The sequence below is a fragment of the Fundulus heteroclitus genome, chromosome 2 (assembly GCF_011125445.2).
Source record: "Fundulus heteroclitus isolate FHET01 chromosome 2, MU-UCD_Fhet_4.1, whole genome shotgun sequence".
Classification (NCBI taxonomy): Eukaryota; Metazoa; Chordata; class Actinopteri; order Cyprinodontiformes; family Fundulidae; genus Fundulus; species Fundulus heteroclitus.
Window position 1 is genome coordinate 29,110,756 of NC_046362.1, and position 278,459 is coordinate 29,389,214.

A 278,459-nucleotide genomic window follows, 5' to 3' on the forward strand; every position below is an offset into this window, starting at 1 on the left:
CTTGGTCTCCCTTTACCTCTCCTCATTTTCTTTCACCTTTTCTCCCTTTCAGCATTTCGTATCATCTTTTTCTCTTCTACCTTCCCGTTTCTGATTCCACAGAACATGAACTAGTCCCATAATAAAATCTAATAAAGCTTCTTGTATATATACGGCGAAAGCAGTAATGTTCCACTTGTGAAAGTGAAATCTGTCGGGCTCTCTTTGGCAATAAGACAGCAATTCTCAATGCTACACTGCCAGACAGGACACGTTTTATAAATGTATATGTGTTTTATTATTGTATTTTATTTTTTTATTAATATTATTTATTTTATTTTTTCTTCATGCCAATAAGATATGAAGGGACCAGAAAAACATGATAGATACTGCTTGAATTTTTTTGTTTACATTTATTTAAACATAAAACAAAAGTGTTTTTTAACCAATAATACATGTTAAAACAGCCACTTTGCTTAGCTTTAAAGTCTAAGAAAACTTGACCAAAAAGAAATATTGGATAACAGTGTAACTTTTCCAAACAATTTTACAAAAAATATCTGCTGCATCTGCTCCAAGCATCAAATCATTACTCTTTTATCGAGAACTCAAGGCCAGATTAGGAATATGTTTGTAAAATTTTTCAAACAGACCTCAAGACAAAGATTTCTTCATAGTTCAAAGTTCAGTGTGAGCTTGGTAACTGCTGCCAGCTACAGGCTAAATGCAAAGGTGCACCTGAGCTACATTTTCTATACCCTCTCTCTGTGTTGTAATTGGTCAGAAACATGTATGTATGTATGTATGTATGTATGTATGTATGTATGTATGTATGTATGTATGTATGTATGTATGTATGTATGTATGTATGTATGTATGTTTGATTCAAAATGTTTAATTCACATTTTAATCAACTGTAATCATAGTCTAATTTTCTTACTACATATATATAATATTCACCAAGCAACAGTCTATTCCCCTGAGTGCTCCCAGTAACATTACAGAAACAATCAATTTAAACACATAATTAACTATTTGCATTAAGAATGAAGGAAAAAATATTAATATTTGATCCCTTCCAAGGATGTGTCCCATAACCATAAAGTTGAACGTGGAGACAGTTTGCCTACAACAAAGGTTTTATTCCATGTGCATCAAAGAAGTAAATAAAATGTTGACAATTTAGCTATAGATTTTTCTCCTTTTACAAAAACTCAACATCCATAATATAGCAATAGCCCCACTAAAAAAAATAAATCAAATAAATAAATAAACTTTCCTCAACTTGATTGTTACATTGTCATTTTCATTCTGGCAAATGTGTTGTTTTTTATGCATGAATCTACATGCACTTTTTTTTTTAATTATCCTACCCAGTTGTAAATTTCTTTAATCTGAGTTTGCTAGTTGCAATAAAGTATTTTTTTAGTGAATTGTACATTTGCCATCTATCTATCTATCTATCTATCTATCTATCTATCTATCTATCTATCTATCTATCTATACTTTTATGTTTTTTTATTTTCCTATTTTTATTTTATTTTTACTTTTGTGTGTATCTGCAAGCCTCCATTTGCTTCACTTTGCTGCTGGGACATCTGAATTTCCCAACTGTGGACCAATAAATATTATTTCTATTGTTGTGTCTCTTCATTCTCAGCCATTATTCTTGTTCTCTGAACCATGACATTTGATAATAGTGTGTGCAAACATTCCTGTTTTTTTTTTCTCATACGTTATTGCTGTAAATCCATTGTCAACTAAAACTGGATAACCTCAACAATACCTTCTTTGCCTTTTTGTGGGTTTTTTTTTACCCTTGCTTAGAACCTTTTGTATTTAATAAAATTATGTACACTATGAGTACCTTTTGATACCTTAAAGGTTTATACAGAGACTGTATTACATTTAAGAGTTTTTCTGTCCTCACATGGAGGTACGTGCAATTTTGTGTTTTCCTACCTTCCTTTGAATTGACAGCCTTTCAGCGTCTAGGATGGCTTCACACATGTGATTCAGTCAATATCTACATAAAGATACATTTTCCTCAGATGTTTGTCAGTGATCTGTCTAAATCTTCCCAGTCAGCACTGCTGAAGATCTGTCTAATCCCAAACTTACACTGACCAAATTCTGTCACGATGGGGTCATTCTCACTTGATATCATTGTTTCCTTTTCAACTTTCCATATGCACACTAGAGTTAAGTCTAACACCTACAGTGCTCTTTGCCATTCCTAAAATCAATTATTGTGCATTCTCATCGTTGAGGCATACCAGATGTTGCGTTTGTTGGTTCCTCAGGCACCTCTCCTTTTCTTTCATTATGACCTCATCCTCATAATTTACCTTGCACATTAAAATCTCCACATCAGATCATATTCCCCTCCATCTTTGTTCTAATTTCCTTTAATAATTCTACTGAGAACTTTTTACAGGGATTGTAGAAGCAAACTATTTTACAGCCCCAACTTTATTTGAAACCTTATGTAATTTCCAAATTTCCCCTTTCCCCAAGACTCCATACTTAATTTCTATTTTCACAGATGTTACACATCCACCTCCATGTACCTTCTTCGTGTCCCTGCGTGAACTTCCATTTCCTCAAATAAAAAAGCCTAATGTTAGTTTGAGCCAAGTTTCTTCAATTTATGTTTAATTTGTGGTGAGCATTTTTTTCTGTTTTGTGCTTAACTTGGTCTGTGCAGTTGATCACATAAAAAATAAAGATAATATTATTTTCAGTAGTCTTACCTGTTGGCATCTTAGTTTACCATCTATCACTGCCTCCTGGGTTTTGATTTAGTTTATTCATTTCTGTCCTTGTCTTTTGTCCTTGAACTCTTGTTACTGCCTCAGCATAGATTATGTTATAATCCAATATCTACCTTCACTTTTTGAATTTTATACAGCTCTCCTCCTGATCTCACAGTCTCCATATGTCGCAATGTACTGACTTCCACAGTTACAACTTTTGATCTGTTCATAATTTACACTTTCTTAAACTCTGGGTTCCCCTCCATTTTGGGACCCCCCGTCATAAACTGTCAAATATTCTATAATAATATTATTTTCTGATCATCCTCACCTAGCCTCCATGAATGCTTTGATTAAGTGTTTCTAGATCTTCCTCGATGCCAAATACAAGTGTCCAACTCCATGTTATACTTTATTTTCCCCTAGAAAATTTCTCTCAAACGTCTCTTTCTTATGGAGCCCCTAAAAGGACATTGAGAAGGGAACTAAAAAAATTACTTTCTGGTTTGCACCAGAACGTTTTTTTTTCTCTTCAATGTCCCTTTAGGGGCTCCATACTTTCTTGCAAATACTTTCAAATTGCAATACTTGTTCCGCTGTTCTTCATTTTTGCATTTTATTAAGTCCCATCTTGAATAACTTTTGCATCCACCAGTTTCTCGTATCAATTTCTTTGACAACATGATTGGACTCAAATTAATATCTTAATTCCCCTTCCTAAATTAAATAATTAAAATTCACCTTCCTTTGAGTAACCCTAGAACGTTCATCCGTACGTACTTCGCATAAACTCCTTTTATTTAAGTACTAACCGCCTAGCCTTGTGTCTGACTTACTTGTCTCCTTTCTTCCTAACAATGGAGTCTGGTCAGCAAAATCAATTTCCTCACCCTCATCTGACACAAACCATATTGTGGCTCAGATGGTTCAACGAAATACAAAAGCCTCAACACAATAACAGTTTTGCTAATCTCAAATAAAAAAAATTAAATTAAAATTAAAACCCAAGTATGTAACTTGCGTCAAGTACCGTAATATTTCAAGTAGGTACACCTGCAACAAAGGATGTCACAAATTGGTTTTGGTTAATTGTGATAACAGACATTAATATTGGAAAACTTTATATTGGTGTGTCTAGATGGCTATAATGAAAGAGACAAAACCTTTAGATTTTTTTTAATCTGGAGAACTGCTATAATCATCTTATGCCAGATTTCTAAAAACGTTTTGTTCTAAATGGCTTTTGCTCCTCGTTCTATATTTTATTTTATCATTAGCTCACATCCCCTTGCTTGTGATTTGCTGTTATGACATCCTCCAAGAGAGTTTGTATTTTAGTATTTTATGTACGTTGTTCTGAATTTTATGTTAATAACAAAAATAAACAGAAAATGCAATAAATAAATAAAGAAGGCGTGTCCAAGTAAAAAAAGGAAGGCGTGACCTCAGTAAAGCAAAGATCGTGATTGGACGAGCTATCTTCTTCACTTTCCTCGCCGCTCTGCTCGGATAGGGTGGCTTTCTGAGTTCGCGTGCGTGTCGAGGGCTCGGCTGTTACGTCACGTTAGCCCCGCCCCTCACAGGAAGTGTCGCTTTAGTTAGCGGTTGCTATGAGCTGATGAGAAAATTGGAGCTGCGACGTGAATTAATTCGAGTTCCCCGTTTGGAAAACACGACCGTGCTTCTGTCGGAGACCACCGCCATAACTGTGAGGAAGGTGTAGAGATAATCCGGGAGAAGTGATTTTTAAGGCTCTACCTGAGCTGTAAAGGAATAGCTGTGTCATACAGGGCTTTGTTGTTGTTGTGGGCTTAGAGAGTCAAGCTGCTGACGGTGAAGAAGTTGAGCTCTGCAGATAAGGCTGAGCTTCAGATTTGAAGGTAAACGTGGATGACTATGCTGAAACACACCATTTAAAAAAAAAAAAGCCTTGAGCTGTTTACTTCTGTCGTTTTTACCTCTGTAGCATTCTCTTCCTCTTACCCCTCCTCTTCCTCTGTGGATGATGTCATCAAAACAAATCTTCACATCCTCCTCAGTTTGTACCATGTTTTCCTCAACTTTCCAGTTGCTACAGAGTCACAGCTTCATTGTTTAATAACCTGACTGTCTGTGTGGCTGTGAGTAGCTACCCATCAGGGTCTGAGAGAAAAAAAAAATCCTTGCAGCTTGACTCACCTGTGTGTCACCTGTTGTCCTGCAGAACCGAGCATGTCAAAGGAGGCAGACCGCTTTGAGGGCGAAGGAGACAAGGCATTAAAGGATGTATCTGAGGAGACTACGACTAAGAGGACCAGGGCCAACACGCCGAGCCCCAACAGAGGCAACACTGGTGAAGAGAGCATTACGCACACTTAAATTTAATAAATGAGAACATTATGGAAACCTTAATTTATCTTAGTATACTAGGTGAAGCACATTATTTAGACATATGCTGATGTTTTCAAGTCTTTATTTCTGCTAATTAGGATGGTGTTTCTGCTTAAAGCTAACACATCGTTAGACCAACAAAAAAAAAATTTGAATGCAAATTAGAATTGGAATTATGTTTAATACCTGCTTAAATTATATTTTCAAAAGGTACTTTTAATCTGAAAAATGTGCCTCTCTGAGAAGCATTTATTATTTGTGACTGAATATACATTATTGTAGGTAAAAAGATTTCTAAGATAGACTGAATACCTTATTTGTGAGAGGTCTATAAATCCATGTAATTTTATAATTTTTCTCTTTTTAGGATCAAATCAATGTTATGGTCTTGTATTTTAAGTTTTCTTTTACATGTGGGGTTATGGATTTTGTGAGTAGGGTTAAAATTGACTGAAACAGGCGTGCTGGTGGCGCAGCAGGTAGCGCGACCCAGGTTCGACTCTGACCCGCGGTCCTTTGCCGCATGTATCTCCCCCTATCTCACCCCTCTTCCTGTCAGCCTACTGTGTTAAAAAGCGAGCCACTAGAGCCGTGACAAATCTCCCAAAAAAAAGATTGACTGAAACAGCAAGGCTTTCATTTTCTAATGTGTTCCTTGCCTTTTGAAAGGGTTTCCAGAAGATCTGAGGACCGAGTGAGTCGGGGGGGATTTTTCTGATTATAATAACTCACAATCTTATCTTGTATAGTTTTATACTGGCTTTTGTTTCGTTTTATGGAATAGTTTAACTTTTATACACTTTTTTTGGTGTTTTGCTTTCCATGAGGACCATAATTTTGACATTTTGTCCATTAATATATTTACTTGTATTTGTGTACCTTTAAGGTTAAGGTGAACACCCAGATCACTTATAGGAATCCACCATTTCAATGTCAGTTCCCTGGATGTTGACTGGTGTCGGCGGGTTGGGTTCACACCTGTGAAAATCCACCACCAGCTCCTCGGCTTTCCCTTCATTGATCAGGAGTTGGTACCGCTGGACTCAGTTCATAAAGTCCTGTGTCCACTGTCTGTAGTCTGAGTTGTCATCACCTGTGATGAGGCCGACAATGCCAGGGTCATCTGAGAACCTTTGTAGATGTTAGCCTGGGGAGGTGATAGAGAAGTGTGCAGATTAGAAGGTGATGAGGAACAGAGTCAGCACAGTTCCCTGGATGGCCCCGGTGCTGGTGACCAGCCTGTCAGAAACACAGCCCTCAGTGACCAGTCAGGTAGGGGTGAGTGTCTGATCACCCTTACCAGACTCCACCAGACTCCCTCCTCTCTTCTTGCTACTCTCCTTGGTTCTGTCAGCACGGAGTAATTGGAAAACCATCCACGATTATGTGTGTCTGGAGTTGCTACAGATCGGATAGTGTAACCAAGCTGCTCTCCTGGCTGCATCTCTGTAGCTGGGTTAGCAGTGCCAATTCACCTACTTTGTTAGAAAGGGATCTCACATTTCGCATGATGATGGATAGAAAGGTGGTTCTGTAAATTCTCCTATATTTGTGGTGCATAGTGCCTGCATTGGTGCCACGTCTCCTCCTCCTCAGCTCACAGGAAATATTGGGTCACTTGACAGGAGGCGCTTACCTTGCCAGCAAACTAAATGCTCACGATATTTCTGCATTCACAAGCATGTGAGAATCCATTCCGGCCTGCTCCCATCTCAATCGTTCGGCCAGAATCAAAAACAGGTTGGGCCAATCACATTGCAGTATTATGGTTTAAGGTGGGACATACCAGCTGTGGCAAAAGCAAGAGCTACTGAGTCCACAACCGCACCCAAACAAACACGGCTGTGCAGGAGGACGCACACGTACCTGCAGCTTTAACATCTGTTTTGTCAGAATCCATGATTTCTTCTTTGAAAAAAGAACAGCAAGAAGTGCCTTGACCAGTGCAACTTGATGTGGTTTCTCATGGTGCCTGCTCTTACATTTTCATTTAATACTGTGATTGGCTAAACCCAATATTTGGTAGGCGGGCACTATGTGTCGCTTTGCCCAATCAGCTCAGATAGTTCCCTCCTTTTCCTGAATGGATTCGATAGGAGCGGTCCCAGATTGATAATGTGTAGCACTCTTCGTATTACACATTATCAATCTTGGTTGCCATTTTTGGGAGGCCATGCAATGGAGCTACAAATAACTGACAGCTGATTTCTGGTGTAAACAATGGGTGCATAAAAACAAAGTTGTCCATAATGTGTACAAGCAAGGAGGAAAAAACAGAAACAACACATCTAAAAAATATGTTTATAAAAGAAAAACACAGGGCTGAGTGGGGAGCTGCTTGAACAAGCTGCCTGCTCGCGCGGCGCCAGAGAAATACCAGTGCTTTGTGTAATTTAATGAGTTCATTTTATGCTCTCACAGCCAGCCCACCCAGGTTTGTTTCTTTGGAGGAGCTTATGGAGACTGCTAAAGGGGTAACCAACATGGCCTTAGCTCATGAAATCATGGTCAACCAGGACTGGCAAATCAAGCCCGCAGAGCTTCCAGAAGGAAGGTAAGGGTTTTTAAAAAAAAAAAAAAAAAAGCTTGGCAGTCTTCTGGGTGTTTGCTTTTTACTGAGACTTTTACTGCTGCAGAATGAAGAAAAATATTTATTGTTCTGGCACAGCTTGGAGCACATAGTGAAAGAGACCATGCACAAAGCCTTTTGGGACTGTTTGGAGACTCAGCTGAAGGAGGATCCGCCGTCATACGAACATGCCATCAAACTTCTAGGAGAGATCAAAGAGGTGAGGATTGATCTGATTAAGCTTGATAAGGAGGATATTTAAGTTAAGAAGAACATTATGAATTTGAGGATGTGAATGTTCATCCTTTTTCAGATCTAATACTTCTGTATTTTTCCATTCAACCACCGTTGCAGACGCTTCAGTCCTTTTTGCTGTTGGGCCACGGACGTCTGCACTCCCGTATCGAAGAGGTTCTGGATCTGCCGCTGATCCAGCAGCAGGCTGAAAACGGAGCTCTCGATATCGGCCAGCTGTCCCAGTTTATCGTTGAGATGATGGGTTCCCTGTGCGCTCCCCTCAGAGACCAGGACATCAGGAAACTGAAGCAGATCACTGAGATTGTGCCTCTGCTGAAGTAAGTCGTGCTGAGAGGCAAACTGTTGTTACCAAAGTGTTTGCCAAGATGCAGTTTTAGTCTTAGACCCTGTTATTTCATCAGTGCACAAGTCGGATTGTTGTGAAATTACGTTCCCTTTTGTCAAATGGCAACATGGAGAGGAAATAGAAATGCACACACTGTGAGGGCTTAAGGATCACATTGATGCTAAGCAGTGACATCAGAGTTAGTTTGTTTTTTTTCCCAGCTGTGCATATTTTTAATCTCCATTCAGGGCCATTTTCTCTGTGCTGGACCTGATGAAGGTGGACATGGCTAACTTTGCCCTGAACAGCATCAAGCCGCATCTCATGCAGCAGTCGGTTGAGTATGAGAGGAACAAGTTTCAGGAGTTTCTGGAGAAACAACCAAGTAAGGAATGGCACCTTTACAAAAATCCCTTTTGTTATATACCCCAGGTATAGTGAGGATATCAAGTCAGGGGTACTACCAAGAGTTTTATTCTATGTGTGAATTTTTACCTGTGGACTTATTTTGCAAAGTATGACTATAAGAGCAGAGGTGACTTTGTGTGTTTGTGTGTGTGTGAGGTCAGTCAATCTTACTTAGCTCTGTGTTTAACCAGGATTTCACTCATATAATAAAACCATTAATTATTACAGAATAAATATTTAAACTTTCTTTAGCATCTTTTATTAGTTATTTGTAGTGTTAGTGCAGTTAGTATTTCTAACATCAGTTTCTGGATGTGTTACACGTACACTAAGTAGACTCTTACCTGAGGTCTGAGATTTCCAAAAGAATAACATTTCCTAGGTCAGCATTTTCCATGATAGCCAATGCAGGATTGGACTCTTTTAAAGGATCACACATTTTAGATACTTAAAATAGCTGAGTCTGCCTTCCTTCACTAACAACATCCACAACAAAGATGGTTGCAGTGTGATCTGGTAGGGCTTTTGCATGGTACATTCACTAACTGAAAAAAGGCTATTAGAAAAGTTGTAGGGTGCTTCCATCCCAAGATAATCACTTCGCTCGCTGCTGTGAGGCAAGGAATACCGAAATAATATTATAACTACACAGTGGTCAATAGTCTGTATTGACCACTGTGAGGATGGAAGGACCGTTTCACCCGGATTAGCAACTATAGCTTTAAACAAAGTCATACAGTTGCATTAGCTGCTTGCTTGGGGGGTAGGCTGTCCAGTATGAGCAGCAATTGCGCATGACAGGCTGTTTTTAATAATGGATCTATCATTTATTTGAATAATAGATATCTGAAATGTGAGTTTTTCCTCCTAAAATTCTTCCATCCATCCATTTTCTAAACCCTCCTATCTTTGTGGGGTCGCAGGGAGCTGGTTTCCATCTCCAGCAGTCATTGGGAGAGATGTGGGTACACCTTGGACAGGTCCCCCCCTCCATTCAAGAGACCCATTTCCTTATGCTCAGCTACCCACAGTCTTCATTCAAGATAACAGTAGTGATGTAGTTCTGGATAGGTGAAGCTGCAAACCTTATACACATTGAGGCACAATTTGTCCTTTGTCCTTGGAAGAATGATTACTTAGATTGCTGAACTGTTCATTACAGACAGGAGGAATGCCGTTCTGGAAATCTGAAATGTTAATTTTTACTAGGAAGAATGAGTTTCCCGGGTATTGCATTTTAAAACAAGTTGCTATAAATGAGCCAGAGAGCTGTTATGTGGCAGCCAGAAAACAGACAGCGAGGAGAGACTATGAACTGCTATGGTTACACAGAGGTTGAGGGATGATTTAAAAGCACTGAGATCTTATGTTTTCCCATAAATCTTACATGTATGATGCAATTATTTTTGCTTTGCCATCTGGTTCAAAGGTTAGTCTGTTTGCTTTCCCACCCTAAGCAAACCTCACCAGAGCCCGCTTCCCATTGAACGTAAACTCAGACGGGAGTTTGATTGTTTGGTCTGCACCAGAGTTCAGATGAGTTTTCAGCCCTGACCAAAAGAAGAGGGCTATCCAGGGAACACCTTCTCTTGTGTTTTAAATTAGATCAAACAGCTCTGGTGTGAAAGCGCACCTACTTCTCAACAGGCCAGTCAGTAAAGGGTAAAACCAGACAATTTTAACATCTCGAGTTTTTAGTGACATCCCTCATAATGCGCATATGTCTGTTTGTCTTGCATCTGTTTTGTGAAGTGTGCAAAATACATCACAATGGACAAACTGAATAAAAACATCAATAAAGAATTTAACCGAAGACACACAAGTCTGATTGGGGATATTTTCCCCATCTGTTAAAGTTAGAAAATCATGAGGTGGAGAGGCCTGATACACTGTTGCTGCTGCTGTGAAGAATAAAACTGTCCTTTTTCTTTTCAGATGCCTTAGACTACACAGAGAAGTGGCTTGAGGAAACGGTGAAATCCCTGAGAGAAACAGACGGTTGTGCTGCTGCCTCCAGCGGCCCCCCTTCACTCCTCCCACTAAATGTTCACAATCATGCATACCTTCGCCTGCTCAAGTGGGACCATGCTTCGGACCCTTTCCCAGAGGTAAATGCTCAGTGTTTCCGTACTTTCCTCACAAGTATGGATGTTTTTCTTTTATTATTATTCCTCCTTACCTGGGAATACCATTTTTGTTTCCCAGACGGTGCTGATGGATCAAGTTCGGTTTCTAGAGATGCAGCAGGAGGTTGAGCGGTTAGTGCTGCTCTCCTCTGTGCTCCTTATTGTCTACACTACCACGGGGGAAGCCATCTCTGGGCTGCCAGGACTGATGGAGACTCTTAAAAACACTGTCAGTGTCATATTCACAGAAATGCACACGCCGTGAGTACAAATATTTGCTCCGCAGATGCTCTGATGCCCAACTATTTAAAGTAAACGATAGGTCCTGAAGTCTCAGCAGCTGTTAAGTCTTTATGTTGAGATGAGATCAACAGTTTATGAACTTACCTGTGACTAAAGCAAATCTATAAATAAAGGTATTCACTCACCTTAAACTTTATTACATTTTGCAACGCTACAACCACAAACTTTATCACATTGTATTTATTTAATGGGATAGAGCAGGATGAAGAAGTGCAGAATTGTGAAGTGGAAGAAAAAGAGATGGTTTACAATATTTTATGAAAAATGGTTTAAAGTGTGGCATGTAGACTTTTTGGGGTACGTTTCCACCAACTTTACACATCGAGACACAATATTTTAGCCCATTTATTGTGTTGACTTCTAAAACTGTTAAACTGTATTTGCTTATCTTCACAGTCTCTTTACTGAACTTGTAATTTGTAAGAGAAGATGAGTTTTGGTTGTTTCCTTTTTTTCTTAAGCTTGTGTCATAATTTCAAGGACTCAGTGTATTTGCACATTTCCAAACATTGATGCCAAGATGTGTCAGTCAAATTCTGTTTTTATGTGGTTCTTGAATATTTTCTTAAAGGTTTCCAAACAGATTTTTGCGTGTTTTACATGTCAAATATCAAACAACCAAAGTTACCTTTCATGTTGATTATCCATGCATCTATACATTTGTTTTCCCTGCAAGTTTGAAGCCAGTGCGTGAGGTCTAGAACAGAAACACAGTTTTTTCCATTGTAGAAGCTTAGCACAGAGTCAGCATAAAGAAGCAAATTAACACCATCCATCCAACTAAAATCCCCCTCACCATTTCATATATCTTTACTAATTCATGTCCCTGTTTCATAGTTATCTACTGTAATTTTGTCCCCTTCTATTTCTTTATTAGTAAACTATTCTGATGAACAACTAAAACAAATAACCTTAAAGGGTCCAAATCTTAAGTATATTTTTTTCATTGTAAGTAGTTGCCTGAAAGTTTTGTATAGCACCCTATTCCCATTCATTTTGGTTGTGATCTACATTTGTCCCGTGCCATTCTTAAAAAATATAAAGAATATGAGTGAATGAATATGACTACTGGTCACATAAAAATAACTCCTGAGTGACCTGCTAATTGCATCTGTTTTGTGAAGTGTGCAAAATACATCACAATGGACAAACTGAATAAAAACATCAATAAAGATTTTAACCGAAGACACACAAGTCTGATTGGGGGGTATTTTCCCCCCAATCAGGTAGAAAATTAAAGGTAGAAAATCATGAGCTGGAGAGGCCTGATAGACTGTTGCTGCTGCTGTGAAGAATAAAACCGTCCTTTTTCTTTTCAGATGCCTTAGACTACACAGAGAAGTGGCTTGAGGAAACGGTGAAATCCCTGAGAGAAACAGACGGTTGTGCGGTTGTCTAGAACAGAAACACAGTTTTTTCCATTGTAGAAGCTTAGCACAGAGTCAGCATAAAGAAGCAAATTAACACCATCCATCCAACTAAAATCCCCCTCACCATTTCATATATCTTTACTAATTCATGTCCCTGTTTCATAGTTATCTACTGTAATTTTGTCCCCTTCTATTTCTTTATTAGTAAACTATTCTGATGAACAACTAAAACAAATAATATTCCCATTCATTTTGGTTGTGATCTACATTTGTCCCGTGCCATTCTTAAAAAATATAAAGAATATGAGTGAATGAATATGACTACTGGTCACATAAAAATAACTCCTGAGTGACCTGCTAATTGACAAGATTCAGTGGAGTCACAGACTTATATTTAGTGGTGTAAATTATTTTTATGTCAAAGCAGGTACGCATTAATGCAGGATCGGTACAAAACTTTCCGATAGCTTCGTTTTGTAACCAAAGAGACTAGGGACAAAATGGACAAAATGACAAAGGTGTGAAATGGTGAAGGATTCTAAAAACCAAAACCCACTGAAATGTTGTCATCGCCATGCACCATTCCTGAGCTACTTTCTTTTGTTTTCATTTAAGACAGAAAAAAAAAGCTTCGGCATCAATAAAAAGAATAATGCACATTTCCCAGATGACAGAGCTGCAAATAACAAGGTTAAACTGTGTAGTTTTTGATCATTAACTCCTTAAGCAAGGTAAAGTTTTAAAACTGATAGTAATCCGTGTGGTCTTTGTTTTGGCACTTTTTGCGTTTGATTGATTGATTGCTTTATTCAACAGACTGGTGGTCCACAAAGATTATTAATTTAATAATGCTGTTGTGCTAAATATATATAACTCAAATCATTGCAAAGATATCTGCGTGTATGTAGAGATTAAAAATGTAAAAATGTGTAGGCACTCTGTGTTACTGCTAATACTTGTTGGAAGTTAAAAAAAAAGTTACTGATGTCAGTAATTAGTTTGTTTGTTGATGTTTAGCACCATTTCGAGAAGCAAATGACATTTTCTGTGTGTGAATGGAAACATTTTGAACTCTTTGTTTTTTCTTTTGTTTCTCCCCCCCCAGATCTTTTAGCATGCAGGAGGCCTTAGCGACCATCGGAGAGAAACTGTGTGTCGACCTGAGCCACTGTTTAAGCCAGCATGGCTTCCCGCCGTTCTCAGCTGAGCGTAAGAGCACACTGAAGGGGCAGATCTCCGCCATCAACCAGCCCGACAACACAGTCCACAAGCTGATGGGTAACGAGGCTCTCTCACTTGTTTTTTTTTTTTTCCTAAGTACATCTCCACTCGCTCTTTTATCCCGCTAATTTTGCAACTTCCTTCGTCCTCCTCCTAGACTCTCGGATTCAGAGCTACCTCCTGGCTTCTCTGGAGTCCAATCAACACATGACGCCTCCTCCTCTCCCTGGAGGCCTGGCTCCGGTCAGCAGGGAACTAAAGGAGCTCTCGGTCCGCTTCAGTCGCCTGGTCAACTACAACAAGCTGGTCTTCTCCCCGTTCTACCAAAAGATCCTCCAGAATATACCGGCACCCGGGGAGAGTCCCAGCACAGAGACATAAACCGCACAAGATATGGAGCAGCATCAGGGTGAAAAGTGGGCTGTAGTTCCTCTGTTTTCCCTCGTTAGCAACGGTTTGGATGTGGAGGAAAAAAGGGTTAAGCAGCCTGATCTGTAACGTGAGAGGAAAGGCAGCCCTGCAGAGCGAGCACCTTAGACTGATCAAACCACAACAATGCCACTTACATTTACTAATGCGGTGTTGTTTCTTCACTATCAAACTATTCAGTGTCAAACCTTAGAAGTGTCCGTTTTAAAACACCAATGCTTGCGTTAACTTACCGAGTACTGCTACCAGGGAGGGAGAGCCAAAGTGCACGTACCGCAGATGTCGCAATTCACCAGGCAGAGTATGAGATCTATAAGTATGAGCCACGCAAAAGCATTCGTCTCTCTTTAACATTTCCAGATTTTTGTCAAATTATAACCACAAATATCGATGTGATTTATTGGACTTTTTCTGCGATAGCCAAGCACCAATTGACGCCCGTTTAATGAAGTGCAAGGACAAGGATTCTTGGTATTACTTTTTTTATTTAAATAAATATTTGAAAAGTTTGCTATGCATATGTATTCAGACTATTTTGAACTAATACCATGTAGAATCATCTTTCTAGGGGCTGAAGTTTGTTTTGTTTCTTGCTAATTGTTGCTTGCTTGTTTCCTTCTGATATCGCCCTGTATGTAGTTAGTTAAATGGGTGGCCATGTCATGGGAGGTTTGCAGTTGTGCCATCCTCTTTCCATTTTCCCTGTGAGATGCTTGGGATGTTGTTTTTATGGACGTACGCTGCTTTAAACTAGTTTATCTTTGACTCATCTGCTTTGTTCCTTGGTTTTCATGCTGTTATTTCCTAATCTTCTCTGATTTACCTCGGGGCCTTGACACTGGATTAGTACGCACCGTACTAATATTTATTATTTATTATTCCAAAGGCAGTTGGTTGGACTGGATTTTATTTGGGGGTATTAGAGTAAATGGTGCTGAAAATAAATCAGCACCACACCTTTTCAGAGAATCTTTACCCTTGCACTTCACAGCCATAGGCTACTTTTGTTTTGGTCTACCTACCTGATTAAAATCTCTGAGATTCAATGAAATTTGTGGTTTTAACGTGACAAATGTAGAGGAGGAGCATGAATACCTTTTAGAAAGCGCTGTAAATAAAATAAGTTCTCCTTGTCAGCTAAGCTGGTGAGCAAAGTAAGTCAACCATATACTGCTGATGTGTTCCTTTGTGCTTTTAGGTCTCTTGTGTTTATTGGTACTTTAAACCCAGAGAATACCCTCTGTTTGTCTGATAATTTGGAAAGCTATTTCAGTCAGTCTAGACTTTGTTAATTGTTAGTTTTTTGAATCTCTAGTCAGGTTTTGTGCTGCTCCCTATACGCTAAACTAGGTTAGTTTGGCCTTACGTATAAATGATATAAAAGAGATAACAGAGCCACAGTGATCCATACAATTAACCTTAAGCAAGTTAACCTTTAAAATTTTTAATTCTGCAGGTAGTCTTACCTCCAGGTACTTGGGTCCGGAGGCTGAAATGCTTGTCTCAAGATCTCCAGGTGCAGACTAATCTAACACATTAAGGGTGGACTTGAGCATTTTTGTGTCCTCAATTTATCCAGAGAGCAAGTTTTAATCTTTCAAAAGATATTGAAGGTAAGAATAAACCAATTTATCTAGATACAAACTAACCTATCAAAGGGAACTTTGCTGGGTTAAGGGCCAACTGCTCATTAAATGTTTTCAGTGTTAATCTGCTTTAGTTCTTATTCAGTTTTATTTACTGTATTTGAGATCCTCAGCAGTTTTATTCTGACAGTTGTTTATTTTTACATGAGTACGAATTTCGTATGTTCTGTTAGCTCTTCTTCACATACATTAAATATTGACTGATTGTATTAACTGCTATTTGTCTTTAGGTGTTTATTGGACATGCCAATAAAGCAGTTTTCCTGCAGATAAATGGGTTATTTTTTACTATCCTTATATATATATCCTTAACCGGTTTTATGTGCATCAATAATATCATACACTTGAAGATATTTTTTTTTTCTACAACAATGAAAGAAAGGATGAAAATAAAACCATTTAGGTCGTATGCGTGTAATACACGAGTGTAACAGTAGATGGCGATAGAGCATCAATTTCAAAAGTTCCCCAACGTCCCAAAAGTCATTTTTCTGAGGAATTAGTTTTAACTTATCTTATCTTTAGTGAAACAAAGTATTGAGCCACTTTTTATTTTGTCTGACCCTATATTAGTTTGCACGTGAGCAATGATACAAAAATAGACACAAATTAAAAGTAAAGCAAATCCCACCTCAACTGGATTGCACTTTTATTCAGACAAAGCTCAAATGATTATACTTAGACATTCCTCTATATTATTTTTGAACTCAGAAATCACATGTATGCTTTCATTTGATGTTAATTTTGTAAAATGGTCTTTTACCAGATGATCGTTCATAGATTCAGAACTAAGACAAAACCAAAAAGTCAATTTTGTACTGTTAAAACTTTTATTTGACCAAATTGATTTTACCTAGAACTTCCCTGATATGACTCTTTACATGACAATAGTTGACACAAAATTGAGTTTGATACATCATATATTAATCCATTGTTTTATGTTTTATAAAACTTAAAACACAACACTCTAAAATAACTGTACCCCTCAATTGTACAAAATGTACAGATAAAGACTGAAACAGATGTGTTTACAGAAAAGAAAGTATTTAAACTATCTTTTCTTGCAGGAGCCTAAAATTTACAATAAAAAGCAAAAGCAGATGTTCTCGAAATGTGAATTTTTGAGATTTCTGTTTGTTTTCCTTACCCATCTGCTCACTGTGTGGGGTAGTATATTCCACTTGTGTTTTCATCCAGCTTTGTTTGTATTTTCTGCTTTAAGGTGTTGAATTAGTGCTCAATGGGCAAATTCAGGTGCAGTTATTTTCTCGTAGCCATTTCCTGACTTACAGACATAAACACACATCTGCCGGATTTAATGGCGTATTGCTTTGTCGTTCCCATTTTGAACATCGAAGATGAAATCAAAACCTCTTGTCAAGATGTCTATAACTCATTGATGCAAATTACATGTGCACAAAAAAATCTGGCTGTCGATTTAATGACAACGCCCCCGTTGTATTCCCCCCGACATTCATCCAGATATCATTAGAACGAGTGTTAGAATCCGTGTTGGTGAAAGTTGGCAGTTAGAGATGTCAGTCACAAAAAATTAGTTGAACTAACCTTACAAGTCGGAAACCTACCTTGAAAGGTTTAGTTCAGGTCAACCCAGCAACCCAAGCCATGAAGTGGAAACGGAGTTGCTGCCTACATTGAAGCTGAGGACTGAGCAAGAAGTTCCCGCTCTCAAAGCAACACCTTCAAGCTCAGCTGAAAGTTAAAGCTACCCTCAAAGGCGAAGAGTTTGCAAGTTTCTCCCCGGGCATGCGGGGATTCTCTCCAGGTACTTCGGCCTCCTCCCACAGTAATTGGTCTCTCAAAATTTTCCCTGAGGTATGAGTGTGTGCATGCATGAATAGTTGTTGGTCCTGTGATGAGCTGGCATGGTAAGCTGTTCAGGCTGCACCCTGCCTCTCACCCAATGATTGCTGAAGATCCCTGGCTCTGCCAGGGTAAGCATGCACAGACAATGGAGATGAGACAACTAGCCAAATCCGTATATTGTCAGGTTTAATCACCATATTGCTTCATACACCGTGGAATTAGATGTGTGCTCCAGTTTGCTCTCAATGAAGATATTTCAAGGAAAATATGCAAAAAAATATTTTTTTTCTTGTAAAAATGATTGTGTACATTTTAACAAAAGAGGACTGGATTGCTGCAAATAAGCATGGTATCGATCGGGGTACTCGACTGTTATCAAAAATGTCATTATGGTAGCATATAATGACAGTAAAGATTATTAATTGATCAAATAGGCAGCGTTGGCAAAGAATTTGTCTCTGTGCCCGGTTGGTCCAAGCAACATCGCTCTGTAGCACCAACCTGAAGGTGAGTCTAAACGGTGTGTGTGCAGGATGTGTGGGGTCTGCGAAGATGTTAGCTGCCTGTTTTCATTATCCTGGAGCTTTGCAGGTCCTGGATGCTGGGAAGGTCAGGCCCAGCGATCCTCTCTGCAGACCTAATTGGTGCAGTCTGGACCTGTCCTCTTTTTTTTTTTTTTTGTGGATTAGCCAAACCGGAGAGTGATGAACGACCAAGGTCAACGAGAACACATTAGAACTGCTTTTTGGAGTTGATATCAAAGCAGACTAACACGTGGTTTCTGGAATGGCCCTGATCTCAAAATGGGTGGTGGTGCAGTGCTGCACCCATCACTGAGCACAACTCATCTGAGGCCTAGACCACACATTTTGCATGTTCACCCACACAGTTACACACTCAGTACTGTAGCTGTGTTGCCCTGTAGTTCTCTCCATTGGTATCAACAGTCTTGTTCCATTATGCTGCTGGTCTTATAGCTGTGTTTTTTTGTTTCTGTTTCGTTTTTTTTTGTTAGTTCTGTTTGCAGGTGTCTGTGGTTGTCTTTCCCCGGTTTCTCCATTGTAGCAGCGGGAGTATTTTTTATTTTTTTTTGTTACAGCTGGTTGTCAGGTTCTGTAATTTTTGTCTCTTTGTTCTCTCTGTCCTTGTTATTCCCTTTCCCCTCTTACTGTGTCACATTTGTTATCAGTTTGTACATATTACCTTAACAACAATAAATCAATCAATCAATCATCAAGGGTTGTGCATCTTTATAGATATAAAGCCTCCCTTGGTAAAGCACATACGGTATATTCGGCATAACCAGGCAGCCAGAGAACCTTTCCGCTTGTCATAAAGCTGGACATGACATGGGGGATGGGGTGTGTGTGGTAGTCTCTGTTCCAGAAAACCAGCCCATTTGAATAAAGTTTGCGAGCTATTAAACCAGAACGATGCTAGGGGATTACTGCATGCACACGTGGTTGGTGTGCAGTTTACTAAAGGGTATTTAGACGATATATATTTCAGCCTTCATTTATGACTTTGTGTGAATTTGAGAAAATCGTAAGTAAAACTTGTGCGTTCAGTTCTTGTTTTTAAAAAGTCGTTAAACTTGGTTGTCTTGTTCAGACAACATCTTCTACATGAGAGAGTTTCCTTGTCAACATCACCTGGTAGCGCCTTGCCTTCCCTGGTCAGAAAACATCAGAGTTTGTGTTTCGAGTTAATGGGCATCTTTCGGGTCCCAGTGAAACCGGATATCGGCTCAGTCTCCAGCCAGTTTTTCAGAGCATCTCAGTCAGTCACATTCAAACATAAGACTGACCTACATGTTCCCCAGACTTTAGAATACACCAGAAGAACAGACATAAGAGTGATTAATTTGCCGCAAAGTCAGTTTTTGTACGATCATGACAAATCTGCCACATCTGTATCAACATTATTTGAACTTCGAATAAAAAAAAAAAAAAAAAGGATCCCACACCATTACGACTAGAATAAGCTCCTCTCTCTAACTCAGGGATCTGTGGCTCTGGAGCCACAAGTGGCTCTTAATAACTTTGGCTACAAATTATATTTTTATTTGGCAGTTGGTTGGATTGGATTTTATTTGGGGGTATTAGAGTAAATGGTGCTGAAAATAAATCAGAGAATCTTTCCACTTGCACTTCACAGCCATTGGCTACTTTTGTTTTGGTCTACCTACCTGATTAAAATCTCTGAGATTCAATGAAATTTGTGGTTTTAATGTGACAAATGTAGAGGAGGAGCATGAATACCTTTTTAGAAAGCACTGTAAATAAAATAAGTTCTCCTTGTCAGCTAAGCTGGTGAGCAAAGTAAGTCAACCATATACTGCTGATGTGTTCCGTTCTGCTTTTAGGTCTCTTGTGTTTATTGGTACTTTAAATCCAGAGAATAACCTCTGTTTGTCTGATACGGTATTTAAATGTAATAATGATAATAAATGCAGGTTTTAGCAGGTTTTTTTTCTTGGAATAATTGCTTTTAATTTTCACAACAGAATGATGCTAAAAGTGCCAGTAATATTAAATTTTAAATCCATATGTTTTCATTATAATGCTGGAGATAGGCACCAGCAAACCCCCGCGACCCCATGAGGGATTAAGTGGGTTGGAAAATGGATGGATGGATGGATGTTTTCATTATGTTGGAAACTATGACTTTTTACATCATTATCCATAAATATCAACATCCCATCTGTCCCCTTTTTTTTAAAAACCTCAAAATAGACATAAAAGGTTGTTTTTTTAAAGACGACAACATATTCCCTACAGTAATAATTGTAATTTTATTAAGGATCCCCATTAGCTGTTGCCATGGCAAACAGCTAGTCTTCCTGGGGTCCACATTAAAAACATACAGTAAAAAACAGTTACAAATATAAAAATTTCAAAAAATGTAATTTCTTAAAAATTACTATAGGAAGCACAAAAGAACAAGTAAAATAAAACAGCCAATAAAACAAAAACACTTCAGGGCATCAAATGGAGTCTCAGATTCTTTTAAAAAGATAATTTACTATCAGTGTAGCAGATGTAGTGAGGTAGATTATTCCAAAGGTGTAATGATCTATATATAAAGGATCTCTTACTTAGAGCATTGGTTTTTGGACCTGGTAAAACAAGCTGCCCATTACAAGAACCTCTAGTGTTGTGATCATGAACAGAATTACTATAAACAGTAGATGTTTATCAAAAATTATAAATTATAAAATTATAACAGGCAACATTTGCAGCTCTGAACAAGCTAATAAATTGACCCATGCGGTCGTTAAACTTAGTTGGTTTTAAAATTTCCAGTCGGAAAAAAGTAGCCTACGGCAAAAAAAAAAAAAAAAAGAAAAAAAAAAGATTATAAGCCCCCAAATTAATATGACATTCATGGGCATGAAGCGTGTACTGTGTGTGTAAACATGTGATCGCAGCTGCCTCATGGAAGTTTTGAAATGTTTTGACTCGCCGTCAGTGAGTCAGAGCGAGCGCCGTGGCTCCGCCCACTTCCCCTCCCCAACATTCCACACATGCGGAGAAGCAACAAGCGCTACCGAACCAGCAGCAACAAGCTAGCCGCCAGCAGCTAACTCGGTCGGTCGGAGGGGGGTGGACGAGGCGTGTTAAACATGCAAAAGTTTAGAAACTTCGATCTTCGCCTCGACTAGACGCGCTACCGACGTTGAGCGAGACGCCAGACGGCCCCGGAAAACATGGACCACGGCTCGTCGTCGTGAACGCTGTTGTTTTCGCGTATTTAGGAGCTTCAAATGTGCGAAAAGTCGCTCGGTGTGTCCTCGTCGTTGAACAAGATGGCAGCAGCAGCAGCAGCAACAGTAGCGCCGTTGCAGAGTTTGACTGTCGTGCGGCTGTTCGTCGCTAGCCTGCTCTTTGACACTTTGAGGGATGCGGATTACTGGTCTTACTGAAGGTATGTGATGTAAATATCTGTAAAGCGTGCAGCCGAACACGTTTTCTGCCGTCTGTTTGTTGACACGAATCGTCATTTTTTAACGTCCGCGGGACTTGGCTCGCTGTTAGCTTGTTTGCTAACTTTAGCTTGTTTGCTAACTTCGGCGTTATCTTTTTTATTGGGCAACTGTTACCGCCGAAGCCCGAGCAGTTTACTCTTGAGTTGTTTCTTTTGTATTTGCAATAAATGTTGATTTTGTTTGGGCTATATTTTAAGATGGGTTTTGTTTTTAAAATGTTAAAGTAAAAAAAACAAAAAACACATTGACATTAATTGCTCGAAGGAACGTGAAGTAAGGTTTGTTTACTCATTGAAATGAACTCGAAGTAAGTTAACCCCCCCCACACACCATAGGACTGCTGTTATTTATGGTTGTGTGATAAAAGAGCTTACAACAGGTGCTTTTATCGCACAAGTGTGGGGGGTTGCCCTTCCCTCCCCTCCCCCCAAAACTTGCACGTACTTACGGACACGCACACAAACACCCCTCCCCTTCCCATATGTCAACTGTCACTTATATCGATCTGTAGCAAACCGTAAGGCGTTTTACAGATCTACCAAAAAAAAAAGAAAAAGAAAAACGCCAGCTGAACCCACATATATGCATGCACTCCTGTGTTTGTTTGCCCTCTGTGAAGCTGGATCTCTATTTCAGGCCAGTCCCCTGGGATATCAGGTTACACCGTTTGGCAGGAGGGGTAACAGGCAAGGCTGTCCCTCAAGAGACCTGAGGGCCAAGCATAGCATGGGTGACATATTTACACCAGCCCCATGTTGGTGGCTCCTCTGCTGGGTTGGCCGAAATGCTTTGTCAGTTGCATCATGGAGTTATTATCAGTGTTTGCCTGACTTGCAGTTGTGGGTGGCGATCGGGTGAAGGAGTTGCTAACTTGATCTTCGCCTTCCCCGTGGAGAGGAGTGAACATATTTAGTAGAAGGTGTTGGCTGCCGGAATGGGAATTAGAGCTTTAATTTTGCTTTATTGAGATTTAAGTGTCGGTGTTTTAATTCAGAGTTGTTTATTGTAAGTTTAGTGACAGATTTTTCGCTCAGTAGTTTGTTAAAAGCTCAACCGCTCTTACTTGTAAGTAGAAATGAGGTGTGCGCCTTGTAAAGTTGACTAAGAGGCACACCCCACTGCCTGTCTGAGCCTGTGTGCACAATGTTATTATTATTTTTTTTTTTTTTTTTGGGTTTGGAAGTCTAATGTCTCGCTGTTGAACTTATATTTGCTTCCTTTAAATTGATCTTCTTCAGGAGTGCTCATGTGACATGGGATCTAGCCTGAAACCCGAAGTCTGCTGAGTCCTAGGTCCTGGCAGGAACAATGTGTCTCTCTGTTTGGAAGCTTTCAGGAAGTGTGGCTGATAAACTGTTCTTCTTCCAGCTTAGACAGGGTGTACAAACATGCTGCAATGAGAGGAATGCCCCGACGTATTCCAAAGGAATTTTAGAGTGGTTGGCTTTTTTTTTTTTTTAAAGAACATTATTTAAAGAGTGCATAAGTTACTATTTTGTTTTTACTTGATTTGTGTATTTAAGGAATAGACTGTTTTTATCATTATTATTATTATTATTATTATTAAAAATATACAAAGATCAGAGTTGGCAAGTTGCGCGGTCATATTCTAAAAATCAGATGTTCCTGCTCATTGAAGAAACAAGTTAAGAAGCTTTCCCTTTTCAGTATGTAAACACATGAATCAGCAGCATGTAACCTGGTGCACTTTTTTTTATTTGAGTAAAAAGCCAATGCTGGCTAGAGACATAAATGCTTTTTGTTATTGGGCACGATCTTGTGACTTGGTCTTACTAAAATGAAAATGGCTAACTTGGAGTCTTGTTTATACAACATCTTCTACACGGGAGAGTTTCCTTGTCAACATCACCTGGTAGCGCCTTGCCTTCACTGGGCAGAAAACATCAGACTTTGTGTTTCGAGTTAATTGGCATCATTCGGGTCCCAATGCAGCCGGATATCGGCTCAGTCACCTGCCTGTTTTTCAGAGCATCTCAGTCATATTCAAACATAAGACTGACCTACATGTTCCCCAGACCTTATGAAAAAACAACAGAAGAACAGACAAGTGTGGTTCATTTGGAGCAAAGTCAGTTTTTGTATGATCATGAGAAAGCTGCCACTTCTGTATGATTATTTGAGTTTCAAATTTAAAAAAAAGGACGCCACGCCATTACTGCTAGAATGAGCACCTCTCTCTAGCTAATCAATTGACCCATGCAGCATGAGCAAGTCACAAGTTGTGGTCCTGCTGAAAGCCTGTCTAACCAGCGCAATGTGAGTTCACAGATTAAACATTAGGAAAGTCTGTCAGGGCTTTCAGGTCTAACCCAGCTAACATTACTGATAGAAAATACAACCAGTGCTCTGTAAAAAATATTATGTCTTGAAGCTTGTCTCTTGGTTTATACGTGCACAAAGATAGGCCATTTGGGCTAAAGATGATTACATTTCTAAAAAAATTGTAAGATGCAATCAATAGTAATCTCTATTTTATGTTTCTTAAAACCTAGAGTTTGATCAGACGCAGTTTTCTACTCTTAGCCTGCAAGCATTCATGTAACACTTAATATTAGAACACTATTCAACTATTATAGACATAGATAGCTTTATTTGTCATTTTGAATGCACAAAGTGCTTACAGAACGAAATTTCGTTTGCATACAGCTTGAAAAATCACAGTAAATTGCACTAATTTTCAAATATTATCAAATATAATACAAAACTATACCAATTACCATAGGTGCTTTTGCTCTAAAACATTTTCATTAAAAAAACGGAAAGCTGTTTTTAATATCCCGTTCTTGTTTTGATTAGACTTTGTCACTAGAGATAAGCTGATCCCAATTTAGTGGTCAATTTCAAAAACTTTCTTAGGAACTGTAATGTATAGAAAAACAGCATTTGAAAGCATGAAGAATTTTGTTTCTGGCCTTCAGTGTTTAAAAGCTGGGGGGTATTGTCCTGAATGAGAGAAGTCACTGTAAAAAAAAAATAAAAAAAAAAAAATAAATAAATAAATAAATAAATAAATATTTGTGTTGATACATCAAGGCAAACACTAAACCGTTATGGATTTGACATTGTAAGCTGTCTTAAGCGTCTTACACTAGTAATTAGTGCTGGCAGTATGACTTAATCAGCAGTTTCAATGTGTTTTCCCTAGAGATTGTGAAGTCCTTTTCTTAACTGTGAGCGATTTCCCAAAACCTCCAACATTTCTAAATGCAGTATTCTCTAAGACAAAGGTTTGAAGCTCAAAAGGATAGAACAGCAACTTTACATTTATCCTTCCTGTTATCTGCTAGGAGACTTGCTGTCTTGTAGCCTGAATGAGCTGAAGGCTTGTCTCGACAGGCTATAGATAATAAACCTTGCTATAATACCTTCCCACAGTGCTTTGCTTCATCTGGTTTCATTTTTTTTATAACAACTCACTGATGCTGAAAAGCTGAAACCTGGAGTTTTCTTCACCCAGTAATAGTATCCAAACCAAACAGCGTTGTGCCTGTGATCTGATGGCGTCTATGTATAGTGCGTTCATTGACTGGGGGAAAAGGTCAGCTCTTTTTTTGAAAGGCTGAAAATCGACCACTTCAGTCTCTCTGTGCAGTCTGCTACCAAATAAAACGTAGATCAGACTACAAATAACAACATTAATAGTTGGGACTGCACCTAATTATTTCCATATTTTTGTTAGTAAAATCGACAATGTTGCCATCGTACATTGAAATTTATAAAAACTAGAAATTAGATTTTTCTTTATCTAATAAGCTTTGTTTTTCTTCTCTAAAAATTACACAGAACTCAAACCTGCTTGGTCCATAAACACATCATGCACTTTTTTGGGCTTTGTAAAAATCTGTTAATATTTAGTACACAGAAACTAAATAGGGATACTGTTGTTATTTCTTATGTTGGATTCAGAATTACAATTTTTGTTATCTAAGAACCTACAGAACATTTTTTAACTTGTTCTAAAATCCTTAAATTCTCTGGTTCAGACTATTTAAAAACAACTGTCTGTGTATCAGCTAGTCTTGTTAGGCTTTTCAGGTTCTGAAAATTGTCGTTTTAAAGGATGAGATTGTGCATTTTCTTTGCCTTCCTCTTACATTACAAACAATATGAGGGAAAACTAACTCCTCGGCATGAACACACACAAGTTTGGAGCTGGGGATGGGGAGAAAAACGGGATTCGCACTTCATTACAAATTCACTTAAGATTTTGAAATTGAGAGAAAATGTAATTTCTGTTGCAGTGGAAAGTCACCAGGTTGCATCATTTCGGCTGTTGCATTGTTCAGATAACTTCTGCATTTGACAAACTCAGTTTTTTTTTTACGCATTAAGTTAAAGTTGTCCCGACTGTGTCACGGCATGACTGTTTCTATTCGTGGTTTTTTGAGTCTCACCTACGTTGTAAAGAGCGAGACAAGAGTCTTTTCATGTCGTCGGTGCATTTGTGAGGATGCCGCTGAGGTGGAGGACACTCATCCCACTTCATGGTGTATCATTTTCTCCTCCGGGGAGTCGCTTTCTGTGTGCCGTTAGTTAGTGTGAAACTAACCCTGCAGTGTGGCGTGCAGGGACTAGCCATAGATGCACCGGGCTTCCCCCCTCTCCCATTACAGAAGACTTGTTCCCTTTTCCAGTAAGAGTGGCTTGAACGCCTTCATTTATATTTGCTTTGGTGGCTTTTAGGACATTTTTTTTACTTTTTTTTAACCCACAGTGTATCTCCGGGGATAGTGGGAAGAAAGGTGATAGATTTTTTTATTAGATAGATTTTTATTACAGACTCATAGTCCAGGTTACATACAAAGAGAATACAAAGACAATAAAAGAATAAAAAAGTACAAAAAATAAATTATACAAACACATGACTTCTAGCCTTACAAGAGGCAATCATACCAATGTCTCCAGAGTACAGAAGAGTACTTTATTGCACTATATTTAACATTTGCCAACAGTAGTATAATTTTATTATTAGACTCATTCAAGCGACAAATAAATCTATACATAAGTTTTCTCAAGACAGCCATCAAAGTGCTGACTCGGGCAGATACAAACAGTTCACTGGCACTGGACCATCTGGGTTTATTTAACAAAAGTCTAAGTGCATCATTGTAAGCCACCTTCAATTTTTGAAGACTGGCTTTTTTAAAATTGCACCACAAATGTGCAGTATACAGTGATGTACAATATGATCTAAACAAGTTCAGCTTCACTTCATCCGAACAGAATCCAAATTTACGGACAAGAATATTTGCCTGAGCGTATAACATTCAAACCTGACGGTAAATGTCCTCATCATCAGACAGACAATCTGTCAACATATGGCCAAGATATTTCACTTCAGTTGAGACTTTTAATAAAGACCCAGACAGTTTGAAATTTGGAAATAGTCTATTTTTGTCCTCCTTAGTGCGACAGATCAAGATGGTGCTTTTTGAAGGATTGAACTTAACATCATGTAACTCACTATATGCTGAGCAGACATTAAGCAGCTCCTGAAGACCAGCTGAACTTGGGCTAAAAACCACTAGGTCATCAGCATACATCAAATGATTAATAATAGTATCACCAACCATGCACCCGGTTCTACACAGGTTTAGCTGCTTAGAAAGATCATTCATATAAAAGTTAAACAAAATAGGAGATAAAATTACATTTTATCACTTCCTTTATTTATTTTTGTTGGAACACTTAAGCTTTGGCCAACTGAGTTTTTGTACTGTAACCATTTTAAGATGTGCAAAGGTTAAATCTACTTTTTTTTTTTTTTTTTTTTTAAAGGTATGGCCTCACAAGTCTTGGTCTACCCATCACACCTGCACTCAGCTCAAAAAAGTGCCTTAGGAAGGAGCAGCAGTGGTACCAGCAGACAAACGGGTGAGGTCCACCGCGGTAGTAACACCAGCAGACCCCCGCCCAAGACATATGTGATTGGAATCAACTACGGTATCGCGTTTCCCAACAACGTTATCCCGTCCTCAGCTGGCGTTGACTTGGGAAGGCCGAACAGGGGACGGCCGGTCGGGGAAACGGAGCAGTGGACTTTGCAGACTGCGGGGATACAGCAAGTAGACGGCTGGGAGAGAGCAGGAGCGGAGTCCCAGGATCAGCAGCCTGTTGACCAAAGTTTAGAGAGAGGAGGAGGCGGCGGCGTGGACTGCGAGCTACTGACTAAAGCCTGTTTAGGAACGGAGGGGGAGGAGGCCAAAAACAGAAGAGCACAAGCAAGAGGGGGTCACACCAGCCTTCCTGATCCAGGGGCCTTCCAGATATGTGAAGAGAAGACAGGAGAAGGCGGGGGACAACGGCAGGAGAGTAACCGCATCAGAACCATGCAGATATTGGAGGACGTGCCTGCGCTGCCTTCGCTTCCGCTACCTGTGGCCATGTTGCAGACCAGCACCGGGAACAACGCGGACGCCGTCCGAGTCGGGGGCGGAGGGACCCTCGCCGCTCAGCACAGGAGGGCCGACGGAGTGACGGGCCTCGCTGTCGACGGGCTCGAAATCAGCACCAACAGTAACGAGGTTGTGGCGGGCGCCACCGTGAACAGAAACGGGTCGGGGGACGGCGACTATCAGCTGGTTCAGCATGAAGTTCTGTACTCGATGAAGAACAGTTACGAGGTTTTAGAGTTTCTAGGTCGGGGAACCTTTGGTCAGGTGGTGAAGTGCTGGAAGAGGGGGACAAATGAAGTGGTGGCCATCAAAATACTGAAGAACCACCCATCCTATGCACGGCAAGGGCAGATTGAGGTGAGAATGTTAAACGTCGTTTTTATTTCAACTTAACTTGTGGAATAATGGAGAAAAATGCCAGATAAACTGCCACAATGGTTTGTTCTTACGACATTTAATTAGAAAAAACTGTATAAAGTATCAAAAGTATTTCATATTTAATCTGTAACCTGTAATCAAATTTTGCTCTATAATTGACAGGTGGAGATCTTGGCTCGGTTGAGCAGTGAAAATGCAGAGGAGCACAATGTGGTGCGCGCTCTGGAGTGTTTTCAGCACCGCAGCCACACCTGCTTGGTGTTTGAAATGTTGGAGCAAAACCTCTACGACTTCCTGAAGCAGAACAAGTTCAGCCCACTGCCACTTAAAATCATCAGGCCTATTCTGCAGCAGGTAAAAATGACTGGTTGCTCAATTAAATGGCAACTAAAGACACAAAAATCAGGCTTTAACTGGCTGATATAAATTCAGGATTTTTCCTGGAGTTTGTCCTGCGGAGCCTAGTTTTGGCTTACTCAGATTTTCCAAAAGCTCGCGCAACACATTCAAACTAAATTAAGAAAGCGTCAGACCAAAAAGACCAGCTTTCATTTGCGATGTTTAATGACCAGAGGGAAGAAAGCATTTTGTTTTGCTTCTTGAGCTGCAATTCAACAATCAAAGCTTATCAAGGAAACATAAGCAGATTTAGATACCTAGTAGATTATTTGGTGTAGGGCTGTCATAAACAGTTATTTTAGCAATCAATTATTATATCGATTAGTCCGACGATTAATCAAGTAGCTGGAAAAAACGCTGACAATCTGGAGATTTTTTACATAATTACTTAAGCTTATTTTATGAGTAATGAAAATAAAGAAAAAATGCAAATTAGCTAATAACGCCTTTTTTTTTTGAATAACAAGTATAAATCTGCAGCTAAAAACTTATAGCATCAGAATGTTAAAAGTTCAGCCATTTCTGATTGACTAAACATCAAAACAGTGCAGCTGCCTCTGCAGTGAAAATGGTCACAAACAAAGAAAATGCATAAAGTTTCACTTGCATATTGCATTCTGGATTTTCTTATTTTTTTAGATTACAAAGCATAATTCTATTAATATAAAACAGAACCCTTCTAGTTTACTTCAGGGCTAAGTTTTATTTATTTTTTAGTCCACATATAGCCAATAAAAAAGGTAAACTGCTAATTTAAATTCAGGCACTTTTTTCAAACTATTCTTAGCTAGGTTTAATGGAGTAGAAATACCATTGCTGTCCCACAGTGGGGGAATTTGGGTGTAACAGGTGGGCCTAGACACCAGACGTATGCACAACAGTAATTTACATGAAAAAAGCAGAAATTAAAGTTAAGCTGTACAGCAGAAGAGCAAGAAAAATACTGTGCAGTTACACTCGCTGCACCCCTCTGTTTTTCACATAATGGTCTGGCCCTTATATGATTGGCCGCCAGGTTGACCAATCAAAAGGAGTCCTGGTGAGAGAGCAACGGGTAGAAGCAAATCTTTGTCAGCTAGAAAGTCAGTTGATACCAGGCAGCTCGCTGCTTCGTTTTCTTTTCTGGTAAATTTAAAGTGTCGCTACACCTTTAAAACTTTAGGTCTCTTTCTCTATGCTGCTTTTTTCCTGCTGCTTTCTGTCTCCATAGCGGATAACCGCACTTAACCTCCATGTATCACCAGGCTAGGCTATCATTATCCTGCGCTTAATAAATAAACGTAACGAAGCTCCGAGGCAGGTCATTTTGCCTCGGTGAATTTTATAAATTGAGGTCCTCGACTCATTAGATGAATCTTGACAGCCCTAATTTGGTGCATCACTTGTACCAGAGGCCTCTGATCTGTGCTTGGTAAATAAACTGAAATAAATCAGTATTTTTCTCTGTTTTCTAAATGTGTCTAAAGTAAGAACGTGCTATGTTTATGAAGGCATCAACCAATAGCATATACCTTGTCACATTCTTTTTTTTTTTTAAGTTGAATACGATCAAAGGATAAAGGAATACAGTTGAATATACAAATGAGGATAATCTTCTAATTCCTTATTTTTCCTGGATTCAAAACTACTACATTATTTGGAATAGTAGGTTGTCCTTTTCATCAGGACAACCTACAAAGAAAACAAACTCAATTATCCCGAACAGGTTTGATTGGTTCATCTTCAACTGTAAGCCAAGTGTCTGATACGTACAATGATTTTATCAAGACAAAAAATCAGAATCGCTCAGTTAAAAACAATGTTGTTTAATATCTCGGTTTCTCTTTCCAGGTGGCAACGGCGCTAAAGAAGTTGAAGGATCTGGGTTTGATCCATGCTGACCTGAAACCAGAGAACATCATGCTGGTGGATCCGTCCAGACAGCCCTACAGAGTCAAAGTCATTGACTTTGGTTCAGCCAGCCACGTCTCCAAAGCGGTGTGCTCCACCTATCTTCAGTCTAGATACTACAGGTAAGGACCCTGGTGCATGGTGCACACCCATTAAAGGGTGATGACTACACTGACTGATAGCATCCATTACTAGATGCTTTATTAGTCTCTGTTCGGTCAAGTGCGGGTTTGTCTGAGAGACCCGATGGACCGACACCTTGAGCACGTGTCACATTTATTGACGCAGAAAGAGCACTTTGCCTTCTGGGAAATGAATAGCAGTCACAACGTGCAATATGACAAGGAATTAAAGTTGAAGAGGAGAATCGTTTTTAGAAAGATCAGATATACCGTAATGTGAAATCTGTCACGATAAAATGCCAGCGCACAGATCTGAGTCATTCCCAGGGGTAATACTTGTTTATGTGCATGTTTCCCACAGAGCTTAGCAAAGTCTTTCATCCGCCTCGGTGTGTTCAGGGCCCCGTCTGCTCTTAGAGTATAAAATGTACCGTGTTAACCTGCGTGAGCTCACTGGGAGTTTCCCAACATGCCTTTCACTTTTCAGTCTTGGTCTGCTATCTTTCTGCATCTCATGTGTGTTTATTGATTCATCTTTTGCTGCCACTGCGTTCTTCCAGTTCGTCACTCACTAATCTCTGCTGCTTGTGTGTGTTTTTTTTTTTTTTTTTTATATAAGCAAGGGGAACTAAAAGTGTCCATAAGGAGGATTGTCACAAAAAGCTTGAATGAAAAAGGATATCCTGCTTGTGGGTTGGACTTTTGGACTTAACGAAACACTTTTGTGCTGAAAACGTCGTTACATTTTAAACCGTATGTTTATAAGCTCATATTTTTGACGTGCAGTGAATCCAGCCCCTGGTTTAATTAAAAATGAATTGGACTCTTAAAAGCAGAAGGGAAACGTAGTTTTGACATTAGCTCGTTTCCATTTTGAAAAGAATTTTCGAATTGTGAGTCACTGTGGTATTCCTGGCGTGCCTTGTTTTATGAGATCCAAAAATATTCAAAAGTCAAATGCTATTTCCCTTTTGAATTAACCACACAACAGTTAAGCTGGAAATTAAATTGATCTGTGTTCCTACTTGGGAGATTTCACCAACTGTTATGGTGGATTCTTGCAAAGGGTGCGAAAATTGTGCAATTTATTACACATATAGAGAATGTCGACATCGCGCGCTGTTCCACTTTCAGTGCTCTGCAAGGAGCAAAGCAGTTCCTCATTGATTCTTATTTTAATTTCTGCTAGTGTTGTTCAGATAGGGACGTGAAATTGAGAGCTTCCTGCTCTGATGCAACTTCTGTCGAGCTAAAATTTGAAACGATAAGCCTTGCAGCACTGAAATACCAGCAGTAATCATGTGGGAAATTTTTCTTTATTATTGTTTTTTTTTTTAGCACGAGCAGGTCTCTGTCAAGACCCTCCTCTTTTTGAGTGCTGAGGCTCGGTGTGGCTCGCAGCTCTTATGTAACGTGGAGGATTTGCTCCACATTTGACCCGGTTTAAGTGCGTATGAGTGTGCGCTCATACGTGTCTGTTTGTGTGTGTTTTTTTTTTTTTTTTTTTTTGTCTTTAAGCTGTGTTGGCAACACAGAGATCATAGTTTGGTTAAAAACAGGCTGGCACCGAGTCTCAGGGAGGTCACTGAGGACACAAGAGGCCGGGGAAGAATGTGGTTTATGAAAACCCCACATTTAGATCCAGGAGAAAAAAAAACATTCTGGCATTCCTGCCTGTGTGTTTTGTGTTTTTGGGTGTGTTCTTATGCCTTGAGTTGTTTCAGCGAATGCAAAGGATGGAATCCTCCATGGCTGTTACACATCACACCCTAATGTTTTCATATTTAATGATATCAGATGTGAATAAATGTCAACCGAAGGTTTATCGGTCTCTCAGAGCCGTGAAGTAATGGGTTTTGCAGCCCAACATTGACTCAGTCTCTGCTTTTTAATATGAGAGTGGAAAAGAAAAAGGACAATGATCTTAGAAATCTCTGGACCTGTACGCTCTTCACACACGTACCGATAATGTCAAGGGAGGAAAAAAATCAAGCTTTTTTTTTCTTGACCTGAAACTGGGGAGTTTCACTCACGGCCGTCTGGACTCTGCCGGTCATGCAGTTCCTGTTTCTTGGCTTAGATGACGTGGAAATCTGGGCAAAACTGCTCTTTTGGCCTAAAGGTCTCTTGCAGGTCCTTGTGCTTCCCCACTTAGCCAGATTCCTCACCAGGCGAAGAGCCTAAATAAAGTTACAAACATTGGGTCCGCATCCATGATGTGGAGGGGAAAAAATACGGTAAATGTAAGTGTATGATAGCAGGGAGATGGTGGCCTAGTGGTTAAAACGCTTGCGCTCTGAGAAGGCTGCAAGTACGCGGTTCAATTTCTGCAGACTGCCACTGTGGGTCCCTGAGCAAGATCTTTAACCCCAGGCGCTGCGATAACTGCTCCCTAAGGGATGGGTTAAATGCAGGAGATTGTACAGATTGGCATGTACAATTGCAATGACGAATAAAGATTTGTTCTTAAAATAATTATGTATCATATATCAATCCAAAAAGGTGCTCAGGCTTCTTCGGGTCACTGTGAACCCAGATTTCCTCTTCAGCAGTTCTTTCCAGGGGAGGAGCCGTGAATGTGGCTCTAGTGTACAGCGCTATGAGTGGTCAGTATGGCTGGAAAATAGGGCTGAACGATTTTGCTAAATAATCTAATTGCCATTTTTTTTCTTAATATTGCGATTTAATGCGATTTTTTTCCCAATTTAATTTATCATGTGTTTTTAAAATATATACAAACAACAAATCAATTTGTTTCCTCGCCATGTGGATTAGTTGCTAAAAGACCCACAGCATCTAAACTCGGAGCAGTAATGATTGCGTTCTGCCTACAGTATATTTCAACCAAAATTGCAATTTTGACTTTTCTCTGCATTAACCACAAGCAACAAAAATGTTCTCTAAAAAAAGATGTTTGTAAAGAAGGACTATTTAAAACAAGAACTTTTAATGTTTCTACTAATCAGAATATTATTCAAGAGAACAGCTTTTAATTGATTTGGACATCAACCCTTGTTGGACATAGAGTGTAACCAATCAATGCATTAAACTGATTGACCAGAACCTAATGCTATGTATGATTATATAAACTCTAAAACAAGTAATAAAATTAGATTATCTCACTGCTGCAACTGTCTTCCCTTCCATGTGGAGCAAACCCACTTTAAACATTTTACTGACACCTAATGGACGTGTCTAATTCACTAATTGTTACATAGCCAAAAATTGCAGACCTCTGCGATTTGGAAATTGCGTTTTTTTTTTTTAAATTGCGATTATATTGAAAATTCGATTAATTGTTCAGCCCTACTGGAAAAGCGCTATATAAGTTCAGTTCATTTACCATTTACAAGGAGGTAACAACCCAACCAGAGACAGACTTGGAGCGATGCTAGACGGTTAAAACGGCAAAAACGAAACATTGCTACATCATCAGGCCGTCAGACGACATTTTTCCTGTTTTGGATAACCGTCGGGGTCTGGAAACATTCATATTTAGGAAAAGTAGCTCTTGCAAGCGAAGAGTCAGATCTGAGGAGTAACGTCTGGACTCTTGGCCGCCGGCAGTGTCATTCATCTCCAAAGATGGGTGTCATTATCCGTTATCTGTACATATCTGTGGTTTTGTTAAAATGTAACTTTATGTAGAATGCACAAGCTGGCGGCGCTCTTGGAAGTCACAAACAAGGTCATGTTTGGCTCTGCATGGTACGCTTTGTACTGTTTATTTCATCTTGAACACCATGTTGCTAGGAGAGGAGTTTGGATGATGCAGTTTCTCTTCATCGACTGAACTGCGTCGCTGTTTTGTTAAAGAATGAAGGTCTCACAGCAGAGAGTCTTAGGAACATTTCTATCTTTTCATTTCATTTTTATTTATTTATTTTTAACTAATCTGGGGTTTTGCCCTGAACTTTTTATTCAGGCAAAGTTTTTTTTTAAAAACACTCATTAAAGTTCAAATGTAAGTTCAAAATGTAAACTAAAATCTAAGTACAGGTTTGTAGCCTTCACCAGGTCTTTGAAGTCTTTTTCCTTTGTTTTTTGTTTTTTAAGTATGAAGCGAAAATGTCTGCTTGCGTAAGAAATGTTTTGGATGAACAATGCACAGCGTTTCTCTTGTGGTGTCTAACAAACGAGGCACGTCTGTCATCAGCGGCAGCGTTGTGCTTTCCAATTATGGATCTGTTTTCGCTGGTTAATGAGTGCAGCTCTTCAGTGGTTACACTTGTTAACCATTCTGTGGTTCTCTCCCATCTTTAAGTAGAGCTTACGGTAACGGTACACTTTGGCTGGTTGCTTTATTATAAGGGCGGGACGCGGGATGATATTAAATTGTGAAGGATTACAGGGATGCTAGAAGGTCTGGAAAGTATTTTCCAGGTTGGGATAAACGTGGATATTGACCATAGTGTGTTGAAAGGTTTGTATTTCCAGACTCTGTGCTCTCTCTCATTGTTTCTACGTCGTCGCTTTTCTTTCGTCTGTTTGCCCATTCACCTTGCCGCTAAAGCAGAACGACTTGGATGTGGGCTGAGGCTAATTCTGTCCGTTTATGTCCCGTCCTTTTTTTCCACAGGATGATTGAAGCTGAAGAAAAAGGACAAAAACAAACCCACAGTCTATATTTGTATTTCTAAGGACACGTTGACCCGAGCTCTGTTTGGTATTTAAATACAGCGATTGAGTTTGGTACTGGGTGTATTAAAAGTCATATACATTAAATGTCTGTTATACTTGACAAAATGTAGAAAAAATTAGCAAAATTGATAAAATATGTAAAAAAAAAATCTGTTTTTCTTAATCTAGTTAAAGTGATAAAATAGAGATTTTATTTTAAAAGCTGTCGTTTGCATTGCATGTAGCAGAGCATTAAATCACTCAGATTTACCGTATTTTAATTGATTAGAATTATAAAATTATAATAAATTTTATAATTTATTATAAATTGATAAAATATAAAACAAATTCATAGCCTAAATCCTTTTTGTAAGATCAGTTTTTCTTAATCTAGTGAAAGTGATAAAATGAAGATACTGATTTTATTTTAAAAGCTGTCGTTTGCATGTAGCAGAGCATTAAAATCAGTCAGTTTTACAGTATTTTCTTCTAATAAACCTTATAAAAGGCGTTCCGGGCATTTTCTTTATCAAAACAAGCCGTAGTTGTCGGACGTTTTGGTACAGACAAAAGCAAATTCATAAAAAGCTTCGTGTGGATTTGGGGCGGCTAGATCTGTGGCAGGAGTTTACTGCTGAATGGTTGAAATTAAAGGTACGATAGATGGATCTGTTGGCGTTACTCGTCAGGTATAACGTCGCTCAGGCGGGTTTGGGAGCTCGTCATGCTTGACTGTGTCGCTGCCATGGCAGCGGGGCCTGATGAGGTGACTCGTCTGTCCTGCGGGGGCCGGTGACGTAAAACTAGCCACAATGAAAACGGAGCGGAGGCCTTCATCAATAATTATTGCACAGAGATCAGGTGGAGAAGAAGACGGCTGTCGTCTGTGCAGGCTGACAGATTTGGGCGGGCTGTGCTTAAGGCTATCATGATGTGATTTCTTTGTCACAGAGGTGTTGTTTTACTTTTTGTACCTTGTCTCATCACGTTGCCACACTAACATTTCCTCAGCTGGGTTGCGTAGGCAGCCATTTGTCTGCCAGTAAGTATCCCCTGGCAGAGTTTTTGCTTCTTGCAAATCCTGTAAAATGTGTCAGATTCCCTGTAGTTTTACTGAAAAAGACAGAAAACTGCATTTTTTTTTTCATTTAATCTAAAAATACCTTTATATATATATATTTTTTTTTGATTTATGTTGTGGGATCCTGTTGTGATTATCATTGCAGACACATAATGGGACTCTTGAGCCCCTAAATGGCTGGGTTTAGTGTTTATAGTACTTAATAACTGATATATAAGCACTGCCTGGAAGAGGCCTGTTTGTCTGACTTGTTGGCCGACTCCCAGCTTTTTACTTGGTTTGTGTTTTTTTTTTTTCTCTGTCAGCCTAAAAATGTAAAGGATTTTTGCTTTATTATAATGTCCTTTTTATTTTAGCCTTTTGTGTGTAATTCTTTTGTATGAAAATATGAAACAACTGAAGTTCATAGAAGCTGTCGAATGAGTTTGACCCTTGATGTTTTAGAAAATAACAGTTGAAAGAAAACTGCGTCTTTTTTTTGTGTTTGCACACTCTGGCCAACCGTGACAAATGTTCAGAAGAGGTATATAATGATTAGCTTTTCTTTCTGGCCTCTTTCACTGTTTTATTTTGGCTGCTAAGCAGAGGTTTGGTAGTTTTTCTGAAGCCAATCGAGCTTTTTTTTTTTTTTTTTTTTCAAGGCCAATACTACAGTTGTCAAAATATTAGATATTCACATATAATTAAAACTGCAAAAATGAATTATTCACTTCTAAAACAAACAGCGTTTCTGTCTGGCCGAGTTGCTGATATCTGTGGATCAATGATCAGAGCTTATCCAGAGGGAATTGGCCGATTGATTGGATGAATGGAGCATGTATGGAAATTTGTCACATGATTACTGTATTTGGTTATAATTTCTATCCACTTGTGTTCCTTAGCGTTGTAGATGGTTGGGAAACTTCTGGGTGTCTCCAAACCATTCGCTGCGTATTTTCCTGCTCCGTCAGCGTGCTTCTACCACGTCATTAAAAACATTTGTGGGAAACCTTGTGCAGAATGTTTTCCAGCACATGGTGAATGCTGCCGCCGTAAAAACTCTTTCCTGTGTTCATAGCTGAGACGTCAAGCGAGACGTTTGACAACCGGTTTTGGGGTGTGTCCTGAGATCACCTTGCTTGGGCTCGCTGGCACATGCATTTTCACTTATAGCAACAAGCTTTTCAGCTACATTTGGTTAAACCCTGCATTAGACACAGATTCAAGATTTCAAGGTAGCGCTGTACATTATGTCAAATTCCAGTCATTATCACAATATGAGTGTTTGTAAGGTGGCAATTTCAAAGGCCTGCTGTGATGATGCAGGATTTGATGGATACATAACCCGACTCACCAGATGGATTTCCTTCTGCAGAGCTCCACACCCCCAGCTGGGATTGCTCCATTGCAGATGTATTTCAGAAGGAAAAACAATTTCTGTAATGCATACATTGATTGGATAAATCACTTGTCTGCCATCTTTACTGACGTGCTACTTCAACCACTCACATTGAAACCTAAAGCCTTCGTTTCCACTAATAAATCCGTTCTTTTAAAGAAATAATAATCGGTAGATTAGACAACATTGATGAAATGACAACATCAATGTTACCGGGTGCCCAGATTTACATACAATGCATGTGCATACAATTTTTTACGTTATCAAGATGCACTGAAGAATTGCTGCGGACAGGTCGTGCAAAACGGAGACTCGCAAGGACGTCTGGTCACCACTTGCTTCCTCGTCAGCCGTCATTGTTGTCTGAATCCAAACAGTCGCTTCTGATACACATCTACCAAAATCCCACCCGCCGATCCTGATTGGCTCGTCCATTTTATGTGGTATTGAAATCTCTCCCAATGGCAGCTAGTCTAGATGGACGTGTTGACGCCGTGTGGAGCTCTGCAGAGCGACATCCATCTGGTGAGAGTCAGGTTGATGGATCTATGCTCTGCTTGCCAAAGAGAATGAACCTTTTTATTATATTGTAACTCATTATGATGAATATATATATATATATATATTTGATTGGTTGTGTTTACTTTGATTGGACCTGCTTAAGAATTTGGCTAAAATGTGAAAGCTGATGCACAATTGGATACGATAACAGAAAAGCAAGAAGGAGTAATGCTGTTTAAACCCTGCAGATATTATAGTAATAGTCAAAAGTTCTGATTGAATGATTTTTAGTATATTCAAATAAATTGTTTCTAAATTAAATTGCTTTTCTTCTCGTTTACTGCGTATTTATTTATTTTTTTATCCGTTTCTTTTTTACTGTTGCCGGAGCCGCTGGTTACCGTTTACCTCCCCTTGAATGCCTCCACAGACCGTTTCCTCCACCGCTTTCTGCTAAAACCCAGCCTGTCATTACAAATGGGGGGGGGGTTTGCTTCCCTCCAGGGTCACTTTTACGATTCAGAGTGACGCTCGCTCTCCCTGCCCCGCGTCGGTTTGGGCGCTGCACATGCAAGCTCGGTCCTGCGCAACCTGAGACGGGCGCGCACAAACGCAGCTCGGGCAATGTTGCTGGACCTGTTTTGATACACGACGGTCGCGGATCGGCTTTGTCTCCGGGCGTTAAAGAACAACGGCCTCAGATATCCAACACTAATTTTCCCCCATGTTTAACATCAGTAACAGCACTGGATGTGGTGTCTAAAGTGTGGATGGTGTTTGCAGCTCACAGCACCAGGGTGTTACCATATTGTATGCACTGTTTGTTCTTGTTATAGCTCTGTAGTGTGACTCGTTGGTTCTGGAACCTGGCCCGCCTACCAAAACGTGTGTGTGTGTGTGTGTGTGTGTGTGTGTTATCTCGTAAGCTGTTGTAGCTCTGGGACGTCAGGGCCATTGTGGTAGTAGCGTGAGTGAATTTGGTACGAAGACTGTAGTACAGTCAAGAACACAAGAAGTATTCACACACTTTAGTTTTTTTTTTTTTTTTTATCTCTATAAACTTGTTTGGCTGCGTTAGTTTGCTTTCTGCTTTAGTTTTTGCAGTCTGCACTTTTGTAAAACACCACTTCCTCTTTTTTTTTTGCTCAATCACAATAAGAGATCAGTACTTTTGTTTTTTTTTATAATATCGAGCAGTTGCCTGGTTTGTTCCTAGTTAATGGCTGTGTTGCATTAGAGAAATTTGTCCACCGTAGGCCTTCAGAAGTTTTTGCTTTCTTCAATTTTCTCTGTTCGCGATTTCAGTCAAATGTATGTTTTTTGTTTTTTTTTTGCCTTAGGCGTGACTGGCTTTCACTTTGCGTCCCAAAAAGTGTGTTTGTGGTCCTATTTTTCTCCCCGTCTCCACCACTCAAAACTGTCTTCAGACCAGTAATTCCCCGGTGAAAGTCCCGGAACCTTGTATGTCTTAACGTGTTGAGGAGTGTCCCAGCTGAACTTGTTCCTCCCGCAGCTGCAGTCGGAAATGAGGCAAGTTTTAATTTCCTTCAGGCCAGGGAGGGGATTGTGTAAAAATGGTTTGGGCTTGAGGTCTGCAGCCTCGTCTGCACGTTTAGAATCGTCCACTCGTTTGTGCAGGAGACCGATGTCTGGTGGTCTCTGTTTTTTAACCCTTTAATGCCGCTGCGTTATTGCTTTGTGTCCAGTTGTTGCCGGGAAACGAGCGTTTGCTCTGTGGTCGTCACAGCAGAGGTTGCTATTTGTGGAACTGTTGCTCAGCTGCTGCGACCTGGTCTAAAAGTCTATTGTTTTCGTGATGCCTATGCTACGGAACTACTAGTTTCATAAAATTTTACTTTAGATCTGGTTTAAACTCTCTGCGTTTTCTCTGAAATCGTGTGCCATGTAGTTTTACTAAGTTGATTACTGCCATTCCAACTGTATATTGTCAGAAGTGGAAATCATTGGGAATATTTTTTTAGTGATGTGACTACATGTCCAAAAAAACCTCTCTGTTTGTGTAAAAGCCTTTCTACTAGGTTTGTGTTTTTAATGGAAATATACTCTCTGGTAATTATTGTATTTGTACATTTGAGTAAAATAGAAGAACCGATTCTTACATCCATAACTCCTGAGGAATTTTTTTGTATTGCCATTCTTTAGGCCCTTTCAATTCGCTCATTTTCTTGTTTGAAATTTCTTTCTTACTTGCATTTTGACCTTCTTTACTGCTCTTTTCTTCTTCCCTTCTTTTCTTTCTTGCCTCCTTTCATATTTTCTGGCTTTTTTTTCCCTCGTGTTTTGTTTTCTTCCCGCTTTGATTCCTTAACTCCTCAACATTTTAAGTCTTGCCACTGTATTTCTTTTCTACCACAAATTCATATTGAACTGTAATAATAGTAATAATAATAGGGGATTTGGAAACTCTGAACAGGCGAGGATAGTAAAGTACGGGGTTTTTAGATTTGTTTTTTCTTGAAATTGCGGGGTTTTTTTTTGCATTCTGTTGTAATACATTCGGTGCTTGAATAAAAGCGATGAAAATCTGGGATTTTCATCGCTTTTTGGGAGGAACTAAGAACCCTATGACCAGTTTTCTGCTTCTCACTTCCTGCAGGGCTCCAGAGATTATTTTGGGCCTGCCATTTTGCGAGGCCATCGACATGTGGTCGCTTGGATGCGTGATCGCTGAGCTCTTCTTGGGGTGGCCCCTTTACCCCGGAGCCCTGGAATACGACCAGGTAACACCTCTGCACACAACGATGAAGTACACACACACACACACACACACAGACTGGAGGGAAGGGAGACCCTTACAGTGTTTATTATTTGCTCAGGGTCTTTCTCACTCTGTTTGACGTAGATCAACAAACTAACCAGAAAACCCGTCTTAAGCTCATCTGGGGTGAGCAGAGTTTCCTCGCAGTGTGTGATTATCTTCCCAATCGAGGGACAATGTGTGGTCTAAACTGCACAACTGGGACTGGAACTGAAATCCCCAGGCTAGGGAGCAGGAGCATGGGAAAAAGCCCTCGCTAAGTTCACAGGAGAGAACTGCATCATTGTGTGTTTAGCCGTACACAACTCGGAAACATTTAGGATTATCATAGTCTTATTTAAAAAGGGTAAAAACAAACTTGGACACTCATGTGCTTGATTTAAATCTAGAAAACAAACACTTGTGCACGAGCCCACCTAATGTGCCAAATGTGTTTTATTCCTTTTCTTGTTTTTCTTTCTGGAACTTGGGTTTGTTGCTGTTTTCGAGGCGTCATTTCCTCCAGCAGTTTGACCAGTGGTCAGTCAGATGGTGCCTTGACAACGCGTTGTATTAACGGGCCATGTCAGGACACTCTTGCACGCCCACACGAGCACATTGAGCCCCCCAAAAGCATGCTGTTCTATGCCAAGGCTCGCTGTGGTTCCACTCTACACAGCAAAATGTATTTATAAACCGATGGTAGACGTGTGCACGCTTACACACACACACACACACACACACACACCTGCTTGCACGTTCAGGATTTGGTTCCCATTCAGTGCATCATCAGCAGGTTCTGAGTCCAGTGCTCTCTGGCCAGTCAGTCTGTTTGTTCTAGGCTGGAGACACGTGTGCGGCCGCTCTCTCTCTCTCTCTCTCGCTCACACGCAGACGCAGTGAAAGCTCTCTGCATCTATTCATGACAGCATTTCTGTAGCATCTTGTTGTTGCAAAAGGGGTTTATTAAACTGATGCAACACTGAAAGGTTAATGAAGTGTTTTAACTGTTGAGAAAATGATATAAAGAGAACACTGTAGTAGATTTCGTCCAAGCCTGTTGTGAAGTTTGGGTTCAGTAATGCCTCCCATTCAACCAGTTCTTGTGAAAACTTTGATGTAGCTGCCTAGAAAAGTTTGGCCTTTAGCAGCTTTTCTAAAATGATGCCTAAGAATTGTTTTATCTACACGTTATTTTAACTTACAGTTTAATGTTCCTAACCTCTAAACAAAATCGTCAACTGTAAAGGTCATTTAGCCAAATATATTAGATGTCTCTACTTTAAAAAAAAGAACAAAGTTTGACTGAAATGTATATCGCATTGCATATAACTCTTATTACTGAGATGGTCATAGAGATTAAGGGTAAGGTTTTGCTATAAAAATTAGCGAAAGTTGCAGTAATTATGCACAAAAAATAATTCTTGACTTTTTCTTAAAGTAAATTTTATGCATCACTCCAAATACCTTTTTATTTAAAGTAAAATGTAGCATATGTAGACATTTCTAAAGACAAACAGCTGAAACAAAAGAAAGACCCAGCATTAAAAATGTATATCCATTGACTCAGTCAGTCATAGATGGGTTCTATATTATTATTATAGCTATTTATTTGATCGTTTTTGATTTGAATTATTCAGCTGTGTTGTATTATTTTTATTTGAAGAAAATTTCATGTTGAGTGTAGTTTTTTGTTTTGTGAGCACATTTTGACCCCGCTGTGAAAGCAAGAGGTCTCTCCTTGCTTTCATGAATTTATTGATATAATTGGCATCATCGGTCATAAGATTAGTTGAAAGAAGTCACAAGTTATGATTGCACAGCTTAAATTCCCCTTGTTTGGCTGTATTTATCTACGGTTTTAGGAGAACGTACGTTTTGAATATGTTACTGATTACCATTTTGAACTTAATTTGTTAGTTTTAAATAACTCTGATGATACCCAGCCTCTGACCCTCCTGTGTGGCTAGTTTTCTGCTTCACTGGGCCTTTACCTCGCTCTAAATGTTAATCACAGTTGGGTATGAAGTGTGAGAGATTCTAACAAAATAAACAGGCCAGTTAAATTTTAAATGAACAGAAGCCTGCATTTTTTTCACATTAGGCTTTCATTTGCAGTTGACCAGATACTGAAGAGTTTTCCCTCATTTGGGTTTGATCAGCAAGTAAAATGTTGAAAATTTGCACCATTTTCAGCAAACAGCACGCACTTTTGTTTTGAGTTTACTAAACATCAAAACAGGTGGAATCTGCTTTACTCTATAAATGGACACATTGTTGTATTCTGATTAATTTCTAATTGGTTTAAAGCTATTACATTTTGAGAAATCCTTCAGCAAATGTTTTACTCTTTTGTGTTTAAACATGGTTATTGAATCTCAAAAGGAAACTGGAGGTCGGTATTGGTCAGGAAAAGCTGCTGTCAACAAACTTTTTGCTGCACTTTTTCTTTTCAACATAAAAACAGATAAAGCAGTGTGCACTTGAGCTATTCATTTAAAATTGAATGTACCAATCATGGGCTTTCACCAGTTTTTATTTTTTTCTTATAAAAGTGTTATCACAACCTAAATCTGGAGTGAGGCATACAATTTCCCATCAGAAAAATATTTCTAGCAAAGCATTGACGATCTCAAAGATCCAGCTGGGTTCCACAGGTTTGCATGTCTTCCAGAAATGACTGTATGCAGGGTTATATCATCAGAGAGCGTCAACCTAACTAATCTGATTCAGTGAGTCAAATTCAGGCTGATTTATCTGTGGGGCTTTTGACGTTTTTCTTCCCCTTCTCTCTGCTTTTCTCACCATCTCCTCTTCTTCCTCTCCGTGCTCTTCCTCCCCCCCCCCCCGTCTCGCTCGGCTCAGATCCGGTACATCTCTCAGACGCAGGGACTGCCTGCAGAGCAGCTGCTCAACAAGGGGACAAAGACCACACGTTTCTTCACCAAAGAGCCGGACTCCCCCTACGCCTCCTGGAGACTAAAGGTATGCAACTCTCAGCTCAAGCACAACATCATAGCCTTGCAAGTATTAAGCCACTCTGGTGCTTTTTGGATAGGAGAGGCTCAGGCGGATGGATCACGGAGGAGAGGAAGATTCAAAGAGAAATTTCTCAGGATATTAACTAGGAATCTTTTTATTCTACCAGTAGGAAACAGCTGCTTGTCAAAAACAGGACAGAGCCAGGGAAGCCACAGAGCTGTGTTGACAGTGCTGAACTTCCTCTGTACGAGGTTTAAATGAATTTAAACTTATCTCTAGTAAAAACCCAGTGCAAACCTTTTGACTAAGCAGATTTGCATGCAAATGCTGACAGCGTACGACTTTATCTGGTATTCTGAAGGTTATGACCTCTCGCTGCTCACCAGTGAAACTAATCCTAAAGCATTTTGTGTTTTAACATGTATGGTGCCTTTTTGCGGAAAATTACTTTGTAATTTTTGCTTTTGCCGTTTTTAAAGTGCATGAAAAAGGTTAAAGGTGCAAAAAAACAACAACAACAACCTGCAATCTGATGTAAATAAAAAAAATCTTCACATGCTGCACTTCCTTACTCTGTGATCATTGACCTTCCCACAGACGACAGAGGAGCATGAGAAGGAGACGGGACTTAAATCCAAAGAGGCCAGGAAGTACATCTTCAGCTGTCTGGATGACATAGCACACGTAGGTCCAACAAGACCAAAGTACCTGCAGTGAATCTCAGCTGATCCAAACCAAATTAAAATATGATTTTAGAGTCACTTTTAAAAAAAATGTGCTCCATATTTATTAATATTTATACTAGTTTTCTTTAATAAAACCCTTCTCCCTCGATACCTCAGGTGAACCTGGTGTTGAGTCCTGATACCAGCGACATGCAGGCAGAGAAGGCGGACCGGCGGGAGTTTGTGTCTCTCCTTAAGACCATGCTACTGATCGACGCCGAGGACAGGACCGTTCCCTCCAGCGTCCTGAATCACCCGTTCCTCACCATGACTCATCTACTGGACTACCCCCACAGCAACCAGTAAGGCGGTTTGTCTGCTAGAACAGCCTATAATTTGTTGCCCTTGAACTTTTTCCCCTCTTTCTCATGTAACGACCACAAACCTGAATGTTATTGGGATTATTTTTATTTTTTTATTTACGTGATAGAGGAGCAATGGTGAGCAAACGTCAGAAAGTCTTAGGAACACCGCAGAGAGGGCTGGGATAAAGCTGTGGCGAAAGTTTAAAGCAGGGTCTGGTTAGAAACAACCACCATCATAGTGAAATGTTCCTGCCCAGTTGAAAAGAGGCTGCGTGGCAGACGACACACACCCAGACACAAAGGCTCTATGATGAAACATGGTGGTGGCAGCATTATGCTGTGAGGAATTCTTCTTTTCAGCCAGAACAAAGAAGCTTAATCAGGCTTGATGGGGAAAATGGATTGACTTTGCAAAGAATGAGCAAAAATTTGTGATCTCTATTACGGCTGAACAATTAATCGCATTTTCAATATAATCGCGATTTAAAAAAAACGCAATTTCCAAATGCAGAGGTCTGCAATTTTTGGCTATGTAACAATTTGTGGATCAGAACGCGTCATTTAGGTGTAGGTAAAATGTTTAAAGTGTGTTTGCCTCCACATAGAAGGGAAGACAGTTGCAGCAGTGAGATATTCTAATTTATCACTTGTTTTAGAGTTTATATAATCATACATAGCATTAAGTACAGGTCAATCAGTTTAATACATAGACTTGTTTGTTGGTTGTACTTTATGTTCAACAAGGATTGATGTCCAAATCAACTAAAAGCTGTTCTCTTGAACAATATTCTGATCAATAGAAATATTAAAAGTTCTTGTTTTAAATAGTCCTTGTTTACAAACATCTCTATTTAGAGGCCATTTTTGTTACTTGTGGTTAATGCAGAGAAAAGTCAATATTGCAATTTTGGTTGAAATATATCGTAGGCAGAACGCAATCATTTCTGCTCTGAGTTTAGATGTTGAAGGTCTTATAGTACCTAATCCGCATGGCGAGGAAACAAATTGATTTGTTGTTTGTATATATTTAAAAAGACATGATAAATTAAACTGGGGGAAAAAAATGCATTAAATCGCAATATTAAGAAAAAAAATCGCAATTAGAATATTTTCCAAAATCGTTCACCCCTAATCTTTATGTGCAAACCTGTTAGAGACAAAGCCCCAAAAGACCTTAAGCTCTGAGCCAGAGGTGGTTCCACAAAGTGTCGCACCTCTTTCTTCAGATTTTAATTTGGGTTAAAGTTCAACGACGATGTATCGTTTCTCATCTTCTTCAGTCATGCTCTACCGTGTGTGTTTGTCTATAACATAAAATCCAAATGAGATGAATTAAAGTCTGTGGTGACAAAATGTCAACAAGTTTAATACTAATGCAATCCACTGTAAATGTAATTTTCTTCTTTCAGCGTTCAGTCATCTTTCCGCATCATGGACGTTTGCCACAGCTGGCCCAGCAGCGCCGTTTTTGATGCTTTGAACCAGAACACGATCCACCTGTCAAGGCCGCCTCTAGCTCCCACCGGGTCTTCCGGACTTCCAATGAGCTACAGCAACATCCAGGTCCACACCCAGGTGGGCTTATTTACACCTGTCAGAACCAGGGTTGTCACAATAGTAAAGTTTTTTTAAACTCGATACCGAGACTAAGAAAAACATCTTTAGAAAGCACAGGCTTATTTCTGGTTAAGAGCAAAAAGTATAAGTATTTACAGTATGATACACTTAATTCAGGGAAATACCCAATAAGTAGGTGACTACTATAGAGGATTGAAATTGCTAAAAGATAAAAGCACAAATATGTAAATGGACAAATAAATCATTACAATGTTGCTTGTAGTTATGAATATGTTTAAAATACATAGAGAAAAAAACATATGAAGGGAAAGTAAATATTTTTAACAAAAACATAAAATTACATAGACAAATTTAAAAAGATTTAATTATTTGGTACATTTTAAGTGTAATGGTTATTTATTGAGCTATTTTTATTTTGTATTCTGTCACTGTTGGTCCTCCATACTTTTCATCTCTCCTTTAGAAAAATGTACAATCTAAGGGTGAATTCCCTGTTTGGTAAAACAGATAACATTAATAGTATATGTTAAAGTCCTTTATGGAAGTATTTACTTTGATTCAGTGGTACAATTTAAATTTATTATATTTGCTTAAGTTTAATGTTGCACCGTGTTTTTCCATTTGCTTGTCAGTTTGCTGATGATATAAATACATTTAGCTACTGAAGGACAAATAAAGAATCATTCCATAAAAGACAAACATGGATCTGCCGTATACCAAGCATAGTTTTTACAGTGCAACTGCGGATCTAGTTCTAACAAAGATATTCAGCTGCACTCCTGTCTTTTTGGTCGTTTTGGATTATATATTTTCTTTCGTGATCAACCACAGCAGCAGCGTAGGTAACCACTGGTTCCTACTTTTTTCTGCTCCATCAGCTGCAGTCTGGCTCAAACGTGTTTTTATTCTCCACATTAACCTTTTAATGCCTTTAAAGCTAAACGGAGGAGTAAAGGAGGTGGATGCATTTATTTTGTTTCACTATTAACATTTTCTTGCGTTGATTCGTACCGCAGTAGAACGGAGCGCTGTGTGGTTCAGAACCGCAGATCTTTAAGGAGCATCTCGAAGTGGGATCTCTGACCGATAAAATCCCGTCATTGGGCTGTCAAGCTAACAGTTAGCATTAGCTTATGTTGTCTTGGAGGTTTCCTACAACGCTTTGGCAGAAAGGGGTGCTTTGCTGGCCTATTTTACGATCCTCCATCTAAAACAATGACGATTTTAGCGTTAGCTTAGCACGTAGCATTGTTCAGCAGTTTCTTTGTTTTTCTTGTCGGTCTGCCGTATAAGGAAAGACCGAACTACGCTTTTGTGCTTATCTCGTCTATAAAGAGGGACGCATGTTTTCTTCTTGCTGTTCTCCACTTGTTGCCAGAGTTTAAAACTTCCAGCTCTATTATGGTCACTTAAAGCTGTAAGTAGCGGAGGTTGTTAGCCTGTTATTACGGCGCTGCAGCCACAAGAAGTGCTACAGTTTGGGCAAACATCAATGAGTCAGTTTATATTGATTTTCACACAAATGAGTATTTTTGAGGAATTGATTTTTTTTCTTTTTCAGTATTGATTATATCGAGGAATCGATTATTTTGACAAGCCACTCAACAAATATAGAAACCACGCCCCCTCTGTGTGACTAATGGTTAGATATGTCGTAATATTGCAGAAGAAAGCCTTCATTTGTCACTGTAGAATATGTGCCTTGGGACCATTAGTCATTGCAGGCTTGGTTTCCTTGAAACTTCCCTTCTCAAATGTTAATACCTGCTCTTCCTTCTTCCATGTAAACTTGTTCAATCCAGTCTATAACCCAGTCCGCCCCGTCCATGTTGCATCCTGGGATAGCGCTAACAGGAAATGGGCAGTTTGGGTGCAGTGACTCCTTCCCGCCTGCCCTCCTCCTCTGTCCTCCCACAATGCAAGGTATTTGGAGTGTGCAGGTTTCTTCCTACGCTGTTTGTACGTGTTGTTTTTGAAATTTGATTCGAAAGAAAAAGGGCTGGAAATGTTTAAATATTCATGCTCTTTCCGTAGGTAACCTTAATCAGCCGGCAACCTATTCTGTCCCCATGGTGACTCAAGCCCCTCCCATTCAGCCTCTCCCAGTGAGACCTGGCGTGATAGCTCAGGTAAGAAGCACTCATCCAGAAGAAGTTGAGCTCAAAACCTGAGAGCATGTTGGCATTGTGTATCTACGGTTGTCAGACCAATATTCACACATTTGCTTATGAGTCAGACCTTATTATCAACATGTCAGCCGTGCTTCAAGGTGTTGCAAACATCCGAAAAGTTTACTAGTTTGCAAACTGAACTTAATAGGTGTTTGCTTTTGTTCTTGAATCTGCTACTTTGCAGCAGGCCTGGTCCAGCCGAGGCCAGCAGCTTCTGGTCCCAGCAGCGTGGCAGCAGATGACTCCTGTGGGTCCTCCACCCTCTCACCCGCCTCCACCACCTCCTCCCTCCCTTACCAGTGACACCACGGCTGGACCACAGAGGATTAGCGACTGGGGGTGTGTCTCCAAACTCTTAGTCATCCAGACTTTCATGTTTGGGGAAAATCCCTGCTTGTAAAAATGACACTGACAGGAAATATGTTGCAATTTTAACCACATTATTTTAAATGTTTTTTTTTTGTTTTTGAAGTTGAGACTTTATTTTACTCATTCAGTGTATAAGGTGTAAAGTTTTTATTTCCCTCCACTCAGGAAAGCGCGCCCACACAGCAGCCACTACAACGCAGTGATGCAGCAGCCTCTCCTCACCAATCAGATGCCAGCCCTCTCTGCACATCAGCCAATCAACATTGGCATAGCTCACGTTGTGTGGCCCCAACCGGCCAGTAAACGGAACAGACAAGGGCACAACAGGTGAGGTTCTGCTTCCGTCATGTATTTAAATTAAAATCACCCCCGCTTCGGTTTTGATCTGATGTACTGATCGTTTTTTTTTGCATTAAAGGAACCTGTCCCACCCCAGCAACATCCAGATATCAGCGTGTCGGTCTCCCAAAATGGCCGATGTTGTAGGACAGGCAGTGGCGGGGAGAGGGCAGCCACACAGGGAGGTGCCCCTGGTGGAATCCCGACGGCCGGAGATTCAAAAAACGACTGCGGGAAAAGATGTCAGCGAGCTCAAGGAAAGCTGCTTTAAAGAGCCAACGACAAGTGGAAACAGGCGGGTCGACGTTCCGAGACAACCACAGCGGGACGTGGCCGTTCTGATGGCCGACACGCCGAGCCCAGCTCCCAGCGTGATCAGCATCCACAGCGATCTGAGCGACGAAGAGGACCCGGTGGGAAGCGAAGGTCGTCAGGGGTGCCGCCTGAACCGGTGAGTATAAAGGAGACGGCAGAAGTTCCGCTACGGCTGCTTACAAAACTGCTCTGATGAAATGTGATCTGTGAAACCGGGATATTTCACCAACAGATGTAAAGGAGAATGTGGATGTGAAGCTTGCAGAAACACCAGCGTGTCTATGGAGAGAGTGTGTTCCCTCAGCAGCCCCGACAGCAGCCTCAGCACCAGTTCGTTCGCATCCAACTCGCTGCAGTCCAGCCCTTCAGCGTCTCCATGCAAGAGACCGAACAGGTAGCGCTTTAATGGGATTAGCCCAGAACAACAGTAACCCCCGCCCCCCCGCCAGTGTCCAGGTAGCACTTTAGCTTCAGCACCATGTTATGTGACAGTTTTGTTCAGACGCAAGCAAAAAGTCTGTAAACTTCCAAGAGTTTTAGGAAAAACTGTTTGTACTGTGAGGTATTATCACATTACATTTACGTTAAATAAATAAAAATATTAATGAAACAGATAATCCAAAACTATATTTTACCGGTATATATTTGTGTCCCGCCGGTTTTATTATTATAGAGGGAGGACTTGCTGGAACTGAAGACAGCTCTTTATGGTTTTTCAGTTATTTTACATTAAGAGGGGAAGGATATTTTTCAGCGACGCAAAAAGAAATCCTGAGTTACTAAATAGTAATTGTCCTCTCTTTAGTCGCTCCTTATTCTTAAACATGATCAACCATTTTCCTTTAGATAGGATTTTTTTTTGACAGATCTGTATAATCTGATTGAATTTGACTTTGTAAAGTGCCTTGAGATGACATGTTTCATGAATTGTTGCTATATAAATAAAATTGAATTGAATTTCAGGATAGTGGTGTTAACATTATTTTAGCAATTTAAAGCAAATCCGAATAAAAAGTGTTTTCTATGGACTTCTCAGCACTATTAGCCAGCATTGTCTAAACTTTAAAAAAAAAGAGGCCGTTAATGGATTTCTCTTGTTCCTCGGCTATTTAAACCAAGCTTTTTGTTACTTCCCTAAAGGTTGCCGGGGATTTTCCAAACAACTACCAGACCAGAAAAAGCACAGTGAAAGTTCACCCTAGATATAAAAGACAGTCTGTCGCAAAATCTAAATGTTTTTTTCACTGTTGGCAGCCAAACCGCGGAGGTGAATATATGCAGCCTGCAGTGTCAATCAGGTCGGGTTTACTAAAGTAATGCCGAAGCTAATTAGCATTGATTACGGCAGTTGACTGTAATAGCCTCTTGTTAGGTTTTTTAATTTCCGCTAACATTTAATATCCGCTAATCCACTGTTGGATCCAATGAGCGTTAACATTTTCAGTTTGAGTTGCTTTTAAATAGCTAAAATCAGTCTCAGAAAACCTGATGACTAGCTGTTACCGTTTCACAACTCTGAGGATTTATTTACTTATTTTCAATAAACTCATAATGATATGACATCTGTCCACTAAAGTTAATAAGATATTTAGTGTAAAATCAACCTATATCATTCTCGTTTGTCACCTGGGATGGAAGTAACATTCCCTATAAATAAAAAGGTCCTCTCCATCAACAACGTCTTCGTCACGTTGTTCTTTCAAACCTAGAGGTACTACTTCGGATCAGTGTAGCCTGTGTTTACTTCCTGGTTCCTGAGCCAATCATATCAAGAGTTCCCAGAATTCCCAACAAAGCATTTGGTATTTTGTCTTAGCAAAAGAGCAGCAGCCAGCAAACATGGAAGCCAGTAAGAGAAGCAGGTCAGAAATGAGTTTAACAGCTGCAGGACCGTTGGGTAAATTGGGGGGGGGGGTCTTTGTGAAAGGCATTGTGTATGTTATTCTGATTTTAACCTTTAGGTGTCATTATCACTTTTTCTTCCTTTAAAGCAGTCCCAGGTTTGATTTCTGACTCCAGGTTATTTACTGCATGCCACCCCCTTCACTCTGCCCTTCGTCCTATCACCTTACTCATAAATAAAGATCACTAGTGCTAGGGCTGGGCGATATGGAATAAAAAATAAATCTCCGATTTTATCATACCAAATCCGATTAATCGATTTTTTTTTTTCCTCCTTTTTGTTTCATAAAAAGAAATTAAAGAAATTATTTTAAAACCTTGCTTTTTATGTCAAGTATTTCGTCAGGGAGTTGACCTGAATTCAAAATGCAACTAAAAACAAGCTGTGAAACATGCTTGTAAAACAAGATGGCAGCCGTGCCATTATAAACAATGAAAATATAACAAAACATTTGCTGCTAGTGGTATTACACATTGAGCTAAGAACAGGCTTCACTGCACTTGTGAACTTCAAACTCAGTTAAAAAAAAAAGTATATAAGTAAATGAAGTACCTCATATTATGGTAAAAAAAGTTTCCACTTGACAATATATTTGCCTAAACATATATTCAGCATCACATACTGTTCTCTTCATGGAAACTCAATGAGTGTATTGGCAAAATAAAATTCAGATTTTCCAAAAATGAAATCTTAAAGAATTGTAAATTCGAATTAATCGATTAAATCGATTTATCGCCCAGCCCTAACTAGTGCTACAAAAGCAAAAAAAAAACAAAAACCTGATAACGGTCTCTTTAGTTGAGAGAAACCTCTGTACATGTATTTAATTTGAAGGCGCTTCACTCTATGCAACAACCAATGCTGCTGTTTTCATGATTCAGCTAAATATGCTGACGTGCTCCAACAACCTCTCTCTCTTTGTTCAGCATGTCTGAAGACGACGGCCATGAAAGCGGTTGCGACACGGTGGAAGGCTCACCCTCGTCGGACACGTCGGCATCCCAGCGTGGCAACAGCGCCTACCGCTACCTTAACAACAACAACCGTTCTCCCTTAGCCGCCGTGTTGGAGCCCCTGACCCCGCCCTCCGAGCAGGGCCGGACCCCCCGGGGCATCAGAACCATGATAGTTCCACCGATGAGGGTGCAGAGCAACAACAAAACTCACAACATGCAGGAGCGTGTCCAGAGAACAGGTCAGTGGGGGGGGAAATATCTTCATATCCGTCTGTTGGTTGGTTGGTTTGTTGTGAAAATGTTTGTGCACTAACCCACCAAGGAACATGTTTTCCTTTTTAACCGCAAACGTTCCTACATCTTACCACCTGCCATGTGGCGTCTCCTGTGCTTTGGCCGCGTCTGCTTTGCAGGTCAAATGGAAGAAGTAGGGCCTTACCGCCCCCTAGTGGGTCATAGGGGCTATAACAGGTGATCAAGAGACACCAGCAGAGATTAGAATAAGCCTTAGCCCTCACACCCCATAGATGCATCCATTGTAGGCAAGCTGCTGGCATCGCCTATTTCTTATTAATAACTTTCCCTTCAGTAAATTTTTAGTTAGTTTTAATAAGACTTCAAGATTTATTTATCCTTGAAGCCACCCTTTTGCTTTGTAATTATCTATTTTTCTTCTTTTGAATATGATAATAGGAGGAGTCTCCTCTGAGAAAATTAACACATACTTTCAAAAATAAAATAACAAAGTTGCTTTGGAGGGAAAGGTGGATGCATTTCATCTGGAGTTGGGCTAAGCCTTTGTTTTTTCCTCTGCTGGTTCTCGTTTGGCAGCAGCAAAAGTTGCCCGAGACGCTGATGTGAAATCAGTTTCTACCTTTCTCTTCTCCCCAGACTGTCGGTTGGAGTCACAGATGGTTTAAAACGGATACACATCAGAGTCCGTGGAGCAACTTGTTGTTCATGCGATGCCCCTTTTCTGCGTGCCAACATCATCTTCCTCTTTCCAGGCTCTTTAATTTGTTTTTGTTTCCTTCAGAGATGCTGTGTTTGTGTTTGTCACTGAAAAAAGGTTTAATCACTGTAATAAACAGAAGTCAGATATCAGGGCTTTAACAGCTAATTGTCACACTTTTGCATTTAAGCAGTTTTATCCACCAAGCACACCACCATGCAGTATTGTAGTTGTAGTTTTTTGGATAACAGATATTTTACCACATGGAATTTATTTATTTTTAAAATCGCTTTCTTATATGTATTTTTGAAGTCTTATTGAGATGCACCAATCAGGTTTTTCGCAGCCAATACCAGCTTCTAGTTTTCTTTGCGGTCTTGTTTTTTTCCACACTAAAATAATGATTCATTTAAAAGTAAAAATGTGCTGCATAAAATAGTTTAAATTCAATGGAAAGCTCAGGAATTTGTCATTTTATCTCCCAAACGCAGATTTGATGAACTCAGAAAAAGGGTTTATCAAAGTACGTGCTGTTGCTTGACTTCATTGACCGAAAACAACTTTAGCATTTCTTAGTATTCATTGATTTTAACAAGTTAGCAAAATAATAAAAACAAATTTCAGTGTTTGCCCTACTGATCCCTGATCAGAGCCAGTTAAAGAAACATTTACAGACGCCGGTATCTGGCCGGCTGATTGATGCATCTCTAGTCTTTATTTGCTTTACTGTCGGTTCTGCAGGTCCCTGTAACTTGTTTTTATGTTTTGCCGTTTTATGTTGTATTGCTGGATCAACTTTCGCCTGCTTGTCTGTCTTCAATCCCAGAATCCTGGTCCCGGTCCAAAGGGCGCTGCAGTCTCGGTGGACAACAGAGCGCTGCCTCCTCCGTCCCCCTCCTACCATCCGCCCCCATCCTGTCCCGGCAGCAGAAGCTGACAGGGCAGCAGCAGCAGCACCATCTGTGCTTTGGTCAGGTTAGTTCAGGTTACCTCCCTTCTTTGGTTTAGATGGATTTTACTCAAATATGATTGATTCTGACTTTGTAAAGTGCCTCGAGATGACATGTTTCATGAATTGGCGCTATATAAATAAAATTGAATTGAATTGAATCAAATGAGTCCAGAACCTTCCAGGATTATGGTTTTATACAGCAGCAAATGTTACTGATGTGTTTAAAGCAGGGGTGTCAAACTCATTTTGGTTGAGGGGCCGCATACAGCTTAATCTGATCTCAAGAGGGCCACATGAGTAAACTCATTGCAAGATTAAATAGAACTAATAAATGTGGACTTGTTGATTTTTATATTAAGTTAATTTCACTTTTACACAATATATTATGAATAACCTCAGTGTTTTTAAGAAAAGTATGTGCAATTTCAACAATACTTTTACTCAGTTAAACATTTACTTGTGCATTATGCATAAGAACTGATCACAGTGATTATACAATGTTGAAAAACATTTATTCACATTTTTTGTAACTTAAAAACACTGTCCTGCATGACAAAATACATCAAACAGATAAAAATTAAGAAATGATTTGAATTTTTCCACACCTGAAGCTTAATCTGCTAATTAAAACACAGCGCCCCTCATGGACAATATAGGAACTGCATATTTTCAATCAAACGAAGTACATGTTTTTTTCAATAATTGTTTTATCATTCTCTTCCTTTTATCTTGTCCACTTGTGAAAGTCAAATCTGATGAGCTCTTTGTGGCATCTTATTGCCACATTGCCAGACAGGACAAGATTTTTTATTTTTTTTTATATATATAATGATAATGCATTTAGCCACAGGGCCAGACTAAATTGTTCGGCGGGCCGTATGTTTGACACCCCTGGTTTAAAGTAATGCCGTTGGTGTTTTCTGATACCTTGGCTTTTAGCCGGGACGTTTCTGTTCTCATCGTGTTTTTTTTGTTTTTTTTCTGGTTTTACTTTCAGGTTCAGCCGTACGGTTCAAACCACAGCAACAAAGAGTGGAACGGCAACTATGGGCCTCTGCGACCGCACGCCTACATCCCTCCTACTGTTCACACGCACACCTTCACACACCTGCACCACAACAGCCCCACGCACAGCACCGCCGGCCCTCACACCCTGCTCTCCTACTCCTCCAGCGGGCCTCTCACCGCCGCCCACCACCCCATCCTCCCCTCTCGCCCTCCCCCTCCCCCTCTCCTCCAGCACGGCTTCGGCCTCTCCCATCCCCAAGGCGGAGCGTTGCTCCACCAGGTCACCCTGGGCATCAGCGCGCACCCCCACCACCCGGGACACCCCGCCGCCTCGCACCGCCTCCTTCCCTCCCCGACCGTCAACCCTCACCTTCAGCCCGGCTACAGCCACCACCCGCACCAGTTCAAGCCGCCCTTCCCTCCCCCGGCCCCCCCTCACCCGTACATGGCCTCCCCAGCCAGCTTCGCAGGCTTCCACCTGAGCCCCACCAAGCTCAGCCACCACCCCCAGTTCTCTTACATCTGAGGAGCAGGACGGAGGAGCCGCGCCTCCCTCTGAACAGGAGGCTCAAGAAGAAATGGACTGGGGCTGCCACCTGGGCAGGGAGACCCCCCATCAGAGCACAACATGAACACTTTTGTTGAGTTAAGAGCAGAGCGGAGTTAATTTTTGTGATTTTTCTGTAATCTGACGGGTCTCCACAGGTTGTCGATCATGTCTGACTGTAGCAGCAGAGACTGTCTGCCTGTGGGGGAAACTTCAAATCGTAACAGTGAATGAGTTTCTACGGCAATTAGGAGAGCGTGTTTGTGCATTACCTCCTGTCATCGATCTGATCTGAATCAAGGCTGGAAAATCGAGTTGTTGTTTTTTTTTTTTTGGGTTTTTTTTTTTTTTTTGGATTACGCTGTCGGGGTCGCTCAGCCTCCCGCTCCCTTTATCTGTGTTGCCTTGCAACTCGTGCGCCGCTCGGCTCGATAAGCCGACCTGGCCGCGCGAACCCCGAATCGAAGGCTCCCGTCTGCTTCCTTCTTAGTGCCTTAAAAACCCTTCGAGTCTTTGACGTTACTTCAGGAGCATTTAGATTGTACGTTTGAATTTAAAATGGGGTTGCAGCACTTAACCTCCAGACTCTGAACGAGAATGGGCTTTTAAAACCAGACGAGGATCATGTGCATGGGCTTGTTTTACTTTACGCTTTCTAACTCAGTGTGGGTTTAATCTAACTAGAGGCTGCACATATAGGGCTCTGACTGAATTAGCTTTTAATGTACATAAAGAGTGATTTGATATTTTGATAATCGATTTCTATTCACTATAGTACTTAATTCATAACAGTATTGTCACTGTTTACTGTAACTGCAATACAATCTAGATCCTCTGGGTTGCTGTGTTTTTATTATCTCGCATTTAGGCTAGATTTGCGTTTTAGATTTTTTTGGGAGTGGCATAGACTTGTTTAATGTTTTAAGCTTTTAAGATATTTCTCAGTGTTTGAAGTAACCTATCAACTTAACAGTATCACTGCTGGGCTTTTGAGTATTAGTCGTATCAGTAATTATTGTCGACGAAGCTTTTGTCTCCCCCCTCCCCCACGTATTGAAACCTGTTGTCAGTTTTCATACATTCCTTCAGGGTGGAAGCGAAGCCTTGATTATTAATTATTTTTTTTGTGTGTGTGTGTTTATGTTTTCATTTGATTTCCAGCGTGCCGTTGTGCGAGTCGTGCTCTTTACCCACCGGCGTTTCACTCCAATCAACACCAAAGACTTTATTCGTTGAATCATTTCGGAAGCATGGTCGATCATATTTCTGTCACCTCCAGCATATACTGTTGCAGTCGCGGACTAAATTTTTTGTTTTTGGAATATATTGTTAAATCTCTATTTTAAAAAAAAAAAAAAACAATAAGAGGTTGAGGTTTTATTTTTTTTTTCTGAGCTGTTTGCTAATTGTATTTGGAATGTATAGATAATAAGCTGCTATGTACTGATTATCCGCCACTTGGTAGCTGTGAATTTAGAGGATCAATCTGTTTCTGGCCTGCAGTCTCTCCTTCGTATCGTAGTTTGGGCGACTAGATAAAAGCATACGTGGGTTTTCCTCTAATCAGAGTGTATTGAATGCTACTCCTTTATGCTAGTGCCTCTGTATATTGGCTTTGTTGTTTTGAAGTGTTTGTAAACTGCTGTATCGGAAGTTAAGTTTTCCTTTTTGATTTATTTTTTATTCTGTTGCTCTTTGGTGTGTGCGTGCGTGTGTGTGTGTATTTTTTGTGTGTATTTAGCATCAGTATTTGAAATGTAGGCTGGGTTCGCTCTTTGATTCTGTAACCAGTGTGATGTATTATCGTCTTTCCTTTCAACAACACGGCTTTTATCTCCGTTATAGGACTGTATTTGCAACTCTTCGTACTGTATAACTTAGTGCCTTTTCCTCACCCAGTGGCTGATGGATGACGTGTGCGATATCAAAGCAGTCGGGGAATATCGTAGGCTAGCTCCTTTCCGGGGTCGGAACCTGTTTTCACATCACAAAACCCCCCAAAGTCTGTTCTGTAGATGAAGATGGAAAACAAATATTGCTTTTTTTTTTGTTTTGTTTTAATTTTACATTTTTACAGAATCCTAAGAAAATCCTAATCAGGGAATTTTTTTTTTTTTTAACTCACCAAGAACAACGTGCAGCACTAAAAGACAAGGGGCCTGAGTAATGTTCACAAATGCAAAGCTTTATCTCACACCGTGAATGTACTTGTGGAAAGGTTAGAAATCAGTTTATGGTTTGCAAGCAAAGCATTTTGGTTTTCTGCGTTTTGGGTGTTGCTAGTACTTGTATGCAGCTATTACCATTGGTAGATATTGTATGTTTCGTAATGGGTTTCTTTTTTTTCTTTTTTTTTTTTTAAACGCTTTATCCATCACTCGACTCATAATCAAAGTTTAGGTCCAAAGTTTCCCCACCCTGATCTAATCATTACATAACAGTATAATGGTTTTGCTCTGTTATTTAGGTATTGGGTGTATTTTGTGTGCTTGTCTGCTATGCTACGGTTTGGTTATGTTAAGGTTTGTGTTGTGCACAACAAATGTTGTTTTTTTTTCTATATTGTGGAGTGCAGCCTGTCTGTGCAACCCCCCCTCCCAGGTGTGTCGGCTCGTCATAGGGTGACATCCCACGCTGTAATCCCACCCACCACCACTTTGGATTGATTACTTTGGGTGTATAAATCTCATGTCCCTCCAGATTGACGCCAACAGTTGCATCATCAAAGACACCAGGGGGGGGTGTCACACAGTCCCTGATCCAAAGCTTAGCAAAGGACATAGAGCCCAGCAGCCTTCTGCAACACAGCAGGCCTACAAACTACGGTAATACTTGTAAAAGCTTGTGGGGAGGCTTTTGTTTTTTTTAATCATACATTGTAATCCACACTATGTAGACAATAAGTAGTAATGCAGATCTACTCGCCTCCATGCCTGCTTTCACTGGGAACCAGCATATACAGAAAAAAAAAAACCACCATATCAATCAAACGTGTACCCGAACGTCACATTTGGCTTCTGAGTTTGAATCCGTATGAAATTTAACGTGTAAAATTATTAATTATTGTGCTTAGGCACAAACATGTAGACACGATTGCAAAATGTAAGCTGTTACTGTTCTAAATGTGTGTAGAATTTTGTGGCTTTATGATTTTTATTCCTTGATTTGTTTTTGTTAATCTTAAATGCTACTCTAGTGTGACTTGTAGCAACTGCACTGTGCAATATTCAACAATATATGAGGACTGGGAAAAATAATTGTTTGGATGTTTTGATGTGTGTCTTACCAGTTTGCGTCATCCCCCTCCTCCCTTCGCTAGTTCTCAGTGAGTTTCAATGTGACCAAGCCTTATGTACTTTGTCACAAAAAGCGGGTTCCTTCTTGGTGACTCTTATTGGTGAGTGTCAAATTCTGAATTTATTGTATAAAATGTTGAGATTCACTTTGAATAAAAAAAAATCTTTTGCTTCACTCACTGTTGTTCTTTTTGGTCATTGCTTCATTGTAAAGGAGTGAAGCATCAAATACTTTCTGATTTAATTTAACTACAGTTGCCAAACTCATAAATCTGTTGAGCCATCCATTCCCTCAGTTCTCAGGAGTGATGACTTCATGGGATTCTTTTTAAATAAAATTGATTCTGTTAAGAATAATTTTGTTGGCATCTCCCTGAACATGATTAAATCATCAAACGAGGCAGCATTTTAGGCAACTGTGAAATCTGACCTGTGTTTGGACGTTTTTGATCCTGTTGAGTTTTCTGAGTTATCAAATACTAGTTTCAGCTTGTATGTTAGACCCAATACCAACCAAATTATTTTAAAGTGTTCCTTTTTATTCCCTTGCTCATTTTAGATAATCTATTTTTAGTAAACATATATGTATCACAGGCTTTTAAGGTAGCTCCAATTAAACCTTTACTTAAGAATTGATCAAGATGACTTAATAAATTTCAGATCTATTTCTAACCTGCCTTTATCTAAAATGTTTAAGCGAATCATCACTAATCAAGTATATGAGCATTTATACAATTACCTGTTTGAAGAGATTCGGTCAGGCTTCAGAGCTCATCATAGCTCTGGTTAAAGTCACTAATGATATTCTTGTGACCTCGGCTGGTCTGTACTTCTGCTAGATCACAGTGCTGCATTTGATGCACATGATTACAACATTCTCTGAGAAAGACTTGAACGTGCTGTAGAGATCATGGGAACAGCACTAGTTGATTTAAATCTTATGTCTGACAGATTCCAGTTTGTTCATGTAAACAATCTTAAAACTCCATGGTTGCGTGTATAGTACCACAGGGTTCAGTGCTTGGGCCAACTCTTTTGTATATGCTTAGAATTGTTAAAATTATCCTAAAGCATGGTATAAATTTACTTAAAATCTGACAACAGCTATATTTATCCATAAATCCCGATGAATCCAACCTATTGCTTTGACTACAGGCAAGTCTAAAAGACAAAAAAATGGATGACTTAAAATGTTCTTTTAGCAAGACAGAAGGTTGTCGTCTTTGGACTACAATGTTTGGGGAAAGAAATTGCCTACCTATATTAAATTGGCCTGTTAATTATATATATATATATTATAATTTTTTTTTATTTTTGACCAGGGCATATTATTTTACTCCCATTTTAAACAGGTTCCCTCTTTCACCTCAGGAATATTGCCAAAGCGAGAAATATTCTGTCCAGTAGCGACGCAGAAAAACTAGTCCAAGCATTTGTTACTACTTACTAAGGCTGCAATAGTCCAGCCTTAAAAGGCTGGACTATTGCAATTCTTTACAATCAGGAAGTCCACAAAATGCAGTTCACAGCATCCATCTGATACAAAATGCTGCAGCAAGAGTTCTGATGAATATCAACGAGAGATCATGTTTCTCCAATTTTAGCTTCCCTTCATTGGCTTCCTGTTAAATCAAGAATATAATTTAAAATTCTCCTAACATATAAAGCCCTTAATAATCAAGCTCCATCAAATATCAGAGCTCTGATTACCCCGTATGTTCCTAACAGAGCACTTCGCTCTCAGACTGCAGGTCTGCTGGTGGTTCCTAGAGTCTCTAAAAGTAGAATGGGAGGCAGATCCTTTAGCTATCAGGCTCTCCTGTGGAACCAACTCCCAGGTTACTTTACTTTTTTTGTCTACTTTTAAGTATAGGCTTAAAGGTACCATGACATCCCTGTATAAACCATTTCATGTAGTTGATATTGCTACATATGTAAATTCTCCTAAGAATTTCATTTAAAAAAAATTGCTTGTTTTGTCAGGCCAAATGTCCCTCGTCAGGAAAAGTGTTGGGTACGGTAATGATTTGCAGCTACCATATTTTGGAAAACCAGTCAAACGCTCCCCCACACCCCTTCCCCCTCCATCCACACCTCTCTCCACTCCCCGCAACACTCCATCACAAATCAATATTATGGTTTTATGGCGGGTGGAAGTGTTTGTGTTGCAGGGTGTCAGACAGGCGAGGCCAAGCTAACCGAAATACATAGCCTCAAAGCTGACCACCCCTGAGCTGGTCTTTTGGTACACACTCTTGATATTTACAGTTATCAGTGCACAACAGATCATATTATACCCCCAAAACTTACATTTAATTTGTTGTCATGGCCCCTTTTAAGGGTAGAGTGGATGATTTATCTGGAAATGTAGGTAAGAAACACCCAGTTCTCCTTTTTAAATAACTGCGCATGTGCAAGACCATGTTCTGCTCCTCAGGGAGTTCACGTGAAAGAATCTCCCAAATAATTCCTGGTCCTGTTTCTTCTTTGGCTTTCCTCTTTTCATAAACCTGTAAGACAGTTGGTGTCAGGTTCAAACACCTAAAACATTCATTAAACAATACAAGGAAGAAAGACAACAGAGAAGTTAGATCTTGCAAGGAGAACGCCAGAAGATGTTTCGGTTACATCTTTTACCCGTTCTGAAACACATTCCTGTCGCCTCTTACTTTTATTATCTTAAAGAGGGAGGGCCCTAGTTACATTTGCAGAGCTTAAGGAAGGGAGAAACATACTTTAGTGTGACCTTTGACATCACAAACTAGCAGTTTCAGGTATACAGAACAATCTTGACAATTGACCATTCAGTGACCACGAAAGAGAGGATACACACATGGCTGGGTGCAATTCATCACAGATGAGATAGAGCTTTACAAAAACAATCAACATTTATGGTGAGGCTGTTTCTTGTACCAGGCCTTACTTTTTAACATAGCAGAGAGAAATATCAGTTAAATGAAAAAACACTTTGGTGTCTGAATAAACTCAAACCTTAAAAACCTTTCAATAGTAATGAGTAAATACATGATAAATTCAATAAACATAGTAAATAAAAATAAAACGTATAGAAGAGTAAAATTAATTCCATCAGTTTGCTTCTTGTAACTCGCTGCCATTTTCAAAGTATACAGTGGAGCTGTGAAACCGAAGCTCACTTGATATGTAACACTAGAAGGGCCCAAGCGCAGCCAGCAAGCTGAAAGAGCGTGCATGGACACCGGCGTTAGGTACGAGGAATTGCTGCAAAGTGAATAATGCAAGGACGGTCTATTATGGATACATGCTCATCTAGGAGGAGTGTATTAATGGACCTGAGTGCAGCATTCCACATAGTTGATCACTTCTATTTATTGGAGCACCTAGAAAACTAGGTCAGCCTTTCTGGGACAACATTTGGATGGTTTAAATCCCACTTAAAGGACAGGGACTTTTGTGTCAGTAGGTAATTTTACATCAAGGACCACAAACATTGCATGCAGGGTTCCCCAAGGGTCCCTCCTGGGTTCCCTCCTACCCAGGAGGGATCTTTGGGTCGATATTTACATGCTCCTTCTAGCTCAGATCAGTTACCATAACTATGCAGACGACACAGCTCTGGTGAGCCAGGTGACTATAAACTCATTCAAGTGCTGAGTAAATGCTTATAAGAAATCAATGCATGGATGTGCCAAAAATATTAATGCTGAATAAATACAAAATATAAATACAAAACTGAAGTAAAAATTTTTGGACCAACACAGACCTGGTGCTACTATTTCACTGCAATGTACTTTCTTCTGTAATGTTTTATTTGTTCTGTTCCTGTAGAGCACTTTGAATTGTCTTGAAATGTGCTACACAAATAAACTTGTGTAGCACATTTGTACACAAATAAACTTGCCTTATGCTGCAAGTCAGTAACTCGATACAATCTGCTGGGTTTGATTAGATAGGAAACTTTTTAACCAGTCAGTCTCTATGACTGACTTTGTAAAGTTCCCTGGCGTGACATTTTGTGACTTGATGCTCTAAATAAACTGAATTGAAATTAACTTCTTCAAATAGAGGTCAGAAAATAATAGCAATCAGTAGCTCAATTATTGACACAACTACTGAACCAGGGCATATTTTCTATTGGAAAGCAAAATTAAAATATAAGCAGTGGCTTTAGTGGATGACTGGTCAGGAACTAAAAAAAAATAGAGGCTGTAGTCTGATTGCTGTCGGAAGAATGTCCGTTTCTTGATGACTCCCATACAACTTTAAATTGTATCTCTGGTCCAACACACACCATTAAACGGATAATTTACCTCCTCAGCATGCGATCAAGTGCTACCGAGTTCTGCTAATTATATAATCATCAGAGATTCAGGCCAGTTAAACAAAAACATTGTTAAAAGTTACAGGACATCAGTTGTTGACAACTAGAGTTTGTGATGGCTGTTCCACAGGAATAAAAGATGGAGAGTGTGCAAAGGTGATGGCTCTCAGTTAAAGAGAAACAAATACAGAAGCACTGAGCCTGGAGCATATTATAAGGGAAAGGAAACAGAAGTCTAAATCTTGGGTGGAAGAGGGAACTCTGTAGGTGGCACTTGCTGCAAAATGTAAATTAAAAAATGGGACACGGTGTTAAATGGAGCAGTAGCTTCATAAATAACGTTCTGGAAAAAAAAAGAAGAAGAAATGAGCCAGAATTACTTTTAACATTAAACGAAAAGAGAGAACAAAAAGATAAATGCAGCGGCAGCTTCGTCAATCCCTCTATTCAGGTAATAAATACAGAAGTAGTGATCCAGGAGTTTGTTTTATGGGAAAGAAAAAAGTATGCACAGTTTGTGGCAGCAGTTGGTCCAACAGCGGCTCCGTCCAGGATCAAGATGGCCAACCACAGAAAGTACTGGCAGCAATAGCTCCATGCAGGAAAGACAGTGAACTCACTACACAAGGGCTACCTTCTATGGGGAAAAGCTAGCAGTTACTGCAACTTCTGCATATTTGGAGCAGCAGGAGAATATTAAGGTAAAGAAAGTGGTCCGTAATATTGGTGGTTTGGATATTTTCCTTCTGCATTAGTGGGTTCTCATTCAGTCCAGCTAAACACATTATATCATTATGATGATCATTATTGTTGTCTTTGTTGCTATAAATTATTAGATTTTTTTATACATATTTTAATTGTGATGACTTAATTTTTTTCTGACAAAAAGCAACAACAAAGACACAATTTAAAAAAAAAAGAATACACAAACAGACCTCCATGGGGATAAAGATAAGCTTTGAATAGTTCTAAAACAACTTTTGAGAGCGTGTCCGTTTACTTTCTATGGGTTCATTTCAGTCCATTACAGCTTTTCTGCCTGTTGCGTTGTCACTAGCCGCCACCAGGGGGCGCCAACCGACATCTAAAAAGATAAACGCGACGCTGCGACTCGTCGCTCCCCAGGCCTGACTTCTTATGCTGCGATGCTGCTGCAGCAACCTCCAAAAAAATGGACAAGACTAACAATACAGATGAGTTAATTTATATCTGTTTGAAGAACTGCGGATAATTCGTCTCTGGTTGGTGATCACAACAACCAAACAGACCATTTTCAAGCTGCCTGAAGCTGCGTTAAGCTGAATATGTTACCTGTCCACCGGAAATGGCCTTTAAAATTAAACAAACAAACAAAAAATAGTTTCATCGCATAAGACTCGTGTAAAACTATAAAGTAATACGGTATAGAGCATATACTAACTAATGTGCATGGCAGTTCATTAGCTCTTTTTTTAGTTAATAACTCCTGATGGGAAAACAGAGTTTTGTTTCAAGCAGTGTACAGCGGAGATAATTTGTTTAAATTTGCATTTTGTTCCTGATCATATAGTCATCTGACTTCCACCTTTTATTTTGTGTTAGAGGACACCTTCTGGAAAGCTTTGACCAGAGCTCAACCTGGCATGTTGGACTGGAATCAATTGGAAATCAAGCCAAATTGGTTTCCACATCATTTATTCAGTATAAAGTTGACACTGCAAAGTGCCTAGAGATGATGGCTGTTTTATTGATGATGACTCAGTACTAACCTGTAATCATGTGAGAAGTTTCTGTTGTTTAGAAATGTGTATTTTTTTATGCCATAAATCATAGCCAGTTTTGTTTCTTGACTCATCTACTCATTACATTTTTTTTTTTACATTGTTCTGTATTTAGTTTTTTACATTTCTCCATCTTTTTTTTTAGGTCATATCTTATATTAGTCATTAATTTAATCTCACATCTTTGAGTTCAATTCAGGTCAGTTTATTTTTATAGCACCAGTTCACATCACATGTCATCTTAGCCAGTAAATAGCATCAAGCCAATGACTTGCAGCAGTCACTCCTCAGCAGCATAATTGTTAAGTGGGAGGATAAAAAAGTTTTCAATTATTTTTCACAAATAAAATCTTAAAAGTCCCCTTTACCCTGGCACTCTTAAAAAATGCATCCTTAAGAAGTCACCTTCTATAAACGGAGTCCTTGTGTAATTTAATCTAACCCAGAAAGAACATTAGAGAACAAACAGCATCAATCAGATCAAGGAGCACAGCAGACGGTACAAGGAATAAAGCTATGCAGAAGCTTTAAAAACAGGGTAAGGTTATAAAATAGTACCCTAAGCTTTGAACATATAACAGAGCATATTTCACACAATCATTAAGAGATGTGAAGAGTATGTCAGTGTACTTTGGAGGAGCTGCAGCTAAAGAGTAAAGATGACAGCACAAATCTGGCATTTGTGGGAGAGCAGCCAGAACAAAGCTAGAAGAAGTCCTGTTTGTGGTTTGCAGCGAGCATTGTAGGGGACCGGCAACCATGTGAAAGAAGATGCTCTGGTTACATAAGACCAACATGTAACTTTTTGGCCAACATGTTAAACACTATGTGTTGAAGAAAATTAGCACCGCCAGCACCCAGAACACAAACTGGACCCACAAAAAGTTGATTCAATGGGGATGAATGCAAATGTAGGCCACGTTTTTCAAATATGTATGAAAAAATTAAGAGCAATCTATGGTGTTCTTTAACTTCACACAAGTACATCTGGATCTGGATCCTGTGTGCCTATTTTTTTTTTTATAAATACTAATTCAATTCAGGAGTTAATGAGCCCCAGTAGTTGCTGATTTAATCCATATTTTAAATGTATTTATGTTTATGACTGTATTCTATTTTATATTGTGTTCCTTTTCATTTTCCAACCCCTAAATCCTGCTGTTTTTATAAAACATTTTAGCGGTCCGGTGCCACTCTCAAAGGTGTCCGGAGCCGCCCATGGGTGACATACCTCTGGAACGCCATCCTCGCTAATCACACGCTTTTATTTTGAAACAACCGGCTGCGGGTTTCCGGCCTGGCGGCTGTGCCTTGACGCATCCAGCAGCAGAGGTGCGCAGCGCCTTGCGGTCGCGGTAGGGACTCCAGACCTCAGCAGCGCTTTTTTACGCACAGACCGCCGCGGTCTGAGACGCGAGCAGGGAAAGACGAATCCAAGCCAGCCCGTCCTCCTGGTCGACCCTTCCAGTCTCCGGAGGGCTCATGGAGAGCGGAGCCCTGCTTGTCCGAACCGGGGCCAGCTTGATCGGATGTCTTTGGCCGCAGCAGCGCTGTTAGATGATTTACATTCGGGATTAATTGGTTGATCAATGGCTCCCAAACATGCGCTCCTTCGCAGAGGCGCCCGCGGCGATAACACGGCGGTGAAACAGACGGCATGGGTCCGGGAAGCGGGGATGGCGGCCGCCTGTACGCCGAGGAGCTGGAGAAGGTCCAGGACTCCGAGGGGGATCATCATCGGAGCGCTCCTGGTTCTGATGATGCACAGCTCTTCAGGCGCTGAAGGTAAGACCCTAATGTTGCTTTTACTCGATCTTCCTTCCAAAATTAAATGCCACCATTATCAGCTGAATGAGCTGCCTCAGATCTTCACTATAGGCTCTGGCTTAATGGTTTATTTATACAGATATTGAAACATATCTATTAGATACAAATTAATATATATGCAAATAGATGTTTTTCCTCGGTTTTTTTTAGCGACTTATGTTGTGTTGAATAACTTGTTTTTGGATCCCTTTAACTGTTTAGCTGATCCTCAAAATCCATGTTGTATTTAACCTGTTGAGATGCGATGCATTATTTATAAGGTTTAGTGCTTGTTAACCCAGACAGGTTCTCACCAAGGTCTCCAAAACCGGCAGCTGGAGCGGGGCGCGCTCTGAACCGCATACCTCCACTCACAGTGTCCAAATCTTTGCGTTTGGTGTAGTTTATTTTTATTTATTTATTTTTTTTTTACATTTGTAGTCACATTTAAAAACAAATTTCAGAGTTGATATATTTTATTAAATTATTGTGGATTTGTATTAAGATACGCAGAGATGATGTGTTTTAGTCATACACGCTTTTTTCCAACACACCAGCTGGTTCAGACTGACCGTGGAAAGTGTGTGAGGAAATCTGGAAAACATTTTTCTAACCAAATCACCAAATACGATGAAAACCCCAAACCAAACTCAACCGAGCCATCTTTAAGAGGAACATTTTGTAAAAAGCAGTGAGCACGCAATCACCTCTCTGTAAAGGCCTTTTCAAATGCTTCTAATGTATTTTAAAGATAAGTTTTTAAGCAATACATTCACCATTTCACATTTGCAAAAGCATCTAAACTCATTGCATGAGATCAGAAACACAGGTGGGTAAAGAGAAAGACAAAAGCTTTTGGAAAGGCTGAAATGTTCACGTTTTAACAGTTTAGCAGATAATTAAAAAGAAGAAAATCATTAAAAGATTAAGAGAAGCTGAAAAAAAACTGCAGTAGTCCAAGACAAGGGCAAAACAACCCTGACTTTATGGAAACATGTCGGACAAAGATTCCAAAAATAATTTAAACAAAAGCCTCCCTCCCTCTGTTACTTTAACACACAAAAAAAAGGCAAATATTGGAGAACCGTGAGCAAAAAAACGAAGTGCACCCCATGTATCAATACCAACTAAAAGCACTTTTAGCAACAATTACTCTTTCAGTAAGAACTTTGTGGTGTAATCTTCTCCTCCTCGTTTCTACATTACTTCAGTACTGGCCTCAGCTGTCAGATGGCCTTCCATCTGACTCCACGGTACCACGGTAAACAGATGAAGGAAACTGTCGAGTAAAAACCTTTAAGATTCCCTAATCCTGCAGCTTCAACACAAGCCCAGACCATCACCCTTCCACCACCGTGCTTGTAAGCTCCCATCAGGTGTTTGTTTAGTTTCTTCCAAAGCTGTAGTTTATGGCCAAGCATCTCTACGTTGGTCTCATGTGGCAGAAGGGCGTCGATCCAGAAGTCCTGGGATTCATTCAAAAGGGACTTTGCAAACCCAAGTTGCCCCCCCCATATTTTTATTTCTTTTTTATTTCTTTTTGCTTTTTAGAAGGAAGCAGCTTTCTTCTGCTGGCTGTTCCAAACAAGCCATTCTGTTTCTGACTTTCTCTGCTTAATCGTCATTACCTTTAATAATATTCCTACTCACCGAGGCCTGCAGAGTCTTGACTTGGATCTGCTGGGTAGTTTGCTTGTTTATTTCTGTGAGGATTGCTGGGTCTGACCTGAAGTGTGAATTTACCAGGATGCTCAACCTGGGAAAGATGGACAAACTAGCTCTCTTCCTGAAGAATAATGGACTTCAGATTGGTCTCTTATTACGCTAGCACACATCCATGTGCCCCAGATCAGCAAATCAACAAACATTCTTGTGAATAAGCAAACGTTTTCAGAAGAGTGATGATCCACTAATGAAATGCATTTCATTCGCAGCACCTACTTCATTTTGTTTAAATCCAAAGAAAGTGTTATCTTCTGATATGTCAAACTATAAAACTCAATTCTAAGAGGCGTTTTTTTTTTTTTAAAATATCGTTAAAAAAATATACAGCCATGAATATTAAAGTATGACAAATAATTGAAATTTTCAGAAAGTATGCACAAACTACAAACAAATATCTGTCAGGTTAGCAGCCATGTTTTGGCTCGCTACATTCATATTCCTGACTTGGATGTAAATTAGACTATAAGAGTCACATAAAAAGGAAAAGATGATCAGAGCGTTTATTAGTTGTCTTTTAGCTCGGCCTGTCACCTGCCTAAAAAAACATTTTCTCATTCATATAAAAGTCCCTGTGCAACTTACAGACGAGCATTTTTATAACGAGGAAGGATCTACGTCCTCTATTTTACCTGCTTACTTAATCATTCAGTTGTTTCTTCCCTCCTTTTTGTAGGCTTAAAAACTGCAGTTATGTGTTTTTATTTTCTGCAGCTCCATTCTTAGTCGGGAAAAGATGTTTTCGTAGGCTCGTTTCTAGGTTCTGTGTGGTTTATGAGCATCTGCAGCTACGTACAGTGTGTGTGTAGGAGTTTTCTTTGTTGGTTCTACATCCACAGTCGGTAAATGTAACCAAAACAAAAAGTGTGCATGTTGCAATAGCACGTGGGTCTGTGCCACTCAATCCTAAACATCTAAACAGTAATATAGGAGTGGAACTAGTAGGCTGTTGTTTCCTTTTTTAATAGTAAAGCCAGCCTTATATTTTACAGTTCCCATGTGGACATCAGTGTCCGTGTGAGGTCATTATATCCAGATTCAGAGTGTAATCGCAGCTCTCCAACACTTTTTACTTATTAGTAGAGTATTGTCACCATGGGAACAGATCTGCAGCTTATACTTTTCTCAGTTTCCTCGTTTGTCGGTCAGGGATTGGAAAACGGCCGTCTAAGCGCCGAGTTAAAGAGTGGAGCCTAACCATCAGCGACAGACAACGAAGCAGAGTGTGTGCAGAGCTCTGGTGTGTTTGTTAATGTAACCTGCGTCCCTCTGCCAGACGTGTACGCCGCCACTGATGTTACATCATGGTGTATGTGAAATTTTAATCAAAGTTCTAATTAGCTCAACCAGTGTTTTTAATTACAAAATGCATGTTTTTTTTTTTTTAAATTAAAAGCCATGTCGGCACTGGCTCAAAACAGCAAAATATTTCCCTCATGCTCTTCTTACATTTGAGCTGTTTTAGTGACCGGAGTTTTCTGCCTGATCTACTTTTTTGGGAGACCTGTAAAAAAAAAAAAGCACCTTTGGAGTAATCGATTGGACTAAAGATAAATGCATGGATTAGTTTTTCCACATCCTGCTGATACATTAGTCCTTTAATCCTGGAAATGTTCCTCATGTGATAGAAGGCCAACCTTGTAATTGTCTTTAGATGCTTTTGGAGGTTCAGGTCAGAGTCCATCACTACACCCAGATTTCAGGCCTGAAGAAGAAGTAAAGACTAATTGAGTTTCTCCTCCGCCGCCTGTTGCTACACACAGCTGGTCAACTGGCTTAAATAATCCCACCACCCTCGTCTCTTGCTTACAAAAAAAGCCCAATTTTACTGTATAAAAATACAGAAATGTTTTTGCTTATCTGCCGGTATACACATATGGACTTGAGTGACAGGCCATTATGAATCCATGGGGTTTAATATGTCAACTCACCCCTTTGGCAGCTAAAACAGTTTCAACTCTCTTGGAAAGCTTTCTGAAAGAGTTTATGTGTTTATGGCAGTTTTCTTTTTCATTTTTGGCCATCATCCCCTAATCGCATCGTTGAGGTCAGACACTGATGTTGGACGAGAGGGCCTGGCTCACAGCCTCTGCTCTAATTCTTCCCAGAGATGATGGTTAAAGTCATTTAAAAAATCAATCTTGCACCAAAATGCATCTTCCATGTCACTTTTGCCATGCCTAAAACCTGGGTGAAGCAGGACGTTTTCAGTGGATGTCATTAAAGAAACATCACAAGAATGATTGTATTTAGGGTGTTAGCTTTACAAACGAGGTGCTGCACCGAGGTAATAGAACTGACGCGCTGATAGTTACCTTGTTCGATGAATTAAAGTCTCAGTCGCCAGGGCTTGTTGAACACTTCATCTATTTATTTTCTTTCCATCTTGTCAAACGTCCATCACAACACGAATATATCTTTAACATAGAAAGCGGACTTGTTTGTACACTGCAAAAAGGGAACTTAAAGTAAGTAAAGTTTTCTTGAAATTAGTATATTTTCCCTCATTTGAACAGCTAAATAACCCTATTTGCCAGTGGAATTAGTATTTTTATCCCTAAAATAAGATAATTAGATATTCTGCTGATATTCTGCAGACGATGGAGATGAATTGTTCTTATTTTAAGTGCAAAAATCTTATTCCATTGGCAAATAGTCTTATTCACCTGCTTAAATCAAGGGAAAATACAAAGAATTCAAGAAAATTTTACTTATTTTGAGTTCCCTTTTTGCAGTGTATACAACTTCTACTGCGTTCAAAAACTGTTTTCCCCTTTCTGGAAGGAAGACCTACCTACTTTACATAGTCATGACCGCTGATTACCCCATACATCTGTATGGTTGACGGACTCCGATTTGCTATCTTACCGTTTTAAAATTTTAAACCTGTTTATCTTATTTGCTTGAAATTAATCACAACTTACCCGAGGATTCATACCCACTGAAATACTAAACTCGGAGCATGTAAGAACCAAAAATAACAGATCTAGCTGAATCCTGACTGATTCACCAACTGTCCAGAAGTGTGCTGGGATTTTGAGTCAACACGAAAAGCCCGACTAACTCAGGAAGCGCTAGATAGTTTTGTATGGATCTGTGCTCCAACTGTAAATTGATTTTCAAAACGTCTGAATGTGGCATGCACTGTGAAGCGCTTTAAGTGATCATTTTGGAAACAAATTTGTTTTTCGGTAATGCATTTATCGATGCAGGATTTGTTGGTGTCAGAGAGGGATAAAAGCCATCTAGATGAAGCGCAGCTTTACCGTTTCAATAATGTTTGTGGTAGCTGGTATATCTTTGCATGTTTTAAGGTTTTTACATTTTTTTTTTGTCCAATTCGGGGAATCTAATAAGCAGGACGGGACTTAGAGGAATTGAATGTGTGGCCACAGAGTCGGTAATAAATCCTGATGCCGATGATGATTTACCCTGTGGTAATCAATTAAAGTGATCGATTGCGCTGATTAGGTTCAGCAAAGCTTGGCTCCTCTAAGTCTCCCATGGTTTCTTGTAGAGGACGATTTGGCCGGAGATCAGAGCCCTGAGAGTCTCACAATCCGATTAAAAGTTTGGTGTCTATTGCGCTGCAGAGGGAAAAAAAAAAAAAAAAACTTCTTTGTCTGCCAGGATAAGGTGGATTTCTTTGTTGGTCTTTCTGCATGCAAGATTATGCAAAACATGCTGAATTTTATGAAAAGGGTTGAAGAAAGTGAAACAAGAGGAGATTATATATTCCAGTGCAGCTCCAGATCGCATTCGGGTCACACTGTTGAGGTTAAATTTAAATTTGAATGCTTGGCTCAGTGTAATTAGACTAAAAAGCAAATATATTTAATGCATGCTGCTGCTTGCATTTACATAATCACTCACATCTCTGGTTAGTGAACTTGGCTGAGGCTGTTACCCACTGTGCAACAGTGGCGTTATGCTAAATACAAGGTTACTCCAAACTGCTGAAAGATTAAAGGAATATTTTGGATTTTTCAATTTAGGGTTGTGTGAAGTAGTTATGAGCAGACAGCATTTTACCAGATACAGACAACTGGGTGGTTTGGAGAAGCTGAATGAAGCTATTCAAATCAACCTGGACCCGTGGGAGAAAGGAATTGTACACCAACTACAGTCAAGCTTCTGTGAAAACTGGCAGGGGCCCTTCTACTTCACTGTGGGGACATATTAGCCCCATTTACACTACCCTTGTTAAACCGAGCCGAGCCGAGACCAGTCTGAGCTTGGATCAGTTAACCAAGCCGAGACGACCGTTTACACACCACACTATCCCGGTTCCTTGGTTGTGCCTCGCCTCCTAGTGACGATCTGTGGTACTGCTGCTCTCTGGGATTGAAGGTCGGACAAAGCAAATCAAAATGGCGGCGCCTGTAACATTCAGGAAGTTATGGTTAGACAGAGTCGGCTTTTGGGACGTGGATAAGACAAACGAACGTCTAATAAGGATTTACAGACGCAGGAAACAACAACAGACACTGAGGTTCATCACACTGCTAAGCAGAATCATCTCTGGAAATCGTGTGGCACGGTAAGGAAGCTAGTATTATTATGAATGTCTGAAATTTGTCTGAATGGAGTGTGAATCGGGACGTGCAGCCAGACACGCCGGAAAAAACGCGGACAGTCAGCTGACTGTAAGGGGATGACGCGATCTGCTCATGCGCTCTTCGTTATCAGATAACCAGGATAAAAAAAAAAAAACAGGCCGAGACCACACCAAGAACTGGTCTGCATTTAGCGCGGTCCAGTTCAGTCTGCTGACCATTTACACACAAGAGTTATCTCGGTTACCGAGCTCGGACTGGTCTCGGCTCGGTTAAAAAAGTGTAGTGTAAACGGGCCTTTGACCGGCCCTTGATCCAACCACACTGGAGGATGTTTGAGTGTGAACTGTGTTTTTACAGTCAAGCTTCAGCATCTCATGTCCAGATATTTGACTAGGCCCCTCCAACACGTTGATTTAGATTTTTTTGAAGGTGGACTTTTTGATGTGCTTTCTATCATTGTACTGCAACGTCACCCAAGATTGCTTGAGTTTAAGCTCACAAACTGTTGGCTGGACAAATTTCCTTCAAGATTTTCTATAGAAGAGGCGATTTAATGGTTCATTCAGGTGCTGAAAAATGAAAAGCAGGCTCAGGCATTCAGATTTACACCATTCATGGCTCTCAGCACAAAACATTGCGTCAAAGGTCTTGGGTTCTTTGTGGAGGGTTATTTTCAGCAGTTGATATGTGCTATGGATGTTATTATATATATTGTTGCATTGTGAAGACACACCTCAAATCAGGCCTGTAAGGCATTGTATGTTGTTCTGGGTTGTTTTGTGGCTTCATGGAGGAGTTGTTGATGCATTCTTGGACATATTTTGGCAGGCCAACCACTCCTGGAAAGGTTAATCTCTTGTTCATGTCGTCTGCAGTTGATGGCTTTCACTGTGGTTTTCTGGACTCTTCAGAAATTCTTTAGAAATGTTTTAATCCTATCCAGAATGATCGATCTATCTATCTATCTATCTATCTATCTATCTATCTATCTATCTATCTATCTATCTATCTATCTATCTATCTATCTATCTATCTATCTAGATATGTACATATATGTGTGTGTATATATATATATATATATATATATATATATATATATATATATATATATATATATATATATATATATATATATATATATATATATATACTGCTCACTCTGAAGTTCAGTATCCATGAAGACAGTCTGTGTCTTTGTGCCACATTTTGAAGATGGTATTTCTAATTATCTTGAACTGTGCAAGCTTCAAACTGCACGTGTTGGACATGTACATAGTGATGATGTAGCGTCAGCTGTGATTTTATTTTGAAACTGTGATGATGGTTAACAGATGAGAGGACTCGCTCTGCTGCAACCTGCTCTATTTGGTGGCATTCATTTGGCTTCATAAGGATTGGTGCACACACACACACACACACACACACACACACACACACACACACGCACAGCTGAGAGCCGCTCCTCGGTTTAGGAGCCCTGACAAATCGAGTAAATGGAGGCCCACGGTCTGCTGTGTCCTCTTCGGCACTCAAGTAAATAACATTTCCGAGATTCAATCCAAAAGATTTGCAGAGCCCCATTTCACTTCTGCTCAATCTAGTTTGTGTCAAAGCATAAGATGTATTATGAATAATATGTGAGCAAACACCGGAAAATAAAGTACAGTGTTGCTGCACGTTAGCTAAAAGCTTTTTCTTTTTTAAAGTCCAGGATTATAGCAGTTGTCCTGATTTATGTGGAACAATGTGAGCAGTAATGACACTTGAGATTGCATTATGTTGTTTGACAAATATAGAAATACTACTTTTGCGGTCCATTTTCCTGTATGCCTTCCTTTTAAGGCTATTTAGTGGATAGCGCAACATTTTCTTTGTAAAAAAAAAAGCTAATTTCCTTTATCCAGTAACCAGATTTTAAATCGTATTTTACCTAACAGAGACTTTACAAAAACTAGTTGTTTTTATGGAGATGTTATAACGTTGTGGTCTTTAAATGTATTAAACCAAATGAAAAAAAAAAAAAAACATGGTAGAAAAGGGAAAAAGGATCATTTGGTCAGTTAAATGTTAATATGTTTTTTTTTTTTTTGACTTTGACTGTGTCAAAAGGAGCCGGCAGCGAAATGTGAAGCAAACTCAAGTTGACTGAAGCATTTTGACTTGTCAGATGCAACTAGAACTAATAACGTCATTACTTCTGCATTGCACTACAATACTTTCGGGACTGAAGCAACAAACTAGCAGATCTTATAAAAAGTTTTTCCATGTCGACTCTTGAAGGTTTAAAAGTTCACTGTGAGATGTTTATGTTCGGTGTTAACTGTTGTGACTGTAGCAAACACTTGGCATCAACAGGCTGCAAATGATAAATGGCATTGAAGCTAAATGGGAGCATCTGTCATGATGATGTTTCGGGTGCAATCCCATTTCTTATTCTCACTCTCTTATTTTGCTGGTTATAGCTGTTTTGAAAAGGTGAGAAAAGCAAGAAAAAAAAATTAAGTTCCTTCATATCTTTAAAATCTGCCCGATCCAAGGCAGAATTTAAAGGGCCAATAGGAGAGTGTCATGGCAGAACACTGACCAAAGATACTACAGTATCATAGTATCAACACAAAAATGTATGACTGAATTGCTATAGTTTAAATATCAAAACTTGCAATTATTGCTACTGCTTCTGAAATGAGTGTTATTACAATAACAATAAAGCTCTGTATAATAATCATTTACATAATTACACATAGCCTTAATTACTTTATTCACCAAAAGTAGACGTAATTTATGTTTTAAGTGCTTGTTGAACAGAATTTTACATATTTTTCTGTTTTGTTCTTTCTAGCACGTTAACAAGCTGATGTTAGCTGTTTGATTAGTCAGGCTATCTGCTCCGATAGTGTCAGCGATCAGCCTGCAGTCAGCTGCTTAAAAGACATTTAGTTTGCCAATTAAAACTGTAGGGACAGAATACTGACTGGCAGGATGCAGCAGCACACAGCGTAGACAATTTGAAGTTGCTTATTTAAAAAGAACAGTTATTTTAGCGCCAAAGTGTCCTACTTGACTTTTTCATATATACTGAACCTCTTACCTAAAGGGTTAGAGGTGTGCCTTAGAGTGAACCTCTTTACTGGGAGGGGTAGCCTATTACATTTCATTAGTTCCAAGTGGTCCAATCAATTTGCCAATTAATGACATCTAGCTCGCTAAAGTTATTGGCTTGCAGCTATTTTTTTTTACGGTTTAAGAAGTCTCATACCTTAAAACAGGAGTACTCAAGAAAAGAAAATATAATTCCGAAAAATAAAATGATTTTTCATCATTATGTGAAAAGGTAAAACAGAATTGAATAAAAATGTAATAATTCAGTAAATTAAGTTGTGGTTAATAAAATGAAGTTTTGATAGATTTAACTTTTGGAGGAGGCATATAAATAAGCAAAATAAATTATAAAAGCTCTGCAGTCATGCACTCTTTAACTCCTCCTGAGTTGGTTGGGGATATTTTTTTAACCTAAATATAATCATGTTGGTGGATCTGTCAAACAATTTCTTAGATCATTCAAGTTTTGAGTGGGTTTGATTGTCAAAATAATTAGTTTATTTTCACAGTACAGCATATTGTAATACTCATCGATGTCAGCAAACATATGAGGAAAAACAAGCAGGCAGGAGTCTGTCCTGTCTGAATTAATTTTATTCTTTATTTTTTTGCAACTGCAGTGCTGATTTTCTTGATTTACTTTTTATATCTAACCTTTGGTATTTTTCCAGGCTTGTCTATCTCTGCTTCCCTCCAGGCTAGCTTCTTATTGCAGAGAGAGCTTACAGGCATCTGCCATCAATCATATCAAATTTACGTTAAATGCCTGAATAGCTGTGCCAAGTGATTTTTTTTTTTTTTTATAAAACCGATCAAACTCTAAAAGCTGACCTGGGTCCAGTTGATAGTAGTGATATTTAAGAGTAAATAGTCACCGTTTCAAATCCTTTTTACAGCTGCACACTTATAAATATTGTACTTGGGTTAAAAATCAGTGTCAGTGTGGGATTTCACATACTTTCAAAGTAAAATACACACAGCAATATTTCTGCATAGTTAACATCTAACTCAGTTATGTCACAGGGGGTTTAAAAGCCTTCAATTCAATTAAAATACTTTATTAATCCCAAAGGGAAAATAAATGTTGTGAGTTGTTGTAGATGCTGATGGCTGCAGGCAGGAAGGATCTCCTGTAGCGGTCCATCGTGGATCTGGAGAAGCCGCTGACTGAAGACACTCCTGTTTTTGAACCCTCATCTCCTGGAGTGACAAGCTTTAATTAGTTTGTTAAGATCCTTTAAGCCACTGGCTCTGATGCTGCTACCACCAGAAATGATGGCAGAAGAGATCCCACTCTCCACCGCAGACTTAGAGAATGAGAGTACAGGGTGATAATTGATAAAAGTCGGGGAGCGATCCAGCTGTAAGGGGTTCAACCTTGTATGTTTGACCCGGAATATGACTGTGATAATCCACCATGATGCATGCATTGCTAACATGGATGATCACGGACAACCCTCAGCATCCTCTTCATGAGATCCTCACACAACAACACAGAGGCGTCTCTAGATACGCTACAAGACAAACCGCTAGAGATCCTTTCTGTCCACAGCCATCAGGACCCACAACGACCCTTTGCAGAAACCTGCAGTTAAAACAACAATACATTTTTCCTTTTTGGGGTATTTTTTTATTTGATTTGAATGCTGAGGCAAAAGTTGGGAATGAATATGATCACTCCCAGAAATTTAAGGTACAAATCTGTTTTTATTCACCACTCATAAAACGGCATATTCTGCTGGTATCGCCTCAGTGAGCTACAGCCCAGTAAAGCTGCCGTAGAAAGGGCAAATCTGCTGCGATATGTACTGAACACTCTGCAAAAAGGCATAAACAGAGGAGAGGGCTTCATTTTGTGAAATGTGCAGAGCTGAATCTGATGCTACGTTCTAAATTTTTCCTCATTCACTCACCACAACTTACTCTTTGTTTTAATTATTAATGTGCCTTTGATCATTTTGAATGGAGGGACTTGAAGATTTCTTGATGATTTTTTCACATTGTTCTTCCCACTGGTGAGTACTGGAATAAAATTGATGGTACAGACCAGGTGTCTGCAACCTGCACCGCCAGATTCTTTGGCCCCTCCTCTGTGGCTCTTATAAAACAAAACATGAAACGCTTTTCTTTATAAGGGCTATTGAGAAGGGTGGTTTTAGCACTTCTTCTGTACAATTTTATGCAATATCTGCATAGAATATCTACAACAAAAGGGCACAATTGGTGCAAGTCTTTTAAAAGTAATTGTTAGCTTAAAAATGTTACTTTACTTTTATATCTTAATTTTCCATATTTATGGAATGTGCTCAGTTGGCTGGCCTCATTGTCCATAATAAGCTTTTTGTCCCCCCTTGTAAATATTAAATGACTCATTTTGCTCTAAAATCCTAAAATAGAAATACATTTTCTTTTCTTTATCTTTCAAAATTAAACATTTAGTACATATATTTTATGACTATATATGTATATATTGCTTGCTATATCTTTTTTTATGTTTGTTCTTATTTCAAAGCAGTGGCTCTTTGAATTTGAAAGGTTGCTGACCCCTGGCTGTACTGCAGGTGGAGGTATGGTAGGGCGGTCCGGTTAGACTGGACCCATTTTACTTCTGTCTGTGGACAGTAGCTTTGCAGATCCCAGTAGGACAGATATTTGGTAACCCTTCTCACATACAGCTTTGCCGTTTTGCTACCCCTGACGAACAAATGCAAGTGAAAAACACAGAGGGAAACACAAATAGCCTTTCTCCGTCAGCCCGCACGGCAGTTGTGCTGGTGATCCGCGATGCATTTTGAGAAAATCCTCAGAACATTAATCCTGTTTGAACGCAAAGTTAAACAAATGTTTCTGTTCGATGGGGCGAGCGCAAAAAGACTTGCAACGTCTCTTAGCTTTTTTTGCCATGAAGGAGGTAAATGGAGGATTAGGCGATAAGACTGGGACAGAAATGTTTGTTTGGACAGGGATTCTTTGCTAAATGTTGACAGACATTTTGCCAGGATAGGTTGAAACAATTGGAGCACAACCTTGATGCCTCAAGGAGAAAAGCTTCACGTTGTAGCTTAGATTCACGCCAGCTGCTCCTGTTTAGACATCTGTCCCTCTTTGCGTCCTCATCTAACTTCACTTCTCCGCTCTCAGTTATTTTTCTTCCCCTCTGTGAGTATCTGGGCTCAGGTGATCAGAGCTAAGGGAACGGTTCTGTCAGAAGAGGATAGACGGACAGAGATCCTACATCTGGCCCGTGCTGCTGGGATAAAAAGGGGGGGGGGGGGGGGTTGCTGCATCCTCTCAGCACATGTTCTCTGCATTAAAGCAGCAGCGGCTCATTTTGCATCGCTCTGCTTGGCTGCACTCTGCTCTGTAGTCCTCTGTGTCGCACTGATTACGCTCTGCTGGAGATCTTTAAACCAACAAGACGAGAATAAAGGGAATTAGCTTTGCATTTGCAAGTATGGATTTAAACCAGACTCATTTATCTTATCTTTTGACTTGGAAGGCCATGGATAGGAGACTGCTGACACTAATTATGGTGTTTCTTCCTGAATTAGAAGCTGTTTGAGGATATTATAGCAAATATTTGCTCATTATTAAAATATTTTGTGCAGTGTTGCTTGTTTTTGACTGCGTTTGTACCTAAGGGGCTGTAGTTTATTGAAGACTGTGTGTGTGTGTGTAATGATGCCTGCTGTCATGGGTAACATCTCCTCTGGCAGCGCTCTCCTCTCTCCGTTGCCAGGCAGAATTGCAGCGTTGCATACCCACTGAATAAAATAAGGCTGATTTATATCACGTCTATTTATGATTTTGGCTCTTGTCGCTTGCGATTTCGGCTGAGAAGCCAAACTAAACGCCTCTTATAAATGGGTAGGCATCTGCTGCTCTTCCTTTTACCCCTCAACAATGAAGCACTTTGATCAAAGTAACAGACAGCTCCCCTCTCTGCAGCGCTCTGAAGTTTATTGTCTATTTCTGGAATATGTGTGTATAAGATAGTTTTCATTAGCAGATTGTAAATATTTCTCCAGCCCGAACATTGAATACATTATGCATGGACGGGGGCGCCCCTCTCTGCAAATCACCCGGGTTGTCGGAAACTGTTTTGGATAGATCCCTTCTATAATCCCAATTAGCCACACTTTGTATTTTCGTAATCTTGTGGGGGCCGTGGGTGGTTGGAAGTTTCCTCGGTGCCGGTGTGTTTCAGGATGGTTAATTATTTCCAGACTGCCTCCAGTGAGAAGCACTTTGATGTACAAAGCGTCTTTACACGAGAGCGTCCCTCAGCTGAAAGCTCCTCTGCACGCGTGCACCTTCTGCCTCTGTCTGCTGCCATGAATCGCGGTGTGTCTGCTTTAATTGACTCGGGCTGGAAACGCGAAGGCGAGCAAGTCTTTTAGCTTTTTGCCACGGACCACAGGCATCTGTGTGCATGCTCATCACGTTTCTGCCCAGATGTCAAGTGACGCAATAAAGATGCAGCATGTTAATTAGTGCGTGCTGACTAATGACTCAATGTGTTTAAAAAAAAATAAAAAATCTAAAACAAGAGGACATTTTTTTTAAAGATGCATCTACACGCCTAGTGTACAATGCCCTTCTTCACCTGAGGTAAAGAGGCGTGAAAGGCCTTGAAGTAAACTCATCTTTTATTCAATTGCATTAGGTGGTCAGGTTCTATAAAACAAATTTAAAATGGGTATTGTTTATAAAGTAAATCAGAATACCAAAGACCAATAAGCAGATTATTTTTAATTCAAAAATCATTGTGCACACAATCTTAATCTTGACAACTGGCTATCAACACTCACCAACAGAAAGTTAAGCCTCAACAGGTAATTTGTTGACAAAGTGCTGTATTAAAGCATATTTTGAAAGGTAAGTGGAAGGTAAAAGTATGCTTGAAAAAAGGGCACAAATGAAAATGATGCCCCTTTAGGGGTTTTGGGGGAAGATTTTCAAGATGTAGATTTCTGTTGCAGTCAATGCTTCATCAGATACAACAATGCTGATGAGGTGAAGGCCTCTATGAAGGATGGAGAAATATAATACCGCTTATGTGGAAAAACATGATCATGTTTAGAATTTGGATTTACAGTATACTGAAAACAATAAACTAAATAATAAAGTCTGAAAAGCCCCAAAACTGATGGTATGAGTAAGATTGTCACTTTTTGCTATCTTTCCCCCCCCAATGTTGCTTACATAGGAGCATCATTCAATGCATTTTAAGATATATTTTAATGCTATTTATTTGTACTATATTTTCCTGTGCAAACCACCATGGTGAATATAATGAATAAAAAATGCTCACTTCTCACTTCATCACGTCTATTGTTATTGCAGTAAATGTCACAAACTCTTGTGATCGTTGTCTCCTTGGGCGACACACTTCACCCGCATTGCCTGCTGGCGCTGGTCAGAGGGCCCGGTGGCGCCGATGTATGGCAGCCTCGCCTCTGTCAGTCTGCCCCAGGGCAGCTGTGGCTGCTAACGTAGCTCACCACCGTTAGGGTGTGAATGAATGACTGACTGACTGTAGTGTAAAGCGCTTTGGGGTCATTGGACTTGATAAATTGCTATACGAATACAAGCCATTTACCTGATACAAGAGCAGCCCTGACTTTCTTTTTCTGCTGTGTGCTTTGTGCCCCCTGTTATGTGAGTTTTTTCATCAATAAAAAATAACAATAAAAATCTGACAAGCATTAGTCTTTGGTGAATCTTGGCAAACCCTTTAAGGGCTTATAGATGTCACAGTGGCCTGGTCATGAAGAGCAGACTCCTCATGTTGGACAGCTGCACCAAATAAACAAGATGTGACCGTTATCAATCTCTGTCAGCTGATGGTAATGCTGACTGCTCTATCCAGGAGGCCTAACTCTTATCCACCGTTTTGGCTTACGGTTGGATGCTTTAGCAACTCCCTGAGTGTCTACGTCTGTACCAAAATATGTCCCTTTGAACCATTCCTGCTGGGAGCTTAACAGTTCTTTTGTCAGTATGTTATAAACAAGCAAGAAATCCTCCAAAATAAAAAGACTTGAGTTTAATAGTTTACTGTTAAAAGTGTTCTTGTTGTGCGATTTAAAATGACCAAATTAAGGCCCTGTTCACATGGAGATGAACGCAGTAACTTTTCGTGATTGATAAAAAAAAGTTCTCCGTACGAGAGGACGTAGCACTACTGAAAACACTGTAGCAGGTATGCCAGGCCCATAGGTGGCGCTGTGACACAACCACGCAAAAAACACCGGGCATGTGCAGACAACTCATGGGAACTATACACATCAATATTCTCATAATTTTTTTTTTAAATAAAGGAGTATAGCGTAAGTTCCAGGACTTCTGCAGAAGTCTGCCACCTCTGGCGACAAGTTGAAATGACACCAGTGTTGTGCACGTCCAGTGGAGCATATTGAGGCCATTGTGGTAAATAGAGGACATGTTATTTTACATGATGGGCATTTGTAAATGTATAAATGTGAAAGAAATTAAATAATATTTCACTTCATTTAAATAATGCACCTTAAATTAAATTGAACATTCTTGTTCTTTTCCACTGTAGATCATGTGATTCTCTGCAGCAAGTTGGAGCTCATGGTTGTAGAAAATAATCAGTAGATTCAGCTGTAACAACCATAACAAAGCCCATATTTTCTTTGGCATGAACACAACACCAAACAATGTTTGTGGTTATTTGTGAGGGTGAGGTGCATGTGGGTTACAGAGAGTAGCAATGCTACGATGTCATCTTTTCAGAAAAGACACATTTAGCATTTACATACGAAAATACAAAACCGGTTTCAAAATTCTCCGCTCTGGGACCTGGTTTTAGTCGCTGTGTGGATGCAGCGCTTAAACGGAACAATAACTGTGTATACAAACGTTCTTTAATAAGATGTTAAACCTTTGAATATGCAACAAATGATTCCTCCAATTAATTAACTAGTTGAGACATCAGTTTAAACAGCCAGAGACAATAACATAATTAATTTTTCCCATTAAAAACCTGCTTTAGAGGCAGAAAAGATCAAACATGAGCCCGACATTTGCTTCTAATCTAAGACAGGAAGTGAGAGAAGCTGAAGTTGTGACTCAGTTTAGCAGCTTGGCTGTCATCATCCTAATCACCATCATCATCAGCCATGCTGTCACAATTATCTGTGTTTTTGTTACCAAGTTATGCAAACCAAAGTCAGACGTTGTTTTTCACACACTTCAGTGTCCGTTTGTTGCTGTCAGTTTTAGAAACAGAAGTTAGTTTCATCCTGTAATTTGTTTTCTGTGTTTGTCTGCATGCTCAGCCTCAGGACCACAAAACAAGGAGATTATTTTCTGGCAGGAAAATGAGATTCATAAAATCTTCCTGTTTTTGCTGCTGCTCTACTTACTGTATTTTGTCCTTAAATTACTGTGCCTTGCAAAAGTTTTCATGTTTTGTTGTTTGTCAACCTGGAATTAAAATGGATTTTTTGACAGTTTGCGCCATTTCATTTACAGAACTTAACTGCAGCTTTGTGTATGTATTTTATTTTTATTTTGAATCAAACACCAAAAGACAAACAACAGAAAACTTCGACATGTAGAACTTTTCACCTACCCCTAAAGTCAGTACTTTGTAGAGCCACGTTTTACAGCAATTCCAGTTGCAACCGGCTTTGGATCAGTCTCCAGCAGCTCTCCACGTCTTGCCACTGTGATATCTTCCCATTCCTCAAAGCAAAACTGCTCCAGCTCCTTCATGTTGGACGAGTTTCCCTTGTGAAGAGCCATCTTCATGTCTAACCACAGACTCTAAATTGGATTTAGGTCTGGACTTTGACTAGGCCCTCTCAAGACACTTAAATGTTTCCCTTTAAAGCAGCCGAGTGTTGCTTTAGCAATGTGCTTTGGGTCACTTTCCTGCTGGAAGGCAAAGTTCGTCCAAGCATCAGATCACAGACAGACTGACACAAGTTCTGCTCCAGAACATCACTGTATTTCGCACCGTCCTCACAGCCAGATGTTGCCACCACCCTCCTTACCCAGGCAGGTTTGTTGTGGTACCATTTGAACATGATGGATCTTATGTTGCTCTAGGGGAACATAAAAGATTTGGATATTTTTTTATACCCCCACCCTGACCTGTACAATGTAATCATTAAGTTGACTTACTTTTTAAAACGTATGCACACTCGTTGACTCAAAAATATAAATTTTTGTGGACTTACAAAATGTTAGTATGTGCAAATTGGACTCATTAAGTTTGCAAACTCTATGTACTTAATAATTTTGTGTAGCCTTAACTTAATAACGAGGGTGAGCTCTTTTTGAAGAATCAGCCTTTAGAGCTCATCTGCTTGGATGTTAAACAACATTTCATATTTCCTTATTATGTTTCCATGTTGTTAAGCATGCAGTTCTGCATTTGCAATTTGACAAGACTTATTACTCAGAACACTGGGACTTTATCTGGGTGAAGCATTTATATTTGATTTGTCAAACAACCAGCAGATCAGTGTTTAACTTCTTATGAAGTCCTGTATTCTATAATATTGAAATCAATGGCCACACCCATAGCCAAAAAAATAAATAAAAATAAGATAAAAATCAGTCAACGAGGTTAAACTGATCTGCACAAGTTACCGCCTCTTTCGAGTACTTTATTTTATGTGTGGACTCAGCTTAAATGTTTTAAGTTATAAAGCATTTATCAAGCAAAAACTTCAAGTAACCTCTGATTACTTGAAGTTTTTGATTAAACTGAATGATTATACAGTGATTTCTCAACAACTTTGTCTCTGGCTTGATTAAAGAGCTCATTGGTCTTCATGATGTGATATATATATATATATATATATATATATATATATATATATATATATATATATATATATATATATATATATATATATATATATATAAAAAAAAATAAATATTAGGGCTGGGCAAGTTAACGCGTTAATTTTGCGTTAATTCATTAGACGGCGATACTTACTTTAACGCGCATTAACGCATGTTGCTCACATGCTTTTATTTTGTGAAGGTCTGTTGCTGCGGTGTAGGGGTTTGAATCAGAACAGTAGGTGGCGATAATGCGCCAATAACCTCGCTGTCCCAGCCTCTGGTTCAAAGAGGAAGAAAGGTGCTGGCCGTAAAAAAACAAAGCTGACATGGGGAAGGCGGTGTTTCCCGCAGGAATTTGCTTAGGCAAGGCGGTGAGTTTTCGGCTGTAACAAGTTTTGTGCGGAGCGGGGGGGGGGGTGGGGTCTGCATCGACGCGGTCGGGGAAGTCGCTTCTCGTTTCAAAGCATCCATATGTTTTTGCCCGTTTTCCCCCTGCCATTCACTATATGCACGCGAGAAAGCAACAACAAAAAAAACGCGTTAACGTCAAGTAAACATGCATATCGAGTTAGCAAGCATTTCAGTTTAAAGTTCTTCCAGCATTGAATATGACAGAAACAAGTTAGTTGTAACCACTGCCAAGTTAAACTTTGGTATTGAACATAAAATGGTAATGCTGCTCCCTGCTGTTACCTCAGAAATTGTCTGTTTTTGGTAGATTTTTTCCCCATAAAGAGAATTCCCTGTCAGTGGCAATAAGATTTAATTTATTATTATTGCTATTTTTTGTTTTACATGTTTAATTTGAGCTTTACACTAAATATGTGTTACTGATAAGTGCTACAAATGTTACAACACTTTTGTTCATATGGCAGCAGAACATTAAAATAAAAGTGCTCTTTACACTACTTCTGAATTCATTCTTGGGGTTTGTAAATACAATGCGATTAATCGCGATTAATCAGGGCGATTAATCGCGATTAAATATTTTAATCGTTGCCCAGCCCATATATATATATATATATATATATATATATATATATATATATATATATATATATATATATATATATATATATATATATATATATATATATATATATATATATGTTAGTGAAGGATATATATATATATATCCTTCACTAACCTCCATCACATAAAGTAAGATTAAATAACATTTAAATGTAACAAAATAGAGAGAAAGCCAAGGAGGGTAAATTATTTTGCAAGACACTGTATTTGTAGGATTTTGTGATCAAAGTCAGATTCTTAAAACATTTTTTAAGGTGTAAAACTCCTCATCAAGGTCATGATTTGTAACGAAGATCGGTTTGTTCACGTATTTGTGTTGTTGAGGCATTTTTGACAAGTCTCTTTGCGACTTGCAGGAGATTGTTTCAAACCTGACAAGAAAACCCAGCCGTGATTTATTTTGCTCTGGGCGTCTGAGAACAGGGAAAGAATAAAAGTGAAAAGCAGAATGAAAAATTGATGGGTCTCTGGTTCTTAATGGTTGACTGGTCGGGGTTTGGGTTTCCAGGTCTTTTGTTTTGCTTTCCTTCTGTGCGTTGTGTATGAGAGCATCTGCTGATCTCTCCCCGTCCTTTCATCACTCACTGCCCTGAGAGTGGGTGGGTGCCTCTGTCCACATGCCCTTCCATGTCTGTTCCTGATGTGTCATTTGGCCTTGAAGCCAATGTTATGTGTTTTTCTGTCTTAGGACTCTATTCTGGCCTTTATTAGATTCCATTCACGGCATTCTGTTGCTCAAACCATGATGGAAATTTGTCGTTTTGTATTTAAAACTAAAATTATTTCTAATTATACTCCAGGTAAATAAAAGCAAACCCTCTTTATTCTAGAGTTTTAAGTATTGGGACCTAAATAAAAATTATGTGCTCTTTAAATCTCACCTCAAGTGTACAAAACACACAATAAACATTACTTTCATGATTTATTAAACAATAGCAATCCATAATTAGACAAGCAGTTTGTAAACAACTAAGTACACTGCAAAAACGGAACAAATAAGTAATATTTTCCTAAAATGGGCGTATCTGTCCTTGATTTGAGCAGGTAAATAAGATGATCTGCCAATGGAATAAGATTTTTGCACTTAAAATGGAAACAACTCATTTCCATCATCTTATTTCAAGTGCAGGATGTCTAATTATCTTATTTTAGGGGTCAAAATATTCATTCCATTGGCAGATAATATTATTTACCTGCTCAAATCTAACACAAATTTTAAGAACATTTTACTTATTTTTAGATCCGTTTTTGCAGTGTACACTTCTGGATTCAGGGGCTTGTAGTATTTCATTTTCTGTGACTTTATCAGTCTGACAGATCATTAAGTTTAGATTCTTTGGCGTTTAGGATCTTTTTAAAAACTTCCTAAACTTTGTTTTTTGGGCTCAATAGTTTTTTTTTAAGTTTTGTAAATTGATGCTTATCATTAAGAAAAAGATGTGGGCCATCACTTTTTGGAAAACGCTTCTTGTAGTTGGCCAAGTTTAATGAATTGGTGTGTCAAAATCTGCATACTATGAAGTTAAAATTAAAGCAGAAAGCTAATTTTTCCTAACAATTTGCATTTTAAGATTCTATGGCGTCTGTAAAAATATATTGTTCTAAAAACATTCCAAGAAATGTCAACCACCTGTGTTGGTGGGCCACGTTTGTATGTTTCTTGAATTGAGATTTTGAGCTGCAGAAAATCCTGCCAAAGGCTGTAACTGCAGTGTTTTAATCCGGCTTTCAGGTCCAGATGTTGCCTGAGCTGCACACAGAACTTAGATTCTTCTTATTTTCACCCCTTCTTTCATAAACTGTCTGCTTTGCTGGGAACATTTTCTGGCTGATGACCCAGTTTGAACCTAAATACAGGCTGCTGGATGGATGGCCTCTGTTTTTAGTCCGGAGCGCTTTGCTATACAGAGGAGTTAATGGTTCCAAATCATCACAACTCCACTACTGTGCTTTACATTTGGTATGAGGTGTTTGTGTGGATCTCATTTCACATTGCATTGTGTTATTATTATTATTATTATTATTAATAATAAATTAATTAATTAAACTAATAAATATTTATTTAACCAGGCAAAAGATCTATTGCCATCGAGACCTATTTTACAAAGGTGATCTGACAGCAGCATACATCATAGTGGACAAAACAAATATAACAACAAACAAACACTGACAACATAAATTACAAATACAATTGACAATTAAAATGCAAAAGTAGTAATTTCAGTAGCAGATATATCTTTTTTAAACAGGAATAAAACTGGAATAAAACACACCTGCATGCTCCACCCACAGCTTTTCCGTTTTGGCTTTATCTTTGTTTAAAAAAAAAATCAATTTGATTGTATTTGTTTTGTGGTTTAGGTTAGAATAAAATAATTTTAGTGTTTTCATATGTTCTGTCTAGCGTCTCATTATGCATCCAATTGTAATTTCCTCATACATTTAGTGGGAAGATTTAATTATGTGTAATAATTATTATTTTATTTGCTTAGTTTAGGATTTTATGGTGGGATTTAAAAAAAAATGTGCATGCTTATTCCTTTGTTTTTAAGCACAGCACATTTGGCGCTTATAAATATCCAAACTGAAGTGCTTTCAAAATATTTGGAGAGTAAAAAAAAAAAGTTTCATAAGAATATTTTGTTTCATTGACAGCCGTTATATTCAAATGTCTTACATTCTTTTGCATCTAATTAAACAACTTCCCCTGTCATTACATTCAAAGTCCCTCAATCAGGAGCAATCAGGGGAATCTATTTCAGTGCAGCAGCTTATTTATCTCATTATGTCTGTCTCGTTAGCTCAAGACACAATGATGTGTAAATGGAAGAGTTGCTTTCAATGACAAAAGGTAATTATTCCCTGGAGACACATCATAGTCAGGCTGCACGGCTCTGACCTCACCGAGCTCACTCCCCAGTGTTTTATAGCAGCCCCAAGGAAAAGAAAAGAAGAAATCTACATAAAATATTCATTGCTCTGCATAATCAGACATGCTGTTCGAGACCTAGTTTAGGTGTTAGCTGTAAGCACTCAGCAACCCAGATCAGATATTTGAAAAGCAGTAGGCCTGTTGGCTCTGTATGAAATTCACAGCGAAGAGGCTGGTCAGTTGTAAACACATCGGAAGTTAGTCTCTGAAACAGATCAGCGTCTTTAGTCTGTTGGTAAAATTAAGGTGAAAGTGAAGTTCTGACAGACTTTAGAAGTCAGTTATGTCACTGCAGACGGTACGCTTTTGGAGAAGAGGTTTCTCTATATGTGTGCGGGCTTGTCTTTGTGGTCCAGACAGTTACGTAATGGGCGGTGACTAATTACTGTTGGATTTATTTTCTCACTCTTTTTTTTTTTTTTTTTTTTTTTTTTTAATATCAACTGCAGACTGTTGTCGTCATCATCTCGTCACCAGCTGGTGGTTAAATATGGTACTGACTACACTTAATCAGATTAGTGTAGTCCTGTGTGCTCACACTGAATACGTCTTATGAGAGACGGACACACGTGTTCTACCACAGGGGACACTTTAAGGGCAAACACACATCAGGGGCCCAGGGCCAATCAGATGCACTCAACTCACTAGTTGGCTCGTTTAGTGTCACACGATGCATCCTGCAACAGTTTTCTCTTGTTTATTCTGGAAAATCAATACAGTTTCACCCACCGTACACAGATTCACACAGGCACACCAGGTTTATGAATCATGAATGTACTAGAACGATCTACTTTTAGAAATGTGTGTCGATAATAGACACAACGAGTGTTAAACCCGGTAGGAGTTTATAAATTATTTCTTTTGACTTCCTTCGTGTCAGTACTACAACATCTGTCTACATCTCTGACGATGTTTAGAGGAAAAAAATAATTTTACCAATTCTCAAATCTTTTTACTCACAAGAGCATAAGCTTTCAACCAGCCCAGCTTTTTGCAAATAGACGCTGTTGTTACTGGGTATTTAAAGGGCATATATAATTTTAGACCTTCTGCTTTTTAATTTGGGTTTCTGCTTGTAGCCTAAAAATCGTTACATGTATTTCCATGACAAAGATCAGCAAAAATATAAAAATGCATGACAGATAAAAAGCAATCTCAAGGGAACAGAGAGCAAAACCGAAAGTTAACCAAAAACTGATAATGTTAGGTTTGGAACTTTGATTTCAGGCATTGGTACATAATATCATGTCCACTTAAAGAAAACGTTGTCATGGCAAAGTCTAAAATTCAAATTTATAAAACGAAGGTTTTTATGGAAATTGATCCATGTTGGAGGACAAAGTTAGTAAACATGTTGTCAGAGAGCGGTACCTTGGAAATGTTAATAACCGGCACCCTACATAGGGAATTTTTTTTACCACTGCGATGAATAACTGCTTGAGACAAAAAGTGTAATTTAAAACAGCAAACTAAAGTTCTCGCTGCTTTTGGTGAGATCTTGTAATTTCTGCTCCAGTGATGTAAGCCTCCCAACTACTATCTTCAATAGGCTAACACTATGATAGCCTTCTTTATAGTGGTGAGCCATTCTGGAACCATGTTTTTTGCACACTATTATTCTCAGGAACATCAAATTGCTCATTTCTGTAAACGAAGACTCAAGATCACTGCACAAAAATGACCTCATTACTTGAGATTCACGACGGAGCGACTAATCCATGTAACATGGCTCACATCATTCACAAAGGGACTGATATCAGAGCTCTTGCCTGCTCTAATGTGTGAAAATAACACATCTGTAAATAATAAGTCTGTTGTGTCTGAGTGTCACGTTATTTGTGTGCTTCCTAAGCCGGTGTCTGCCTCAAAGGTAATTTCACCATGGTAACACATGTTGACAATAAAATATTCTTGATTCAATGGCTATGCAAGTCTTATTTTTCTCCATGAATTAAGTCCATGTTTCACTTATGAGTGTTTAAAGCAGCACTATATCCTCTTCTAAATCCCTGTGATGTAATCTACTGTAAGTGGTTACAGACAATTAAGGGGTCTGTCATCTCCCCCTTCTGTCTCTGGCTGGAAAATCACACTTTCTATGCCATGAGCTGGTGGCAGTCTCGTTTCTGTCTTCGTTCTCGCAGTTAGAAGAAAATCTTTATGGCTGCCCAATGTAAGGTTGTTAGACTTAGACAACTTATTTGTCATTCTGTATGCACAAAGTGCATACAGAATTCTGTATGCACAAAGTGCGTACAGAACGAAATTTCGTTGGCATACAGCTTGAAAAAAATCACAGTTCATTGCAGCAGTTTCAGGATAAAGATGCAGCAGCGATTTGCGTAAACAATTGAAATGGCTTCAGCAGTACTAGCAGTTCAACAGTCTGATGGCAACAGGGAAAAAGCTTTTGCAAAACCTGGTAGACCTGCAGCGGAAGCTGCGGAACCTCTTCCCAGAAGGCAGTAGGGAGAACAGTCCATGGTGGGGGTGTGAGGGGTCCCCGATGATGTTACAGGCTCGGGACACAATTAATTGTTAGCATTAATAGCCACACGCCCCTTGCTGCGCCACTCACAGTCGATCAATGAACACTTTTGTTTTTTGGAGGTTCATGACATGGTGGAGCCATCAAAAAATGGGAAAGAAAACCTTTGTCCAAAGAGGAAAGGAAGAGAAGAGAAGATCGCAATGAATCTAAGTGAAGGGAAACACGCAGAGTGAATAATCTAACTGAAAATATTACCAACATACGGAAAAAATTACATTCATAAAAGAAAATCACAACACAAATATCTGGAGATTGTGAAACAACCAACAACATTTTCTCTAGTGTCTCCTTAAACCACAGGAGTAGGATACAACCAAATATATGTATGAAATCTTTGGTGTAGCTTAAAAACAGAAACCAGTCCATGCCCAACATCACCTGAAACTATTTGATATAATCTGCAGTCAATACTTCTTAGCCCCAGTTACCTTTAGTTAGCGATAATTATGATATAGATGCCTTTCAAGCATTTTAAATCACTTTTTGTCTTGAACTAAACCAGTGTTTTCTCTTTACCAAACAAGATCTATACCTTGTCCCACTAATATACTCAAAGATTCAATAATTATGTGAAACATTTGTGCTTGAAAATCATCAATGTTTAGCTTGTTGCGTTTCGCCTAATTTGTCTTTTAAAGGGGCTGAGACATCAAAGTATAAACTATTTCATGTGGTTAATATTGCTGCATATATAAATTCATATGTAAATTCTCCAAAAAAAATAAATGCCACCTTTTTCTAGGGGGTCGTTTTGGCAGGCCAGATTTTCCTCCTCAGTAGAAGGGTTTGGTACGGTAATGATATGTGGCTCTACCTTGTTGACTTCACCCTGATTGGCTACAACCCACACACGCCGTCGCCCCCTCCATCCACACCCCTCTTCTCGGCACAAGCGTTCCCTTCATGGTGCGCTCTAATTGGACAATATTAATTATGTTGAAGATAATCTACGTAGAAAGACAAACCTTTTTCTGATCTGACCGCCCATGAGCTGGTCCTTTGGTATGTGCTCTTGAGATTCACTCTGCCTGATTAATGGACAACAGATCTTATTATACCCCATTAATCACAGAAAAATTACATTTGTTTTCATGGCCCCTTTAAACACAATGATGCGTTTCAGTTCTCATTACACTTTAACTGAGGATCTCTGCACTTGCAAAGTTTATTTATTATGAGTGAATAAATAATTAAGTAAAACTAATTCTATTGGCTGTGATGGCCTGACGACAATTTCCGGGGTGTACCTCACTTCTCGCCAAATGACTGAAGTTATGCCCCCAGCGACCCTGCAAGGACAAGCGGGGATCAACTATGGATGGATGGATAATTATGTTGCTATGCTTAATAGTTAATGCAACTTTCTGAACGGCTCCTTCTTTATTCTAATATTTTTCCTGAAAAAATAAATAAATAAAACTAAAGTGACCAAACTGGGACTCATATTGAAGTTCTGATGCAATAAAGCTAGATTATATTCCCCCCTAATCACTCATAACAGCTCTAAAAAGAGACACCATTTGATCGTGTGTGGCTCTCCATTTTACCTTCAGTGGAGTTTATGATTGAAACCTAAATATGAAACAAGAGCACTGTGTACCATTCTGTAGAAGCGGACGACTAAAAGCCACTAAGATATATTTTAGGGTGTTTAATAATCCAAACTGGGTCATGCTGTTCTGGATTTATCAGATCATTTTATCATAATCTTCTTTTTATGTTGCATTCGATCTGTTGGCTGAAGGATTGTCTTGTTTTTTCCCATCGTCTGTACATTATGTATGTTAGAAATATATATTCTCATACATACATCTTGTATTAAATAATACTGTGTATTTTTCAGTGATCGTATCAACGTGTTGCTTGTTTGTTCCTGTTATACTTTATCATCTTGTTTTGCTGTTCTTTTTATATCTCTCTTTGCAGGTGTAGAAGCAGACTCAGAGGATGCTATCTTGTTCTCTCCTTTTCCTCTCCTCTATTTCTTTCACCCTTTCTCCCTTTTAGCATTTCGTCTCATCTTTTTCTCTTAATTTTTTTGTCTTCTACTTTCCCATTTTTGTGCCCATTGAACATGAAATAGTCCCAGTATAAAATCTAACAAAGCTTTTCGCATATATAAATCAAACGGAGAACTATGGCGAAAGCAGTAAGGCTCCACTTGTAAAAGTAAAATCTGTTGGGCTCTCTTTGGCATTAAGACCACATTTCTTGATGCTACAAGGTCAGACAGGACACGTTAAAAAATATATTCTGGTTCCCAAATACAAACATGGAGAATTTTATCAATTGACTGCATCCATACTAGCGATGGCCATTAGGATATTTATTGTTTTATAGTACTTAAATCTTTTTTGTAGTACTCCACTTAATTGATAAATTGATACATTTTAGTCAATTGCCAGTTGATTAGTGCATTGTATTGTATTGAATCATGGCTTTGTTTAGATAAAGAACATCACTTCGCCCTTTTGAGACGAATGAGACTTTTGTTCATGTTTAGGTAAAAAAAAAAAATTCCTGACTGTCAGTCGTTCATCCTGTTCTGCTTCAGATTAACTAATCACTCCATTCTCGTGTCTTCGGCGAGCGAAAAAGAGAATCTATCCAAACTGTTAAACCTTTCACACAGCATTTCTCATCTTTAACGATCCTTTAACACTCACAAGTTACTTTTGTTCAAACCCATTCGTGAATCCTAATCCCAGGCTGCTTGTGATAAATTTTGCCTTTAGTGTGAAATGGTCTTCCTGATTTATTGGTACTCTCCAGCGAATTGGCTTTTCGGATTTCACAGCTCTGCTGTGAAAATGTTGGCCTGATCCAAATGTGTGTCTCATATCTTTCCTGGCATTTTTATTGGCTTCCTGTTTGTTTTAAATAGAGAATAAATCTCTGTGATGGCCATAGATCCATCAACACTTAAACAAATACCTTTACCTCTTCCACTGCTCGTATCCGCTATTATTTTCTGAGCTGCTGTGGTCTGGTCTCTCTAGACCCTGAGAACATCACCGCGTTTCCCTTTTTGTTGGAAAAGCGAAGTCAGAAACCCTTTGAAGTACACAGGAGAAACAAACAAGAAAAGCAGCATCCATCCATCAGCCTGATATGTCATGCTCACACTCCCACAGGAACGCTCATGTGAACACTTCCACCGCGATCCGTCATCATCTCTCATCATGGAGTTTGTGTCACGCGAGCGAGGCCTCGGCAGCAGCGGCAGGTTGGCTGCGGGAAATGAAGCGAGAGATGGGATGCAGGCTGCCGAGCATGTTTGTGTGTTTGGGTTGATTCCTCGTGCTCTGGATTTCCCCCTGTTAGCCCTGAGTGGGCTAATTTTTAATGTTCTGCATCCATCTGTGTGTCCCTCTGTTGCAGCGCCGCTTCTTGTTTCTGTGCTAGTTGATTGTTTTGGGGGGTCGGCTTTGTGTGTCTGTACGCATTACCGTCGTCGTATATGTTGCTCTGCGTGTGCGCGCCAAGGTAAACGGACATGGGCACATGATGTAACAGTTTTTGTCCCCTGCGTGTCGGTTCACATGAGCCAAAGGCTTTGGAGTTCATTGTGTGGCAGACACACATTTCTGTGGTGAAATGTGTGTGTTTGATAATTTCCTGGATGCATCTTGTTAAAAATAGCCACAAAGCCACTCAGCTTATAGCGAAAACCATAATCCCTAATTGTTTAAAGTGCAGACTTTCATGGTCAGAATGGAACGACGAGTTGTTTTGGTTAAGCCGGAGGCTTCAACCGTGGTGCGTGTGAAAAGCCTGCTGGACCTTGCCGATGTGCACGTTTACGTGTTTATACTATTTTTGGGTCAGATAAAGAGCAGAAAGATGATGGAGATGAGTGGTTCCTATTTTAAGAGCAAAAATCTTATTCCATTGGCAGATCATTTAAACTTGCCCGCTCAAATTAAGAACAAATCCACTAAATCCAAGAAAAAATTTACTTACTTTTAGCTCCCTTTTTACAGTGCAGGGTTTACGGTTTTGCACATTAGCCTAATAGGCGATGGTTAGTCAGCCGTCATTATAAAAGAAAGGAAGGACTCATAACGTCCTACCAGTGACTAAACACAAGTTTTCTGTCTGTGATCTCGGCAAGATAAGTTGTCCAAATATTTGTAATTGCAAATAACCTCACACAGTATCTGCATTTTCCACAGAACATGCTGCTTTTATTATCCATTTATTTTTTTTAAATTTTCTTTTATTTGCGTTTGCAATTTTAAGAGTACGATAAAGAGACATTGTGTAGGTCCTCTTCTTTGTTGAAACTTTTCGTCTCTTCTCCAAGACTCTTTTTCAGTCTGGGGAGTTTCAGGTAAACTCAGCCTTACAAGCAGCAGTGAATCAACAAGTTTAATCAAAACTGGTTGCTCACATGCAAAAGAGGACCATCAGCCTACCAACCGATCGTTAGTGCTTTGATGGCTGCTTACAGTTCCCTGAGGGCTGAGTCATGCTTGCAATGACGTCATAGTGACAGGGGGACAATTGGAACCAGACTCTTCACCCCTGTTTAACGGAGGCTGGTTTCTCTTAACAAAAATGGCTTCCTTTACTCCCCTTTTTCAACCAACGTCCAATATTTTTGGACCTCTTAGGAAGTGGAAATGTTTTGAAAACCGGTTATGTTGATTGTATTTTCTGCTCACTGTATACAGTTGCACCTATTTTTAATTAAATCTTCTTAACGAAGATAAAAACCAACAGCAACAATGTTCCTCCCTATCGAGGATGAGAACATCTTCATCCCTGAAATCATGACCGCTTGCCTGTAGATGAGTGTAAACTGCAGAATCTTGGCCTGATGATGTTGCTCCTCTGTGCTGGGCCATCCTTTTGCCCAGTAGCTGCTTTGTTTCCCCTGATGTCAAACTGGTCACAGTCCTCCTGGCACCTAACAACATACGCAACATTGCTCTGTTTGTGCCAGGGGACCGGATCTTTGGGGTGAACCAGTGTTTACCCTAATAGGTTTTTGGTAGGGCTGGGCAAGTTAACGCGTTAATTTCGCGTTAATTCATTAGACTATTAACGGCGATATTTATTTTATTGCGCATTAACGCATGTTGCTCACATGCTTTCAGTCAGTGTCAGTCAGCACGCGCTGACTGCAGCGCGCTGTCACGGCAGCACTCTCCCCCTCCCCTCTCGTACATGGCCAAGTGGCGCCAGCCAATCAGCACGCAGGCTCAGCCTGGCCCGCCCACTTAGGTCTCACACAAACTTGACAAACAAACAGCTGAGAGTGACCGCAGCAGCGAAAAAACATGAACAGGGGAAGTAGCACCGTTCGGCTTTATTTTAATACCGTAAATGAAATCAAGCTGTATGTTTTGTAAAAAGCCGGTTCATTTCAGTGGAAACACAGCAAATTTATCTAAGCACGTGAAAAAACATGAAAACGTCGAGCCCCAGAAACGGAGAGAGGAGACGAAACTTCTCTCACTGCCCCGACAGACCCACAGACGTCTCTGACTGAGGCGTTTCAGTCCTCCAGGGAACATCCAGGTAGATCAGTGGATGGATGGATGGATGGATGGATGTTACTGGAGCCCACACATAACATGTAATTAACACCTTGAAAGAACCCAGTACATATATTAAAAAGTGTTATTTAAGATAAGATAACATTAGCTAATCCTTTTTTTATCCCACGACGGGGAAATTTATAGGATTAAAGCAACAGGCAGGTGCACACAACACAGACAAAATTATATAAGGATTGAAATATATAAGAGGTGGATTAGCGAAAAAACACTGAACATAACATTATTATTATTATTATTATTATTATTATTATTATTATTATTATTATTATTATTATTATTATTATTAATAAATTGTAATAATAAAATAAAAACCACAAAACCCAAAAGGTCAACAGTTTCATGATACATCAAGCTTAGGGACTGGCTAATATACAGCAGGTCAAAAAAGGCCATATTTTGGCTGCAGTGCTTGCTGTTCTCTTATGAAGAAAAGATCAACTAGTGCACTGAATTCAATAGATGGGTTGAAAATATCCAGTATAAAATAAGTGCTACAAATGTTACAACACTTTTGTTCATATGGCAGCAGAACATTAAAATAAAAGTGCTCTTTACACTACTTTTGAATTCATTCTTGGAGTTTGTAAATACAATGCGATTAATCGCGATTAATCAGGGCGATTAATCGCGATTAAATATTTTAATCATTGCCCAGCCCTAGTTTTTGGGTAAATAGGTTTGAAAGTCACTGGAACGTCATGTTGGGAAAATAACCACCTCAGTTTGGCTGAAACTCCTGCAACATAGGGGATGGCTTCTGGTCTGGGTTTGGGGTCGTCCTTTTCACGCGAAGCTGGAGTCCTGTTTGGGTTTCTCGTCTGTTTTGAGTAAAGCCCAGGTGGAATAACCACATAGCTCTAAGGCCTGTCGTGTGTGTGATTTCTTCTCCTCCATGGTTCCTGAGTTTATGGGGATGTTGTCTGCTCTGTGAGACAAGAGCCCTGATGACTCCTAACTTGTGCTCCAGTGGCTGGTGGGAGCCACAAAGGTGGGTGACTCCCACCCAGAGGCCCTGCTAAATATTTTTTCTACCTGGATTATTGAGATGCATCAGGACTTAGATCAATAGTTTAAACTTTAAACAAGTGTTTTTGTGGTGGACAAAAGGCATAAAATGCTGAGAAACGCACAGTTTAGTTGTTTTTATGTTACATTTTTATGTTTTTTGGTATTTATCTATTTGCCACTGTAGCACTTTGAGGTCAAATGTAAGAGTGCATTACAAATAAAATGTATTTTTATTATTAGAAATCAGAAAGTATTTTTTTTTTTTTTTACGGAACGGTGTTAGAGGTTTCAACACCAAGAACTTTGTTGCTCTGTTGCTCTGCTGTCACTCAGATGCAGGACCTGACCCTTTCCTATATTCTCAGAACTCAGGCTTTCAGCACCTTCAAAACGTGTTGAAAGTGCCTTAGATATAAAGTATTTGTAAAAACAAGTTCATGGAATGGATTAAAAAACCACATGTAATGCCAAATCCATGACATCTTATGCTCCAATTTCCTACACCGACACAACGGATATTTCCTTGATTAAAAAAGAGAATGATTCCCCAGGGCTGTGTTATAAAGCTGAGAGCCTTTTAGCAGTGGTTTGAGAAGATGAAATCCATAATAAATGTACCTCACGTCATAAAATAATAATGGAATAATGAAAATGAAAGCTGTGATGGAGCCGAGCTCGTTCTCAGCTTGTGCCTGTGTGTGTTTGTGCTCTTCAATTTAAGGGCCAGAGAAGAAGTGTCAGTAACACGACAGAAATACGAGCTGATCTGTACAGAATAATGAATAAATGCATCTAAAATCAGGAGGTTCTGCAGTAAAATTGTTGAGATTCTAAGTTGGACAGATATAACATGCACGGTTGATGTAATTACATTAAAATTTCCACAAATATAAAACAACAATAATAATAATAATAATAATAATAATAATAATAATAATAATAGTAATAATAATAATAAGTATTATTATTATTATTATTATTATTATTATTATTATTATTATTATTATTATTATTATTATTATTATTATGATAAACATGCTCATCACTTTCTTTCTCTGATATAAGATCTATGATTGGTGCATCACACCAATCATACATAACATAATTTCAAAGGATTTACAAGACAAAAATACTAGTATAAAGACAAGAAAGACATCAAATTAAATTAGTAAATTTATTTATGGTCTGAGTAAAAGAGGTGAAAATTTTTTTTAGAGTTCTACATCTAATTGATAATTTATTATGTATGAAATTTAGATGCACTCATTGTCCAATTTATTAGATGGACATGTAAGTAGCAGTCAGTCACATGCCAGCATGTCCTTGCATTTAGGCGGTGAGGAGGACTTGCTGAAGTAGAAACCGAGCGTCCGAACGGGGAAGAATGAGTGACTGAAAGTGGTATAGTGCCAGATAGGCTGGTCGGAGAATTTCAGAAACTGCTGCCCTGCTGGGATTTTTTCCTCAAAACCATCTCTCGAGTGTAGAGAGAATGGTCTGAAAAAGAAAAGATACGCAGTGGCCGGCAGCCAAAACTGAGTTGATCATGTCTGAGATCAGAGCAGAATGTGCCGACTGGTTCAAGGCGATAGAAAGCTCATATAACCATTTGTTTCAGCCAATGTGCATGGAACACCATCAGAGCAGATGGGCTACAGCACGAGAAGACCACACCGGAACCTGAGCCTTCAATTCTCACAGATTCACATCATTTGGACTTTAATGGAAGTACTGATTCATCCTGCCTTTTACTGATGTTCAGACTGGCAGTGGTGAGGATATTCTCTTCAGCATTCACTCAAAAAAAAAAAAAACTGAACCAGGGTAGTTGTCCAGTTTATGTTAATGTTTAATTTCCAGTTACCACATGAAAAATGTGTTTGTTGAGTTACATTGATTTTTTTGGCAGTAAAACATTACATAACTGATAGTTTTCAACCAAACAAACACCTTTTTATGGGTTAACTGGAAATGAGGTTGTTAACAGGGTGGACAATTGTCCTGGTTCTCTTTTTAAGCGTAATTTAAATGCCAGAGCATACCTGAGAGTTGTTGCTGACCCCATCCCTCTTCCTATGAAACATTGAACATGAAAATTAGTTTATTTTAGTGGTGTCAATCCAATAGATAGCCTTTGAGATGTGTTTGGAAATGGAGATTCACATGATGGATGGGAATCTAACTAATCAGCTGCATAAATAATATTAATATGCGCTACGCTTTCAGGAATATTTCAAACACATGGTTGAATCCATGCTGCAAAGAATTTAAGCAGTTCTGAAATAAGTGGTCCAATCTGGCTCTATCAAGTATGACCTTATTAAAGGGCCGGTGTGTGTAGACTGTTTTGATTTGCCCTGGGAGATCAGTAGATGTGGCTTTTATAAGAAATCATCTGTGGATTTGTAGAATGAATGAGGAACCACGTGAATGAAGCAGAAATTGAAAGTTTGTAAAATGCACACGGAATAACTATGCCGTTGATATTTTCTCTCTTCGCTTTGCTTCCCCAGCTTCATCGCCAAGAGTTAAGAAAAAAAAGATTTACAGTCAAATTTTTTTTATCCCCATGATCCTTGCTCCAAGCTGGACAAATAGCTGCAATAACCGTGGCCTAAATGTGCAGCAGGCCTTAGTCATCAGGGACCGTCTACAGTGTGAAATAGTAGAAAGAGCAGCAGCCTCTGCTGTCTACCATGTTAAATTGGGATTTATTTTCAGGCAAATCGTTTTCACTCAATGTCATCTGTGCAAGAAAGCACTGCGCAGTAACTTGGAGCACTTTGTCTTGCCGTGCTCTTTAAAGGCTTTGTGTTGCTGCCAACTGATAATTGAGTTTTACATTAAATCGTTTTCCCTTGTTCATTTGTGCTGAATGGTATTTGTATTTAACGGACTTTGTGGTATCATGCGTTTCATTATCGTGTTGCGTTCAGGCAAGTGTAACTTTGGATTGTTTGAAAACCCAAACGATAAACGGAACCTCAAGCAACCCAGGTTATCCTTTGCAGCTTTTAGCGGAGCAGCTTTTAACACGTAGCGCCATCTCTGCTGCTTTATATTTGTATCATAGTGGCACATTTGTTAGGTCAAACTTTCAAAGCTACGATCAGAGGAAGTGTAGAGTACTCTGCATTTATGGGATTTTGTTAAGGAAATAGTTGGGTTGAGGCTCTTCAGGTTATGTTTTATGCTCTCAGCTCCTGGATTACTCCCTGTGATTATTAAAGACATCATTCTTGCTTTTGAATTTGGTGAAAAAGAGATCCAATATGGTGCCTTAACCCCCAGGATAAGTGTAGAATTACACCCAATAACTCCTTAAAAATGTTTTACATGAACTTTATTACCTTTCTAAGTGTTCTGTTTTATTTCCTGAGTTCACGTGCCCCGATACATAAGTAAAACTTCTCTGTGCTCAGTAGCCCCTGCCTATTATTTTGTTGTGGTCATATTTCAATTTCAACCATTACCATTTATCTTTTTTGTTTCCTATGTAAGCTTACATGGTTGTCTGATGGCTGGCATGGTTGCAAAACAGATAAATCAATAACCCTCCCTGTCAAAATGTTCCCAGAAACCAATAAGTACCAACCAGGTTGTATTAAACATTTTTTTAATGTTTTCTAGCTGATATTTGGAGCTTGTGGAAGCTTTCCAATGTCAACTCTGAAAAACGAGACAACTGTGTCATAAAATATTAACATTTTCAACAAAACCACTTCAGACGTTTGTAGGTATCCCTTTCAGTCCCGGATAACATTGTTTTACGCTGGCTACTTATGAACCAAACTTACAGCTGTATTTCGAACAATTCTTCAAACTCAATTCAGACTCAGACTGTAGATGAACCATCCTGGTAATTATGTTTCTTCTTCTTTATTGTTCACAAGATTAAAGTTTTTTTCATAGTTCATTACAGAGAGTATGTTCTTTTTATTTAAACAGAATTAGAAAATAAGATGTGCAATTTGTGTATGAGAGGTTTAGATAATATACTTATCTGCTTTGCATACAGAACTCTCCACAGTAATTGGTATCCCTGGAAACGATGTGTGAAAAGTCTTAAAATAAATTTGCCTTTTATTGCAGTAGCATATTCTCATATGGAAAACACAACATTAATTCAGAGAGGGAAAAAACCCTGTATTTAGACATTACTAAATTACTTAATTGCTTTCCCTGCTAATGGTACTTTAAATGTAGGCTACAAGCCCTTTTGCCAAATGTTAACAGGTTATTCTCTGTTAACATTTGGTTGGAGCATAAAGAAGGCTATTTGACTATTCTTCTTTGCACCACCATCTTATGACTATTGCTACGACTTATTGTCATGCAAATTGATTCTACACTGATTTGGTTATTTGTTTTGGATCGTTACCCAGCTTAAATAAGCAGTGATGACCCATTTCCAGTTTTCCGTTCATCGCATTATCGTTTACACTGAGCTAAGAAACTGTTTGCAGACTTGTTAGCTTCCACTATATTGGGTTTTAATACCTGTAAATACGCTAAGTACATTCACAAGATATTCCTCCACCGTTTACGTCACTGTCCCGGCTCTCACTGCACATCGACTCTATAGCAGTATTAGCCACAGCTCCACAAAAGACCATTGGTGAAAGATGTGCTGTTTCCTTCTTACCTTTCTTCTTCCTGTTAAGATGCAGTCTTAATATTGTCAGCTCCCATTGCTCAACAGCTTCATAATAACACAGAGCTGCCGTTATACGTTGCTGTGTGCCTTCTTCTGTTATATGCTCATGGAGGTTGTTTTACAGATGCTTCATTGAATCTATAATTTCCTTTAGCCTGGTGTCCTGGTTCAGCAACCTACCCCTAAAAAATAAAACTTACTGAATCAGATTGTGAGGTGGGCCAGTAGGTTTAATGGAGGGCCAGAGCGGAACCTAGAAACCCGTTACACTAGGCAGCTACAGATGCTAGTGGGGTCCATCCTAGAAGATGGATCCCACCCACCACATGGTGAATTCCAGCCTCTCCCATCTGGCCGTATGTTTAAAATGCCTGCAGGTAAAACCAAAAGGTACAGAGGTAGTTTTGTTCCTTCGGCTATTAAGACCCTGTACAACACTTAGGCTATTTGTAGATCTTTTAAATTAGGCACAGCCTTCCTAATTTATTCATCTAATTATTCATTGACCCATCTTTTTTTGTACTTTTTTATGATATGGTGGTTTTTACTCTGCATTTAATCTATGTTTTTTTGATGGTGCTAATATGTACTTTTTATCTATATCTATATGCCTGGAGCACTTGCTGTTGCTGTTACTGTTATGTTATTGTCTTCTGTCAACATTGCCGGTGTTGTTTGTATGTAGTGTGTTTATGCAGCCCACCCTTACTACCTGCAACCAAATCTACCCTCAGGTACAAATAAAGTTACCTTGACCTTAAGGTTGCTTGCATCTGCAAGGTCTGTGCGGCCATACGTCATTTTACCTTCTACGCCCCTCCGTGCGCCCAAAGGTTTCTGCTCTGTGCACCTGGAAAAATTCTCTTTCTGGAGTAGGTTTGTAAATATAGACATCTTTGTGACTTGGCCCAAAAAGATTATCGTCAGCAACAAGTTGTTAATAATTCGCAGACAGAAATCGTTGTCACTCTTGGAAGAAAGTGGAGGCTTAAATGTTTGAAACAACTGTGTTTTCTACTTCTACACATAGTGGCGTAGGAGCTGTAATTTGATAAAATTGATCATCATCTTAATTAAAACATTAATTTATCATATGTTCAAATCTTCCTTTCCCCAAAAAACCATTGAAGTTTAGCAGTTGTTAATAAAAATCACATAACTATATTAGTATCTGGATGAAAATGGGATAGGAAATAAGATAAGATAGGCTTTATTGGAGAAATTCACTTGTCACATATCGGCTTAATAAACAAAGAAGGTGCCAAAAGTAGGAAAATGTGCATAAAATAAAAAATACAAAGGAAATAAAGCAGAGATTTAGGATGACTTATGTATATTCAGGTGACTTAATACAAATGGATTGACGATTATAAAAAAATGGCTGGCGAGCTGCTCAAAAACAGAAATAAAAGATAAGAATCCCCAGTCCTGGTGGAGAACATCCTCTCTCCTGTTGGTGACAGGTGTTTAGTTCATCGTGGATCCATGTTTCAGGTGGTCTGATGGATCCGTCACTGCAGCCGAGCGTCATGTCCAGATGGGGGGCTGTTGAACACGGCCACAGGAATGCTCCAGTCAGCCGGACAGGTGTTAGGAACTGTTTAAGACCGGATGAAAAACCCAAAGCTCACAGTGTCAGCTCTGGCTTGTTTACAGCTATATCCCTGCTGGGGAGCGAAAGTGATGCTGTCAGAAATGTTCAAGTCAGTCTTCTCGTATTTTACTTTTTTTTTTTGTGTTGCTCACATAAATCCTTGTGGAAATCTGTGTGATCATTGGTTAATTATGATTTTTTTTTTCCATATTCACATCATAATAATTTCCTAATCAGCTTTAAGGCAAACATCTCTTTCACTCATTGTAATTGTAAAAAAAATACCAGAGGTTCACAAAGAGAGACGAGCTGATTGTGCATACATTTTGAACAAGAAACTACTTTCTCTCTATAATTACAGTATTGTAAAGTCTGTAATGGAGATAATTAGGTGGCTGTAAAAATGGCCATTAAAATAAAACTAGTTTAAAACATCTAAAATTTCATGTGTATCTATCATTTGTTTCTATGAGATATGAAGATACATAACCTTCGGCAAATAACATTTCAGCATCTTCTTTCTATGCATCTGACATTGTAGCATGGGTAATGTACCACTCAGCTAAACCAGGTTGCTGCTGAGTTTTTGATTTCAATTTTATTTGGAATATATTCTGTAGCTTGAAGCTTGTAGCTCAGAGTGCTATTAATACTGCACATTTGCACCGCTGTTTGGCCATTTATGCAAATCCCGTGCAGATGTTACAGCAGGGACCCAGTAATAATTATAACTGCATCACATGCTAGGCTCTGCAGACGCTCTGTGTGCACTGATGAAGATTTCACTTACATTTTCATCCTAAATGTTTAATTTGTCTGACTCCGGGTTCTTTCTAATAATTACCTGTCCACTTGTTGCTTTTTATCACAAGATGAAAAGCAATGAAGGTAAAAGGTTTAACAAAATACTTAAAAATAAATAAAATTCTTAATAAGGTCCAGGCAAATGTATAGAAAAAAAAGACAGAACTGCACAAATTATTCACTCTTAAGTGGGTGCAAAATACAGAAAAATGTATATTTGTTGTGTATTTATAAAATATTATTTATATATTTATATTATATATAAAGGACATTGACTGTTGGAATCTGTCATTAGAAGGATCCTCCATTCAAATACATTGTGCCCAAAACACACTTTTCTCACCACATTTCTCAAATGAATTGCAGCATTATCATCCTTTCTGTCTTCATCCCGTGACGCAGACACATTACTCAGATGTTCGGTTCACATTTACAGTGCACAGGTTCCTGCAAGGAGCAGAGCAACATATTAAAACCTCACAGGGGGCCAGGCAGTGGGAGTGAGTACCAGCCCGGCAGCCTAAATGTTTCAAGACAATGCCAGATGCCTGATGAGAAGCAAAGCAGCACAGACGCAGTCTGCCAGGCGGCCACAACTAACAAATAATGCTAGATATCCCAGCTGACTGCTCTGAACTACTTTGCTTCCTGTTAGTCACCTGGCGTTCTCACAACGCCTACAAGGCAATAATAATATGGCTTTGCTGCCAAGTTTCTGACATTTCTTGACTGCGTTGCGATAGTAATCTGCCATGAGCTGTTGTGTTGCTACCTGTTTTTATACTGACCTCCAAAAGCGTGGCTCAACCTGAAATAGGATGAAATCACAGGAAATGTTATTTGTATTCATATAAGCCTTCCTCAACGTATGGAACAGCTTCATTTGTGTGCGCTTTGACATTTTCCTCTGCTGTCTGCAGCCTTACTAAAGCTGTAAGGTTGTAGACTCATAAATGCCATGAACACCGGTTGATATTAATCTCTTAATTCAGCATATTTGATCCTTTAAATGTTTATATGTTGATTTCTTTTTGATGGTGTCTTTGTGTTTTTGATCAGCTGTAGTCAAATCTAAGGGTAATTGTCTTATATGCGAAAATTATCAATGTGGAACAATACAGTGTGTGGCAACACACCAGCAATAAACGAAAAGCTTAGCTCTGAAGAAAATTCATGTGTTATTTTAGTAGAATAATCTTAAATGCTTAACCTTTATGTGGAAATTCATCTAATTATGATGTGTATTCTCTCTGTTAAAGGGGGTGCTTGATTTATTTACCATGGGCTGATGATGTTTTTTTTTTGCGACCTAAATTTGTAAATGGAGTGATCTGAATGGCTGAAAATATAAATAAATCACTTTACTGCAACACTGGAGCTAGTACTATTTGTTTACCGACCCAACCTCCCACTGGGGACACTCTGTCCTACACACTCCATCTTAGCCTAGAACACCTAGAGAAGGAAGAAACTTATGCTTGTATGCTGTTTGTCAACTTCCGTTCCGCTTTAACTCAATAATTCCCCAACACCCAGTGGGCAAACTGAACCATCCAGGTCTGAGCCCCCCATGTGCTACTGGATCCTGGACTTTCTCATCAAAAAACTGTCATTAGTTGTGATGAATGACCAAAGCGGGAACAGGACATCGACAGGCGGATAATGGAGACAATAATATCTAATGGAACCGAAGCACACTAAACTCAGGAACAGGGATGGAAAATGAACGACGGCAAACAAACCAAGAACAAAAACCCAGAACTTAAATACAACTGGGAATCAATGGAAATTGCCTACAACACCAGATTTACTAATTAACACAAACACCCACGGATCAGGACATTACTCCCTCCTCAAGGGCGGATTCCAGACGCCAACTAGTGTCCAAAGAAAATAACCCAACCAGGGCGGGAGGAGGGGGCCTCGGAAGGAGGGAAAGAGTTCAACAAAACCAGAGTTGTGGCGAACGACCTGGAGGTAGTCCTGAGCCGACCAAGTGTTCTGGGGGCCGGCCACGGTGGACACCACTGAGAACCTCTCTGCAATTGCATAAATGTTAGACAAAACACTCCCTGAGAAGTTACAAAGTGTGCAAATTGTCATTAGTAAAATTTAAAATCTTCAAATTAAACAACTGTGTAATTTGCATGAATGTCAAACACTTCACACCGAAGGCGGATGAGACATTTGAAGCGAGTGGTTTACATATTATCTCTATGTAGAGGTGCTTTCAGGAGCGGATCATTGGTCTGTGATGTGAAGGACACGTTTAGAGCGAGGCGATTGACACAAATTGGGCAAATAGAGTAAAAGCAAAATTTTGCTTGAGTTCAAAAATTGTTCTGAAATTTTCTGTCAATTTGCATCGTGCTAAGGGTCCTTGTCCATTTATTTAGAAACAAAAATGTTTTTTTTTTGTGTTTTACATATTTAGACAATACAATTAGACTATATTTCTATTGAGCAATGATGGATTTACTGACCAAAAACTCCTTTAGTTGGTGTCCCAGAGAGAGGTCCGTCTATTGTTTGGCTTTCCACATTACATATAGCACTGTGATTTGTTCGGTAAAATCCATCTCTGCCACCCCTTAAGACTAAGAAAGTAGAGCACATAACCCCAGTTCTAAAGTCCTTACACTGGCTCCCTATATCCCAGAGAACAGACTTTAAAATACTTCTGTTAGTCTATAAATCCCTAAATGGCTTAGCACCTAAATACATGACAGACTTGTTATCAGTGTATCAACCATCCAGACCACTAAGGTCTTCTGGCTCCAGCCTGCTCTGCATACCTAGAACCAGAACTAAACATGGAGAAGCAGCATTTAGTTCCTATGCTCCACTTATGTGGAACAAACTTTCAGAAAATTGTAAAGGTGCGGAAAGCCTGAGTTCCTTTTCTCAAATTCAGAATTACCAACCCATTTGTTAGGATTGCCTCAAACTTCCTAGTTAAATGAACACTCTTTTTGTTTATGCCTCTCTGCTTTGTGTCATGTTATATTTGCTATATTTAATCATTAAAGCACTTGCTTGTCCCTGTACTGAATGTGCTATATAAATAAATTTGCCTTGCCTTTGCCATAAGCTAGAAAAAACAACGGAGCTGGGAAGCGAAAAAACCAGGAGAACAGCTGCCATATTATCGGCGGTGCGAAGTCGCCTCTGGAGCTGGAATTCAACGTTTGATAGTACCTTAAAAGTTGCAATAAAAACATTAGCATGTGAGAGACTGTATAATTCTCAATCGGACCAAGAATCTGTGGAACTAGTAGCTTGTTTGTAAACATGTAATCAGACTAATAACTGGACTGGTGCTTTATTTGCTTCTCAGCAGGGGGCGATAACCCTGACAGCTTTAGGATATTAGTTTTTAATTTAATGTTCCTGATTCGTTTACCTGATGGAAGTGGGACAAACATTGCCCGGGTGGGTGGGATCTGTGGCAATACTTCTGTCCCTTTTCTGCACTCTTTTAGCATAAACTGTCGACAATATGCATGTGATCCAAAACAGGATAACCTTGGATTCAAAACTACTATATATGTCTAGGAACCTGCAGCGCATCTCTCTTTCTATTTCATGTGTTAGAGAGCTTAACAAAAACAAACAAGCCTTTGAATCAGTCAAAATCTTGTTCCTCAAGTTAGATGTTAAAGAAAACTAGAAAATGGTATTGCCTAGGCAAAGCCTGATTGGTGCATCCCTAAAAAATGACTAATGCATAATTAACAGTGAACATGGGTTTATATTAAATGTTTTTTGTCAGGATGGGATGATGATGATGAAAATGATGAAACTCTACCATCATTCCTCTCGTTTTATTTTGTATCAGTTCTGTTGTGGTTTGATGTATATTGCATGGAGAGTTATGTATCTGAATGTAGCACACTCAGTGGTGGTTGGAGCCTTCTGAGCCCACTGGCATCCACATCAAACAGAAGGTCCCACTGCTTGTGGTCTAAATATAATCTGCAGCTTATTTTATTAGTTTCAGTTTCAGTCCGAGTGTATTTCTCACTGGCCCATCTCTATGAAGTGAACGTTAACTGGAGATCAAATAAAAACAGGCACAATGCCCGTCTTTGTTGTGTTCTTGCAGCCAACGAAGCCATGTTATTTCTTTGTGATTCTATTTCAAAAGATCAATGGGCAATTTTTGGCCCCATTTATCATTTATCTCAATGGCCCTGCTGTCACGGACTGTTTAAACAGAGACACCAGTGAGTAAATAGATGGCTTTTAATCTGATGCGTGTAAAATGTTTGAGTGTGATTGCGATCATGTTAAAGTCAAAGCTTGTCTGTCGTTTGTCAAATTAATAACAACATCCCGATGATTCATTTTATCAGCCGTCCACTAATTCACCGTCGCTGTGATTTACTCCATGTTTTATTAAATGACAGATTAATTTTGTGCTCTGCTCGCTAACAAAGTCAAAAGTTGTCGCTTGAAATTAATGTTTGTTCTGATAACATCATAACTCAGCGTTACGGCTCTCTGCTCCATCTCAAGGTGATACCCGACAGGCAGGGCGGGCGTGATTTAAGTTCAGAACGCTCTGTTTCTTTCCTTATCTGCGGTAATGGTTACCCCGGTGACAGCATCCCCGGCGTTGCTGTGGCAACCCAGCATCAGAGGCAGCCTTGTTGTCAAGCTGAACATAGCAGTTGATTTGTGTTTCCTCAAATAGGTCCTGTCTCTGTGTTGGTTTCTTTCTTCTGCTGATAGACTTCGGATTTTTAAGAAGCTAATCTGTTTTGTGTTTCTGGATGGTTGCTTCAGTGCACAGCTATAAAAAGGTTCCATAAGGATTAGTCCAAAATATAGCCTAGTCTATTTCTGTTACCCTCTGATTTTTTTGTGTGTGGATATTATGCCAGAAAGGCCATGTCAGTGAACGTTTCAGAGAGCTCTTAGGTTGCGAAAGCAGGGAGGTAACAAAAGAGAACAAGTTATCTTTGAATTTTCGTGCCACTCCAGCTCTTAGTGGGAACTGACTGACGCAAACAAAAAACGAAGTTTGACTTTACATGTCTTTTATCAGGGTTGAGTCTGAATGCAGGGAAACAGCCAAAATGTTGAACAGCTGTGAGAGATGACATTTCAGCTTGGCATTTTGTGACTTTTGTGCTAAAATATCACCCCCCCCCCCCCCCCACACACACACACACACACATCTTGAAACACCATAAACGGCACTCAATTCAGACGCGTCAAGAGCACACATTGATACTTTTTTACGTTTTGGATCTTGGGAGTTTAGATTGTGAGTCATCACTTGCGCTGTCTTTTTCCGGTGTGGTTTTCTGTCTCTCCCCCATTCAGCTTTGCTGCAGTTGTTGGGACATTTTTTTTGTAATGTGAGACCAACGAGTGTTTTTGTTTAATCATCACGTTTTTGGAGTACTTGATCAATCTAAGTAACAAATGTTCTCCCTTCTTAAAAGATATTTAATTTACATTTCTTTGTTTATGCTTTGACAAATTTGGCATTTATTACAGGCAGCAAAAAATATACCAAAGATTTAAGACATAATAACATATCACATCTAATGTGGTAACTCTTGCATTGTGAACAAAAATCAATAAATTTGTTTTTTCTGTATTTAGAAAATAAAGATCCTGTACATTCAGCATGTTTTGAATGTCAAGTATTAGCTGGAAAAAAACCTAAAATAGGACCTTAACAGAAACATAATGAAACTCTTCAAAAACCCATAAATGTAACAATGAGAACTAAATTTAACTTATAAATAGTATTTCACTTTCATGCATGGTTTATGATTAAATGTTATTTTTTGAGATATTGATATTACCATTATCTGCACATGCAGAAGCAACAGGGTGTCTAAACTTTGCAGGTTAACATCATGCATGTACAGCGTTTTTCAATCAGCAAGGCCCAGAATTTAGACTAGACCTCAAGCCTTTATTCAGAGGAAAATGTAGCAGACATTTTTCACTGAGTCCATTCAGCAGCTCCAAAAACTTAGTGGCTCTGTACCTTTCTGTTGGCTCATCTTTAGTATCTGATACCTTTGCTTTGTGCTGTACATTTGCATTAAACAGTAAAACATTAGAGGTACCGCTACTTGAAAAACATAAATAAAATCATATTAACCAGACTAATTCATCCCTAATCCAGGTGCTTTATCCGTGCTTTATTCTTGTTGTGGACAAGTAATATGCCTGTTTTCAATAAGGAATCATAAACCACAACTATTTATAGACATTTGCATAAAGTGAAAGAATTTGTTTGTGTTTCACCAAACTAGTTATGAGTATGAACTGAAACTGCAGAAGTTGCTTAGCACATTATCATTCTGGTTCCACCAGCAAAAGCGCTTGTTCTAGCACTGAAAACCCGGTCCTTTATCAGATCCAACGCTTTAGCCAGAAGGAAGAGCAGTTTTAAGCCATCTATCCGTCTGCCCATCTACGCTTGGTGCATCTAACATCTTACACCAGCCCACTGTCAGTGCTTCTTCCTCTTCTGTCCTTTTTTAAAAATCCTTTTTTTTTCTCCTCGCATTTTTTTTGTCAGTTCTAAGTCCATTAGCTGCTTGTTCCTCTGTTCACTGTGACTGAAGCTGACAGATACCAGTTTTTATACAGAAAATAACCACGGGCATTGTAAAAATCATTATTTTATGTTACTGTAAATCCCAACCTAAAGTGTGAGATTTTCTTACCACTCAGTTAACACTTTGGGTAGTTTCTGTTGTTGCCAGGCAGTTTCCTTAAACTTTGGCAGCTCTTCTGTGTATTAATGAGACTGTTACACTTCTGAAACGTTGCTGGCTGCCTTTGCAGAAAATGATAAAACCCTTGTGCGTTTTTTTTGCTAAACTACTTTGTTTTAACAAGCAGGCAACACGATGCAGAGCTTTATAACTCATCAAGTCAAATCTACATTTTGGGCTCTTAACAAGCAATCGTGATTGTATCTACTAATGCAACATTTAAACACACTTATTTAAGATAGCAAATCTATTTTTTCAGTCCCTCTTTATTGCTCTCTGAGGAAATTCTCTCTATACAGATTCATCCATCTTTGTTGGATGGCCTCATGCTGCTGGACAAAGTTATCTGCCAATGGACCTTTCTCCCACTGGTTCTCCATGACGAGGGCTTCAATGTATGTGCTGGCCATCGGTACCGCCGCTGATTAAATCGTGTCATGTTTTCTTCATTTTTTTAACCAAATTACTACACGTTCATGATTTAAATAAAAACAGTCGTATCTTCTGCAGAAGGTCGTTGCTTCCGGAGCTTCGTCTACAACATTGAACCCACAGTTGAATAACGTGAAAAGCCCGTGCACTGCAGGTTGCTGTCATAGATTCGACCAGAGAAGCTGGTAGATCTCATCTGGCACAGCTATAGATTATTTTTGTCCACTGTGTGGAATCCTAATTATTGAAAGGAAAACCCGCCACCACCAGATGGCTAGCTGGCAGATTGAGTAAACCACACTCCCCCTCCTCACTTTTTTTTTTTTCTCCCTCAGAGCTTCACAGCCTTGACCGTTTGGCTCAGCTCTACCTTCACACTTCCTGTGTGTTTGGCACTTGACCTATCCTGTTCACGGCTATAGTGCTTTACTCGGATCAGCTCTGCTCGGCTCAAACTGGAGAAGACATGACAATAAACGCACACGTTTATGCACTTAGACATTAAACATTTACCGGCCCATTAATAGGTGTACCTGAAAAAGACCGGTATGAATACTCAGAAGGCTTGTACTGAGCTGTAATGGCTTTACAGGTTTGTGTTGGCAGCTGCAGAGATGCGACGGGGCATCATCACATCCAGCTGGCAAGACACCTTGGTCAAGGCATAATATGACTCTAGCCTAAAAGCCTTGTAAATGGCCCGCGGTGCTTTGTGCGTCGTTCCTATGCTATGATTCTCATAATCTGGTGTAAGCCGAATGTTCTCACACGGCAATAGGCAAAATATGTCCTTCGTGTTTTGTCCAAAAAGCAAATGCACTTCAAATCCACATTCATCCACCTTTAATCCAGCCTCTCTCTTCCACAATCCACCCATCCGGTCCATATTTGATCTCAGTAGAGCTTCCTTCTTCCTAGTGTTTTGCCAGAGGTCTGACAGCGGAGTCACATATGCTGCTCCCAGCCAGAGCAGGTGGCGTTGGTGGAGAAAACGCTCCTACAGCCCTTCATCCATCAACTCCTTCATTAATCCGCACCTTTCCATTCATCTCTGCTGTACCCCCCACCCATAATTGACAGTTTACTATCGGAAACAGATTGGTTTCTATTGAAGGAATTGCTGTCATGGCCGAGTCATAATGTCACTAATGCCATGAAGGCAACAGCAGACATTATTCTTACTCATTATCTGTTTGAATCTGAGTAATAATTCATTTGAGCAGACACAGAGCAACAATAGCGTCCATTTACACCCATGTGTCTTCTCTAGCTGACAACCTTGAGTCACATGATCGCTCACCCTTTAGCGCAGAGAAAATAGCCATCTATTACAGCTAAATGTTGTCCCAAGTTTAGATATCATAGTTTGTCCTACTGTCGTCCTACACAAGGTCCCTTTGGTTGAAATGTGCACAGCAGAAATTAGGAACAATAACTTTTTAATTAATGTATATATTGTCATGGTTTGTTGCAGGACCCAAATACAGAGAGACAGCAAAAACAAAACGTAGATCTGGGAAGCAAAAGAGGACGCCATTGGCCAAAGTGACATGAAGCAAACAGTAGAAACCAGCGGTAAATGGGACAATGAGAGGAGCTTAAATACTGGGAAGATGAGTTGTAGCAATGACAGGGGCTGATTGACCGATGGACGGCAGGTGTGGAGAAGGAGCTGGAAGAAGAACTGAGAGCTAGTGGCAACAGGGGGGCAATCTAAATGTAACTGAGGATAACTAGACACAGGGAAACAACTACATACATTACAGAAGGGACCTGAAACAACAATGAGCTAATAAATATAAGAAACACAGGGCGACCAGAGGAAAACCTCGATGTAAGGAAGATAACTAAGGATAACTAAGAAAAGACTGACATATCAAACAAGGAATAAAACATCATCTAAATATACTCAAATGCTAAAACAGCACACAAACCAAAAACTGTGTAAACCGTGACATATATATTTATAGAAGTTTATTTATCATTTACACAGAGCTTAAGCTGAGATAAACTGAGACAGGCTAAGTCTTGAACATATCTGATGACCAGATTAACGTTAAATACATAATACCAGCTAATAAAGAATAGCTTTTGCTTCTTTTCCACCAAAATGGTGTTCAGACTAAGCTTGTTTACCCATTCCTCTTAAATTATTACAAGGAAAGCATCTGATGAATCTGTATCAGCAGAAAGATGACTTTTAGGTTAAATGTAGTCGGCATGTCACTTACCCACTGCTGCCCTGAGCTTTTTACCCCTGTCATGTCTAACTTTGTCACTTCCCGCTCCCTGGAAGTGACTAACACACCACTCTGAGCCCAAAGAAGCTTGAACATAAACATTAATCGGATTAATTTCCTCATCTAATGACATTTGTGGGATGACATGGTGTAACAGGGGACAGATTGCTGAGTGATGGTAATTAACGGCGTGGCGTTTGAAATGTTTTGGTGGGACCTTTCCAGAGGATGTGCAGCGGTTAAGCACAGAGGTTGCTCTGCAAAGCCTCTCCAGCTCAGAATCGGCGCTTTTTAATTAACCGGTCCTCCGCAGAGACTCGGGGGAAAGTGGGGAAAAGCGCGACACACGGGCACGCTTCGACACATTTACGAGATGAAACGAGGGGGCGCTGAGGTTTGAAATACAGATTCCACATTGCCTCGTAACAGGGTCCAAACTCCGTGATCTTTTTTCACGTATTGCCAAGTTACAACAACATTTAATAGATGTTACAGGGATTTTTATGTCAAAGAGCAACACGACATTAATTGTTGAGGGGGGTGCTCAGTAGTTTGTAGCGCCTCCTTTTGCTCCAAGTCTTTTCGAATATCTTGCTGCCATTTTTAGACATTTTCCACCATTCCTCTTTGAGAAACAGCACAAGGGTCAGATTAGAAGACTGCACTAGTTTTCCAGCTGTTGCCACAGATTTTGAATTAGAGTTTGACTAGGCCATTAAAATGCTTTGATCTGATACCATTGGATTGTCGCTCTGACTGCATGTTTAGGGTTGTGGTCCTGCTCAAAGGCAAACCTACTTTTTTTTTTTTTTTTTACAGCCTCTGACAGATTTTCTATCAGGGTTGTCCTGTATTTATCACCAGCCTCCATAAACTCTAACCTCTCTGCTGAACAATAAGCTTCCCCACAGCATAATGCTCCTATTACCTCACACCAATGTGGGGACGGGATTTTAAGGGTGACATGGTGTTAGTTTTCTATACCACAAAACATTTCGCATAGAGGCCAAAAAGGTTCATGTTTGGTCTCATCTGACCAGAACCCCCCCTACCACAAGCTTCATGTGCCCCCTACATGGCTCTTGGCAAACGGCAAGCAGGATTTCTTATGGATTTTCTTTTTGCCACTCTTCCACAAAGGTCAGATGTGTGGACGGCATAACTAATAGCGAGTTGTATCGACATATTCTCCCACTAGAACCGTGGATCTATGCAGCTCCTGAGGGGTTATCTTTTTCTGATTAATTCCTTTTCTGGCCTGTCAGTTTAGGTGAACAGCTATGTCTTCTTGGTAGGTTTGTAGTTGTGTCATACTCTTTCAGTTTTTAGATAATGGATCGCAGCGAGATATGACTTTGTAACTTAATTCTGTATAAACTCCTCCATACCTTTTACTGACCCGTCTGCTGTGGTTTTTGGTCTTCAGGATGTTGTTAGTTCACTAATAACAAACCTCTCAGGCCTTTGCAGAACAGCTGCATTTATACTAAGCTTGGTCCACAGGTTTCAATAAATTTCTTTGAATAAAGTTTCTAAAACCATGCATCGTTTTGCTTCCACTGTTAGGTGCTGCTTTGTGTTGATATATCAAAAAATACCAAGAATATATTCGTGCTGAACTGGAGCAATAGAGAGACTTATGGGATTTTCGGTCCAAATGATAGTAGGATTCAAAGGATGAGAACCGTTTACAAAATTCACCATAAGGGTGATGTTAAATTCCTTGACAGACAGGGTGTTCGCTTTCCTGCTCCATTTTCATGTGTTTTTTTGGTGTTAACACAAATAAAAAAGGACTCCTGTGACCAACTAATAGCTAACATCCATATTTGCTTTGAGAGCAAATTTCATCCCCGTTCGTGTTGATCCGAGCAAGGGGCCAGGGTGTTTCTGTTTTTTTTCTTTTTTCTGGAAATAATAAATCCATAAGTCTGTGTGGCCAACCTAAGGGATGGGATTAATATCTGTGAAATCACAGCTGATTTGGGTGCGCTTGTGTCCTAATTTATGGATGCGGGAACATGAAAATTAATTCCCTATGCTTTATCCTCTGAAACATAAGTGACCTATTTTCAACAGTATTACTGTTTTTCCAGCAGTCACAGTTTTAATCCTTTCAGATGCAAACGTGTGAGGCAGAGGAATGATATGGATAGTTTTGTGTATGTATTTCTTTTCCTCAAGAGTCTGAGTGTAAGTGCAGGCAGGGCAGGTTTAAATCCACCGACAGCTGGACAGTCCGAATGACCTCATGAGGAGTTATGATTCGAGGTTTCCAGATGTGTGTGCAGAAGTGAGTCACTTTGTCTCTCTTTCCAGAGACATGACTCAAATTGCCCCAATTAAACATGTATTTCTCTCTTTTTCTCTCTCTTTCTGTGTTTCAAGCAGCTGGGGAAGGCCATTATGTGGCAACAAAGCGCCGGGATATACCTCTGGACCCTGCAGTGCCACCAATCCTCACAGGAGCTCCTAGTTTTAGAGACAGAGCTGGGGTTAAAGAGGTTTCTCCTGGAACAGGTCCTGATGCTGAACTCAGACGTTGGCCTGAGGGTAAAGTGTTCGCCGAGGCGAAAGCTGCAGTCTGGGCAGAAACGGAGGGAGGAGTAGGCGCAGGAGCACATGGAAAAGTCTTTGCCGAGGCTGGGATTATGACGGAAACTCGAGCTTGGGCCGAAGCAGGATGGAGGCCGGTCGACACAGCGGAGGACGCACTGCCAAGTGTGCCCGAAGATCCAGCTCCCATGCTCGTGCAGGAGAAGCAGAGGACGGGTGGAGAGGTCCAAAGGGAGCAGGCAGCACTTTCGTCAGTTCTCACCGTGCTGACAGAGTCTGCAGAGCTGCAGACACCAGCAGTCAGAAAACCTTTAGGCCTGCTGTCTAAAGCGGCTTGGTCTAAAAGCTCTTCTTCGTCATCCAAGGCCTTATCTTCGTCCACAACAAAAGCATCCTCTCTGCCCTCCTCTCCCTCCACTCCATCCAGTAAAAAACTGAGCCCGACTCCAGCATCAACCAATATATCTTTGGTTCTTGGAAAGAACAGCTCTGCAGCCAACTACAGTTTGGGTGGGTAATAGTTTTTTTTCAAATCCCTGGCAAAAGTATTCATTCTACTTTTTCACATTTTGTCACAATCCAGCCACAAACCTCAGTTTATTTTAACGGGTTTATATGACAGAGCAACAGAAAGGAGTGTGTAATTGTAATGTGGGAGGAAAACAATACATGGCTTATAGCATTTTTTAACAAATCACAGTATCCAAAATCTGCCGTTCAATTGTATTTAGCCCCTTGTAATCTGAAGGCCTTAATTAAAATAGTTGACAAGCCATTCCCTTCAGACTGGTTGTGTTCAACCAGTGTGTGTAATCTCATATGAAGACAGTGGTTCTGTGAAGGCCTTAGATTTTTGTTGAAAAGCATTAGGGAACAAAAAAGACCAAGGAATACAGCAGACACATCAGACATGCTGTTGTGAAGAAGTTTAAAAGAGGGTTAAGTTGCAAAACAACATCCCAAGCTTTGGACATTTTTTCAGGAGCGCGGTGTGGAAAGTTTTGGCCGTGTGGAGGGGTGTGGAAACCAAAATGGGGTAAAATGGCCGCTTGTCAAGCATAAACCAGGCTTGACGAGAGTTGCAGTGACCAGCCGTGGAGGCGTTGTACAGCTGCACCGCGGCGCTTCCACATTCAGTTGAACCCCACTTCAGCACCTTCTCAGGGAAATACATGGAGGTCATGCTTTTGAATGCTTCAGCAACGGGTCTCACTGACAAATATAATTTTTGCATGACAAGGTGTTATTTTTGGCAGATAAAAAGCCGCAATTTAATCCTGATGATTTGTTTGCAATAATTTTAACAATTAATTTTGACGGAGCATTGTGATTGTGTTGTTTTCAGCTTAATTATCATCATTAAGCAATCATCAACCTAATCACATGGTCATCATCATCATCATCATCATCATCATCATCATCATCATCATCATCATCATCATCATCATCATCATCATCATCATCATCATCATCATCAAAATCATCATCATCATCATCCTGTCCCATTTTACAACCTCAACCTCTCTCTGTTTGTTTCCTGTGTCTATTCTCACCTCAACAATAAGGTAATCATTAAACCAATAATCTAACCCTCTGAAGAATTCACAAGAGAAGGTAACCTTTCTCTTCATGCTCCAGCATTTCATCTGATTTCATATAAGTGTTCCCCCGGTGGTAAAACATGGGAGGAATCTTGAGGTGCGTCTGAAAACGAAAGGTAGCCTGTCTTATGCATTTCCTATCCCACTGCGGATAGATAAAACAAATCCATGGCATTAAAACGCCTTCCTGATTTACACGTTAAAATGGGATTTTCTCCGGGGAATTAAAACAGCTGCTACCTTCATTTCTTCTCTTTGAGAAAACCCTTTCTCCTGTGGTTCTGCGTTACTCTGAAATCTAATAAAAGTGACAACTTTATTTTTTTCATTTAACCGCCTCTTTTATTGGATCTCTGTTTTGGATACATGCTATATAAGTGGCATTGCATTTAGAGTATTATAGTTGTTTACCAATCAGTAAGTACGCCAGCAAGATTGTTCAGGGAAATGTTCTCTTGCCTTACTTTTATGGCAAGAGAACATGGCATAAAAGTAAGATAGATGTGTGTTTATCTTCTTAAGTCAGGAAATGACTATATAAAAGTAGCTACTTGCCCTAAATTGCTGATATCTATAGGCAAAGGAATAATTATGTTTTAAAGTAAAGAAACTTTGACAAAACAAAGGCTGGACAAGGACCCAAGTTTAATAAGCAGGACGGTAAGGGCAGTAAAGAAATGCTAAAAGTTTGCTGGTAGAGCAAACAGTAGTATCTTGGAGGGCTTTTTTTAATTTTTTTGTTGTGTGATTTCAATTTCTAAACACATTAGAAGCAAAATGCTGTATTTATAAATTATTACATTTTGTTTTTGATTTACTCTTGTTCTTTCCTCCTTCAGATGAATTAGGGAGCAGTCTACCTGCCTGGGATCTGCCCACTGTTCCCGAATCGCTCCTGTCCACAGTGGGGGACCACGATATCACACTTCCTCCCAACGTCACCAGCCCTTTCTCCACCCACCAGTGGAATACCACCATGCCTGTGCGTCCCAGGACTCCTGTACAAAACACAACTACAGCAGCCACAACAATTAAATTATCCCCGTCAACAACCACCACTTCAACCGTGCCGTTTTCTACCACAAAGAGAACAGAAGCACCACCAGAATCCACCACAGCAACACTCAACACCAGCAAGGACACTGTGACCGATGGCAGCCTTCAGCTGACGACGGTAACCACGACCACACCCTCAACGACCACCCTTGCTGTTGGCAGCACGGTGATGGCAACGCAGGAGGTGCTGATCAACAGGAGCTCTGTAGCTTCGCCACCGAACACCACAGCTGCTGCAGCCACAGAAGAAACAACAAGCCTCCCAGTCACAACGACTGTAGCTCTGCCAACAACGACTGCTACGACCACTCCGCCGCCTACTACAACCACCACCACCACCGTTCCCCCAACTACTACAACCACCACCACAACTACCACTACGCTCGCTCCGACTACAACCACGACTGTATCAACTACCACTGCGGCTCCCACCACCACCACCACTACCACAACAAGCACCACCACCACAACAAAGGCGCCCACCACTACTGCGTTCGTCCCAGTTTTAACCACAACACTTCTGACAACAACCACACAAATTCCCTCCACCACCAGTGCAGAGGAAATGCCGCTGCCATGCAATGTGACGGAGAAGTTCTGGGTCAAAACGGGTAAGATACTTTAATGTCCCCATAAGAACGTTTGGAACAAAAACTAGATTTATAGGAGCAATTACCTAAATTGAACCACTAGGTGGACAGTTGGGGAATGTCTGTGGTCCAAAACAAGATGTGTGGCAAGCTACGCCTCTATCTACCTCCAAAATCTAAGCACCACCGTTATCTGATACAGGTTTACATTTTTTGTTAAAAAAGAATGCCCTGAATGTATGCGAGGATTATGGTGAGCAGCATTGAACAACGCTAACTGTGTTAGCTGCGCTACCGGCTACTCGCCTCGCATAAGAGTAATGCCTGACCCATCACTGGTCAAACTCTAACAATTAACCCACATGCCACAATTGTAGCATTATATTGAATCGAATCAACATAGCAACACAAGTCTAACAAGAATGTAACACCAACAAAAGCAAACATTTGAGTTCATGCTGTTACTCACCTGTCATGAGGAGAAAAGCTAGCTCCGAGTTGAACTGGAGCTGCTTCGGCTCCCGAAATGTTCTCCATCTTGGAAACGTGAGGCCAATGTTAATCCTCGTTTCCTTACCTGACAACTTCTTTGCCAAAGACCAATGGTTTTTCTTTTTTTTTTTTTTTTGGTTATAATGCATCCTGATCGTCTTCAAGTGAAGGGTGGGTGGGGGTGGGTGGCTTGCTGAGAGGCAGCTGTTCACATGCATATACATGCACGTGTGGCCGGCCTGGCTTTGTAAACAAAAGACTTCAGAACAACACAGAGAGATTGTGTGTGAAGTTTAACCTTATTCCATCTAAGAAGGTACCTTTCGTTCTTCACAAAAAATTATTATTCAAAATAATTAAATTTAGGTCATTACTTCTTTAAATGTATTTTTAATATTCTATATTGAATATTTTCTCCCTTTTTAATTACTTAAAATGTATTCAAATCTTACTGCGGTTCAAACATCTTTAATCATAAGTGATTTTCTTCATATTTTGAATACAAGCAGCCAGATTTTCTGGTAATGTTTAAAAATGATCTTGATCAAAAGCTCTTTGGGGCTTTCTGGAGGTTTTTCAAAGTTTGTTTTTAGACTTTGGTGACTGGACTTTATTCTTTCCAGTACCTGACAACTGGTGGAAGAATATATTTTTACATATGCTAAGCCATTCAACTTTGACACATGAATGCTTCAGGCACAAAAGGCTCCAGATCTGAAGGTATGAGCCAGTGTTGTGTTGATAAATAGGACAACTTAGCAAGGCACTTTGATTCCAGCAGCCTGTAACAAAGATAAGTTACAATTTCCTTATTCGGCTCCATAGATAATAAAAAAGGACAACACAATTAGATGGAAAACAACACAATTAGATGGAAAAATAATACTATAGCATTAACAGGGTGACTCCCTGTTTGCTAAAAACTTGCATTACAGTGGAAGATCTGAGAAAGGAGGATGGGTCTCTCAGGCCCTGCTTCAGGTAGATTTATTTTCAAAAACATGCCAATCACCTTATTTGTTGTCTTCGCCCTCCCCGTTTTTATCATCTTTTTTCAACACAAGTTTACAACTGGCTCATGCCTTCATAATACAATGCCTGGGCAAAAAATTAGTGAAAAATCTCCGGTTTGGTGGAAAAAGCCCTTGTGTTTTTTATCTAGACTCCAGAGATCCAACTGTGTGGGATGGAGTAGAAAAGCTGATAATGATTAAGAAAAAAGACTGCACAGGAGTAAGAGTTAAACACAAAATGTATGGAACAAGAGACATAAATAGGAAGCAGTTTTTACACAATGGATAGGGTAGCATTAAAGTCTATAATAGTGTTTGGCAGCATGTTTTGCAGTTAAGTGTATAAAAAAAAATCGGCTTATATTGTCTTCAAATACAGTTTTGGTGATTATAATCCTGTTGGTGATGTGTTCTTGTTAAAAAAATTCAAATCCAATCCAGCTTTATCATGTACTGAGCTCCTTTACTTGAACCTTTTTTTCTTTAAATCTCCACAGTGTTGTCTATGGAGCTGCGCAGGAACCGCCTGGATCTGATCCTGAAACAGAACCTTTCAAAAGGACTGAGCCATGCGCTGCAGAGAGCCCTGAATGACTCCAAAGCTTCTGCACAGGTCAGTGTTTCCAACGGCTTCATCTAAACCGAGCGGCTTTTTACTGATAATCAAGAGCCCAAGATCCTGTTGACAAGTCACTGATATTTTAGCAAATACCCGTAGCCAGCGCAGTGGGTCTAAGACTAAAATTACAGACTAAAGATACAGATTCTATAGTATCTACAAAAATATTTGGTGTTGTTAAGGTCAAAACTTGTAAAATAATGTCACATATTTCCTCATTATTTGCAAAATTGCCAATCCTTGGAGGAAATTGAAAAAGGAACAAAATGTGACATGTTCTTTTTTTTATTGAGTATGTTTGCTTAAATCTTAGATTTGCACCCCATGTTGTGCTGAAAACGAACCTCACTTGTCAAACTAAAGTATAAAAACTTGATGCTTTCCTTTTTTGTGTAGTCATTGAGGCTGCTTCTCTTCAGCTTCAGCTGGGTCTTTTAAGTTTAAACCCTTGGCGTTCTGCTAAAATGCAAAAATGGAATTTTGCATTTCAGCTCACTAACAAACAATATTCTTATTCGACAAAGGAATGGGTTACTGAAAGCATGTCAGTACTATAGAGCCATACTAAGTGGAAATCTGTGGGAGAAGTTTAATCAGTGCGCTGAAGACATGTTCGGCATATGAATGATTTAAACTAGTTTTGCATGGAAAACTAAAAACATCCTACATGAATGCTCATAGTTAGCAGAAAATCAACTATTTTACACTTTTTTTCCAATTCTGTTTTAATCACTTGTAGCAATGTTTGTTGGTATACTGTAAGTATTGACATTATTTACCTTTATATTTATGATTTTTTCTTTTTACATCCCATAAAGTCATTTTCAAAGCGTTGTTTGGATTAGATCAGTTATTTCAGTACTAGCTGGAGAGAATATTTGTTTCAGAATGGAAACGTTTTCTTCATGCTATAAATCCTGAGATGACCCAATTAAATGTCAGATAACAACAAAGCAGAAGCTAGCAAACTTTAAAATACAAGTTGTTTACTGGCAAGTACATCCAGTGTTGCAAGAACATTATTTAAATTACAAGTATCTCTGGAGGGGACAGTAAAATAGCTTTCCAATGATACCTGCCTCTTCTAGATAGCATAGGAAAGCCTAAACCGACACAGGTTCTAAAAGTTTTGATTTTAAACACAAACCCCCTAAATGTAAAACCCAGCGCTTACTTGTGACCAATTTCAAGATTGTTTTCTGATTTGTGGTTTCCTTTTTTGGTCAAAAATTAGCCTGCCAACAAAGTGGGTTTAATCAAAATGTATACAAATATGTTTCATGTTTTACGTCTCCTAAAAAATAAATAATTATATGTATATATATATCTATCTATACTGTACTGAGAGGCTTTTTGACTATTAAAGGCTCTCGTGGCTTTCCACTAACGGAGTGTGAAGGAGTCAAGCAAAGATCATCTGGTGATGAGTATATTGAAGAAAGTCACCAGAGAGTTAGCCTGCTGACTTGTTAAACATAATAAACGGGGAAAAGACCTATAATCACTTGTAAAGAGACAAAAGTGGATAGTGAACGTCAGTGACTGTTTAATCCAGGTTTGCACGTCATAATAAACGTCGCTGGTTCTTCACTGAGTATTGTAGTTAGTGAAACAGTTATTTAATCTCATTGATCTCGCGCATGCTTCTCCAGTGGCCTCAATGACTGGAGAATGGACGAATGGTATAAGAGAAATATTCTTTTATCTTTTTATAATTTTTGTGCCTGATAGCAAACATTGAACTTGCATAGACAAGCACAATGCTGCTAGAAATTACCAGCATTGAGTGGAAGAGATGCAGACGCTAGAGATGGTCTTAATGAATGTTGTCTTTTAAATCTAAATTCACTTATTGGACAGTTTTTATGTCTCTCTTGTCTCCTGTAACATCTCTCTGCTGTGGTATATGTAGTCAACGTGCTTCCATTTAATACTACTGAGATAAAATAGATATTTTTCTTATTCTTTTGCTATACTGCCAGCCTGTCTATGTTGAGTCCTCATGTCTCCGGTTTTAAAAGTTATTGGTGTTTATTTATTTTCTTCATTTACCTCACAAGGACTCATAAATGGTGCTGGTGACAAATTCAGAGAGAGGCCAATAATGCAGAGTTGGTTTGATTTATTATGCCCTGTTAAAAGGTGGCGTTGAATTTATTTAGGTGAGGTCAAACTCTTCCAAATACTTATGTAATGTTTTCCTCTAGTTTGAACCACATGGTTTTACCATCATCGTCTGTTTTCTTCCGTCCCCCCTCAAACCATCATTATCAGCCTTTTCCTTTGTGGATATCTCAATATTTGCATCTCTCGTATTACTCCCCCCCTGCATCCTGATAAGATTGCACCCTTGGTCCAACTAGATCGATTTTCTGCCAACATGTCTGTCTTGCCTGTCTACTGGTCGGCTCTTCATGGCTGTCTGCCTCTCCATCTGTCCACCTGCCTCTCTTCGTCTCACTTTCTGTCTGTCTTCATCCGCCTGCTTTTTCTATTTTTATCCAGTTGTTTGTGAGCCTTCCCGGGGAGTGACTCAGTGTCTCTAAGCTCCACAGCACTTTCATCTACCCCCTGCTACACATAGACACATTCCTCCGCTCTCATCTTCTCCATCTGAAAACCTAGACTGTGGTTTGATAATCAAAATGAATCTGTTGAGGGAGAAAAAAAAAACTCCTGTTCAGATCTTTAAAAGCCTGGAATCTGTGGCAGTGTTGATGAGCAGAAACTGTACTTCATGCGATTCGGGCTTGTTAAACAGCATGAAATTAGCATGCAGCGATGCTTAATGTGTTGCATCATTGGAGAATGTTGTTCACCATAATTGCTTACCAAACTGGGCAGTTTTACAGCTGTCAGCTGTTGGCAGGGAGCAGAGGAGGTCAGTGCTGGCTGCCTTGGTTAAGTTCAGCGGTGCTCTTCAGCTATGCAAAACAATTGTTAAGTAAGCAGCTTTAACTGGGACCTTAGAAATCCGAAATGTATCATTAATTATTTTTGGTGGTCACTATATAATCAGAAAAAATATTACAAATTTATTAGAGAGAAAAACAGAAAATCCTCATTGGATCCTTTTTACAGATCTTTTTGATCTAATTTGTGCTATAAACATATGCAAAGCTGTTATGACAGTGTTTTTAATGCTAACAATTTAACTTTATTTATACAGTCTATTTATCAAAACCATGTATGAGCTGTGGGAATGACACAGAATGACACAGAATGATTTGAAGATAAAATGGACATTGCAGACTATGGTTGAGAGTACTTGGCCAATTGTACTGGTTGATGTTATATACATATAGTTATTTAAATATAAATCTATATAGATATGAAACTAACAAAACTCAAAAGGTAAAAATTAAACAAAATGAAGAATGTAAAATGGATAAACCATTTAAAAAAATAAATAAACCAAACTATTTTAGAGGCTAGTGAATTAAGCTAAATTAAGTTCAGTTTATAGATAGATTTGTTACAGACTTGTTGTCCAAATCACAAAAAAGCATTAAGTGAAAAAGAAAAAAGAAAAAGGAGGATACATACAATACATACATACATAAAAGAAAATAAAAAGACTCCTAATCTTATAATCTGTTTATAAAAACCAGATATATTTAAATATGGTGAAACTTAGAAAATGGCAAAAATAATAAGACAAATAGGAAAGATAGAAATACAAAGATCATCATTGTTGGTAAAATCTAAAAAAGACGAATAATCAAATACAAGATCCTTGCTTAAGTTAATAACTAAAATTCAGATAAAATAAAGATAATTTATAGGTATAAACATCAATTCAAAGCTAATCTGTTTATATGTGTCTTGAGTTTTCTTAATGGGTGGGTGGGGGATGGGCAGCTGGGTGTGGTCTGGGCTACTAGCAAAAGCTAAATAAATGCCAAATAAACCAACTGAATGCTAAACTAATAAATTGCCAACCTGAAAAATCGATAGACCGCAAAACTCACCATTCAAACTCCAACTTGCTACAGAGACAAAAGACGGTGCTGCTTTCATACTCCACGGTGGCAGACACGTCAGTTTCTCCATATGATGTCACAACAACTTTTGGACCAATAGCAATATAGATTCTAAATTCAATGCAAGACCACCGTTTAACCTTAGGAGGGCGCCACACTGATGGTTCTAGACAGAAAAGCAGGATTTAAACAAATATGCAGTAAATTGTCAATAATAATCCCCAGTATATGTAGACAGCACTATAAGACAACCATGTTAACAGTTTATTAGCAATAAAAGTTGATTTGGGGGTGAGTTTCCCTTTAATTATGATACATCTTATTTTATGCACTTTCATTTACCACAACCAGTATACATTTTCTTTTTTTTAATCCTTTTTTGGCTTGCATACTTATTGATGGTTGTTACTGTGGACTGCGAGGAGAACGATTTGGGAATTACTGTAACAGAATGAATGAATGTGAACAAACTGAGGTTTGGGATGAAGTCTTCATCCTTCATTAGAAACAATACAAAAGTTAAATGGGGTGATACTTCACAGGTTGAGTCAAATTTTGGCTGACACAAAAGCATCTGCTTGTTCACTGGTTTCCCTCAGAGCTGTGGGTTTAGAAAAACACGAGAAGATAAGACCCCCACCCCCCACAGACAAAAAAATAAAACATCTGAAGGAAACAGTTAATTAATTTTGCACTCATCACATTTCAGTTGAGACTTCAAATGCAGAAGCCGGGAGCACTTTATGTTTTTTTTTTTTTTTTGTTTTTTTTTTTTGATTGAATGCAAAACCTAAAGGTGGTTTTGTAAATATCAGACTGAGTGGCTGAGCATAATCGGAAAAGAAATTAAAGAGTTGTTCAGAAAAAAATGAGGGGGAAGCTTTTACTAGGAGTCTTCAAAAGGAGAGTTGCTGGGATATGGTTTCACTGAGTGAGGATGCTTGTTTTAGATAGAAAGATCTGCTGGTAGCAACCGGCTTATGCTCAGGGAGAGAAAAAGATGGAGAGGGAGAGAGCGAGAGGGAGAGAGAGAATAAATCCATAACAACAACAAGCTCAGCTACTCAGTGTGGTTGAAGGTTGAGGGTACATGAAGGTGGGAGGTGTAAAGTTCCAGAAATGCAGCCGTTGACTCAACATCAGTTGTTGTCTGTGTGTGTGTGTGTTTTTAAGGACATGGCTAAAAGTGTGACTTTTGAAGACTCAAGCTAAAATTTGGCCTTTAGGCATAATTAAGCTGAAACGAAACCAAGGATTATAAATATTCATACTCTGATGCTTGTGCATTTAAATCTAAATCAAATACAGCATGGATCTGGGGAAAAAAAGGGCTTTAAACCTTGTTCACAGTACAGCTCTATAAGCCTATTTCAGCTGTTAGCTCTGTTGGTGTTTTTAGTTTATCTTCCTAAACAAAAACAAAATATCCCCAAGACGAAAGAAGCATCACCAGGTTTTTCATTAGAAAAAAATACACTGACCTCTGCATTGGTAGGAACCCCTGGTAAATATGTGCAAACAGACTTAAAATAAAACGTTATTAACAGCAGTATGATAAATCACAGTTTTTTCTTCAGCGTAGACTACAGGTGTTGATTCAGCCATATGGTATAGATCATAACCATAATGAAAACCTAGTGATGATCTATTTTCACTCCTCGCAGTCCCAGTAGTGACTGCTCAGTTACAAAAATAATTCTGATAACAATGTGGAAGAATTAATAAAGGTGATATAGTATGGTAACAATCAGGTTAGTTAATATTACAATCTTGACTATTTAAATTATTATTCATTAAAGAAGCTATGAGAAAGAAATGTACTGCAAAATCAACCAAAATCATTCTGACTTGTCACCTGGGATGGAAGCAACATTCCCCATAAACAATCTGTCCTCTCCATCAACAATGTCTTAGTCACGTTGTTCTCCTTTCAAACCTAGAGGTACGGTCCGGTACTACTTCAGATCAGAGTGTAACCTACAAAATATATAAAGCGTGCAAAAAGTGTATTCATCACATCTAATAATAAATTACACAACGTTGTTATGACCAAACAGATTTGCTCACATTTTGTGACCCTACTGTAATGACCCACAGAATCTAGACACCCGATAATTCGGCAACACAAGAATAAATGTTTGAAAATGTTTATTAAAGGAACTGCTGGAACTGGAACTGATGGAAGCAACTTCTGGAAGCACTGTTGGGGTGAGGACACTGTTAGTGTCAGAGAACAATGTAGTGGAGATATGAGAACACTGAATAAAAGCCACTTCTATCACCTGACTAACATTTCCAGGATTAAAGGACTGATATCCCAATGAGATCTAGAGAACCTCATCCATGTGTTTATCTTTAGTCGCATTGATTACTGTAATGGTTTCTTCACAGGTCTGCCCAAAAATCAGACAGCTGCAGCTGATCCAGAACGCTGCTGCTCGTGTTCTCACTAGAACCAGAAAGAAAGAGCACATCACCCCAGTTCTAAAGTCCTTACACTGTATCTCAGAGAATAGACTTTATAATACTTATGTTAGTCTATAAATCACTGAATGGCTTAGCACCTAAATGCATTAAAGACCTGTTGTTGCTGTATCAACCCTCCAGACGACTCAGATCTTCTGGTTCTGGTCTACTCTGCATACCCAGAACCAGAACCAAACATGGAGAATCAGCATTTAGTTCCTATGCTCCACAAATCTGGAACAACAGCAAAACAGCCTAAACACCGAGTTCCTTTAAATCAAGACTGAAAACCCACCTGTTTAGAGTTGCTTTCAGTCCATAATAACAGGACCATTGACTAACATATTTGACCAAGAGAGAATCGGTAATGGGAGGCAGGGTTTCCAGAGGTTTCCAGACAGGGGATTGCAGCCGCTGCAGGTGTAACTGCTCAGACCTTGATTAACAGGCAGCACAGAGAGCAGGAGCAGGAAATTATGTCACAGTGACTGCAGACAGGGGTTTCTCTTGCAGAAACAGACAGAATCATTACAGCTAAAAGATGCTAACAATTTATTCGGATTTGAATAAAATTTGTTCCATACATTACAGTCCCTATATCTATTTTTGCTGCTCAAACATGACTCTGTTTAATGTTAGGTGGTTGCAGAGGGGTGTTGAGTTGATTAGGTTCGAAGTAGCACAACTTGTCCTCCATATGCATACTGGCAAAGTGGAATATGCAGAAACAATAATATGAAAAAAGAAATGCTTTTTAATGGCTAAATAATTTTTGTGATCGTTCCGAACTAGAATAAAAGATTTATTATTAATTCAGGACTGTTTATTGAACATTTTTATGTTTGCAATGGTAGAAAAATAAAACCCTGCCAGGCATGCATCCCAGGCAACTTGTCATATGAATACAGTCTAATGTTTTTTATGGACTTTGTGACCCAAAAAATCAGATTTTACATTCTGCTCACTGAATGTGGTGAGAGGAAAAAGCTTGGTCCTTCTAGGCTTGTAATTGTTAAATTTTATTTCTTGATTTATGGAGAAAGACACACAGCTGCCTGACTTGAATAGCATGTTTTTTGTCTTTTCTGTTTTGAGGAGTGGCTAAGGGTCTCTGCCACATCATCTTTATACTAGGTTTGCACAATATATTGGAGATCCACATTGCAGCATCACACAGTGCAAAATTAACATCGCAAAGGACATTTCGAGTTGCAACATTGCAATTTTCTGGCCAATAAAATATTGACTCAGATAAATGGAGTCTTATTATGGATTTATAGGAATTGTTGGAAGTGGCAAGAAATGTGGCGTGCTCATTTTCTTAAAAAAAAAAAAAAACAATGATTTGTTAACACTGCTTTTCCCCCCTTGTGACTCAAATGAAAGGTTTTATGTTTTTTTCTATAATTGTCAGTGTGAGGCTATGCTTCTGCAATATCATATAAACCTTTTTCAAAGCTTTTTGCACATCTACCATTGGTATCAACAAATGTGGACAGTGTACGCTGTCTGCCTTGAATGCAGATACAGTTTAACTGGAATACTTGTATTTCTGTCTTTGTCACAGGTGGAGCGAGACGACTGCAGCCCCCACAACCTGACTCTGGGTTACTACGTGACCAGCGGGAAAACTGTCTATGTCTCCTCCATGGTTGTCGAAGCGCTGAATGTCTACGGCTTTGACAAGCTGCTGTCTGACATCAGGCAGCACACCCCGCTGGTCAAGGCGGTTCTGGTTCCCGTGGCAACTTGGACCAGCGCCCCGCACATTCACCTGCAGCTGAAAACAGGTGAGGAAGGCTGAGATGAGCTTTATTTAAACGTTAAAAAATGTGACCCTAAAATCCAGCAAAAAGCTGCTTCTTGTTGTGGAAGCCTGATCATAAAAAAGGAAAAATAGCCGCATGAGTGGAGGGTGAAAATGTCAGCTGAGAGAAAAAAAGAGAGACAAAATTAGAAAAATGCTGATGACTCTCCTCTTTGATACCTTAAATCCCAAACAGACCCCAATGATTGCAGAGCACATTGGCCCAATCACTTAGTCACCTCTTAAGCTTCAAAAACACATTACAGCTAACACACACACACACTGACTTGAATAGCACACACACACACACACACACACACACACACACACACACACACACACACACACACACACACACACACACACACACACACACACACACACACACACACACACAGTTTTGTGTGAGCAAGGTCAGAACAATCAGTACAGTTAAGAGATTATAAATCAGAATATATATTTTCGGACTAGAAAGATATTCTCAACCATAAATCCTCAATTGTAAGTGTTGGTTCAAATTTTGTTAAACTACTAACAGAAAATGCATTGGTGTTGCTAAAAAAAAAAAAAAAAACCACCACATTAAAACATAAAGTGAAAGGGACTTTCTCAGCAACTTTATTTTCTATCTGGGCTAAATTTTGTTGTTGCAGTTCCATTTGTTTAATCTGTATTGCTTGTAATCTGTGTCTTTGTTTTTTGTTTTTTTTTGGCAATCAGCGAGCATTAGTTCATGGGAGTGCCTCCCTCTTCGTAGAAAACGAGACAAAATAAATGATTAAACTATGTTGTTTTCCTAAAAGCAACCTTGTTGGAACATGGAGAAATTTCAGGTTATAAATTAAACTCCCACAACTCACATGTGCTAACCTTCAAATGCACACCCAGTCAGTATAAAAAGGACAAATTCGAGATAAATTTAGACTCGGAAACAAACAAATATTTACAGTGATAGTACCCCTCAAAAATTATCAGAGTAAACTATGCACCATTAATTTCCTAAATGAAATTAGACATATCCAGATGGAATCTATTATCATTCCTGTCAACTGAATGAGTTGAAACAATAAAAATAAACATATTAGTAAGACTTTTTTTCCCCAAACTATACCATCTCAGCTCTCAAATGAAACATTTCAAGTTCTAGACAAAATGATCTAAAGACTTCAAAAACAGTTGAGTAGGTCCTCTGGACGGGTTATTTTTTGTTGAAACGTTTCATCTCTTCTCCAATAGACTTCTTCAGTCTGGGGAGTCTCAGGTAAATTCAGCCTTATAAGCAGTACCGAGTCGCTCAATAAGTTTAATGGTGACAATCAAAACTGGTTGCTCACACGCAAAACTAACCTGACAACAGCCAGCTGCATGTATCGCTCCGCCTAGCTCCACTCACATACATCTGGGACATCGCTCATTGAAAGTGATTTCCCCAACCAAATTTTTGGTCTGCCCAATCAGGACGCAGGGCGGGTGTTTCCTGGATGTGACGTAGTGGAGAAGCCACCGTGAGATTCCAACAACAATGGCGGCTCGCATCGAGGAAGCAAGCGTTAGCATTGATGCTGCTATTTCTTCTGTGTTGTCCAATCTATCTGATATTGTTTCATTAAAAGAACATCAGAGAACGGCTCTGAAGGCTTTTGTTGGTGGAAACCATGTTTTCGCCCTTCTCCCGACCGGATTTGGCAAGTTTTGTTTTCCGGGGCGCGTCCGCGTACGCGCCCCGGAGCGGTTAGCGCTAACCATATTGGGAGGCCTATTAGTCCTCAGCGCGGTCAGCCCGGGATCGACTCCGACCCGCGGCGCTTTGCCGCCTGTCTTCCCCCCTCTTCCTGTCAGCTCACTGTCAATAAAACGCTTGCCACTACAGTGTTTCCCGCAGGAATTGCGAGGCGGACCGACTCGCGGAGCGGGGGGGGGTGGATGACTTTTTCTCCGCGGACCGGCTCGCGGAGCGGGGGGGTGGGACGACACGTTTTCCGCGGCCGCCTCGCCAAGATAGCGCTGCGGGAAACCCTGCACTAGAGCCGCAAACACATTAAAAAAAAAAAAAAGTTTTTTTTTTTCCTGCGTCGGTCTCATCAGCGTCACGGGTTAGCTTCGGTGTGACTGGTTGAAATAGCACGTCGATAAAGATGACAGACAAGTGGCTTATCCAATCATATGCAAGGAGTTTTGATAAGGCCCAGCCTTCAGTAAAGGCAATGCCTATGGCGGTGTCCCAGATGTATGTGAGTGGAGCTAGGCGGAGCGATACATGCAGCTGGCTGTTGTCAGGTTAACGCAAAACAGGATCATCCATGAAATGTTTTAACAACGAGAACCTGGCCAGAGGACCTAACCAACTGTTTAAATTTTTTTTTTTACCTGCATTATTGAGATCCATCAGGATAATCCTAAGATTTATTTGGCAAAGAAAGAGATCAAGATAAGGCTTAAGACACAAGTTTATAATAATGGGCAAAATAAAGTATAGCGATCCCTTTAAGGGTGGAGTGTTAAAAAACTAACTGAAGAACTGAAAACTCAATATGGCTTGACAAATTGAGATTGTTACACTTTAAAAGTTATATTGAAAAATCAATAAAGAAGGAAGAGCTAACCAAAGCAAATGTTGTCCTTCTAAAAGTCTTTATGGTGAGTTATAAATCAAACCCATGTAATAAGCTTATCTCAGCAGTGTATAATGTACTTACTGAGTTAAAGGGGCAGGAAAAAATGTATGTAAAGGAAAAATGGGAAAAGGATGGAAATAATATTATACAGCTGGCACAATGGGAAAAGCTTAATAAATAACCACGGGAAAGTACATCTGCCCTGAGTATTGGGAAAGTCTTTAAATGTAAAAATGTGTTGTGTTTGAGGGGCCTGTGGCCAACAGAGCAGGAGCACACCTCTCCTCAGAATCAGTTTCATTCATTCTAGCTTATCGACCAAATTGATGCCAAAGGACATCAGAGGCAAAATAACTGCACAAGGCCAGCATAGGCCAGAAGACCATCAGAAATCAGCTTGGTGGACAGGTGGAGTAGGTGACGACTGGTGAACGGATTATTTCAGAATGAGAGAAATATAAAAGGACCACCAACGACCTCGGTCCAGAGATCTTACCTCATGGTAAGAGTATGGTAATGGAAAGAGTGAAAGACTTTCCCATAACTTCAGCAAATAAATTTCTGATCATCTACAGGCAATTCAGACCACAGTAACTGAGCACACAATTGATAACTATAATAGACTGAAATCTTGCCGTCATTGTTTTAGGAGGCACATGTACCGGCCCTCATTAGGTTTTACCTGAACAAGTGACTCAGAGAAGGCTCAGTTGAAAAAACACACTCTTCAAAGTCAAGCATATTTTGGATCTGGTTTTCTGCAGAGAGTACAGGAAAACTTCACCACATTGAGAAGGCAACAAATAGACCCCATCCACTATATAATTATGTATGAGAAACTTCTTCCATAAGCGGTCACAGATCAACCTCCTAGCATCACAAAGACCCAGAAGCTCAATATAAAATAATAACTAAACAAGAAGCATATTAAGGCCTTGGATTGGTCCTATTCTACCTCCAGATCTCCGACCAACAGAGGTTCTTTGGGAAAAGCTGAAGCCTAAGCTAAAGAATTTAAAGCATTTCTGTACCAAGTAGTTGACCAATATCCCACCTTACATAAAAAAACAACAACACACAACTATTACGTTGCCCAACAAGGTTTTCTCTGCCAGGTTCTAATTCATGTTGTGCTTCAGGATCAAATACATATTTATGTCAAAGGAATGCAAATCAAATTCACTGGTTTATTTCTACCTTCTCATTAATGCTCTCCTTGCTCAACCTGTCAGTTTATACGTGCAGCCATTTTTGATTGGTTTTCAGGCAAGTTCTCCTCTGAGACGTTTAGCTGGAGTAATACTGAGAATAAATTACACAAAGGTAGACTCTGATTGCTTTTGCTTCACAGTTATGCACAACTTTATGTTGGTCTATCTTATAAAATCCCAATAAAATATGTTGATGTTTATGGTTTCAAATGTGTGAAATTGCAAGGTGCATCAATACTTTGTTATGGTTCATTATATATTAGAACTTTGAAGTTTCAAGCCTTTTTTAAAGCCTGTTTGGAGTAGAAAATGGCACGTAGCTATGCAGGAAAGTTGACTGTTGAGGACCTAAATGTAGACAGTGCCTCAGAGGGAGTAAGATGATGTAAGGAACAAACTTAATTTGAAAGAAAACATAAACCAGAAGTTAAAATGGTGGAAGCAAACCACAGGAGGATCATTAGACTGGTAGCAGCTGAAAGCCTGGGACTATCCACAGCTCCCCCCATGATAACTGATACCCAGTAAAGAGTGACCTGAACCAACAGCTAATGCATCTTCAGCAGCAAAAACAAACACTACCTCAGGTTAGGCCTAAAAATAAATGCACTGTGGATAAGAAACCCAATCCATCACCCTGGATGTGGAGTCAGTATGTTTGGCTCTGTTGTTGGTATTAATGAAAGCAGTGCTCTGGAGGGACGTCTGTGTGACCGATAAACCTGAGCAGCAAGGCAAACCAAGAGGATTATCGCCTCCATCTAAACTGAGAACGGTGAAAACGAGCGGCTCTCCATCAGAAGTGGGGATGTACAGCTCAGGGTAAACAATATTGAGTCCATCAACAGATTATGGATGTTACCAGTTGCCCTCTATTTTTTTTTTTTTTTTGCTCCATTCCATCATTCCTATCCTTTGTTTTGTGAATTAACACTCAACAGGGCTGCAATACTGAAGATGGAGTAATGTTCTGACCTAAATTCAAACAATGTGATGCTGATGAGTGCAGTCTTCCTTCAAAGACCCAACATCCTTCACTGGTCTCTCAGTCTGAATCACTCTGCAGGCAAAAACACTGCTGACCCAGTTGGTAATCTTATGCAAATTGTGCTGCGGCGGGTAAATTGGCAAAAGTATCTATGGTTAATGAGCTGAACAACTGAGAGATTGATTTTTGTTTGCGCTTCGATGCCCTGCTTCACATACAACTGCATGCAGATATACTGGGAGGTTTTATTGCGGTACACATCACGAGTCCTGCAATAAAATATGTCACTTGGTCATCTGGAACAGACGAAAGCACCACGAAGGGATGGACTTTGTTGTCAAGCAGTCTTTATTAGTCTACGCTGTGAATTAAACAGGTCAACTCAAGAACTACCTCTTTGTGACTGCACATAATAAATATTTGCCATATTTCTGTTGATAACTGGCCCAGGTTTTGTCTTACATTTCTCCTTATTTTCCACCATCATAATTTCCCTAACACTCTCCGTGAGGATTTTGGATCATGGAACTAAGTGGTCAAATAAATTATTTGCATCCAGAGTGTTATGGCATATTGCTTGAAATATAATAACCTACCAAATATTGTATCCAAGCAGTCCTTAGAGATTGTGATTATGCCCCGACTGATGTTTCCGATGACAATTACATTTAGATAGTGCAGCTATATTTGGAAGTAAGAATCACCACCATAGATACAGGGTGTTAATATGAAAGCCCACACCTTCATATATGGAATGCCAAAATAAATTTTAGGGTGCTTCAAAACTGCAAGATATTGTGGAATGAGATCCACTCCTAATCAAAAGTAATCAATTATGTTCTGACTTCTCAGATGGTGTATAAATAATTTCTTCTTTTCTTTTCCTTGCCTGGTTTGCAGTTCTGAGATTTGTTGGGCCTACAGACAACATCTACTCATGCAGTTTTGTCCAGATGTTAGAGCAGCGGCTGGAGAACGCATTTGAAGAGGCTCAGGATAAGGTGCTGGAGAACTACAACAGACTCACAGTGGAGGTACGGCATGAGCGCTCCGAGGCTATATTTAAGGCAGACAGCCAAATGTGTCCCATTTGCATCCAGCATGCTAAGCAGGCTAACATTTATATTTCGGATCCAGGTGGATTTCCAGGCTCTTACACCAGCACAGCCGCTCACAAAATTCTACATACTTCTACATACTTCTAATTTTACATAATTTTCTTTTTTTTTTTTTTTGCAGTTTCTCAACTCAGGTTTCTTTTTTACTGTAATCAGGTGGCTTTTTTTAAACAAATGTTCACTAAAGTAAGACATTTATAGTAACGCTCTGCTCTTGATTGAAGGGGTGGCTTCTGAGTCATACATACATTCATACATATTTTTCTGCCAGTCTTCATGTGTTTGCAGAATATACACTGTACAACACACACAGAGTCAGAACCATAAAGTAGGTCTCAACAAGGAAACGCAGATATAGGCTCCATTCATAATTCATCCCCTGAAATATTAACGCTTGCAGAGAAATGTGATGGGAATTCTCTGTATCTTGTATCGTTATTCACTTTACCATTGTGCCTCTGTTACATTACTTTTGGAGAAACCACACAGGCCTTATTATGGAGAAAATAAAACCTTGTTCAGTGGAGGTCCGGTGCACATTCTTTATGCGTGATTTTGACATTTGGCATGATAGCTGTAGATATTTTTGTGTGAATGTTTAAATTATAAATAGGGACTGGTATTTTTTGCTGCAAATGCTGGGAAAAAAAAAAAAAATCTCAAATCTTTCTGGATTTACTTCTGTGTGGCAGAGAGCAGCATATTTTATTCAGGTTTGTGTGTTTATCCTCAGATCCAGAGTGTGTCTCAGGAGTCCGGCTCACCCTCAGTTACATTGGTGTATGTGGTGAAAAACCAGGATGCAGTTCTTAACGGGACAATATCCAGCGGGCTCCTCAACCAGCTGACTGCAGAGCTGGTGGGATACTTCCTGTTCTACCCACCACTGGTGATCGCTGAGCGTAAGTGCAGCTTCACTTACTCCTAACAGGGTGTTCATCTGACCGTATGTTTGTAGACCAGAACTGACTGTGAAAGTGAATCACAAAAATATGAAAATAATATAGAGAAGCACTCAGGATTTTGTCAAAGAATTAACAAGTTTTTTTTTATCACTGCCACCTGCTGATACCAATTTTAGCCAATATTGATTTTTATTAAGAAATATAATCTAAGAAGATATAGAAACAGTATTTAAAGTAGCTTTCCTGCTGTTAGCAATCATTAAAGGTAGAGTCGCAGATTTTCTCCGTTTTTGAATAACAAAGACAAGACTGTCCTATCTTGCTCTTCTGCTCTTCAAGGGGATCTCGTAAAAATAAAAATAAAAAATTCACTCTGGTCTTATTTCTTTCTACTGAAGCCTTCCTCTTCTTCTCATAAAGTTGTACGCGGTTCGCTTCTTGTGACTCTCAGCCATGTTCAAAGTCTAAGGTGAGAGCAGCGGAGCTACAATGAACGGCTAACACTGAAGCTAACCTCTAAGCTAACCGGGTACATAAAAACTAGAAGCGCGCTGCCAACAAGTGGAAACTAACAAGGAACATACACACTCAATTAACTGGTGTTATGTGAGCGTGTCAGAATGATTGGTATGTGGGACAACCAATAGATAAGATGATACTCCCCGGGAACCCAAGGAACAGAGGGTTTTGTTACCTTTAAAACAAAGAAAAAACTATAATGGAGTTTTCATTTTAAAGTGTATTCAACTTTCAATATCAAGTATAACCACAGTTAGCCTGCTAGCTTTACGTATACTACAGTTTATGTGTTGATTCCCCAGAGAATGTAGATTTTTACCACAACGTTGAAATTTCCATTAGACTGTAGACATGAGACATGGGAGATTAAAAGCTCAAAAGCATAAAAATGCAAAACTTTACTGTGCCTTGTTTATCCCCCCTGTTATCAACTGAGAATCTTGCTCTCTCTTGCCGTCTCGCAGCCTGAAGGTTCAGTTCAGCTGAAAACCAGCTAATTCAGCACAATAGATGATTTCTGTGTGTGTTTTGACTAATCACCAACAGCTTCTTAAGTATAGACACTGATCTGAGAGGAATACATCCAAAGCTTTCAGATTAAACTGGCAATATTAGATTAAGTATGCATTTTTTAACAAGAAAAATAAATACTCCTACAGTTTTACCAACACATTTTACAACTGTCAACTAATAAACATTTGATATACAAATATTTTTTCCCCTGTTTTTTCGCTGTTATTTAAGCAACCCTACTAACTGGGGATGAAACTCAACTCCAGTGTTTTTCCCACTTTCATTTAGGAATATCACACTTTAATTCAGTGTGCATCTGTTTGCTTTAACAATTAGTTATTGCTTGAAATTACTTTTTAGTGAAGCATCTGGAGTGAGGTGGTTTAATAGAGGTTGTATACCCGCAGTGTTTAGGACCCTCTGAAAATGACTGAGCAACAACAAGAATTTACTAGCAGCAATAAATTAGGAGAAAATGTATTTATTTATTTTTGTCATAATTCCAAAGCACCTGGCTGTGGATTTCTGGTATGAATAGTTTCTATCAGAGATGCACCATCCAACAGTTAGAAATAACAAAAAAAAAAAACAACAACACAGAAACAAATATGAGGTTTATCTTATTACAGTTATATCTGCATGTAAACATGGCCAACATCTAATTCACTCTGTTGTTGCTATCTTGTGAGAAATTAAAATTCAGTAAGAATGCATTCTCCTAGAGAGTTTTTCTGGATAATTTTAATCCATTTAAAGTGTTCACAGAGGTATGCAAGTGGAAATGAAAATGAGTTATTCTTCTGTGGAGGATGCTTTAATAAATATTACATAAACAGCAATTTGTTGCAAAAGCCTCCTCTTACACAATAACTTAGTAAGTTGATGCACTAAGCAGGTGCAAAAACAAAGGCTGCACAGCTGCAGAATATCACAGAAACACTTTTACATTTTACATCATAACGACACTTGGTTGAGCCCAAAAGTAGTTATTTTAGCTCATACTGACACAAATTAAACATTCATTCACAACATGACATTCAAGGTTCTTTTTATTGTCATTCAATTTTTAGATGAAACAAAATTTGAAACATTGCTTTCCTTTTATTTTCAGTTCACTAGTAGAAGGAGAGTAGATGCTGACGTACTTGCCAGTATTCCAAGCATTGTTTTTTTAAAGGGAAAACACTCATAAATGAACTGGGCATACTAAAGAGTATATATCCAAAGAAATCTCCCGTTTACTCTAGCTTTACTCGGTTGTGCCCTCAGGCCTGGGGAGGATACAAACTAGTGTAAACACTGAGCCTACATCCATACTTCATGGTGTTTTTTTTTTCTAACTTTTCTGCAGCAGTAAGAGTTACAAGTGTAGTGCGCATAGCTTTGAATCTATAAAGAAGCTTTATCCCCTGGAGTTTTATTTCAGTCTTGAAAGGCACAGGAGGAGGAGGACTGCTAGGCGAGCAGGGCATCAGTACTGACACACGAGGAATGTTCGACTGAAAGGGTTGATGGAAAAATTTGAACACTAAAATCGCTTGGCTATGGACTGTTAACATTAATAAACCCTTTGCTGTTGTTTGCTTTTTTTCCCCGAGGAGTAAACTTCGGGAAAAAGAAAATCAGTATCCATCTTAATATAGTAATAGATAACGTACGGTTTACTTTATTTTGGTCAGTCTATGCTGCTGCTTGTGCTCCTGGCTGAGAGAGAATTTGAAAGAATATTTGTTTGGTCCCTTCAAGACCTCTGACTACCAAAGCGTCCACTGCAGGGCAGCCCATGATTCACGACTTAACATATGTTTGACCTGCTTCCCAAGTGAGGAAGTCACTTGAAATTGTGTAAAGGATAGAAAGCAGAAGTCGGGCTACACTTTGAACTTCATTTCCTTACTGGTATTTATACATAGAGATTTGAACCTATAGAAGCGCTGACTGCTTGCCTGCACAGGTAATATTAGTTTACAATAAGCACTGAGACGCAATAAAACGCCCTAAATCATCCCAGATGTACTACAAACGTGTATATTTTTCATAGTAATAATAAAATGTGTTACCGCTCAGTGGCTTTAGATAAAATCCATGTACTATTCCTTGATAATCCACTACCGGTTCAGTCAATTGAAAGAAGTGAAAGTCTCCTTTGACTAAAATCTTGTGTTACTCAAGCACCAGTTTAAGAGTAGCAACACATTTTTGCAACGGTAACTATCTGTTCACCCAAATTAGACATTATGAGTAGCCAGTCACATGAGACCAAGAGAGATCGCATCAAAGTTAAGACACTATTTGATGTGTCAAATGAGTGTGTGATGTTGAGCTCATTATGGATTTACTTCTCTGAGGGGCAAAAAAATAAATAAAAAAGACTTGATTATTGCTTCAGTACGCTCTGGAAAGCACTGTTGGGTTATTATATGTTGATCATCAGGGCGGGATTGTAATCTTAGTTTTCAACGAATGAAGGGGGATGAAAACAATAACAACATTTTAAACAAAATAATTTGCTCGTTTATTTTTCTTTGCACAAATTTGATAAGTTCATGCTGCCATTTTCCCACATGCCTTATTTGTGTTTTGTTTCATTCCAACTACCCAAAGTAAATCACCCCACGCCTGTTGGGCCAAATGATCTCTGCTTATATTCCATCCCTCGTTTTGATGCCATCTGTGAGATCTTTTCAAAAGGGCAAACAGCTGCAGAGCTCCTATCATCTCAACCCTGCCTTGGGCAATCGGTCGTCCATGTTCCCCGGATGAGCTAATTTTAGCAGAGTGAGATTAGATTAGTATCTGTTGGTGTGTGCTCCCGACACCCAAAGGGCTCAAGCATCATTGTGTACATGGCCACATCCAAAGCCACTTAGCTCCACCACACAAACCCTTCATGCTCTCCTAAAAAAATGCAGAGTTATTTCCACAAATGAAACAAAAAAAAGAACCAATGTTTGGCAGTTTGTGTTTGATTGGTCAAAAGATGGCCGTGAACGGGCATATCGTTGATAGCAGCTAATGGTTCAGGTGCTTATCTGATGTTAGTTACAATCATTTAATATGAACAATGAGTCAGTCGGTTTGCATGCTGAGGACGATTTTATTTTACAACACAGATGTGTTTACATCATACTGTGCTGAGTTTATTGTCCCAAAATCAACTCTAAAAGTCATTTTAATGCCTTTCCTTCTTTGCCTTTACATTTTAATAAAAATCTAACTTTTGCACTGCGCAGTAAAGAAAACAAAGCGTCGCAGTTTGTTTTCCCTGTCCTGTCCCGTCAAGCATGCATTATCTGTTCATTTTCCTTGGGAAGCTGTATTACATAAATTTAATTAGCTTTCAGAGGGACAGGCATGTCTGCTTCTAGCAGGTCTACATCTGTGGATGCATGACTAGTGTATCTCTCTCCCTCATAAGAATACTTGTCTAAACAAAACTGTCTGACGGAGAAACAAATTACATTATAATGTTTTGTTTCTTCTGGTGTTCCTGTACATATTATGTTTGTATAAAGTTGCAGTGACCTCAGTGTGTTGATCATTTCGTAGATATTTGTTGTTCCTTTTAATCGAATTAAATCAGAAATTAGAGCACGTCTCTTGCATTAGGGTTAGGGTCTGTGGATCTGCCCAGCTACCCTGTCCCCGCTAAAGAAGAGCATGCCCACAACATGATGCTGCCACCACCGTGTTTCACTGTGTAGATGGTGTGTTCAGGATGACATGCTGTGTCAGTTCCTTCCATCCAAAGCCTTTAGGCCAAACGGTTAGATATTGGTATTACATGACTTGAGATTGATTAATTTAAGTATTTAGCTGTAAACTTCTTCACAATTTTCTCCCTCAGCTGTGTTCCTTGGTGCTTGTGTTGCTGTTTGTTCATTAATGTTCTCTAACAAACCTTCGAGACCTTCACAGAACAGCTGGATTTATGGGATTAACTTTCACACTGGTGGACTCTGTTATCTGAATTGACGATTACTGATTGGTTTGCTCTTTATTTTATTAAACAGGGTCAGATTAAATGGGACTGAGCTCAAATGCACAGCACACTATTGAGTTAGAGGCTTGGTTATCCTTACAGGCTGTTAATTAAGCAATTCTTTGATACGTTGGCCCAGTCAAGCCTGATTGACATTTTTAAGTTTAGATTTTGACAAAACTTATGAGCAAATTAATTGTGAACGGAAATCCTGAGTTTGAAGGGAAACGACTGAGAGCTGTTTGATTTTATTTTCTTAATTTGAAGCTTCAACTGAAATGATGCTTTTCATATCTCACCTGTCTTGTGTTTTTTTTAATTAACAGACCCAAGCAGGACAATTTGCTTTACTTTCCTCTTCTTCCTCTTTGTCCTTTTTGCATAAAGCCAATTAAATTTTTAACAACCGTGCTGATAAAGTTAATGCGGCAGATTCATCTGCGCATTGCACAGATAGAGGGTACCGAACCTTCACGCTCCGGTGCTGTTTGTCTCAAGTGTTTATATGAGGTTGTTTAAGTTAAGAGGAGAGCACAGTGAATGTAAATGTGTTCCCATACGTTTTATCGCTCTCTTTAAGGCAGTAAAGAACAGAAACAAACGCTGGTTCAACATACAGTTTGCTCGCTGTAGCTTTGACTCCGCCTTATAGTTAGCTGGAGACCGATTGTGAGAGCTGGAAATATGGAAGATGACATTGGCAGGTAAAGTTGAAATGAGACGTTTGCATAGACTGTATAATAAAACATAAGCTTTTTCTTCTCACTGTCAGACACAACGTCTAAATAACCTTTTTCTATTTTAGGTCTTTTACAGTTATCAAAATTATTTTCATTTGCTAAATGCCGGAAGGATGAGAGAAGGAGGATTTTTGGCAATAATATATCACTTCATTCAGATTCAGAAGTTTACTGATAAACTTTTTTGGGAATGCCCAGATGATGATGTCATATCTTTGGAAGCATTTGATAGGTTTTATTGATTTAAGACACACCTGTAGACATTTTAAAGGCATACCTAAAACACTTTGCTTCGTTGTGTAACATAATGGGAAAGTAAATAGAAATCAGTCAAGATAGCATGAAGAGAATTGTGGACTTCCAAAAGTCTGGTTCATCCTTGGGTGCGATTTCAAAATTCCGGAAGGTACAACGTTCATCTGTTCAAACAATCATAGACATGGGTATAAACATGTGCAAACCAATCCAGGAACAAAAGCAGAAGACCTTGTTAAGATGCTGGATGAAGCTAGTAGTAGTGTCTTGTTATCTACAGTGAAACAAGAACTGTAACAACATGGGCTGAGAGGCTACTCTGCCAGGAAGAAGCCATTACTCCAAAGGAAACAAATAAAAGCCAGATTACAGTTTGCAAATACACACAGGGACATTCATTTCTGGAGACATGTCCTGTGGTCTGATGAAAGTAAAATCGAACTGGCCACAATCACCGTCTTTACATTTGGAGAAGGAAGGGGGAAGCGTTCCAGCCTGAGAACACAATCAGAACTGTGAAATACGGGGGTGGCAGCATCATGTGAGGGTTTTGTTGCTGCAGGAGGGACTGGTGCACTTCCCAAAATAGATGGCATCAGGAGAAAGGAACATTATGTGGATATTCTGAAACATCATCTAAAGACATCAGCAAGGAAGTTGAAGCTTGGGCACATATGAGTCTCCCAAATATACAACAACCCAAAGCATACAGCCAAACTGCTTACAAAGTGGCTTAAGGATAACAAAGTTAAAATTTTGGAGTGGCCATAACAAAGCCTGGATCTCAATCCTATTGTAAATTTATGGACAGAGTTGAAAAGAAATATAAAAATTATCACCCTCATTATTCTGGCATTTAGGAAATAGAAATCATTTTAGTAATCCCAAAGGACCTAAAACAGGAAAGGTTTATGCAGGTTTCATGTTTGCCAGTGAGAAAGCACTGGCAAACATATTGTGTATGTAAACTTTTGGTTTCGACTGTAAATAAGGTCAGATCAAAGCTGAAAAATGGAGGGTGTGACAAAGACAGCTGATTGGCCATAAAGGGGCAGGTATGTCAGGAAACAAACAGGCTGACAGAATAAAAAGTGGAGAGAAAAAAGGCTAAAAGCAGCCGGTGTTTGTTGCCGTGCTGCATCACACAAACATACTACTTATACTATATATAGCAGCTTGTAAAGTGAGATTTTTAAATGGAAAATAGTGTGCAATATTTTTTTTACACATAAGGATTGTTACATTTTCTGATCATTTTTCTTTGGATTAAGCGGTACATGACACTCAGACAGTCATTACCTACAATATATTATAGTGTATAAGTGCCTTTGTTTTCAGTTGACCAGCTCAGATTATAATTATTTTTCCCGAACAAAAATATATAAATTTTCTCTGCTGAGCTTCTCAGAGCTGCTTTAGCCCCACTCCCAGTAGGACAGGGGATGACAAAGTGTATATTGAGGATGCTCCGCACAATTCACAAGACCAAATTCGTTTCTCAGATCATTTATTGAAGGTAATGAATGATCTGAGTTAACCACGTTCCCCTCTGTCATTTGAGAAAGAAGCTCCACCAGGTTCAGAGTAGTTTTTTTTTTTTTTTACAGTGTTTCTTATTTGCAATGTCATTTGACGGTAATAAAGTAAAAAAAAAACAGCACCGGTTATTGCCTGAGCTGGCCATTTACGTTAGTGACAGCTTTGGATAAAGAAAAACTGCAAGTGTTTATACATGCTGGTTCTTTTATCTCCTCTTTTAACAGTCGGATGGCCGGATGGACTATTTTAGCAGAAGTATTTGCTTGTCTGCCTTCACACAAAAATAAACTTGACAGGCACCCCATTATTTGTTTGAAGAACTTCATATGCGCTTTGCTCACATGTTGGAGTTATATTGTGGTCCTATGGAAAAGCAGGGGGACAAAAGAGGAAGATAATGGCCCAAAGTAAATATTAAACTCTTATACAGTCCAGAGCTTTTACCTCACTATGACAGAATACTATGCACAAGTGGAAGAATAAACAAGCTCTGTGAGTTTGTCAAGGAGGACTTTCTCCTTGCCTCTTGGACAACTACTTTGATTATTCTTTTGACTCCTCTGTCAACAGTTTGACAGGGCAAACCTGGCAGTAGCTGGTTTATAATAAAATTATGTTCTTTTCACTTTCAGACCATGACTCACTGAAACATTCAGATGTTTAGAAAAGCAGATGGAATCACTGCAATTATTATAATTTTTTTGGGTAATAGTAAGACTTTTCCAAAAGGTCTCTTCGCTTTTACCAATCCTACCACTTTGTGTAATACGTTGGCAATGAGGAGCATTTTTATATATTAAACCTCTTGATACTTATTTACATAGTAACATGGAGGCTTTGTAAATGCTGTCAGATTTCAGCTGGTTTCTTGGTGTTCTTTGTGTTTTTGCACGTCCTTTTCTTCATGTGTTCAATACTGATGTTCTGTAACATTTCACTTCGTTGTACATAATTTATGGACTAATTTGTTTTGATTTCTTTGTATGTCATCTAGTGTAAATTTCACATCTGTGGAACTATTACATTTTTGTTACTTGTTAAAAGCTTATTTTACCCTATTATGAAGCTTCATATCAATTTATAATGCATATTTTATTTTGCTAAATAAATTATACCCTCCGAAGCCCTATTACCTTCTTTATTAATGAAGTACCTAGACTAAATCTAGTTTGAATGTGTACTTGTATGTATATTTTTTCCATTCTACATAAAAAAAACTATATTGCATCGAACTTAAACAGATTTTCGGTTTCTTAAAAATTACATGAAACTTGTCATTTTGTGAGAGTATTCCAAGATGTCAAAAACAAACCTTTAAAATCAGCAGACTGGCGTATAGGTGGTTACCTGGAGGTTCAGCAGTAACAAAGACTTTCCTGCATCTCTTTGTCTGTCACCAGCTCTTGAGTACCACAATCTCAACACATCTACAGCCACCAGGAACTACTGGGTGATCACAGGTAATTTTGCTCACCGACACGCTCACAGATTTACCATCAACTGAGTCCTTCGTTGACTGAATAAAACAGCAGCCACTAAAATGCCTCTGTAGGCAGCGGCACGTGTTTCTTTGCATGTTTAGCGACCCACCTCCATCCATCCGTTCTTCTCTTTCCTCTCTCAGCTCAGAGTCATTTTAGCTGTGCCGTTCCTGGGAAAAACCTATTGATGTATAATTCACTGCTTCCTGACTGGGGCAGAGGGAGAGATCACTTCACATCACATCAGGGGCGGCTGTGAATGATGCTGCGGTGTGTGAGCGAGTGTGTATGTGGTGTCTGTCCACTGATCCATCTCACTTATGGCCCGTTGTAAAAGACGCTCTCAGGAGTAAGATCACCCGTCATCTCTATTGTCGCACTCATCGCACATCTCTTAACTCCTCCAACTTTTTGTTCTTCTTCAAACTCTTCTTCTCGGCTCATTTTCTCCCGCTTTTGCTCTTTTTCTTTGTATTTCTTTTTCTATTCCCAATCCCCTCGGCCATCGCTCTCTTCTTTTTTGGCTCCTTTTTGTCTGCCTGAACGCCTCTTTTCTCCCCGCATAAATCTGTCTGTCATTTCTCGTCTCCTTGCTCAGTGATCCAGGATGTGGACAGCTCCTCCCTGGAGGCCAACTACCAGAGCTTCGCCAGTCTCATGGAGCAGCGGCTGGCTGAGCTTTTCCTGGTGGCCGGCAGGCAGGGCTCTCGGTCCATGAGGTCCCGACGGGCCACCACTGTGGGCGGCTACACTGTGCAGGTCAGCTGGCATTGATCGTTCTTTCTGTACAAACATGATGTCAAGATGACAGCACCAACAAGTAAAGATCACATGAAGGATATTGTAAACAATGTAGGTATTTTTTGTTCACATCTTTATATAATCTTCACCTTTTTAGAGTTTTTTTTGTTGTAAGTTTAGGTTTAGATGGTAATAGGGATTGGACGGTATTCTGATTCCTTTAAACATTTCTCAAATGATACCCTGCATCTGCCTCTAGTGTCTCGGCTCTTTTTATCATAACTGCATCTAATTTCTAATACGTAAACTATGTGAAACCAGTATGTAACCTTTATCATATGAGAGGGCATGTATTCAGACAAACAAACAAAAAGGTGAAAGAAAAGCCCAAACTATTGCCCTTGCATCACCATGCATAAAAAGTCGATATGAGGGGCTTGTGCCTTTATTTTGAGTTTGGTTTTCCCAAACATCCTTTCTTTGGTCTCATCCCTTTAAGGGACATAGTTCCAAAAGTTTACCATTTCCTCCAGACTGTAGCCTTACAGATCTTGTGGTTGTGTTGCTATATTTGTTTTTGGATAGAAGAAGGTTTTTCCTTCAACAACTCAAAAATGATAAACTTGTTCAGCCTTTTCTAATTGTTATTTTAGGGGTTTTAACATTGAACATGCTAACCGAGGCCTGTGAAGTCTAAGGTAACTCTTTCTATGACCTAGGGCTGCATTTGTATAAAAGTTTTCTATTTGTGAATATTCATCTATGTAGGATGATTAAAACTTCAGGTAGTTTGGAAATGACCTTATTAGCCTTCGCATATCAATTAGCAACCACAGTTCCATGTCCAAGGCCATTACTGATGTCTTTTCTTCTTGGCATTGTGCTAACACACAACTGTATGATCCAGATCAGTACCAAATTTTCTGCTTTTACAGAGGTGCTTGCAAATTTTTACAAATGTAATATGTTTCCTCTCAAATCCTATGTAAGCAGAATGTAATTTTTCTCATACAGAGCTTTTGGATTTTGGCTGTGTCTATAAGTATTGACAGCTTGGGATCTATGATGTTTCTCTCTATGCTCGAGATTCAATTTAAGTAAAACCTAAGAAAGATTTAATCATTTTTGTTTTGCCATAATATTTAAAATTCTACAACTAAAATAGTGTGCACCGATGCTGAAATTAGTTTACAGACACCACAAAATGAATACTCAATAATCAGAATCAAAAAGGTATGGCCATGTAAAAAGTAATCGCTTCCCACATAATATCTAGTTGGAAGTTATTTTTTTAAACTAACTATGAGTCTTTTACATGACTGTAGAAGAATATTCACCCTCCTTTATACAGCACTTCAATCAGATTTAGGTGCATATTATGACTGCGCCATTAAAAAAAAACCTTCAAATTGTTGGACAAGTGTCCTCTGGATAATTGTTTTGGTGCATAACTCAAATGTGCTTGAGCTTAAGGTCACTTTCTCCTTCTGTATTGTTATCTTAGAAAGCAGATTTAAAGGTTCCATGATTTACATCTGGTCAATCAGGTCCTGAGGCAGTTGAGTAGTCTCAGACAATTACACTTCCTGAACCATACTTGACTTTCAGTGCGATGTGCTGTTTTCAAAAATGCTGCTACTTTCAAGCTTGATGACTTTTTAGATGTTGTCTCAAAAGTTCTACTGTTGTCCCATCAGTCCACAGAATATTTTGCCAAAAGACTTTGTTAATAGATCAATATTCAATAAATAGAACATAAATATAATATTTGGCTGGTTTTGTTGATTGAATGACTTTGAGCATTCATTTGAAAGTAATAAATATTGATATTGGATTCAAATCAAATCAAGCTGAGCTATATATCGAGAATCGTATCGAATCAGCTCATCCTAGATGATACCCAACCCTTATGCTTTATATCAGAGTGATAAATCCATACATTTGTCTCTGATACTATGCAAATGGACTGTTTTGTTTGAAAACTTTCCCTTTAGAGCAAAACTGTTGTCAGCCGCTTATAAAAAGGTTTGAATGAATGCATCACCCCAGACAGCTCCAGATTTAGATACCTGGACAGTGCGCCGAGGATACTTAAGGTGGGACAAATATAGGTAATCCTGTCAAAAAAAATTAAAATATAAAAATAGCAAAGGGGCTGCAGGCACAAAATGTTATGGTCAAATGTTACAACTTTAAATAAAAAAAGGTTTTTGAAAGTACTTTCTTTTCAATTAATTTAACTCTGCAGCTCTATAATTAAATTGAGGTGGTGGAGGAAGATATTGGAATGAGCTAATTTAAATCTGAAATAATAATGAGCACACAAATTCTCATGCACAATATTTTCTTCTACATGTCACCCCCCTGCTCAGTGCTCCATATTGTTCAAATTAAGATGACGTTTCATTCCTAGTGGCCTGCATGCGTTATACACCCTCAAGGTTTTATGGTCTTCACAGATGACCAGTTTTACGGCTACAGAGTGGAGGAGGAAGAGCCTCTCAGAGAACTGTCACAAAGTGTTGGGGTGTAGTCAGAGGAGAAAACCTCGAGCCATTTAATAACACATATCTTTTATTTTTATGAAAAAAAATCTAATTACTGGACTTGATTAAAGCTGTGTGATGTTTAAAAAAATGTGTTTGATGTATGATTAAAGGAAATTGAGATTTCATGTGACTCATTTATCCTCGAGTGTCATCAGTAAATGCATTCATCTCCCAGCCAATGCTCGACTTGATCAAAGCAAGAGAGATTGGGCCACAGACGCAGCAGTCTGTTGGTGAGGGAAGATAAGGGGTTTTGTGTTCAACTTGCCTACAGATTATATGTTTTCCGGATGGTTAACAAGGCTGAAGCCTTTTTTTTCTACGACCTCTTTTAAAACGATCATGCCATTGTGTCTCCCCACTCCAAGATGGTGAGCATGCGACGGCTTCCAGGTCCGAAGAGCCCGGCAGAGATGACCTACTACGCCCAGCTGAATGGATCTCCTATCACAGGAAGCGCAGCTGCAAAGACCCTCAGCAGTCTGGACTCCCAGACCATGGCTCTAACGCTGGGATACTTTGTGCAAGTGCAAGCCGAACGTAAGCTTGTGATTGTGCTTAGTGTTACTATGTGATTGTCACAAATGTATATGACATTCAAAGCAAGTCGTAACACAACAGAGATGGTAAGAGGGAAAACAACATTGTCTGGTTCCTGAAACCATGTAAATATATGTATAAAAGAGAGTTAAAACACTTTATGAAGTATTTGTACAACACTTAGTCCTTCAAAGTGATGTCACAGAGAGGTGAATAGAAATCAAGCACTGACACAAGAAATTACCATGCCCATTAATTTATTGGTATATATGGTTGACTTAATGTTTTTGTTTACACAACATTTCTAACTTTATACAACTACAAAGATAATCCAGTCAAGACACAGTATGGCTTACATTATGAATATGAACAACATACATTTTGCTTGTTTCTTAAAGACTATACACAGTATTTAAAAGGAGCATTTGGGGGGTTAATGCGCCAGATTTATTTAATTTCAACAGTCCCTTGTGGGATGGTAGTATAAAAGTTATAGAATAAGCAGGATTGACACAATTTAATAAAATATAGAAAGAAACATAGTAAATATTTGCATTTTCTGGTGTTTCCATTTACTTTCCTCTATTGCCATATCTGTCTCCATTGCACCCTTTAACACTCCTGCATATCTGCCTTCGATGGAGTAGAGAGACACAATGCCATTGGAAAATATTTATCTGCCATCATCTTGTTACACATTTGGCACTGTAGCATTAACAAGCCGATCAACAGATAAGCCAGGCTGCAGAGATTTGTTGGGACAACCAGGGAAATCTCACCTGCATGATTGGCAAAGCTCTCCCACAACATGTATGCAACAGATTTGCGCTACTGCTACAGAAGTATTGCAGGTGTGATTCAAATATTACAGCAATGGCCCAGTAATACGTCACACTATCTCATGCTAAGATGTACACTCACCTCAGCATGCAGGATGCTTGAAACTCAAAAAGAACCTTATGGTATGGCTTACTTTCTCATTGTTTACCAAGACATTATTACAGACTTTTGAAATTGAATAAATGATAAAATTAGACAATGAAGTTATGTCAAAAAAAAAAACACACCCGGTCCTCAAAACAGAGTGAATTCCACACGCTTGATCCTGGTATACGTACACCCACTATTCAGAAAGGCAGGACATCAAAAGCGACTCACAAAGATGTGACAGAATTTGACATTTCAAAAATTCTCTTAACTTACTCTTATTTATACGTGTGTAGCTTGGGTTTTTCAATACCCCCGCATGTTAAGAAACATGCCACGTGACAGAGGTTTTATTTATTCAGACAGAAACAATCAGCATGGCAAAATGTTTTAGGACAGTGTTTAAGAGATGCTGTTTATGTCAGGTTAACAGTGTGGCATGTCACATCAGTCTCTATTAATGGAAAAGAGCTGAAAAATACATTTGACATGAGAAAGTTAATTTCCCAATATAATTTTTGCAATAAACCTTTAGCTTTTCATTTAAACTGTACATCTTTTTTTATACACTTTTGCACCCTTCCCTTACTGGAGCCTTCATATACTTGGAGTCAAAAAACTTTCCCCAGACTTTTTGGTGAAATGCCATATTTCTTTGCATGAGTCCACAAAAACTACTTTGTATTTATAAATCCTTTTATGGGATGCCTAGATTTGTCTTGAGGATGGCAGCTGTACCTTTTGGTAAAAAAGGAGAAAACCCCCCATAAAAGAGTCATATACAACATATCTAATTAAAAAATAATTGCCAGAAATATTTGTAATAATAATAATAAAGATTGGTCCTACACAGTTGATTTATACGGTATGTAATATAATTATCACAGATTAACAGTCAACGGGCAGAGCAGAATTCTCCTTTAGCAGCGACTTTACAAACGCCCCTCAGCTTATTGCATTCCTGTTTAACTACTCTTTAGGATTTATATGCAAACACATTTGAAGGGTTGAGCATTCTCTCTCTCTTAGACCTGTATTTCTTACATCATGGCTTGTATTTTCTCAGAAACCTTGGTACAATTAACTAACTGAAGAAAACATTGGATTTGTTTGAGCGCTTCACAGCTCTTCCTAAAAGTGTAGACGCTGAGAAGAGAGCACAGTGTTCTTGGTAAATTTCGTTTAGTTTGTCGTTATGGGCTGAGAGGAGGCCAATTCTATTTATGCCCACAATGAAATCTCCAAGCAGCTCTGTCACAGAGGAGCTCCAGCAGCTGAAAAGAAAATTCAAGTGAGAAATACAAGGACGCTTTTTTATGCATTACTTTGAAAGAAATGATCGCTTCTAGGATGTGAAAAAGGTTTGATTTCACAGAGTCTAACATGTCCTTCTCTTGAATGAGGAAAATTTGTATTAAAAATATTATAAAAAAAATTCTTTTGGGTTTTTATAGTGAACATAGAGCCCCAGCGGTCTGAACTGACAGCTATAAAAAAAACGACTTTGCCTCATCTTGTCAGATAGAAAAACAAATTCATATATTCTTCATAGTTTTATCAGTTTGTTTACAGTGTGGTTGTCTTGAAAGCATGAAATTATCAGTCCAGCTAACCATGTTTAGCTTGCATACATTTTAATTCCCATTTCGATGCAAATAGACAATCACAGAAAGGGAGCAAAATAATTTAGCTGGAAGGTACACCTGAATAAATTATTATTAAATAAATCCTTTTTGAACATGCACAGTGATGTTTGTTATTGGGACATGATACCACTTTAAAACTTCTTGATATTGATTTATTATTGTTTTCCCTCCTGTGTGTCCATGTAGCTGTGGTAAAGACACCACCAGGCAACCTGTGGATCATGGCTGTCCTCACACCTCTCTTCTTATTGATGGTGGTGATTGGAATGGTGGCCTTCATCCTGTGCAAAAGGAACAGGGTCATTTTTAAATCTGGTGCATTCAGGACCTTCAAAACTCGATCCAAGGTAACATCCTGGAAAAATTTTTTCTCCTTTTCTTGCTTCTTTTCTTGACTTCTATTTTGTATTCCTTCTTCTTTTTGTGTGTTCTCCTACGGTATCCCATCCCTCTGTTTAATGCTGTAAATTAGCCGTTGTTTTCCTGTCATCCTGAGACGCTCAAAGCTCACTGCTTCACCAAATCTCAGTGATTTAATCTTCTGTAAGGCTCCAACAAGATTACATAACTTTATTGCGAGTGACACGTCAGACGGATAACCGACTGTGTCAAGCTGTTGCTTCAGGACAGCAAAATGAATTTCATTTCTGCCGGCTTAACTCATTTGTTTTCTCACTACCCAATAGCCCATGGTCATTACTAATCATGCATGCTGCAAAGACCAATCGGCTGCGAAGAAATGGGCAGGGCTCACTGTACCGGAAAGGGACCTCAGGGTAATGCTGGCCCTCTCACAAAGACAGTGTTCTCTCAACATCAGCTCACTGGATTTTTAACTGAGAATCAATCCTTTTAAATGGGCATGTTTGTAATAGATTGCCAGCAGATGGTTTGATTCGGTCAGATGGTCGCCCTCGATGCAGTGCGCGACGCCAGAACAGCAGCTGCTTGTGCCATTGCATTCAGTGAAGTGGTAAACAAGCAATGAGCTTGCCAGCCTCATTTGTTCTAAAACCCAAAAGTGGACTTAGCATTTCGTAATAGGATTAGAGCTCCAATATAGCTGTTTCACCAAATAAATTTCCTTGGTCATATTTGTCTGAAAGTTTCAGTCATATAATTAAGTTTTATTGTAATGGAAAAAAAAAAATCCAGTGCATATAAATATTTACTTTACAAGATGAAAACAAATCCGAAATGCCTAACAGCATCCCTACGAATATCTGGGTGGGGATTCTGGAGCTTTTAATAAACATTTTAATGACAGGAGTGAACAAGATTGTTCTGTTCTTGGTTGTAAAACTAAAAGTGAGGCAGTATGATGTAGATATGGCCTTGAGAAAACGAGTTAAGCAAGATCCATCTACAGGCATATTTTGTGTTTACAAATAATGTTACTCAGGAAACTGGCTCATGTTTAATAAACTGAGGCTAATTTCCACACTTTTGCCTCACAGCAAGAGAAAGGCATAATTTGTCATTTGATATGTTTTACCGTTATTCAGTTGAAACCTCAGACATCATCGTCTTTAAAGTAAGAAGCAAAATTATTTGTTTTGATTGCTGTGCGGGATTAGAAACAGTTTAGCCCTATTGTGTAAAGTGGAAGTAAAGCCCAGTGTGTACGTGCACAAAGAAAATCTATAAATATTTTTGATGTAAAGTTACTGCATCGTTTATCTTTCAGTCCCAGATGTTTAACAGTACTTTCCTTTCACCTAATTATGCATACATGTTTCTTGAAGCACAATAATTATATTCTTATACAGCCAAAAGCTGTCCTGCCAGTAATCGACTATTTGCTCAGTATCACAGTATATTAAAATATAGATTTAAGTGTGAAGACTTTTAAAGGAATAGAGCTGAAGTAGCAGCAAAAAAACAAACAAAAAAAAAACAATCGATGATAGACAATTCATTATTTTGGATTATTTACAGGCTCAGAGCTCAGTTTTAAAGACCACTTGCATATTTAATGTTAGTGAGATGTTTCTGTACACTTTTCATCAACATTATATTAATTGTGGGCTTTTATTGCTTCATATGTGTTGTTATTTCTTTAAATGATCTGTATGTGCTTTTGAAACCAAGAAGTTTGATCCATTGTAGGTTTTCTCTAATCTATACATGGTCAAAATATTAGAGTCAGGCTCAAATGTATACATACACCAATCTCAATTTTTGACTAAGTGGTGCAGAAGAATCTAGAAAGCATGCATTACAGCATTCACACCATAACATCTAGTTTGGAATTATTATTTTCCAAAGCAGCTAGTTTCTGTTTACCAGCAGGAAACTCAATTGTTTAAGACATAACTTGTTGGATTCACCTAAACTCAGTACAATGGAAAGTCCAAAAAGAGGTCTAAGAAAGAGAATTACAGGTTTACACAGGTTGGGGAAGGTCTTTTGGAGCCATTTCTAAGCAACTGCAGATTTCAGCGTCATTAGTTAAAAAAAGTGGCGCTATGGACCTGTTTTGCATCCATCCGCTGATAGATGGATGGAAACGTGAAGGAGAACAATTTAAAAATGTTTACCCTCATGTTTTTTGAAAGTTGGACACAATTGAGGGTTACAGGAAAATTGTTTTGGACAAACACAAAAAAAACAATCCAGCCAGAATAATGTCAGAAGCTTGTTGATGGCCCACATGGTCCTGAGGGACATCAAACCAACTTTCAATGGGGGTGTATATATATATCTGAGCCTGCTGTACATATAATTTTGATCCTTATCAGATTGTAGAAAATTCATAATAAAAAAAGCTGCTCAAATGCATAGTTAAAAGCTCAAAATTCATTACATTTATGCCAGTGATGTGTGTGAGTAACCTCCTGAAAGACAGTGTTCAAACTGGTATTACCGACACAACCATACTATCTGAATGTTAATTTGAGATTTGCATTCATTATGATAAATTAAAACCTTTATTGATGCTAAAAAAACATTTGAACAAAAGTTCAGACAGAGGCAACATACAGATAACAGGAGCTTGCTACACTGACCTCCAAATACCTTATTTTCTCAATAATCTGCATAAGAAATTAAGAAACTTTTCTTTTTCTACTAATCTGATGCTTGAATTTAACAGCAATTGATTTAATGTATTTTTGTGCTATTTTTGACTGTTATTGCTGATTTATTTTATTTTCTTTAAACCACTTTGAATGACCTTGTGTACGAATGATGCTAGCCACATAAATGTGCCTTGTTGTGCACAAAGACCCTTTCCTGACCTTGTTCCTTTTGACTCTCTCCTTGTTTAGACGTCATATCGAAGGGAGGGCAGTTACCACCACCAGGTATTCAATAAAACAACCGCCGGGTGGATTGTTTGACTGATTAAGTGAATGAATGAATCGATGAACCGATGAGTCGGCTGGCTTGTCCTCTATGTGCTGCCAGTTGTTGTTGCTGGGCAAAACCTACATGTGGCTGCTGTGATGTGGCTTATCTCTGCTGTTCTCATTGCCGGGAAATCAATAAGAGGAGGGGGAGGATGTAAAAAAAAAAAAAAAAAAAAAAAAAGCAATTTCCCATTAAGATTTAAACTGTTTTAGTATCAATCGACTGAATTAGTAACAAGGGACTGACGAGCTCAGATAAATTGGCTAGAGGAAGGAATTTGAAAAAAAAAAATGCTCCACATACAAAAAACACCTACACATATACATTTTTTTTTTATTGCTTTCGTACAAAGAAACTTAAGTTTGAGCCATCCAACAGTACGACATCCCTGCTTCTCCTACAAAGCAGTTGATTTATCTTGTCAAACAAAGCCATTCCAATCCCTCAAGGGCTCAGCAGGAACGGCGAACCTCTAACCCTTTTTGATATGAGCCTCCCGGCTAAATAATCTTAGCATGAATTCAAACAGAATGGCTAAGACCAGCAGATAAAAAAAGCAAATGCTTTAAATGGCATCTATATGGAAGGCATTAGTGTGGATTTTGTTGCTCCAGCGGAGGATGCCGGCTTCTGTATCTGTGGCCTATTTTGGTCCGGACCTTCTCATCCCTGTCCCCCTGAGAGGCAAAGTGAGCTGAAGGAACGGATGGATGTGAGGATGGGTAGGCGGGACACTTTGGTGGGTAATGGGGCTGTTTTAACTCCAGAGCACAGCAGGATGTAAACACAGAAAATAGATGTAAATGTTTTTTTTGTCTGTTTGTGTATGTGTTTGTTTTCTTCTTTTAAAATAGCTAATATATTGATTTTTTATTTTATTTTTTTTTGCTCGGAGGTTTATTTGTTCAAGTAACCGATGCTATTGCAAACATCTGATGGTACTTGTTTTGGATTTCACAACTGAGTGCATCAAATATTAAATAATAAGGGGCTCTAAGAGAGGCGCCGGAAGGCTGCAATCGCATTTTTATCCACCGTAGTATTTTCCTCCTCCCGAAAGTGGCGTCGTAAAGCCAATGAGGTAAATATTTACTCTGGGAATTTGGTTCGCTTGTGGCAATGTGGCAGGGGTTAAAAGTATATTAAAATGTAGGTTTTTGTACAATTACAGTCACAAGTTGCACACTCATTTTAGGCATGAATATCTTATTAATATGAGACTCTTAATAATTCATTAAAAAATTTTCAAGGGAGAAAATGGTTGCACAACATAAGAATGGCAGTGATTTGTAAAAAAAAAAAAAGAAAAAAAAAAGAAAAGATGGCTGTAGATGTTTGAACTTATTATTGATTTTCTCTATCCACTAATATTTGGTTAAATGTCCGTTAAAAAAAAAAAAGTAGCCCCTCCACCATTTGCTCCATGCAGCCATCAATTAGCTTCTTGTAAAATGCTGGCTATATATTGGACAGGTCTTCTTGGCAGAACTGATATTTTAGTTAGTTGCTTTCTTGAGATGGACTTGGCTTAAAATCATAGTTAATTCATGTTTGCTTCGGGCTGAGATCTGGACCCTTCGAGAAGCTTAACATTAGGCAACTGTATCCATTCTAAGGCTTCACATGTCAGATCAGTGTCCTGTTAAACCAAACTGTGTACATTTCAACCATCTAGTTGTTCATTTGAGATTAAATTAAAATGAGGCGTTGTGCTACGATATGTTTGGTTTGGATAAGAGTAACTTTTAATAAGTGCAGTTATTTTTGACAGTTGGGACAGTGTGCACAGCATGCGGTTTCTCTTGACAGTTTTTGCCGCCAGCTGGATTCCATTCACTAATTAGAACTGCGTATCGATTCAAATTTCAAGAATGGATTCGATTCCGATTCTCAAAATTTAGAATCGATTTCTTTTCGATTTGATCCGTTCCAATCTCAAATTCTATTGCTGGTATTAAAAAAAAATGTTTCACCTGTTCTGTTCGCGGAATCACATGACTGTGTAGTTACGCAACACATTGTTACTGGTGACACTTAACGGCAAATTAATAAAGTAATGGTAGGTAATGGCGGCTATGAGGACCAAACCCTCTCGCTGAATGTTGAGACAATTGCTGGGTGTGGGTGAGAATACCCAAACCGATTCAAGGTTAAAAAACAAAGGACACAAGAGATATCTACAACTTCTATTTCAATTAAATTAAATTTGAAAACACTTTCTTAATCCCAAAGGGACACACAATTTGTACACTAACCCGGTGCATTATTGAAAATATTACAAATTTTGAAATATTAAAAATTCACCACTGGGAGTGGAGTGTGAACCGGAAATGCAGACTTATTCATTTAAGATCACAGTGATTTTTTTATTTATTTTTTATTTATTTTTTGGAATTGATATGAGAATCGACTCAGAATTGGAAAATATATATTTTTTTTTTAACAGGGCCCTATTTCAGTTGCTACAGCAACAGCACGAGAAACAAACAACTGGCTCATGCCTGCATGTTTTACTTAATCTTCATGCTGTGCAGTTGAATTTTCACCGTATCATGTGCTGCAGCCGGCATTAATAAATGGATGGGTCCAGTAAAAAAATTGTGTCCTGATCATTTTTCAGTGTCCCCCAGGAGAAAATTAACAGGAGTTAATGTCAAGGAGTGAGATGATTACTCAAAGCTGTCTGGGCGGCAGCTACATATGAGCACAGTGACAGACTCTTGTCAGTTTTATCTACTGTTAGGTTTATTATGTGTGCTTGCTCATGAGTGCGATATCCTCACATCCTCCTTATTATCAGTCACTTTGCACGACAAGCGGAAGCTGCTGATCAATAATGTGGTTTATAAGATGTTTGCGTGTTTATTTAGGAGTTAAAGAATCAGTCTGTGATGCCTGACTCACTTCATCACTTTGCTGTGCAGCTGGAAGATTATTCAAAATGGCTTTTCCTTCCTCTGTGCTGCCTTGTGTAAGCATGAAAGCCTCAGATAGTCGGCTTGCATGCACAGTACAAGGGAGGTGGAATCAGCAAAAGTACAAGAAATCCATTTTTCATTTGTAAGGCGTTCAATGCAAGTACAAAGCAGCAGCTGCTGTTTAAAGGACCAAAGGTGTCTAGCATTTTGCTGCATCATTCTTCGGCGTGCCCCAGGAGGATTTTATTCAACCACAGTGGCTCCGTGCAGATGTGTTCTCTCTTTTTAATATATACTTGATCTATTTTTACTGGAAACTCTGGGTAATTTGTGCTCCCTGCCCTGCTAGACCTGAATTTAAATTAATCTTGTCCTCGGGGGCTAAGAGAGAACATCTTGTCCATCTGTTGTACATAATCAAGTTGCTGATAGTTGAAAACTAAAATTGGATGAGCAGAAGCGTCTGTTTGATACTAACCGCACAGATAATTTGCTGGCAGAGTGGGGGTGTACTCATTGTCACTTCCCACAACATTTTTAAGAAAACGTAAAATGGAGATTTGTCTCTGTTTCCGTCTTTGCTCTCACCTTCTGTCGGTTTTCCAGATGGATGTAGAGGAAACAGGCGCTCATCTCTGACAGACTAATCAGAGGTTCAAGCAGTTCCCCAATGTCTGTCTGCAGCCAAAGTCTTCATTACACAGGCCTACTCAGATGAGATGAAGGACGGACATTTTCTAAGTCAACATACTTTTAGGGAGCAATGGACGAAGAGACGGGAGGGAAAAGAATAAGAATTAGAATAAAAGCAGAGTAGACAATTAAGATAGAATGAAATGTCTGTTAGAAAAGACCTTAGAGGTGAATCTGTGAGTCATGGAGGTAAATTACCAGCCTTGAAATGTCAGCCTCACTTTACAAGGTCACATCCCTTGGTCCTGTCATTTCTGAGAATCTTTACAGTCTTCATGGATAACTGCTATTACATGTCAGGGCATTTGGTAAAAGTCCTTAGTCTTCAGCCTAACCCTCCAATCACTATGTCAGTACATTAGCCATTGTTACAAACTCCCATCCTTCAAAAATAAACACTATTCTCCAAACAACTTTTTTATTATATGATCTATCACAGCTTGCTGAACTGGACATTTACAGGGGTATCACCTCAAAGGCAGCACCCTGGGTGCTGTTTGACGTTGAGTGCCTCTATTGCTGTTACTAGTACCTTGGTGTTCTCCTTCAGTCCTCAGTAACAGACAGTTCCTCAATCTTCTAGTGATACACTAACCTTGCCTGCAAGATGAAGTCTTGCAGTATTTGTGCGTTCACAAACACACGGGAATCCATCTTGTGCCACTCCGGCTTCAACTGTATGTGTTTCAAGCAGAAATGTTTCAGGCCAGTCACGTTGCAGTATTGTGGTTTAAGGCGGGACATACCAGTGCAACGAAAGCAAGAGCGGCTAAGCCCACAGCCCGAACAGACATAAACATGGCAGCGCAGCAGGACGCACGCATAGCTGCTGCTGTCACATCTGTTTTGTCAGAATCCATGATTTCATCCTTGATAGAAGAACAGCAAGAAGCACCTCGACTAGCTCACCTTCTTGTGGTTTCTCACAGAAGCTGCTGCGTACGTTTCAATTTGATACCTTGATTGGCTAAAACCAACCTTTGGTAGGCGGGACACCAGGTGACATTTCGCCCAATCAGCTCGGAGAAGTGTGCTGAATGTTCGTCCTTTCCCCAAACGGATTCAATGGGAGCAGACCCAGATTGATAATGTGCAGAACGCAGAGTGCTACACATTACCAATCTGGCAGGCCAGGTTAGTGAAACACACAATGCAGGGGCTTATCTCTTTATGATTGTTCTTCACGCTCCCCCTCTTTCACATTGCACTTTTGATGCCTGAGATCATCATTTGGGCTCTTTTTTTTTTTCTGTACTCCAGAATCTGGTCCCTAGCGTCCATTCTTTCTGCTTAGCAGACAAACTCAGCATGTTGGACTAAGGTTGAAACTCCCATTCTGAGGTGCTTCCTTGTCTTGATATCAGTGGCTTCTAGCTTCTCCTTTTGTAATGACATAGAGTGTCTGGTCTTAGCAACTGCTACTTCCGCTCCACGTGAAAAGTTTTAAGACTACTATTGTGAGATGTTGTGTGGTATTGAAAGAAACTGTGAGTATAAAGCAGATATATATATATAAAGCAGAGAGTGTTTGTACTTGTCTTTAACATTTGTAATGTAACCTTCTGATTGTTCAACCCCTTCATTATGACCCCTTTGTCTCTTAAGGGTACCATTTGGCCACACTTGTCTAAACCAGATGATATTCTGTGATATTATCAGTGAGTCGAGGTCATAACTATTTATTGGTATAGTGTTGACTCTTGTCCATGAAGAGAAGGTTACTGATGTTTTCTCTACTTCAAAACCTCTACCTCCACTCTTTTGATGATGTTGTTGGCATGCGTTATCATTTACAAGTTGGACCGGTCCTTGCAATGGCCCATAGCCTCTTCTAGGAGTTGCAGCTGGATCTTGGCTGGTGGCTCCAGATGACGCAAAGAGAGCATACCCACTAATGAGCATCTTTGAAGCAGATACGCCCCTCTGGCCTGGTTGATTTGACCATATCCTAGCCTATCTGTGGGAAGGAGCAGTCCCCCATATCAGCTGCTTCCCCTTTCCCATCTCTAATGTGAGCTATATTTCTACAAAATGCTCGTCTGGAGTTTCTTACTGCGTGTGCCCCAAAGCATGTTATTGAGTCAGCTTTGTACTGGCCACCAGAGTTTTCTTCCACATTCTCATTGAGCTTTTTATCAATGCTCTCATTGTGTTCAACAATGATATTGATATTTTAGTTTCAAGGATTGTAGCCCTTTCTTCGCTTGTCCTAAAATCGTCAATTTCTTCTTTTTAGATATATTTAGAAAAATATAGTTTACCAAATGCCCTAACAAATATATATAGTTGACCTATATATTCTCCCAGCAAAAAGAATGGATGAAAACCTTTAATTATAATTGCAAGAGATTACATTAAGATTCTAAAACACAAAAAGGCCTGGAGCTCCACTAGAATTGAATGTGAATGAGTTGGATTGTTAAAAGGGTTTTGAAAACTGTTCATGGTCTGACCACTTCTTAAAATCTTCCTAAGTTCTTCCACAGCAACCACTACAAAGATGCAATCACCTCCTTTCTTGAGTTTAGATCAAGGAATGTCTAAGAGCATATGGTTCATAGACCTGAGTGTTTTTGCTACAATATATAAATCAATATTTCTTTCAAACCACTGAATCTAGCCCTTTTAAAGTCTTGAAAACAAATAGCAGAAGCAGAAACAGGAGTTGAACACTGGCATCGGCCTAACTCCATTCATAAGTTAATCTCCTCTTCAACGGGCGGACATCGTGGCGCAATAGGCAAATTAATTTTTGGACTCATGTGCATGGTTCACGCAACTAAATCACAACTGTCAACCTTCATCATTCCAGAGGGTAACAGAGGTGTGCCACAGTGGGCAGGCTGTCTGGAACTTGTGTTTTGTTTGCATGAGCTTATAATCATGAGTCTCATCCATGACTGCAGCCATGTGTTTGAAGCAAGCTGAAGGCACAGCGGTGTGTGTGACAGATGAATTATTAACAACACCGTCAGCCGGATGCACATGCTGCCTAACCTTACATGCACTCAGAATTTAGCATGCATGGTCACAGGCATTAGGCGTCCTCTATTTTGGCGCTGCTCAAAATGGAGAAGGGGGAAGAAAAACAAATCAGGGTTTTATCTGTGTTGTTGTGTAACCCAAAGCTCTTCTTTCTCTTTTTCTTTTTTTTCCTCTGTTCCCTAAAATGAAAGACATTTAGCCGTAAAATAATGTATTCCGACTCGGGATGGTTGTCGAAAACATGTTCTGCTGCCTTTTTTTTTAATGTTCCGTCTCCTCATAACAAAACCCTTGACTTCAAAGGTGCTGCAATGCCAAATTATGTGTTTCTAAACTTTTGGTTATGCAAGCTCTGCTTTTTGGAGACAGATAAAAATAGCTTAAAGAGAAAGCCCATCAAATTACTTTCTTTCAAATTATAAGCAGCCTTTTAATTTCCCACTAAGAAGACTATATCCAGTTATCCTGGAATTCATTTATTTAACTAAACTGGGTCTCTACAATTTAGTATTTTTTTAAGAGCGAACCAATTTTCTGAACTGTAATAGGATTATTGTTCCAACTACAGCTTAAAATCTAGACCTTTGCTTCCAAACCAACCTGTGTCAAGTTCCATATGGGAGAATTCTGCACAAATAACAGGGTTTTATTGTTTAACCTTCAGCCACCAAACAACTGTAAGAAACCAAGAACTTTTAGACACCAAGTTTAAAGTAATGAGATGTAATCAGAAAAGGTTTTTTATACACCATAATATACATAACTAGTGAAAGTGGGGTTCTGTAATAAGGGATATCTTGGATGTGATGAAAGAGAAATGTATATGGTAAGTTGTACATGTTGTGATGAAAAATTTAAAGCTAGTTATTAGTTTATTATTCATGAGAAGTCAGTGTCTTATTTGTGTTAGACACAGTCCCATTTTGGATAATATTCGTGGGCTAAACAAACCCAGAAATGTAAATTTTCAGATGAATGTTTTATTAACTTTATTTGAATGTTTTTTTTTTTTACTTTTTTCAGCTGGTAAAGTGTTTAATATTTTATTAATTGGAAAAAAAACTTGTGTGTGGCAATGCTGAGTGCAGTGTGCCTGCAAAAATTCTGGTCATCTGACTCCATCAGGAGTTGTTTAAACTCTACCCAAGTCTTTCCTCTGCACAACCTGACTCATACAGGTATAATTTTGTCCTACCAGAGACATGCATGTGGTCTTAACTTTTGTAGCCATCCAGTTGGTATGTTTGGAAATGACCTCCTGAAACTGGGTACACACACAGCCTCGTTGCAAGCAATTATTTACAGTGAAAGGGCATTGCTAGGTTAAAAAGTACGAGCTTAAATAACTAATGTGCAAGAAAACCTGTAATGATTTCCCTTTAAGTGCTAGAATTGTTAAAATTTAGAGACGCATAAGATGATGGAAACTTTGGCTCTGCTCTGACCAGCTATTTGCTTATCTTCCTCATGAGACTGACTTCCCTTTGTTCCATCAAACTGAGTTTACGCTGACTGAACTACGCCTTTGGTGCTATTATTATATCTCACATGTGTTTTACCTGAGCAAGCACTGCTGACATCAAAAAGCTAATTGTTTCCGAACCATGGAGGCGATGGTTGTTCCCTATCCCTCCCTTTCCACCTGATTTGGTCGAGAGAACCTCAACAGTTCCTAAGAAGAGTTAATCTCCATTTGTCAACAATCATTAGAAAATTTTTAGCAGCTGAAATTTGCTTTCAGTGTTTATTTATCTGTCGGAACAAATTTTGGCTTCATTCTGCTATTCTGTTATGTCGCCAGTGTATCGTGGTGGAATGTGTGCAGATTTTGTAATCGTTTGTCGATTGTCTATGTTTAGCTCAATGATTACATTGTGGTAATTTGCCATCTGGTTATGGCGGTAAATATAAAAAAACTATGAGCCCTCAACTCTGACTGTTGAACTTCATAGGACTTTCTTTTTTTTTTTGCATGTCGTTTTCTGTTTTTGCTGTTGCCTTTGATCCATTGAGCTTATGTATTAAATTACCTCAAAGACCTTTCTATGTGGAAGTTGACCCCTGCTGTGTTGTCCTCTTTTCTGCTAGCCCGTCCAGGGCTTTGACTACGCCAAGAAGCACCTAGGTCGAACTGGTGACGAGGGTGTCTCCATTACCAAGGAGACGCTGGTGTTGGGCATGCCTGTTCGAGATGCTCCCCTTTCCATGTCACTGGATAAGAAGGTTCACCAGGATGGAACTGCAAGTAAAAGACCTCCGTCTGCTGATATACACAAGGGCGGGTAAGAAATCTTTTGCCTTGTGTGATTAATTAAAACTTATTTAACATGTCCCTATTTTTTTGTTAAAATACACAGATAAATATTGGGATGGAATTGACCTTATGTTAGTGATTAATGCATGTATGTTTTATTTTTTAATAAATATCCACTGCTAATTTGGTCATGTGTGAGATACAGATTATGCAAAGTTATGCAAATCTTAGGAGACCCCATTGAATATAAGCTTTTTTAGAAAGAAATGTTCCCATATAGATATGTACCGGTAATCTTTTTTTGTCTCTGGAAACGGAAAGAGAGTTGATTGCACTTGATCAACAAAGCACCTTAAACAAAATATATGAATGAAAATGTGTTTTCCAGCTGAAGAAATGGTTGGAACACCTACCCCCATTCCACATCTTATCCAAAAGTCACTTCTGACCATGGGTTGGAGGTAACAGGCTTATAAATTGTAATCAGAACAACCACACTAAAAACACTGTTAAGGTAACTATAAGTTAGTTTTCCCTGCCCGTTCGGTTCAGTGTTTGGGTCGTTGTCACCTGGTGATCCAAATATGTAGTGATCCAAGTATGACGTGTGAGTTGTTTTGGCTACATGCCCAAAGGAGTGAATTGCAGTGCAAGAAAAGGGTTTTCATGATTAAAGTCATATCTAAGTGTTACTATTTCAAAGGTTTTGTTCACAATTTGACCATGTAGTCTATAAAAACCCTTTCTCCTCTGGTTATGACATTGTTTTTTTTTTATTAAAAGGAGAGAGATAATCGAGAGATTATAATTTCTGTGCGATTTAAGGGGAGAAGAGATCCAAGAATTGGACACGTTGGCTTTTTGAAGAAACAAACCAAATCTGCCATCGTGACACAGTGTCACAGTGACAGAGCAAGGCAGATATTTTCTGCATCACACTTCTGATTTAATTATTCCCCCTTCAAAACAATGCTGATAATTCTTGTAGATAATGACAAATATCTTTGTCACTCTCACCAAAACCGGTGTTTGTAAACAGCTACATAGCCAAGATAATGAGGTAATCGGAGAGTCTGTCTCCTGCAGTAAGCCGAGAGTGAAGGGAACCTCTCAGTGCTGGAGCAGATGTCTCAGTCTCTGAGCAATAACAGTTATAAACCCTGAGCTTTAGATCACTGAAGTCCAGACATCAGGGTTTGTTTGTATATCACAGTGTTAAGCTAGAGAAAAGCCAGGGGTAAGCAGTGTAGACGCTGACAGACTGATGGGATGTAAAGATAATTCCAGTGTTAATGAGGGGCTCTTTGTAGATGGGAAAAAAGAGACAGAATACCTCTTTTTACAGAAATAAGTTGGTAACAAAATGCTAGTGTGGCATACTGGGATCACCATCCGTCCTAGCTAATTCAGAAAAAGTGGACCTCACTAAGCAAGGCAATTCATACCTGGGAGTAAAGTCTTCCCATCTTCTCAGTTACCAGCTTTTAAATGCAAATAAACACCTAGCAGAGACAGGACATCAGCAGAGGCGTGGATCTTTCTGTAACATCTTCTATACATTCAGTCACTTAAACTACAATATTAATAATGCTTTAAAATTCATATCTATTATTCATCTAATTGTTTGTGGCATTATTTAGACTATTAAATGTTTGATTCGCTGGAGAGTAAACCATGTGGGTCTTTAGAGCTCAGTGTTGGCAACCTGACAGATAAAAGCTCAGACACATTAGAAACAACCTGCATACTCACTCTACCCAACTCACTGGTACTGGTCAGCTGTTCTACTCTTCTTCATCGTGCGAACATGAGACACGCAGTTGTAGAGGTCCTGTACCTGACAGTAGGTGTGTATACACGGACATATGTAATCGGAATAAGAGGCCAATTGTGGTGTGAATGTGTCACGTAAACACGCTAATCAGAATATCGTGATCGGATTTAGCTCAATCGGACTGAAGTTGTACTCCGGGTGACCAACAGCAGGTGCTGATGAGCCCTTTAGTTTTGTCAGCGAGTGCAGTCATTTCTCTACCGTTCTTAAAACCTGATACAAGTAAAAGACTTTAGATTTTTCATCGGCACAGGTGGAAATATCACTTCTTCTTTGGGTTTTGGGGAAATTTGAGGAGTCTGTGCTTGTATTCTGAATAAATGATTGGATTGATTGATTTTGTGCCCATACAAACAATGTATTTAGACGATTTTATCTTTTTCAATCCGGACACATTTCTATCCAATGAAGGAATTTTGCACATGCAAACACAGCTACTGATGCTATTGACAGAACCGAGGTTGACAAAACGTATTAAAACAAATAAAATGGCTTAATAAAATAAAATCAATGGCACCCCAAAAAGTAACCAAAGTACAGAATGAGCTATACCAGGGGCAAGGCTATGCACAAGCATGACAAACTGCAGTTACACAAGAGAGATAAAACGCTGCAATCCTCACAGGGTATGGCTTTTATTCAAAGGTGTGGACAATTAAGCCAGTTAATCCCAAACAGCATCCCAGGAGAGAGTCCAATCAGAAACAATAAGACACAGTCACACATGAGCTTTGCAACACAAACAGGTCTTTGTCTCAAATCATCTCCCTCAGAATGTAACGATTAACTCGAGGAGATGTCCACAGGGAGACGCATGAATTATGTCGAGTTTTCAATGCTCCAGCAGCTGCAGGATTTTTACACAAACTTTCCTCTGTCTTCAACAGTTTAATGTTAGAGGCTTAATTTTTAGATTTCTATCTTAGTTTTCTGGCTCTATATAACATCTAGAACCAAATGTCCCCTTTTTAACTCAATGCATTTTTTGCTAGTATGCTTCGAGTAATAGATTTATTTTTATTTTCATCGAAACTGAATTATAGCAAGCAAAAAACTGCAATAATTATATATCTGATATAAGACTTTATGGAGTACACAAATGTTAAACATGAAAATCCATCCCATCCATCCATCCATCCATCCATCCATCCATCCATCCATCCATCCATCCATCCATCCATCCATCCATCCATCCATCCATCCATCCATCCATCCATCCACTGTCCACAACTTCTTGAGGTTGATGCCTATTTCCTGCAGTCATTGGGCAAGAAATTAATACAATTAAACTCATGATTTAAAAATAATATGTCATTATTTAGGTATTTATTTATATCATATTTGTGTGCAACAGTGCATCATGAAATCAATGTTCACTGTGGCTTGTCAAATATGTGAACTACCATATTAACCTGCACTGAGGCATTATAGGTTGTTCACTTCTTTAGGTGGAAAATAAACCGCCACAGGAGAGAAAGCTACTTTTGTCACTGAGTGGGCTTTAACCTCTTAAGCCAGACGGTCTATTTTCCAAAAGAATGCTTAGTCATACTTTACACGGTATTTCTCAACTTGTGCAATGCCTAAACTGACACAAATGTCCTGGAGGATGATGTGGACGTGAAAATTTGAGAGGTAATTATTCTGGGCCTGAGTAAATGAAATTTAAATGGTTACATACACAACTTTTTACTTTTGCTGCCAAGAAGGAATTAAAGGCAATAAATAGTAACTACATCTTGGTTACATATGTAGCAAGTTTGGTGTCCACACAAAAAGCAATTGAGAAGTTATACATGTTTAGATTGAAAAAAAAAATCCAGGCAGAACCATACTGTTTTGTGCCGTTTTGGCACAGTTTACCACATTTTTTTAAGTTTATTCTTGAAATTGAAAAAGTGAGATGCTAGTATATATTTTTGGTAGATACTTTTGTAGAGGAATCTCAGATTAAGATCTGGACATATGATAGGTTTGTGTCCATCTCAGTCAGCTACAAGCGCGTTATTGCTGCTAAAGAGCTCTAGCCCCTTGACAGGGGGCTCACGGAAAGCAAAGTACATACAGAAAGACAGAATTTGTTCACTTATTTTTTTATTAATAACTCAAAACATTGCAGAGATTTTCCACCAGATTGAACAAAACAGGGTACTACCAAGCTGTGGAGCCCTATACTGACATGTATATTTCTAGAAGTGAAAATAGAACAAAACAGAAAAGATTGTTTAAAAAGGCAAATTGTATCTAGTTGCTGCAGCTTGAAAGCAAACATCAAACTTCTGCATGCTATTACTATCAGCCATTACTTTCAGCTTTTGTGCAAAGGACACAATGAAGTCAGAGGAAAAGTCAGAAGATGTGTTTAACTGCCCTGCCGTGTCATCCATTCTCCAGGCTATGTAAGTGGACACTTATCAGTGCTCACACACTGGTGTTTCAAATGGTTGAATTATTTTTTATTTTTAGCCATTAATAGGATTCAGGTGCATTGAACTAGGGAGACGTTGAAAATATGCAGTATACCGACCCATTAATACAAGCTTTGAACCCAACTGATTGACATAACACTGGGTTACTGCTCCATAGCTTTCTTTGCAACAGCATGCAGAATAGTTATTCAATATCCCAGTGTTGCTGTGTTCATGCTGCGAAATAATTCAGCAATTGTGTGGCAGCCTGGTATAGTTTGTATGTTGGCGTATCAAAAATGTGAACAAATGAAGCTGTAATTGTTTTTTTTGCTGTCTTTTTTTTATTTAAAGATGTATAAAAAATTAAAATACTTGTTATTTTTGACCAACACGCTGAGGAAAAATGAATAATTTAAGATTCTTTTAAAGAGGTTAAAAGGTCCAGGGTATCCGATACAGTGACATCTAGGGGTGCAAACTGTAAATGACATCTAGTTCAATGTCCCAGCGGGTGTTGGTGAACATAAAACCTTACTTTGTTACAAAACTAACATTTGCTTTCAGTCTCAAATGCAGTTGTTAATTTGTCTGCTTCAAACACATGAAACAGTGAGTGACATAAAAAGTCCTAAATTTCTAGAACTGTAATTTAGCAGAACGCATCCTGAGTTATGCTGGCAGTCACTGAGGAGATGTCATGGATTAGACACAAATATCTTCTAAGTAACATAGAGTAAATAAAAAGCAGTTATCTGTTGGATGTTGCCTTTTTCCTCAATGTGTCCTGGTTGTTTTCTTGGCATGATCACCAAAAATCATTTGAACGCAGTAGCAAGCTGCTTCATGCTTCACCAACATGCATCCACCCACATCAGTGATGACATCTTTCCCTCATGAATGAGATGCACCGAGTCTCCTCTCATAATTTAACATAAATTAAAATCCAAGAATGCAGTGAAGATGGCCTCATATTTCCTCACTGCTCAAAAAAAAAAAAAAAAAAAAGGAATGAGGGTGGGATTAGTTGTGCTTTGGTTCTGGAAGATAATAAATACATGTATATTTATAACCCCGGCTGTACTCGAGCCAGAGGGAGCCTTACTCTATAACAATGATGAAATGCTACAGTGCCATAGGTGCCGGCGGAGTGTGATAATCAGCTTTAGCAACCTGAAACGCATGTCTTATAGGAAACTGGGGATTAGATCAGGTAGAATTATTGTTTCACTACCTGACTAAACATTGATCGCGTACACAGTTTTGGGTAGAATGAGAAGAACCAAAACACCAAAATTTGCATTTATATTTAAACTTTACTGTCACCTCATACTGACAATGATAATGTGTTTAACGATGAGAAAACAAAACATGAGAAAGATAATAGTTCATGGTACTAAAGATATATAACTTGAAAGCATATAAAGCACACACCTGCTAATGTATTACTTAGCTGGAACTTTATGAAGCATATCCAAACAAATGCCTATTTGTAATAATATCTGTCAGTCAGAAGCCTACAGACGTTCATCATCTTTATTTAGCCATCTTAATGATGCTTTTGAACCTTTCTTTTTAAAGATGTAATAATAAGAATACAACATGCAGCATAACAAATTGTAAGATCAAAACGTTTTAAGATCAATTGAGACAATGATTGAACTTCCACAGTGAAAGAGAAGAAAAACAACATGGTTTGTTTTTCTGGGTTTCGAGTTAAGCAGTTTTGTTTTCTTGGCGACTGTTAGGGCTACAAACAGGTTTGTTTGGAACTTATGTTCAATTCTTCAAGATTACCAAGTAGACAGATGGAAGGGGATAGTGGTATGCTGTGTCCAGAAATTTGAGATAGTTTGATGATTATTTCTTTCCATAAATTTAGTACTGGTGGACAGAGCCAGAATGCGTGGAGGCGGTCATCAGGTGTGTTAAGTGTACAAATGTCTGATTCTGTGAGTCCCATGACACGCATCCTGTGCTGTGTGAGGTGTGTTTTATGAATTATTTTATATTGTATTAACTGTATATTGGTGGTGTTGGTCATAATGAAAGCGTTATGGTTTTCATTATGGTTGATTATATTAGTTTATATAAATCAAAGAGAATTACTGTGACTGCAAACATGTTGATATACAATTTTTTTACACTGCTGTTTGAAATACTTGTCAACATTACGCACCATTAATAGCTTGAATGCAAAATAATCTGTTTTCAAATACATTTAGATCTTTATTTGATGTTTTAACGTTATAAAATCTACATTTTGATAGAAGTAATATTATGAATATATTTCCAATTAATTTTCATGGATTGTCATTTATAAAGATGAAGAAATAAAGGCTAGTGGAAACAAGAGGCAATTAAGGGACATTCGAAGGTGTGTAAACTGTCAAAATATTTGTACAAGCAACTGAAGTGTAATTTCTCATAACAGAAAATGATCGTGATTGGTCAATTAATAAAAGAAAAATTAATAATTAGTCAACTATTAAAATATTTGTTAGTTGCAGCCCTAGTAGTGACCTTAATATAGTAACTGTGCGATAGAGTGACCTTCACCATTATCCTCACTGGGTGTAGTGGTAAGATAACCTCATCCAGCCTTGCTTACCACTGCTCTAGTGGTTTAAGAATTTTAGCTATTGTTCTCATTATTGTATGTTTTCTTATCTTTTCTGTCTTGGACACTTTTGAAATGTCCAAGAGAAAGTGCTAGATTGTTGTTTGGAGATCCATAGATAATTTGATGAACTTTAAAAATGTGGGTATAAATGTAAAGAACATATGCAGAAAATATTTCAAACATGCTTTCAGTATTTAGTATCAGTCTAAAGCACCTGTTGCCAATGCAGTTAGCTTCTATTCTATTGCATTGACACAAAAGCGATGACAAATCACCTTAAATAATACTTTTGTTTCGAATTTAAAACAACATCAGCCTTTGTTCCACCTGCTGATTGTTTGAGGAGAGAATCAGGCACAGACTGAATGTTAACCACGGTGCAGCAGTGAAGGATGGGTTCAATGGGAGTACATTTATTCTGCTCAGTGCCTCCTCCAGAGAGCCGCAGTGTGGGAGACACAGAGGAAAGACAGAAGACAGATATTGGGATTAACATTACTTTCCAGCGGTGTGATTACTGATTCTGCTGCTCCCCTCTCTGGCCTCCACAAACAGATTTACATGGAACTCACGTCGTACGTTGCTTTCCATCCCTCTGGCTCTTTCCTGAATACCGTTTGTGTGTGTGTGTGTGTGTGTGTGTGTGTGGGTAATAGTTGTATGAACAGGCATTCATGAAAGCTGCAGATTTTCCTTGCCTGTGGTTCTGCCATTTCTGGTCTCACTGATCCATGTGTCTTACACCACCTGTAGAAAAGCTGTCATGTTGTGTGGCTGCTGTAGCTTACATAGCCCTGGGTATGCATGTGAGCATCCACTATGTGTGTGTAAGAGTGTGTAAGACAAAAACGGTACAACCAAATAAGAAATGTGAGAAAGATTCTTCATGCTGTCTGGTTGCTTTTTTTTGGTATGCCTTGCTAGTACCTAGTTGGACCTCCTTTTGCTTTAAGAACTCTATTAATTCTTAGCAGCATATATCTCAGCAAGCTATACGTCTGTGATGGGAATTTCTGGTTTGACCGCATCCCAAAGGCGCTATGTTGACTATGGAGACCATTTGACTACATTGAGCACATTATCATGTTCAATAAACTAGTTTGAGAGGATCTGAGCTTTGTGACATAGTGCATTACTCTGTGGGAAGTAGCCATGGGGTGGGTGCACTGTGGTCTTAAAGGGACTGACATGGCCAGTACTGATATTTAGGTAGGTCAGTGTGATGATTAAATGATGCTCAGTTTGTACTAAGGTGCTCAGAGAGTGCCAGGAAACTGTCCCTGATACCATCATGCTACTACCACCAGCTTGGAGTGTTGATTTAAGGCACAATTGATCCTTTGTATGTACACCAAAATCTGGCCCTACCATCTGAATGGAAGCTGAATTCAAGAATATTTGGACCAGCGAAGATTTTTCCAAGTTTGTTGATGCTGGGTGCAATGTAGCCTCGGTTTCCTCTTCTTAGCTGACAGATGAGAACAATTTGCCCTTCCTTCTCTGACATCTCCAAGACCATTTTGTCTGCACAGCCGCTGCTCTCTGGATACTTTATCGTTTTCAGACACCTTTTTTCCAGAATCTTGCACAAAAATCCAGGTAGATCAGTAGCCTCTGAAATACTCCTTCCAGCCTGTTTGTCACCAACAACCATGCCAAGTCACTTACATCTCCTTTCCTTATTGTTCTGATGCTTGGTTGGAGCTTGAAAAATTTTTCCTTACCACATCTAGAAGCCTAAATGAATTTAGTTGCTGTTTGTATTAAGAAGTGATTGAAAAGGTTTCCCTTTTAAATTGACAGGTACAGAAAGTATCCCAAACCCAAAGGATAAACCACTGTGGTGTTGATGCATTAAAAAGTTATCGTTAACAAGTAGTTTGCCATTTCTTAACTATAAAATTATTCCTATGACCACAGAAAGGAATACAGCTGATCTTATCTTCTGGGCACGTAGTTGGTGGCTGTAACATGTCAGTGAGCAAGTAAACTTTTTGTTCCCAAAATTAATTTATTAGAAGCAGGAAAAATGGGGCCATTGTAGCAGTGTGAGGATGTGGGTGAGTAACCTTAGCCCTGGGCCTAATCGTCTTGGCCTTTACAGAACCGCTATGACTTAGCAAAACACAGGAGAACTTGGTTTATTCAGTCAGCCACTTACTATTTCCCTTTCACTTTCATCCATACAATTATGTGAATTTGGATAAAATACACAAAATTCTGTGTGTATGTATAAAAGTTCCTGGGGTATGAATAATTATGCGATGCAAGGATATAATGTGAAAATGTGAGGTGGTTAACCTACGAGATGCTTGTCTCAAGATTTCAACTTTCATGGTGGCTGAAGCTTTTTTATATTTTCAGATCTGAATAAATAATCAGAAATTAAGTTTTATTACCTTTCCACTCGCATCCTCGGCGCCGCTTTGTAGACTTTTTTTGAACATGTTTCATTCTAAAGCGCTTTGAAATGATTCTTGTAGCTAATTACGCACTAACATTGTTTTCTCACTTGTAATTAAAGTTGATAGTCTGCTGCCAGTAATAACTGTGAAATGATGCCCTTTTTTGTGTACACACTCACAAGCCTGACTCCCCCCCCCTCCTCCCCTTCCCCTCTCTACCTCGTCTCTCTGTTGCCATGGCCACTACAGACGGTTGCCAAGTGAGGAGGACGGCTCAGTGTCGAGTAACAGCTCAGGGAAGCTGAACACCAGCAAGAGCTCCTCGGCCCGGAGGACCGCGACAGGCAACAGCAGCAAGAACGGCAAGGAGGAGCTGCACAAGAGAAGCAACAATGGTGAGGAGGAGGAACCAGAGGAACAGTAACGTGAAAAAAATATGTATAGAAATTAGTCTCTCCAAATTCTAGTCCACCATAATAAAAACTTTGACGTTTTTATTAGCACAAAAAAAAAAATCTCCCATTCCGTCTCAATCTACACTGTCATTTGGTGATTATTTGTCCTAAAGATCATTATAGGGATTTAATGGAGTTAAAATGAACACTCTCATGAGTCCAGTTACTCAGCTTGCTGTTTCATCAAGTAACTGTTAATGACGACACGCAGAATTATGTCAACGGCTTCATGTCGGCCGAAGCCCAAATGCTCATACTCTCACATGCTGCATTTCTGCTGTTGGATAAATCGGCAGAAAGCAGCACAAGGTCCGATTTCTGCATTTCTGCTGTTTGCTTCGCCTCATTCCAGGACCCAAACCCTTAAACATCACTTAATGTAACCGGTAGATCCTCCTGAAATATAATATCAAGTTACTTTTGAGTTAAACCACATGAGAGAAGTCAGGAAGGTGGGTGGGAAAAATATGTGACAGCATGCTGTCATGTTAGAAGTTATTCACAATCATCCTATCTTTATGGCTGGTGTGAGTCAGCGTTAAACCAGAGGGATTCCTATCCTGAGGTGAAAAAAATTGCAGTTATGAACCGTTTAAGAGACCATAAAAAAACAAATTAGCACTGCAGGAATTTTATTTGGTTTGTGACTGTCGCTGTTATGCAATTAAATTTCTCCAGTTAGTGCTTAGGGAGCAGTATATGTCTTCCTGATCTTATTAAGTGTACACAAAAATGGGGCAGATCTGACACAGAAGCTTAAATACAAGAATTTGATGGGTTTACGGTCGAAATTATGCAGTTTACCATCATCTGTGTGTTCCCGTTTTTAGATAGCAGCCTTTACCGTCTTGAAAGCTATGCTTGATCTTTAGTGCCCAGATGGCAGCTGGATTGCAAGGTTGTTCAAGTGTCATTTAAGTGGTTCAGGTCATCAATCTGTAGATAAAGACAGACTAGGTAATATTCATACCATTATATACAGATGTATCTCAATAACTTAGCATACCTTCAAATTAGAACACCTCCAAAAATGTTTTTGTTTGCTTTTGTCATATCTTTAATTGCTACGGCTGGACAAAGATAAAGATGGGAACTAATGACAAATTACAAAGAGAAATACCTGACAACCAAACTTTAAAGTCATCTCATTGGTTTTCTTTGGGAAAGTAACATAAAAGCTAAAGTTATACCTGTTCTGAAAGGATTGGAAAACATTAAGAAACTCTAAAACTTATTTTCTTGGGTCGGATGAACAGTTTTTGACAGTTTTACATGATTGCAGATGTAGTATTTTCACAAGGATATCTTTTGGTTACCATGCTTCCACTGCTCACACATGTATTTTTATATGCTAAAAGGATAATAAGATTGAATACAACACTTTTTCTGTTTTTTGTTTTAGCTGTTATGTCCCTGCTTCAAGAAGTTACCTAGGCTTATATCAGGCTACAGAATGTAGAAATATCCACCATTCAGGGGTTCTCTTAAACGGTCAACGCTTACAGTACATGAAACGAGGTTCTTTTGGACACATTATCCACTGAACCTTAGCAGTATTGGCAACCGGCAGCAGATGGTTACAGGTGAAAACAAAATCTGATTTTGTTTTCCTCAGCTTTGGCTGGTGACACATGCCCAGCTAGGTGTGTTGTGTTGATTGACTATAACATCTGCTGGTTGCGGAAACAATAGCATCCGTCTGCCAGGCAGTTTGATGTGTGATGACAGCAAAGCAATGGTGTAAATAATGGAATTACTGACGGCTAACCTCCTGCTTTGCAGTTCTTTGTATTGTACTGCATGCAGTCTCACCACAACATTGTGGAAGTTATGTCAGGACACAGGAGTGAAAACATCTAACCATCGGAATTTGTTCCTTGCTGCTGCTTTCATTGTGATGATCTCCATGCTTGGCAAATCCTTTACATGTTCCAATTAACAATTTAGGCTCAATGTGTTATTCATGTTATTGATCATGGACAAATGTGATCAGCCCATAAATCTTCATGAGCAATGATGGGCAAAGAATAGAAAATAAATAATACTTATCTTACTACAATATCACAGAATTGGGCAGAGGTGGGTAGAGTAGCCAAAAATTGTACTCAAGTAAAAGTAGCACTACTTCAACATATTTTTACTCAAGTGAAAGTAAAAAGTTGTCAGCCAAGAAATTACTCAAGTAAGAGTAAAACAGTGTTCAGTGAGAAGGCTACTCAATTACTGAGTCACAAATCATAACAGCTGATAATTTAATATTTCAGACAAATATATAAGGTTATGTGGAAATACTGGTATTTCAAAGACTAAAGAAACACTTTTCTAAATCTTTTTTTTACCACATTAAATTTGAAAGCAACACTTACAGCTGTTAATGTATATAGAGTATGTTGGAGCAGTGCAAAGTGCTTCCAGTGACAATGTTTGCTGTTTACTGTACGTTCATTTGACCTCTTAAAGGCTCAATGAGCTCAGCAGATAGAAAATAACATTAAAATAACAAAGATCATGCACAAATTAGAAGTCTCACTATAACATAAACTCTAGGTTTTTGTCTCTCTGGTGCATTTTTGTTTAAAACAAGTATGTTCTTTATTCATGATGTTATTCACAGTATGTAGAATAGCCAGACATTTTGCTCATGTAAGAGTACTCAATACTTGAGTGATAATATGACTCAAGTAAAAGTAAAAAAGTACAATGCAGTTAAACTACTCCTAAAAGTAAATTTTGCTCAAAAAATTACTCAAGTAAATGTAACTAGTTACTACACACCTCTGGAATTGGGTGTTATTAGTTCAATCTAAGATGTTCTGAATATCAAAGAACATCTTAGATTAGAAGCAGTCATATTAGAAGCATCTTAGATTAGAAGCAGTCATATTCAATAAATTAGAATATGCATTTCTAAGATGCTTGTTTGTCAGATTAAAAGTACCTTTTGAACATACATTTCATTAAGCACCCATTTCTACATGGAAAAGGTTGCTTTTTTATGGGTCTGATGCAATATTCTAGCCCTAAATGCTGTGTTTCTATTAGCTGGAGATGGAGAAAAAAAAGCATAATCAACAGAAATAAAGGTTTTAAAACATCATCATTCTGTGTTTCCCTTAGTAAATGGGGTTGCTGAAATAAATTAACTTATTAATAATATTCTACTTTATTGAATATGACAATATTTTTTCACTATAATAAAATTATGCTGTTCACACAAAAACAGTTAAAAGTGGTCAAGGATTCTTTTGTGCTACTGTGAACAAATGGCTTTACCCAGTGTGGAGTAGCACGTTAGGAACATCGGTGCTTCTTATTCAAACATAGAAACAATAGGGTGTCACACTCAAAGCAGCAGCTTATAAAAACACCATAGACTTATTTCACTAGACCACTAGTCTCCGACTCCAAGCCTCGAGAGCCATTGTCCTGCAACATTTAGATGTATCCTTGCCCCAAACCATCTAAATAAATTGGCTAAATTACCTCTTCAGCATGTCATCGAGTTCTGCAGAGGCCTGGTAATGAGCCTTTAATTTGATTGAGGTGGCTCTGGAGGACTGGAGTTGGAGACCCCTTCACTAGACAAAACCATGCTTACATAGCAATTATATAGTGCTTTACAAGCCAGACTTCACTTTGATGAGCAATTGTGATGGCAACACGGCTAACATAACATTATATACAAGCTAATGTTTAGGGATGGTCTCCAGCCTGCTGTGGTAAAATCTTAGAAGTAACAATGGGGGTCCAAAGTAGAACAAAGGCAAACTGACTATAACGATGCACGCAGAAAAAAATTATGTTTACCTCTGAAACTCCTTGCTGTGGTTACATAAGAATGAGAACTGGACCGTGGCATTGTAAAAGAAGGTCTTACTTCTTTAGGTAGGTTTGGGTGTCAAACTCCAGACTTCCACAGGTTTCTCCTTTTTCCCCAATGATTGTACTCATGTGACCCTGGCATTGTAAAAGAAGGTGGACTGATTCTTCTGAACCTGTCCTTCTTCTTTTTCTTCAATGCCAGGATCACATGACAGCTGAAGGTGGACTGGTCAGACGGATCATGCTTTATTCTTTATACTGTGAATTGCAGGATCCAAATAGAATTGTGTTGATGGTTAAGGTGAGAGCTAGATGGCACAAGACTGTGTCAAAGAAAAAAAAGCAGGTTTTGAGGCATGGTTTGGCCAATGCGTTCCTTATATCTCAATCCAAATGTAGGATTTTCTTTTCAGAAGGAAGTTTGGTAATGTTAATAAAGGGTCCCTTCACACAGGATTAAGACCACTCTACAACCAAAAATGACGGTGGAGACCGAGAAGCAACTGTATAGGAAATGACCATGACAAGATCATGCAAACAACCCAGTGGAGACAGTAACGTAGTAGTGTCAGGATTTCTTTCACATTGGATTAGATTTTTCTGAAATTTGCTGCCATCCATGGTCACGTTCCTACGGTTTAGGTAGGCCACAGAGAGCAAAACCCTGTTTCTTTCTTGTGTGGCAACAAATATTAAATTAGACATTTCAGTGGTGTCAGAATGTCTTTGACAGCAAGATGCAACTCCATGTTAAGTTGGTGGTAGTAAGGGTGTGGCTCTATGTGTGTGCAGTGAGGGTATGGCTTGCATAAAGCCTTCAGTTGCTCTGGTAGAAGTCTGGTGAAGTTATTTTTATAACTATTAAAATTTGTAGCTTTGGAAAAATAATCTGAAGGAAAATCTGAAGATAAATATAGTTTGAGTCTTCAGTCAGAAATAATTGAGTCAGAAGCAGCGAGTTTATAGCACCCTTTGTCACCACTTGAGGCTATGCTAGCTGGTATGAGCATGACACAACCAACACACACGCAATGTTCATTACTAAAGCATAAACATCTGGCTCTGATTCTCATTATAGATGGTTCATTAGTACTTTATTTAGTGTTTTTATTTTATGATACACATATCTCAAATTAGCCATAATGTTAGATATTTTCCATTCATCTTTTGGTTTAATCATACAGATTGCACAGGCGGAAATCTTTTTACACTTACAAGGTTACAAGGTATTGGTAATCAGTGACGACAGATCTTTTTATTGTGCTACACACTTAGGATTGGTTGTATAACTATTCCTTGACATCCTGGTAACCCAGAAAGGCTAGGACACTGATTTTCAATCTTGTTTGCACCGGCATACCAATTTTCACAGTAAATTGTGTAATTTGTCATTTATTTAAGCTAATTAATGACTACCAGAGCAGAAGAGACAATTGTTTGTTTCAGCCTTTCGCTGGCGCTCGCAGGGTGCTCAATTTGGACAAGAGTAGGTTTTTCATTAAAATAAATGAACAAGGCGGGGAGAAAAAAAAGGCTTTTGCTGAAAGTTTCATTGTTAAACCCTGTTTGGGGACTTTCTGGTGTTTGCTCTGCAGCATTTGCAGGATTAACATATTTAAATGTTGATGTTGAATGTTGATTATACCAACATCAGGACATAAGCGAGTTGCTGGTATATTTGCAGGAAATGTTATAAAGGGGAATGATTAATCTAAGTTCAGTTTGGTTTATATGGACAACAACAGTTTACAACAAATGTTGTCTAAAGACACTTCGTAAGAAAGTTCGAATTCACATAATTTATGAAGAAATACTTAATCAGACCAAACCAATACAATCCAGTTAAGTAGACAGATTAAATTCAGTTGCATGCAGTTAAATATGATGCTAATTATAATGCAATACAGGAAAACTCACTGCATAATTTCAAATGGTAAAAAGTTATCTTTCCAAGAAAGTGTCAACTTTCTAGGAAAAAGAAAAGAAAAAGCAATTCTTCATCCGGAGCAAGCCTGTAGCGATCCTGGAAAAGGACAATTACACGATAAACCTCTGCATGGCTGCAAATTAACTTGGACATTTTTTTTTTTTTTTCAGTGACTTGTACAAAAATAAACGGGCTGAAACAATGACATATTTGACAGAAAAGATGTCTTGGTTTAAAGCCAAATCGATATTTAGAATTTCTTTTCAATGCAGGAAAAAGAAAAAAAAAAAACATTATCATTCGTAATTAGTAAAGTACTTTTCTGACAATAAACAGTTGGATCATACATCAATGTTAAAAAATAATAAACACTTTTAATTTCTAGGATTTCATATCCAGGTTTTTTTTTTTTATATATATTTTACTGTATGTATTTTTCTGTTTAGCTTCATATTTATTTAGGAAAATCAAATCAGTTGTAGTAATAAATACAACAAAATGAAAGTTTTTTTTTTTTTACTGGGATCATCAACTGTTTTGTTAGTATAAAACAAAGGAAAATCAAATCGAATCGATGCAATAATGTAAAGTGCATTTTCTAAACAGGATTCAAATAGCTTGACTCTAAAACCTGTGTAGTAGCCTGGCGGTTCTGCTTTTGACCTTACGGTGCTGTTTGCCTGATGGTAGCAGTTCAGAAAGTTCATGGAGAGGACATCAAGGGTATCTGTCAATGTTCAAAGTCCTGTTACAACAGGGGATCGGGACACATTTCAAAGGCTCTTTCCTCTCCAATCACTTTCCTCTATGGGGCCATCCTGTAAAATTAGTATGCCAACAATACTAAGGACAAAAGAACAAAGAAGAAAAGGTAGACTCCATGGTGGGTAGTTTGTAACGATTAAGAACCATTTATAAACAAAGTGTGATTACTTTTTACTGTGCCTGTCCTTAAGAAGGCTGCCAGTTGACTGACAGTATTAATATACCTTTTTAAACTCTTAATGACTTAGACTTAGACAACATTATTTGTCATTTTGTATGCATGAAATTTCGTTGCATACAGCTTGTAAATTGCAGTAAAATTAAATTACGGTATAAGGTGCAGCAGTGATTCACAAGTAAACAATTTAAATGTAGACAATGCTGGAGAAGTCACAGTGTACAGGTGAGTATTTTTTAAAAACTATTTGTATTTGCAGAATTGTTTGTGCAAGGGCATTTGTGCAAGAATACAGCTTGTAATTTACAGTAGATTTAACATACAGTAAAGGTGCAGCGCTGAATTTAAAAGTAAAGCAATTGAAATGTAAACAAGGCATGAGGTTGGCAAATTCAATCGCAAGGATAAAAAGGCACCGATCAACATCCCAATTTTTTTTTTTTTAAAAGAAATATTGTGTAGTTTGAGTCAAAGGTTACTATTATCAACATCCAATCTGGTCTCCGGTGTCTGCCGTCCGTGACGCCCACCTGACGCCCGACCTTGACTGTCACGCTTGACATGCAGCGCAGCTTCAGTAACAAATAAGGCGGGCTGAGCTGCTGCCAAGACGAAGGCCGGTTGACACTGAGTTTTTGAGCTGAGTTATCATGATGTCAGTCTGGGAGTGAGTCACAGTGGACTCAGTGCAACACAACACTGCCCGTCTGCTGCCTTCTCCAGCCGCTCACTGTACAGCCTTAAATACAGCGAGCTTCATATGTCTGAGCTGCAGCACAGTGAGGTAATGTTTCATCAAGATAAACACGAGACGGTGTGCCGCTATTCCCCCAGCATTAGAATTAAATCCAGTTTGTTATATTATTTTGTTGTTTCCATGACAACAAGCAGATCTAAATTAAAGGGCTTAATGACACAATGGCTTTTTTTTTCTTCCTTCTCTTGCGGTGGTTGACAGTTCATTCAGGTCAACGTGAGCATGAAAACAAAGAGAAGAAAGGTGGTTGGAGTAATCAGCTTTAGCACGTTTATTTTAACAGACTGTAGACACACAGTCACGGTAAAAAAGAAAGTACACCCTTGATTAAGTCGAGGGTTTTAATGCCCCAGGAAAGAACAGCATGAGCAGCTCTTTCCCAGGTTCTAAAATTATTCATATGTAACCTTTAGATATATAAACACAAATAACAGACTCCATGCTGCCATTAATTAATAAAACAAACATGAAGCCCAACTGGAAAAGACTTAAGTGAAAACTAAGTGTACCCATGTTTAAATAGCTTCAGTAAGACTTTACTCTCCGACACCTCTTACATCTTTGCAGAAGATGTTTGGCCAACTCTTCTTTGCAACGTTGCTTCAGGTTGTTGTTTTGACTAGGCCAGTGAGATGCCTTAATCCTTGTGTCGTTCAGCCGTTCTGCTGTAGCCCTGTCAGTGGTCCAGTTTGGTTCTAGTGGAAGCTGTCGAACAGATGGCCTCACACTTGACTCTAGAGCTTTTGAATACACAGAGGAGTTCATAGTTGACTCAAGAACTGCAAGATGTAAAGTTGTTTTTTTTGGCTATAAACATGCGCATATCAGCACCTCTGTACTAGCACGGCTGACAGTTGGCATGATGCTTTTGTACTGAAATACTGGGCTTTGGTTTTCTCTATAAATGGCGCTCTGCATTATGGTAAGACGTATGTAGTTTAGTATCAATGGCCATGTTTCCGTCAGATGGAATTTAGTAACAAAAAAAATAAAGTGCACTTTTTTGCTAAGATTTTGTATTTTGCATTATTGTCAGTGCATTTCCATCCATCCATCGTCTTCCTCTTATCCGCGGTCTGGTCGCGGGGGTAGCAGCTTCAGTAGGGAGGCCCAGACGTCCCTCTCCCCAGCCACTTGGGCCAGCTCCTCCGTGGGAATCCCAAGGCGTTCCCAGGCCAGCCGGGAGACATAGTCCCTCCAGCGTGTCCTGGGTCTTCCCCTGGGCCTCCTCCCGGTGGGACGTGCCCGGAACACCTCACCAGGGAGGCGTCCAGGAGGCATCCTGACCAGATGCCCGAGCCACCTCAACTGGCTCCTCTCGACGTGGAGGAGCAGCGGCTCTACTCTGAGTCCTCCCCAAATGACTGAGCTCCTCACCCTATCTCTAAGGGAGAGCCCAGACACACTACGCAGAAAACTCATTTCGGCCGCTTGTATCCGGGATCTCGTTCTTTCTGCCCAAAGCTCGTGACCATAGATGAGGGTAGGGACGTAGATCCACAGGTAAATCGAGAGCTTCACAGCAGACGCCGCACCAATTCAGTCTGTGCATTTCTTTTGCTGGATATTACTTTTCTCTTTTCTCAATACATTTTAGATTAATTTAAAGTGTTTTATAATAATGATGATGATGATAATAATAGAATCACAAGAAACTGTATTTCTATAATTATCTCCCCTTTACTCAGAGGTTATATTGTAATGTCATTGTTAGACCACCAGAAGGACATGTGGAATGTCTGTACCTTGGTAAAACTGTCTAACTTGTCCTCTTTCCAGACCCATATGAGGACCATTCAGGCTCTCTGCGGCTCATCACCATTAAACCTATGACGGCCCAGCCCACCTACTCCTATCCCTCCTCCTCTTCACACAGCCAGGACTCCGTGGTCGTCAATGGGGAGGTGAGTCTGCAAAACACACCGCTAAACGTAATAGTACTCACAGAGGTCTGCTTCTCACAGTGTCAGAGTTGACCGTACAATGAGCAACAAACTAGGGGATGAGTCACCGAACCGCATTTGGTTGATTTGTGGCAGATATTTAAAGTTTCATGGCCTGGATGCTGATGCTTCATCTTTATGCTTTTATTTAAACAGGAAAGTTCTAAGCATACTGTTAGAAATATGTCTTATATGTTGTCTTTGATAATTTAAGGCGGTGTTTGTTAGGCCGTCCATGCAAACTGCACAGTTCTTTAACTTGAAGATTCAAGGTTTTTGCTAATGAGTATTTTGCACACCTCTCCTTGAATGTATTTAACTACTAAAGTCATGCACTTGCACAGTATTTTTTTTACATTATCCTATAATCTGAGTGCTACCTATCTTTTTGACTTGAACATAAATTAACTTGAATATTTAAATTTAGCTAAGGACAATTTGCACACTTTTTAACCTCTCAGGCACTGTCCTGTCAGATACATTCATGCGACTGCTCAGTAATTTACATTGTAAAGTGACTGCTATCTGTCTTTTTTGACTCAAACATTGAAATCTATCATATGCTAAGGACTATTTGAACGCTTTTAGCTTCTCGGGAAGTGATGTTGGTGGATTCAACGATTTGAACATTATGTCCTGTTCGTGTCTCTGTGTTATGTGTGAATTCTGAGCCAGTGTCTCACCAAAATTCCCTCATGGTTATGTAATGACAATGAATATTCTTGCTTCTTAAAATCAGATTTCTACCTAATTTATAATGTTGCATCACATCCTGCTGTTGAATGCATTCAAATTTTTCAAAAACGGTGCCTAATCTGACAGCTTTTCACCTCAGTCGTCTGTTATCCCCATCCTCCCACCTTGTAACATCACATCCCCTCTGGGACACATTGTGCTGTTACTGAATTTAGCTGTTGTTGGAGCAAACAGTTTTCCTCATCTAATCTCTCACCCCATTTGTCATGTCTCACTCTTATTCTACCTCTGTCTCTATGCACTTCACAAGCTGAGACTGCCATAAATTATTCCTTAGCCTACATAACATAATACCAGGAACAACCCTAGGGGTTTCTCTGCTTTCCCAATTTCTAAATGCCCTTCGTAGAAGAAAAATTGGTTTGAGGTGTGACAGCTTTTCTGATTATTTGTAAAGTAAGAAAACAACAAAACAAAAATACATATAAAATTTCAAAAACATTTTCTAAAAAAAAAAAATGTAACCAGATATTATGAAATTCTTTTTCTTACAATAGAGTGGCGGCAGCACTCAAGATTTTCTTTATTTGCAGGCAAACCACGTTGGGCTGAAGCAGAAGTCTGACATTGAGCACTACAGAAACAAACTGCGTCAGAAGGCCAGAAGGAAGGGCTACGGCGAGTTCTCGCTCTCCGAGAGCCTCAACCATGGTTACAGCCACCGTGACAGCAGGCACAACCGGCATGACGCCGGCATCAAACAGCCCATGACCGCCGAGGAGAAGAGGGCCTCTTTTGCAGGATGTCACAAGAGGTGAGGAGTTGGCTTCATATATTTCACAACATCCCCAAAGGAGGCTTAAAGACGTAAAAACAGAAATACATCAACAAAACCCCAACTCTACAATTCTGAGCGGGTTTTATCTCATTTTCCTTTTCCGTTTAAATTGCATCCATTTTTCATTTTATTTTAATTTTTTATTTGTTAGAATAAAAATCCCACAGAACGATGCTGCCATCCCAGTGTCTTACTTCAGGAATGGTCCATTTAACAGGGTTCCAGCTTAGCTTTAAAACTTTGGTAAAAGTAGGCAAACTAGCTTTTATCATACCATACATTTTCAGGTCGCCCTGAAAAGAAAATCCCCTTTTATTTTCACAACTGACACAATGAACTATTAAAGTGAAGGCTTAACAGTTTCCTGATAACGTTACCCGCAGTAGGTCTTACTTGTTTGAAACTAATGGTAATTAATGTATGTGTAACGCTAATAGTAATTTTGAGAATAAAAGTAAATTTCCCAGCTAATATAATAAAAAGCTCACTTTAGATTTGTGGCTGTACAACACAGTTGCTAAGCAACATATAAAAAGGACCAGTGAATTAATCTCTTACGGTTCACACATAAAAGATCCTGTTTTACTTCATCTCATCACTGAGCGACTTAGCTTACAGACCGTCCCTGAATCCTTCTCTATTCCCTAATCAAATCATGGAAGTGTTATTACTCTCTCAAATGCAACTCATAAGGCAGGATACATTGTTTGTATGGATGTGTCTTTCAGACCAGGAGCTAAGTTTGTGTAAAACCACTTACGCATTGAGACAGTTCTATACGATTTAACACAAAACAGTTATGTGCTGTAGGATTAAAGTCTGCCTTCAGTGCAAAGTGTGACATTTAAATCAGAATCTGTTTTATTATTGACATCTTTTTCCAACCTTTAGAGCCTTCAGAGCATCACAAATAAAAATAAAATGCTTTATAAATAATATATCCTCAAACTGTTGTAAATAGAAAAATACACATGTCAACCACAACAATTCAAATTGTTATTTTCTAATTTACAACAAAAGCTGACAGTTCAAGCTCCTAGATTTTTGTTTCTTTAAAGATTTTATATATTTTTTTCTCCAATATTTTTCAAAGGCAGAGCAGTTAGTTGGAGGACAGTGAAAATACATGTTTTTTCATCCACAAGTGATACAGTGCATTTAAATTACTCTTTTAGAAGTACGCCTTGACATTAAACTTTCCAAATGAAAATATCACGGTGAAAAAGGTATTCATTTAGCTAACAGGTGGGATACTAAAAGGTTAAAAAGGCTAGGTTATGCACAACTTTTTTTCTAAAGTAAAAAAGCCCCAGGCCAAATTTGGCATATGTAAATTTTAGGCAGCTTTTTTTGTTTTATTTTTGAAACAACTTCATAAAACAACTTCATAATGTATCGAAATGTACCCCTGTCTAAACAAAACAAAACATACTAAACTAAAAACATTTCTGAACAAATTTTGATGATCAAGGGTTTGTTGCAAAGTTAAGTTCAAAATGAATTTTGACTTTAAATCCCATTTAGAATCTGGAACCTAGCTTTGGTCGTAACTACAAAACATACTTCTTATTTAGCAAAGGTTATTGTTTACAAGCAAACACACCAGCATTATCATGCAAAAGCAAGGTATGCACACATAAGATATGAAACCAGTTTTATCGATAAAGCTATTACCAGCAACATTTACATCTACATACTGACCAAGTACACAATAACATACTTGTTAAGCCTTTACTTTATTAACTTATTAGCCTTATTTGTTATCATTCGGTAAATAGCAATAGTAGCATGTTGAACTTGTATTGTAACTTTTTTGGTGTTGATTTTGGCTTGCATTTTTAAATGTGCAAAAAACAAACACATTTTAAGATTTTTTCCTTTGTAGCCTAAAGAGGTTTGGAGCTTTAAATCTGAGTTGTGTGTAAACATCTGGTCCACAGGTACTCACACCCTCGAGAGCCCAACTACTGGAGCCGTCAGTCTCTGAGCAGCCCCAGCCCGGTGGAGACTGAGATGGACCTGCTGGTGCTGAGGGAGAGATCCAGGAGGGGGATCCGGAATAACGGCTACGACGTAAGTATATGGACCAGGTCCATCCTCCGGATTAGTGTCACACAATTACCTTCCTGTTAATAAGTTTGGATTCAGTTATGGTAGACGTCAACGTCATATTAGTTTTGGTCTTTTGATCATTTGTTTGAACAGTTCTTGTCCGTGGTGCAGTGATTATACAACTTCAGTTAATTTTGGGATCATGAACTGGGTTAACAAGTGAAGAGGTTTTATTTTTTCACCTAGTTAAAATTACAGGATCAGAATTGTCCAAGAAAAGGTTTTGGAAATAAAACAACTGGACTTCTATTCTGAAGCTGAAGACGTTTCGCTTCCCATCCAGGAAGCTTTCTCAATTCAAAATGTGTGGAGTTCCAAGCTTTTTAGACCTGCTGGAAAGGCCTCATTAGAGCTTAGATTCACCTGGAACTGATCGCCCCTCTCAATGGAGACTCGTTAGGCTCATCGTTAGCCTGGCTCACAGGAGCAATGCTGTGGCCACTGGCATGGAAGTGGAAATTGGGGTGAAACTCAGCAGGAAGCAAACCGATTGCTGTGTTGTGAGTTTTTGAAAGTTCAAACCTGAGTAAACCTCCTCTGTTTAAAGTTGTGATTCTTCGCTTTACATAAATGGCTTCATTCACCCCTCTCTCAAACCATCTGTCTTCCTTGTCTAAGATGTGACCATTTTGGTTCTCAAAAGTGTGTCCTTTGTCCTTGAGGTGCAGTTGACCTTTCATGCAACTTTGGAGAGGTTGTTTGGCTTCTCTAAACTAAAGATCAGAACATTCCCCACTGCACTGAACTGCATACACCACTCCACTCATCTTAGGAGCCTCAGCCACTGTCTGAGGGTCCTGTTTGGTTTGAAATGTACGGGGCTCTTGTATTTGGAGAAAATCCTCCTGAGTTTATCAGAGATTCCAGCAACATATGGGATGACAAAGCACTTTGCATTGTCTCTGTACTGAATTGTGCTATATAAATAAATTTGCCTTGCCTTGCCAATGTTTTTGCGTTTGTTCTTCTACAGGTTCTGTTCTTCGATGTGTCTTTTGGATTTCCTTGCTGATTTGACAAAAGCAGAGTTAGTTATTTTGAATTGAGAAAGCTTCCTGGATGGGAAGTAAAACGTCTTCAGCTTCAGAACAGAAGTCCAGTTGTTTTGTTTTTTTAACCTTTTTTTTTAGATTGATCATGACCTGGATGACTGAGAATCTTCACCAACATAGATCAGATTAGAATATAGATTAGATTGTGCATACACGTTCAAATACATCCTTACCTCCACAGTAATATTTGATTTAATAATTTTAATGTCCTTTAGCAAGTTGTACTTTCACTACACACTTTTTGTAGCATCAAGAAGCCTTTGTCATAATTTTGCCTAAATATATTGCCTTTCTTTTCAGCAGAATTGGTAGAGTTCATTTAAGCTGCTTAGTTTCCTGAAAGAGTCCTGGCTTTTAGCCGTAGTCTAAAATCTTGCCCTGGATTGGCCATCACAGGAGCTCTATGTAATTGTTCCAAAACCATTTTTGATGTGTGTTTTGATCATTGTCCTGTTGGAACACCCAGATGTATCAAGGTGTTAACTATTTGTTGGTTGATTTGATTTGAACTGGACAATTGAACCGCAGAGTCATCCCAAAGATTGGTTTTAAACTTGACCAAAATTAAGATATCTCAACCCAATTGAAAATCTGTGGACTAGGCCTAAATCTTGGATTTGGTCAAGGAAACCATCAAATTTAAATGGATTATACTAATTTCCCTTAAAACGGTCCACATCCAGTCAGGATTGTGGCAAAAGCTTGTTGAACGTGGCAAAAAAGCTCTGTGTAAAAGGGAATCCATGCTGTTCGGCGCATTTAAGGCAGATTAAATGCATCTTGCTGATTTGCGCTAACACAGAACAGTTACTGGGAACTGGATACTTTTCGACGAAGTGGATCACTGAGCACTGCGCCTTGGAGTATTGGCTGCTAAAAAAGCCACAAATGTGGGTTACTAGAAAATAATTCAGCTTTATTTATTGACATTCTTCATATGCCTTTGATGTTTGTTGCCTTTAGAGGTAAAGTTGGCAAGGAATATTTAAGCAAAGATTTGTCAGGGTTTATCTTTATTAGAGAAAATTTGTACACATTTCAACCTGCATGGATTATTAAAAGATATTTAATCTGGCAATCACTTTATTTTTTAAGTCACTGAAGCTGTAGAAAAAAGAGCAGTTCAATCTGAAAAACTCACAGAGAAAGAAATGGCAATTAGAAGGATTTTATTGACACAATATTTAAAGTCTTTGGCGCTCAGACCTCGGCAGGAACATTAATGCTGAATTATACTTTAATATGCATAAGTAGATGTATGAGAACAGGGATGTCCCCCCCCCCAGGTCTGAAACTGGTGGTGGAGTGGAGATAGAAGAAGTTTGTTCAGTCCATATGATGTTCTGTTTAAGATAGATGTCCAACTTGATAAACACAGGTTTGCATGAACTGTCCATGATGAGCAAGCTTGAAGCGACTGTGGAGAGGAAAAACTCCCCTTTGGGAAGAAACCTCTGGCAGAACCGGGCCCAACATGGTGGTCTTCTGCCGGACCAATAACGGGGTGATAGGGAGTGCTGAAGACTGAAGGGAGAAAACACTCTGATGGGTTAAGGATGGAGGAACGTCTTGGAAGCTAGATGAACTCAGCTATGATGGTGGAGAAGGGGTTGGGGGTGGGTTGAATCGGACATCTGATTCGAAATCCAACATGCAATCCGTTTGCGCTTGCTGGTTAGCAGGCTGAGACGTGGATTTGAAGTTGCTTTTAAGATGAGCGTGGGATGCTGATTGGCTTCATGGAGGTGCGGTTCGTAGCTGATTGGCTCACATCAGAGGCGGATCGGACTCTGATTGAATGGAGGCAGGCGATGAGTTTCTTCAATTGAACTTGCGCTTCAGCTTCATTTAAAAAAAAACAATACAACATCTTAGATTATTGAAAAGGCCAGAAAATAATAATCCTCTTTTATATATTTAAAGCATCTGCTGTTTCAACCAGGACCTCTGGCTGAAAGATTTCCTGTATATGAAATTTAGCCGCAGCAAGACCACACTAAGCTTTAAAATCAGAATCTCTCTGAAGCTGCAACGTCGCGGCTCAGGTCTTCTGACCCAGTGAGTCAACTGATCGCTGTGGCAAAATAAATCACTGCCACTTTGTCAATCTATTGAAATAATCTCCTCTGAGTATTTATAACTTTAATCCTTCCCTTCTTTCCTTTGCTCGTCCTCACTGTGAAGCTTGCAGCTCAGACCAAGAGGATTAACAAAATTACCCTTCCATGAACTTTAGAAACCTACACAAAACAGAGATAAAGACATGAACATGAAAAAAAGGACGTGATTAAAAAAAAAGAACAGATGGAGCGATTCCTTTATATACTAACATCAAAGAGTTAAAAAAAAAAAGAAAGATGAGTGAAGTATCTTTCTGCTGCGAATCTGATGCACCATAATGACACTTGCGACCGTGCTACCCGGCTGAATGTCAATGGCTTCGAATATGATTATAGCCTACTTCCAGACTCAGATGGGAGGCTCAATAGACGTTAATACCGCTGAATGCGCCAAGCGGTTTGAAGCGGGACAAGGGGAACGGTGTGCTTGTGCATCAACGTTTGTGTTTATGTCTGTGCACAGCTCTGGAAAGTGAAGATTCTTTACAGTTTACCTTCTTATGGTTGCTTTCAAGCTGCACAGTTGTTGTCATAAACAACATCTATCCATCTTTTCATCCACTGTCTATGCCTGCTTATCCTTTGAGGGTTGCAGGGAGTTGGGGGGGGCTTAGCAGCCATAGGGCGAGAAGCTATTTACTCTCTAGACTGTCCATCACAGGGCAACAGATGCAGGACAAATAACCATGCAGACACACTCATTCATAAGCACACTTTATAACTGATTAATTGACCCAACAGTCAAGCTTTTGGACTATGTGAGGAAGCCGGAGTACCTGGAGAGATCCCATGTATGCTTTGGGAGAGCAAACTCCATACAGAGACACTCTGGGTCCAGATTTTACCCTTTTTTTAAGATTTAGTGCTAACAACCGTGCCTGCTTCAAGTTTTTTATGGAAAGTGTAGCGTTTTGAGAAGGATTTTAACATGTTACTTTGACAACGTACAAAATGCCAGATTGAAATTAGCTGCACATGATGTTACAGAAGATTGTGTATGATTAGAATCTCTTGATAATCCACCAAAAACATTCTGCCCATTGCTGTTCTATACTCTCACACAATCACAATCCTTTTTCTAACAGCTTTTCTAGCCTTTACGTAGCAAGAGTACACACTTCCCGGGTGCTGTTTACCTTTGAAATCAAATGGAAAAAGCCTTTCTCTTAATTTAGATTACATTTTTCTTCAAAGAGAGTCATTAAAACTAAATATAAGGACTTAAAGTCACAATCCATGGAACTGACCTGAAAGAAAATTGGAAACATGTATTGGCCAGGAAAACCTTACTACGGCATTTCTATTTCCTTTGTCTTCCTTGTGCCCTCGGTCTTGAATCATTTTTAACAAGTCCCTCCTGCTCACTTATTTTTTGGTAAACTGATAAAGAAACCCACGGTGAAGAGCGGCTGAAAAACTAATGGTTACAAGTCTGGGCCGTGGCTGTCAGTGCTGTTAAAAGTTACTTTTCTAATGATTGCACTCCCAGGCTGTTTTCTGAGTGTGCTTGCTATGTTGCCAGGGTGAACCAGAACCGTTTGAGGAGACCAACGTGGACCGTCTGATGAGCTCTCTGGGTTACGGAGGAGGATCTACTGGAACCGGGAACAGCAGTTTGGGGGTGAAAGCTCACCGTGGCTCCGACTCCTCCACACTCAGCTCGCAGCCATCCATTGACGAGGTCCGCACGCAGATGCACATGTTGCTTGGCAACGCTTTCAGCCTGGCGCCTCCGGATCATGACCCTCCTTCCCCTCCAACCAAGTAATTTTATTTTTCTCACTCATGCGTTCTCTCCCAAGCACATCTGCATCACTCGCAGCATTGTGTAAAAAAGCGAGAGGTCCCCTGGTGCACAGTTTGAACTTTTGAAGAGCAAACATCCCACTCTCAAGCTGTTTCTCAAAAAGCCGAATACATTTAAAGCCTCAACATATTTGCTCAGTTTTCAAAAGTATACTGGAGAGAGACGGAAGTGTATAAACAACTTTTCCTTTTTTTTATCCCATTTCTCTCTCAATTTCAGCCACCACCATCACCATCTCCATGCCCACAGTGTCTACAACCCCTCCCATAGCAGCCACTACAACGATGGCGTGACCAGCGCCCCGGGGACTATGAACCACCCCTATGCAGGCAGGCAGAGGAACGCAGGTTATGAGGACATGCATCAGTGCAGCCTGCCTAAACCGGTAAGCACTTCATTAAAATGTCAGGTGTTAAAGAAATAATATCAGAAGTTGAGTTAATTTCATGCCCCGGTGACTATATATACTGTATATATATATATATTTATATATCTATAGATATATCTATAGATAGATAGATAGATAGATAGTAAAAAACCCATGTCCTGTACGTATGGAACCATTGTTTATTCTGCACTTGCTGGTACTGCACTTCTAGTTAGACCTAAACTGCATTTCGTTGCCTTGTACCTGTACCTGTGTAATGACAATAAAGTTGAATCTAATCTATCGATCTATCGATCTATCGATCTATCTATCTATCTATCGATCGATCGATCTATCGATCGATCGATCGATAGATACAGATATATATATATATAGATACAGATATATATATATATATAGATACAGATATATATATATATATAGATACAGATATATATATATATATATATATATATATATATATATATATATATATATATATATATATACAGATAGATAGATAGATAGATAGATAGATGTTACTATGAAACGTAGTATTTAATAAATTAAGATGGCAATGCCCTTCGCTTTTGAATGGAATGAAAACTAGAGTGGCATGATTGCCCCACCCAGTCACTTCTTATTCTGAAATGATCAACAAGAAATAAATGTGTTTCTTGTCAGTCTTAAATACCCTTGGCATACCTTTACAACTGCAACCAGCCCCTGCTAACTTCCACACTGGTACCAGGTAATCTATATTAATTCACAACCAGGACAGTACATCCAGATCTTTGCTGATCTTTGTTGTTTTGGACCTTGTGGAAAGCTAAACAGCCAAAGGGATGAGCTTTGAAGAGATTAACGGGAATAAAAACGGACCACTTAAACTTCAAAACCTGTGACATATGTAATTTTTTTTATGTTGTTCTAAGCTGTATTTCTTTTTTCTGTATAATGTCAATTGAATCTATTTATACTCTTTGTAGGGTTTCCGGTTCACCCAGCTTCCTGATATGGGCATCGGTTCTCCCCCGCCTCTAATCCCCTCCAGACCAGGACCGCCACCTGGGACCTCAATACGATGGTAACACACGCTAACTCGAATGCAGGAGAATACGTCCCCTTATGTGGCATCAACTGCAGGAAAAAGAAGGACAGAACAATCCTTTCCCTCTCAGTAAAAGACATTATTTATAATAATTTAACATTCTTGTAACTTTTAGACCACAAAGATTCTCAGAAATTCAGGAAATCATTACTAGTGACATTTTAAAGCTCTAGATCAAAAATGTAGCTCTGGATCTAGAAATTAGATTTAAATGAACTGAAGACAACAGAAAAGGATGAAATGCATCAGAATCTTAATCAGCCTCAGTTGAAGTGACTCTGTGCTTCTAACTTCCCCTCTGTCTGGTCCATATGTTAGTCTGCATCACGTGAACTGAGCATGCTCTTCATTTCAATGCTGCTGCTTTGTGGCTGTGTTGCTGGGCACTTTAGCACTGCAGAGAGTGATTGACTGCTGAGATGCTCAGGTTTCCCAGAAGGACCGTGCTCGCCATCTTGTGGACCATGCATAGAGAAACCTGCAGAGAGCACAAAGCTCCAGCTTTGAGCGGCGACTGGGAAAATAATGATTTTCTTTTTTTTCCAAATAAGATTTTGAGAAAAATTGCTTTTAGCCCAAGACTTTCATTCATAAAGTGGAAAATGAGAGCATTTTTATGAAATCCAAACAATCTTCTGATTTAAATGCCAGTTTTAGTGGTTAGCACTTAGCTCTGCACACTTCAGCTCTTCTGTGCCCCTCTGAGGGGAGGGAAGTAGCACGTTAATTCCTCTTTAGTATGCACTGCGCGGCGTTAATGTGCTCTGTGCATTATGGCTCTGAGATCTGTCAGTGACCTCATCTGTCCTCTGGTCCTTCACAGTGGTGCAACATCCACTGTGTTTCTACAGTGCAGGGAGCTGTGCTGTAATGTACAGGATGATTTATAATGTCTCACTGACAGCAGGAACCGTGCTCTGCACACAGAGCAGGTACGCCATCCTAGATCAATAGGACAGCTATTTCCGCGAGTGATGTTATGTACGTAGATGCTAAATTCTTTCAAATGTCAAGTAAAAGCAAATATCAAAATATGTTAATGCAGTTGATTTTTTTTATTTTATTTTTTTACAGTTTGTTTAATGAGATCAATATTCACAATTTCCTCCACCATGCACAGTGACAGGATGGGTTTATAATGCAAGTCTCATTTAATAATTCAGTTGTTTCTGTGTTTTGTTAGATGCTGATAAATGGAATTTTCCTCTTGTTTATTTGTAGTACATATAAAGCTAATCGATTATCTATGCATATAGTGTTAGGTTGTTGGATTTTTTTTAATCCTCAATTTAACTAATTAGCCAAATCATTTATTTAGTTCATCACTCCATTCATCAGTGCAGCATGGCATGGATGTTTGCTGAGGTGCATCGGAGGTCATCTGCATTGTTGGGTCTGGTGTCTCTGATGTTGCTCTTGACAGTAATCCACAGGTCAGTTTGCTGGACAATAAACATAGTGATAGTAATTAAAGAGGGTGTTGGTGCCTTTGTCAGTGTGGGTAGGTGCCAAGTCCTGCAGGAATATATGAAGAGCATCTCCTTAAAGCTTGTCAGCAGTGGGAAGCATGACATGCTCTTAAGTTTGCACTGACGTCTCTGGCTCGGCAGTGGCTTAACTCAACAGTTGTAGTCCATGTCATGGATACACCTGTGGCTTTTGAAGCTCTGACTCCAGCTGCAGTGCACGCTTCGTAAATCTCCCCGAAACTCCTAAATAAACTTTGCTTCACAATTATTTCAAGGCTGTAGTTAATCCCTGTTGCTAGTGCGCTGCTTTCTTTCACGCTGCTTGCACACAACAATCTGTGAATGGCCATCTTCTTTAGCGATGACCCTGGTGGCCTACCCTCCTTGTGAGGAGTTTTTATATCCTTCTTCTGGGTGACTCTCAAGTCATCTTCTTCATGACTGTGTAATATAAAATTTCCGTATTAAAATCCTTTTATTGTTCTACATTAACTGCCAGGCAAAATAATCAGAGATTGAACTGTAATGCTGAAATAAATGAACCTTTTGATTTCCCATCCATTCATTATTTTCCACTTTTCTGGGATCGGGTAATGGGTTCTAGGAGAAAAATCCAGACATCCCTCTCCCCAGCAGCATCCACAAGCTAATTCTGGGGGATCCCAGAGCGTTTCATTGCCGGACGGGACATTTAGTCCCTCCAGTGAGTTTTGGTTCTTCCCTGAGGTTTCCTCCTGTTGGAATGTACTCTGAAAACCCCCAAAGGGAGATTTCAAGGGGGGCATCCTGATCAGATGGCCAAATCACCTCAACTGACTCCTTCTGAGGTGGTCAAGCAACAGATCTACTTTGCGCTCCCCCAGATAACAGCGCTCATGACCCCATCTGTAAGGCTGAGCCCAACCAACCTTTGGGGGAAGTTTATTTGAGCTGCTCGTATCCGGCATCCTGTTCTTTCGCACTACAAAAAGGGAACTAAAATAAGTAAGATTTTCTTGAAATTAGTGTATTTCTCCTCGATTTGAGCAGGTCACTAAGACTATTTGCCAATGGAATAAGATTTTTGTGCTTAAAATAAGAACAATTCATGTCCATCATCTTATTTCAACTGCAGGATATCTAATTATCTTATTTTAGGGGTAAAATAGTCATTCCACTGGCAAATAGTCTAACTTAGCTGCTCAAATCAAGCAAAAATATATACTAATTTTACTTAGTCTTAGTTCCCTTTTTGCAGTGCGGTCATGATTCATACCTCATGACCCATAGGTGAAGGTCAGACCAATAAATCGAGACCTTTTGACTCAGCTCTTTCTTCACCACATCAGACTGGAGCAGTGCCCGCATTACTGCAGATGAAGCCCTAATCCGTCTGTCCATCTCTCGTCCCATCCTATGCATGAAGACGACACCAATAACTCCTCTGCTTGGGGCAGAGACTGACCCCAAACCCAGAAGGAAAAATTCACCTTTTTCCGGTCGAGAACCGTGACCTCCAACCGAGAGGAGCTGAATCTCCTTTTTGATTATGTTGTAAATCATTGAGATGCATAACTATTGGGCTATAAGAGCATATGAGTCAGGCTAATCTAAAACCGTTTATTAAAGTGATTATGTCTGGATTTAAATGAACTGGCAACTTTAATTGTATTCTGCAGCCATTTTAACTCACATCTTATCTGTTGATTCAGCCTTCATAATATCACCCCCTACACCTCATCTGTCAGACACTGGTTGTTTGACAGATTTATCCATTTGTAAATTTGTATTTTGTATTCTTATTCAGTTTACAAATGATTTTATAGGGACATTTTGCGATTATAATGCGTCATTTTGGGATTTGAACCCAGGAGTTCCCCCAGGTTAAAGATGCAGACCCCCTACACCACAGATGGATTGTGCTATTTGCAATATTTCTGGTGCACAGAATATGGCTATGTGACATAAAAACAGCATCTCCCAGCAGGAGGTTGTGCAGAGTTATTTTGATTTAATCTGGGGTTATAAACTAAAGTATGAGAGCCAGTTTAATTTAATGGGGACCAGGGCCACAATCAATACATGTATGATATACAATTTTAAACCAGATTATAAGTGAGAGTTGAGCATTTTTATGATCAAGTATTTTTCATAATTTATCAAAATAAGTAATACATGCTATGAAACAGAGGCAGGTTGAGATAAAGTGGAAATGCTCAGCCTGTGCTGATTCTCAGTTAGCCAGGTCTCACATGGCGCAGCACAGGAGGACCAGCAGCTCGGGGCAAGATTCAGCAGTCCACTCGCACCTCAAGAGCAAAGGACAGACGTTTGATGGCAACGATGTCCAGATTTTGGACAGAGAGAACAGATGGTTTGCAAGAGGGGTGAAAGACACCATCCTGGTCAAAAGAGAAAAGCCATCACTAAACAGTGTGGGGGAGGGGGGGGGGGTAGGTCCTCCAACTCATTCACAAGAGATTACATCAGCAATCTGGTCATGATTCAAGTGGCACTCAAACCAAGCAATAGCTTCTAACGACCCAGGAGAGTGGCGGGTGGGTCATTGAGTGCATCTGACTTGAAATGCACCTAGGACGATGGACCCCCACGTGCTTAAAAACAGCAGCGCTCAAACTACAGCTTGCTCAAGGACAATCCACGAGAATTAACAAAGACATCTGAAGCCCATTTCACAAAAAGACGAATTGACAAAATCAGGATAAGCGTTAAAGCCAGGCTTGAACTAGCGTGATCAGAGTATCCTGGCTTTATCCGTTTCACAAAGCCCAAACCAGGCTCAGGAAACGCGACTAAGTCAAGCCAGGTGTTAGTAATCCAGGTAAATGCCCGGCTGTCTACAAAAGACCACGAGTTCGATCACAGATTCTCTGAAGCTACAGTGGATGAGTTGCGCGAGCCAATCTTCAAACCAGACAAGCAGCATCCTTTGATAGAGCCCTATGAGAAACGAGAGGACATCAGACTCAAGAAAGAAAACACTGCTGCCATTATAAAGGAAAACACATTTGATTGGCGCTACTAATGTTGCAAAAAAAAAAAAAAAAAAACTTTTACCATTTTCTCTGTTCAGTCTGATTCTAACTCTAGAGGGCGCTGTTTCTCTGCTCCTTCCATAACTCCTGAAGCAGTAGAGCAGTATAGAGCGATGAAACTTTTTCAGCAGACAGCCTTTGCAATACAGTGTTCACCTCATATCAGATATTAACAGTGGCATTAATTATTAATACAAATACTGTTTGCATTTAAAACACTAAGCATAGACTCTAAAACAAATTGAAAGTAGTTAATGTGGGATATCTGATATGCAATTAAATTACCTATTCATGATAAAAATATATCAAATAGCATAATACTACTTCCATTAACAGTTGTTAGGTCACTCATCCTTATGGTTTGTATATTTTTTTCCCCTTTTGGGTCTGTGAGATGTGTATTTTGTGCACTTGAGGGGAAATATGTTGTTTTCTGTAGATGTCAGCAAAACAGCACCAGCTAGAGTCGCAGAATTTCATGGGAAATGGATTTAACCATGGACTTTATTGACAACAGCTTTGTTTCCTCATCAGCCATTCTAATACCCTCAACACGTGCAATATTCTATTAAAGGCCTTTCTGTCAAACACAGAACAACAGCCGTCTTCAAAATACAGTTGAACAATAACAATGCCCATAATAATAAAATTAATAGCGGTATAGGCGGCATCATAATTTTAAAATAATTATAGTAGTTGACTGAATACCAATATAGATCAGTGGCATTTTAATGTAGGCTCATTAAAAAAAAACACAGATAAAGAAACAGAATCACTGACAAAACTCATTGATTTCTGAACAGTGTGACCAATGACTGAACAGATAAACCACGAGGATTAATTTAGCCTGGCCTTTAGCCAGGTCGGGAGCAGGCTAGCTGCACAGAATAAATTCTCATGGTAATTGATGTAGTACTCCTTTTGTGAAACCAAGTTCAGGCTTAATTCTGCCAGGATATCAGGAAAATCCTGACTTAATGCTCTGTCTGCTCTTTGAATTGTCTTATTACTAAAAAGTGCTTTATAAAAAAAAAAGCCTGCCTTGCTTGTCTTGGTTTTGTGGAATGGGCCTCTGGATAGATATTGAAATGTTTTCAGAACAGCTGAGCGAATGTCCGGTTGCCTCCAATTGAAGCCTCAGAGCTTTAATTATCACTGTTGAACTATGTTGAACTTTACATAATCTCAGGTTCACCTGCCTTTGATGTATAATGTTCAAAGGGCTCGCACTGGATGTCAGATGACATTTCTGTTGCTTTTGTCTCTCATGACTCAGGGAGGCAAGTCAGCCAGCCCTGCCTACTGCACCCTGCGAGCTGACAACTGAACTGTCTGCAGACATTAAACCTCTCAGAGAGACACTTTTACTGCTCTGTTTGATTTAACTTAAACTCCAACACCCAAGCTCGTGTTATTTGTTTGAATCGTTTGCAAGAGAAAGAGCAGGAAGTCTTGACCTTGAGGTTGAAGATAGGGTCTTCAACCTATCTTAAAATCTATAATGAATAGAGAATTGGAAGCATTTTGCTGGTTTGCATTTAACATTTTTCTGCATGAACATCACTGCTTGTACTAATTTCTTTTTGTGCCATTTTATTCTCCTCAGTTTTTCAGCCTAGTTGTCGATTGGTCATGATACGTCATATCTAATAAGATCCTACTGGTTTACACAGGAATCTGAACTGCAATTAATAGAAATTAATATACAATGTCTTACATGTACATTTTGCACATGTATCATTGTATTCTTAAGCACATTTTTATTTTTCTATATAAAAAGGTGCTGTTTATTTGAAAAATAAACAGAAAGAATGGAGCAGACAAAAACTGTAGTTTGGTGCTACTGAGTGATTTACGGTTGCTTTCTGTTGGGACCCAGTTTTGACATCAGTGTCTCCTCTGCAGTAACAGCTCCACCCCTGATGTGAGTCTGAAGCCCCGTGTGTCCGAAGCGTCAGATCTGCAGGCCCAGCAGCACAACGGCGCCCCCTATCTGCCGCTCGCCAGGACCCCTTTCCCTGCTGTCACTGTGGATCAGTCCATCAGCACCTACTCAGGCAAGGCAGTGTTAGCGTTTTGAAACACCGGGGACAGAAGAATCACTCCCCGGTTTATTGATGATATTCAATTCATTTTGACAGGAAACCCAATCACAGCAGTCTACGCGATATCAGCCAACCGCCCGGGCTACTCGGACTACTTTGTCATGTCTCCTCCGTCCTCATACCGGAGCCCCTCCTGGATGTCCTACCCACCTGAACCTGAAGATCTACCCCGGCAGTGGAACGACACACCTGTAAGACACGGGCAGTGATGCCAAAATATTTCTGCCGGGTTACAGTTTTCTTCAGCTATTTGCCTTTTTTGTCCTACCCAAGTATTTCAGCTAGTAAAGTAATATATAAGTATACACAGACAAAGTAAATACAAAAAAGCTATTTTTTTAATGACAATTTCAATTATTGAGAAGAATGGGTTATCAAACCAACCCGACCATATGACAGAAAGTAAAAGGAGTAAAATAACCGTGATTAACACATTTCTCTTACAGATGAGTTTGATTTGGCTGGCCACATCCATGTGTGATTACTAGCAAACCTATAGAATGAAGAAATAACTTAAATAGTTTGACAACATGAAGTAAGCTACAAGCACGTCATGCCTCATTACTAAGAAACTGAAGAACAGACGAGAAACAAAGTGACTGACATCTATCAGTGCGGAAAGGGTTATTAAAAGCCACATCGGAGGCTTTTGGGCTTCAGAGAACTGCATCCAGAGCTTTTATGTACAAATGGAGAAAACATGGGACAGTGGTAAACCTTCCTAGGTTTGGCTGCCCTACAAAAAATGTCTTCAAGAATGCATTGATTACTTTTCCAGGAGGTCCCCTTCAGAACCCATAGCAACATCTAAAGCACTGCGTGCCTCACATGCCTCAGTAAAGGTCCTTGTGTATGATTCATCACAGAGAGATGAATGAAAGGCCAAACCTACTGCTGACCCAAAAAACCAAAGCAACAAACAAAAAGAAAACAGCACAAACACATTGCCACATAGCATCTTGATAAGACTTTATGGCAAATATTCTGTGGACTGTAGAGACAAAAGTGGGACATATTGGAAGGTCTGCTTTCCATTTCATCATACATAAACTAATGCAGAACTTCTGAACATCATATCAACAGTGAGATATTGTGGTGATAACTGATGAGACCATGAAGTCTCCTCTCTTCCAGACAATCTAGAGGGGGAACGTCCTCCATCAGTTTCTGACCTTAAACTTGGGTTATGCAGCAGGACAAGCACCTCAGCAGTTTCCCCCTGAATGGCTAAAAATGACTGAAGGAAGGTTTTAGTACGGCCAAGTCAAACTCAGACTTATGCTGATAGTGTGACCTTAAACAGGCTTGAAACAAGCTTGAAATCGTTTTAATAATTTGCAAAGAAGAGTCGTCCAAAATGACTCCAAACTGATGGAAAAGCTTCATTTGATGGGAAAAAAATTAGTTATTAGATTACTGGTCAATTAATTTTCCACATAGGGGACGGTGGATCTGGACAGCCGAGATAATCAATTTAAGATTCCCTTTGTCTGAAATAAAAATTAGTTTCGTGATCTGAATAATTTGTTTGACAAAAAAAAAAAAAGAACAAACCTGCAAGGGGTAAAACCTTTTGACGTCGTTGTAAATCTTTTGCAATAGTAAGCACAAAATGAGCTTTGTGCAGAATCTGTGAAAGGACTTAGCAGTAGGTGATACAGCTGTTGTATTTTTAATTTGTTTTAAATTTTCCTTATCTCTGCAGAACTCGCGTCACCTCGAGACCATCTGCTGAAGATGGCCGCCTCTGACACCCAGCAGAAACACTCTGAATCGGTGGGTCAGATTTTCACTGCTTTTCTTATTAATTGAAGTAATGTTGATTGTAAGGAGTCAATATTGTACAGCTGAAACATTATGTAGATTTATTTATTCTTTATATCACAAATGTATGCTTGTATTGCCTGTAGATTTAGGTAGAAAACAAGTACATGCTAACTTAAAGAGACAACTTTAAAATGTATTGCAGATTTTGTCTTCATGTGGTTAATTTTTTTAATATTTAAATTTTCTCCAATTAGCTTCTAGTGCTGCGTGATGAAAGCCCAGTCATGAGACATATTATATTCAGTATCTTAAAGCGGTTATTATCTGACCTCCAAAATTACAGTGAAGAGACTTATGACCCCAATTAATGGTTGCATATGGAACCATTTGTCTGTCTTTGGCAGACAGACAAAGGATTTTGCACCACAAGACCATTTCCAAAGAGGGGAAACCTTGTTAAGCAGCAGACAATTGGCATCGAGGGTGATGAGCTGTGACACTTTGCTTCTCATAGACATTTTCAGATAATGTTTTAAGCCTGTTGCTGCTTTTGTTCTGAATTTCTCTGTTTTCATTAAACTTCTTTAACAATATGCTGTCATGATGAAGTAAAGGAGTAATTAATACATACAACACTTAACTAATAGCTCCAATGTACAAGCTGAGATGGTTTCTCCAGGGGAACTCTTTAGATTCTCTTCTGCATCTGGCAGAAAACAGCTCTCATCGCGTTCATTTTAACCCTACTGTGCAGGTTTGTTATTCAGAACACTTTACCGCTTCAATTTGCTATGCTTTGGCTTATTCTGCATAGATTTCCACATTTTTATCCTTCAAGGTTCTTTAGAGAACTGATCAAGGTAAAACAGTTTTTTCAGACTGTTGACTGCAAAGCGTTTTTACCTTTTAAAGGAATAAAAACTGTTTGGAAAAAGCAGCGAAAGCTCTGTGAAAAACTGGGAAAGACCTTCAAAAACTTGAGAATGATTGATCGAAACAACTTCAGAAGGGTTGAGGAAATTTAGGCTCATAGGAAGCAAAGTGCAAATAAAAAGAGAGGTGGTTTAAGATCTTTGCACTGCGCTGTGGATTTTTGGTATAAATCTTGAATGTGGTTAATTTTCTCCAAGCATTTGTTTGTACCCGTATCTGCATTATGTGCTTTTTACTACTTCTTTTCACACCTTCGTTTCATCCTTTTGCTTCCTGCAGGCATCTCTATGGCCACGTAGATGACCTCTTCCCCTCTGAAGGCATTCTCCAGCTTCATGAACCTTCATCCTCCCTGACCTCCACCTCATCAATGTCCCCGAGAGCCTGTTTTGGTTCTCCAAAGTTCCTCTGCCCCAGCGAATCGTTCACTTCCTCCTCTTTAATCTCTTTACCAATGACTTCCTCAGCCATATTTCTCTCTCTCTCTATATCCTGAGCAACCCCTGGCTTCTGTAGTATGTTCAGGCCCCCCTTAACTCTCCTGCGGTGCCCACTGCTGTACAGCCAGAGGCCCCTCACCCTGGTTGGTGAAGCTGAGCTGAGCTTCCTACAGTGTGGAAGAACAGGATGAGTACAGCACAGTGTGACTAACTCCAGAGATTATTTGCCATCTTCCCAGCACACAATGGCACACAGTCATCAGTACGTTACTGCCCCAGCAATGGCCATTACTACACCTCGGCACTGGACCAGGCCGGTCTGGACTAGACTGCAACTGTCCTGGACTCAAGGTCCACCATGAAGCCAGGAAAGCTGAACTGACGTAAAACTGTGCTTTTTTTTTTTGTTGATGAATCCAAATTCCTCTGTAAATCTTATACAGCTGGTAAATATGTGTATTTTAAAGTTGAGCGAGGAAAAAAATTAAGGGAGAAAAAACAAAAAAACAACAACAAAAAATCTCTCATCCTGAGCTGTCTCAATTTTAGTTTTTGGATATTTGTGTGCTTTTGTCTCATACTTTTGTGCATTGATTATTATCAATGGATTACTACTCAAGACAAAACTGTGGGTGTTGCTTATTCACTCACAATAGTTCGACCAGAGAACCGCGTTCCATTCTTTGAGGCAGAGAAATCAGCAGCTTAGTCGTGTGTGGTTATGACGGCTTTTCTATACTTTAAAATAACCATTTGTTTAACGTTTTCGCTTCAGTAGATTCAGTAACGAAAAGAAGACTTACCCACAATGTTCTGTCTATCATCTGATGACGTTTCTGTCCGCTTATCGTCTCCTGGGTCAAACTGAAATCACGCAACCATTCTGAGATTTGTTCCCAACGTTGAGCGCTGCGGAAAACAGGAATGGCGCTTTGTTCGGATGATTTTCAGTTGTAGTTTGACCCGAATTCTCCTCTGTTGTGTGAACAAATCAGTATTAAGCTGTTTTACTTGAAAGTTGTCCACCGTGTTCTACTGTATAACGAACTCCCACTTTTTGTTACTTCTGTCTGTAGGAGGACGGTTTACTGTATGGACTGTGATGTCGGGCTGTCCAAATGACTTGTTGGTCTCTGAGGAGCCAGACGCGATAAGGATCACATGAATTGTTGTAAATAACAGATGATTTAATAGAGAGATTTATGCAAGCAGTGTGGAAACGAAACTTTGCTGGCGCCATTTTCCTTCTTAGTTTTTGGGTGTTTATGTTGAAGAATGAGCAGACTGTTTTTGTAACACAGACTTTCTGAAGGTTGCACACATTTCAGCATCATCTCTACTACCAATCAGGTTTCCTAAAAAAAAAAACAGGTTCTGTTTAGAGATCTGGCAGTCCAAAATTTCAATTAACATCACTCCTCATAGAGATAAATATCATAATAATCTGGTTTTTAATCTTTTATTTGAATTGTTTTATTTCCAGGGTATATTGATTATACATACATTCACCAAAATTATTTCATACATACTGCTGAAGGTTCTAGAAAGTCTTTTAACTTGATAAGACCAAGATCTATCAACGCATGGTTGGTGAGCATCATTGTCCGCAGGTAGTTTCTCTTGAATTTTGACAGAACTCATTGTAAGATTGACCATTGTTAAGAACAACGTTAAAGTCCTAGGAACTGATTTAAGATCTACAGGAGGGGGAATTGTAGATTTACAGGAGTTAAGGAAGTCTCTTGGAGCCATTTCTAGTCTGCAGAATGGAGCGTCATCAAAAAGCTCTGTCTATGTACAAGTTATTCGGATGTAGCACCACTGTGCCAAGGTCGGGAAGAAGACCCAAGCCGTCCCGTTTAGATGACTAAAAGATCTGTCTTGGTTGTGCACAAACTTCTCAGGAACCAACAAGACCCGAACTTACCTTTAACTGGATGCTGATTTAGCTTTTTGACTTTAGGAGTCAAAGTGAAGCTTTTAAAACAAACAACACGGCATCATCTGTTAAGCATGGTAGTGGTAGCGTCCATCCTGTGGGGGTGTTTTACTGCCAGTTTTTCCGGCAGCGTGCCATGAACAAAAAAACTGCAGCAACACCAGCGCCACTGTCTAGAATAGCCAGCTTTACATCACTAAAGACTGAGAACAGGAAAAACATTGCTGTTACAAAATCAACACCTTAAAGCATGACTGAAATCTGCAACTGCCCACACGGACATGGTTAATGCCTACTGACATGGTGTGGAAATCATTGACAATGCCTACTGCAGATCTGATCCATGGTCAGAGGAGACAAGTATTGGGCTATTTGACCACAGTAACAAGACATATGTTTGGAGGAATCAGGGTGACGCTTGAAGACCTAAAAACGCTTTACTACGCGTCAACCATGGTGGCGGCAGCATCATGCTGTTACCCTGTCGGTGGTACTTGTGCATTGCAAAAAAGTGGATGAAATAACAAAGGAGACGGCCTGGAATATCTTCAGTTTTGCCTAAAATCAACACCTAGATGGATGATATTTGGATGCATTTGGGTCTTCTAACAGGACATTGATAAAAACAGTTTTTTTTTTCTTTTTTTAAGGATGTTGCAGGCTAACATTGAGCCTCTGTAATAGCCACAACTTAAACAACATTAAAAATAGGCTTAAAAGCTTTGTCTCTGCCTGGAAACCAAACAATTTGAATCCGTTTTACAATGTGAGTCAAAAATTAGTGTTCAAATGTCTGGACAGAATTATGCCAGAAGCTTGTTGATCGTTTCAGAAGTGTGTGCACAAAGTTGCTAAGGGACTTGAAGCAGATATTAGCTTAGGTTTATGCAAATATTTAAGCCTGTATATGTGGCCTAATTGTGTTAGACCCATGTAAGATGGAAACCAGGTTTGCGGTACAAAAATAGCCCTAATTTGAACCTGGAGTTTCCTGGAGCAGCCGCTAATCCTGCTCCATAGTATGAGCTCCTGGCGTCTCAAAACAACACATAATTACAAAAAGACAAGCAAGTTCAGAGATTTAAAGCTATAACTACAGTATTCAACAGTAATAGCCATAACTAGTGGGATTAATGCAATATTTTATTACCAAGAATATCTAAAATGCATTATTTTTTAATAGAGTAAAATTCTGTGAGCACTCTCATCATTTAGATTTTAGTGAAGGAGGTTATAGCCATATGTTAACATCACTTAGTGACCATAAAAACGGTGTTGTGTCAAAATAAATGATGCCAAATAATAAAAAAAGAGTAATCAGAGCTAAACTAATGCCAAATGTAATTTACAGAGCTGTTCAGACTCAAAACTTTAAACTAAGCTATAAATATACAGCAGTGGAATACAGCTGCTTTGCAATAGAGTTTAACTATTCATAAATAAACACAAGACCTAAAGGTGTTATTTTCTATTTGAAAATGTTATGGTCCTATTATATGGCTGGAGAAAGCACTTTGTCTATGTGAACTTACACAGCTAATGTTAAAACTGAAACGAGGGAGTCTTCCTTCTCTTAGAAAAAACAGCTAAGAATGCATCAGCTACAAAAATAACTTTTATTGAATGTCAAATTTATAATTTTGTGAGCTTCTAAACCTGCACTGAACCATATATATAAAAAAAAATGTTTGGTAATTTTTAAATTGTTTTTGATTTTGACTGCACTACTCTTTGGCTGTGGATGTTTCTTCTTTTTTTTTTTTTTTAAGAAAAAATATGTTTAAGAGTTTTAATATAGACCCACACAATTTATAATAGGTGCTGAAAGAAGCATTTGTGTGAAGGAAGTTGCTTCCCCCCCCACCTTCCCACTGTTTGTGTGATAAATACGGACAGAAAGCAAAAGAGCGAGATGGCAGAACTTCAGTAGTATGAGCACGCACAGTACTGTTACCATGTCATTCCTGGACAATTAGAACTGCCATTGTATTTTTAAAATCATCCTCACTGTACAGACTCATGTAATTAAAGACAAAAGAGAAAGAGGAAAAAAAAACTTCCCTTCATGTTTCTTATTTAAAGAACCTGTGTTAAAGCGCTAGAGGGTTGGTGTTTTTTTTTATTTTTTATCTTGGTTTAGTCTTTAAAGCAGCAGCTGGAAAGACATATGAAGCTCGGCTGGACGTTTATGTCCAATGTTTCCGCTGAACACCTATGACGGCGAGAAGATTTCATTGTCAACAGGATTCAGGATGGACTGGTGTTATTTTCAGCACCGTCATGATGCTGCGATGTCATGATGGACGCTAATGATGTCACACTGTCGTCACTTTGGTGTTGATGAGCTCACAGTGGCGATTTGAACGCTCTTGGATGTAGTCAAGCTAAATAAAAAAGAAAAACTTTGGTGAATTTAAACAATAAATGCAAATGATAATTCCGCTTGTTATTTTAGTCGTTCTTTTCCTCTATAAACAATTCATTTTAAACTACTGTATTCAAATAAATTAAAATGCATTTTTGTTTTTTTTAGTTAAAAAATGTAGGTCAGTTTTCATCAAACACAGCGTGATGTGTTTCAAGCTTTTATTTGTGTTAACTAATTATAACATGAAATGCAAATGCAAAATACAGTTTCTTAAAAAAATGTAATATATTAAAAAAACAAATGTTATTTTATGGTCACGTTATGGCCTCCATATTCTTGGAGAAGGCTACAAATGGAGGAAAGCCACAGGGCCATCACACCCACTACTGGAACATGGTGTTAAACCACTCCGGAACCAGAGACATATCAAAGAATCTTACCATGGTAAAGAAGAAATGTGACCGGATTTATTCCTGGGTGGGGGCGTCAGATGATTCCGGACTCAGAATTTCATTGGGAAATGAAGGTCCCACAAAGGGAGGAAGAGTGGAGAGACGGAATCCTAGTTGCGTGAATCCAGTATGAAGTTTATACAGTCACTGATGGTTATTTAATTGACTTGGATGTTAAATTTGGCAAAGGTTTTACTCTCTGCATTTATCCAGGCTTGGGGCCAGCTTAAAATAGGACACTGTTCACCCTTTGAGGCCGCATTATTTCATTTTACAGCAGGACTTGGTAAATAATACCTGTTACTACCAGGTTCATTGTCCTTGAATGGCCTTCAAGCCTGCCTGATCCAAACCCTACAGGACGATGAGACACAATGCAGATTAAGGCAGCTGAAGGCTGCTGTTAAAACAGCCTGAGCATCCTTAGCACCTCAGCAGAGCCACAGTCTGATTGTCGACATTGCTATGCTGCACTGATGCAGTAATTAATGCAGAGGTAATAAATTAACTTTTCAAAGATAATTCTATTTTATTGCATCTGTAGGTATGGTTGACATTAGTAATTTATTAGTAGTAAACATGACAGATGACCACCAGAGGGCGGCAGACACCTACAGACATTGAAGCTACAGCTCTTGCTTGAGCGAAAGAAAATTCTTATTTTAGCCTTTGGTCTGATTGAGCTTAAGCTGGTTTTAAATGCAGACAAATCAAAAGAAATCAAAAATTCTAAGATGAAACTTAATTTGTGTTTCTTTTTAAAAAGCAAAAAGTGTTTCATGTGTTTCAAGTCAGGAAGTATTTGATGATTCCAACATTTTCCCCCCTGATGGATTAAGGAGATTTATCATTTATGAATGCTTTCAGCCTAGTATTTTAAAGCAAAAAAAAAAAAAAAAAAAAAAGATGCTTTGTATCATTGTGCTCTACATTTGACTGCAGCTATTATGTACATCACTGTGCTTTGTATGCTAAAGCAAATTGTCCATCTCTGTCTGTCCACAAGCTTTCTCATTAGATGTTTTTTTTTTTAATCTATACATGTATTCTTAGGCTTCTTCCTACATATTTATACTCATTCTTTTGTAGGAACCTCAGCCATTACAATCTGCACTGTTAGAACATCCTTTTGATGCAGGTCCCAAAAGTCCGAACTGAACTGGGTAAAAATGCCTTTAAATTTTCTGCTCCTGCTACCTGGAATAAAATGCAAGGATTTAAAACTGTAATTTCTCATAACCTTGGGGGAATTTAAGTAAATTTTACAGGACAGCGACATTAGCTCACTTGGCTCTTGTAACTGGGCGAATGTTTAATGCCATGTGATAATGCCAGGATATTTTACCTGTTTATCTATTTATTTGTTTCTAGAATGTTAAACTGTAGGTTATGTGTCTGTGCCTTTGATTTTGTTTATTGGTAGCATATTTCTAAAGCTGCTGTCTTAGCAAGGAAGTCTGAATCTCACTGAGTTTTTTCTTGGTTAAATAAAGGATACTACAACTAAGGCTGTCCTGCTTTCCAGTAAAGCTGCAGGACAGTACACAAGCTCCATCTTATATCTTGGATCAGTTAAAGGCTCGAGGATTCACTCTCCTGTGTTTCTCTGGTTGTGTTTGTTTCCCCCATTTGACTTTTTTAACAAGCAGCATTGTGAAAATGGCAAAATGGTTTCATATTAGTTTGATTATTTTTCTGTTCATAGTTCAGCAAATGTGTGAGTCCTATTACATTGTGATTTATTCATTTAAATCTGTGTGTTTTAAATGCGTTGGGGTTCTTTAGGGCTAGCGCATCTTGGAAAGATTCCGCAGACACTTCAACATTTTATTGCTCTTTTGCAGCAATAAGTGACTTTTTCGCCCCTTTATTTCCATGGGTTGCTGTTTTCCCTCTGGGTGGGTAATTTCTAGAAGACTTGACAGAGCCATTAATCTCTCAAGCCTAAAGCAGCTCGGATTCTGTTCATATCCACTCTTCCTTTAGACTTTAATCTGAAAAGAGGACGTTGGGTAACTGAGCAACAGGCCGTATCTTTTTCTCCTTAGCCCAGGTAAGACACGTTTGTCATCTCTGGCTCAGAAGTGCAACAGTTGGAATGCATATCCTGAAGCCCTGACTCGATTAGCAGTCCACTATCCTACAAGCTCCTGATTGGGATATACTTTACAATCGGTCCAAGTTTGTGGCTCTCCCTATGGGTTGTACCTTCCTTTACCAATTATTCCCACTCAGCTTTCTATCAATATGCTTGGATACAGCTCTCTTTTTATGGCAGTGGCATTTTGCTTCTTACTCTACTTGTGGAGGATGTCAGCCTTCCCACAATATAACAATTCTGTGGCAAAATCCCTAAATTGGTCCCTAAACAAATACAATCCCTAAATGTTTAATCACTTCTTGCATAATGAATCTGATTATGAGCTTCAGTTTTGAAGATAGCTGCTGAAATAAATGAACTTTTTCGTGATTATCTGATTTATTATGATGCACCGGCATGTTGCTGTGTTGTGTTTTCCCAGATAAACGGGTTGAACATGGTTAAACATTGAGTCTAAAGCACTGGACAGCATCCCTGGAAAGCTTTAACAGACTCTGGGTAAACACTGAGCAGTGCTTGCTCAGCCGGATTGTGTTTGTGAAGTTTTTCTTGTCTTGGCTTTGGTCAGCTTGTCTTCCCAGTGCTAATCCTCTCTTTTCTCACGAGGGAGGTTGATGTTAAAATCAGCTAAAACCTGCCAGATTTTGCCCAGAACAGCAGCTTTCAGCCAGCAGTAAAATCCAGCATCTGAGAGTGTGTGCGTATGTGCAGGTGCACGAGATCCCTGTTAGGCGATGCTGCATCAGCTTTTTGTGGACCTTTAGCCCTGCTGCTGTAATGGCCGCGGTTCTAAAAACCCTACACATCACTATCTGTGGTCCTTTATATGTCTGCTTGATTCCTCTGGCCTAACCTCTCTAAGTCAAAATACTGGGAATTATAAGAGCGTGATACAACAACTCAGATGAATTAGATCTTCACACATGTTGTGGAGTTTCAGGAGTTAAATTTGTGCACCAATAATTTGCACACAGCTTGTTCGCTGTTGTCTCAATCAAGCCTGGGTCAAATCCAGCTTTTTTTCCTTCCTTTTAAGGGCCCTGCTTTATAGATTGAGCTCTTTGTTTTTGCTGCTTCCTTTGTCCGTGAAGAAGTGGAAGAGGGATGATTGTGGACAGAGACAAGCAAAAGAAGAGAAGAGGCTATTTAAGTTTGAATAGGCTCTCCGGGGAACTGTTATGAGAGAGTTACCTGTTAATAAAGAAAAAATAGACTGTAATTATGGCTTTGTGTGCCGGAGAGGATCGTTCAGGCAGCAGTGGAACAATTTTCATGTGCATTCGCTGCCCTTGTTTGCTCTTGCTGCTCACAAAATGCAACATGTTACATTGATAAAATCCAAAAATAAAACAGTTAAGAACAGTTACCGATAATCAGACCATGACTTAACTACCTGTGTATTGGCATGTGTTGCACTAATGGGGTGGGGGGCAATAGAAGTTTGTGTTCTAGGAAAGAAGCTGTTCATCCATGTAGGGCATGTTTTTAAATTGTGGTATCTCCTCCCGGATGGCAGAAAAAAAAGAAAAAGGAATGCCTCGGGGGAGTTATATCAGCATTGATGGTGCCCGCCTTTTGCTGCAGCTGGTCAGCATATACAATGTCCAGTGGTGGCAGTCTAACCCCAGTGACCCTGTGTGCTGTTTTCCATTTCACGGATAAGGTCCCTCCTATTTTCCTCCACAGAACTCCCATATCACACAATGCAGCAGTGGCAGATGATGCGCTCTGTAGTGCTTCAACAAACGTTCTTGAGGAGCTGAGGAGACAGACCCGTCTGTTTCCGTTTTCCCAGCAAGAAATTACTTTGCTAAGCTTTCTTTTCAGGGCTAGGCATGTTTTTTTTTAATCATGTCAGATTCTCACGGATTTGAACACACAATAACTTAATGGAGTCACCCCGCTCCACCTCCTCACCCTTGATAGTCAACAGACCCTTTGTGTTCCTCTTAATTCTCCGAAAGTCCACAATAATCTGATCTCAAGAGTCAAGATGTGGAAATAGCGCAGCTTTGCATGCCCCAGGGATATTTATGTACCCTTGATTGAGGATATTTTTGTCTCTGGTCAGAAACTATACAATTTTATGGAGCTTGGGTAATACTGTTTCCAGATCTACATGATTAAAGTATCCGGCAAAAAATCACTGCCCCCAGGATGAGCAATTATCTGGATGTTAATAAAGCTGTGCAGCAATTCCAGCTCTAGCTTGGTGTTTGCTTGGGGTGAGATGTGCCAGCTTTAAGAAGTTAACGGTCTGCCCTTGTATAGCGTATTATTGAGTTTACATGACATTCAGACATTCAGCCATTCACTCACACATTCACACACTGACAGTGGTATGCTACAGTTGTAGAGAGGCTGAAATCACCAGCAGGCAAAGTGAAGTGTCTTGCCCAGACTGTCGTAGCAGGGGATGAAACTGTCCTGTAGACGGCTTGGGTCTACAGGAAAAACTCCTTAGCTCTTGTGCCACTGTCGCCTGTAATCTGTCTTGGTAAATACAATGATTTGCATTTCACGGCCAGATACTCCAGATGCAGAGAACAATGTTTTGCAAAACACGTTTGCCATGGTACAAAAGTCGTTGTTGAAGATACTAACTCCATCTGTTCTAGTCTTACTGGAGTCCACGGTCCCATCTGCCAGACAGACAGTGCAAACAGCTAACCCAATTGCCTCACCCCCTTTTCCAACCAGAGTCCCTGGATTCTTTTTACTCGGGTTTAAAGAACCCTCGGTAATTTGTGTGCTTTTTGTTTCCACTGCTCTGCAAGGCTGTATAAAATTTACTTGGATACAATTGTATCAAAACACGGGACAGTGTTAAAAATCCAGGATAACGGCTTAAAGTCCTTGCCATTGAAAAGAGGCTAGGCGTTGTTCAGCCAAGTCTCCGCAACCCACTCACACAGCTATGCATGTACCATGATGTAAACCTTAGCCTAATTTCTTCAGTCTTGTTGGCAACAGAATAACACTTGGCAAGGAAGAGACTTGGCAGCGCTGTGTGATGCGGGTTAGCTTTTAGACTAGCATGGATGCATCTCTGCTCAGACCAATTCTGTTTCCTCATCCTACACCATCTCTGGTACCTTCATAGCGGAATACAATTAACGCCCTATGATCCATCATAATATTCAATATCCGATGGAAAGGAATAACACAATTAAAAATATCTGTGGGGACATTCAGGACAAATCCTGCTAAATGAGACAACAGCACCATCTGCTGTTTGGTCGATACCTTCACTTAGTGGTATCAGTATGAAAGTGATTCTGGGTAATTCTCAAAACAACGGATTCACTGCATTGAGGTAGCTATGAATGTCTCTGGACAAATAATATTAACTCACCAAAGAGTAAAAAATTTAATGAAACTGTATTTTATCTTTGATATTAGTGACTTGGTTTTGTTTATGCCATATTTTCAGCTGGTCTCGTTTAGTCTCTGAATTTTATTAATGATGAAGTTCATGGCTCGCTAAAATTAACATGCCCCATCTTTCCAGAGAGAGAATGTGCTGTGTCCACAACCAGTGAATATTTTAGTTCCATTCTTTGCAAGCACTGTTGCCTTGCAGCAAGAAGGTCCTGGGTTAAAATACAAGCATGGGGTCTGTCTACATGGAGTTTGCATGCCCTGCCTGTGCATGGACGGGTTCTTTCCGGGTACTCCAGCATCCTCCCATTGTCCAAAAACATGACTGTATGCAGCATTTTGACAGGAAAAGCATGTGTCAAACAGGAAGAGAGGCCCTTTGGCAAAGTAAAACACATCCACTATGGGGAAAATACAAAATAAAATTTCCAAACCACAAGGTAAACGGATCCCAATGTTGGCCCAGGTTTGTCCCCATATAGGTCAGTCCTGGAAAACACACAGCTCAATAAATAATCAATAAAACATTTCAAATAAACTGTGTACTTGTCTATGGTATGAGCACAGATGTACAGCGAACAGATAAGAAAATTATGCAGCAATCTTCTTTGAGCTTGTTCGATCAGCACTTGTAGCTTCACGTTTGCTGCCTGGCTTGTTCATGCTGACTGAAATTCCGGAATTTGTGGTACATACTCTCTTTTTGGAAAGTGGAGCCTATACTTTGGAGCGCTTTCTATCACCCATGCTTCCTTTGTTGACTAGACCAGCAGCTACTGACGTCATTACGCTCTTATGCATATAATGCTGTATTCATGTCCAGCAAATCACCCACTCTTTCACTCCTTCAGTGTCTACATGATTAGTTTAGGTACTGAAATATGGTACTGTTTAATTTTACTAGAATAGGTACTTGGTAGTACTGATGGAATTTGCTTGATACTGATAAAAGTACCAAATTCGTAAGTAGTACCACAAAAGTACCGTCCCTAGCGTATAGAAAGCTTAAGTATCCCTTTTCTTTTCTTTTTTTTCCCCTTCAGGCATGGTTTGTAAATAATACAATTATATTTTGGTTTGACCCACACGGTGTAGCTGATTTGATGTGTTTCGCCATTTATACTGTGCATTCTTTATTAGAGGCAAATTGGATGTCTATAATATTTAACCTAAATTGCAACTGATCTTTATCATAGTCATACTTTAAGCTATCAGTATTTAATCTTTTTGATGTTTTTTTCTTGATTCTGAAGCTTTGGTGCAAAGTAAAATTTTCCTATGGGGATAAATTAAGTCATTTCTGATTCTGATTGTTTAAGGGCTGACTTTGACGTTTATAAAGACTGGATGGAACAATTCTGCTCTGCTATAAAATATAAAAACAAAACCATAATTTTTTTATGGAGAACTAAAGGAATCAATATACTCTAAAAAGTAGAATATATATAGAAAGTGGGTGGGTTGAGGAAAGTGTGAGAATGCAACAACTGCAGTGAGACAAAACTGATGGAAATAAACAAGAAACAAAAGCTAAATTTAGTGAAAAATGCAGGACAAGTAGGAGCAGAGCACAGAATAGAAGCTTCATTGTGGGAACGAACATAAAACAACAAGATCAACACAAAATCCCCATGCTTTGATTAAAAATGTGTTTTAAGTGTTTAGCGTTGGCCGCTTAGTATTTTCACAAAACAGAAAAGCAGTGAAATGTTTTTACTTTCCGAGATGAAGGACTCATCGATCCTTCAGAAAACAGTTCCTGAAATAAAAATGTCAAATTCAAAGTAGTCACCTCAGATTTGGGTGATCTCAGTAATCCTTTCAGCTTCAAACTTCCTCACTCCCCCTCACGCTAAGCCTGTGTGGGCCGTTCTGTCAATAGTTCCGCTTTATAAAGTCTCTTCACAGTGCACGGTTCAAGCTCTCAATGCAACACCATCCCTCCTCTAGCTAAACCCTCATGAGCAAGTTTCTTCTGCAGAAACTAGCCACAAGTTTGAGTCTCAATGTCCCGCGATGACCCTGCCGGAAAACTTCATCAACTTTGTGCACGCCCTCGAAGATACTCAGAGACAACTTAACTTCTGATCCCTGCTGCAATCAGATGCCTCCCTAACAGTGGCAGCAACACAGTGATGACAAAAAATAAAATTAAAGACATTTTTATCTCGCAGTTAACTTTATACAGTCGTCAGAGGAGAAATCAATACTTAATGTAATCTATTGTGACTTTTTTTTAAAACTCACAAGCTCAAAAGAGTTGTACAATAAGTTTGGAAATGTTGAGGCTTCATAAATTCACACAGTCTGAAGCTGAGAGTGCTTTTTTTTATGACACGTCTTTTCGAACTAAACCTCAGTGCCTTCATTATTTAACTGTACTGTAAATTCAAAACGATAAAAGCTGGGGACATTTAACTCAGTTTTGCTTTTGTTTCTGAAACCTATTGTTTTTAGCAAACTATTAATTCAAACAATTTGACTTTTACCAAACTGTGACACAAATACTCAAAACAGTATTACAACGAGCACTTCTGATATAACGGCGAAGATCTCTAATTTTTCTACTTCACCTTGATCAGATTACTTTAAGCAGTGTAAGAGTGGATCCTGTCCTTGATGACTTTTTAAAGTTTTAGCTTCTCAGTTGCTCTAAGCTTTCTTTAACAAACAAGAATATCATAAATATAATAATTTACCAGTAGATGGCCCCGTGTGATACACTTAGAGAAACTGCAAACCCACAAAGATGTATCTTTAAACTTTGATATAAACCATGCAGTGGCTTAATGAGAATTACATTATATCAAATGCTTTATCTCCATTTTCTCTGGAAAAGGTCAACACAATAACAGTTTGAACGAATGTCAGAACAATTTTTTATTTTTTTTATTTCTTGACTCATCATCATCCACTGACTCTGAGTAGGAGTGTAATTCTGCAGTCATAAGTGGCTCCAGCCACAGACAGCAATCCTGTGCACCAAGTTTCAAGTAGAGAAATGGAGGAACTTCTGATGCCACACATCACTGTTTGGAAGACATACGAGGCAATTTTAGCAGAAGTCCAGTTGAACCTTTTCAGCTGACTTCATCAACTTTTGCACAGAACTTTGAATTTTGGTGACTTTGTGAAGAAAAGCCGTAGTTTTGTTCACGGCCATCATTCAGCACACCCCGCTTGCCTTACTTTGTGTTACTGCCAATCTATTCACTCCTGACAGCGCCGTATAAAAGAGCCATATTTTCCCATGATGTCCCCTAGGGGCTGCCTCTCCTCCATCCGTGCTCATGCATTCTGTTTTCATTCGTCACTCTTCTGTTCCTCCACCTCGCTCTCCATTTATCAACACTTGATTTTCTCCTTCTATGCTTGTGCAGCCAATGTTCTGACACCAAAGGGGGGGGGGTGTAATCGTGGTAATTGGTGTCAGATTATTACTTCTCATTACCTCATACACTGACATGATTTCTAAGGCCCGAAGATGTTGGAAGGTTGAATTAATAACAGATCAGTGGCAGCAATTTTGTGTGACATTTGCATTCAGCCTTATAACAAGTGAAAATCAGCCGCCGATTTTGAATCCATTTAATGCTTAAACAAGGGTTGTTTGATCATTTAAGGGGTATTTGAGACCTATTGCAATAGCCAATGTGAACATAAAAATCACATAATACATCTGAGTTGCAAACGTCTGGATTAAATACTTAGGTTTGCACAACTATAAGCAAATTGAACTTCAAAGCAACAAAAACTTGATTTTAAACAGTGATGTTTGAAGTCAAACATGTTTGATTTAGCAAAGCCTTAAGCTGATGGAAGAGGTGCTATTTTCCACATTTGCATTGCGTTTTCTGTCACCACACTAGTTTGTCAGGAGTAAAGTGCAGAAGAAAAACAGTCATTTGCATGAGCACAGACAGAAGACATGCCATCTCTTGCTGCTAAAGGTGTAAATGAGACGATAAAGACAGCACACACCTACACCCTTCAGCTGATGTGTGTCTGTGAGGTGAAGAAAGACAGAAACTGAAAGTGAAGCAAAAAGTGAAGCAAAAAACTTTTCTCATCAGTACAAGAGAAAAAGCAGCAGTTTGAGCTCCGGTTATTACATTTCTGTGAAAACATATTTTGCTCCTTTACATATTTCATCTGGTTTTGTTAGTTTGACTCACTTAATTGTTTTGGATAGTCAAGCAAATTTTAATACCTTAATTTAGCCTTTTTAGAGACGTTGTGACCTGGAATTGACTGCGTACTGTGGATAACTCCCTGCTGCATAATTAAAGAGCCTTAAAAATGGCTTTGTAACCCTTTCCACACTCAAACATGTCAGTAATTCTATTATCGATCTTTCCTTTTTTTATCTTTTGATCGGGGCACGATATGTTTCAAAGTCTTTACCTGTTTCTTGATGCCATTTACTCAATAACTCATATATCCAGCAATATGTTTTACTGTTACAGTGTTTGATGTGAAATTAAGCATAGTAAAAAGGCTGAGTTGAGTAGTACTAACTTTTATCAGTTTCTCCATTGGTTTGTGTTCATTTCAATACAGAGAAATGTGTTCCATTATTGCACGCAATGAATGTGTCTCAAATAAGGAACTTTGAAAAACTTCTCAGTCAAAAAAGGGGTTTGAGAGTAATTTACAATGCAAAAATGTAACCACGTTTTTTGTGGTTTGCTGTTTTTTTTTTACATGCTTTATTTTTATGTCAATGCAAACACAAACCAGACGCACAACACAAAACCCCATGAACCAAGACATTAAGCTGGCTTGTTGGGACTGTAGCGCACTTGTGTCATTAGTATCATGATTATTTTTTGTTTTGGCAGTATCCTGAAAGGTAAACTGAGTCTTTCTGGGTGTGATAACCTCCAGTCAGTTGTGTTCGTCTCTGAACCGGAGGTAATTTTACAGCTTGAAAAACCAGGCCACCCATCAGAGAGAGTTTTCCTCACCTCCATTAATAGATCAGCTGTATACACCGATATCTTCTGAGTCTGTGGGGGAGTTTTTTGAGATCAGACGTAATGATCCTCTGTGATGGAAGTTGCAGCTATTTACGTGCGAGCTGGGCTAAAGGTTTGACCTGGGCTTGTCAAACAAGCTCCAGATAGCTTTAATCTTATAAAGGTCTTCTTTTCAAATTAGTACAAAAATATATCTGCTGCTTTAATGAAATGTACAGAATGATTTAGTGTTACTTTAGGCTCCCTTGTAAAAGTATAACCCTTGAATATTTTCTCAGCTTGTCACCATGACCTTAAAGGTATTTTACGGGAAGTTCATAAATTAGACCGACGCAAACTAGTTCATGTTGTGAAGTGGAAGGAAAATGTCACACGAGCTTCTGGAGGAATGGTCGAAAGATCCCCATAGCACACTCCAAAACCTCGTGGACAGCCTTCAGAGAGGAGCTAAAGCTATTATAGCTGCAAAGGGTTGAACACTATGGATTAAGCATGGGATGTCGCTTAAATTCCTATATGAGTCAAAGCAGGTGAGATAATACTTTTGCAATATAGTGTGTTTTGAAGTTTGAGAATGTAATGCTCAAAGGATGCATAAGCTTTAAATCTGTCCCAACAGAATCTTAATTTTGATTACCAAAACCCTCTTGTGATCCAGTTTACATGAAGGTGCCTGTTAAACAGCAGCAGTTGTAATTATCCAGTTGAAATCATTACGATAGTCCGTGTGAGCAGTTTTTCCCCAATTAGAGTATTTCTCCTCTTTTGTGTGGCATTATTTTACCAGTGGAGCGAGTCTCCATTTTGTATTTACCACATTCGAAAGTTACTCATGCATTGCTGAGCTAAGAAAAATGACTTCAACTGCAAGCAGAGAAACAAAATACGGCCAGTAATGAGGGATTTATCACAGAGGAGGGTGGGTTTTTTTTATGACCATGGACTAATAGGTCGCACAAACAAACACAAACAAACATTCAGATGGGTTAAAAGAGGAAACGAGGCCCCGTAATTGCAGAAAGGAAGTCAATGGATATCTCCACATCCTAGTGGCAGGGATTTTGCCTCTGAACCACATGAACTCTGTCCCTCTGTCTACATCTCTGTCCCCTCTGGTGTTTCTGTTCGCTGTCCTCTCTCAGTCTGAGCTGCTGTCGGTAATTCACTTTGTAGCTCCACTTCCACCTCCCTCATGTGTCTCTCTCTCTCCCTCGTCTCGCTGTCTAGTTAATCTTCACAGCCTTCCCGGTGAGAGCGCATCAATATCAGTGACATTATCACATTGGTTTATGGCTGTTTCAGGAGGCAGGGCAAAATGTGGGACAGGAGAGAGCAGAGACAGAAACATGTCCCATCAATGGCAATTAGAGCTGCTGCCACATACGCACGTGAGCTATAAAGCACTCCTCTAAGCAAGCATATAAACAATTTAAAATAAAACAGTTTGATGATTTTAAAATGTAAAGCAAAGACTAAACAGTTCTCAAGCTAATTTGTTGTGTTTTGATGGATTCCTTATTTGTGGGAGTGGTGGTCAAGTGGTTAGAGAGCAGGGCACTTGGGAACGTCAAAAGACTGCAAGGTTTCTGGTTTGACTCCCACAGACTGCCACTCTGGGTCCCTGAGCAAGGCCATCACCCCCACAATGGTTTGACAGTGGCAGCCCTCTGCTCTCTAAAGGGATGAGTTAAATGTAGAGGATGAATTTCATGGGAATGTATGTTACAATAAAGATGATGATTATTGTTATTTTAGAACAAGTCTTGTTTTTGTCAGGTGTAAAATAGCTCTTCATACATTGGAGGGACAGGTGAATGAACAAGTTCGTCAAAATCTGGCACTGGCTTACAAAACAACCTGTCAGCAGCAAAGTGACAAGCAAATGAAGGCACACAGACGCCCACAAGAAATAAGCAATAATAGCAATAATTAACAATGATTAGAAATTTTCATAAAATAATTATACAGGTTTGACAAGAATTCAAAGGAAAACAGTTATAAATAAATTCAAATGTACACCTAAGTACATACAATTGTAACCAGTTGTAAATAGTTTATTAGCTTATGCCACCATCAGCGTGTGAATGTGTACGTGAATAAGTAAATGTAGTGAAGTGCTTTGTTGTCTTCTGGACTTGATGAAGCAAGTATACAAGTACAGGCCATTTTACCATTTATCTGGCTCACCATGCCATCAAAAGAAGCATTTTTGTAAAAATTAATTTAAGTACATTTCCTATATTTTGTGATTGATATTTGTGTTGTAGTGAAAATGTTTTTGGAAGAAAACACCTAAAGGCCAATCAGGTGTTGGTCTGATATTTTTTAAGAACATTCAAATGAACTAAAAAAGAACTAAAAACTAGTTTTGTGAAGGACTGAAGGTATCTTTTTAGATGGACTATGGTATGACGTCACACACCATCTCTCTGTGTACATACACACACGTGCATGTACGTGTATGTGAACAGCTGCAACCTACGGCTTAGCCCCTCCCTGCCCACAAAATGCCACAGCCAGAGCAGTGTTGCGTAGGCACAAAATGGCGGAGAGCATGCCCAGCTGATCAAAACGATTTCTTGCTAACAGCATTATAAAGATATAGCGTTATTTACATCTTCACTAAACATGTTAATTCCAAAGGTAATGATGTTCTGCTGTGTATTTATCCTTTGCAATTTTGCACATATGAGGTGACAGGTGGGAAGGGGAGGAGAAATGAGTGCCGGGTTCAAGCTGTAGCGCAGGTAGTCATGGTCATGGTGCGTTGTCATTGGCGCAACAAAGTTGCCACTTTTGCGTACTGTCGCTCGCCTGACGTTATCGCTGCCCATTCGCATAGAACACAACAGTAATTGCACAGCGGGCGACAAGCTAGGAATACAGTAATTCAATGGCGCTATCTAGTGACGCTTTTACTTAACTGCCACTTCAGTCTCAATTAAATTCAATTCAATTTTATTTATATAGCGCCAAATCATGAAACATGTCATCTCAAGGCACTTTACAAAGTCAAGTTCAATCATATTATACAGATTGGGTCAGATTATACAGATTGGTCAAAAATGTCCTATATAAGGAAACCAGTTGATTGCATCAAAGTCCCGACAAGCAGCATTCACTCCTGGGGAAGCGTAGAGCCACAGGAAGAGTCATCTGCATTGTACATGGCTTTGCTGCAATCCCTCATACTGAGCAAGCATGAAGCGACAGTGGGAAGAAAAACCACCCATTAACGGGAAGGAAAAACCTCCGGCAGAACCGGGCTCAGTATGAACGGTCATCTGCCTCGACCGACTGGGGTTACAGAAGACAGAACAGAGACACAACAAGAGAAACAAAAAAGCACAGAAGCACACATTGATCTAGTAATCTGTTCTACATTAGATGGAAGTAGCGGGTGAGCCGTCTTCTCTGGATGATGTCACAGTTAACAGAACGCCAGACCAGGTGTACCTACTATGAAGAAAAAGAGAGAGAGCAAAAAGTTAAAAGCTGAAATGACGACAGTCATTTCAATGTAATACAATGCAAAACTGGAGAACAGTAGACTGAAGAACAGTAGAAATCAGTAGAGTGAGAAAATTAGACCCTGATGTCCTCCAGCAGCCTAGGCCTATCACAGCACAACTATAGAGATAGCTCAGGGTATGAGCCACTCTAACTATAAGCTTTGTCAAAAAGGAAAGTTTTAACATTAGTCTTAAAAATAGATAGGGTGTCTGCTTCACGGACCTAAACTGGGAGTTGGTCCCACAAGAGAGGCGCCTGATAGCTAAAGGATCTGCCTCCCATTCTACTTTTAGAGACTCTAGGAACCACCAGCAGGCCTGCAGTCTGAGAGCGAAGTGCTCTGTTAGGAACATACGGGGTAATCAGAGCTCTGATATATGATGGAGCTTGATTATTAAGGGCTTTATACGTTAGAAGGAGAATTTTAAATTCTATTCTTGATTTAACAGGAAGCCAATGAAGGGAAGCTAAAATTGGAGACATATGATCCCTCTTGTTGATTTTCATCAGAACTCTTGCCGCAGCATTTTGAATCAGCTGAAGACTTCGAACTGCATTTTGTGGACTTCCTGATAGTAAAGAATTACAATAGTCCAGCCTTGAAGTAACAAATGCATGGACTAGTTTTTCAGCATCACTCCTGGACAGAATGTTTCTAATTTTGGCGATATTCCGGAGGTGAAAAAAGGAAACTCTGGAAACCTGTTTAATATGGGATTTAAATGACATGTCTTGGTCGAAAACAACACCAAGATTTTTAACTTTATTACCAGAGGCCAAGTTAATGCCATCCAGATTAAGGGATTGATTAAGAACTTTATTTTTTGAAGACTCTGGCCCAAAGATTACAACTTCTGTCTTGTCAGAATTTAAATGCAGGAAATTTAAAGTCATCCAGCTTTTGATGTCATCAAGACATGACTGCAGTCGAAGTAACTGATTGGATTCATCAGGATTTATGGATAAATATAGCTGAGTGTCATCAGCATAACAGTGGAAGTTAATCCCATGCTGTCTGATAATTTTGCCAATCGGAAGCATATATATAGTAAATAGAATTGGTCCAAGGACTGAACCCTGTGGTACTCCACAAGTGACCCTAGAGTTTGAGGAAGATTTATTATTAACATGAACAAACTGGAATCTGTCCGACAGATAAGATTTAAACCAGCCTAATGCTTTTCCCTTAATCCCTACAGTATGCTCAAGTCTTTGTAGGAGAATATTGTGATCAACTGTATCAAATGCAGCACTGAGATCTAACAGGACAAGTATAGACACAAGTCCATTATCTGAGGCCATGAGAATATCATTGGTGACCTTCACCAGAGCTGTTTCAGTGCTATGATGAGCTCTGAAGCCTGACTGAAACTCCTCAAGTAGGTCATTACTTTGTAAATGTTCACATAGTTGATTAGCAACTACTTTCTCAAGAATTTTAGATAAGAAAAGAAGATTAGATATAGGTCTGTAATTTACTAACTCATCTTGATCAAGAGATGGTTTCTTAAGTAAAGGTTTAATAACAGCTACTTTAAAAGCCTGTGGTACATATCCATTTACCAAGGATAGATTAATCATGTCTAAAATAGGACCACTGATCAGAGGGAATACCTCCTTAAACAACTTGGTTGGGATTGGGTCTAACATACAGGTAAAAGGTTTAGATGAAGCTAAAATTTTTGATAGCTCAGAAAGCTCTACTGCTTTTAAACAGTTCAGACACTGCGCAGGTTCTAAGGATCCCTCCAATGCTGCCTCACTTACTGAGGATGAGGTAATCATGTTTGGGAGGATGCCAATTATTTTATTTTTAATGGAATCAATTTTATTTATGAAGAATCCCATAAAATCATTACTGCTAAGAGCTAAGGGAATGGATGGATCAACAGAGCTGTGGCTCTGGGTAAGTTTGGCAACTGTACTGAAGAGAAATCTAGGATTATTCTTATTCTCCTCAATTAATGATGAAAAATATGCTGCTCTAACTCTGCGAAGGGTCTTGTTATACAACAATAGACTGTTCTTCCAGATTAAGTAGGATTCCTCTTGGTGTGTAGAGCGCCATTTTCTCTCCAATTTCCTAACATTGTGCTTCAAGGAACGCAGCTCTGAATTAAACCAAGGAGCCAGCTTCCTGTGAATAATCACCTTCTTTTTCAAGGGAGCTACATTGTCTAATGCAGAACGCAATGACGAAGTCATACCGTTTACAAAGACATCTATTTGTGAATTGGAAGAAACAACATTGCTGCCATCTACAGGGCATTTCTGCAATACGGAGGATATTAAAAAGGGGACAGACTCTTTAAGTTTTGATACAGCATTATCCGATAAAGATCTACTATAATGGAACCCTCTTTTGGGGGTGGAGAACTCAGTTAGATTAAACTCAAATGTTATTAAAAAATGATCAGATAGGACAGGGTTGTGAGGAAATACTGTTAATTCTTCACAATCAATGCCATATGTCAGCACAAGGTCTAAAGTATGGAGCCAAGAGTGCGTCGGTTCATGCACATTTTGAGCAAAACCAATTGAATCTAGGATAGTTTTAAAGGCTACACTAAGGTTATCACATTCTGTGTCAACATGGATGTTAAAATCACCCACTATAATAGCCTTATCAGTATTTAACACCAAATCAGATAAGAAATCTGACAACTCATCCAAAAACTGAGTGGAGCAGATGTAATCTTACCCTATCCTCCCCACCTGGGGTCTGTTGGTGAGGAAGTCACTGATCCAGGAGTAGAGAGGTGGGGATATCCCAAGTTGTGGAGCTTCAGAGCCAGCATGTCTGGGAGCACGGTGTTTGAATGCTGTGCTGAAGTCCATGACGAGCATCCTAAAATAGGTGTTGGGCTGCTGCAGACGAGTCAGAACTGAGTGCAGTGCTAACGAGACAGCGTCCTCTGTGGAGTGATTCTCTCTGTAGGCAAACCGCAGGCTGTCCAGGCCAGCAGGGATTGCACCCATGATGTACTTTAGGAGGATCCTCTCGAAGCACTTCATGATGACGGGGGTCGAGGCGATAGGATGATAATCACAGAGGCAGGTGATGATTGTTTTTTTGGGACAGGCACGATAACGGATGATTTCAGACCGGCAGGAACTGAGGAGAGCTGCAGGGAGTGGTTGAAGGTGTCCAGAAAGACCCCTGCTAGCTGGTCAGCACACGATTTAAGCATCCGACCTGACACCATGTCTGGACCTGCAGCCTTGTTGGTGTTGACCTTCTTCAGGGAAGAGATCACTTGGTGGAGCTGCAGGACAATAGGCTGATGGTGCTCCTCTGGCTGGGGAAGAAGTTCAGGCTCCCTGCAGCTTGGAGAGTCAAAGCGTCTGAAGAAGCTGTTTAAGGTGTCAGGGAGAGCCATGTCATTGCTTAGCCTGTAGTCCGTGATGTTTCGGATGCCTCTCCCCATGTCGTGTGGATCGTTGCTGCTGAAGTGGTCCTTGATGCGCTGCTTGAATCTGTGCTTTGCCTTCTGGATGCCTTTTTTAAGTTCACTTCTAGCCCTGCTGCAGGCCAGTCTGTCTCCAGATCTGAATGCTGCATCCCAGGCCTTCAGTAGGGACCGCACTGAGCTGTCCACCCATGGTTTCTAGAGCTTGTCTGCCATGTTGAATGAAAATTGTTTTGTCTTAGCAGCAGTTCTTCACCCCATGACACAGTCACATCCAGTTCCTGACTGGTTGTAGCTGCACGACAAGACACAAAAGTTCAGCTTTTTGAAACTGCAACAACTGTCGCTTTGCATCCATCGCATGTTTCGTGTTGCTCTGGCTATCTACCTCTAAATGTATATGATCATCACACTTTTCATTTTATAAACAAAAATATTTAAAAAGATTCATATTACATATTGGTTTCTTCCTGCTTGTCAAATAAAACTAAACAACACAAATTATGCTTTTGATATAGTTTATGGGCTATAAATTTACCTTTATTTATTTTCATTTATCATCAACTTTGTTTACTTCTTGGATACAAACTTTTAAAAACTACAAAAAGGTGCAAAAACAATTCTGTCTTGGAATTTCACCTGATTAAATGCAAATGCAAAATTGTAATGCCCATATTTCTTGAATTTATGGTCATCTATTAGGAACACAAAATGATGTATTAAACGTAAATAATAAAAAAAAATGCATTACTTTAGTCATTTGCTAAAATGAATGTTTGTGAATTAATGTTTTGTGTTTTGTAATGATGACCTTTTTTATTTGTGTATTTGTAATGTTGGAATACTCCAACCAGCTTTAAATTTGGTTGTGCATTTCTGGAGCCAATTTTCTTTGGGTCTTAAGCTGAAAGTTTTGACAGTGTTCTTCGTTTTTCAGGAGCTGAGGTTTGGCTCACACATCGATCGTCTTGCTCATTGCCCTGCATGAAAAGCCACCTTGTTTTTCTGCTGATTCCTTGTTTTGCTGACATAAAATGAGATCCTGTCGTGTAAATGGTTTTCTGTCCATCTGGGCCCTGGCACCTCACAGCTGAACATTTCCAATCCCCGTGTGCACCAACCGCCAAGATGTTCTTTTATTCAGACAGTGCTTCGTTCTTTCCCTCACCACAGATTTACCGACTGCAGCCAAAGTGCTCTATTTTATTGTCATCTGTCCACACCACTCACTCCCTCAACTAATCCCTCTCATCCAGCTGCTATGCACACTTCAAACAATGACTGCTGTGATTAAGTTTCAAATGAGGTTTTTGTTGTGACGACTGTCATCTGACCATGCGTATTCTCAGTGCATTACCACTCATTTGTTTTCCAGCAGTTTTTCTGCATGTTCTGTGGTTTTCTCACCAAGTCACAAGCACAGCATGGGATAATTGGATGCTTTATGGCCACCTACAGATATGCAAGAATCACTAAGCCTAATTTTAAGATCCCTTTTTCAGTTGTTCAGAGAAGCTAAGTTGTTGAGGGTTGACTCAGACTTGAGGTGAGGTCCCAGATGACATTTCATGGTCTCACAATTTCTAACAGGTAAAGTGTTCTAATGAAGATTAGAATGCTTTTTGAAGAGCAGAAGGCTGCTTTGTTGTTCAGGAAATACAACTTCAGTTCGTGCTGTTAAAGGTCATAGCTAACACATCTGCAGAACATGGCGTTGAATAAAAGTTTTAATCTTGCTGAAAAATAGATATATAGAATATAGATAATTTTTTTGTAAATTTTGACAGGTCCAAAATATATAAATATTTGCTTCTGGTTACAATGCCAATATTAGCACGAAAGGATTCTTCACCAACAGGTATAGTTGGCTGAAGTAACATGAAATGGAGCTCTGGCATTGGCAGATAGTAGTAGCTCTGTGATGGTGCTGAGAAATTGCTTCTTCTCAGTGTTACATTTCTCAGATTTCAGCAGACTAAAAAAGAACCAAAACGAGCATCAGTCAAGGTTTGGAGTGTTGACGTCGACTTAAAGGATCAATGAGTAATACTGAAACCTAGTGACTTAAATCGGCACGAAAACCTGCATCCACAACAAACTAATATACTGTTTCTAAACGGTGTGTTGCTGTTGTGAATTCTTACTTAGAAAGGATAGGTTTATGATGTTGTGTTTGCTTCTATTTCTTATCCACTTCTCTTACTGGCTTCCATATTAGCAGACTGCTGCTCTTTTGCCAAGATAAAATACCAAATGTTGCACTCTGTCTTGGGAACCCTGGGAACTCTCATATCATTGGCTCAGGAACCAGGAGGTAAACAGAAGTGACACTCTGAACCGCAGTAGTTCTGGACTGTACCTCCAGATATGGCAGGAGAGAAACTGGTCTATTACATTGTTGATTGAGAGGACTGTGTTGTCAGGAGCAGTAAAACAGCCTGCAGTGCAGTTCAGTAGGAGCATTGTGGTCGCCATGGTCTGCACGGAAAGAAGCTTAGCGGTAACTTTCGCTGGAGTTCAAAAATCTGAAATTTTCTGTCAAATTGTGTTACAAGAGGAACGTTTATTACATGTTTCTGAGGGGACAGATTTGAGTGTGTCTCTGATTTGCATCAGACTGAGAATGTGCCTAGGAGGATGGGCCTCCATGTCCTTAAAAACAGCAGTGCACCAACAGCTGGTTGCTCAAGTGCGAGCCATCAGAGTTAAAAAAGACTCCTGGTTAGGTGTCAAAATGTTTTATAGAAAGAATTAAAGGAAAGTACAGTTGTCTCCGATTTAAGCCTGTTTGCTGTTGCAATGACCTGGATAACAGAGAATTTGCACAGGCATTTACCCAACTTAATTTATTTAAGATGGTTTAACTTGACACCTTATAAAGTAAATAAATAAAGTTGGATCAACCTAATTCAATTACTTGTTAGTAGGTAATTGAATTAGGTTTTCCTTTTTAGAGTGTGCATCTTTCACTTTTTGCTTTGAAATATTGAAATAAACCTTTCAATAAATCATTGCACGCAGCTTCACTGATCTACCTGTCTCTTTCTCACTGTTAAAATATCAGTTACGATATCCCGCTGTGAAGATCGAATAAGTGAAATTCATTCCCAGAAAATAGTGATCTGAAAATTATATTTACAAAATATTTATATTGTTTTGTTAATTTCCATTTTTCTTAGTTAGTGTCAGTATTGCTTAAAACTTTCTGAGGATTTGCGGGTAGAATATGGTCTGTTGCGCACTGATGAGGCTGTGTTAATGTCTATACCGAATACCAAAGGACCTGCTCAGGGGCGGTCAGCTTTGTTAATTTGCTCAAAAACGGTCAGATCAGAAAACGGGTTGTCTTTCTACTTAATTCATATTGTCCAATCAGAACATACATCAAGCAAACAGCCTTGCCCTCCTCTTCCCCTCCCATCCTCCTCATGCTGATGCACTGTTTTGCTTGAGAGCAGGAAGGTGGCGCAGCAGGCAGATGGCAGCCCCAGATCAGCCTCCCTGTATCGACACGAGCAGGAGGCAGTTACCGCAGAAGTGGAAGAGCTTAATTATCCCCTAGTCAACCTCAAACTAACTTCACTGCAGTTACTAAAAAGGTGAGCTGATTTTTCCAATGGTGGTCTAAAATGCCTTGAGGTTCCAGTTAGCACCGAAGGACGAGAGAACTACAGAAGAGTTTTTGGGGATTTTACTGAAGACTGTTTCCTGTGGAGGAATTCAAGCCATGGCTTTCGAACAACCGGATTAAAAAAAAGAACTACAACGCCACAACGCTTTCATTACCTGTCGCTGTCATTATTTAATTTCAAAATGCTGTCAAATGTAAGAAAGGTGTAACTGTTTTCCGAATATGGTTGTAGCCGATTAGAGTGAAGTCAACTTGGTAGCGCTGCATATCATTACGGCAATCAACCCTTTTACTGAAGAGGGAGGTTTGGCCCGCCAAAACAACAAGCTGACATTATTTTTTCCCATGAAGTTCTTTGGAGAAGTTGCATATGCAACAATATCAACTACATGAATTGGTTTATACAGTGATGTCATGGACCTCTAAATAACTATGTTCCCTGGAGTTTTTTTTCTTACATAGTGTAGTTCATCTCCTAAATAAGTAATAAAATGGGTATTTGCATGCCATACTTAAAGTTAAAGTTTTATCACAAAAGTGAGACAGACTTTTAAACTACATAAAGGAGCAACCCCAATATAGCCTTAAGAATCAATAATTTTTATTACCACCTCTTAACTATGTGACCTTTGTATTGTCTCCCTTTATAGGAAGGCAATTTAATAAAGACGATTTCCTTCATTCATCTTCCCCTAACCAGTGTGTTGAATTATGGATTTAAGAGGAAGATATGAACTCATGCAGCCTGAACAAACTGCTAAGTCTAGAAGGCGGCTCCTGATGCTAATACTTTCTTTTATTATGAGCGTAGCATATTGGGTGCTCCCCTGGTCCACAAGCACATACAAGCCAAAACAAGGTATTCATGTGTTTGATAATGGTTGATGAAGAAGAAATTAGATCTGTTTTAGGCAGTGAGATGGAGATAGTGTCCCTAAGGGATGGACAACAAAAAGGTTATACTAAAATGAACAAAGAGAAGTGTGTCTTATCTAATAATTTCAGAGCAGTGCAAACATATCATGAGTTGGGACGAGGTCACTCTCTAATATAGCTTTGTTTCTTTCCACACCACTCTCTATATCTTGCTTACTGGCACTTAAATAGTTTTTCCTCTACGGGCTAATGCAGCCAAATGGAGAAAAATGATCATCTTACAGCTTATTGAATGAATAAATCACAGGCAAAGCCTTGGGTCTTTCACTTGAGTGCCCTTTACATTTTTTGGCTCTGTATGTGAAGTCAAACAAAGACAATAAATAACATTACTGAAGGTGTGCTGGTGTATGTAAGTCGATGAACTAAAGTTCATAGCAAGCATATTGTCTTTTCTGTACCTGTACATTTTAAAAGACAAATTTAGAAAAGTTTCTACATTAAACAGTTACTGATGGTATTCCCTCAGAGTCAGAGCAACTGTTTAACGACACGGTGGGCAGGAATACCTGATAGAGGAAAGTATGTATTTCTTCTTTAGAGCCTTCTTCCTTGTAATACAATGAGACCCCAAGATAGTTAACTAAAATGTAAAACAAATGAGTTACAACTTTTATCACTGGGCATGTGTCCCAGTATTGATCCAAAGTAACCATGAAAAATCTTAGTTAGGACTGGAAAAAAATCAGGCACTGTGCAAAAAAAAACAACTATAGAATTAATTGGAGCTGTTTTTTATGGTTTAGTACAAAAATGGGCCAATGTAGTATATATTAAAATACTGTAAAAGTCTGTGCTATTGTTGTAAATTTAAAATGGAGAGCTAAGCTGTTCAGTGATTTATAAACCAACAGAAGTATTTTAAAGTCTATTCTCTGAGCTACAGGGAGCCAGTGTAAGGACTTTGGAACTGGGGTGATGTTTTCTATCTTCTGGGTTTCAGTGGGAACATGGGCAATAGCATTCTGGATCAGCTGCAGTTGTCTGCAGTTGCGATTCTTTTGGGTAGACCTGTGAAAACACAGTTGAAGTAATCAGTAAAGATAAACGCATGGATGAGTTTCTCTAGATCTTGATGCGACATCAGTCCTTTAATCCTGCAAATGTTCTTCAAGTGGTAGAAGGCTGACTTTGCAACTGTCTTTATGTGTCCTTGAAGGTTCAAGTCTGAGTCCTTCACTACACCCAGATTTCGGGCCTGATCACTAGTTTGTAGTTGTAATAACTGAAGCTGTGTACTAACTCTAGTTTGTTCCTCTTTAGGTCCAGATATAATAACTTCAGTTTTGTTTCTTTTCAGCTGGACAAAATTTGGGCACATCCATGTATTGATTTGTTCTAAGCATCCGTTTAGGGCATGGATGGTTCAGAGTCACCTGGTGACATTGTAATATATAGCAGTGTATCATCTGCGTAGGTATGGTGACTAATTTAGTTTTTTGTTATAACCTCAGCTAGTGGGAGCATATACATATTGAATAGAAGGGGTCCCAGGATTGAACAATGGGGTACCTCACATGTGACTTTTGTCCGTTCTGATGAGAAGTTACCTATTGACACAAATAAATCCCTGTTCTTTAGGTAGGATTTGAACCAATTGAGTGCTATACCAGAGAGTCTGACTTAGCTCTCAAATCAGTTTTCATGGTCAAAACTGTCAAATGTTCTGCTGAGGTCCAGCAGAACTAGCACTGTGGTTCTTCCATAGTCTGTTTTTATGTGAATGTCATCAAACACTTTGATGAGGGTGGTCTCAGTACTGTGGTGAGCACAGAAACCGGACTGAAAAACATCAAAGCGGTTGGAAGCAAGCCATTTTACAGTTAAAACACAGCTTTTTTCAATAATTTTACTGATAAATGACAGGTTGGAGATTGGCCTGTAATTCCGAAGATGTGATTTGTCCAGATTACTCTTTTTTAATAACTGCTGTTTTTAAAGCCTGGTGGAAGACACCTGGTGAGAGGGATGAATGTACTATTTGGATCAGGTCAGATGCAATGACATGCTGGACTTTTTTAAGGAAGGTTGTAGGTAAGATATCAATACAGCGGGAGAAGGAGCATAACTGATGTAAAATATCTTCTAAGCTTTCGTAGTTGAGTTGTTGAAATGTAATAATTTTCTTGCCATTTATGTTTGAGCATAACATTGGTGCTGGATTTGGTGTGGATGTGCAGATTAACCCTCTAAGTCTTTTGAACTTTCTCTGCAAAAAGTTTGCAAATTCACTGCAGGCCATGGTAGAGTGGAGCTCTGGTGGTACAATAACAGGAGGGTTTGTAAGTTTTAACTGGGGTCAATAAAGCGTGAGCATTGTGGATGTTTTTAGGATTTCAGCAAAGAATACCCTGCGATATACTGGCAACCTGTCGTGGGTGTACCCTGCCTCTCGCTCATTAACAGCTGGATATAGGCACCAGCACCCCTCACGACCCCAATAGGGATAGACGTGTTAGAACATGGATGGATGGATTTCTGCAAAGAACATTTCTCTTGCATGTTTTAGTGATGAGTAATAGCTTTGCTGTCTCTCTTTGTGGATTTCATAATAAACATTAAGTTGAGTAATGGAATTATTCTAAGATTTGAATATAAACCATTGGTTTCTGTTATTTTTCTTTTAGTCATCTGAAGAGGTATTCTCCTGTATTGTACTTTGGATGGGGAGAGACGCATTCTGGAGAAACATAGGTGCAATTTTAATGTGTGGTCCCGTTTCAGACTTCAGACAGATATGCAGGGTGGAAGTTGTCCTGAGAAATCTGACCCAGGTGCCTTTTGGGCACTCAGAAGAGAAGTACTTAGCAATACATGGTGGTTCATTATCTCACTAAAGTTAAGAAACCCAGGTAACAAAACTTCTGAACTGTCCTGGCCTTGAGGAGACGCGTCCTCTGATAAACACTCTGGGTTCCCTATTGGTGTTGATGGGCAAAAAGTAAAAATTTAAAACCCCACAGTCCTTACGTCTGAAGTAATCCAGTTATGATGGCAGACAATGTAAGATTAATTATAAAAACTGAGTATATTAAATAACTTTAACCGGAAAAACTACCAAATGAGGACAAGAGTGAGCCAGATAACCGCAGGCTCATGTGGTGCAGTCATGATTCCAGAAACCCAAAAAATTAAAATCAATGTGTCAACTCACATCAGTTGCATGCAGTTGTGGGTCCGGTTACTGGGGCCATGCGGCGCTGTGAAAAATTCTGCAAGAAGGAAGTTTGACCGGACACCGCATCGGTTACTGGATCAAACAGGAAACGTTGGGTGCTAGACAGGATAACGGTACGGTGAATTTCAGAATAAAATCACTGCATCGACTTAGGTAGCTTGACTAGTGTAAACGAAACCGCAACACAGAAACACGAGGAAACAGAGGGGCTTTTGGAGGTTTGAAGTTTTCCTCTAAAAATGAAAACCGTTCATTTATGAGGGATAGCAACCGAATGTACCACATGAGCTTCTGTTCTTGCCAGTGCCTTTTCCACAACTGGAGCCACAGCTGGACTAGGAGCAATGCGAGTCGGGGTTTACGGAAAACCGGACCTGGATCAGGACCGCACCACATTCAGTGTGAGCCAGAGGTTGGCTGTTCCTCCCTTCAAGCCCAACCTGTGTGAAAATAATGGCTAAAATGTACTTGTAGGGTTTATGGGTGTTACATTTAATGACTTTAAAACAATGGACACATTTTTTGCATAGTTCTGTCTAAAATATGCATAAATTCCAGTTCTCCAGAATAGAAAACAGTTACTTCTTAGTCTGAAAACAAAAGAGATTTGTTTTTTAACGGAATAAAAATAGATGCACAGGAACTCATCAAATTGAATACTAATGTGTGTACAGTCAGTTTGAAAAGGCATGCCAAGCCTGGCAGATTATTTGTGTTGTGTATCTTTTATTGGAGCAAAACCAAAAGAATAAAACACAGAACCCTATTGTTTCCTCAGACAAGTAATTTTACTGCAGCTGTTATATTGCTTGTTAAATCTTGGCGAAACAGCTGAGAGTGTTCAGTTCATGCAACTTCATTGATTGCACAGTTGTATCACTACTGGTTTAATCTTTTAAAAGTAACTTGATTATAGTGGCTGATCTGAGCCATTAGCTTGCTTTGCTCTCACAGTGTGTGATTTAGCACTTTGAATGGATAAGTGTCCTGGCAAGCTGCAGGGCCCCCATAATAACCAGAATAATTATTTGAACTTTTCAGAGTGCAGCAAACTATAGTTTCCATAACAACAGAGTGCGGATTGACTCGATGCATGCAGACAGATTCTTATTGATGATGAAATGCATATCATAACCAGCACATAAACTGTGCTGTGCAAGTTCACCTTTGTGAACTGCTTCTAACTTTAGATCAGATCAAAATGTTTTGTATTACATCATGGATTGATTAGCATGACAATGATCCTATTGCATTGCATTTGATATTGTCTTATTCACATATCCCTAATTCTCTCCTGCTGTCTTTGCTTACATATTTTATTTTTATACTGAATTCCAAATAATGCTGGTCTCAGTCACACATTTTTAGATTTTGGTTATTACAAAACAAAATGAGTCCAAAATATTAAGTAAAGTCCAAACCTCTAGTATCTATCTATCTATCTATCTATCTATCTATCTATCTATCTATCTATCTATCTATCTATCTATCTATCTATCTATCTATCTATCTATCTATCTATCTATCTATCTATCTATCTATCTATCTATCTATCTATCTATCTATCTATCTATCTATCTGTCTGTCTATCTGTCTGTCTGTCTGTCTGTCTGTCTGTCTGTCTGTCTGTCTGTCTGTCTGTCTGTCTGTCTGTCTGTCTGTGTTGTACAATTTGCCGTAATCTGCAACTTTTGATGGTTAAAGTGTTTAACCTTCAGGTTATCCAGCCAAATATGCATGATCTTCCACTTATCTTAATTCGAGCCGTAGGGAAAACAGGTCTAGCAAGAAAAAACCGACTCTCTGTTGAGTGACTCCTTTCAACTCATATTCAGGGATCCCAAGCAGTGCACTTATAAAAAGAGGTTTCTGAAAGTCATACGCCTTAAAATATGTAATCATTCTTTAAACAAATGACTGGTAGACAGAGAGCATGGGTGCAATAGACCACACACAGCAGACAGAACACCAACTACAGGTATCAAGAGTTTTACTCAATTCAAGTTCACCAGGTATAAACAGCGTTAAATAGAGCAGTATTTTCTGAAACCTTAACATCACTCCTGAAGCATTGATTCGAATACATGCATTACAACAGTGCCCACTAAGAGGGAGTTAAGGGTAAAACAGAGAAAACCTTCACAAGTTTGAAGAGCTGATTTTCTTTTCTCTGGGGCTCTTAGTGATGTGTGTACTCATTTAGTTCACTGTGCGAGTTTTGCTATCACTTTTCATCTGTGTGTGTTTTTTTGTCAGCAGAAAAATCAGCACATCTAACTGGTCATGGCTTCCCACAGGGGTGGTTCGATATTAAATAATTTGCTAATGTCAGTAAACCAATGCTTGAGGTCAGGCTGTGAATCAGAATGACACTTCTGTTTCCACAAAGCAAAACAAACATTTACTAGTGAGCCAGTCTTCCTTTGGTGGAGATGTGGTAAAGGCATATCCAGATGTTTGCTCTTTACAGAAGAAAGAAAAATCACCACAGTATTGTTCAGTACATAATCACTCACTCTGTTTAAATAAAAAAAAAAACTTTATTGACCATTTTGAAACTATTCTTAATAGTTAATGCTGCCACCAATTAAAGAGCAAACATTCATAACACTAAAAACCCTGGCAAAGATACATGCAACTAGTAATTTAAATGTATTTTATTGGGACCCTTTGTGATAAAACACAGGACAGCACATTTATTAATTTTAATAGAAACCATACATGTGTTTCAAAATAAAATAAAAATATTAAATTCTCAGAAGTATGCTGTCTTTAGTTCAATCTGAAAAACTCAGAGAAAGAAATGGCAATTAGAAGGATTTTATTGATACAATATTTTAAGTCTTTGGCGCTCAGACCTCGGCAGGAACATTAATGCTGAATTATACTTTAATATGCATAAGTAGATGTATGAGAACAGGTATGTTCCCCCCAGGTCTGAAACTGGTGGTGGAGTGGAGATAGAAGAAGTTTGTTCAGTCCATATGGTGATCTGATTAAGATAGATGTCCAACTTGATAAACACAGGTTTGCATGAATTGTCCATGATGAGCAAGCTTGAAGCGACTGTGGAGAGGAAAAACTCCCCTTTGGGAAGAAACCTCTGGCAGAACCGGGCCCAACATGGTGGTCTTCTGCCGGACCAATAACAGGTGATAGGGAGTGATGAAGACTGAAGGGAGAAAACACTCTGATGGGTTGAGGATGGAGGAACGTCTTGGAAGCTAGATGAACTCAGCTATGATGGTGGAGAAGGGGTTGGGGGTGGGTTGAATCGGACATCTGATTCGAAATCCAACATGCAATCCGTTTGCGCTTGCTGGTTAGCAGGCTGAGACGTGGATTTGAAGTTGCTTTTAAGATGAGCGTGGGATGCTGATTGGCTTCATGGAGGTGCGGTTCGTAGCTGATTGGCTCACATCAGAGGCGTATCGGACTCTGAATGGAGGCAGGCGATGAGTTTCTTCGATTGAACTTGCGCCTTCAGCTTCATGTCCCCATAGTCAATACAAGGTAGAATCATGCAAAAAAGCTGCAATTTCTATCGGGTGTGCATCGAACGGCTTAGTATGTAGAACATTAAATCAATTGCCAATTGTTTTTTTAAATGTTTTAAGCTCAGTCGGATTGGATGGATAGCATCTGTGAGGATCCACTGATGTCAAATTCCAATTATGATTTAGGCCAGGACTTTAACTGGGCCATTCTGATAACATGGATGTAGTTTGATCGAAACTGTTCCATCGTAGCTATGGCTTTCTGGTGAGGATCATTGACCTGTTTGAATATGAATCTCTAGTTTTAACTTTATTATCTCTAATTCCCAGATTCCACATCCACCGTGCTTGCTCCGTTTGGTTCACATCTGACCAACTGAGCAACCACGTTCCAATTTTAATCGATAAGAACTGTTCCACATTCTCCGTGACTACTCCGTTGTTCAAAGTCAAATTACGGAACAACTCCAATTTTCTGTTCCGTTCTGGTCCATCAGGCTCCGGCCGGGTCAAGCTCCACAATTACAATCATGGGGGGTGTCATTTGCTGTAGCAACGCCAAGATTTGGACCAGCAACTGCTAAGAAACCCCAAGATTTTTGTTATGGAAACCGAAAATACACCGTAGTAATTTAGTAATGGGTTAATTTTAATTATAAATATAAAGATTGCTCAACACAGTCATTAATTAACTTAATTAATGACCGTGTTGAGCAATCCTTATATTTTTTTGACCTTAGACAAATCTCGGGATGTCACGTAAGGGAGGTTAATGTAAATCAGTAAAGCGGTAAACTTGTAGGATAACGGTGAGTTTGAAAATGGAGAAGTTTTTCCTTTGGCCAGCAACTCCTCTCTGTCATACAGCAACTGCTAAGCTATAGCAATGAAAAAATCCTGCCACACCAATGATTGCAATCATAGAAACAGGAAAAAGAACATCAGCAACCTCTGGTTTTGTCAAAGTTAAATGGTGTACATGGAGATAAATTAATTATTTTTAAATATTTGCAATACAATTAACTGTTTCATTTAAATATCAGATACAAACCACTCTTTTTGCACCAAATAAGACAGCAGATTTGTCTTTTCAACATTTAACTTGAAACCTGGTTATTCTCTTCAAATAGATTTACATTCTGCTTGTAATGACCATGATCGCACGTGCTCTACTTGGGCTCCAAGAAACGTCGGAGCGGAGCTAGACAGAGCAGTAGGCGTTGCTTTTCACGGACTCACGGAAGCGGTCTGGAACGGAGCGGACACATACAGGAGCGGAGGATGTGGAATTACGGGGTAAGAGGTTTTCTTCCAGGACTGCCATGTACCCATCTTTCCATCAATTCTGACCAGGTGAGAAAACTACTCATAAACGTTCCGAATTTGTTCAGGTATAAAACAATGCTACAGTACATGTGCATACTTAACCAACAGGGTTGTACTGGATATTTTGGGTATTACTATGTTTATCTTTACACCCCTAGTGCTAACCATCTTTTCATTTTCAGATGATGGACTGGACAGTGTGCCTTGAGATGCTTAATGCTTGGGATATTATTCTCTGACCTAGCCTTCCTTAAAAAAAAACATCTATACAACCTTATCTCTGAGCTGTGCAGAGTGTTCCTTGGTCTTTATAAGTTAGTAAAACGCACAGAAGTTTTAGGTTTTATGGCGACAAAATGTGGTGATGCTTCTGCAAGGCACTGCAGCTGGCTCAGTAGAAATGATAAAAGCAGAAAGTATTAAACAAAGACTGAAAAATTAAGAAGTCAACACAGTCTGGACAATCATGCTGACTTCCTCACAGGTACAGTAAGAGGACAGAAAATAAACCAATGAATAAAACTTTAGAAATGAGCCAAACAACAAATGCTTTTGGGTAAATCAATATGCATTTGGAACAGTCATTGTGCAATGCTATTTTACAGCTTCATCCTGCAGATAGTAAACAAGGCAAAGGTTGTTTTCAAAACCACTATTGTGTGAAACCTGCGTGGTTGTTTGACAAAGTTATTATTGGCTGAAGGCTTTGTAAGCTTAAAATAATCAAATACAGAATTCAAAGGTTGGAGACAGTGGTTGAAATAAAAGATGCTGAACAGCAGACAAATAAAAAGACGAGAATTTAAAAATTCACATATTCTTGAAAACAAAATAGGTGAGACTGGACACATACTGAACACAAAACATTCATCAAAGAAAACAAAGAAACCTAAAAAAAAAATTCAAATGGAATTCAGGTGGAAAAAAGTATCAAAAGAAAACAGAAACAAAACAACTCTAACAAGGGGATGGCTTTAGAAAGTGAAGAAAGCATGTTAATGGACTAGAATATAAAATAAAGAAACAAAAAATAAACAAAATCCAAATCAACACCTTCTTACCATGACTCTTTATTCATAGGTTGCTTTGCCCTTGCAATTGATAAGAGGGATTTTAACGAATAGCAAATTTTTAATGTCGAATTGAAGACAGGAAATAATTTTGGTTTATTTGAATAATTTTCTTCCAGGATGTAGTGATTATGCAACCATTAACCTTGATGTTTCAAAACAATATCTGGATTTGAATTGTGGATTTCATTCTAGTCCACATGTCAAAATTATACATACAGGCTCAAATGTATTTATATATTTATCAGGATATCTGAAGAAGTTCTGTTGAAAACAATTTAATGTGCTAACTTGACAAGACCATGGTCAATTAGTGATCATGATTGTCTGCATGTAAAGGATTTATTTCACTGCACTTAATCTGTTGACCAATACTCAGAACATAGAACTAAGGAACCCAGTTAGGGAGAAGAACAGATTTGCAGAACTCAGACATTTTTTGAGCCATTTCTGAGCAGTTACGGACCCTAAACAATCTGTTTAAACAATTTTAAATACTTTTTTTTATTTGTAAATGTTTCATCTGTAATATCTTGATGAAAACCTAAAATATCTCCCACAGATGAAAGCAAATAAAGTTGGATTTTCCGGAAGAACCCGGAAACCCCCAAGGCTCAAGGCTGACTTTAATAGGAAGCGGGTGTGCACTCCCGTCCACAGTGCAGCCAGTTGTACATTGCGGTGGACTGGGAAGCTGCTTCATTGCTTTTGTGTTTTTTGACACTCAACTCAAGATGACTCTGCTCCCTATAATCGGTAGATTAATGCAACAGTTCTATACGTCATTGTCTTGATTTAGAAAAATAATTCATGAGACCTGCATTAAGACCTTGCTTTTCTTGGAGATAAATCTTGGAGATTAAACCAGTCCACCTGAGAGTTAATGGATAAGGATATCCTGAGAAAGGCACAGCTGATTTTATAAAATGCAAAATTCACTTAATTTGGTTCATAAACATATGCTGATTCAAACTCACCGATATCCCTGTTCCAGAAGCTACAGGCAGCTGCCTTTACCAAGATAACCCCGCAGCGCAAGCCTTGTCCAACTAAGGCAAACATCCTTAGTCAGACGCAGGCTGGCGAACATGATGCTGATAAATGTGGCATGGAGAAAGAAGACTTAGTTTTCAGAAACAGTGAATGTTAAAGTTGCTTTTTACAACACATATGACTGATGAATAAAGCCAGAATAAATTTTTTAAATATTTTAAACACATTTTGAGGGTGAACCCTTCACTTGATCATAAAACACCGAAAGTGCATTCGTATCTTTCCTGTTTCCATTTATAAACACTATTCTTTCATCGGAATAACTGTTTATGTAGATTATTTTCTTTTAGGTACACAAGTAAGGATTAAATATTTATACACAAAAACTCAACATTTTATCGCTTCAGAAATGTTTTTGAAATTTTGAAACAAATATATCAAGAATCTTTATTGAATACACTAACAACAGCTGCAAGTGTGCTATTAGTCCTTATAGTGATTAAATCTGATGGGATCTAAATGATTGAGTCAAAAAAAGACATATAGCAGTCACTTTACAGTAAGCAGAGGTGTCAGGTAACTAAGTGCAAATACTTTATTATCATATTTAAGTCAAAATTTTGGTTATTTATACTTTGGTGGAGTAATTATTTTTTTAGCCTATGTTTTACTTCTACTCCTTACATTTGCACACAGTTATCTGTACTTTCTACTCCTTACATTTTGAAAATATTCTCATTACTGCTATTTTATTGTTGCTTATTTTCATTCTGGCGTGTTAATAAAAAACAACAATAAAAACAAAAAAAATATATTCTGATAAATAGCACTACACAAGCAGAGGGATTTTGATTGTGGTTGGAGTCAGTACTGCACCAAGTTCAATCATTCCTTTTGACAACACTGCCTACTGTACACAGACAACCATACAAGGGTATTTGTTATGGGAGGAAAATGCACTCATTTTCATGTCCAGTTTTGTTATCTTACATCTGTTGCGCTCATCAATACCTGTAGCGATGCTAGAATGTTCATTTACATTCCAATATTGAGTAAAAGCTTTTTGATCATATGTCTCTGAAGTTTGACTTTTTTCATCAATACTTATAAGAAACCAGACATCACATTTTCTGCTCCATGGTGAGCATTAAACCCACATTGATGCTCAGTATTGCACACATATGGACCTTTTAATATATTTGCATTGTACTAAACGGTTCGTTTACAATGGATATATATGTAGGTATAACAGCCCATCCCATTTTTTTTCAATATTGATACTTTAATATGAAAAGTAGTTTTATATCCAGTACTTTTGCACTTTTACTTGAGTAAAAGGTTTGAGGTGATACTTCTACAGAAATATTTTTAAACCCTAAGTATGTATGCTTCTACTTGAGTAATAGATACTTTTGACACCTCTGACAGTAAGATGTAAATTACTGTGCAATTTTATGAATGTATCATACAAACACTCTAAGAAAGTAAAAAGTGTACAAATAGTCCCTGGCACAATTTGAAATGTTCAAGTTAACTGATGATCAAGACAAAAGGACAGGCAGCAGTCTATTTACCAGATGATGTAAAATACTGTGCAATAGCATGAATGTATAAGACAAATGTCAACCAGAACAGACCTCAATAAAATTGCAAAGAATAGTGTTTCTGTGGAGCTACACTTCTGTAAAGAGTTATCATGGGGAGTAGTCTTCCTATATCAGAAAAAGACTCAAGCTTGGTTTAGAAAACCTGCAATTCCTAAACACTTTCCAAAAAAAAAAATCCTTTGCTGTATTTTTCTTTGCACAGTGCTTATATAAACCGCTAGACTGATCAGATACACAAAACATTGTGATAACGGTTACCTAAATTTATCAAGAGCATCTTTTATTTAACCATTTTTCAAGAAAATAGGAAAAAAAAACATTTAATATTTTTATCAAAACCACATTATACATATATATGCTGTATGTAAAGCGTTACACAAAAAGACACATACAGCAACGAATTCCTTGTGCTTGAGTTTAAAGGTAAATGTCTTTAAATTTTAAATTTAGTGCACATCGTTACATTTTTTTAAAAACTTGCTTATTTTTAGGGTCAAGTTTATAGTGTGAGGAGACTAAATACCAGTTATGAGAACTGCTTGTTGCTAGTTGTCAGGTTGTGAGGCTAGCCCAACCAGATAGTAGATTAAAGGAGCAATTACTAATAACTAAACTCTCATAGGCAATGAATAGATGGATGTATATGTCATAATTTAAACACAGCTATTTGACTTTAATCACATTATCCTTGACTGATATTACCAAACATTTTATGATCTGAAACATTTAAATTTAACTAAAAATATGCAAAAATAGAAGGAGTTTGTAAGGGAACAAATACTTTTTTTTACAGCTCTGTTCATGTTGTTGTTTGAATATTGTTTTTGTATGTGTTGAATCCCTGAGGCGGTGTGCAGGTGCTGCATGCTGATAAATGCGATGCCTCACGCTCTTCACCAAAACTGGAAATGTTTTGCTGTCTTCTTCCTCTTTGCCGTGTCAAGTCAAAGTACGCAGATAGCTGCTGTTTGTCAGGTTGTGTACATCTCAAGGCAGGAAGATTTGGGTTGCCAGTGACAGGCAAAGGCGTGTGTCCTGAAAGAGGAAGTGAAAATACCTCTCGCTCAATTTGTTCAGTTTACCAGGTTTTCCAAAGGTAAACATGAAAATAGGATGCTTGTGTGCTTGTGTTCAGGTTATACTGATGTCTGCACTGTGCAGCAGTTGTTGGCACTGATTAAGTCACAGCCATTGCATTTCTATGTGGAGTTAACACATTCTCTATTTGCATGCATGGGCTTTTCCAGGTACTCTGACTTACTCCAACCATTTAAAACACACATTTGGTCAATTATTAACTCTCATTTGCCCTTAGGTATGCTTGTGCATGGCCATTAGTCCCTTGTGTGCCCCTGGAAGTCTACTAAAGATATGTACCCTTGAGGCCGAGCAAGGATTAAGCGGGCATAGTAAACGGACTAGATGTGTCATAATGACATTCTTTTTTTTTTTTACTTTTATGGTCTTTGATTTTATGAAGACAGAGTACCTTTTGTCCCCAAGCAGAATGATACATAACTTTAGATCTTGTAATCGTATTGGTTTATTCATCTCATCGTAGCATGAAGATTAAAGTTTATTATTCTGTTAAAACACCTCATGCAGTGCAGAAAAAAAGTATTCCTGATTTGGCTTTTGTTGCAACCACTAAAGGTTCCATATTATTAAACACACTGTTATATCCCAAAGACAGGATTGTTGGCAGCGTATTATATTTGCCATAACTCTGCCTTAAAGGTAAGATTCTATTGGAGATTTTGAAAGTTTGAGTGTATTTTGTTGTCTCACTAAAATACCCATGCACAAGGTTCCTGTGTGCTAATTATAACACCTATGCTGCATCTCTTGATGGATTTGTGTATTTTCTTCCTGTCTTCTGTTCTTCCCCAGCAGATTGTTGCCATTGCATTGGCTTCTCGTAGACCCCTTATTTGGATTTTCTCTTTTGCAGATGTTTGGAGTTTTACATTTCCAGTTTCTTCTGCAGCATTTTGCATCTGTCGCTTCCAAAGTACTCATGTACTTATTTGAGTCCTACATTTTACAGCTTCTAATGAAAAACATTTTGTGGAGGTTTTTACTGAAGTCTTGCATAAATGTCAGTTTAATGGCGCTTTTGGAAAAGTCCAGCAAGCGATTATTTTTTTTCAGTCATGACTTCATTCATTCCTGGTTGTCTGAGCTTTTCCCAGCATAATTTCATGCCATTACACGTAAAAGGTGTGCCACTGTGGGCACATTCTTTGGTGTATCATTTATCTGGAGCTTTTAGGAAGGTCTCTCCAAATCCTTTTACTCTGTTAAAATGACATGCCAAATGGTCTGGATGAAAGTTGCAGACTGTCATCGCTTTACAGTGAAATGACAAAATGACAAGAGAAAGTCCTGTTCCTGGACCTATTCCAATACATCATATTTTGTGAGTTTTATGAACTGTGAGACATTGTTGTGTTTTCAGCAGCATAGTTGTTACTGAAATAGAAGAGATGAAAAAACACACAAATAGTGAAAGAAACTAATGCATTGTTACTTATTTGTTTCTTATCATTAGGGTGACTATATTATGCATTCCATACAGATCATAATTCAATATTCATAGTACAACTATGAAGTATAAAGAGTACTTCCAGCCCAAAAACCTGGTGTGAGACAGTTCCTAAAAAATCTGTAAACTAGGACACATGGGACTTAAAGTTTTCTGTAAATAGCAGTAACAAATGGAAATATTGCGGTTCAACTACGTTACCTGATGTGACACAGCCTCTAATACATTTATTTGTCTCTCAGCCCCAATTGAAGTGGAACGTTCATCACTGTATGATGATGGTCACATTTTATAAACTAATCAGTTACTACAAAGCAAAACTAAGCTCTGTTCACACCAACAGCTAATTAATTAATTAATTCATTCATTTCTATCCCAAAGCCAAAATGCTCTAACCTGACAAAAGCCAGATGTATGTTGCTCCGCCTAGCTCCACACACATACATCTGGGACATCGCCGGTGGAAAGTGATTTCTCCAACCAATTTTATGGTCTGGCCAATCAGGACGCAGGGCTGGCATTTCATAGATGTGGCGTAGTGGAGACGCGACCATGACGTGAGACTGTTTTGATAGCACTGGCGGCTCGTTGAGGAAGCAAGCGTTAACATTGATGCTGCTATTTCTTCTGTGAACTCCCTGATATCTGAATTCCAAATGAAAGTCGGAGGCTTCTCACAAATGGTAAACGAGAAATCCAATGTGATTACAGTGGACCTGAGATGTACTGTAGTGATTGATGAAGTAATTGATTGTTAATTTGATATTAGCAGATATATTAAAAATTTCCATCCCCTTCACAAATAATGCTTTCGTTGATGTTGTCACTTCCTTTGACTACAATCACTTCGACTACAGGCATGTCTTGATGACATCAAAAGCTGGATGACTGCTTTTAAATTATTAAAAGACAGAAGTTGTAATCTTTGGACCAGAGTCCTTAAAAAATAAATTCGTAATCAATCCCCTAATCTGGAAGGCATTAATTTGGCCTACAGAAATAAAGAAAAAACCTTGTTATTATTGACCAGGACATGTCCTTTAAATCTAATATCAAACAGGTTGCCAGAGTTTCCTTTTTTCACCTCCAGAATATCGCCAAAATTAGAAATATTTTGTCTAGGAGTGACGCTGAAAAACTAGTCCATGCATTTGTTACTTCAATGCTGGAGTATTGTAATTCTTTATTATCAGCAAGTCCACAAAATGCATTTTAATGAGTCTCTAAAAGTAGAATGGAAGGCAGATCCTTTAGTTATCAGGCTCCTCTCCTGTGGAACCAACTCCCAGTTTTGGTCCAGGAGGCTAAGTCCAGGACCCAGTCTACTTTCAAGACTAGGCTTAAAAATGTCCTTTTTGATCAAGTTTATTGTTAGAGTGGTTTAGGTTATCCTGAGCTATCTCTGTAGTTATGCTGCTATAGTCTGAGGCTGCTAGATGACATCAGGGCCTATTTTTCTCAGTCTGCTGAGTTTTCCTACTGTTCTCCAATTTGCATTGTTGTTTTAACTTAATGTTCTCTCTGTCTTTTTTCTCTTCATAGTAGGTACACCTGGTCTGGTGTTCTGTTAGCTGTGACATCATCCAGGGAAGACAGATCACTCGCTATTACCATATAACATAGAAAGTATTCCTGGGTCAATGTGTGCTCATGTGCCTTTTGTGTCTCTGCTCTGTCTTCTCTAACCCCCAGTGGGTCGCAGCAGATGGATGCTCACACTGGACCTGGTTCTGTTGGAGGTTTTCCTTCCTGTTAAAGGGGACTTTTCTTCTCCACTGTCGCTTCATGCATGTTCAGTATGAGGGATTGCTGCAAAGCCATCAACAATGCAAATGACTGTTCCTGTGGCTCTACGCTCTTTCGTGAGGAGTGAATGCTGCTTGTCAAGACTTGATGCAATCAGCTGGGTTTCCTTAGATAGGAACATTTTTAACCCATCTGTCTGTATGATTTGATTGAATTTGATTTTGTAAAGTGCCTTGTGATGAGATGTGCTGTGAATTGGCACTCTATAAATAAAGTGTAATTGAATTGAAGGTTTGTATCCTAACAAATAAATCACACATGGTACTATATACCCTCTGCTATTGAACATGTTGACACAGAGTTTGAACTGTGCCATTATCAGATTGTATTGCTAATAGCCCACAACATTGCTTCCTCCTGACTTGCAAAAGAAACACCATGAAATGGTACGTGACGGCATTCCCACATCGGAGCTCCAGCCACTGAAACAAATGGAGTGCAGAATTGCTTAATAAGTCTTTCAAATCTTTTGATCTAAAGCTTTGGCCTGCACTATACAAACACAAGTGGGATGGAAGTGTATTTTCTCTTTTAATTCTTGTCACATTATAACCATAAGTATTTTAATGGGATTTTAGGTGACAGACAACAAAAGATATTACATTCACAATATTCACAATATTACTGCTTCACTTAATGTTATGAAGAGTTAAACTTAATTTATGTAATTGTGCCTGTTTGGTAAAGCGTTTCCAGATATAATTTTTTTTTCTTTGTGTTATTTTCTATCTATTGAAATGTCTCTTTTGAAAAACTCTTCCACTGAGCTAATCCTGTTTTACATATTCACTTCAAACTACTGCTGGGATTAATTATGACTTCTTTTTTTTAATGAAAACTTTTGTGTGAAACAAGAATTATTTCCCATGAACCCGCACATCCGTTGAGCTGTCTCTGTCCAACCATCTGACCAAGCCACATGTTCTGCGGGCCTGTTTCTATGAACCCACCACCCCACACACTGAAGCATCAAACTGACTTTCCCAACAATTACCCCCAAAGGTCACATCAATACGACAACAAATAAACATCAAAAAAACGAGCAACTTCTGTGATCCATACAGCGAATCTGTTCGGCCATTTGCATGTGTGGTCTTTCATTTGTCAGTGCCATGGCATTTTAATCAGTGTGTTTGTCCCAGGCTGTCAATGTTGATTCAGGTCGTGTTTGATCAGTCTGCCTCTTGTAGCATCCAATATGTCAGCGGATGATAACACTCTCCCACTGTGTGAAGGGCAGCTCTCCCTGCATGAGAAAGACAATCAATTTCTGTCCCAGTCACAGATATTATTAAGATAGGAGATGAGAGATTCAGAGCTGGTGTAGCGCCGTGCCGACATGCTGATCCACTGGTTAAACCCCTGCATCTCACAGTGTGAATAGTTGCTGTGTGGAATACTATATCTGTGTCCGAATGTGGTTCTCATAGTTCCTTCTCACAGCCTGTAGCACTAACAAAATTAAAAAATGCTGCCACACAGCTTTTTAGTACATGGCATTTTATGACCAAGTGAATCTGACTGTGGTTTGTAATAATTGGTTTCAATCAGACTGTATGAAACTGGTTTAAAATGTAAAATTTGTGTAATATATCTAATTGATCTGCATGCATTTGTTTTGAATGCAATACCCTCTATGTATTTGTATATGAAGTGGACCATGGTTAGCTTCAGCTGTGAATTGGTTATATATTAACTGGACTATTAAGATAAATATTTTTGAATAAAATTGCTAAAGCATTACAGAATGTAACTAAGATTTTATTCGGAACAAAAAAAAACATGGTGATCATGTGATAAATCCAGCATTTTTTGCAAGGTCACAAACTCCATTTTAAAGTGCAGAAAATCTTTTTTAAAACTCTTCTTCTGGGCTTTTACAGCACCAGTGTTTCGTTTTTCACACAGTAGACTGACAGGAAAGGGGGTTTGAAAGAGGGGGGAAGTTATACGGCAAAGGACCTCAGGCTGGAATTAAACCCAGGGCAGCTGTGTTGAGGACTACGGCCATGTGTAATTCCTGTGTACCTCAAACCACATCTTTCTTTTTTTTTTTTCACTTTTGAAACAAACATATCGCACTAGAAAAAAACAAAGTTTGTTAAACGTTGGTGACATTTGCTCCTGAAAAGCCCTATGAAGGTCCCATCACATTCTTCCAGTCAGTTTCAGGTCTGTGCTTTGATTGGGCCTTTGTGACACCTTGAGGCTTTTCTTTTACAGCCACTGAATTGTACATTGGCTGCTGTGTTTAGGTTTATTATCATGTTTGGTGTCATGATTTGGGTTTTGTTTTTGTTTTGGACTGTTTTTTGAATGATCTTTTCCACTACGCTCCGCTCCTCCCAGCCACCCGTCATTTTAGTTAGTTCCACCTGCTGCCACCACTACTCAGACTCACTCGGATCACCTGTCACTTTCCCTATATACCTGCTTCATTCAAGCTCCAAGTACCAGAACATCTCGTCTTTGTCTCTCCGCCTGCATGTGTTGTTCCCCACTCCCATCTGGCTGCTTTGCCTGTTTGATCCCTTGGAACTGTTCTCGCGTTGCCCTCGCTAGTTGGATTTCTAGTGCTTGTAGCTGTGATTCTCTGTGTGTTGCTCCGATTCACTGGGGACTCATCAGCAGGTTCTGGTCGAGCCTGCTTCTGTATACAGCTTTTGGTCAAGTCTGGTTCTGCCAACTACTTCTGCCTGCACCACCTGGTCAAGTCAGTCTTTGCCTGTATCACCTGGTCTCCTGGCCAGTCCTGACACGCTGTCTTGTTTGCCACGATGCACCTCTTTAAAATAAACTTAACATTACTCTGTGTTGGTTTGAATATCGGGTTTGCTACGTACCAGAATTGCAGTTTGGGACATCTGACTCCAAAATACTTAGTTGTACAGAGCTGATGAAGGTGAATTTTATAATTACAAGGACCCCAATTGTAAGCCAAAGTTGGGCTTTTTAGAGGGAGACAAAGTTCTCTCATCAGAATCAGAATGTTTTATTTGTCACCGCGTATTACCAAGGCAAAATTTCTCTTTGGCTTCTCTGGTTCACATTACAGTTCACAGAACACATTTTTATGCATTAAATAATGACAGTATTGAATGAGAACATATGAGGTTACCTTTCTAAAATCCCAACTGACGAAATTTTTTTTTTCTGTTTTGTTTTTTTCTTTCTGGTGTCTTTGCTGGCATTGAGTTAACACACACCGGTATGTTACATGCCAGCAAACTGTCAAAACCCCTACCTGGAAGGTGCTCAAACTTTCTCATGATCAATAATCAAGTCCATGATGCCTGACATGTTCCCTTTTGTATCCTGTAAAAGCAGCACGAGTCGGGTAAGCCTAATGTGTTCCAGATATTACCCATATTTATTAGAGTTCCAGACACATCAATTTAAATAGCTCAAGGTAAACTTTTATCCATTTGACTAATGACTCTAAAAGTTTTTTTTTTTTTTTTTTTTTTTAATTGAACCGCTGTGCAAAAACTCAGGAGACTTTTTTTTAACAGTGAGTGAGTGTACTGAATCCCATTTTAAAATAGTATTAAGGCATCAAAAATGCTATGTGTTGTTGTTTATGCCTCAAGCAGAAATCATTATGAAACTCATTTATGCTTGTGGGACTTTTCGATGTTCCCAACTCTCTAAACCTGGCTCCAGCTCACTTTTAACAAACAACTCAAACTTCACGCTATAAGTAAAAGCTCCATTTGAGGGTTTTTATGCCCATTCACATTGTTGTTGTTTTATGGACAGTCTATGTTTTTAGTTTTAGTTGACAAATATCTTTGTCTTTTGCATTTAGAACTCAAGAACATCTGATTTAGTAAAATTTTAACAATAATGGAAGGCATGAAAATGTTTCAAAAATTATTTAGGAAATATTTGTGATGCAGAGAAAGCAGTTGTGAGACCAGTTTCCTTAAAAACAGCACCAGCTAATGGTGATCAAATCATGAGATTTCAGTTTTCCTTTTTTTATTGAGTAGTTTTATAAACATGAGTATTTCTTCACTTTCTCACACTAAGAATTTTTTCTTCCTTTACCCAAAGAGTGTTCAGGCTGTTTTCAAATTACAAAAAGCACTCAAAGAGTGTAATTGGCAACGTGACAAGTAATATTTTTTGGCACAGCAAAACCTAGATGAGCTTTTGTGCATAATATAAGAAGATTAGATCCGTTACATGCATTTGTATTACATTTACGCAAAGATAGCATTTGCTTTTTTTCTACGCAGTCTACTACTGTGCACATAAAACATCTACAAGGCCGTAAGGGAAATGTATTCAAGCTTTTTCTTGCTCTGTGCTTTAAAAACAGCTTTAGAAATCCAGGTGGAGTCAAACTGGAAGACAATTAGTTTAACAAATTATGTTACAAAAACAATTCTTGCACCTGAGAAAACATGTCAGCGGTGAAAAGGAGCTATCCACATTGCCATTGATGAGACAGCCTGAACACACTCCTAAATAAATGTGAGCACACACTGCAGCCTCTCCGAGAAGATAGCTATAAACCTGTAGTGAACACCTGAATTTATCTCTCTGCGGTCATCTATTTTCTCCTCTGTCACACACCTTTTTATTCACTTCTTTAGAGGCTTCTCAGCACAATTCCAGATGCTGTCTCTTAATCTGTCAATATCACTGTCTATATTTTAGAGAGAGCCAAACGAATAAACATATATATGTACCCAAAGTGCCCTGCCATGGACTGGTGACCTGTCCAGGGTGTACCCCGCCTCTTGCACATTGACAGCTGGAGATAGGCACCAGCAACCCTCGCGACCCCAGCAGGGATAAGCATGTTGGAAAATGGATGGATGGATGTACCCAAAGTCAGCAGCAATCAGAAGATTGTTGGTCATCAGATGACATCACCAGAGTCAAAATTAAAATTGATCTGTTGGAGACTGCTCAGTGTACTTGATGTGAATGGTTTATTTAGGTCTATAGGTAAGTAAAGTGGAGTGCCATCTAGTACAAATTGCAGGCTGCAGGAAGAAGAGACACTTCACTTTGGCTGAAAACATGGGACATCCCGCCTATCACGGGATAGTTGGCAAACCTATTTCCAACATGTCCAAACAGCAATTACAAGTACTTTGCGTTCTCCTTGTATTGAAATGTGCTATTCAAATATGTGTGCTATGGTGTTCTTGCTGCAACACCAGCAAGAGCAAGGAGGTCAAAGTGGACTACAGGAGGTCCATTCTCAACACCTCCAAGCGCGGCTGTTACTGTGCTCACTCGGCTCAGTCTCTACGCTCTCAACTTCAAAAACTGTCCAAACCCCCAGCCATTGACAACAAAGTCTTTTTCATCCAATCAGATACTGCAAATACTGCATTCGGATGGATTAAATCAAAGTGCTGCACCTTTTGGCAGAAATTACTAAACAAAAAAGTGGTATTTAAGAAAAAAATTAAAGAGTAGCATATTTAACTTGTTATTTTATTTTATTAAATCCCAGTTTTCTTTAGTAATTTCTGCCAAAAGGTGCAGCGTTTTGATTTAATCCATCCGAATGTAGTATTTTTACGAGCTACAATGGAAAGCATTTTGTGTCTCAGTGTGACCAGGTAGTATGGGAGCTACACAGTACAGGAGAGGAAGGATTTTGAACCAGTGGTGAGGACAGCACATAGGACTGTGGGATGCCATCTACAGGACCTAGACATAGTCTATGCTTCACGAGTCCAGAAAAGAGCCAGATGTATTGCCACAGATCCCACCCAACCAGGCAATGCACTGTTTGACCCACTTCCTTCAGGGAAACTATTTAGGAACATCAAATCAAAAAGTAACAGACTTAAAAAAAAGCTTATTTCCTAAAGCTGTAAGGGCTATCGCCCCCTGCTGAAAAATCAATTAACCATCATCTCAGTTCGTAATCTGTAACATTACAAACACGGTATTGGTTTCTGATCTGATGAAAACCATTTATGCTCTCCCTTACTCACAAATATATATTTGAACACTAAATTTATTGCACATTTTTGTGCAATAAATAGTTTTGTGCACTTTTGACTTCTGTAAAAAATGAGTCCATTGGCTGCTAAGGACTATTTGCATGCTCAAGCCTTTCATGGAGTGTTTTTGGCCAGTGCGATCAACAGTTTTAAACAAATTTAAACAATGGAAAGATCCTGTATTGTGTTTGCATGTTATGTACATTCTGAGCCAGTGTCTGCCTCATGGTAACACATAACACCATAAGATTCTTGATAAAAAGGAAAGAGTATTACAACTATTTATTGCAAGATTGCTTTGTTTATTACTGGACAGTATTTCTTTGGGGTTGTGTTAATCATATATGACTGTAAACAAAAGGCTACCGAGACACTTGTTAACTTGTAACAGTAATGTCAAGTTAGTATTGCATGTTGCAGTGGCTCTAGGGTGACATCATGAAATGGGCGCTACCCACACGGGGAAAGGTGGCATCGCAGTGAAGGCAAACATTTTTCTTCCGGGTTGAAAAAAATAGCACCAGAAAACAACTAATATTTCTAATAAATGAATGCTCTGTATTTCTAAAGGTAATATTTCATCATACATATGTCTATAGTTGACTTTGGAAGGCTTAAAAAGGATGATATAGAACCTTTAACAAAAATGCACAGGGATTTAATTGTTTGAAGCAGTTAAAAATATAGAGATGATGTAGTTTTGTCACAATCCTTAAGGCAAAGGTCCAAAGTGTCAGATTTGTTTATTGATGAACTCAGAACACGCACACAGGACAAAAGTTTGAGAGGTTTATTGAAGGGTAGACGATTGATGGATAAAGTAACCAGAGGTGCAGGAATACAAAGGCTCAGGGGTGCAGGTGAAGGCAGGAGCTGACGGCCTGGAGAGAGAGTCCGTTGAAGCTGGGTGGCATGGCACAGAGCAGAGCTTTCTCAGAGCGGCTAGTCAGGTTAGCAGATCACTGGAGACACCTGAACACAGAGCAGAACTTCCCTGGAACAACGGTGAGGTACAAAGTCTCTCAAACGAGGCAGGACTAACCTTAAACCAGAAAACAGAAATAGAGCTTCCAAGGCAAGGACGAGGACTGGCATGGAGTGGATGATAACATAAGATGGACCGGCACTAGAGTGAGACAGAGGGAGGCTTAAATAGGGAGACTAACTGGTGAAATGCATCTGACTGAATAATTACTAACAGGTGTGACAAGCTGCAAAGGGGGTGAAGGGAAAGCTTAAGTTAAGGGAAGGAAAAACTAAAAACAATAAATAAAGTCAAATCATAATTAAAACTTAAACAAGGTGGAAAAACTGATGGTAAACAAAAGCCGAATCAAAACTAAACCATGACACAAGCAAGTGTGTCTCATCATAGTTACTGTAGCCATGATACTATAAATATTTTAAACATGCCTTTGAAGTATCACATTAGAAAAGCTTGATGGAAATGATTACATTTTTAAATACCTCGCTCTATTTTGCAGAAAAGCTTTTATTCTCACTAGAGGTAGTTTTTGGCTTTTTAGAAAAAGGGTCAGTGCCCATAACTGGAGATGGTAAAACATTTGCCAAATGAGTTCTGATGAGTTCTGATTTACCTCACATGACTAATCAGCTGTTTCAGCTGTCAGCGACTTCCCTGATATTCCCATTTTGCACAGATAAATGGATTTCTTCCTCTACATCTCCAGACGGCATGGAACATCGCCAATCCTAGCTGACACGACAGAACAATGACAAGTTGCCTGATAGCAAAACATTCCTGAAAAGCTCTTTTCATCTTTCTCAGAAAAGTGGTCAATGCTAGTTTGGAGCCTCTACTTCCTGTTTATTACAGCCATGCTGAATGTGAAATTCTGATGAAATTACGCTTTCTGTAGCCTGGTTAATTCACACCAAACCAGCAGAAGGATACCTGCCTAATTTGCGTATTTTTCTTTATTTTTCGTGACATTTAAAAATTTTGCTCAAAATTCGCTTGACAATGGTATGACAACAACTTGTGACTCCAAATGCAAGAGTATATTCTCCCATTGCCTGCTAAAATTTGTGGTGCAAGGCCTGAAATCACAACTAAAGAAGAGTCAAGAAGAGGACGTAAAACTGGGAAAGGCAGCAGCTGTAGAGACAATCGGGTATTTTCATTATCCTAACTTATGCGTCCTCACATCTCTTCTCTTTCTGCGATGCAGAATACATTCCCCTTTTAACATCCTTGGATTTCCCAATCCTTTAAATGCAAATTCAGATGTGAGGAAATGAGAAAATAGCAGAGAGGAAATCCAGGACTTTCTCATGCAGAAGCCATCTCGAAACATCATCCCCACATGTGACAGATTTTATGGCTTTTCGACTGGCAACTTTCAGCTCCTCCAACATTGTGGCTCCGCTGAAACTCTTCCTCAACATCTTGAAGGAGCAAGCAACAGAAACTGGAGGATGGACATCAGAAAACCACCAAGGAGAACTCTGGCAAAAAATATAAGCAGTCAGAAAAAATAACAGCTCTTTCTGCTTACTATTTTAAGCCTACACTCATTTTACAGTAAGGCAAACTATGATACAAGATACATTTTTGCCCACACATTGATATCTTTCATTCTTGTGACAACGTGGTGTCTGCTGAGGTGTAAAACGTTGGTCTTTCATCTGTGCCATCCACAGCAAATCCAGGGATTAATTGTAGAGAAGTTTGACTCGTGTTATTGTCTTAGATTCAGCACCCGATACATATAAAGATAGATATTTTTCAATTTAAAACATATGATGCGTTCATTATTTGATAAACTATCTCCTTGCGCTGCAACATAAAGATAAGACTTCCTATCATAAAATGTGGCAAGTGCAGCAAGGGAGAAAAACAGCCAGGTGAGACAGATCAGAAACAGCTGACATTTTCTCACTATCACTCTTCTTATTGGGACATCAGAATGATTGTGTCTGATGCTATCATCTAGACAGACATCATAACCAAGTTTTCATAACAGAAACCAGTCAGAAAGGTCAGACAGAAGCAATAAAAGTTTGGACAAGAAGAGGATTCAATAAAAAAATTCTGTCAATCAGCTGTATGTGCAGAATGGGGAAAGGGAAGGAGTGAGATCTGTAGCAAAAAGGATCTTTATACAGGTAACATGGCAGTGCTGATGTCTTCCCCTGTTGTGTTTCTCCGTAGGATATTGCCACTCAGAGTATCAAACACTGACATTTATCACTGCAAAATGTAGTTAGATATTATTTTTGTTCAGTTTTAACCAAATTTCCATGTAAAATATTTGTATTCTGCACAAACTTTATGGATAGAGTCCCTTTGTGGTGTAGCAGAATAAGTCTGCTTCTTTGACAAATCCCGATTGCGACAGGAAGGACATCCGGCATAAAAACTCTGCCAGGTCTGTGTGCAAGTTGTGATCCAACTACCACCAACCAGACTGAGTATGGGCGAGACGTATATCTGCTGTCTTTGTTTTAGAGTAGATGAAATAGGATGCACACCTTTCAAAATGTTCACTTCTGTCTCACCACAGAATTTTTTTCCAAAATGGGAATAATAAAGATGTGTTGTAGGAAACGTGAAATGGTTCTGTTGTTTTTGGTCAGCAGTGGGTTTTTTTAACCTTTGATACTTCACTGTTTAGTCTCCTACTTTGTCGTCAAAGAAAGACAAAACAAAATTGTAAACAAAATAAACTTATTGCCTTTTATTATTTGTTTATTTTCTGACTTATTGGCGCCCTGCTGCTTTTCAGCTGCTGCTAAATATATAAGCAGTAAAATCAATAAATTCAGCATTTCTGCATCACAAAACATGTGCATGCAGAATAAATGCATAGGCAATACGGCTCTGTTTGTTAAGGGCATTTATTTTAGTGCATCAGGTGATTAAAATGGAGGGAAAGAAATCAATGTATCTTTAAATGCATACATTGGTCACAGTCGTATTTAAAATTCAAGCATTAAAGCAAGACAAGCAATGCATTTCAGTAATGAATTTACCAGCAAGAAACATTTTTTTTCCCCCTGATCCTATTTTAGCACAGTTTTGCTTCCAACGTGCATCCATGCAGATCAATGCATTAAAACCTTCACATAAGTAAAGTAAGCCAAAGTTTTATTTCCTTCTCTCTAAATGATATTAACTTGCATAGGAATTAAAAATGAAAAATGGTTTGTGGGTATTCTGCTGTATATATGCAAATAGGAGACGCTTGAGCCAGTGGGTGAGTGGCACAAACTACAGTAACCTGTCTAGTATGGGCAATAGCCTCTAATTTTTAGTTGCTAGTGCTTGGATTCTTTGTTGCTGGATTGAATGTGACAAAGAGAATAGACTGATTGTATTGGCATGTTTACATTCACGCAAAGTTCCCTGAGATAATCTTTCCTGTAATTTGGTGCTCCATGAATAAACTAACCTGAGCTGAACTATTGTGACGGCTGGAACCAAATTGCTTGTTTATAACTGTGCAGCCTAGTGTGATTATAATCAGAACATATTTTGAGCAGCGCCTAAACCATGATATCAGTAAAACGAATCTTATATTTACCAAGAAAAAAGTAAATTGTTAGAGAAATAATTTCTGTAGACACAGGATCCAAATACAGATGGTTTCTATTTGTCAAGTACTGACTTTGTGGACGCATAATTTACTGCCTGTGAACAGAAAACAAAAACTATTCTTTCGAAATAGTTTTTTTTCCCCTCCCTTCACTTTGAACTGTAAATGTTACGCACATACTTAAGATTTACTGAAACACACACAAAAACATCCAAACATCTGTTGTAGAATGGATCGATGAATATAGACGTTTTTAATAAACAACAAACAGCTGCAGATATAGAAGCCGAAATCCTAAAGAAGAAGCAGGCAATACTCTGGGAGGTTAGGAAGACAGTGAATCAAACCACAAAGCCCTGGCACATATATAATGACCCCAGCAGTTATTGGCACCCCTGGTAAAGACTCTAAAAAGCCTTAAAATAAATAAATCCATCCTTGACTGCAGCTGCTTGATCTCTTGCCAAATCACAGAATCCAGCCTTTAAGTACATTTATTCACTTGACTTAAAAAAATAGAACAAAAAATGTATACAAAATAATCACCCATGCTATTAAGACATTGTTCAACCTCCTCTTGCCAAAAGGATCATTCTCCTGCACATTTCACAAAGTTGGCTCACACAAAGAGAGAGGGATCTTTAATGCTTCTTCTTTGCATAAACCCTCTAGATTGTCCAGAGTCCTGGATCGTCTCTCATGCTCTCTTCTCTTAGGTTCACCTCAAAGGATTTCTACATACATCTGCATTAATTTGGACTTTTTTTGGATCACTGTCTTTCTGAATGACCCAGCAATAATCCAGTCTCAGTTTTTGGCTTGGGGACCCATTTTTATTTAAAATCATATTTTTAAAATCATTATTTACATGCTGTTTTTTCAAAGGAGATGTAATGTCATGTACATTGACATTGTTCCCAGGGTGTGTTGAAGAAAAAACAACAACACAGTAACACACCTGCAACAGCAAACGTACCAGTACATTTCCATGTATTCATCTTACCTGATGTTATTGCTGGCTAAAATTGAAATCTAAATCTCTTCTGACCAAAGCACATGGTTTCCGTAGCATTTCACAAACTCACATGGTTACGTTTGTGTTTGTAGGAAAGAGAACGTCACGCCTTCCACCTAACTGGCTGGCATGTATAGCTAGTGCCTTTGCTATCAAGACTTGGTGACGCCAGGATGCCACTCTTCGAAGTAAGTTTTGGAGACTTTTTTTACGTCGCTTAATATCTCCCTCACGCCACATGGTGGAAGGATAAACCATGGTTGCAGAAAGTCATTCATCAAAGCTGCAGCTGTTTAAAACTTTTTAAATTACTCCTACTGTCCCTCACAGGGGAAATTAACAGAGTTAAAGATATGAAAACAAAACAAAAAAAGAAAATTGAATTGTGCATTAAGGGTAAATTTGCAACTTAAGGAAAATAAATACTCTCTCACTATTCACAGTCGCTATTAGTCATTCACAATAGCATAATAAAACATAATAATAAAAGACTTAAAGAAGTGGCAGTTTAGGCCAGTTGTCAATTTCTTTTAGTCCATTTTCTGACTTTGGAAGACGTCTGGCTCACATGGGTGGCACTTTCTTCTGTTTTTCCGGTTTTGAACAGTGGCACGAATAAATGCGCCTTAATGTCACGTTATATTTACAATTATGGGGAACAGGTAGCCATGGATTACAATTTAAAAGTGTCTGAGTACTCTGTTGAGGGTAAAAAAGTAAAAGATAAATTATAAAAATGCCATCGGTATCGTTTTGTTTATGCAAATTGCTAAAGTGGCCATACATTTGGTGATTTTGCTAAGAAACTGTTATTTCTGGGTCAGGGCAGACTTTGCCTGGTCAGGAGGCTGAGGTCTTTAGCAGAGCAGGGGGCAGCCTGAAGACCTTTAATTCTGTGGTGGCATCAGCCATCTTTTATGGTGTGGTCTGTTGGAGCAGCAGGTTATCTGTAGCTGAGAGGAAGCGGCTGGATGAGCTCATTAGGAGAGTGAGTTCTGTCCTGGGATGCCACCTGGACTCAGTGCAGGTGCTGGGAGACAGAAGGACTGTAAGAAAAATAACATAATTTATGGACAATGTCTCCTACTCCATGCATGGAGCTGTTGCAGAGCTGGAGAGCTCTTTCAGTGACAGAATGTTGCATCACAGATGTTCAAAAGAGTACTTCCGCAGGTCGTTCCTTACAGCTGCTGTAATGGTGCGTTCACACCGAACCCAATCCAGGTGGAAAATTCGCCTGGATCACCCACTGTTGGATGCTTAACATTTTGCCCCTCTCTCTTGCAAACAATTCACATTGACAACACAGTCATTTTCCTCCAGCCCGATCCACAGCGTCTTTAGATAGAAGGAGAGTCTGTCCATTTGCCGAGTCTGTTCAACTCACAGAGCGGTAGAAATGGATATTACTGAGCGAGTCACGGTGCTGTATACAATGTGGTAAGCCAAACAACGGTGTAGGCGCATCTGGTTCCCCTGTAGCTTTCTGTGCATGAGGATCATTTCCAGCAGGACCTCCATCTTTCCAGGACCGAACATGACGAGCTGCTGCCCGGCGTAGAGAGATACAGCTCGACCTGGGCATACAGATCTCTCTCTGGGACAACGACAGCTTTTTCGGTGAGTAAATCCATCATTGCTCAATAGAAATATAGCCTAATTGTACTGTCTAAATATTTACCATAAAAAAACATGTTTGTGCTTAAATAAATGAAGAACAGCCTTAAACTTATGCAAATTGACAGAAAAGTTATTTGCAGTTTTGCTTCGCTCTGTTCACCCAAACTGTTCAGATTGCTCTAAACAGTCCATTGGTATTGTGGACCACTAATTCGCTCCTGATAGCACCTTTATACAGGGATATAATGTAAATCACTCACTCCACCTGTCTCGTTCGCGTTCGGTGTGAATGCACCTTTAGACTTTGCAATCTCTGATGCTCACAACAGACTTCAAAACTGTTTACGGACAGTTCTGATGCACGGGTTCTGATCTGATCATGAATCGTTCACACTGTCTCCCAGATACTAAGGTAAACTTGCACACGCCTTCAAGATGCTGCTGTACTACCATGCATATTGCATATTATATTATCCCATGTTCTGTAAACAGGCCTGATTTTTTTCACCCTTAAACTTGAACATTTCATCTTTTTTCCTGAGTATGCCATATTATCAATAATTGTGCAATATTTACTCTGGTATTTGCTTTTTAGTTTTTATTCTTAGTGTTTCTTTTGAACTAACTTAGATTAGACTAACTTGTTCTATTTTTCTTATTTTTTTCATTACTAACTATTGTGTGTAACTATGTCTGTCTTTACCACTGTCACACCCGAATTTCCCCGTTGTTGGACAAGGAATTTCTCATCTTATCCTATCTTCTTCATTAACTTGGATTTTTTTCACAGACTAAATAGTTGCACTCAAATTAAAGACTGGATTTTTCTAAAACCTTTAGTGTTTGATTATGCCACTGCAATAATGATTTTTAAGGCTTTTTACACATCTCTAAGTACGCCAATAATTATGGAGGACATAGTAAATAAGAAATTCAAACAGTTAAAACACAAATGATTAGAAATCATCACAAAACTGAACTCAGATATAAAACCTTAAGAAATCAGTGACCAACAGGGATCGATCATAACACAGAACAAAAAACAGCTAAACCCACAGACAGGCAGCATGGCAATGTCTTGTTCAATATATCATATTTGGAAGATTAGATGAGGCCTTTAATACCAGCAGCAGGGTTTCTTTTTTAATAAAATGTGATATAAAATGGACATGTAATTCATGTGCTGCAACTAGTTTACTTTGAAAGCTTCTGCTAAACTAAGACAATTTCACTATTAGCCCTAGATCTGTGTGTGTTGGTGAGGAGGAAGTTCAAGGGTTTCATGTGTGCTACGACATTGGTGGGCTGGATCAAAACCCCAGTGCAATCAGTTTTTAATTTCCCTGAAATCAAATTACATGGAAGGGCAATATCCAGAGCACTGGACTATAGGAAAGTCATCTTGAAGATTATAAATCGACCCTAGAGTCCATGAGTGTGTGAGTGCACCAAGTTTGTGTGTTTCAGCTTTCATGACTATATCAATGTTTATATCATAGATCCAACAATAAACCATTCTGGAGCAGCTCCTTATTGACATGGTGTGAATATTGGGTTGTAAAATCAGATTCCACTTTGGCTTGTGCCAAACTCTTAACAGCATTGTCTGTAATTAATTAGATCATTACAGAAAGCTTTAAATAAACCTTAATACCCAGCTTTATAATTTATATTGATCAGCAACATATCATTAGAACCATAGAAAAATGGTGGGGGATTTGGTTAATTACATATCTACATGTAAATACATATGCTGCTGTTTATGGCTCATTTGATCATGTAAACCATAATCAAGAGACGACTGTGGATCTGTGTTGTTTTGCAATCTGTTGTTCAGTTCCAGCTTTCCCTTGCCACATGTCAATGTGCTTGTTAGAATGGCCCTTAGAGGCTGGCTTAAGCAGGAGACTTAAAGCAGAGAAAAGGTGCACCAAGTTGGTATTTATTGTCCAACATTGGCAACAGGTCACAGGAGCAGCCACAATCACACTAGCTTCTTACAAGCAGCCTTTTATAGATCACTAACTCCTCCCATTAACCAGATCTACCATTAAACAGGGGAAACACACTCACACTCTAACATACAAACAATAACAAATAATATAGCTAAACGTTATACTTTATTTACCAAACATAATTATCTATAAATATCTCAGAACATTTCTATCTAAATTCCTTAAAATACTATAACAACCTCAATACAGTTTACTCCCCCCCCCCCCCCCCCCCCTCAATCCATAATGGACTCTTCCAGAACCTTTAAAGGGTGTTCAGGCCCCCGGGGAATCTTTTAGCCTGAACACCTTTAGTCTTTAGAATCTTTAGTCCTTGGACCAATTCTCTTTACTATATATATGCTTCCGATTGGCAAAATTATCAGACAGCATGGGATTAATTTCCACTGTTATGCTGATGATACTCAGCTATATTTATCCATAAATCCTGATGAATCCAATCAATTACTTCGACTGCAGTCATGTCTTGATGACATCAAAAGCTGGATGACTTTAAATTTCCTGCATCTAAATTCTGACAAGACCGAAGTTTTAATCTTTGGGCCAGAGTCCTCAAAAAATAAACTTCTTAACCAATCACTTAATCTGGGTGGCATTAACCTGGCCTCTGGTAATAAAGTAAAAAATCTTGGTGTTATTTTTGACCAAGACATGTCATTTAAATCCCATATTAAACAGGTTTCCAGAGTTTCTTTTTTTCACCTCCGGAATATCGCCAAAATTAGAAACATTCTGTCCAGGAGTGATGCTGAAAAACTGGTCCATGCATTTGTTACTTCAAGGCTGGACTATTGTAATTCTTTACTATCAGGAAGTCCACAAAATGCAGTTCAAAGCCTTCAGCTGATCCAAAATGCTGCAGCAAGAGTTCTGATGAAAATCAACAAGAGGGATCATATTTCTCCAATTTTAGCTTCCCTTCATTGGCTTCCTGTTAAATCAAGAATAGAATTTAAAATTCTTCTTCTAACGTATAAAGCCCTTAATAATCAAGCTCCATCATATATCAGAGCTCTGATTACCCCGTATGTTCCTAACAGAGCACTTCGCTCTCAGACTGCAGGTCTGCTGGTGGTTCCTAGAGTCTCTAAAAGTAGAATGGGAGGCAGATCCTTTAGCTATCAGGCTCCTCTCCTGTGGAACCAACTCCCAGTTTTGGTCCGTGAGGCAGACACCCTGTCTACTTTTAAGACTAGGCTTAAAACTTTTCTTTTTGACAAAAATTATAACTAGTGACTCATGTTACTCTCAGTTACCTTTATAGTTTTACTGCTATAGGCTTAGGTTACTGGAGTATATCAGGATCTAATTTTCTCACTATATTGAGTTCTACTGTTCTTCAATTATGCATTATGTGTTGTCATTTCTGCTTTAACTTTCTGTTCTCTCTCTTTTCTCTTCATAGTAGGTACACCTGGTCTGGCGTTCTGTTAACTTTGACATCATCCAGAGAAGACGACTCACCTGCTACTACCATCTAATGTAGAACAGATTACTAGATCAATGTGTGCTTCTGTGCTTTTTTTGTTTCTCTTGTTGTGTCTCTGTTCTGTCTTCTGTAACCCCAGTCGGTTGAGGCAGATGACCGTTCATACTGAGCCCGGTTCTGCCGGAGGTTTTTTTTCCCGTTAATGGGTGGTTTTTCTTCCCACTGTCGCTTCATGCTTGCTCAGTATGAGGGATTGCAGCAAAGCCATGTACAATGCAGATGACTCTTCCTGTGGCTCTACGGTTCCCCAGGAGTGAATGCTGCTTGTCGGGACTTTGATGCAATCAACTGGTTTCCTTATATAGGAAATTTTTGACCAATCTGTATAATCTGACCCAATCTGTATAATATGATTGAACTTGACTTTGTAAAGTGCCTTGAGATGACATGTTTCATGATTTGGCGCTATATAAATAAAATTGAATTGAATTGAACACCCTGCAGAGGAAGAGACAGGAGGTAAGTCATTTACACAGTCACAATTCTAAACAGAAATCAATAGTGATGGTGAGATGAAGCCTTATGAGGCATTGAACCACTTGAGCCAACTGGTTCGAGAAAGGGTTCATTTCTTGAAGCTTCATGTGCACACAAAACCACCTACTGGCCAGGTGAATAATCACAGCCAGCTGTATCTTAACACGTGTGATGCATTGATTTTTTTGTCTATTATGGCTCTTGGGAATGACTTCACAAAAGGTGTAGGACGAAATCATTTGTTTACATAAATTATGTATACACATATGTGTATAATAAAATATTGTTTGAATGTATTCTCTGTGTGTAATTATTCCCAAAATAGTAGTGTCATGTGATATGGCATGTTGTGTAATAATGTTTTTCTGTGACTCTAGAAAAATGGCATGGGCTTAATCAGGCAGAGGACAGTGAAAGTGCTTGTGGAACTAGGGAGGGGGTAGTGAATAGGCTAATGCTTGTGTAACTTGGATGATTTCATGCATTTTTATTAAGAAACAACAATTTCTCCATAGGGGAAATCCTCCTCTTCGCCGGCTCCATCCTACTCCTATCCTGTCCTCGCACTCCTAAATCTCCTATCTCTCACCTAAACTCTCCAAACACCAAACTAACTGTCTCAAACTAAATAACCACTATCCAAACTCTATTATCCAAACTCAGTGTTTCCCGCAGGAATTTGCTTAGGCGAGGCGGTGAGTTGGTGGCCGGAACAAGTTTTGTGTGGAGCAAGTTTCAGGCGGAGCGGGGGGGCGTCTGCATCGACGCAGTCGGTGAAGTCGCTTCTCGCTTCAAAGTATCCATGTATTTTTGCCTGTTTTTTCCCTGCCATTCACTATATGCACGCGAGAAAGCAACAACAAAAAAACGCGTGTTAACGTCAAATAAACATGCAAGCATATCGAGTTAGGTTTTTTTTTTTTGGAATGTTGGCGAGGCGGGAGCGTGAGTTAACATAGTGCTGCGGGAAACACTGAAACTATCAAAACTCTATCCACTCTCTCAACTGACCGCAACTCGCCTACAACAACCCACATTTTGAATAGAGCCTGTGGGGTTTCTAAAGCTGTTAAACCCCACGCCAAAATCTGAGCCACTTCCCAAAGCAGCCACGTGGTACAGCCGGGCAGCGAGGCTTCGGATGTCATCGTTTTCGACTCCTCCCCTAAATGAACAAGCTTCAATACGCACATTACGGAAACGCCCCCCTCCATTACTCGACACACGCCTCGAAGCCTCGGCACATCACGTAACATCACTAGAAATAAATGTTATCAATTGGTTTGTTTGTTGACAGGTCATCGTCAGTACCAGCTGAGAAGAACTGCCCAAACTAATCACAACTGAAAATAAAATACTTTAAATCACAGTGCAATTTATTCATACACAATATTCTAAAATTGCATTTTAAGTGTCCTAGAAACAGTAATGAAGCTCTTCATTACAGTGCCCCTGAGCAAGGCATTTAACCCCAAGTCACCTACTGTTCCTTTAACACCAGAACTCCCAAGGCAGTCATTTTGACTGTTTTCAGATTTTGAAGTGTAATAACTTTTTTTACATGAGTCTTACATTATTCATGCTAGCTGACTTTTCCTGAACCATTTATTGTTTTCAATTGTAAATAGTGATGTAATTTCTTGTAACTTTTTTTGGTACCATAGTGTGTAATTTTATTTTGTTTTATTTATAGTCTAATCTATTATTGCCACATTGCATTTTCCGAATTTATGTAAATAATTCAACATTATAATCATAAACTTTTCTTGCAAAATTTTTTTATTTACAGTGTTATTTTCAGCACCATTTACAATCGTATATTATAAATAATTTAAGGAACAATTGTTGGACGTGGTAAAAATATGTTTTGGACCTCATTTTTAGGTCTACATATCCACAATGGGCTTATAAAGCCCACTAGAACCATTACAGTTGATGACGTCATCACCAATCCCGCATTCCATTGGTCAGAATGTCACCCGTCAAATTGACTGCCAGTGGGAGTTCTAGTAGTATCAGAATTCTGGGAGTCCTAGTGTTAAAGGAACATATGCTATGTTCCTTTAAAGGTACCCCTACACTTTCCATCCATGCCTCCCTTCTTGGTGCAACACTCAAATTCAGACACTCAGATTACAAATCCATTATTCTGGCTAGTAGAAGTGTTAGTGTCAGGATGCCGGACAGGTGAGGCCAAGCTGACCAAAGGCTTTAAACTAGCGGTGCGATTCAGCACTGTGGGACCAAAACAAATAGCCACATAGACTGTGGTGCAGCAGCACTTACAGCATTTAGAAATTAAATAAACTTATGGGTAATGATAGCATTGTGCTCACCACCTTCTGTGTCGCTACAGAAGTTTTTTGTTTTTTTTATCTGTTTGTTTGAAAACCCCAACTTAAATATCCAACAGGAAACTGTCTTCACTAAAGTCCCCATAAATGTACTTCAGCAACTCTTTTGTGATTCTCTCGTCCTACGTGAGTGAGTGGAACCTTGCATGCATTTTTGACAACCTTCAGACATATCAGCTCACCTTTTTAGTAACGGCTGTGAAGTTAGTTTGAGATTGATTATTGGATATTCGCGCTCCGGGCTTCAGCGGTGACTGCCTCTTGTTTGGGCTGATATGGGGAGACTGATCTGGAGCTGCCGTCTGCTCGCACCACCTTCGTCCTCTCAAGTGGGGCAGGCAGGCAAGCTAGCGCAACTCACAGCCGGTGCATCAGCTTGGGGGTTGCACCACTATCTGTGTTAGTCTCCCTGGTTCAGCTGCTTCAGTAGGTTCTGAATTAGACTTTATAATTGTACTTTTTTGATCCAAACCATTCCATTGTAGCTCTGGCTGCATGTTTGTTTTTTTGTATATGTCACAGTGGAGATGGTGTGTTCAAAGATTAGTGCAAGATTAGTTTTTTTGCCAAAAAACACGGAATGTACATGTTATTTTTACATCAGACAAAGCGTTTTGAACGCCGTTCTTTCAAGAATGGCTTGTCTGCTTGATACTTTTCTAATCGTCCTGTCAACAGATTCTCCCGTCTGGGTTGTGGACTCTATTTAATAATAAAGCAACTACTGAAGCCCCCTGAATTTATTGAGGGATATTAGAGTAACTGAGGCTGAGTGTAAACACATGAACCACTTTTAGATCATATTTTTGAAAACAATGCATTATCTTTCTAATTTACAGTGCTGCATTACTTGTTGTTGTTGATCAGATAGCACAAAGGAACTGAACATCTTCAAAAAAAATGGCTTGTGGCTGTAATGTGATGAAATATAAAGTTTAGCTAGTTTAGATTCAATTATAAAAAGTTGCTATGGGAATATTTGAAACCGCTCTCAGTGTTGGACAAAACTTGTTCAACCTGAAAACCAATTTGTTCTGAATTACGGCAACCTCATGGGGGAGACGATCAATTGCTAATGAAGGAGGTTTTTCTAAACTGCAGCTCCCTGGAACTCTAATTAGGAGGAAGTGGTTGCAAAGTGCAGCTAGCAAAGCAATATTGTTAGGTTACAAATATGCAAAAAATTGATAAACACACACAAAGGATGGTGCACAGTTAGATCGGTATCATAGGAAAGTATAGATAAAGATATTAGGTCAATATTTTTAAAACTCAAAATAAGGGATCAGTTCTGACACTTCTCCTAAGAGACGACAGTTCCAGTAGAATAAATGTTCAGAGTCAACATCCTGATTTGTAGTGAGAGTAGGAAGCAAGTGGAGATTTGTATGTATGTGCAGAACAGAAGCCCAAACTGTAATCAAAAAGGAAAATGAAGTATTGACTTCCTCTGCAGTAGTTAAGATGTCTTTTTAGGTTTTGTTGTGAACTCCTGGGAAGATTCACCAGTTCCTTGTTTTGTTCATTTGTGGATAGTGGCAGTGTTTTACTGGATTCCTTAAGATTTAGAAATTACTTTTCCAGATTGAGAGATTTCAGTGAATTTGGTTGTCATTTGGTTTAGATTTTTAAGATCTTTTATCCTACACAATGTTATCAAAAAAGGTTCTATTTAGGCAAATCTTTGATGGTATTTTCTCATAACCCTATACAGTGAACGTTAATTGAAATGAATGGGAAATATTCAACAAAGGATAATATATATATGAAACTTCCAGGGGGACGAAAAGAGAAAAAGTATAGTCAGAAACATGTGAATTTGAAAAGTGAATTTGAATAGCTTGAACTGAATCTGTAGTCCCACAATTTCAATTAAATGTACTGGTTTAGAAATGTATTCCCCCAAATTCTTCCCACAGAAGAACATAGTCATGAATCAACCAACATGCCTTCACATGTTTATCTTAAGATAACTTTTCAATTTGTCTAGCAAGCTTTTAATATGCCGTAAAATGGACAGTTGGAAAATGAAATAATGACCAAAATCTAAAGTAGATTGACAATATATGAAAAGCCTTAAAACTCTAAACTGATCATATGTCAGTGACAGGAAATTAAAATAGAAGACAATAAAAATAAATATTGCATGCACACAAGTGACAGCAAGGACCCGAGAGAAAGGAGATCCAGTTGTACTATTTGCTGAAGAGATACAGCAATAAAAGGAGGGGAATGTTAAAAGCACACTCAGAAAGCAGACTCTTTCTTTGTCTCCAGCTTGTAAAGCTGAACAGGCTTCAGAAGAAGTATTGCACAAAAGAAGAGAAGTACCGTACATCAAATAAAACTGCAATGAGACAAGCAGGATAGACAAAAGAGCTGTTTTCTACCTGTGATCATATTGTGGTATAAAAATAGGATGTAAATACCATAAGTACTTCTCTGTAGACGTTTAGGGGGATGAGAGGGAAGAAAATGATCTTAAAGCAGTGCAAATAGGAGGTTTGGGAGATGAGATGCTTCAGATGTGTATCAAACATGATGTCCTCTGCAGAAAAATCAGAACCAGAACTTGACTGATGCATGCTATGTCAAAAATAACAATAATAATAATAATAATCTGATTCTGCCTGTGATACTCAGACACAATAAGAATTATGATCTGGTTACATCCAGTCCGCTTTTCTGAAAAACCAGGATAAATAGTGGGTGTTTTCTCTTCTGTCTTGCACTTTGCCAAAAAATAATTGGATTGACCATTAAGACTTTGGACTGTTTTGAATCCAAAGAATTTCCCCACTATTGATCCTCGGCTTAGAGAAAAGCTTTTAAAAGCATTTCTAATTGGGCAAAAGAAGGCTATTGTCTTCTGTCAAACATAAGTTGTCATCAATCTATTTCACTTCATGAAAGTAATTTCAGGGTATGATTTCCTCAAACTAGAACTTTTAAGAGAGGTTTTCCTTGTTATATTAGAGGAAAACACCCATTGCTTGTCTTTGAGGGCTATATATTGAACAATAATTAATCTCTTCATAGCCTGAAGTTGTTTATCTGTAGCCTCAGTACAATAAATCCATATTCTATCACACCAACATGAAAGAAGGCGGAAAAACTGTCACTTTAATTTTAATGCGTGCAATCGATCACCACAGTTATTGTTCACTGAGCAAGACAAACATATTGCACGTCCTTCTGTGCAGCAGTCTAAATCTTTTTAAATCAATGTGTAATTGTTTGTGCACATTTTTTAAAGGCGTAAAACCGCCACCTTGATGGAACGCTGCTTGTGATGAATCAGCTGTTAATTTGAATGTAAACATTAAACTGATGGCGCATGAGGCCAGTGGCAGCTGGTAGCTTTAATTAGGCCGCTCAGAGTAAGATAACTAGGGAATGACAGGGACATAAAGCAGCCCTGAAGCTGGGTTCACCACAAGCAACAGAACCCGGGATGTGAACTAACATGATCTCATGATAAGAAAGCAGAGAGGACTTTACTTCGGAAATGCTCATGTCAATTCTGTTTAATCCAAAACTAATGTAATAATTCCAAAGGAATGTCAAATGTTGCTGTAACTCATATTATAGGGGTTTCCTAAAATAGTTGTTGCAGATGCTGATGGCTGTTGGTAGGAAGGATCTCCTGTAGCGGTCTGTCTTACAGCAGATCTAGCAGCCTCTGTCTGAAGACACTGTTGTTGTAGCACAGTCTGATGAAGATTAAGCTCAGGGTAGTCTGCAAGGTTTTTAATTTTATGAATGATTATTCTTTGTAAGATCATCTCCAGAGGTTTTTGAGGAGTCTCCAGAACAGATCCAGACTTCTTCATTACCTTGTTGAGCTTCTTTCAGTCAGTTGCTCTGATGTTGTAACGCTAACAGATGATGGCAGAGGAGATCACAACAGACTGATCTGCAGCATCCCGCTGCAAACTCTGAAACTTTCTCTGAACTTACCCGCTACTTTCCAGGAGCTGATCGGTTCATTTCTCTGAACTTCCCAGTAACTTTCTCCTAATGCATCGGTTGCTCTGTTGGAATTAACTGGATCTTTTGATACAATGTTGTTCAGGATCATATTAGATACTTTCCAAGAACTTGCTGGTTACTTTGATTAAACTTACTGGTTAAATCAGTTCAGCATTACTGAACTGAGTCACATGAGTGAAGCAAGTTAAGCGGCAATTAGGTTTTCTCAGATCCTTTTATTGTTTTTGTGACTGTTAAACTAGTAACAAAAAAAAAGCAGCCCGACCTAATTTTTCTATCTCAGATCCTGTAAACCTCTATGTGACATTTATCTTTAAGAGTGCTGTCCATCTTGTCACAAACAGCGTATTTAAAAGAACGCTTGCTGGCAGACTGCATTATAGAGATATACTACTCCAAATGTGCGTTAAACAAGAATTCTTTACACAACAAACAGTGAATTCAAATTTGAAAACAAATAACACCGTCACACTACAGTGTATCTGCCTTGTGCATCAATGCAGAAGAAAAGTAATATACCATCATCACCTTCCAACACTTTTCATACTTCAGGTGTTTTGGGTGCATCATGTGACAAACCTGGTTGCCTTCTTGTGTTTGATTTGGTCCAAAAAATACATTTTTGATACACTCACTGTTGCACAATAAATGAGGTCTACTAAATCAGCAAATATAAACAAACAAAACATTGAAAATTTGAAAATCATTTCAGGGATATTGCTCTAAAGGGTTACCTGACATACGTTTCAGGCAAAAAAAATAAAAATCTAAACCCTAGAGATGAATTAGTGTTATGTCAGCCCATGACACACAATATCGGGTAAAAATCAGTTTTGTCTTGAATCTTTAGGGCACTTTATTACAGGCAGAAAAGACATTGTCAGATTCTATTTCTTTAGGTGAATCAATATGGCATTATCTAAATATAACAATTTCACAGAAAGAAAATAGCACAAAAAACATAAATTCAAAAGCTCTTGATCAATAAAAAAAGTTTAAAGATTACACAGGCTAAAAAATGTCACATAGATAAGTTAGAATAATTTTAGAACTCCTGCACAAATCTGTAGCTGAAAATTGCTATTCCTTAAAAAAATTAGTGACTGAAGACTGAAAAGGTTAGATTTGTTTCACTGATGCAGCGATCCAATACTGTGATGAAAAAACCCCAGTGAAGAGAAAACAAAAAAGTTAATGGGAGCCCTGATTTATTCCCCATCGCCATCATCTACTGCAGTGACATGCATCACCCTTATCAGCTATGAAATCCGGTCCTGAGTGAAAAGCAAAAACCTACCTGCAGCACAACCGCATCTCACGGCTGTGTTGTTTTTTTTGTTTCGCTTTTTTTCATAGCTATAATCAGTGGAAACGTTGAACTTCGCAACTTTTTCGTCTTACTGAATAATGGTTTGCATGTATCAAAATGGAAAAGGCCTTTTATTTGGCATGCCAACAATCACATTTAATCAAACATTTAATCAAAATAGCTGTTAATTTCACATGCCAAAGTGATATTTGTTTATGAATGAGAACTATTGAGCAGCTAGAGGGGGAAAAAATCATTGATGTCCTTTACATGGACTACTGGAAGAAGTCCAAAGAAAAGAACATTTAAGGACATTGTCAACAAACATTTTTTGTTGATATTTTTCTCTTTAAGTAAATAAGTTTGTGCAGATATTTATGATGGTAACATAGCTTCTAGATCATTGTAAAACTTTCTTTTAGCCTTTAGTGTCAACCACATGTTTTCCATGCAGAGTGTAAGCAAATTCGTTTGAGCAAATTCTACTCACCTTTTCAGTTTTTTATTTATTTAAACATGACATTGGAAACATGCCAGCAAATGTGAAATGACACACAACACTTTCAGAGATGATTATCTTTATCAAAAGAAAAAAAAAATCTTGCCCTTTCTAACACTTCTTATAAAACTGATCTCATTTAACTTTGAATCGATGACAGCCTGTTTCCCACTCATGGGACAAAAAAAAGAGATGACATTCAAGTAGGAACATGTGTTGATCTTCATAAGTCAACAAACGGATGCAGAAAAGTCACTGATTGTCTAAACCTGCCCTATGTACAGTGAGAGCAAATACTTGAAACGATGACAAACGAGGCTGGAAGAGGACCCAGATTTATCTTTCTGCCACAAACACGGAGAAGGGTTAGGAAAGGCAAATCTCCAAACTGTTTGAGAACTGCAGCAAAAAGTGGTATCAAGTTCAAGAATAAACATTAGACACTGTCTATATCACATATATCAAACTCAAGGCGCGTGGGCCGAATCTGGCCTTTCAAGGCAAATTAACCGGCCGTCAAGAACCAAAAAAGGCATATCATGTCATAAAGTAAAGGCATATATTCTTTAAAAATTGTATAAAGCGGCTAAGACTGTGCCTCCTGTAGCAGATGTTGATTTTTTTAACTGTGTAGTAACAGCATCCTCCCAATTGATGAGATTTTCCACAACACAATAAAACAACCCAGAAATGTTCAAAATGAGAATAAGTGATGCAGAATAATGACAATTTAAAGTGTAACTCACCCCAAAATTAGCTTTTTTGCAGATAACCTGTTCAAATGGGCCGTAGGGTGCTACCTTTATGTTACTGTGAATTTCCACTACATTTCTTATGTGAACTGAAATGAAGTTATGGAATCAAAAGTATCATCTATACAGGTGCAGTTGGTCCTTTTAATGACATCATAATGCCAAAGTGGCCCAATATAGAAAGAAGTTTGACACTCCTGATCTACATGGTAACTGATTTTTTGGGGCACATGTTGAGAAAAAGTCCTTTCTTACTTACAAACATATTTTCTCAAATTCTCTTACCAACACAGATTTTAACTGGAACCTTTTGCTTTGGTCAGACGAAACCCAAATTAAGCCTTATGGCAGCAAACACCTCAAAATACACGGTGGTGTACACCTCATGGCAACTGCTAAGTATGCTATACTGTTGGACTGTTTCTCTTATAGGTTCTGGGAATCTTGTTAGAGAGTTTGGTAACATGAATCCCTTGAAATACTAGGACATTTACATAAAAATCAAGAACATGGCACTGTACAACGTAGTAACAGAACACGCGTCAATATGTCAAAACATTTATTTTTGTCAAAACGAACAAAGAATGTTTCTTTAATTCGGCTTTTTCATTAATTTTCTATTTTTGTAACAGATTTTCTCAAATTAAGCTCATATTTTATTTTCTGACATTTTTGAGGATGAAATTATGCTTCTTCAACAAAAGTTTTTCTTTTTATGTGTCTTTAAGTTGTTTAAATCTGTGCTTCGGTTCTTTTGGCATTGCTTCACAAGTCAGATTATGACAAAAAAAAATTTCTTGTCAGAGATTAAAGACCTCTATTCTTAAACAGTTTTAATTACAGGACTATTTCATGTTGTGAAATAAATCAGTTGAAACTTTAGAACAAACTCTTCTAAAATGGACGGAAACATTTTAGATCATTATTTGGTCGTAAGTGTTAAAAGCAAAGAAAACCTTTTAGTATCTGGTTTTTATTTGTTAACACTTCTTAACAACATCCAAAATCGTTGAAGTGCTGAGGAATCGTTATTAATATCCCTCCGGCTGTTTTTCTTTTGGACTCATAAAGGGCTATTTGCTCCTGTAGCATCTTGCACACCCTGTACACAAAGGATGCCACATACTCAAAAGGGAAGCGCTGATCATTCTAGGCACAAAACAAACTTTCGCTGCCTCAGCTCTCCCTGATGCTATAAAAAGTCATTCTGAACAAAGTGGAGCACAAAGATATTCATTCATAATAGATAATGAACCCACCCATTTATCGCTCCTTCACTATCCCCCCTCGCATCTACCGTCTTTCTCTGTTTTTCTTTAATGGATAAGATACTAGATTGGATGAATGTTTGCATTATTATTCTTGTTTTATTGAGCAAGAAACGGTGGAGCTGAGCAGGAATTTGTGCTGCCTCAGCTCTATACGCACGGCGTGTAAATCAGAACTCGCAGCAGAAGGAGCCCGTTAATGGGGATGAAAGCAGGACAGATTCCATAACGGTAGCCCTCTATGTGTGGAGGACCAAGCAGCAAAACCTATTGATTCTATGTGATAAAAGGCGATGTTGTGACCTGAGAAGACATAAGACACTTTTAAAACAGGCACTATATCGGTTTTAAAAGTGAAAATGAAAGAAACTCCAAGTTGCTCAAAAAAAGGTTTACTTGTGTGCTGTTGTTTTTTGAATCCAAGGGCAACTGACTTGTTTTATCCTTTCAGTAAACAGACAACATGTATGTTTGTCTTGTTAGAATTAGGAGTTTAGAAAGTGGAGACAAACCCCAGCACAACGAATTGCCACAGAAGGACACCCAGACTCCATCCCAAAAACATAAAAAACAATTTTAATATGCTTTGGCTTGTATATCAGGACTCAATATGTATTTTATAATTAAGACGAAGCTTCAAAAACTTCTATAAACAAAGCTATAGAAATGCATAAAAACAAAAGTTGTTGAAACCACATGTTTGATGACAGTTTTGTGCCCTTTGGGGTTAATAAATACAATTGCAAGAAAAGAAAAACTGCTAAGTTTTATTATTGGAGGAGATCGATTTTCTAGTTGCAGAAAAGGTCAGAAGTAACTTATTAAAATAAAATGAAAAACCTAATGAATGAACTGCTTGAATCAAAGAAAAAGAGTTAACTGTTAGCTAATCCTTTGTGATTTTAAGCAGCTGCTTGTATTAGCAGTCATAAGCAAATCCAATTGTTTTAAATCAATGTATTTCTTAAAAGAAAATTATAGTGCTGCAACATTGAATAAGGTTAAATATAAATTTTCATTTGCAGTGATGGGGGATCCAAACTTTTATTCTATTTATTAGGTTTTGGTCTCCTCCAATAATCACCTTCTGAATAAAACTGAAAAATAAAATCTAATTTAATATCCTGCATCTTGCATCTTTCTAATTATGTTCCAAGTTGCTGATGTTGTTTTTTTTTTTTATAATTAATAAAAAAAAAAGCCAGTGGGGCACATTCCATCCCTCTGAAGTTAAAATCCCACATTTTATTTGGAGCCTCTGAGGTATTTTTCTGTAAAGTATTAGCGTCACGATCTTGGACCATTAATTTTCTCAAAGAACTTTTGCGGTAATAGTTTTAATTAACTGGGGGGCTGCATATGTAAGAGATCAGGGACATGTAAGTTCAGCAGCAGGGGAGAAAAAGACCATTCAGGTGATAATGCAGGTGGAGAGAAGTCTGCAGTTTTTAATATTGTACAAGACTATTTTTCTTAAGGGAAATAAACAACAAGAAAATTTAAATGTAGCTATTTGAGAGCCTTAAACATGTTCAATAACTTTTCAGCTCACAGATGTCTTTTCATTTTCCTATTTTCCAGTGTTGAAGTACATTTATAATAGACCAAAATTTCTCCCATTCTTTTTCATTTTGTGTCTTAGAGCAAACCAGTCTTATATTTTGACTTTTGACTTGTTTCAGGAGTATGCTTTTATCAAAGCATAGTCAGATATTTCTTCAAACTTTCAATAGTTTTACATATTTTCTTCACTTCCACTGAACTTTTAAGACTTTTAACTTGTCTCAATCATTGTTAAACTGCCTCTTTGCTTGTCGGAATAAAACGGGAACTTCAAACATGAACTGAAAATTATCATCTAAGATACAGATAAGATAAAGGTACTAACATACTTTCCTCACAACTTTCTCATGTACTGACAAGATTTAGGAACTTCTCAAAATTGTAAGAACATTTGACTATGTCATGGAGGAATCGCATTCAATATGGTATTTTTAAAATAATTGTTTAAAATTAATCGCCAAAGACTGGTAATGTAACAGAGGCACCATAACCAATATCTAAACATTTTAAAATCACAGAGAAGCAGAGTTTTAGTTTGCCCCTCCTGAATGTTCTTGCATGTTTGGCAGATAGATCAATAACACTTTAATTCAAAGAAAACTTCCTGTTTTCCTTGTCAGTGTTGCTATTTGATTTTAACATAGTTGCTGAAATAATGCAACAGCATAGATCAAGGTTGTTTCACAGTCACCACAAGAGTTATAAAGATTTTAAACACTCAGTGAGTGGCTGCGGTAGAAGCAGACTGAAGGGGAAAGCTGAAGCTGGCCCCTGAAGTCTTTCCTCAGCCCCTCTGTTACAGACATGAAAAAATGAAATTACTGGATCACTGTTCCAACAAGTCTGTAAAAGGTGAGTAAAAGGATATTTACTTAACAACTGGGTGTTTTGGGAATAAAAAATGTCTGTATTAGTCTGAAACTCAGCTTCTTCTGAGGAATTCTTTTAGATTTGCCTTTAATTTCTATGTATGACACGATAAACCCTTTACTTGCATCATGTCTTGCTCTGCCTTCTGAATTTTCTCACAGTTATTTGTCTTTTGAGTTTTGCTAAGCTTTAACTGTCTTTTTCTGTTACTCTCTGGGTCTTTTCCTGCTAATTGTTATTTGATAAATGTATTAGGATTTTATCAAGCTGTCTGGCAAAGGATGTGATCACACTTCACATTGTGTTGGAGTCATTTAAGAAATGAAAACCTGTGCACCTTCTCACTACCTCCTTCCCCAACCTTCTGTGACATCCTTGCCCTCTTTTCTGCTAAGCCAGCAGTAAAGCAGGTTTTAACTTTTTCTTCTTTTTCTTAATTTGCTTTTGGCAAACTGTATCCAAATTACACAATGTGCATGTTTCAAATTTTGTCTTTGGATCTATTGGAGCTCTCCCTGCCTGACATACTGTAAACGCAATTAGATTTTCTTCCAATTTAGATGCAGAATATCTCTTAAATATGGGCAAACTGGCTAAGAGTGCAAAGATACTCTTGTGTGTGGTAGTTTTTTACGGAGCAGATGTTAATTTAGGTGTGTGCAGTTTGTGATTTAGACGTCTCGGCAAACTAAGGTGTTCACACGTTTAGTACATGCAAATAGCTTCGGGAACCTGTCTTGGTCTCTTCAACAGCTTGTGTTTATACTGCAAAACCGTGAGGGCGCATTATTTTGGCATCTGTTCCCAGACAATTGTAAGGATTTACTGCTCAGGTTTGAATTTTCCTCCTGTTTGTGACTTGTTCAACATTTAAAGAGCTTCTTAGATCTTACATATTGCCCATCATGTAAAATTGCCCATCATGTAGGAATACTCACTTTTATGCCAGGGGATTATGAAAGGCTCTCTTTTAAAAAAAAGTCCTGTACTCTCTGCAGCCATTTAAAAAGGTAAAATAACAAACCTGAAAATGTACTTAACCCAATTCAGTAAGGACAAGGCATGCAGGGAAACCTTTGGGGAAAGTTAAGATCATCCCATCCCTCTGGACTGTCCGAGAATGTGTTTCGCTGACGCAGAGATTTGTCCATTGACAAACTCCGAGGGAGGACTGCTCCCCAGGGTGAGAA

General features: G+C 39.0%; 3 protein-coding genes across 6 annotated transcripts; all 3 read left to right on the top strand.

Moving 5' to 3' along the window:
- The first annotated feature begins 4,305 nt into the window (after positions 1-4,305).
- tcp11l1 (t-complex 11, testis-specific-like 1) lies at positions 4,306-16,034 on the top strand. Of its 3 annotated transcripts, none has more exons than XM_021318976.2 (11): positions 4,306-4,615; positions 4,702-4,773; positions 4,939-5,067; positions 7,527-7,659; positions 7,774-7,894; positions 8,029-8,249; positions 8,506-8,642; positions 10,601-10,773; positions 10,871-11,052; positions 13,570-13,742; positions 13,843-16,034. In XM_021318976.2, the coding sequence occupies exons 3-11, from the start codon at positions 4,947-4,949 to the stop codon at positions 14,064-14,066; spliced, it is 1,485 nt and encodes a 494-aa protein (XP_021174651.2). In that variant the 5' UTR covers positions 4,306-4,615; positions 4,702-4,773; positions 4,939-4,946; the 3' UTR covers positions 14,067-16,034. The 3 variants fall into 3 exon arrangements, with proteins under 3 accessions (XP_021174651.2, XP_036008102.1, XP_012723089.2); XM_036152209.1 differs by lacking the exon at positions 4,702-4,773 and having other exon boundaries at positions 4,306-4,443; positions 4,551-4,615; XM_012867635.3 differs by lacking the exon at positions 4,702-4,773.
- Positions 16,035-21,116: 5,082 nt separating this feature from the next.
- LOC105929685 (homeodomain-interacting protein kinase 3) lies at positions 21,117-59,691 on the top strand. Of its 2 annotated transcripts, none has more exons than XM_012867558.3 (18): positions 21,117-21,514; positions 27,375-28,348; positions 28,532-28,723; positions 30,599-30,780; positions 40,978-41,101; positions 43,984-44,103; positions 44,698-44,784; positions 44,943-45,127; positions 46,540-46,705; positions 48,511-48,631; positions 48,743-48,837; positions 49,064-49,218; positions 49,414-49,575; positions 49,667-50,038; positions 50,135-50,296; positions 52,732-53,000; positions 54,540-54,688; positions 55,663-59,691. In XM_012867558.3, the coding sequence occupies exons 1-18, from the start codon at positions 21,490-21,492 to the stop codon at positions 56,197-56,199; spliced, it is 4,077 nt and encodes a 1,358-aa protein (XP_012723012.2). In that variant the 5' UTR covers positions 21,117-21,489; the 3' UTR covers positions 56,200-59,691. The 2 variants fall into 2 exon arrangements, with proteins under 2 accessions (XP_012723012.2, XP_012723013.2); XM_012867559.3 differs by having other exon boundaries at positions 49,067-49,218.
- A 7,212-nt stretch (positions 59,692-66,903) lies between these two features.
- Positions 66,904-209,157, top strand: kiaa1549la (KIAA1549-like a). The gene is made up of 24 exons (XM_036152228.1): positions 66,904-67,361; positions 117,549-118,223; positions 120,154-120,981; positions 122,963-123,078; positions 131,101-131,323; positions 137,055-137,188; positions 138,006-138,174; positions 147,126-147,185; positions 147,805-147,965; positions 150,865-151,036; positions 153,796-153,956; positions 156,879-156,914; positions 165,645-165,838; positions 175,330-175,475; positions 184,764-184,888; positions 186,217-186,437; positions 188,402-188,534; positions 193,268-193,509; positions 193,772-193,937; positions 194,909-195,006; positions 201,440-201,591; positions 201,676-201,830; positions 203,345-203,415; positions 204,619-209,157. The coding sequence occupies exons 1-23, from the start codon at positions 67,166-67,168 to the stop codon at positions 203,372-203,374; spliced, it is 4,593 nt and encodes a 1,530-aa protein (XP_036008121.1). The 5' UTR covers positions 66,904-67,165; the 3' UTR covers positions 203,375-203,415; positions 204,619-209,157.
- Positions 209,158-278,459: the final 69,302 nt, after the last annotated feature.

Coding starts and splice junctions, on each gene's coding strand:
- tcp11l1 (XM_021318976.2), top strand. CDS start 4,947: ATGTCAAAGGAGGCAGACCGCTTTGAGGGCGAAGGAGACAAGGCATTA. Junction 7,660..7,773: donor GCAGAGCTTCCAGAAGGAAG/GTAAGGGTTTTT, acceptor GTTCTGGCACAG/CTTGGAGCACATAGTGAAAG. Junction 8,643..10,600: donor GTTTCTGGAGAAACAACCAA/GTAAGGAATGGC, acceptor TTTTCTTTTCAG/ATGCCTTAGACTACACAGAG.
- LOC105929685 (XM_012867558.3), top strand. CDS start 21,490: ATGCGGATTACTGGTCTTACTGAAG. Junction 28,349..28,531: donor CACGGCAAGGGCAGATTGAG/GTGAGAATGTTA, acceptor TATAATTGACAG/GTGGAGATCTTGGCTCGGTT. Junction 49,576..49,666: donor AACAGACAAGGGCACAACAG/GTGAGGTTCTGC, acceptor TTTGCATTAAAG/GAACCTGTCCCACCCCAGCA.
- kiaa1549la (XM_036152228.1), top strand. CDS start 67,166: ATGGCTCCCAAACATGCGCTCCTTCGCAGAGGCGCCCGCGGCGATAAC. Junction 123,079..131,100: donor ACTCCAAAGCTTCTGCACAG/GTCAGTGTTTCC, acceptor TCTTTGTCACAG/GTGGAGCGAGACGACTGCAG. Junction 188,535..193,267: donor TCCGGAATAACGGCTACGAC/GTAAGTATATGG, acceptor CTATGTTGCCAG/GGTGAACCAGAACCGTTTGA.